The following is a 288,358-nucleotide window of genomic DNA, read 5'->3' on the forward strand; positions in this document are numbered from 1 at the left end:
CTGAAGCGTCCCATCAACAGCCACGCAAATGAACCACCTGGGAACCTGATGCTTTCATCCCAGTTGAGCCTTCAGATCACAACAGCCCTCACCGACATCTATACTATAATCTCATGAGAGTTCCTGAGTCAGAATTATTGACTTAAGCCACTCCCAAATTCCTCAGAAACTGTAAAATATGTCCTAAGTCACTACTGTTTGGGGATATTGTTAGGTCATGGTAGATAACTAATATGCTGCATTATGAATGCCTGTTGATGTCAGCTTAAACTGCTAATCACCAGAGCTGAGACACAGATAAAGCAAGTAAGTCCACAAATAGAAGAAACCAGCTGTCAAGCTTACACAAGTTTTGTGCCATAAGATCTCCACTCACCTCACCCTCATCCTTGTTCTGATAGTCATCATTTCATAGAAAGAGAAACAAAAAACAAGAAACTCCCATTACGTTCAGAGCTCATAATTATAAGGAAGCATACTGTGACCAGACCATTTGAAGGGGGAGTGATTAATTCTTTTTTTTTTTTTTTGAAGATTTTATTTATTTATTTGACAGACAGAGATCACAAGCAGGCAGAGAGGCAGGCAGAGAGAGAAGAGGAAGCAAGCTCCCTGCCGAGCAGAGAGCCTGATTCGGGTCTCGATCCCAGACCGTGGGATCATGACCTGAGCTGAAGGCAAAGGCTTTAATCCACTGAGCCATCCAGGTGCCATAGGAGTGATTGATTCTGATATTGGCATGGAGGGATCACAGAGAAATTGGTTTTGAGTTGAGCTTCCTGGGTTATGGAATGTTTCCACAGTTAGGAAGAAGGGAGCAGAAGCAAAGAGCATGTAGTCCAGGCTGAAGAAGACTGGAGACCCAAGGAACAGAGGAGCAAAGTAAGTCTCAGGTTCGGGGACCCTCATTTTGCCAATGAGGGCTAAGGAGTGGATGTGCTCAGAATGTCAGAGGATTACTACTATCATACCAAGGAGTTTAGACTTTATTCTTCAGATCATTAATAGTTCTTTTTTTTTTTTTAAAGATTTTATTTATTTATTTGACAGACAGAGATCACAAGTAGGCAGAGAGGCAGGCAGAGAGAGAGAGGGGGAAACAGGCTCCTTGCTGAGCAGAGAGCCTGATGTGGGGCTTGATCCCAGGACCCCTAGATCATGACCTCAGCTGAAGGCAGAGGCTTAACCCACTGAGCCATGAAGGCGCCCCCATTAATATTTCTGAACAAGAAAATGATAAGACCAGATTTATTTAAAATTTTTTTGTTTGATTATGATTAAAATATGCATAATGTAAAGCTATTTTAATAATTTTTTTAAAAAAATTTTATTTTTTATAAACATACATTTTTACCCCCAGGGGTACAGGTCTGTGAATCTCCAGGTTCACACACTTCACAGCACTCACCATAGCACATACCCTCCCCAATGTCCATAACCCCACCCCCCTCTCCTAAATTTTAACCATTTTTAATTGTACAAATCAGTGGCATCAACTACATTCACAGTGTTGTACAATCATCACCACCATCTCAAGAATTTTTTCATCCTCCCAAACAGAAACTCAGTACTGCCTAACAATTTCCATTACTCTGGCCTCCAGCCCTTGGTCACCACCATTAGCTTTCTGTCTCTCTGCATTTGCTTATTGTAGGTACCTCATCTAAGAGGAGTCATGCAGTATTTGTCCCTTTGTGCCTGATTTATTTCACTTAGTATCTTTTAAGGTTTACATGTTGAAGCATATATCAACATTGCGTTCTTTTTTAAGACCAAATAATATTTTGTACATATATGCCAACATTTTATTTACCCATTCACAGATACTTTTGGAAACTCCTTTTCAGTGGTGTTGGAAGGCAGAGGGTAAAAAGGAGAGAGACTGAGAGAGAGAGGTTGGAGCCTCTTCTAGTAGTCCAGAGGACAGACAACTAGGGCCTGAATCAGGTGAGTGACACCAGGTGTGGGAAAACAGGACTGACTGGAACAGAACGGGGAACTCATTAGTTTGGGCTCACTGGTGTGGACTGACCAAGCACTGAAGTTCTGGTTTTAACTGAGATATGTTCATAGGTGACTTCTCAGATTTCTCTTCATTCTCTTTGAAGAAAAGGTGTCACAGTGTTAACACTTTTAAACGCCTTTCTGTTTAAAAATAAAAGGAGGAGTGAGAGGTTTTCAAAGCAAAGAGATTATTTAGGCAAAGGAGATCCAGCATCAATATCTAATCAGTGTTTCTCTCTCTCTTTTTTTTAAAGGTTTATTTATTTGAGAGAGAGAGCAAGAGAATCTGAGCAGGCGGAGGTACAGAGGGAGAGGGAGAGAGGAGCCCAAGCAGACTCCCCACTTAGCGCAGAGCCTGACACAGAAGTTTAGTCCCATGACCTGAGATCACTACCTAAGCTGAAATCAGCTGAGTTGGTCGCTTAACCTACCGGCCACCCAGGCACCCCTTTAATAAATGTTTCTACATAAATTATGCTTAAGATATAATTTACAAGTACACATTAACCACTTAAGATAGTGTTACTTGAAATCTTCCAAAAGTAAAACCAATATTCTGCACCATGATTGTCCTGGTGCCTTGTCTAATCACTGAGGGGAAAAAAAAATGCTATTACATAAATCTTGGCAGAGAAGCTTTAAAATATAAACCATAGCTATTTTAAGCTCTAATAATTCTATCTTTTGTAAATCTTCTCTCTTTTTGCTCATGGAAGATGTTTCAGTGATACAATGTCCCCCACGCCCCCACCCTTGCCCCTGAACAAAGCACCTACCTCAGCTTTATGCACCCAACAGACATCCAATAAATATTAATTGATAGTGATAATAGCATCACCCACAAGAGAGACAGAAAGTAGTATTTATTATCCTACTTTACAAATGAGAAAATTGACACACAGAGATGAAATGACTCACTCAAGGTCATGCCGTAAGTCATTGGCAGAGCCGGAAATAAAATGCAAGTAATACAGAAGGGCATGCTATTATCCTCTCTGCTTGAGAAATTTCTCCTCCCTTTTTCATTCTGCCTGATCAACCTTGAAAGTTGATGAGAGCAAGATCACAGTTTGTGTTTGTAAGCCTCTATAATACTGCTGGGGCTTGAAAACTGAACCCTGAGTTTTATTACATTGTTGGTTTTTAATTTTTTTTAATGTAAGCAGTATCAGCCAGGTTAATGCCTTTTTTAAACTTTCAAATCATAAGCTATAAAAATATCTTCTTTTTCTTTCCAATTCCCTACACACCCTCCTTCCTTTCATCCCATATCATAGCAGTTTTAATAGGATCTGTCAAGCTTAGTTCTGCTATCTAAACATGTCTCAAATATCCTCTGCAGAAAATTCTGTACCGTTGAAATAAGGCAGACACTTCAGAGTATGGAGATATTGGAGAGCACAGCTCTTGCCACACAAGCCAAGAAGGATAGAGATGGGGAGTCTTATCCTAGCCCTGGCAGTGATTAGTTGTATCATTTGTTGGTTGCCTCTGTCCCTCCATTTCCTGTTCTGTAAAATGGGGCCTGATTGTATGAAGCCAACTAAGATCTCTTTCAGCTCTAACATTTTTAACTGGAATGTATTCATAACCAGTAGGTCATTAATTGAAACTTACTTTCTCTGCATGCTATTAGGGCATCAGAAGCATATAGAATATGCTAAGTGGGTACAGCTCCTAGTGCTGCTTAGGGAGCTTACATGCTAAGAAATTCAGCACTGAGATAGACAGAAATAAGTGAAAGAGAAGTCAAGGTAGACCTAGTCAATAATTAAAGCAGTACAAATAAAAATGTATTCATTTATGCACAGAGATGGGTGGCCATCCCAGGCTGAGGAGCTGTATGCTGGTGACATTAGCTGTACAGTTAGAAATGGAAGGATTCCCTATTTTGCCATCACCCAGGGAAGGCTGAAAAAGAGTCTTTAAATGTGATAGTGGACAAATAACTGAATAGTCTTCATACTGTGCATATGACCATGAAGATGATCTTTGGGGTAGGAACCTACATGCTAAAAAGATCAGAAAGCCTGATGTAAAATGCACGATATAGAACTGAAGGATGGAGCCTGATGGCAGAGTCCTGTTTTCTTCCCTGCAGAGGGAGCTCATTTGAAGTCACCTCAGGCCACCCTTCTCCCCTTTGTAGCCTCTGCCTCTCAGAAGGGACAATGCTGCCATGCAACTGGTAAGTCCAAGAGGCATCACTTGGCATGTCCAGCTAGCTCTTCCTTCTTCCCCCTGAGAGTTAGCTGCCTTCTGAGATCACGTTTTCTCTTCTGGTTCTGCAGCCTGCAAGTTGATATGAAATTTGCCAAATCCTGGGGTCTAATCATGAGGCCCTTTCTTTTTTTTTTTTTTTTTTTTTTTAATTTTTTCAATTTATTTATTTTCAGAAAAACAGTATTCATTATTTTTTCACCACACCCAGTGCTCCATACAATCTGTGCCCTCTATAATACCCACCACCTGGTACCCCAACCTCCCACACCCCCGCCACTTCAAACCCCTCAGATTGTTTTTCAGAGTCCATAGTCTCTTATGATTCACCTCCCCTTCCAATTTACCCCAACTCCTTTCTCCTCTCTAACACCCAGGCCCTTTATTTCTTATCTATGTTCTATCTTCCAAATTCGTCTTTCTCAGTAATAAAGGGAATTGATTGTCTTCCATGCTCATCTTTGGTTTATTTTTCAACTTTATTGAAAGCAGGCCTGAAGTGGTTGCAGGCAGGGGCAGGGGATAGAGTTCTATGTATCCAAAGGTGGCACAGACAATCCAACAGGTCTGTTGTCTCAAAGCATCCATAAGAAACAGGGAAACAAAAAAATACAGCACAGACAGGGTGCTCCAACCAGCAGGAGCTTGTCGTCCCTGGACAACAAGCTGTGACTTCTCAGAAATACCCAACAAATCCGTAGATTGGACCACAGCTAGCTATTCCCTTAGAGGCTGGGTGATACTGCTTTCTGCAGTGGTACCTGAAGCCTGATGCCAAGTTGGAGAATATGCATGACAATCCTGCCACAAGTTCCAAAATACTCAGAAATAGGATGCTGAAAGCAAAGCACTTAGCACTCAGCATAAGCAATGAAAGAATAACATTTATTATTTACTATTTTTATTGGCCCGAGTCTTAGTCCCTTCCCTTAAAATGTTTATGTCTTTAGAAAAATGATGAAGTAACTGCCCAGACACATAGATTAAGTATTAAACCAAAGACTAAATGTTCACTAGGAATTAAGAACAAAAGAGGATCAGGAGAACAGTCTATACAGCCATCTTGACAATATGGTAAAAATTTCAAAGATATAAGTGTAGGAGAAATGTAAAGATCTAAGTGAAGGAGAAATGTTATAACTTTGTGAGTAATTAAAATACTCATGGTTAGGTTTGTATGTTTAAAGTTGAATATTTTAGGGGGTCTGGGTGGCTCAGTTAGTTAAAGCCTCTGCCTTCGGCTCAGGTCATGATCTCAGGGTCCTGGAATCAAGCCCCACTTTGGGCTTTCTGCTCAGTGGAGAGCCTGCTTCTCCCGCTGCCCCTCACCCAGCTGGTGCTCTCTCTTTCTCTCTCTCTGAAATAAATAAAATCTTTAAAGTTGAGTATTTTATTCTCTGCATTAAGTAAGTAATTTTTGTTATAAAATATGAAATAGTTATTTTTTTCTTCCTACTCTAAATTTTGGTCACTGATTCAAAAATTTATGATGGAAGACAGAAGAGTTTTATTTAGTATCATAGATTCTCTCACTTTGCTGCAATTCAGATAAATGTTAATGAGAGACAGAATGAGAAGAAATTGGGTTTGAAGAAAAAGAGAAGGGAGAAATCAGGAAAATTAGTCAAAGGAAGTAGAGACAAAATAAGGGAAGTTACAAAAACAAAAGTTAAAAAGGTGAAAAGCTGTGGAAAAAGGGAACAGGGAAGTAAAAAGAGGGCAGGAAGTCAATGGAAGTCAGCTGGAAAAAAGAAAGAGACCCTGAACTTCAGGACAAACTCCCAAGCCCCATCATCTTATAAACTGTTAATGAAATGCTTTCGTAAATGAACTTTCAACTCAGGGAACTTTGGCTTCATTGACGTTATAGTTGCTGGCGTGTTGAGTACTTCACAAAGTAAACAGGAACTAGTATTACTCGAATTTAAGTTCAATCTGCTTTAACCCGCTCTCAGCATGCTAACATACACCCACATACATGCTCACATGCACTACCATGTAATTCCCTGGGGCACACTTTGGAGCTGGCAGATCTTTTATTAGCTTCTGATTTTGTAGAGAGAGAAATTTGTAACTCATGAGAGGCAATGTTTTATATGATTCAATAGTAACCCCTTCTGGGTCATTACCTGTGTGTGTTGACAGGTCTTCCAACTTTAGTGCCATGACAAATGACACCATGTGGACAGGAAAATAGATGGTTCTCCTGCAACACTCAGAGTGCCCAACGAATCTAGTTATAGGCCATGATATTTTTCTCTAACCTAGATATTTCCCAGTTTATTCTTACTACTTATTTTTTTGAGAGCATCAATCAATCTTAAGCCAAAGTGAGTAGATAAAATTAAGTAGAAGTTCTTATAAAATAAACTAAAACCATATCCAGAAATAAGGACTCTCCAAAGAACAGGATGGTGGTGGTGGAGAGGGGTGTGGCCGGATGACTGAGAAGAGCCATTCCTTCTATAGATTGTACACAAAGCAAACATGGAGGGATTGGAGGGGCTGACTCAGTCAAGGGGAAGAAAATGTAAGCTTAAGAGCTCTTATCTAAAAAACCCAAACCAAAGCAACCAACCAAAAACCTTCAAGACAAATCGCTTGTGGTTACTAGGCGTGGAGTGAAAAGTAAGAGCTGGAACAATGCTAGAGAAAGGGGTGAAATGCAGTTTGCTTCCCCTGTCTAAAACCAGAAGACATACTTGGACTTCATGTGATCTGATCGCAGGTTAATAATACGGCATGAACCTTCACATTGTCCCACTATGGGTCAACTTTAAGGACCGGTTTATTTACTTTGTGAAATAATTTCCAAATACCTCTATTTTCCATATATTTTCTTTGTGTGAAATGGGGCCGTTTGATTCTGAGGAGTGCCCTCTGGAGGTGAAACATACAAGTTTAGAACTTCTCTCTATCCTCACCCACAACTAGAAACTGTCATAGAAAGCCTCTGCTTATTTCTTAGTTTGGTTCTGTTTACTCACATGGAGTCACCCAGCTCCCTTACTCCTGGCCTGTTCTTGTAAAACCAATGCTGTGATACTGGCCTTGTTCCTTTCTCTGGAGGTGTTCTTGCTGTGTGCTCCTTTGTGTATCCCATTGCTACATGTTCCATATCTAGCACAGCAGTGCCAGTGTGGACAGTTTGCGTAGTAGAAAGAAAGATATTGTTCTCAGAAGAGCTGGAGGTAGAATTTGCACGTGAATCTGGCATCCACCATGAATTAACTGTGTAGCTTAATCATTTAACTTCTCTAAGCCTAAATTCCCTTGTACAATAAAAATCATGATACTTGCACAGTGATTATGAGAGTTGACCTATGGTAACATATGGAAAGCCCCTCCCCCCATAACGAAGACTTAAAAGAGTAGTATTCATATTTGCTGGGTTTATTATAGGAGAAGGCAGTTCTTGACCTAAATGCTGAAAACAGGGTTTTTTGTTTTGTTTTTTAATCAAATCATGACACTTGCACTTCTAATACTCTGACCAGGAAATGAGTTCCAATGTGTATAAATTACTATTTTAAGAAAATCAATAAATGATTTGAGGACTGTGCTCATAAATGTAATTACTTGGGGGAAGGTTCTTCATCATTTTTGGCTTAGGCATTCCCATTAGGAAAATGGATAATGAGATCTTTTCCCTATTTACTTCAAATTAAGTTCTAGACAAAAAAGTAAAACTTCTGTTCTGTAACAGAGAGAACTTTTTTTTTTTTTAAGATTTTTTTTTTTTTTTAAGATTTTTATTTATTTGTCAGAGAGAGCGAGCACAGGCAGACAGAATGGCAGGCAGAGGCAGAGGGAGAAGCAGGCTCCCTGCCGAGCAAGGAGCCCTGATGGGGGACTCGATCCCAGGACGCTGGGATCATGACCTGAGCTGAAGGCAGCCGCTTAACCTACTGAACCACCCAGGCGTCCCGAGAGAACTTTTTTTTAAATATAAAGACAAACTTTAAAGATGGCTGTTTTCTTATGCTACATAGAGGGCTCCAGGGAAGGGCAGATGAATAAGCTACATTCTTAAATGAAAAATGGGAGGAGGGAAAGAAGAAGGGAAGAGGATTGGTTCAAGCTACAATTTCCTACTTGAGAGCTGTGTGATTTGGAAAATGTCAGTGAAACGAATTATCCGTGTAACACATGAATCTGATTCTAAAGACTTCAGTGTACTCAGCCTACACTCTGTAGTCTTCTTTCCTGAGATCTGAAGGGCTAACCCCACCGTGTCAATGTTCCTATGTCCTTAGTTTCTTTCTTTTTTTTTTTTTTTAAAGATTTATTCATTTATTTGACAGGCAGAGATCACAAGTAGGCAGAGAGGCAGGCAGAGAGAGAGGAGGAAGCAGGCTCCCTGGTGAGCAGAGAGCCCGATGCGGGGCTCGATTCCAGGACCCTGGGATCATGACCCGAGCCGAAGGCAGAGGCTTTAACCCACTGAGCCACCCAGGTGCCCGTGTCCTTAGTTTCTAATTCTCAACTTATTTCATGAAACTTTAACCACATAATCTTATTTCTTTATATTTTAAGCGAAATCAGTCAAACCAGTTGTCTTTCTAGGCAGACATATTTGTGCCTCAGCTGGAGCTCAAGTTAATTCCAACTTGTTTCCTAAGAAAGTCCCTAAAAGGCATTTTGCAGGACCATTTTCTTTTTATGTGATTTTTTCTTTTTGCCCAATATTTTTGACCCTGCATGTTCACAGGTAGTGCTTTTCACCTTGTGCTAATTCACCATCACCCACTCTGAAGCCAAGTGCATGGCTCAGCAGGAAAAGCAAAGCAGTAACTGGTGGATTATAACTAGCCCACGACTTCAACTTACAGTGTGCTCCTGAGACACTCACTTAAACTGAGCCAGCCTCCCTTTCTTCACCTGGAGATGTGGGCTGCAACTGGGTGTGATTACACACACCTTGATGATAATTGCCTAATAATAACTTGGCTAAAAATCTCAAACTCATTTATTTAAAACATGTCCTAAATGCAAAGTATAACATCGGTGATTAAAATTTATTAGAATTATCTATATGCTTAAGAATAAAAGGCTAATTATACACACATACATGTATGTACACACATATCTAGATTAATATCTTAGGTATATACCTATATCCTTTTATTGATCTGTGTGTATGTGTGTGTGCACGCACATGTGCACCTCAAGAAAAATATGTAATCTTCTTTGCATGGGTTTCAAGTTGATCATACAAGTAGAATTTATTCTTATTTAAGCATTTTATCAGAAGAATTTATAAATTGTAGAGATTTAACTGTGAAAATAATTCACACCTTTGTGTTTAGAGTTTTGGTTACAAGAAAAACAAACGACCTCTCAATTCCATTCAGATAGAAGTCACTGAATTATTGGGTCAGTTTGGCAGCAAATCATCTGACCTTCAGTACCTTCCTTGATCTGTCTTTAAAACACCACTTCTCTGAGCTATAACTTGCTCTAAAGGTTAATGAATTCACACTCTCAAAGTACCTTGAGGTCTCCACATAATGGTACTATGTAAGTATTACAGTTTTCAAAAGGCATTTGAAATCTTTCTTTGTTCAAGGACATAAGAGCTCTTCTTTGGAGGCAGTCCTTAAATAGATTTCCTAGCAATAGTGACATGTTAATATGTTAATACCTAATCAGGAATAAAATGATCACACGCAATTAACACTAACATGCTCAAAACCACCTCATGCCATGATAGTTGGGTTTTCCCAATGTTCTAGAATGGATCTGTGGATAAAACATATTTGTTCATCTTTGAAAAAGTCAAAAGGGGTTATCTTGCCACCTAATCATTGTAAACGACACGATAAATAAAAAAGAAATGGATTCTTACCTAAAAGCAATGTCGAACACAGGGCTACTTGAAGCATTTTATAGGCCATAATCCTGTTTTGGAAAGAAAAGGTTTATTTATTTTAATTTACACCAAGCAAAGCTTTAGGCACCGCGACTGCTTTCCAGGAGCGTGAAGCATTTGCTGTGTTACCTGGCTGCCTTGCGAGCTGAGACGAGTCAGAGAGGCCGTTGCTGAAGATGGATTTTTTTTTTTATATGACTCCTGCCTTGTTACCCTTTGGACTTTTTGGGCTGACTCTTTACAAGCTGCTCTTATATGGGCATGTGTTTATTTACTAATTTTATCATCCATACAGGCTAATGTCATATAGTGAAAAAAAAAAAAGGTGGAAAAACTGAATCACTCATACATGGCTGGTGGGAATATAAACTGGTCTAGTCACTTTGGAAAACAGTTTGACAGTTTCTTATAAATCTGAGCGTGCAATTACCATCCAACCCTGCAATTGCACCACTGGGCATTTGTTGCAGAGAAATGAAAACTTACACTCCTACAAGAACTTCTACAAGAATGTTTCACAGCAGCCTTATTAGCCATAGGCAAGAAGTGGAAACAACCCAGCTGTCCTTTAACAGCTGAATGTTTAGCATATTGAAATATTGCAAGACCATGAATTATGATAACAATACGGTAAAAATTGTGGATAGACACAACAATTTAGAGGGATCTCAAGGGAATTAGGATGGGTGACCAGTGCCCAATGGTCAAGTGTGCCACGATTTCACTCATGTAACCTTCTTGAAATGACAAAATTATAGAAATGGGGAAAGATTAGTAGTTGCTAGAGATTAGACATGGAAGGGGGAGAAGGATGTGCTTAATGGGGCCATATGAGGGACACTTATAGTGATAGAACTGTTCGTTATCCTGGCTGCAGTGGTGGTAGATGTGAACATAAGTGTGAAAAATTGCATGGAACCAAATACAGATAATCCCAGACACATACACATGACAGATGAGTACACTTAAAACTGGGGCAATCTGAATAGGATTAGTAGATCGCATCAATGTCAATGTCTTGGTTGTGATATCACATTATAGCTTTGCATGATGATACCATTGAGGTTAACTGAGTAAATGGCACTCAGGCTCTCTCTCTATTATTTCTTACAGGTGTGTGTGGTTCTACATATCTCAAAACAAAATGTTTAAAGACAAAGGAATGTTTGGGGTGCCTGGGTTTCTCACTCAGTGAAGTGTCTGCCTTGGACTCAGGTCATGATCTCATGGTCCTGGGATTGAGCCCTGTGTTGGGCTCCCTACTAAGAAGAGTCTGTTTCTCCCTCTCCCTCTGCCCTTCTCCTCTACCCCTGCTCATGCTCTCTCTCACTCTTGAGTGCTCTTAAGTGCGCTCTCTCTCAAATTAAAAGAAAAGATTTTTTAAAAAAGACAAAAGAATGTTTAACCGCATTACAAAATGTGTTTCCGAACTAAAGTACACAATGAATAAAACCACGATACTTTTTAAATTTTGATTTTTTAAACAATTACCCTTTTCTGTGGCATGATTAACAGTTAACTAAGGGGCACCTGGGTGGCTCAGTGGGTTAAGCCTCTGCCTTCAGCTCAGGTCGTGATCCCAGGGTCCTAGGATCAAGCCCTGCATCGGGCTCTCTGCTCGGCGGGGTACCTGCTTCCCCCTCTCTCTGCCTGCCTCTCTACCTACTTGTGATTTCTGTCAAATGGATAAATAAGATCTTTAAAAAACCAAAAAAACAGTTAACTAAATAAATTCATTGTCTTATAATTTATTCTTAGCAGCAAATCATAAATCTGTTAGTCTCTTCAAAATTAGGCAATCTGAAACAGGCAGATATAGAGGTATAAAAGGGGTAGAAAATAACTTTCTTATCTATCTTTGAATTGTAGAGAGTGTTTAGAAACCTGGATCCACCTAGTTGAGAGTTATGCCTCTAATTACTGATAGAAGGCTTGTGAAGAGAGATATTTGGAAATGGGCATGGTGAAATCTTGGCAGCCTATCCCATGTATCCATCTATATGTCCAGCTGTTGTCACATTTCTGTGATTCTTCCTTGTTTTTTGCTTAGTGGAGAGGTATAAATATGGAATTACATGATAGACTAGACAAATTACAAGGAAATAAAAGAAAATACTTTTTGTTACCTGAAGTACACTCGAACAAAGGAGAAATTCTTCTTCATCTCTTTTCTTCTCTCCATCATTCTTCAACTTTTGGACCTAAAGTGATGCTTGCCTGGAGTGGGGGTGGGGGCAGGGTCACCTTCCATCTCTTTCATGCCACTCTTCTCACAAAATGGGATATTTATCTGTTACAGTGGTTGAAATGTAGAACACAAGTATAAAATAATAATGGTTTTCCTGTGAATTTTATGTACATTATCTCATTTAATCCTTATGACTATTCATTGATGAAGGCATCTTTATTTTTTATCATTTTACAAGTGAGTAAACTGAGGCTCAGAGAGATTTTATAACTTTTCCATGGAGCGCTCAGAAATTACAAGGTGAAACTTCGCAATGGAAATGGAACGACTGCTGAGCTCAGAGGCACAAGGCAGTGAAATGAAACAAATTAGGTGACCGTGACCCCAGTTTGGTCAATAGGTGATGGTGGCTTGGACAACTCAATTTTGCAGGGGTGGTATGTGTATAAGATAAGATCCTATATGGGCCAGAAAATGTCCTTCCAGGTGCACAAATCCTTCTCTGATCCCCCAAATCAAATCTGGCTGCTCTTTCTCACATCTGTATCCCTTTGGTCCTTAGGCCGTGTCTGCCTGTATTTTGCATGGTTTCAAATGTGCATCTCACTTTTCCCAATGGATTCTTTCTGAAGGCTGGTTGGTTCTGTGTCTTACTCCTATTCATATGCCTTCAATGCCTAGCAGAGTGCTTATTGTATAATAGCCCTCAGTAAACGTGATTGAACTTTGAATTGAAGTTGAATTAAGTCAACTGATTCAAATTAAACTCAACTACATTAAATTAAGAATCAGTAATTTCCTGCACTGGTTGATCAGTATTTCAGTCTTATCCTACTAGCTGTAAAATGCAAGTATAATGCAGCAGTTTGCTTTTATGTTGAAGCTTGGGTTTTAAATAGTGTTTCCCCGAGCTTGTCTCTTCTTATGATCTATAAGAGAAAAAAGTTGGGTGCATGAAAATTGATAGTCTTTAGTTATAGAGACATAAGACATTATAATTATAAAGACAAAGAAATGTTCTTTGAAACTAAACTGGAGTATCTATCTTTGAAAAATACAAAGATCAAGTGGCATAAATTAATGAAGGTCATCAATAGAGTCTGTTTACAACGTTGATAATTTATACTTAGAAATTATTCTTTTAATATGATATGATGGACCTTGATGAGCCCCCATGTTCTCTTTCATATCAATGAAAAATAAATGTAAAAAATATGAGATCAGATCCAATATTATAAAAAAAATTTAAAGAAGAAACAATAAAACTTTATTTTACCAAGGAGCAAGCTGAACTTAGTTTCTGCTTTGTCATGCCAGCAATGCAGTCAGACCCAGTAAACTGCAAAGCTCTGGCAAATCCAGTGTTCATTTATAAAATTCTGATAAGAAGTGATGAAGGGCATGCTGGAGGCTGGAGTCATTTAATGACATCATCAGCATCAATAAAAGGTGAAGAGTCAGCCAGCATGTTGGAGGAGAGGATATTAACCCTTAAAAGCATTGTACGAAACTTTCAACTGCATTCAACCTATTGAAAATAAGCTGGTTCGGATGCCTGGAAGGCTCAGTCGGTTAAGCGTCTGTCTTCAGCTCAGGTCATGATCCCAGGGTGCTGGGATCAAGTCCCACATCAGGCTCCTTGCTCAGCAGGAAGTCTGCTTCTCCATCTGCCAACTGCTCCCCCTGCTTGTGTGCTCACTCTCTGTCCCTCTCTCTCTCACAAACAAACAAATAAATAATCTTTAAAAAATAAACCAACAAAATAAGCTGGTGATAGCACTTATCTTTATGAAGTTACTTGAGATTTTTGAAGATTTCTAGGTGGGAACAAAATTAGACCAGAGCACATGGTAAAGGAGTAAGTTTTAAACTGATTTGATAGCAAATGGGTTTGTTGTCATTGATAGTCCAAGAGTAGAACATGCCATCATTATCAGGAGAAACCTCAACTTAGGGGTACACTTTCCCTCCTAGGACTGATGCAATATCTCATCACAGCTAGGGTTAGTGGCTGTTGAGGCAGAGGATAGCATAGCAATTACATTCTAGCAGGGAGTAAGGGTTTCCACGAGGTCTTGTGCTACTTGCAGAAAGTAGCTCTCTAATAGCCTTCTTAATGTGCCAAGATGATACATTATGACTCAGTTGCTGAAATGCAGAAACTACTTTTATGTATGTATGTATATATGTATGTATGTATAAAGATTTTTTATTTTTAAGTGGGGCTTGAACTCACAAGCCTGAGATCAAGAGCTACCTGTTCTGATGGAGACATCCAGGTGCCCTGGAAATTACTTTTATTTTATTTTATTTGTATTATTTTTTAAAGATTTACTTACTTCTTTTGAGAGAGAGAGAGTGCAACAGGGGGAGGGAGGGAGAGAGAGAGACAGAGACAGAGAAGAGCAGACTCCCCGCTGAATGAAGAGCCATGACCTTGAGATCACTGCTTGAGCCCAATTTAAGAGTCAGATGCTCAATGAACCGAGCCACCCAGGCACCCCTAGCCCCAAACTACTTTCCAAGTATTTTGTAGAATATTGTTTTGTCTTGGAAGCTAGAGCTTTTTCTTTGGTTTGTTGTTGTTGTTGTTTTTTCTCAAAATAAAATAAAGCTTGCTGAGAAGAAGCAAGCAGTGTAGTCTCCCTTCAGCCTATCCCCTGCTTAGAAGTACATTGTTCTCCCTCTTGAGCCTTTGGGGCTTCTGGTTCTAAGATGGGGGCATGTGACCATTATAGACTAACAGTAGAAGCTAGCTTAACTTTGTGAAGAAATTAGGTAGAATGTTAGAGAAATGAATTTTGTATTTGTATTCATTTTTAGTGTGACTGTTGCAGATTTAAAAACTAGCTGTAGCTTGAGATGCCTTAGCTTTAATGTGGTTTGGAAATGTAGATTAAGGATTTACCTAATAGGCTTCTCTTTTACTAGATGTAGGTAGTTCAGGGTCTTTTAAGCTGATCCTATTTGGTTTGGAGTAGGCGATGTTCCCCATTACATGGGGAATTCATGTCATCTTGAGATCTAGGCTCATATTGCCTGGGGTTCCCTTCTGCTCCCTCTTTCCCATTTATCTGCTGATTTGTGTCTCCACCATATGGCGGTATCTAAAGACAGACCATGAGAAGTTTATAGACTTCTCCTTCAGGTGTTATTCACTCATTCAACTGGGTAGTTTTTTCCTGGGTAGTTCCTATGTTCTGGGCCCTTTTCAAAAATCCATCTGTTTTATGGCTAAAGATCAAGAGGCTTGAATGGAGGGAATGCATGAGTCAGAAATCATTTGAGGCTATCACAATAACAATTATGAATACCATACTGGCCTTCTCTAAAAGTTCTCCATATTATTGATGTTTAATAATTTCAGTGATTTCTATTGATTATCGGTATAAACAAATCAGAGTAATTCTTTTCAAAAGATTTTATCTGAGAGAGAATCGGTGGGGGGATGGAGCAGAGGGAGAGGGAGTAGCAGACTCCCCACTGAGCAGAGAGCCTGACAGGGAGGCAGGGGCTGGGGGGGGGCGGGGTGCGGGCTTGGTGCTGACTCAATCCCAAGACCTCAGGATCAAGACCTGAGCCAAAGGCAGACACCTTACTGACTGAGCCACCCAGGCACCCCAAATCAAAATAATTTAAAGATATGCCATTGATACAAATGTATACAATCTAGCAGTTTAGGTAAAGGTGTCAGTCTGTTTTATGATATGATGTTGGAATCACAGACTGATTAAGCTTTGAGGTAATATGTGCCAAGGCATTTTCCTCATTACGCACTGAATAATTGATAGTTGACAATACGTGACATTTATTGAGCATCTGCAATTCACTAGCTAGTTTACGAAGTACAGAATCATCAAGGGAATCCTGTCCAATTGGCTCACTATCAAAACTCAGTTTGTCATTTGCTGAGTCTTCCATGCTTCACTCAACTAAAAGCAAAGAAAGCATTTCTAAAGACTCACCACAGGAGTGAATGGGGCCATATTTTCTCTACAGGTAGCTCTGTGGGCATTGGTATTAGTTCCATAGGGAAGCAATCTTTTCCCATGGTTCTGGTAATATCAGAAGATAAACTTGATGATCTAGGTTAGATTTGAAGTAAAGGCCATTCTATCATTTCATGATGGTTTTTCTGCTAAGACCTGTAGGGGAGCCCTTGCCAGTGTGACTTTCTCAGGATCAAAATGTAAGTGCAGGTGTTTCAGTCTGGTACCTATAAAAACAACAGTTGGTTTAGCTTTAAGATTTAAAGTATCACTTGAAATTCCTGATCCCCTGGTAAAAAAAAGAGGGTATTTAAAATAGAGGAGAGGAATATGGAGGAGGACATATACAGATGGATTACTGTGGGAAGGTGGGGGAACTGGGGAGAGTAAACTGAGAATTTTGAGTTCCGGGTTGGAAGTAGCAGAGGCTAGAAAGATGGACGGAAAGCACAGGGGTTGGATCAAAATGGCAGCAATTGCTTCCTGTTGATTGTTTCTGGGCAATGTGTTGGTTAGCTAGGGCTGCCATAACAAATATCACAGACGGGGTGGCTTCAACGGTAGACATTTATTTCTCACTATCTTGGAGACTAGAATCCAAGATCAAGGAGTTGGCAGTTTTGATTTCCTGAGGTCTGTCTTTTTGGCTCTTAGCTGGCTGCCCTCCTGCTGCCTGTTCACAAGAACATCCCCTATGCACGCAGACATCCCTAGTGTCTCGCTGTATTTCCTAATTCCTCTTCTTATAAATATACCAGTAAACTTGGATTGAGCATACCTGAAGGGCCTCATTTGAATGTGATTACTCCTTTAAAGGCCCTGTCTCCAAGTTCAGTCACATTCTGAGGTAGAGGGGTTAAGGACTCAACATATGAATTTTGGAGGGATCCAATTCAACCCACAACAAGTAGCAAAGATTAAAATCCTTCCAGTGTGGATAGTTCTGCTTCTGCCAAGCCTTGTTTCTGCTTAAGGAATAGGAGTGTTTAGAAGGATGATAGAGGATATCTGAGGGAAGAAGGGCCCCCATGAGGATTTGTCAGCTGGTGATGTCTTTCCGGATGAAATTGCCTTTCTTTCTTTCTTTTTTCTTTTTTTAAAAGATTTTATTTATTTGATACACAGAGAGAGAGATCACAAGGAGGCGGAGAGGCAGGCCTAGAGGCAAGCAGAGAGGCAAGCAGAGAGAGAGGAGGAAGCAGGTTCCCTGCTGCTCAGCAGGGAACCTGATGCGGGCCTCGATCCCAGGACTCTGGGATCACGACCCAAGACGAAGGCAGAGGCTTAACCCACTGAGCCACTCAGGCGCCCCAACTTTCTTTCTTAAATGGAGGAAATTTCTACACTCCCCTTCTCCATGTCCATTGATTCTGTTTCCATTCTAGGTCTTCAGGTATTGTTCAGTGATTTGTATCTCTGAATCACATGTTGGGGCTAATATAAAATTTAGTTCTCCTTCCTCCTGAGGCTGACAAACAAGTTGATGGCGTCATTCCTTTTCTCATGGAAGGAAGATGTAACAGGGCAAGTACATGCGGGCGAGAGTGAGTTAGAGAACTTGGCAGAAGGACTTCTGTACCACAGCAGCATTGGTTTCATTTTTAGGAGGCTATTAAGATGGAATTCACAAATTGCTCATGAACCCTAAAACTAGATGATTTGGTTTATTCCTAGTTATATAGTAGACATTAAATGCATTATTATAGCCCTTTTTCTTGTTATCCCTTTTTTTTTTTTCCAAGGAAACCTGAGAATATGATCCTTTGGAACTTAAACATCAAGCCTAGTGCATGTTTCAAGGCTCTTGTAATTGTGATTATCTCCATACAAAGGGGTTCTATGACATTTAACTTTTTTTTTTAAGATTTGTTTATTTAATTGTGTAAGACTGATGATCACAGACCCGTACCCCTGAAACAAATAATACATTATATGTTAATTTAAAAAAAAGAAAAAGAAAAAATTATTTATTTACTTGAGAGAGGGAGAGAGAAAGAGAGACAGAGAGAGAGCACGAGCAGGGGGAGGGGCCGAGGGAGAGGAGAGGCAGACTCCCCACTGAGCAACTAGGGGCTGAGGCTGTGGGGGGAAGAGAGAATCTTCATGTGGTGCTCAGTCCTATGATCTGGAGACCACAACCTGAGCTGAAACCAAAGGTCAGATTCTTTTTTTTTTTTTAAGATTTTATTTATTTATTTACTTGACAGAGAGAGAGAGGGTGAGAAAGAGATCACAAGTAGGCAGAGAGGCAGGCAGACAGAGAGGGAGAAGCAGGCTCCCTGCTGAGCAGAAAGCCTGATGTGGGGCTCGATCCCAGCACCCCGGGATCACAACCCGAGTCAAAGGCAGAGGCTTAACCCACTGAGCCACCCAGGTGCCTCCAAAGGTCAGATTCTTAACTGACTGAGATACCCAGGCACCCCAGGCATTTAACTTTAATAAAGGTATAATGCTTACAGAATCTCAACCTTTTTTGATCCTCTTTATGTTCAAGATATGCTATATTCTCTACAGTCACCATCAAACTTTCTGCTCAGGATTAACACTCTTTGGGTTATTCTAGATGAGAATTTAATGCTATAAAGAAGAGAACTTTAGGTGGAGACAATAATAGAAGGGTAGTTCTAAAAAGAAGGATGAGAAAAAGGAAAAGAGACTACAAACTCAGAAAGAATAAGCAGCATTAGGACTCAGTCCAAGATAATTAAACAAAGATATATATATATATATATATATATATATATATATATATATATTTAAGGTTTTATTTATGTATTTGACAGAGAGAAAAATCACAAGTAGGCAGAGAGGCAGGCAGAGAGAGAGGAAGGGTGACAGGCTCCCCGCTGAGCAGAGAGCCCGATGTGGGGCTTGATCCCAGGACCCTGAGATCATGACCTGAGCTGAAGGCAGAGGCTTAACCCACTGAGGTACCCAGGAGCCCCTAAACAAAGGTATTTCATGTTCTGATTGAGATACATGTACAAAGATGAGACCATGATAGAAATTGGGGGTGCGTCTGTGTACCAAGAGAAGGTGAGAAGCCAACGAAGGGGTAAGTATATGACCAAGTATCTAGTATTCCCTCAGGCACTCAGCAGTCTTGAAAAAAGTTTTGAACTCCTAAGTTGGTAAAATAAGGGAGCAAAATTTAATAAATCGAGTCAAGTCTAATGAATGTGTTCATTTGAACTCTAGCATATGATGGCTGCCTCTTTCTAGGGAAAAGTCCTGTTGGTGGGAAGTTGATAAAATAATCATTCATCCTCTCTGGTATTTATGGGGATTTTTATCTCTAAGAATTAGCTACAAGAGGAAGGGAGATACCACTCTGCAGTGGTGATATCTACTCCAAATATCACTTCATTGGTGAGAGGCAACCTAGTGATAGGTGTTTCTTAAATAAGGAAGTGATTAGTTTTGGCAGGAAATGATGTTCTGTATAAGACAACAACCCGATTTACCAATTCCGTGGTTAGTGATCACAGGGTAGAGAGTGTTTCTTCTAGGACTGGGGAGGGACAAGAGGGAGAATTAAGGGGAAAGAGATAGCCCCCCCCAAAAAAAAGAAAGAAAAAGAGACTGAGAGAGGCATGTTACAGAGATTGATGCAAAGTCAAGAAGCTACTGTGGAAAAGATTCAGAATTTAAATGAACCATTCACTTTACACCTCCAACCTCCCTGTGCTGCACCAAAACTGAATGATTTTGGGTGAAAAGGTATGGAATTTGGAGGCCTGAGAGATGTGGATTCTCAATCCTGATATGCACTCTACACACCAAAGCCTTTTGGAATTTTTGTTGTTGTTTAGATGTCCTCCAATAGCATCATATGCTATCACAGATCAGACCCAGGAAGATGCTCCTTCATTAACCGCACCAGGACGATAAGGTCTGAGAGCAGGGTGCCCACTCTGGACACTAATCCAGTCCTCATCCAAGGCGGGAACATCCAGCAAATGCCTGTGAGCCAGAAGAGCAAGACAACATCAGTGTTTCAACTTGGAACCTTGCAAGTAGCTATTTCTCCCTTCAGCTAACAGTAATTCTCCATCACACCCTATTATTTCTTCCAGTAGGATCTGAAATGAAAGTCTTTATGCCTTGTAGAAGAAATTTCAGGCTAAAAATAAAAAGGAGGCACAGTGTTGGGTTGATGGCAGAAGATCCCTGACATCATATCACAGGTTCATTTCTGTCACATATTGGATTTTTTCATTCCTTTATCATTAAGTTATAGTTTTGGTGCAACACAGATAATTCACATTCAACAATAAAATCGGGGTGACTGGATGGCTCAGTCGGTTAAGTATCTACCTTCTGCTCAGGTCATGATCTCAGGGTCTTGGGATCCAGCTCCATGTTGACTCCCTGCTCATCTGGGAGCCTGCTTCTCCCTCTCCCTGCTGCTCATGGTCTCTCTATTGCTATCTCTCTCTCAAATAAACAGACAACATCTTTATTAAAAGAAAAAAACAATAAAATAATAAAACCAAAAACTATTTTAAAACTGTTGTGTTGTTTGGTTATAGACAAAAGCTGTGCCTGCTCTTTTTCTTTTTTTTTTTAATTACAAAATTCTTTGAGCTTACCTCAAATAAAAGAATTCTGGCAATTTGATATAGGAGGGATATGTTAATATGTTAATAGTAAAATATATATTCATATATGTTAATAGTAAAAAATGTATGTCGGTAGTCATCAAATTTTACATCAGAAACAAAAGTTTGAGTGCCTGAAACATGTCAGGCATCTTCTGGATGTTGTGTTCTAGTATGAGGGAAAGACAGTGCAATTATGGGCAAGAAAGATCCCTAGACTGAAAATTGTCAGAGAACATCTAGGAAATCTGTTTCATTTCAAAGGTCTGCAATTTGAGTTAGCTAAGTAATTTTAAGAGTTTTTTTCCCCCCATAGCAGGAAAAATGTGCTTACCTCTTTCTTTGAATTACCAGTTATTCATTGCACGTCTGTAAGTACTATGAGCAGAGGTCAAGGTACGAGTCTTCCTTACATGTGTGAGGTTTTTTCCACCTTTGAACTTTTAAAAAGACTTTTATTACAGAGTGCCCCAAAGATCAAAGTGTCTTATTTGATTACTTTGCATTCTAATAATGCACTAATTTGACTATTTGCATTTTTTTTGGTTTGTTTGAGATTTTATTCATTTATTTGACACAGAGAGAGAGAAAGCACAACTAGGCAGAGAGGCAGGCAAAGGGAGGAGAAGCAGTCTCCCTGCAGAACAGGGAGCCAGACCTAGGGCTCATGGGATCATGACCTGAGCCAAAGGCAGATGCGTAACCTACTGAGCCACCTGGGCACCCCTATTTGCAATGGTTTTAAGAGGGGTTTTGTTGAAAGAAAGTGGAACCAGCATGAGAGGAATCTAGATGCATTATGCATTATTTTCCTTTTATTTTCTTTTTCGTTCTTTCCTTCTTTCTTTCTTTTCTTTCTCTCTCTTTTTTCTTTCTAGATTTTTAAATTCCTTTTTAAAGATGTTATTTATTCATTTGAGAGAGAGAATGAGAGAGAGTGAGAGCATAAGAAGAGGGAGGGTCAGAGGGAGAAGCAGACTCCCTGCTGAGCAGGGAGCCCAATGCAGGACTCCATCCCGGGACTCCAGGATCATGACTTGAGCTGAACGCAGTCCCTTGACCAACTCAGCCACCCAGGTGCCCTCTAGATTTTATTTTTAAATAATCTTTACACCCTATGTGGGGATTGAACCCACAGCCCCGAGATCAGGAGTCACATGCTCCACTGACTGAGCCAGCCCCCTTTCATTTGGTATGAACAAATCCCAGAAAATAACACATATGGAAAACACTGTCTTGAGGTTTTAAGGTGAGGCTGGGATATGATAATTCTTGGCAGCCTACTGAAAGGATATATAGCCTCAATTCAGAAATTAGACATTAGTATCTAAGTGGAATTTCTGTACAGAAAATTTTCTTTGCAGATTTTTTTGGTCCATCTTAACAAATATTAACTTATATCCACAAAATGTGCATTTCCCCAGACATTTACCTGTGCATGTCTTTCTTTCTTGGTGTCTCTGTCTTCTCCCATTCTCATTAGTTCCTCAGCCTCTGATTTTGGGGGCACACAAAGCTAAATAATTTGAGTAACATTTCCTGTAACACAAAATTATATTTTCTTGAAAAATGACAATCTATTGTTAGCTAACTCTATGGAAGACAGGAAAACCACGTGTGTGTGTGTGTGTGTTTTAATTTAGGGAAACCACATATGTATTTAAAGCACATTGACGGGGTGCATGGATGGCTATGTAGATTAAGCATCTGCCTTCGCTTCAGGTCATGATCCCAGGGTTCTGGGATCTAGCCCAGCATTGAGCTTCCTGTTCAGCAGGGAGCCTGCTTCTCCCTCTCCCTCTGCCCTTCCCCTGCTTGTGCTCTCTCTCAGTCACTCTTTCTTGCTCAAATAAATAAATAAAATCTTTAAAAAAAATAAAGTACATTGACAATTCTCTATTAAGATGTGCTGTTTAGTGCTAAATCTCAATGTGACAATAGTGAACTCACTGTCTTCTATCTTCCAAACTTGTAATTTTTTGTGATTTACCCATTACTATTTCTTAACTTATTTTTTATATTAACATGTAATGTATTACTTGTTTCAGGGGTACAGGTCTGTGAATCATCAGGCTTATGCATTCACAGCACTCACCATAGCACATACCCTCCCCAGTGTCCATCGCCCAGTCACTCTATCCCTCCCACACTCCTCCCCTCCAGCAACCCACAGTTTGTTTCTGAGACTAAGAGTCTCTTATGGTTTGTCTCCCTCTCTTGTTTCATCTCGTTCATTTTTCCCTCACTTCCCCTATGAGCCTCTGTCTTGTTTCAAATTCCTCATATCAGTGAGATATATAATTGTCTTTCTCTGATTGACTTATTTCACTCGGCATAATACCCTTTAGTTCCATCCGTGTCATTGCAAATGGCAAGATTTGGGGGTTTTTTTGATGGCTGCAATATATCTATATATATATAGATAGATATAGATAGATAGATAGATATAGCTAGCTAGCTATGTATCTATATATTACTATCTATCTATCTGTCTATATATCTCATATCTTCTTTATCCATTCATCTGTTGATGGACATCTAAACTCTTTCCATAGTTTGGCTATTGTGGACATTCCTGCTATAAACATTCGGGTGCATGTGGCCCTTCAGATCACTACATTTGTATCTTTAGGGTGAATACCCAGTAGTGCAATTGCTGGGTCATAGGGTAGTTCTATTTTCAACTTTTTGAGGAACCTCCATACTGTTTTCCAGAGTGGCTGCACCAGCTTGCATTCCCACCAACAGTGTAGGAGGGTTCCCCTTTCACCGCAACCTTGCCAACATGCCAACATGTCATGCCAACATGTCATTTTCTGACTCGTTAACTTTAGCCATTCTGACTGGTGGGAGGTGGTATCTCACTATGGTTTTGGTTTGTATTTCCCTGATACCAAGTGATGTGGAGCACTTTTTCCTATGTCTGTTGGCCATTTGGATATCTTATTTGGAGAAATGTCTCTTTTTTTCTTCTGCCCATTTCTTGATTGGATTATTTTTTCTTTGGGTGTTGAGTTTGATAAGTTCCTTATAGATCTTGGATACTAGCCCTTTATCTGATATGTCGTTTGCAAATATCTTCTCCCATTCTGTCAGTTGTCTTTTGGTTTTGTTAACTGTTTCCTTTGCTGTGCAAAAGCTTTTGATCTTGATGAAGTCCCAATAGTTCATTTTTGCTCTTGTTTCCCTTGCCTTTTGCAATGTTCCTAGGAAGAAGTTGCTGTGGCTGAGGTCGAAGAGGTTGCTGCCTGTGTTCTCCTCAAGAATTTTGATGGATTCCTTTCTCACATTGAGGTTTTTCATCTATTTTTGTGTGTAGTGTAAGGCAGTGGTCCAGTTTCATTCTTCTGCATGTGGCTGTCCAATTTTCCCAACATCATTTGTTGAAGAGACTGTCTTTTTTCCACTGGACATTCTTTTCTGCTTTGTTTAAGATTAGTTGACCATAGAGTTGAGGTCCATTTCTGGGCTCTCTATTCTGTTCCATTGGTCTATGTGTCTGTTTTTGTGCCAGTACCATACTATCTTGATGATTATGACACTTGCCTATTGCTGTTAATGACAATACCATCTCCTTAGGATTAAGGCTTAAAAGCATGGAGCAACTTTGGCCCTTTCTTTTCTGCTTCGTTCACACCTTTGAAGAACTAAAGTAAGCCACCCACACTTGTCCGCCCCCCCCCCCGCATTTACTATTACATTCTTCTGTTTGTTTGTTTTAGAGAGAGAGCAGGAGGAGGGGCAGTGACTGGAGAGGGTCAGAAGGAGTGTGAGAGAAAGAATCCTAAACAGGATAAGCAGCTAAATAAGCTAGCAGGGCATCAGTTGATCTCTTTTCCCCTTGATATCAAGACTTGCCCATCTTAAGAGTCTATTCCTCACTTTTTATTACAACAGTGTTCTAACTGGACTTTCTATGTCTGGTTTTGAATTCTCCCTCTCTGGTATTCACATGTTTCCAGAGTGATCCTTAGGAAGCATGAGTTTATTGATTCTACTGCCTCAGACCTGACTCTGGATTCCCACTTCCTATGGGATACATTCCAAATTCTTCAGCACAGCATTGAGGGTGTGCCACAATCTGCCTCCCATTTCCTCCCCAGTCCTCTCTAAACTTGCACCCCCACCCTCTGCCCTACTTTGCTTCCCACACTGCACACGATGAGCTGCCTGCTAATGTCCACTTTGCCTTTTTTTCAACTAAGTGCTCCACCTAGCATGTCAACCCTGATTCTGCCCACCTGGCAAATGTAAGCTCATTTTCAACTATCATCAATTCTTTTTTTTTTTTTTTAAGATTTTATTTATTTGACAGACAGAGATCACAAGTAGGCAGAGAAGCAGGCAGAGAGAGAGACGGGGGAAGCAGGCTCCCCGCTGAGCAGAGAGCCCGATGTGGGGCTCAATCCCAGGACCCTGAGACCATGACCTGAGCCAAAGGCAGAGGCTTAACCCAGGTGCCCCTATCATCACTTCTTTGAGATCTTTCCTAACCCACCTCCCTCCTTGGAGCCTGACTTCTCTCAGAGGACCTGTAACACCTTCATGTACCAGTTAGCGCTTTAAAGTCCATTAATGTGGTAGACACTGTATATTGTCTCTTTCAGTCCCCACATACCTTTTCTCCCAGCTCTCTACTTAGAGAGGTTGGAAAACTGGAGACTGTACTGAGACACCTTAGCATCCCAGGCTCTGGACATGGAAGACATTGCTTTGTTCCATTTTGCTGCTACCATGCAGGACATGGGATGTGAGTGTATTCAGGCAGCAGCCAACCTCAGTGTTTCCATACACGGAAACCACCCTTGTGGGTAATTGGAGGCTGTTGTAGCTGTGCCATCAGTGGACTGCTGTCCTCTGATCTGTACCTGCCTGGTGGGAGCCTGAATTCAATGAGCAGTGGTAGGCCCCTGATTTCAGCCCTTCTGTCCCTTCCAGAGGTTTTACAAAGACTCATTTTCCCATATTATATTCCTTTGTGTCTGATACACCTGGAAGGGTTTCTGTTTCCTACCTTGAAACTTGATACTGTCTACCTCTATTAAACTGTACCCCTAGAAGGCAGCAGCAAGATATTTTTATATTCTTGGAATCTACATTAAAGCTGGCTCTCACCAAACAGATGTCTGACTCACTGGATGAACCCATAATGGCTCCAGATTACATATCACACTAAACATAAACTTCACCCTGACTCTCCCAACTCTCTTTTAGTTCTCTCCTTTCTTATAAGGCCAACCTTGTCCCTTCCAGCACTGGAGTCTGATGATTCTAGTAATTATATTCTGTACACATACATATGTCTTGTCCTTTCCCCAAGAACAAGGGGTTCTGATGACTGTGTTCTGATGGCTGCTTCTGTCTTCCTTCCTATGGACTCACATTTACCATCTCTGGCAAGAAAAGTCTTCTAAATCATAGTCCATAAAAAATATTCTCTACTGATGCCCAGTGATGGGAAGAAAGTATGTTTCAGGACACCTGGGTGGCTCAATTGGTTAAGTGTCTGCTTTTGGCTTAGGTCATGATCTCAGGGTCCTGGAATCGAGTTCCACATTGGCGGTCCCTGCTCAGCTAGAGCCTGCTTCCCCTTCTGTGCATGCATGCTCTCTTTCTCTCTCTGTCAAATAAGTAAATTTTTTTTAAAGTCATTTCTGGGATTTCTGGGATTATTTTTTGTCATTATTGGTTAAGAATAGTTTTGGCATAAGCAAAAAAGAACCACATTTTAAGTACTTAATCTCATAAAGATTAATGTTAAGTTTTATTTCATATGAAAATTCGAGATGGGTGACTGTTGGCTTTGGGAGAGTTTCTTGTGATTCTCTTGACTTTTCCCTCATGGATGCAAATAAGACCCCTAAATTCAGGCATTGTGCCCATATTTAAGACAGAGACAAGAAAGATGGGAGATGGAACCAGCCCTGCCTCTCTCTTTTATAAAGAGAACAAACGCCTTTCTGGAACCACTAAGCAGATTTCTGCTTCAATTTTATTTATAAAGACTTGGTCAAATGGCCACCCCTTGCTACAGGAGTGTCTGGGAAACAAGTTTTCACCTTTGAAAGTGGAAAGAGGAAAGTTGGGGAAATGACTAATGTGTGAGCCAACCCAAGATGACTATTATATTTTCCAACTCATTTAATAACCATCATTATTTTCTGGGCAAACTCTAGGCCTCATATTTTCCATGGTCTCCAGAGATGTTTACCATAGTGCTGCATGGAGTAGAAAGACTGTTACCTATGTGGGTAACTGAGAACCAGGGTAATGAAAACCCTACCATTCTCTAGTGCGAAGGAGACTGGAAATGAGATGAAAACACACCAACCAGGTTCAGAATTGCACAAAAGCAAGAAAATGAGCAAGTGGGTATGACTCCTTTCAGAGATATTTCACTATTGTCCATTGAGGGTCAGTAACATCTTTGAATATTATTACCTCAATAGTGTTTGGTTTCTGTATCTATCATAATATACTAATGTCATTTCTTAATTGTAATTCTTAGAAAATGGCATACCATTGTGCTTAGTTGGTAGGTACACACATCTGTTTTCTTTTTAGTGTTCATAAATTTTGTCTTGAGTTTAAACGTGTTTGTGAAGAGTAATAAAATGTTGGCTCATGCAATTTTATTTTATTTATTTATGAGAGGAAAAAAGAATAAAGCAAGAGGAGGAACAGAGGTAGTCTTAAGCAAACTCCACGCTGAATGCAGAGCCTGATGCAGGGCTTGATCTCATGACCCTGAGATCATGACCTGACCCGAAATCAGTTGAATGCTCAACTGACTGCGCTTACCCAGGGGCCCCACACAAAGTTATTTAAATGAAAAGGGGGAGAGAATAGTTTGAAAGATTTGAGCCATTTTTTGTGACCAGTACATGAGTGTTGGAAAGCTGAAATGTCTAGTTAGGAAGAACTGAAGAGTCTCTTATCCCAAACTGACTCTTTAAAAGCAGGATCGACCAAAAGATGAGCAGATGATGTTCTCATTTTTAAATTTCCCCTTCCTGTTATTTCCCCAATAGTTTGTATCATAAAATGATGTTAAAATGAATCTTGAGGCAGGATTGAGGGAGGTGGCTAAGATAAAGAATTCCAAAAGTATACTGGAAGAGGAGCAAGATTTACCTTTATGATTGGAGGGTGCCTAGGTGGAGTTGAAATGGTGAAGAGGAATGACTTTTGGGGGTTGTGTGCAATAACTCTCAGGTCTCTGTTTTAGCATATCTAACAGATTCCCCATGAATGCCTGCTATCCAGGCCAACCAGAAGCCTCTAGTGCTTTGGGGCTGGCTACTTACTGTAGGAGGGCTTCTCTCATATTATTAGAAGACCTGATTCTATGATAATCACACCCTTCCCTCTGGTAGAAATTAGATATTACAGCCTTTACTAATTACAGACGAGTGGCCCCAGTGCCCTCCCAATAGTAAATTGCTTTGAGATAGCAGCTGGAAATTGGGGTAGTAAAATAAATCCAGAAGAGGCTTGTCAAGCTTTTCTTGTTCATAAAATGAAAATAAATATCATATGTCTGAAGTTCTATGGAAGGAGAAATTGGAAAGATAGCTCAAGTTGCTTAGTAAAGAGAATTTTCCTATCAAAATACCACCATGTCAGCCACTGTTAAAACAAAAATGCAATCAGGGAAATTACTTGAAATGTTTATGTTTACTTCCAGTTTTCAAATTAAAGTAGAGCATCATGTTCCTTTGGGTTGTCATTCAAATTCTCTCTTCCTCTCCTGATTCCTATAAATGTAGTAGCTGATAAACTACTTTCTTTAGAAGTAAAATGATTATCCCAAAACTGACATTTTTTTTTCTTTTCTGAGACCTCATTGCTTATATGATGCCTGGAAATCACAAACACATCTAGTTCAAGTTCTTTATTCAATAGACACTTATTTCTGATTTCAAAACTGTCACAAAATCGCTGCCGAGTGCTATTGAACTAATTTAGTTTGCAAGTCATATAGCCCTAGATTGAATGAATCTGAACACTTTTTAGAGGTTAACTAGGTTAACTCTAATTTCTCATCACTACCAGGACCATCCCAGAAAACATCTTTGACAGGTGCTATTTCATCTGGGGTTTCTGTGACTTGGAACTCAGTGCTTTGTGAGCAACAGCATTTGGACAGCTGTGCTCATAGTTCTTCCTTACATTCACCCCCACCCCCTCATTCCCCTGAACCTTTACCTGCCCAGCTCTATCTTATAGAACAGTACAGAATGTCTGTTCTTTGAGCTGGGCCAGCACATAAAAGAGTTGACTATCAGCTGACAGGTGAGAAAGTTTCTCACAAACACAAGCCTCCACATCACAGCAAAGTCCAAATTTTGTTCTGACCACCTTTAGTCCTTCCTTTTTCTCTCTCACTGATCTTTTCTTCCTTACTTCTTTGATGGGAGAGAACAGTCTCAACCCAAGAAACACAGGAAAGTAAGTTATGGGTTAGAACACAAACACCTCTGGTGCTGTGTAACAAACTAATGCAAGTAAAGGAAAACTACCCATTTTCCTCCACTATACCCCCCAACCTCCAGACCCAGCCTCTTCAAATTCTTTGTGTGTGTGTGTGTGTGTGTGTGTGTGCGCGCGCGCGTGCACAATCATTTCTCATCAAATTCTGATCCTAGCCTTGGGCTCCATTTCCCATCCGGGGAATGACAGAACAACTATGCGGGAAGGTTAAATAAATCTCAATGTGGAAAGAGAAGTCTAGCTCAGACGCCTCATTCTCAAGAATCTATTCAAGACAAGGAATAAATAGACTTAACCTTGCCGGATACCCACGCTGACAGCCCAGGGTGAACTTCACCTTCCAACCGGCAGGGGGAGTGGGTGTCTGCAGAGCTGGTGTTTGTGCACAGCCCTGAGCGTGGGCGGAGGAGGGCGTGGGCAGGGAAGAAGACGTGGGCGGGGACCGGCACGTGGGCAGGGCAAGGGCTGGGTACAGCTGTCCCGCCACCGGTAGATAGGCGGTGGTCCGTGTGTCTTAGGGCTGCGCTGGTCGAGTTCGAGGACATGGGTGACAAGTACGCTACTCTGCGGCGGGCTCAGCTGCATCTGGATTTCATCCACGCCAATTCGTGAGTGTCCGGTGAAGCCTGAATGAGGGAGGGTCCCACTAGTGGAGAAGAGTTTGGTCTGTCTCCTAGTGAAATACCCAATTTGACAAAAAAAAAAAAAAGAATTTGGTATCATCGATTTATGGAAATTTTACTTAAAGATTTTGCATTAAAAATAATGAAAAAGTAGATGGGGCGCCTGGGTGGCTCAGTGGGTTGAGCCACTGCCTTCGGCTCGGGTCATGATCTCAGGGTCCTGGGATCGAGTCCCACATCGGGCTCTCTGCTCAGCAGGGAGCCTGCTTCCTCCTCTCTCTCTGCCTGCCTGCCTCTCTGCCTACTTGTGATCTCTCTCTGTCAAATAAATAAATAAAATCTTAAAAAAAAAAAAAATGAAAAAGTAGAAAAGATACCATTCTGGGCCAGATTATGATTATTTTTAGGGAGAATAACAAGCCAGTATGCTGGAGTTGTGGGCGGAGGTTGGGGGCGGGTGCTCATGGAGAGTTTCAGAGTCCCCATGCTACTGAGCATGACACGGGGCTTAGTCTCAAGACCCTGAGATCGTGACCTGAGCATAATCAAGAGTCCCAACACCTAACCAACTGAGCCACCCAGGTGCCCCTGCTCTGGGCTAGGTTATAAACCTTTTTGTTGTTCTAAAATTAACACCAGGTGGTAAGAAGTCCCCGCATTTAGCGAACTATTTAATTGGGGGCTAGCGGAACCCTAATTCTACCAACCTGGCCTATGGCTTTTGATTTCTCTGCCCAGTGCACTGATACTTTCAAGATTAAGTTTGCCCTCCAGAGAGTAATTTGTATTTATTGATTCCAGCCTTTGTCGTTGTGTCCTTGCAAAAACGTAACCTCTCCCAGGATAGAATCCTCCCATTTTAGTTATTGCTAGAGCACTGGGCTTCTCTGTCAGGCCCAGGTGCCTTTTGCAGCCTCATCCGGTATTAATTTCAGATACTTAGGTTCCCAGAGACAGATGACGGGGGCTTCCTGTTCCATCTGTCATCCCCAACACAGCACAGCCTAGCAGTGAGTGCTTTGGTCTCTGAGTAATCCAGAATTACTAAAAGTACGGATTGATACAAGGGATTCACCAGGTTTGAAACCACAGAAAAGAAAGTGTAAAGAATGCCAGGCAAAGCCAGCCTTGCTGCTTGGGACAAGCATGTAATTTTTCTAGAAGACAAAGTAAAATAGGCAGTATTTGGCAGATGTTTCCTTTTTTTTTTTTTTTTTTTTAATCTTTTTAATCTAGAGAATAATCTCAAACTGGAAAGGAAAGAACAAATATTTAAAGGTTAACTGAGACTGAAGACAAATGACAAAATAGCAGTTTTGAGTCGAGTTTAAGAAAAGTTACTGGTGGAGCAGTGCCTGGGTGGCTCAGTCATTAAGCGTCTGCTTTCAGCTCAGGTCATGATCAAGGTCCTGGGATCAAGCTCTGCATCCAGCTCTGTGCTCCGTGAGAAGCCTGATTTCCTTCCCCCACTCCCCTTGCTAGTGTTCCCTCTCCCCCTGTGGCTCTCTCTGTCAAATAAATAAATAAAATCTTTAAAAAAAAAGGAAAAAAAAGGAAAAATTATGGGTAGGATGCTGGAAGGACTATGCATTTTATCTTAGGAAACCTGCTCAGCCTCAGTGTTGTGTAATTACCACAGCTGTTATTCCCAGGGTGCCTCCCATTCCGGGGTTCCCCCTTGCCTGTATCCCATTATCAGTTGGTGGTGCACTAACTTAGTAACCGAAGTGACAGCAGTCTGAAGGAATAACCACAAAATCAGATACAAATTGGCATCTTCTCAGCTTCACCAGAGAGATTTTTGTTTGTGAGTTCCCTCAGTAAGAGCAGGGGTGATTTTTTTTTTTTTCTCTTCATTTTGCTCCCATATCCAATTCAACAGCAAATCCTCTTCACCGTTTCTGTATGTCTCTGATTCATCCATTCCTCTGCATTGCCGCTGCCCTTGACTTCAGTCCAGACCAGCTGCTGTCTCCTTGGGGAGATAATCCATGTAGCCTCTAAACTGGGTTCTCTGTTTCCCATTCTTACTCCGATGGTCCATTTTTCCTGAGAGCTGCCAGAGTGAGATTTTTTATTTCTTAAAAAAGATTTTACTGGAACGCCTGGATGACTCAATGGGTTAAAGGCTCTGCCTTCGGCTCAGGTCATGATCCCAGAGTCCTGGGATGGAACCATGCATTGGGCTCTCTGCTCAATGGAGAACCTGCTTCCTCCTCTCTCTCACTGCCTGCCTCTCTGCCTACTTGTGATCTCTGTCTGTCAAATAAATAAAATCTTAAAAAAAAAAAAAAGATTTTACTTATTAGAACACTAGTGGAGGAGGGGCTGTGGGAGAAGCAGACTCCCCACTGAACAGGGAGCTTCCCAGGACCCCAAAATCATGACCTGAGCCAAAGGCAGACACTTCACCTACTGAGCCACCCAGGCTCCCCCCGCAGAGTGAGATTTTAAAGAAGTAAATCAGATATGTCACTCTTCTTAAAACATGACTATGGTTTCCAGTCACATGTAGGGGAAGTACAAGCTCCTAAGCATGGAGTAGAAGGCTGGGCTTGACCCGCCACCCTGTATCTCCACATCGTCGCCCTGTTTTGCCATAGCCAGAGCCTCCTGGCCTCCTTGGCTCCTTCCTGCATCCGTGTCCTTGCAGATGCTTCTCTTGCTGCAGAGTTTCCTCTCCGGCTCTGCAAGAGACTGAGTTCTCCTCAGCCTTCAGGGCTCAGCTTAAATGTCTTCTATGAAGAGAGGCTCTCCTTGACCACCGTGTCCTCTGCTTACCATTACTCTTCCCCATCACCCTTTCCTCGTGGTATCTAATCGTGATCTGCTATATCATCTCTATGTCTGTTTACTTGTATGTTTTTCATATCCCCCCACTGGCTTGAGTCCCAAGATGGTGAAGACCTTGTCGGTCCGCATTAGCACATGGCAAGCAGTGTGTTAAAATCTCTTGAGTGAAATAGAACAGAAACTTCTATGGCACTTCTTGGTCAGAATGACCCCGGTTACTTTCCTAAGGTATTGTTTGTATGTTGAGTTTTTATATATTAAATCATGTATTTTGAATTCACTAGTAATTCCTATGGTTTCAAGTGCTCCTTTTGTAAAGCATATAACCTTCACTTTTTCTCTATTTTAGGTTTTTATACTCCAGATTTCTTTTGCGTGAAGGCCATCTTTTCACAGCAGTTGTATTTATTTTTTTTAATTACAAACTTGACTAGAGTTAAGAGATCCCACATCAGCATGTGTTTAAAGTTTAAAATTCCCCCAAAATGGAGGAGTAAATGGTTGGTGCAGTCAGTTAAGCGTCAAACTCTTGATTTTGGCTCAGGTTGTGATCTCGGGGTCCTGGGATCCAGCCCCCACTTGGGCTTCCTGCTCAGTCCGCTTGAGGATTCTTTCTCTCCCTATGCCCTCCCCCGCTCACTAGCGTATGCTCTTTCTCTCTAAAATAAATAAATCAGGGGCGCCTGGGTGGCTCAGTGGGTTAAGCCGCTGCCTTCGGCTCAGGTCATGATCTCAGGGTCCTGGGATCAAGTCCTGCATCGGGCTCTCTGCTCAGCAGGGAGCCTGCTTCCTCCTCTCTCTCTGCCTGCCTCTCTGCCTACTTGTGATGTCTCTCTGTCAAATAAATAAATAAAATCTTTAAATAAATAAATAAATAAATAAATAAATCTTAATGAAATAAACATTCGGCTAATGTGTTGTCTTGTGGCTTAAGGTTTTTGGAATCTCAGAGACATTGCCGATGATCTTTCTTCTGTACAAATGAGCAGATGTTTTTTGATCAGTGGGTCTTTCCTGCTTCTGCTACCCGTTTACTAAATATAAAAAAGAAAATTGCAGACTGAATCTTCCCTTAATGCTGTGATAGAGTTGCTGACTGAAATATCTACATCAGGAAATGAAAAGCAAGTGTGGGCCCCCACAGGCAGCTACTAATGATGGCTGTCTACTGTGCTCTGTTACCCAGGACCTAGCATGAGGGGTACTGGGAAGAATGACCACGGGTAATTGAGAGGAGAAAAGGGCCTTCAGAAAAATATGAAGAGAGGATTAGTGGCACAAACAGGGGACCCCTGCCAGTGACTGTGTCTGCAGATGGAGCCTTAAGGCCTTCTAGTGTGCCAAGATTTTGATCAAGGTCTTTCAGAAATAATTTGACCTTAAATAATATAATTTTAATGACAGGTTCTCCAAAAAAACTTGAATAAATGCTTATGAAGCAATTTGAAAACATCAGAATTTGCTGTAAGTACAGTAAGGTCCTTGAAGTCTCTGTTTTATTAGAAACAAACAAGCTATTTTGGCAATCGTGTTCTTAGCCTTGGCTTTGTAATAGACCGCATCTACTTCAGAATCTTTACTGTGCTGAGAAAGTTGTTTCTAGAATAAGTCCTTAATTGATTACCTGTCCTGAGCCGGAGAAGGTTTGTCTGCACGTATCCTGAAGCTTTTATGCTCATTACAGAGTTGGTTTAACTTTTGGCTTTCCCTCTTTCTTCATCAGCACCACGCACAGTTTCCTTTTTGGAGCGCTGGCCGAATTGCTGGACAATGCAAGGTAAAGCTCATCTGTAAACCACCCCTATGTGGTAGAAGGAGATTGGCAAAGAAAAATGGACTTCAGATCCAGGGGAGTGAGAGAAATGTAGTCAATAAAACAATTCTCAGAGCAGCATCTGTAAACTGTCAGGCCTCTAACCAAGTCTAGCCTGTTTCCTGTTTGACTCAGGGTGAGTTTGTATGGGAGTTATAAAGAAAAAGAAGCAAAGAAGGGATTGCTTTTAAAGTTTAAGAAACAGGAGGTGCCATGAAAGAAATCTGCATCCCCTGCCTTCACCCCTCACCTCCCTCCTGCTTTTTCTTTAAAGATTAGAAGTAGCAGCCCCAAGGTTGGTCACTGGGCTCAGGTGGCATAGCCCATGTGATGCGCTCTTGGGACTAACTAGTCTGTGCCTTCAGTGCTGGTGTTCCCAGTGGTCCCCATAGCCAGCCTGGACAAACCAGTTCCTCTGTCTTCAGCAGACACTGGAGTTTGCCAAGGTTGCTCAGATGCTTATAATTGATATCACATGAAGCTCTTTCATAGACTTACGCAAGATGCTTAGTTGTTCTCATGAAGAAGGTCTTCATGAAGTTCCTGTGTTATTCTAAGAAATTAGTTTATATCATTTTATTTAAGAGTTTTGTGGTTTCCTGTGGTTGTCAAAATTAAAACTGGAGGATATTAAAACAATATTGTAGACATCAGGCAAAAAATGTGCCAGTATAGGAAGAGATGGTTGGTAGCCTCTTCCTGATACAACAGCTGATCAGAGAGAAAGTACTAGGGTTAAACTATAAAGCTTATTATAAAATGTATTTAAAAGATATTTTATTGGGGTGCCTGGGTGGTTCAGTGGTTAAGCCTCTGCCTTCTACTCAGGTCATGATCCCAGGGTCCTGGGATCGAGTCCCGCATCGGACTCCTGCTTGCTTTGCAGGTAGGCCTGCTTCTCCCTCTCCCACTCTCCCTGCTTGTGTTCCCTCTCTTGCTATAATAAATAAATTCTTTTAAAAAAAATACTTATTTGACCAAGAGAGGTAGAGCACAAGCAGAGGGAGTGGCACATAGAGGGAGAGGGAGAGCAGGCTCCCTCTTGAGCAGGGAGCCTGATGCAGGATTCGATCCCAGGACCCTGGGACCATGACTTAAGCCCAAGACAGTTGCTTAACTAACTGAGTCATGCAGGTACCCCTATAAAATGTCTTAATATGCTGTAGAGGTGAATGATTTTTCTGTCTTATTCCATGGAATTTTTCTATGAAGAAACTCTTTCTTTGAAAAACTTCCATTTCAGGGCAGCAGTGGCATTTACTGAGCACCTATCATGTGCATGGTGTTTTATATAAGTATAATTATATAATGGAGATGATGATACTCTTGTGTCATGGGATTGTGGTAAGGATTAGGAGAGGCTTAAAAATACTTGATTCAGTGCTTATTTGAGCTACAGAAAACACTCCAAGAAATGGCAGTAGTGCCTCCCGAATTTCCATAAAGGAAGAGCTTATAAAAGCAATTGGCTAGAGGAAGGAGCTAAGTTGGCTAATGCTAACTTTGAAGGCTTGTAGAACAAGCCGTTGTACCTACTCAGACTTACCTGGTATAGTTTCGGGTTGGAATTGATGGAAGTTTTGGGAGAGCCTCAAATTTCCCGGTTAGAGTCCCAGCGGTTGTTACTACTCTGAGCTTTCCTTACTCAACCCCTCTACTGCTGCATCAGCTAAGGCCGCTGTGCTCATTGTCTTCACCCCTCACACTGAACCCAGGCTCTTTTGGCTTTTGTTCTTTTTCTTCTGAGATTTCTTCTTAAAAAAATAATTTAGAAAATACACAATATCTATGAGCTGTAGAAAACTGAGAACATAATAAGAAAAAGAAAGTCGTCAGTAATCTCATTACATGACAGGGGAGGTGTCATGTTTCAGAAGCATGTTATGTGTCATGCTTCTCTGTAAAAGACCAGAAAGTAAATATTTCTCCCTGTGCAGGCTGTGTGTTCCCTGTTGAAACTACTCAACTTTGCCATTGTGCTGTGAAGGCCACCTAGGCAATATGTAAATGAATGGACATGATTGTGTTCCAATAAAACTTTATTTACAAAAACAATTAGTGGGCCCCATTTGGCTTTTGGACCATAATTTGCCAACCTCCGATCTAGAGAAAACCACTGTTTTGATTTATTTCCTTACATATATGGACATGCATATCATATACATTCTTCAAAAACATATGTGATCACAGGGTACATATTAGTAATTTGCTTTTTCTTATCATTTTTGGGGAACTAAAATATAACATGAAAATCTGTCTGCAATTTATGGATTATTATCCAACTAGTTTTTTTTTTTAATATTCATATCCATTTTTGGTGAGCTTTTGTGTAACTACCATTAAATTCCATCTATTCTTTCAAAGTTCCAAGTTTCAGGTTTTGTAACATTCTCAAATTATGAGTGATCATAGGTCTTAGTACATAAATGTAGAGTGAAACATTTTAGTAATTGTTTTGAAGCAATTTAAGTGGATTTCTCTATTATTTGCTATCCGACAATAGGTTATACATCACGTAAGCAATTCAGATTAATGTAATTTTTTAAAACATAATTTCGTATTGAAGCAGTGATATTTTTATATTGTTTCCAGAGATGCAGGGGCTGCAAGACTTGATGTATTTTCAGGTGAGTGTTTTTGTTTTCTTTTTTTCCCCTTCTAATGGAAAAGCTTGTAGTTATTTTGCTTTTATTTTATTTCATGAAATCAAGCACTTTTTATAGATTTCTAATGTAATTTAAGTGCTTTGTGAGTACAGTGACCCTATGGGGAGCCAGGTTGAGAAAAGTATACTCTGAGAGTGGAATTGTTCACTTGTTAGGGGACCCATTTACAAAATTAGATCTTCTAGGTTTTTGTGAAAGTATCAGAGTGATGTGGAACAGTCAATTTGCCTGCCACAAGAAAACAGTTTTATTTTAAAAAACACATTAACTTAATGGTTATCCATAATTAAATATACATCATTCTCAACTTACCACAGTTTTAAAATGTGTAAGTGAATGTGAAGCATGAATGTTTGAGGGCTCTAAAATTCAAGCAAGGTATGTTTTCTTCCCTGACTTCATTTTTAGTCATCAAATACTTATTGTACTTAATAGTTCATTTCATTAGAATATGATGCAGATGAATTTAGGTTTTGAGATCCAGTCTTGTATTAAGTACTGCCTGGGTAAATGTCTGCAGTGTTAAAACTGATCCCCAACCCTGATTCTGTCAGCTCTCCTGTAAACATTGGCTGTTGGTCACAGGCAAGAATATATGGTCCATGATGTCAATCTGTATTTATAATAAAAAGCAGCACAGTTCAAATCAATTTTTTGTGTTAAGTGTTTAAAATCCTGTGGGGCACCTGGATGGCTTAGTTGGTGCAGCATCCAACTCTTGATCTCAAGTCTTGATTTCAGAGTTGTGAGTTCAAGCCCCACATTCAGCGTGAAGCATACTAAAAAGAAAAAAGAAAAATGAAATCCCGTGTTAAGTGGGTGCTTCTGGTTCATGAGGCAGAGAGACATGGACATCTTGAGACATCTGAGAAAACATAATAAATGAATGCTTTTCTTCCCTTTCTAGTCTTCAGGTTCTGAAAAGTTTGAGAAGGTCAAGAGGGTCAGTCTTTATTATTTATTCAAAAATGCTAGTCAGTCTTTATTGTTCAAAAGTGGAGGTTAGCGTGAGAAATCCAACGGATTTGCTGGTCATACCCCAGAATCAGATACTTGCCCAACCTGTGGAGTCAGGCTTCCCCTCAACACTGGTCCGCTTGGAGTGAGCCGAGCAGAGCTCATGTACTCTGCAGGCAGCTCATTCCCAGGAGGGAACATGAGAGCTAGAAAGATCTGAATTGAGCCTCCCTAGATGATTCTTCCCTAGGTTTCCAGTCAGATGAGTGAGAAGTGAGTCAAGGGACAGAGAAGGGCACCTCTACTAATATTAATGTCACTCCATTTCACATGGAAGGAAATACCAGTAGTGGTGAAAAAGTGGTCTTCCCTTATATATCCCCTTAGGTAGTATAAGATAGAATAAGTGTTTCTTGCCCAGGAGAGGCTCAAAGGAGGAACACAAAGAAAGAATACCTCATATTAAAGAGCAAGGGCCTAACATATAGATGTAGTTTTTGTCAAGTAGTGTTTGGAAAAAGAAAAAAAAAAAGAATATCCCTGTCTGAGAAATTATTGTGAGAAAGAGAATGGAAGTAGATCGTTTTAGAGATTCATTGGTTCAATAACAGTTTATTGAGTGTCTGTCATGAATGAACCAGGTGCTAGGGATAGAGCACAGAGCCACATGTGTGACTAAATACGTGTTGTCAGGAATGTGTGTTCTCATGAGGGGGAGAGAGACAGTAAGGAAGTGAACAAATGATACACCAGGCAATGAAAAGTGCTAAAAGGAAAAAGAAAGTGGGAGAAGAGAACCAAGAGCAATGGGCAGGGTATATGTTTTTCATGATGTGAACAGGGAGAGTTTCTCTAACCAGGTGGTGTCCGGTCAAAGACCTGAATGAGGTGAGGGAGCGAACTGTGTAGGTATTTGGAGAAAAAGCAGTCAGAAAACAATGAGTAGGCCAGGTTGATAAAGCTAATTGTTAGAGCCAAAGAGATGAGCACCTTCAATGCCATGCTAAGGTTTCTTTCTATAGATGGTGACTGCTGAAGAATTTTGAGCAATATCATTTGGCAAATTAGAAATGTGCCCTTTTCAAAGAAAGTTACTCCAGCCATAGCATGCAGGGTGATCCTTAGAAGTGTCAATGATGGGTATGCAGGGGTGTGGGGCTATGGAAATGACCTATGGAAGATTTCGTGAGAATTGGAACTAAGGAAGTGGTCCTAGAAATGGAGAAGGAGAAAAGATTTAAGCTGCATTTCATTCACAGCACACATGCATATATTTTTGAAGATATTGTTTATTTGTGTAAGAGAGAGCACATGAGAGAATGAGCATGAGGTCGGGGGAAGGAAGGGGCAGAGGGAAAGGGGGAAGAAGGCTCCCCACTGAGCAGAGAGCCTGATTTGGGTTTGATCCCAGGACTCCGGGGTCATGACCTGAGGTGAAGGCAGAAGCTTGACTGACTGAGCCACCCTGGTGCCCCCAGAGCTCACATATTATTGATGAGGGGTTGAAGGGTTGAGAAGAATGATCCAGAATCACAAAGCACAACAAATGTCATTGGAATTCACATGTTATGTTCTTTTAGGTTTGTAGCAGAACACCAGCAGGGCATGGCTGTACTCATTTCCCCAATTTTCTCTAGCAATTGGCATGCGCGCGTGGGCACACACACACACACACACACACACACACACAGTCTTTGCCATTTGATTTCAGAATGGCACTTCTTTATTTAGGTTATGTGTTTTGTGAAAAACTGAACTTACGGTTTTTGGTTTTAAATTACCTATTCATAAAAAAGTACCTATTCATGTTATAAAATTTTTTATTGCTGCAAATCATAATATGGCTATCAACTTAGCAAATCGATTTTTTTTTTAAAAAGTAATAAGCCAGGGTCAGGGCTTATACAGCAATAGATAGAATTGATATGGGGATAATTAATTAATCTAAGCATTGAGCCAATCTTCAGATTATTTACTGAAATCCCTGAATTACTTTTCAATCTTTTTTTTAATAGATTTTATTTATTTATTTGACAGATCACAAGTAGGCAGAGAGGCAGGCAGAGAGAGAGAGAGGAGGAAGCAGGCTCCCTGCAGGAAGCCCGATGTGGGGCTTGATCCCAGGACCCTGGGATCATGACCTAAGCCCAAGGCAGAGGCTTAACCCACTGAGCCACAAAGGTGCCCCTACTTTTCAATCTTAAGTCTTCTTCAGGTAACTTGAGGGAGGACCATAAAGTTCAAACTAAACATGTTTGGCCATTGTTGTTTATCTGTTCATATGTATTGGTTCTAGTAAATGTGGATTTGCAGTTAAAATTTTTTTTAAGTGCTTAGCAAGTGGCAGGCACTAGGTTAAGTGTTGAGCATGCAGTGCCTGCTCTTAAGAAAGACCCCATCCTAGCGTGGGGGTCTGTAGAAAATACACTGCATATCTTCACTTTCATGGGTGGAGGGCCCTTAGCTTTCACCGTACCTCTGAGGCTACTGTGTTTTAAAAAGTAAGAGCCAACAGTTTGAAAGATAAAGAGATACATAAGAAAGTGGGGAACACAAAGTACAAAGAAAATGTTCATTGTGGGCTCCTGTGATGTGTGGGAATGAGGAAGTTGTCCTAGAAGGAACCTTACTGGATCTAAAGATCTATAGGGGAAATAGGCTTCCACCTGGTGAATCAGGGGCAGAAAGGGAAAAGGGGGAGCATATGCAGGGGCTTGAATTTGGAGAGAACATAGAACACCGATGGAGTTGCAAAAATGTTTGTGATGCTCAAGGTTAGTTAAGGAGAATATTTGCATGGAAGTGGAAGTTTGCAGTATGGGTGTGGGGAGGGAATGACAAGAGGTGAGCTTGGAGAGTGTAATTGTTAGAGTTCTACAGAGAAATAGAACCTGTACGAGATAGCTACATGGACAGACAGGTAGACAGACAGATAGATGGACAGATCTGATCTGTCTCCCTCCACTGTAGATATGTACGTGTGTTGCTATATTGATATATAACTGTATCTGTCTACATCTATAGCTATTGATAGAGTGTCTGGGGAGGGTGAGAAGGAGAGATTTTAAGGAATTGACTCAGGACTGTGGGATGGAGGCCGACACACTTGAAATCTGTGGGGCAGCTGGCAGGTTGGAAATCCAGCTAAGAGTTTGTGTTGCATTCTCAAGTTCTTCATCTTCAGGGTAGGCCAGCAGCCTAGAAACTCAAGCGCAATTTCTGTGTTGCAGTCTTGATGCAGAAAATTGCTTCTTTGAAGAACTTCAGTCTTTGCCTTTAAGGCCTTCAACTGATTGGATGAGGCTCACCCATATTATGGAAGTTATTTGCTTTATTAAAGTCAACTGATTGTAAATGTTAATTATATCCACAAATGTTTTCAGAGCAATATCTAGACTAAAGTCTGACCAAACAGCGGGGTACCAGAGCTTAACCAAGTTGACACATAAAATTAATTGTGAAATGCATACTGGTCTGCACTCTGCTTTTAGCAGGAACAAGGAGTGAGGCAGCTGTTGCTGTAATTCAGAAGGCAGATGATGGTTTTCTGAGCTAGGACAGTGTCATGGTGATGGAGAATGTGCTCAAACTTGAAAGGCATTAGGGGGGTGAAATTGAGAAGACATGGCAATCCTGAGGTTTAGATTTGGGGAGCTGAAGTCTAATGGCAGAGTGGTGGACATTTATTAAACAGGAAACATCAGAAGGGGAAGTTAAGTCTGATGAGGGAGAAGGTGCTGGGGTGTGTTTTAGACATGCGTATTTGACAGATAATGGAAATTTATTTAGAATGCTTAGCTTTAAGGAATTGAAATAAACATGACCAAGTTTCAGCATGGATAGTAGGGGAATATTACATTCTGAGGCTATGATTGTTTGTAGTTCCTCTCTTGGGTATATAGAAAAAGTAAGCACTGTATATGTCTCTTGGGAATTTTGAGTCTTTCCCACCTTTTTGCCAAAGAAATTCCCTTCTTTCTGCAAGTTCCTTACATGGGGACTTTATCCCAAGAGCTGCAAAATCTGTACAGAGCCACGTAAGGCTTGGATCAGGTGGTTCCTAGTGCTGATACACAGTAGGATAATTGGGGGAGATGTTTATTCCTGAGCCTCACCCAAGACCAGTTAATTTGGAGTATCTCCATGTGATTAAAATGTTCAGCCACAGTTGAGAACCACCTCACTGGCAAAGAACTCCACAAGAGTTCTTTGTTCCCTTTGTTGAATAGTGGGGTTTGCTCAGAGCAAAGTGGGGGAGGAATATTCTGATACATGAGTTGAGGTAAGCACAGAGGACCAGGCAGAGAGAAGAACTGGGAAAATGAATTGGTAGGGAAGATCCAAAGTGCTTATAGACAGGAAGGGAAATAGTGGGGGTGATAGGGAATTAGAAGTGGGCATGTGACGATAAAATTATGAACCTGGAAAGCTTAGGTATATGTTTTATATATTTATTTACAGTTTATCTTGAACACTATTTGACTTTTGAAATGTTGATCAGGGGTGACCATTGACTTAACAAATGTGCTACAACTGAATCATAGGTATAGAGTTAGCAAATCAGTGGCTGCCTGAGGTTGGTGTGGGGGGGATGGGCATGGAAGGAGGCAGAAAGGAGAGACTGTAGAGTGACCTGAGGAAACGTCTGAGGTGATGGGTATGTTCACTACCTTGATTGTGATGATGATTTCATGAGTATGTACATATGCCACAGTTCATTCCACTGTACACTTTACACATAGGCAGTGTTTTGGTGTGTAAGTTAGTTCCCAAGCTATTATCCAAACAAAAAACCAAAAAAACAAAAAAAAAAAAAAAAAAAAAAGAGAGAGAGAGAGAGATTGAGAGAGAGAGAGAGAAAGAGAGATGTGGTAGAAGTCATATATCCAAGTGTTTAAATTACTCTCAGAGCCAGATTGGCCAGATCACAAACTGAGCATTAAAATTAGTCTCATTAGTTTTCGTTACACCTTTCCATTTTTTTTTTTAAACAAGAGATGACTTTCTGTTATCTTGATGATATCTTTTGATCACCACAATTGATTCCAATTCCTGATCATTTAAAAAATTCAAAAGCTGTTTCAAGAGGCAAATGTTTACTGCCACTAAAGGCACACAGAAATGGCTCTTATGGGAATTAACTACTGACAGGAGAGCCTGAGGAATTAAAGAACAGCCTGAATTGGCTTTAGAATGAGTGCTTTGGTAGAAGGGCACAAAGGTGGATCAGTGGGAAGAGGGATCCTGGGGTCACATCACCATCTCCCTTTATTCCCACCCCCAGGGTGGAAAACATTTGAAGTTTAAAGGCTAGGCGGATTCCAGAGCAGGGCAAACCCCACTGTACACATAATTTATTAATGTTTAGATGTTTCATGGTAATTTAAAGCCTTCTTGGTGCAGGACTGTCTTCCCCCTGCAATGTCCTGTGAAACTATAGCCTGGACACCTTTCTGAGCGTCATCTTTGCACCCTCACTCTGTCACTCCGTGGCTGCCTTTGAGGGGGACAGATAATTATGTAAGCAGCATGACTTTCTGATGAACAAATTAAGGCCCATATTTATCAGTGATAACGAAGGAACTGCTTTCTCTTACAGTGGATAATGAAAAACTGCAGGGTGGATTCATGTTGTGCTTCCTGGATGATGGATGTGGTATGAATCCTGGTAAGTTAATTATCTGGATACCTAACTGGCTGTTCGGGGAAACAGTCAGAAAACCCATCAAACAAATAAAAATAAATTGAGCTATCTATGCAAAAACAGGTATGGAGCTATTAAGGGAAAATAAACCCTAGACTTAACATATTGTTGAACTTTCTAGATTTAAATATTCCAGCTGACAGAGTAAATTAATTGTAATCATCTAAACCAAAACAAAAAGGGAGCGTAGATAAATACTGCAAGAAAGATGAAAAGCAGAAGGTGTGATTATGTGTGAGGAAAAACATCTAGGAATCCATGGAAAAGGCGGGGTAACTGGATGGATTTGGAAGTTGTTTGAGCCCATCCTTCAGGTATTGCTTGCAAGAGGCCTGAGGCAGTTTCCAGTACCTTCAGGCTGTTTTTAATTTTCTGCTTAACCTTGAGGAAGAGGTTACCTCTTCTTGTTTTTAGTGGTAGATTTTTTTCTCGTTATGTTCAAAGGTTTAGTAGCTTCAGTCAGCTATTCTCACCATAATGAATACATCTACAATTCTTTGCATGATTTTTCTTTTTCTTTTCTTTCTTTTTTTTGGGGGGAGTACCTTAAAGCTAACCAAAACACAACACACAGTGGGGGCACGATATCAGTTTACTATGAAATTGAAATGTTATTTCTTCTGATAAGAGTTTTGAGTCATTTGGGATAACTTATCCCTGAATTCTTATTTAATACTTGTCTATGTCCCACAAGACAGGGTGGTTGACCGCTAGGTTAAAAAAAAAAAAAATCGTGAGGGGAATTCAAGTAATAGGGAACAGTTCTGGTCTTTTCTACAGCAGTGGAAAGCATTCTTGTCATTTTTGGAAACTCAGAATACAAAGTAAAGCAGTTATCTTCTTGCTAGTCTCTGAAGTACTCTCTTGGTATGAATAGTCAGAGATTATTAGCAAGCTTAGAAAATGGTCAGATATCTTACTCAGGTCTCATTCTGACTTTGTTGGGATAATTTTGATTTCTCCAGGTGATTTTGACTCAAGGTATTGTTGGTTCCTTAGTGTTTAAAAGAAAGAAGAGAGTTTGTGAGAAAATCATGATGAAAAAAAGTTTTTTCACTTCTAGACTGACCGTTAAGTTCATTTTCCTAAATATCTAAATAACACAATGTATGATATATTCTAAGTCACTTCCTTTTAAAAAAAAAAGAAAATAGAAAAAGAAGCAACTCCTTTTATAATATGGCCATGAGCAAAACGATGAAAACACAGAAAAGTGGCAAATGCTCATCTTCAGAAGGAACTCACACTTCATTTGAAATATACAGGACTATTTTTAAAAGCCTGCTAGTGTTGAGAGAGCAATTCCTATTAATATCAATTGGAAATTGGGGCACCTGGGTGGCTCAGTTGGTTAAGCATCTGCCTTCTGCTCAGCTTGTGATCCCAGGGGCCGGGCATCTAGCTCCCCGTTCAGCAGGGAGTCTGCTTCTTCCTCTCCCTCTGTCCTTATGCCCCCTCCCCACTCCTTGACCAGCTTGTGCTCAAGCTCTCTCTCAAATAAGTAAATAAAGTCTTTTAAAGAAAAACATTGATTGGAAATCAAGTAATAAGTTGAAAGGAAGAGTTTATCTGATGACTGAAGATAGAACCTGTCTGTGGCCCAAACTGAGTTAAATCAACCTTAAGCCAGAGGGTAACTGAAGGAATTTTCACTCTTGGCTTCCAGTCTTCCCTATCGTGGTCCCTCACACAGCGATCCCAAGGGTATTTTCTTTTAATAAAAATGACCTCAGGGGGCGGGGGGCGCCTGAGTGGCTCAGTGGTTTAAGCCTCTGCCTTTAGCTCAGGTCATGATCTTGGGATCCTGGGATCAAGCCCCGCATCGGGCTCGCTGCTCAGTGGGGAGCCTGCTCCCCCACCCCACTGCCTGCCTCTCTGCCTACTTGCGATCTCTATCAAATAGATAAATAAAATCTTTAAAAATAAAAAATAAATAAAATAAAAATGACCTCGGGGCACCAGGGTGGCTCAGTTGGTTAAGATTAAGCATCTGCCTTCAGCTCAGGTCATGATCCCCGGTTTCTGGGATTGAGCCCTGCATCAGGCTCCCACTCGCTCACTCTCTCTGTCAAATAAATAAATAAAATCATTTTAAAAAGATATCTATAATACAAATTATCACCTCATATCTTTCCCCTGCTTAAAACCCTTGGTGGTTTTTCATTACTTTGGGATATAATTTATACTCCCCAGTAATGCTTCCAGTTTCTCACATTATTTAGCCTTTGTCCACCTCTTTGACCATTTCTCATGGCACTCACTCCCTTGCTTGTAACACTCCAGCCACAGCTGCTGGCCCGTGATTTGTAGTTCATCTCAGATGTCACCTCATGAAGGAAGCCTTCCTGGATCATTCTCTCTGAGGGCCACACCTCTGTTAATCCTCTATCACATTACCCTGGTTTTATTTTCTTCACTAATGTTCTTAGAAATTATCTTGTTTGTTTGTTTCTAATCTGCTTCTCCTACCATGACATACAGTTGTGGTGGGAAGGGGTCATGTCAGTGTTTCGTATCAGTTCCCAGAACTCCAGCCAACGTACGTGGGAGTCTGGGAGGTGTGCTTTGAAAACCACAGGATATGTTCTCTGACAGCCTTGGAGTGTTATCCTTACAGTCACATTCATCAGCTATTTCACCTTGGACACGTTATGTATACTTTGAACTTGAATTTCCTCATCCATAACATGCAGATCATCATCACAGTATCTATTCTGTATGTTTATTATAAATGTTACATAGGCAATGCATGTAAAATATATGATACAGTCCCTAGCATATACTGAACAGTAAAGGAAGCTAATATTGTTATTATGGATACCCTCACTTAATACCCATCCCTTTATAAGAACACGTGATAAAATGTCCAGTTGGCTGCAGACAAGCAGAGTGTCTGCACATAGACTGACACTGGTCTTTGGGACACTTTCAGAGCACATATTCAGGTATGCCCGTTGGGTGACCCGTTTCTATCCTTCCCTGTTTCTCTAGGAGCATTCTGGTTTCTGGAGGTATGTATATTTTGAAGTTTAGACAGTTCTCTAGAATTCCAGAATGCTCTGGAGAGATCTGGTGAATGACTCTGAGAGTCTGGAACAAGTGGCCTTTCATCCCCAGTAAGTGTCAGACCAGAAGCCATTCTGCCCTGCTCAGTCTTCCATGGAGCTGGCTAAGAGCCAAATTCATGGAAAATGATTAGTGGTATGGATAATTTTAATACTTAAAATTAATTGGCACTTATTAAGTGTATTGTATTCAGAGTTTCACAAACAAATGATCACATTTGATCTATTTGTCTTCATCAACAACTCTATAATATCGGTCTTAGTACTTTTTTAGAGATGAGGAAATCAAGACTCAGAGTTTAAACTCTGTTTACCCAAGGTCATGTGGCTAGGTCTGTTTGACCTCTTTCAATATATTACAGTTAAGATCCTGGTCAGAATGTGAAGCCTGTCTCTGGGCTCCACATGGAGCTGTACCTGGCCTGACCCAAGACATATGGGTTTGTCCTAATGTCCTGAGATACGTGTGACATCCTGACAACTGGACCTATGGCCAGTGTCAGTGACTCTTAATTTCTAACTACCTAAATGTCTGTCAATTATAGAGGAAGCTTCAGAAATCATTTACTTTGGAACATCCAAGAAACGGTCATCAGCCTTGAAGTTTATTGGGCAATATGGTAATGGTCTCAAAAGGTAAGAGATTTTGTTTTTCCTTTAAAGCATGTATTATTGATACTAGGAACAAATTTAATTTAAAGGCAGTCTTACACAGAATGATCTAGGTTTGTAAAAGCTTTAAAGATATATATAAACTGAAAGGTCCCATCTTCTTTTGGGATGTCCATACTGATAACTGACTTGGATCTTTACAACATTTGTAAATTTAATTCTCAAATAGGGGATGGATCATCTCTCAGGTGTGGTAGCAGAAGCCCTGAACTTCAGAGCTTCCTTGAATCTCTGTTCTTTTGTTTCTCAGAACGTATGTTAGTTCAGGTGTAATATGTGTCCACAGCTTATTTTATTAGTCTGCCTCCATGGAAGGCGAGGACAAGAGTAAATTGTCACCCATTTGACTCCTGCTATGGGCAAATGATTGTTCTTTTCTTGAGTCCTGGACAGCACCTTACTTCTAGTAGTCCTGTCTTAAGCAAGAGTGTAGAGCTGGATTGGTTTAAATCCATCTGCTGTACTTGGAGGAAAAAAAATCATTATTTACACCCTTTTGGTGATGGGTCAGCAAAACAGGGACATTACTTCTGTGAAAGAACAATTCATTATAGTGCAGTTTTGTGCCTGCCTCTTTCTTCTTTTCATTGTTCATGATGTAAACCGGTATGTTCTTGATTTTTAATATAGTGGATCCATGAGGATTGGGAAAGACTTTATTCTTTTTACCAAGAAGGAAGAAACAATGACATGCGTGTTTTTTTCTCAGACATTCTGTGAAAGAGAAGGTCTTACTGAGGTAAGAGTTGAGATTTTTCCTTTGGTTTCCATAGTAACAGTGTTTTTTCATTTACTATCTCAGGGTGAAGTTTACAGTGGTTCTTTTCTGATTATGATTTAGAAATTTAGGAATGTATTTGGGAAATGGAGAGAAGGTGGCTGGACGTTCTGGGCACGTCAACAGAACCTGTCCTGTTGAACAATCTTTTTTTTTTTTTTTTTTTTAAGGAATCCATGGGCACCTACTTTTCTTTTCTTGGGTAGTATTTTTTAAAACAGATTTTATTTATTTATTAGAGAGTGTGAGCGTGAGCACAGTGTGGGGCAGAGGAAGAAGAGAAAGCAGGCTTCTTGCTGAGTAGGGAGCCTGATGCATGGCTCCATCCCTGAGATCATGACCTAAGCCAAATCCTATGCTTAACCAACTGAGCCACACAGGTACCCCCCTGTTGACCCTTCTTGAGTGGCTTATTAACTCCTAGGCAGTTTTTAGAATGTTATTTTCATTATCCATATACCCAAATCTCCCAGCAATAAGAGGCTCCCTTTGGCACAGTGAGCTTTTTGGAGGGAGCCTGCAAAACATTTCCCCTATTTATGCCATAAATGGGTTATCATTTTAATAATAACTTTTGGGGGCACCTGGGTGGCTTAGTGGGTAAAAACCTCTGACTTTGGCTCAGGTCATGATCTCAGGGTCCTGGGATCAAGCCCCGCAGTGGTCTCTCTGCTCAACATGGAACCTGCTTCCTCCTCTTTCTCTGCCTGATTCTCTGCCTACTTGTGACCTTTGTCTGTCAAATAAAAAAATTTTTAAAATCTTTAAAAAAATAAATAGAAAATAAAAAATAAAAATAAATTTTGGATTAAAATACTTGGAATACAAAACCTAAAGAAAATGAGTGCAAAATGGACTTAAAACTGAAACCCCGGTGACCATAATTTCAACTCTATCTGATGACCTAGCTATGCTTTATTAATTTGCAGTGTCTGAGATTCGCTATTCAGAATGTCAGTGTAATTCAATACAGCAAATGCGGGTTAAGAAACTACCCAGCACTTCTACCCTGTGGAAGGTAGAAAACCAGCAGGAGATCATCTGACCATCAAAGTGGTCACAAAATATAGGCAAACACATATGCGAATTGGACACATAACAAAATGAGGGTGTTTAAGAAGAATGGCGTTCAGCATACTCATGGATTTCTCCTGTTACAGAATTGTCAAAAGCAGGGGTATGGATGGAGAGATTAGAATGCCTTGATTGGTCCACAAGGGTTTTATGGAGTGAGAACCACTTGCTGCTGGAAAGGCTGGTATACAGAGAGAAGTGTCATGCGCAACTCTCAGACCTGGACAGGAGTATGGGGGTGGAAGGATGGTGGAACTGTGAGGTTGTTCCTAGGGATGCAGCATGCCCACGGGCCGCAGTGGGGTCGGGTCAGAGAGGCAACATTTTGTAGGCAATAGGGAGTAGCTGAGTGGGAAATTGATAGGAGGAAAAGCAGTGACTTAAGAATTGATGTTGCCATTTATGTATGTAAAGGCATGGAAAATTGGGCCAAAGCTGAGGTTATAGCTCTCCTAAAATGGGCCATTTCCCCATTTAAAAAAAAAAAAAGGCAAAAAAATTAAAACCAGCAACCCCTTCCCATTTCTACTTCTACTTCCACCCAGGCAATCTCTTTCAACAATATTAGCTGATTTTTTTCAATATTTTCCTGCATATCACTGTGTAACATACTTATATTGCTACTTCTTGATTTCATGTATTATGTATTAACTGTTCATTATAAAAAGATTTCTATATTATTTCCTCTGTATCACACATACATATCTTTCCAATTCTCCATCCTCAACATAGCTCCATTGTAAGTTTACTTATACTAATGTTCGGTATTTACATTATAAGATTGTATAAACACTATTCACAACTATATCCTGTCATAAGTATTTTTTCCTTTTTCTGCACAATTCTTATTCTTCCTGGAATTAAAAATTGTCTATTTCGTGTTCTGTGTACTTACTGCTGTCACTGAGTACTTGCTTGGTTTTCTGTCTTTATCACTATGTTAGTTCCAGTCTCCAGCTGTACTCTTCTCAGTCCCATCTTCCTGAAGACTGTGCTCTGGAGTCTTCTGTGCTACCCCTCATTCCTGGTGGTGTTCCGCTGTGCTCCTAGGACTTTCCCTTGCCAACACATCCTCCGTTAGCTTTCTTTCTTTCTTTTTTTTTTTTTTTAAGATTTTATTTGTTTATTTGACAGAGAGAGATCAAAAGTACGCAGAGAGACAGCCAGAGAGAGAGAGGGGGGAAGCAGGCTCTCTGCTGAGCAGAGAGCCAGATGTGGGGCTCTATCTCAGGACCCTGAGATCATGACCTGAGCTGAAGGCAGAGGTTTAACCCACTGAGCCACCCAGGTGCCCCTCTCCATTAGCTTCCTTAACAAGGATGCATGAGAGGTCAAGTATTTTGAGGAAAAAACACTTTATGTGAAGACATGCATGAAAATATTTTTATCCTACATGAGCACTCAATGATAGTTTGGCTTGGTGTTATCTGTAGGTTGAAATGAATCTTCCTTCAGGAACTGGCAACCATTGCTCCATTATCATCTTATTTCCAGCATTGTCATTGAGAAGGCTGAAGCCATTTTAATTTCTGAGTCTCTTCTTATCCTCTATCTATTCTTTGAAGTCAGTAGAACTTCTCTTTGTCTACTCAGAACTACTCTTTGTCTCTTTGTGTTCTGATTTAAGTATTTTGCCTTTGGATGGGTGTATTTGCATCCATTGTGCTGGTTGCTTACTGGACATTTTCAATCTGGAAATACATGTCTTTCAGTTTGGGAATATTTTTCTGTAATAGCTAATGATTTTCTTCCATTCATATTCTCTTTCTTTTTACAACTTCTCTTCTTAGCTCTTGGACATCTGGGACTGGTTCTTTGATTTTCTTATCTTTTCTCTCCTATTTTCTGTGTTTTATTTTCTGGGAGGTTTTTTATTTATTTATTTATTTATTTATTTATTTATTTTCAGCTTAACAGTATTCATTGTTTTTGCACCACACCCAGTGCTCCATGCAATACGTGCCCTCTCTTGGAGGTTTTCTAACATTTCTTCTTCTAATCTTATTATAAATATTTTTCTGTAGTCATATTCTTCATTTCTAAGAAGTGTGTTAAAGTCTCTCAGTATTCTTTTTTAAAGACATATAGTTCTGTTTCATAGATACAGTAATTCCTTTTAGCACTCTGGGTTTCTTTCTTTTTAAATTTTTATTTTTTAAAATTTCTTTTCAGTCTTCCAAGATTCATTGTTTATGCACCATAGCCAGTGCTCCATGCAATATGTGCCCTCCATAATACCCACCACCAGGCTCACCCAGCCTCCCACCCCATCCCCTCCAAAACCCTGTTTGTTTTTCAGCATCCACAGTCTCTCATGGATCATCTCCCCCTCCAATTTCCCTCAACTCCCTTCTCCTCTTCATCTTCCCATGTCCTCCGTGTTATTTCTTATGCTCCACAAATAAGCAAAGCCATATGATACTTGACTCTCTCTGCTTGACTTATTTCACTTAGCATAATCTCTTCCAGTCCTGTCCTTCTGAAGGTATTCATCCTTCTGATGGAGGCATAATACTCCGTAGTATATATGAACTGTATCTTCTTTATCCATTCTTCTGTTGAAGGGCATCTTGGTTCTTTCCACAGTTTGGGACTGTGGCCATTGCTGCTATGAGCATTGGGGTACAGTTGACCCTTCTTTTCACTACATCTGTATTTTGGGGGTAAATACCCAATGGTGCAATTGCAGGGTCATAGGGAAGCTCTATTTTTAATTTCTTAAGGAATCTCCACACTGTTTTCCAAAGTGGTTGCCCCAACTTGCATTCCCAGCAACAGTGTAAGAGGGTTCCCTTTTGTCCACATCCTCTCCAACACATGTTGTTTACTGTCTTGTTAATTTTAACCATTCTAACTGGTATAAGGTAGTATCTCAATGTGGTTTTGATCTGAATCTCTCTGATGGCTAGTGATGATGAACGTTTTTTCATGTGTCTGTTAGCCATTTGTATGTCTCCTTTGGAGAGGTGTCTGTTCATTACCTCTGCCCAGTTTTGGATGTGATTATCTGTTTTGTGTGTGTTGTTTCAGGGGTTCTTTATAGATCTTGGATATCAGCCCTTTGTCTGTAGTGTCATTTGCGAATATCTTCTCCTATTCCATGGGTTGCCTCTTTGTTTTGTTGACTGTTTCCTTTGCTGTGCAGAAGCTTTTGATCTTGATGAAGTCCCAAAAGTTCATTTTCACTTTTGTTTCCTTTGCCTTTGGAGAAATCTCTTGAAAGAAGTTGCCATAGCAGATGTTGAAGAGGTTACTGCCTGTGTTCTCCTCTAGGATTCTGATGGATTCCTGCCTCATGTTGAGGTCTTTTATCCATTTCGATTTTATCTTTGTGTATGGTGTAAGAGAATGGTCGAGTTTCATTCTACACGTAGCTGTCCAATTTTCCCAGCACCATTTATTGAAGAGCCTGTCTTTTTTCCACTGGATATTTTTTCCTGCTTTGTTGAAGATTATTTGACCATAGAGTTGAGGGTCCATATCTGGGCTCTCTACTCTGTTCCACTGGTCTATGTATCTGTTTTGTGCCAGTACCATGCTGTCTTAGTGATCACAGCTTTGTAGTAAAGCTTGAAATCAGGCAATGTGATGCTCCTAGTTTGGTTTTTCTTTTTCAACATTTCCTTAGCAATTTGGGGTCTCTTCTGGTTCCATACAAATTTTAGGGTTGTTTGCCTCAGCTCTTTGAAAAATGCCAGTAGAATTTTGGTAGGATGGCATTTAAAGTATAGATTTCTCTAGGCAGTATAGACATTTTAACAATGTTTATTCTTCTGATCCCTGAGCATGGGAATAGTCTTCCATCTTTTTGTGTCTTCAGTTTCTTTCATGAGTGTTCTGTAGTTCGTTGAATACAGATCCTTTACCTCTTCGATTAGGTTTATTCCCAGATATCTTATGGTTTTTGGTGCTATAGTAAGTGGAATCATTTCTTTCATTTCCCTTTGTGTATTTCCATTGTTAGTGTATAAGAAAGCAACTGATTTCTGTACATTGATTTTGTATCCTGCCACATTACTGAATTGCTGTATAAGTTCTAGTAGTCTGGGGGTGGAGTCTTTTGAGTTTTCCATCTAAAGTATCATGTCATCTGTGAAGAGGAAGGGTTTGACTTTTTCATTGCCAATTTGAGTACCTTTTATTTCTCTTTGTCGTCTGATTGCTGTTGCTGGGACTTCTAATACTATGTTGAACAAGAGTGGCAAGAGTGGGCATCCTTACTGTATTCTTGATCTCAAAGGGAAAGCTGTCAGCTTTTCTCCATTGAGGATGATCTTTGCTGTGGGTTTTTCATAGATAGATTTTATGAAGTTCAGGAATGTTCCCTCTATCCTTATACTTTGAAGCGTTTTAATCAGGAATGGATGCTATATCTTGTCAAATGCTTTTCTGCATCAATTCAGAGGACCTGTGGTTATTCTCTCTACTCTTACTGATTTGTTCTATCACATTGATTGACTTGTGAATTCTGAACCACCCCTGCATCACATGGATAAACCCCACCTGGTCACGGTGGATAATATTTTTAATATACTGTTGGATCATATTAGCTAGGATCTTGTTGAGAATCTTAGCATGCATATTCAAAAGGGATATTGGTCTGAAATTCTTTTTGGTGGGGTTTTTACCTGGTTTGGGGATCAGGGTAATACTGGCTGCATAGGAAGTTTTCCTTCTGCTTCAATTTTTTGAAACAGCTTCAGGAGAAAAGGTATTATTTCTTCTTTGAAAGTTCTGTAGTATTCCCCAGGGAATCTTTCAGGTGCTGGGCTTTTGTTTTTTGGAGGTTTTGATCACTGCTTCAATCTAGTTACTAGATATTGGTGTACTTAGGTTGTCAGTTTCTTCCTTATTCAGCTTTGGAAGTTTATAGGTTTCCAGGAATGCATCCATATCATCTAGGTTGCTTAATTTATTGGCATATAACTGTTGATAATAATTTCTGATGATTGTTTCTATTTCCTTGCTGTTATTCATGATCTCGCCCTTTTCATTCATAATTTTATTAATTTGCAAGGTCTTCTCTTCTTTTGGATTAGTTTGGCCAATGGTTTATAGATCTTATTGATTCTTTCAAAAACCCAGCTTCTAGTTTGGTTGATGCGTTCTACTGTATCTCTGGTTTCTCTCTCATTGATCTCTGCTCAATCTTATTATTTCCCATCTCTTGCATGGAGTTGGCTTAATTTGTTGTTGATTCTTTAAGGTGTAAAGAGAGCTGGTGTATTCTGGATTTTCAGTTTTTTTGAGGGAGGCTTGGATAGCTATGTATTTCCCCATTAGGACTGCCTTTGCTGTATCCCATAGGTTTTGGACTGAAGTGTCTTCATTCTCATTGGTTTCCATGAATTGTTTAAGTTCTTTGATTTCCTGGTTGATCCAAACATTCTTTTTTTTTAAGATTTTATTTATTTATTTGACAGACAGAAATCACAAGTAGGCAGAGAGGCAGGCAGAGAGAGAGGAGGAGAAGAAGGCTCCCTGTTGAGCAGAGAGCCTGATGTGGGCCCTGATCCCAGGACCCTGGGATCATGACCTGAGCCTAAGGCAGAGGTTTTAACCCACTGAGCCTACCAGGCACTCCAGATCCAAACAGTCTTAAGCAAGGTGGCCTTTTAGCACTCTGAAGGTGTTAACAATGATTTTTCTCAAAATTTTCATCTTCCTTGTACGGTTTTGGTTTCTGATGAGTTGCTTTGTTTGTGCTTATTTATTTAATCTGTTTTTATCATATTAGAGGATTTGCTCAGATGGTTATCAAGCCTGAATACATTAAAGAGTATTCCAGTACAGTTTCAACGGAAAGCTCTGCAAGAGTGGGGTTGGGGGTGGGGGTCTTGGCGGCTATGAGTGTCATAATAGTGAGCCCTAGCTGAGCTGTATTGTTAGGAAACCCTCAGTGTAATTTTCATTATGTCTTTCCTTCTGGGCTAGTCCAGTTTCCAGAGAAGGATCCTACAGTCTTCTGCCTGAAGGACTAGCTGACAGCTTTCTTTCTTTTTTTTTTTTTTTTTTAAAGATTTTTTATTTATTTATTTGACAGAGAGAAATCACAAGTACACTGAGAGGCAGGCAGAGAGAGAGAGAAGGAAGCAGGCTCCCTGCCGAGCAGAGAGCCCGATGCGGAACTCGATCCCAGGACCCTAAGATCATGACCTCAGCCGAAGGCAGCGGCTTAACCCACTGAGCCACCCAGGCGCCCCTAGCTGACAGCTTTCTGGGACCTAAATGAGAGAAGAAATCTGGGCTCTCAGCACCCAGTATGTATTCTTTAACCCCGCCAATCTCAGTAAGGTCCCCCTGACAACTGTACCTGATATATCCTCTAATCTAGAAATGCTTTGTTCTGCTCTTTCCAGAGAATAAGCATCTAGTCTCTGTGGAGGTGGGGAAGCTAGTGCCAGATAGGGATCTGGATGCTACTTCTATTTCTCTTCCCCTTTCTCCCATCCCCGAAGTGAACTCATGCCATCCATCTCTGAGTCTTTTAGGGTATTCCAAATAATAATCAGACTGGTTTTCTCTTCTGGCACGGGCCTCAGATTGGTTTTCCTGGATTTGCTGCCATGTACTCTTCAGCTTCTAACATGCTGACACTGCTGTTCCCTCTGCCATTCTACCCATATTTCGTTAGGGGCTCCATTCTACAATGGAGCCTTTTAGAATAATACTCTTTGAGTATACATAATTAGTTTTTGTCTCTTTCTTATAAAACTAGAATACAGGGGGAAATAAACTTTTAACTGTGTGTTGTACTTTGACTAGATGATGAATGGACTGAATCAGGATCAAATGAAAGGATGATGGTTTTTATTTGTGTACTTCGTAGTAAATTGATGGGTGTATGTGTGTGTGTGTTTTATAGGTTGTAGTTCCAATACCTTCATGGTTAACAAGAACCAGAAAATCTGTCACAGATGATCCTCAAAAACTATCAACGGAATTGTCTATAATTTTTAAGTACTCTCCATTTAGAAATGAAGCTGAACTGATGCAGCAGTTTGATATGATCTATGGGAAATGTGGTAAGATCATCAAAACTCTGCAGTTTTGTTAGAATTATTTCATTTTTAGTATCTTTCAGAAGATACTCTGCATACACTTTTATATTTTTTTCTATTTGTAACACCATGCAGGATCTTACATGGGGGCAGTCATTCATTGTATCCACAGGAATTTTGTCTTAAGTGAATCCAAACATGAATAGCTCCAAGTCCAAAGTTGTACTTGGATGAGCTTGGTGAAGGCTGGATGAGAAGGGGTGGCATAGTCTGTGACCCCAGGGAATCCGTAGTCCCTGCACTACATAGCAGATTTAGGACATGCTTACTGCAGGGTCTACGACTAGATGATCTCACATATATAAGACAGTTAGCAGTTTATAAGCCAGTGAATCCAGGTTTCTGAGGCATAGAGTTTCTGTTTTTTCTGTATTCTTTCAACCTACACCAGCCTTCTACTCAACATGTAGAATGCCCTGTGTCTACTAACATTTTCCAGTGCCAGTCTTTCTCTAGATGTTTGCCTTTCTTATCTGGAAACAAGAAGAATCCTACTCTAGAGAAAACTATGTGCATTTTCCTTTTTGGAACTCCTTGATTTAGATAATGTTTTTAGTGAAAATCTTTTTCTTAAGATTTTATATACATATGTGTATATATATATAATTAATAATAATTATGTAAAAATATATATTATAGATAATAATTATATATAATATATACTATATAATTTAATTATATAATTATAATTATATAATGTATGGTAATTACATATAATATATATTAAATAATATATAATAAATATATATTTATTTGAGCAAGTGCAAGCCAGGGGGAGACATAGAGGGAAAGGGAGAAGCAGGCTCCCTGTTCTACCCCACGACCCTGGGATCATGACCTTGGCCAAAGGCAGGCACTTAACCCACTGAAATTCTGAAAAATTTGTTTCTGACTTGGCTTGTATTACCTTCAAAATTTCTTCTCTAATTTATGGCATTTTGTTTAAAAATTATTTTTTGTCATCCTTTCCCTTTTAGAGGAAAACTATTGGCAATTCAATAAATATTAATTTTCTTAACATATACATGTTATACTTTTTTTTTTTTAATTTTTGGGGAGAGAGTGGATGCAAGCAGTGAGGGAGGGACAGAAGGAGAAAGAGAGAGAGAATCTTAGGCAGGTTGCACGCTTAGCGCAGAACCCAAGTTGGGCCTTGATCTCGCAACCTGGAGATCATGACCTCAGCTGAAATTAAGTCAGACCCTCAACCGACTGAGCCACCCATGCACCCCTATTCATGACATAATTTAAGGACAGTAAATGTTAACTTGTTAGCTGACTTTTAATTGTGAAATACTCCTGTAAGTACTAATGAATGGTGTGCTGTTTCTTGAATACTTTTCTAAATGTTTTTTTAAAAATTAACACATTTAATTCTCAAAATAATTTATGTGTTCTGTTGTGTAGATTAGAAAAAATTAGGTTCAAAGAGGTTAGGAAACTTATCTGAGGTCATTGTGCTGGTAAATAAATGGTTGATTAGGATTTAGACACAGGCATTCTTAGTCACTGTGCTGTTTGTTCTCTCTTGTGTTTTAGTACTACCAAGAGAAGTATAATTGGTTGTTCTTTTGATTTCTCTGACAATCCTGTTTGCCTTTGTATCATAATCAATTTTGTAAAGAATTTGGATTATTTTGTTAACTATGCTCTAGAGCCGGAGTCAGCAAATGTGACCTGCAGTTCAAACCCAGCGATGCTTGTTTTTGTAAATGAAATTTTATTGAAATATAGCCACACTCATTCATTTATGTATTCTCTGTGGCAGCTTTCATGCAACAGTGATGGAGGTGAGTTGTGAGTAGACGTGGCAGAGACCATTTGGCCTGCAAAGCCTGAAATGTTTGTTATCTGGCCATTTATAAAAAAAGTTTGCCAGCACCTGTTATGGGGTCTAAAAGCAATTCTTTGTATCTGTACAAATTTTAAAAACTCATCTTTGTTCTTATGTGCATTGATTATAGTTCCACCAGTGAGACCTTTACCTACAATACAAATTTTAGCTCAGACTCCTAACGGTTTTCATAATGCAAATTATGAAAAGAGTGCCAAAGTGTAGAATCTACATTGAGAAACTTAGAATGAATTGAATAGGAATAATAAGCACTGTAACGCAGAAACTCAACACTCTTTGGCAGAGAGTGGAATTTGCCATGAGACTTATATCTTAGAACTTATCCAGGCATATTACTTACTGAAGTACAGAAGGAAATTTGGTCTAGAGTTGGCTTAATTCCATAGATGAGATAATAACACTATAACTAATATTTAGTGTAATTAAAGTATTGACAAGTCTAATGTCCTTTTCTTCCTACTAGGTACTTTGCTGGTTATTTATAACTTGAAGCTTTTGCTTAGCGGAGAACCAGAGTTGGATATTAAGACCGACAAGGAAGATATACTAATGGCTGGAGCTCTTGAGGAGTGAGTAGTGTTTGTGTTTGACAGAATGTCTCTCAGGGATGGCAGCGAGCTGGCTTTGGAGCTCTTTGTCCTGGTTCTAGGTCTGAGGCCCTGTCCTTAGGTTCTAGGAACCTCCCCACTAGGTTCTAGGACAGTACATTTTTTCCCAATTACTGATGAAGTAAGTTAGGCTAGACCACTGATTCCCAAACCTGGCTCACTCTCTGAATGACCTGGATAGATTCTTAAGAAGTATAGGATTTTGTCTTATCTCAGACTGTGTTGAGTCAGAAGTCTCCCAGTATCAGGCCCAGGAATCAATATTTTTCACATGTTCCCCAGGTGACTCAGAGGTGGCTGCGCATTTGGGAACCACTGGAATAGCACCTCTAAGCTTCTCTAATTCCAAAACTCCTATTTGATGAATATCAAAACTGAAAAAAACCCTCAGAGTTCATTATCCATTACATGTCATTAAAATTGGGCATCAGTGGGCGCCTGGGTGGCTTGGTTGTTTGGGCGACTGCCTTTAGCTTGGTTTGTGATCCGGGAGTCCGGGGATGGGGTCCTGCATCAGGCTCCCTGATTGGCCTGGAGTCCTCTTCTCCCTCTGACCCTCTCCCTTCTTGTGCTTTCTCTCTCTCTCTCTCTCAAGTAAATAAATAAAATCTCAAAAAAAGGGGGGGGGCATCAGTATGGTGAGAAGCAAAAAGAAATAGGACCAGCTGACAATTCAGAATGACAATATGAACTTCATAGTTGTAGTTTTTAAGTAAATAAATTGGCACATCATTTTTCCTGGCCACTAGGGATCCGTAGGAAACAGAATAAGGAAGCATTGGTGAGTATGCGTGAAAAGGATGGAGAAATAATGAAACAGTGACTGAACCTAAGTTTCTCCAAAATAACTTTGTATTTGAAACTTAACAGCTTGAGCCCACAGTCTCTTAGTGTCAGAACTCTGGAGCTAGAAGGGATTTTGAAGCATTTAAATTCAGACTGATTCATTTTAATTAAATACTGGTATTGTCCAGTGGAAATGGAAAGGGACACAGATATTAACCCTATATGAAATCTAAATTTTCTAGTATCCTCATTAGGAAAAGTAAAAAGAAATCGGTCAAATTAATTTTAATAATGTTTTGTTTAATCAGTTATATATAAAATATAATTTTAATATGAAAAATATTAATGAGACATTTTGTACCCTTTTTCCTACTAAATCCTTGAAACCTAGTGTGTTTCTTACACAGATAGCATGTGTCAGTTTAGACTAGGGCCCAATGGCCACATATGGCCAGAGGCTACCATATTAGTGCAATTTTAGATTAAGAGCCTGAGACTCAAGTAAATACATAAAATTAACAGAGAATTTCTTCTGTCTTTGAGGTGAAATTTGAAAGTCCCTTCCCCAGTTAGAAAATTTAATGTTTGATAATGCACTTTTAGATTATCTTTTCTTTTTTCTAATTTATATTTTTCCTCATTTCATTCTAATGTATTATTCTTGATTTATACAGAAATGAAGATTTTTGTCTCTTGGAAAAAAAATCCAGCCTCATTACTATTGTACAAATGCTGGAACCCATTGGCAACATTAACACACCAATATCAGAAAGGAGGCACAGACCTGTTCCTGGCACCTCCATTACCACCTCCTCCTTCCCCCGGCTCTGCCCTTCTCACAGCCGCTTCCAAAACCAGTATTTCATGCTCTTTAAAAGCTCTGAACCCAAATTTTCTAACAGTTATCTGTCAGAGTGCCTTGGCATTTCAGCACTAGCATCAGAAAACAAACACATTATTAGAGGAATAATTTGACAGCTAATTTCTTTGGGGAAAAAGTTCTTACTGTTTCCAGATTGTTTAATGAAGTCAGAAGCTTCTTAAGCCATTTAAATCACAAAATGAAGAAAATGGGTCAGACCAGGACATGTACAGTTTAATTTTGGAACATTGACCACGTTGGATTTGTTTGATTTTTTAACATTTTTTGTAGTTTCGTCGTAAGAAAGGCTTTTTAAAGAAAGGGTGGAGGATTTTTATGAGGATGGGTTGTTGTAATGAGGAGACATCATTTCTCTACCAAAGGTGCTATCTCTACTATACATTTCATGGCTTATGATACAAGTCTCACAGTAGTGCGAAAGAGGGACAGCAGTACCACCTCCTGGGGAGGAGTGATGTGTAGTTTTCCCCTCTGAAAAGTCAGTGGGTCTGACATTAACACCCAATCCATCTTCATTAAGGGGCTGGAAAACGGTTAACTCTTACAACTAAAAGAATACTCTAGTCGAAGATGGATCTTTCTCTGACTCTTCTTCCATTTATGACTTCGGATACTTGAACTTCTGATCAAATACAGTTTACCTAATCTTGGTTTCAAGAACAAATGGTTTAGTAATGTAACAACTCCTTTGCCATTTCTTTTTCTTGTGGTTATGGTGTCCCCTTAAAGCCCCTGGGCATGATTCTTCATCTGTTCTAAACAAGTTTCAAACCTTGGAACTATGCAATTTCCACCTTTGGTCTTAGACGGCTTGGTCCTGCTGATTCTGAAAATAATTTTCTACATAGAAATAGGAAAATTAAAGCCTTCAGACTTTTTTTCTGACACATTTTCTTCCAGTTTTGTTTATTATAAAGTCCAAAGTGAGACAGTATTTTTAAAAAATTTTAAAGAAAATAATTTATCATAATTGATCAATTTTTTGTTATTCAATTCTGTTTTTTTAAGTGTGATTTCTTCTTTTGTTGCATTTACGATTTGCTTCTGAACTTTAAGTTATTATGTAGTCTCATTTTATAATGATTTCTTGATAAGTGGTTTTACAATAGTGCATTAAATTGATTCATCATAGATTCTATAGCGATTTCATTTTTGATAGTAGCATGGGTCCAAGTGTTTTACATTATTTTTAGATTTTTTTTTGCTTTTTTAATATTAACTTATAATGTATTATTTTTCATAGGGGAACAGGTCTGTGAATCATCAGGCTTACATATTTCATAGCACTCACCATAGCACATACCCTCCCTACTGTCCATAACCCCAACCACCCTATCCCTGCCCCCCAACCCCCAGCAACCCTCAGTTTGTTTTGTGAGATTAAGAGTCTCTTATGTTTTGTCTCCCTCCCAATCCCATCAGGTTTCATTTTTTCTCTCCCTTCCCAGCCACGACCCCCCACCCTGCCTCTTAAATTCCTCATATCAGAGAGATCATACGATAATTATCTTTCTCTGATTGACTTATTTCACTCAGCATGACACCCTCTAGTTCCATCCACATTATTGCAAATGGCAAGATTTCATTTTTGATGGCTGCATAGTATTCCGTTGTGTGTGTGTGTGTGTGTGTGTGTGTGTGTGTATACCACATTTTTTTAATTTATTCATCTGCTGATCGGCATCTAGGCTCTTTCCATATTTTGGTTATTGTGGACATTGCTGCTATAAACATTCAGGTGCACGTGCCCCTTTGGATCACTACATTTGTATCTTTAGGGTAAATACCCAGTAGTGCAATTGCTGGGTCATAGGGTAGCTCTAGTTTCAACTTTTTGAGGAACCTCCATACTGTTTTCCAGAGTGGCTGTACCAGCTTACATTCCCACAACAGTGCAGGAGGGTACCCCTTTCTCTGCATCCTTGCCAGCATCTGTCATTTCCTGACTGGTTAATTTTAGCCATTCTGACTGGTGGTATCTCATTGTGGTTTTGATTCGTATTTCCCTGATGCTGAGTGATACTGAGCACTTTTTCATGTGTCTGTTGGCCATTTGAATGTCTTCTTTGCAGAAATGTCTGTTCATGTCCTCTGCCCATTTTTTTTATTTTTTAAATTTTTTTCTTTATTTTTTTAAATTTATTTTTTATTTATTTTCAGCATAACAGTATTCATTATTTTTGTACCACACCCAGTGCTCCATGCAATCCATGCCCTCTAGAATACCCACCACCTGGTACCCCAACAGCCACCCCCCACCCCTTCAAAACCCTCAGATTGTTTTTCAGAGTCCATAGTCTCTCATGGTTCACCTGCCCTTCCAATTTCCCCCAACTCCCATCTCCTCTCTATCTCCCCATGTCCTCCATGCCATTTGTTATGCTCCACAAATAAGTGAAACCATATGATAATTGACTCTCTCTGCTTACTTATTTCACTCAGCATAATCTCTTCCAGTCCCGTCCATGTTGCTACAAAAGTTAGGTATTCATCCTTTTTGATGGAGGCATAATACTCTATAGTGTATATGGACCACATCTTCCTTATCCATTCATCCGTCGAAGGGCATCTTGGTTCTTTCTCTGCCCATTTCTTGATTGGATTATTTGTTCTTTGGGTGTTGAGTTTGGTAAGTTCTTTATAGATCTTGGATACTAGCCCTTCATCTGATATGTCGTTTGCAAATATCTTCTCCCATTGTGTTGGTTGTCTTTTGGTTTTGTTAACTGTTTCCTTGCTGTGCAAAAGCTTTTGATCTTGATGAAGCCCCAATAGTTCATTTGCCCTTGCTTCTCTTGCTTTTGGTGATATTTCTAGGAAGAAGTTGATGTGGCTGAGGTTCAAGAGGTTACTGCTTGTGTTTTCCTTAAGGATTTTGATGGATTCCTGTCTCACATTGAGGTCTTTCATCCACTTTCATTTATTTTGTGTGTGGTGTAAAGAAATGGTCCAGTTTCATTCTTCTGCATGTGGCTATCCAATTTTACCAACACCATTTGTTGAAGAGACTTTTTTCTGTTAGACATTATTTCCTGCTTTGTCAAAGATTAGTTGACCGTAGAGTTGAGAGTCCATTTCTGGACTCTATTCTGTTCCACTGATCTATGTGTCTGTTTTTGTGCCAGTACCATGCTGTCTTGATGATGACAGCTTTGTAATAAGCTTGAAGTCTGGAATTATGCCACCAACTTTGGCTTTCTTTTTCAACATTCCTCTGGCTATTCAGGGTCTTTTCTGGTTCCATGTAAATTTTAGGATTATTTATTCCATTTCTTTGAAAAAAATTGATGGTATATTGATAGGGTTGCAATAAATGTGTAGATTGCTCTAGGTAGCATAGACATTTTCACAATATTTGTTCTTCAAATCTGTGAGCATAGAATAGTTTTCCATTTCTTTGTGTCCTCCTCAGTTTTTTTCATGAGTACTTTCTAGTTTTCTGAGTACAGATTCTTTGCCACTTTGGTTAGGTTTATTCCTAGGTATTTTATGGTTTTGGGTACAATTGTAAATGGGATTGACTCCTTAATTTCTCTTTCTTCTATTTTGCTGTTGGTGTATAGAAATGCAACTGATTGCTGTGGATTGATTTTATATCCTGATACTTCATGAATTACTGTATGAGTTCTAGAAGATTTGGCATGGATTCTTTTGGGTTTTCCACATAAAGTATCATATCATCTGCAAAGAGTGAGAGTTTGACTTCTTCTTGGCTGATTCGGATGTCTTTTATTTCTTTTTGTTGTCTGATTGCTGAGGCTAGGACTTCTAGTACTATGTTGAATAGCAGTGGTAATAGTAGACATCCTTATTTCCTGACCTTAGGGGAAAAGTTCTCAGTTTTTCTCCATTGAGAATGGTATTCACTGTGGGTTTTCCATAGGTGGCTTTTATGATATTGAGGTATGTACCCCTGCCCCTACACTGTGAAGAGTTTTGATCAAGAAAGGATGCTATACTTTATCAAATGCTTTTTCAGCATCTATTGAGAGAATCATATCTATTTTATTGAACAGTTTTAGGAGAACAGGTATTAATTCTTTAAATGTTTGGTAGAAGTCCCCTGGGAAGCTGTCGGTCCTGGGCTCTTGTTTTTTGGGAGATGTTTAGTGACTGCTTCAATCTCCTTACTGGTTATAAGTCTGTTCAGGTTTTCTATTTCTTCCTGGTTCAGTTTTGGTAGTTTCTGTTTCTCTAAGACTGCATTCATTTCTTCTACGTTGTCAAATTTGCTGGCGTATAGTTGCTCATAATATGTTCTTGTTATTGTTTGTATTTCATTGGTGTTAGTTGTGATCTCTCCTCATTCATTTATGATTTTATTTATTTGGGTCCTTTCTCTTTTCTTTTTGAAAAGTCTGGCCAGGGGTTTATCAATCTTATTAATTCTTTCCCAAAACCATCCTCTAGTATCATTAATTTGTTGTACTGTTTTGTTTTGGTTTTTGTTTTTTTGGTTTCTATTTCATTGACTTCTGCGCTGCTCTTTATTATTTCTCTTCTCTTGCTGGGTTTAGGCTTTCTTTGCTGTTCTTTTTTCAGCTCCTTTAGGTGTAGGGTTAGATTGTATACTTGAGACCTTTCTTGTTTCTTGAGAAAGGCTTGTGTTGCTATGTACTTTCCTCTTAGGACAGCCTTTGCTGTGTCCCAAAGAATTTGAACAGTTGTGTTTTCATTTTCATTTGTTTCCATGAATTTTTTAAATTCTTCTTTAATTTCCTGGTTAACCCATTCATTCTTTAGTAGGATGCTCTTTAGCCTTCATGTATTTGAGTTCTTCCAACTTTCCTCTGGTGATAGAGTTCTAGTTTCAAAGCATTGTGGTCTAAAAATATGTAAGAGATGATGCCAGTCTTTTGTACTGGTTGAGACCTGATTTATGCCCCAGGATGTGATCTGTTCTGGACAATGTTCCATGTGCCCTAGAGGATGTGTATTCTGTTGTTTTGGGATGGAATGTTCTAAATATATCTGTGATGTCCATCTGGTCCAATGTGTCATTTAAAGCCTTTATTTCCTTGTTGATCTTTTGCTTACATGATCTGTCCATTTCAGTGAGGGAGGTATTAAAGTCCCCTACTATTATTGTATTATTATTGATGTATTTCTTGATTTTGTTATTAATTGGTTTATATAATTGGCTGCTCTCAGGGGCATAGATATTTAAAATTGTTAGATCTTCTTCTTGGACAGACCCTTTAAGTATGATATAGTGTCCTTCCTCACATCTTATTATGGTCTTTGGCTTAAAATCTAATTTATCTGATAGAAGGATTGGCATCCCAGCTTTATTTTGATGTCCATTAGTATGGTAAATTGTTTTCCACCCCCTTACTTTAAATTTGGATGTGTCTTTGGGTCTAAAATGAGTTTCATGTAGATATCATATTGATGGGTCTTGTTTTTTTTTTTTTAATCCATTCTGATACCCTGTGTCTTTTGATTGGGGACATTTAGCCCATTTACATTCAGGGTAACTATTGAAAGATATGAATTTAGTTCCATTGTATTACCTATAAGGTAACTATTACCATATACCATCTCTGTTCCTTTCTGGTCTGTTACTTTTAGGCTCTCTCTCTGTTTATTGGACTCCTTTCAATATTTTCTATAAGGCTGGTTTCATGTTTGCAAATTCTTTTAGTTTTTGTTTGTCCTGGAAGATTTTTAATCTCTCTTCTATTTTCAATGACAGCCTAGCTGGTTATAGTATTCTTTCTTTCTTTCTTTCTTTTTAAAAGATTTTATTTATTTGACAGACAGAGACACAGTGAGAGAGGGAACACAAGCAGGGGGAGTGGGAGAGGGAGAAGCAGGCTTCCCGCCGAGTGGAGAGCCCAACGCGGGGCTTGATCTCAGGATCCTGGGATCATGACCTGAGCCAAAGGCAGATGCTTAATGACTGAGCCACTCAGGCACCCCTGGATATAGTATTCTAAGCTGCATATTTTTCTCATTTGGTGCTCGGAATATATCATGCTAGTCCTTTCTGGCCTGCCAGGTCTCTGTGGATAGGTCTGCTGCCATTCTAATATTTCTGCTGTTGTGTGTTACAGACTTCTTGTCCTGAGCTGCTTTCAGGATTTTCTCTTTGTCACTGAGACTTGTAAGTTTTACTTGTAGATGCCTGGGTGTGGATCTATTTTTATTGATTTTGACAGGAGTTCTCTGTGCCTCCTGGATTTTAATGCTTGTTCCCATCACCATATTAGGGAGATTCTCTACTATCATTTGCTCCAATATATCTTCTGCCCCCATGTCTCTCTCTCCTTCTTCTGGGATCCCAATTATTCTAATATTGTTTCATCTCATGGTATCACTTATCTCTCAAATTCTCCCCTCATGGTCCAGTAGTTGTCTTTTGCTCGGCTTCTTTATTCTCCATCATTTGGTCTTCTTTATCACTAATTCTCTCTCCTGCATCATTTATCCAGTAAGAGCCTCCATTTTTGACTGCCCTCATTAATAGCTTTTTTTATTTCAACTTGTTCAGATTTTAGTTTTTTTTATTTTTCCAGAAAGGGATTTGATTTCTCTGCTTTTTTCGAGCCCAGTTAGCACCTTGATAACCGTCATTCTGAATCGTCTAGTTCTGACATAGTACTAATGTCTGTATTGATTAGATCCCTAGCCAGTGGTACTGCCTCTTGTTCTTTTTTTTTTTTTTTGGTGAGTTTTTCCACCTTATCATTTTATGCAGATATGAATAGATGAATGAGAGAACAAAATACCTAAAGGGTAGCAACAACCCCAGAAAAATATACATTAACCATATCAGAAGAGACCTGAAACTGGGGCGGAAAGAAAGGGGCAAAAAAGAAAAAAATATATATGTTTATGTATATATAATTAGAGTAGTGAATAGAACAGAGACAGACACTTTATTTTGAGTATATTTTGGTCTGTTAGAAGAAAATACCTCCCAAAATTTTAAAGACCATATATATATATATATATATATATATATATATATATATACACACACACACACACACAAAATAAGGGTAAACAGGATGAAGAGATGGAATATGACTATGAATATGAAAATTAAAGATTCTGAAAAAGGAATTGATAAGTTGGTTGAATAAAGAAAAAAAAAAGAAAGAATGTAATCAGGCTGGAGATGAGAACAAAGCTGTCTGCTAGGTTTAGGGTATATTTTGATCTATCAGAAGAAATTGTTTTCCAAAATTCTAATGAAGAAAAACCTATATGTATACAAAAAATAGGGTTAAATATAATAAAGGGATAATATAAGACTATAATGATGAAAATTAAAGATTTTTAAAAAGATATTGATAATGTAAATCATTAAAAAACATTAAAATAGGAAGAAGATAAATTACAAAAAGAATAAGAATAAAAATTTTAAAAATTTAACTTTGAAAGACTACAGGATCATGGAAAAAAAACCATGAATTCTGTGTTTCTTTCCCCTACCTCTGGAGTTCCACAGTTCTCATTGATTAGTTTACTTGGTCTTGGCTGGATTTGAATTTGGATTTTCTTGCTGATTTTCTAGGGGAGGGATCTGTTGCAGTAATTCTCAAATGTCTTTGCCTGAGACGGAATTGCACCACCCTTGCCAGGGGCCAAGCTAAGTAATCTGCTCGGGTTTGCTCTTGGTAGCTTTTGTACCCTGAACACTTTCTGTACAGCTTTGGAGAACAGGAATGAAAATGGCAACCTTCCAGTCTCCTACCTCATAGGAGCTGAGAGTTCTGAGCCCCACTCCTCAGTGTGCCCTCAGAGAAAAGCAGTCAATCCCTCCCACCTCCCTGGTTTCCAGTTATGCTCCAAACTTACCAGCCTGTGACCAAGCGTTTCTATCTCTGGGGCACAGCCTCCTTTGGAGTCTCTAAACCCAGCAGATTCCTGCCAAACGCTCCTGTGTTGCTCCTCCCAGGGGAGGAAGGAGGGGGTCTCCCCAGATCTGCCACTCATGGGGGTCCCTGCTCAAAATGCAATGGTCCGACTGTGCCTTGGATCATGGTTTAAGGTAATCCCGAGCTGAGAGCCCACACCTTAGCTCCATCCCTGCAGCTGGTCTCCCCACTCCAGTACCTGAGAGCTCTGCTGCACACAGACACCCCCAGTTTTTCTGTGATCTCATGGGTCCCGAGACCACACTGTCCCTGCGAGGGGTCCTCCCCTCCGATGTTTAGCCTCTGGAGTGACATCCCTCAGTGGAAAATACTTCTCAAAGTTCTGATTTTGTGCTGTGCTGCTCTACCGCTTGCCAGGAGCCAGCCCCTACCCCTGCGGTCTATCTTCCCACATGTTGCATCAGATTGATTTCTCCACACATCCTGCCTTCTGGAAAGTGGTTGATTATCTATTCCTGGGGTTGCTGCTGTTCTCTTCTCTCTCCTCTTGAGTTTGTAGCTGTTCAGAATGGTTTGATATCTAGCTGAACTCCTGGGACCTCTGCCATCTTGCTCCTCTCTTATTTATAGATAATATGGAAAAAAAAGCATTTTCATACAGATGGATTTTTTTTTAGAAAAATTTTTTAATGATTTTATTAGAGAGAGTGTGTGTGTGCATGAGCAGGGGGGAGGGGCAGAGGAGAGGGAGAAGCAGACTCCCCACTGGGCAAGGAGCCCGATGCAGGGCTCAGTCTCATAAAACTTGGATCATGACTGGAGCAGATGTGTAACCCACTGAGCCACTCAGGCACACTTGAATTGTTTTATATATTTATTTATTTTAAACAAATTCCCAAGAAGGGAACTACTGAGTCACAGTATCTGGACTTTCATATAGTTCTTGTGAATATTTCATATCAGTTGTAAATTTTGCAATCAAAACCCTTTATCTGCTTTGGGCTGAGGCTCTACAATCATAATCCGACCATCAGCAAGGCCTTGTTGCAAAATGACAATAACGTCATGAAAATTTCATTAGGAGTGATGTTCAAGTACACAGGCATGTGCTTTGGCAGTAGCGGTCTAAAAGCCTGTTTTCTCTTTAAAAAATGTAGATAGATAAGTCATCTCAGAATTTCAGAATCAGATGAGGCAGAAGTTTGCATTTAACGTATGATATATTAAATCAGAATTCGAATCTCTGAATGTGGCATGTGGAGAGTGCCAGGGAATCATACATAGTTGCAGGGTGATTTGCGGAAAGTGGGTTATATCTGGAGGGAAAGAATCTGCCATTTTAAATTTAGGCAAAGTGCCCTAAAAGGGAAGATGATGATATGAAAAATAATTTTGTAAGAAATCAAAATAAAGTTAAGACTTTGGAACAAAGAAGCAGGGGAAGGACTCAGAATATGGAATATTAATGAAAATAGTAGTGAACTAATGACAGAAAATAAGAGGTTTCTTCAGAGCCGGCTTAGACAATGTTTCTTTGTTAATTTATGTTGCAGTAATTTTTGGAACTCTGGACCAAGTCCTACATCTCAAACTTTGGCAAATTTTACCCCCACCAAGTTTTTTTTTTTTTCCTTTGAGGTAGTCAAAACAAAGTCAGATAACTTATTCTCTCCTTCTCATTGGTGGCTGTTAGTAAACTTTAGTTACAATTAGATGATTAAAATCAGAGTGATTTGCAGAGGTCCTCTGTTGGTTGAATGCATAAGGACTGAGCAAATGGTTGTGATAGGTGGTAGAGGGGAGGCTCTGAAGAGGCCAGTGCCTGGCCTTGCCTCACATGTGGCTAGTATCAACTGGCTTCTGCAGAATTCACAGGATTGTAATTCTACTTCTGTATTCTGTACCCAGAGACTCTATATAGATAGCAGATATCGAATTACTCTATCATTCAGATGTTTTAAATTTCCTTCATAGGACATAGAATCCTTTATGTGGATATGAGTATGGAATTATAATTTCAAAATTGGGATCTTGAAATTTTATATAAGGTATGTCACCAAATCCTGGGTCCGAGTGTTAGTTTTTTTCACGCTCTCCTGTCTCTCACTCTTTGTTGTGGTCTTCCTGGTGGTCCAGCACCTGCTCTAGGGACAGTAATCTTTGGGGCAGAGGTAAAGTGGGTCTCAAGGCAGAGGTAGAGTGGGCCTCAAGTAGTACACAAGTATGAGTTGATTGAAAACTACTTAAACATACATAAATATAATAGTGCTCTCTCATTCTCTACCCCAACCCCCTTCCCACCATCTTGCTTCTACTATAGAAACCATTCTGCAACTTGGGTTTTTAAATATGTCATCTAGATTTTCCAGTAGTTGTCAGTTTAAATTAAAGTCATCCTTTTTGTCTTCATGGCTTTTTCTTTTGCTGTAATTTAATCTTTTCAATAAGGTTGCAAAGATAATACAGAGGATTCCAACATACCTTTCCCTCAGATTCCCCAGATGCTATTCTCACACTTGCTCTATCGGTCTTCCTCTCCCTCTTCTTCTCTGTAAGTATGGTAGAGACCCATGCATTCCTTCTAATTTTAAGGGTAATAATCTGTCACTGCCAGTATTTTGTGGCCAAAGTTGTCCTAGCTTTGGCTAGGGGAAGCCTGTTCAAGTGGGCTTTATTTTTATTTTTTAATTAAAATTCAGTTAATTAACATACAGTGTATTACTGGTTTCAGAGGTAGAAGTTAGTGATTCATCAGCCTTCTAGAGTACCCAGTGCTCATTACATCACATGTTTTTCTTAATGTCCATCACTCAGTTACCCCAAACCTCTACCCACCTCCCCTCCAGCAGCCCTCAGTTTGTTTCCTATGATTAAGAGTCTCTTATGGTTTGTCTCCCTCTCTGCTTTCATCTTGTTTAATTTTTTCCTCTATCTCCCTGTGATCCTCTGTCTTGTTTCTTAAATTCCACATATGAGTGAGATCATAGGATAATTGTCTTTCTCTGATTTATTTCAATTAGCATAACACCCTCTAGTTCCATTCATGTTGATACAAATGACAAGATTTCATTTTTTGATGGCTGAGTAGTATTCCATTGTGTATATATACTACATCTTCTTTATCCTTTCATCTGTTGGTGGACATCTGGGTTCTTTCCATAGTTTGGATTTTATGCACATTGCTGCTATAAACATTCGGGTGCACCTGCCCCTTCAGATCACTACATTTGTATCTTTAGGGTAAATACCCAGTAGTGCAATTGCTGGGTCATAGGGTAGCTCTATTTTCAACTTTTTGAGGTAACTCCATCCTGTTTTCCAGAGTGGCTGCACCAGCTTGCATTCTCACCAACAGTGTAAGAGGGTTCCCCTTTCTCTGAATCCTTGCCAACATCTGTCATTTCCTAACTTACTGATTTTAGCCATTCTATCAGGTATGGGGTGGTATCTCATGGTGGTTTTGATTTGTATTTCCCTGATGCTGAGTGATACTGAGCACTTTTTCATGTGTTTGTTGGCCATTTGAATGTCTTCTTTGCAGAAATGTCTGTTTATGTCCTCTGTCCATTTCTTGATTGGATTATTTGTTCTTTGGGTGTTGAGTTTGATAAGTTCTTTGTAGATCTTGGATACTAGCCCTTTATCTGATATGTCATTTGCAAATATCTTCTCCCATTGTGTTGGTTGTCTTTTGGTTTTTGTCAACTTTTTCCTTTGCTGTGCAAAAGCTTTTGATCTTGATGAAGTCCCAATAGTTCATTTTTGCCTTTGTTTCCCTTACCTTTGGAGATGTGTGAGGAAAGAAGTTGCTGCAACTGAGGTCACAGAGGTTGCTACCTAGGTTTTCCTGTAGGATTTTGATGGATTCCTGTCTTATATATAGGTCTTTCACCCATTTTGAGTCTATTTTTGTGTGTGGTGTAAGGAAATGATCCAGTTTCATTCTTTTGCATGCAGTTCAAGCTAGCTTTTGTGTTCTTTTGACATATAACCATCATTTTAAAACATTTTTTGGCATCATAAGATATTCCAGGCTCATATTATACTACTTCTGTTGCTGTAATGTAATCAGCCATTTCTCCAAGGAATCCTGGTTTCTTTTATTGGATAATTATAATCCTCATTTTTTATTTTTATTTTTTTAAAATACATTATTTATTTATTTGACAGAGAGAAACAGAGATGGGGCTTTATCCCAGGACCCTGAGATCATGACCTGAGCTGAAGGCAGAGGCTTAACCCCTGAGCCACCCAGGTGCCCCTAGTCCACATTTTTTAAAATGATTTTTTTAAAAGTCTACAAACTAATAAATTACTATACATTAGTGTATAACAGTTTTTGCATAATATTAAGTTACTTTGCGTTGATATATGGTATGTCAATCCTCGCTAACTAATGATGGGAGCTTAAGTTGACTTTACTTTTTCACTATTTTAACAATGCTGATCTATATTTTAAAAAAAAATATTTTATTTATTTGAGAGAAAGAAAGCAAGCAAGCAGTAGGGAGGTTCAGAGGGAGAGGAAGAGAGAGAATCTAAAACATACTCCCCATTGAGTGAGGAACCTGATGTGGATTTTGATCCTAGGACTCCAAAATCATGACCTGAGCTGAAACCAAGAGTTGGCCACTTGACTGACAGCCACCCCCAGCTGCCCTGACACTTGGTCTTTTTAAAATTAAAATTTGTATTTGGGTAACTGTAGACTTATAAGCAGTTTCAAGAAATAATATAGAGTAAGTTTATGTACCCTTTGCCCTGGTGCCCCGTTGCTGTTACTTTGCTAAACTTGTAGTACAACATCACAACTAGGACATTGACATTGATGCAGTCTACCTAGCCTGGGTCAAATCCACCGATACATCAGACAAGGATCTGTCCTATTGCCTCTTTTTTTTTTCTTTTAAGATTTTATCCATTTTTTTGAGAGAGAGAGAGAGATGTGTGAGAACAAAAGAGCACAGGCAGGAGGAGCAGTAGAGGAAGAAGGAGAAGCAGACTTCCCCACAGAGCAAGAAGCCTGATATGGGGCTCGATCTCAGGACCCTGAGATTATGGCTTGAGCCAAAGGCAGACACACAACTGACTAAGCCACCCAGGTGTCCCCTTCCTGTTGCCTTTTTTTTTTTTTTTTAAGATTTTATTTATTTATTTGACAGAGAGTGAGATCACAAGTAGGCAGAGAGGCAGGCAGAGAGAGAGAGGAGGAAGCAGGCTCCCCACTGAGCAAAGAGCCCGATGCGGCGTTCGATCCCAGGACCCTGAGACTATGACCCAAGCTGAAGGCATAAGCCCACTTAACCCAGGTGCCCCTCCTGTTGCCTTTTATAGCCACATACATTCTCCCTCCTCTTTCCCAACTTGATCTTTAACATTGTTAATATTGTCCTTTGTCTAATAGAAATTTTTGATATTTTGAGATCAAATCTGAAATACTTTTCTTTATGAGTCTCTTTTGCATTTCTAAACCTTAGATAGGTTCCTTAACCAAATATATTTTCTTAACCAAATATATATTTCATTAATATTCTTAACCAAATATATATTTCTTTTAATATTTGTAGTTTATTTCTATAGCTTTTTAATCTATCTGGAGTTTGTTTTTTGAACATGGTGTGGACAGGGGAGGACAGATTAATATTTTCTAATGGATAAATCATTTTAAAAATAGTTCAGGCTTTCCTACTGATTTGAAATGCATACTAATATAAGCTAAATTATCATCATATATGGATCTGTTTCTAGATGGCCTATTTCTTTTCATATGTTTTTTCTGTTTTTGCTTAATTAGAACTTTTTAATTGCTATAGCTTATATAATGTATCTTGGGATTTAGACTGAGAGCCCATTGAATTTATGGATTAATTGGAGAAAAACTAACATATTTATGTTTTGGTTCTTATTTCAGTCTTACATATAGTTGAGTGGAGTTTTACATCATCGTATATATCATAGTAGTTAAGAACAAGACTTTGGTAGTTAGACTGTATGAGTTCAATTTGTATTTCTATAAGTTGTGTTGATACGGGGAAGGTAGTTAACCTTACAGAGCTTCTAATTAGTTATCCAAAAATGGCAATAATAATAGCAGTTGTATTAATAGTGGTATATCACAGCATTGTTGTGAGGCTTACATGATGTATGAGCTGAAAAGTGCTTAGACCACTACCTGGCACAGAGTTCATATTCAGTAGTTGTTGGATATTATTATTTCTTCATATAGGTCTTGTACATTTCTTTCTCTTTTTTGTACATTTCTTGTTAAGTATGTAGGTATTGTGACTCTTCTTGGCATTCAAATAGGATCTTTTCTCTATTGCTTTTTCTAATTACATAATTGTTAATTTGCATACAGGAAAACTGCGGACTTTAAAAAGAAAATTTTATTTATTTATTTTGACAGAGGAGGGACAGAGGAAGAGGGAGAGTCTCTAAAGCAGACTCCACTCGATTCCATGACCCTGAGGTCATGACCTGAGCTGAAATCAAGAGTCAGAGGCATAACCAACTGAGCCACCCAGGCATTTCAAAACCATTGACTAGTCAAAAACCTCTGATTTTTTTTTGAAGATTTTGTTTATTTATTTGACAGAGAGAGAGAGCACATGTAGGCAGAGAGAGAGAGGAGGAAGCAGGCTCCCCTCTGAGCAGAGAGCCCAATGCGGGACTCGATCCCAGGAACCTGACCTGAGATCATGACCCGAGCCGAAGGCAGAGGCCCAACCCACTGAGCCACCCAGGCGCCCAAAAACTTTTAATTTTATATCTCGCCATTTACTGAATTCTTTTATTCTAAGTTTTCAGTTGAATTTTCTATTTAGTCTTTATTTGCAAATAGTCGTGGTTTTGTGTCTCCATTTCTGTTACTCTGTTTTAACTAACTAGTTAACTAAGAGTGATAATAACAGACATGATTTTTGGTTTGGTTCTGTCTTAATGGGATTCTTTTATCTTTGACTATTAGGTGTGATATTTGCTCTAGTTATTATTCCTTCTAATCAATGCCTTTTGTCAAATTGAGGAAGTCATTTTATTTCTAGTTTATTGAGTGACTTTTATTTTTCACATCAGGAAATTGATGTTAAGTTTTTGTCAAAGCTTTTTGACATCTATTGAGGTAATTTAATTTTGTTTTTCTCTTTTAATCTGTTAAAGAAGTATATTTATTTGAGTAAAGCTTGTGATACTGAACTATCATTCTTCTGTTCCTCAAACCCAACTAGTTCACTGTGCTAATTCCACTGGTATTTTATTTAATATTTTTTGCCCTTATGCTTATACATGAGTCTGGGCTATAAATATGCTTTTATTTTCCTTACCTTATTTAGTATTAGTGTATAGATTATGGAAGAATGAGTAAGAATGAGTTGAGAAGTTTTTTACCTCTTTGGTTGATTTGGAAGAGTTTGTAAAATGAGTCTTTAATTTGCCTATAGGTTTGGTAGAAATTCTCTGAAAAAACTGTGATCTTTTTTTTTAAATTTCTTTTCATTGTTCCAGAATTCATTGTTTATGCACCACACCCAGTGCTCCATGCAATACATGCCCCCATCATACCCACCACCAGACTCCCCCAACCTCCCACCACCCCCCAAAATCCTCAGGTTTTTCAGAGTCCACAGTCTCTCATGGTTCATCTCCCCCTCCAATTTCCCCCAACTCCCTTCTCCTCTCCATCTCCCCATGTCCTCCATGTTATTTCTTATGCTCCACAAATAAGTGAAACCATATGATAATCGACTCTCTCTGCTTGACTGACTTCACTCAGCATAATCTCTTCCAGTCCTGTCCATGTTGATACAAAAGTTGGGTATTCATCCTTTCTGATGGAAGCATAATACTCCATAATATATATGGACCACATCTTCCTTATCCATTTGTCCGTTGAAGGTCATCTTGGTTCTTTCCACAGTTTGGTAACTGCTGCTATGAACATTGCTGCTATGAACATTGGGGTACAGATGGCTCTTCTTTTCACTACATATGTATCTTTGGGGTAATTACCCAAGGTCATAGGGAAGCTCTTTTTTAAATTTCTTAAGGAATCTCCATAATGTTTTCCAAAGTGGCTGTACCAACTTGCATTTCCTCCAACAGTGTAAGGGTTCCCCTTTCTCCACATCCTCTCCAACATGTGTAGTTTACTGTCTTGTTAATTTTGACCATTCTAACTGGTGTAAAGTGGTATCTCAGTGTGGTTTTGATTTGAATCTCCCTGATGGCTAGTGATGATGAACATTTTTTCATGTGTCTGATAGCCATTTGTATGTCTTCATTGGAGAAGTGTCTGTTCATGTCTTCTGCCCATTTTTTGACATGATTATCTGTTTTGTATGTGTTGAGTTTGAGGGATTCTTTATAGATCCTGGATATAAGCCCTTCGTCTGTATTGTCATTTGTGAATATCTTCTCCTATTCCATGGATTGCCTCTTTGTTTTGTTGACTGTTTCCTTTGCTGTGCAGAGGCTTTTGATCTTGATGAAGTCCCCAAAATACATTTTCGCTTTTGTTTCCTTTCACTTTGGAGACATATCTTCAAAGAAGTTGCTGTGGCCTATGTTGAATAAATTATCGCCTGTGTTCTCCTCTAGAATTCTGATGGATTCCTGCTTCACGTTGAGGTTTTTTATCCATTTCAAATTTATCTTTGTGTATGGTATAAGAGAATGGTCGAGTTTCATTCTTCAACACATAGGTGTCCAATTTTCCCAGCACCATTTATTGAAGAGACTGTCTTTTTTCCACTGGATATTTTTTCCTGCTTTGTCGAAGATTATTTGACCATAATGTCGAGGGTCCACATCTGGGCTCTCTTATCACTGTTTCTTGTTTTTGTTTTTACTTTCATTATTTTTGAATTGTGCTATAACTTAATCTACTCAGATTTTTTAAATTCTTGGGTCAGATATGTCATTTGTAATTTCTTTTTATTTATTTATTTATTTATCAGAGAGAGAGAGGGGGAGAGAGCGAGCACAGGCAGACAGAATGGCAGGCAGAGTCAGAGGGAGAAGCAGGCTCCCTGCCGAGCAAGGAGCCCGATGTGGGACTCCATCCCAGGACGCTGGCATCATGACCTGAGCCAAAGGCAGCTGCTTAACCAATTGAGCCACCCAGGCGTCCCTCATTTGTAACTTCTTATAAAAGCATTCGCTTTATTTAGATTTGCAAATTTGTTGATAAGGGGTTTTACATAAAATATTCTTTTTAAAAAATTATTTATTTATTTGAGTGAGAGAATGAGACAGCACAAACAAGGAGAGGGAGAAGCGGGGTTCCAGCTGAGTCGGGAACTTGATGTGTGGATTGACCCTGGGATCGTGACCCAAGCCAAAGGCAGATTTTTAACTGAATGAGCCACCCAGACACCCTACATAAAATATTCTTATAGGGACGCCTGGGTGACTTAGTTGGTTGGACGACTGCCTTCTGCTCAGGTCATGATCCCGGAGTTCTGGGATCGAGTCCCGCATTGGGCTCCCAGCTCCATGGGGAGTCTGCTTCTCCTTGCTCATGCTCTCTCTCACTACCTCTCTCTAAAATAAATAAATCAAATCTTTAAAAAAAAAATAAAATATTCTTATAAAATTTGTTTTCCCCAGGCTTATAGTTGTGTCTGCTTTTACCACTTTTATTGCATGTTATGCTGTCTCTTTTTCTTGGACAGAAATGTTTAGTTGTTTCAACTGTCTTCTTCTTTTTTTTTTTTTTAAAGATTTATTATTTACTTATTTGACACAGAGAGATCACAAGTAGGCAGAGAGGCAGGCAGAGAGAGAGGGGGAAGCAAGCCCCCTGCTGAGCAGAGAGCCCAATGTGGGGCTCAATCCCAGGACCCTGGGATCATGACCCAAGCTGAAAGCAGAGGCTTAACCCACTGAGCCACCCAGGCACCCCTCAACTGTCTTTAAAAACAAAATAATTTCCAATTCTTTTTAAGTCTACTAGGTTTATGTTATATATTTCTTTATTTTCTCCTACATTCTTTGGATTTGTTTTATTTTACTTTTTCTCCTTCCTTGAGGTGTATCTTTTATTTGTTTACTTTCAATTCATTTTCTACGCTAAATAACTGAGGCTTTTATGTATCCTCCTATCCCAACATTCTGTATCATGGCTCTATTCTACAGGTTTCAGAAGTAGACCTATCATTATTGCCTCTTTCCTTCTTTCTTTCTTTTTTTTTTTTAAGATTCATTTATTTGAGGGGGGATATGAGGGGCAGAAGGAGAGAAACAGATGCCCTACTGAGTGTGGAGACCAATGAGGGGCTCTATTCCATGTCCCTGAGACTACAACCTGAGCAGAAACCACAAGGGTAGGATGCCCAACTGACTGCACCATCTTTTTAAAGATTTATTCATTATTGCTTATTTCTAAATAGTTTATAAATTCCATTTTGATTTTCTCTTTAGCTCAAGAATTACTTTAAAAAAGTATTCTAAAAATCAACAAGTACATAGGTTTTTGGGGATGGTGTCAAATATCCTTTTATGGTTCTGATTTTATTATATGGTAATCAGAGAATGTAGTTTGCATTAAATCTGCTTTTTGAAATTTGTTGAGATTTCTTGTGGCCTAATATTATAAACATTGGAAAAAATTGTGAATCTCTGAAAAGGGTAGATTCTGTAACATCATGTGTTTAATTAAGTTATTCAGATCTTCCATTTCTTTTTTCCCCTCAATCCCTTAATTTCTGAGAGTAGTATGAATCTTACAGTGCCTGTGGTTTTGTCCATGTTTCTTTATTTCTTCTAATTTTTGCTGTGTGTGTTTCTGAATCATTAGATTTATGGCAGATACACATTTTAAGTGAAACTTTATTAATATAAAAATCCCTGGATATTAATTAATGCTTTCTAATAAATTTGTTTCAGTTTTTGTCTAATATTTACCTGTTTGCTTTATTTTTGTTAAATTTTCTTACCATTTTTTTTCCACTGCTTTATACTCAACAGTGTTGTTTAATTTTCAGTTTATCTCTTATAATGGCATATAAGTAGATTTGTGACTCAGTCTAAGTGCTTCTATCTTTTAATAAGAAATTTATCTAGTTTACACTTTGTGACATGTGCTACGGCTGGACCTACCCTGCCTTATCAATTTATGTTTTATATTTAATTAGCTTCTTTTGTTGTCATTGGTTTGCACTTGGGTTTTTTTTTTAATTTTGTTCGGCTTTATTCTTTTTCCCCCTTAGTGAGATTGGTTGACTTGTGATTTTTTTGGCCAAGAAGGAAGGTTCATTTTTTTTTTTCTATTCCAGTAGTTTGAAAATTATTTCTTCCATTCTATTTATCATAGTGAATCACCTTTACATTTTAAATAAACATATCTAAACCTAGTTTTCTTATCAAACTGTAGAGTTAGTATAAATTGCATCTCACAAGTAAGTCAAGACCTTAATATGCTTTGTTTCTCTTCCATACTAGTTCCACGTTTTCTGAATATTCTTTTTGGATTTATTTATAACATTTTATAGTATTATACCACACCCTGCATAAAAATTTATTTAGACTAAATTATAAGATTTAATTTTTCCTTTGCTTACCACACTGTCTTCATCCTATATCTTTTTCATTAACTCATTAGTTCATTTGCTGGGTTATATCCTCAAATAATTATCTCAAAGTCCATTTGAGATAAATTTTTGAAAGCTTTGTATCCTTAAAGGTGTCTTTATCTTTCCTTTCGTCCTAAATGAATGAAGAAACTTTGATTCAAAAATAGTTTCCCAGGGGTGCCTGAGTGGCTCAGTAGGTTAAGTGTATGACTCTTGATCTTGGCTCAGGTCAATCTCAGAGTTATGAGTTCAAGCCCTGCATTGGGATCCACACTGGGTGTGGAGCCTATTTAAAAAGAAGTTTCCCTCAGGATTTTTTTGCCCATATGACTTCTTGAATCCATGTTGTTAATGAGAAATCTGATCCAGATGTGATTACTAAGTTTTTGTAAATTACTAATTTTCCCCCCTTGGATATCTTTGAAGAGTTCTCTTAATTTTATTTATTTATTTATTAACATATAGTGTATTATTTGTTTCAGGGATACAACTCTGTGATTTATCAGTCTTACCACAATTCACAGCACTCACCATAGCACATACCCTCCCCAATGTCCATCACCTAGCCACCCCATCCCTCTCACCCTCTCCACTCCAGCAACCCTCAGTTTGTTTCCTGAAATTAAGAGTTTGTTATGGTTTTTCTCCATCTCTGGTTTCATCTTGTTTCATTTTTTGGAGGACACTTCTAACTTACTTATTTCACATTGGCTCTGCCTTCAACTAGAAAGAGACCCAGCCATTTATCACCTCCTCTACTCCTGTGATCCTTGTGCAGGCCACCATCATGTCTCCCTGGGGTTATAGAGAGCCTTCCACCAAGTCACAGTTCTCTCTGCTTCCACCCTTCACCCTGTGAGAACTTTGTCACCCTTGCCTCTCTTTAGCAGCCAGAGCAGTCTTTTAAAAACTCTCTGTACAAGATTCCTCAGTGACTTCCCATTACACTCAGAGGAAGAGTGAAGGTCTTCATAATGCTCTGAGCATCCTGTGTGATATCATCCTCTGTTATCTCTCTGGCTTACTTCCTCCTTCCATTCCTCTCTAGGCTCATGGGCCTCCTAACTATTATTCCTTGGGTTTTAGCAGAAGGCAAATATGTGTTCATAGTTACCAACATGCCTTTGATTTTTTTAAAAAAATGAAGTTTACATAATAGCATGGTCTGTCAGCAAAGACATGAAGGTTAATTGAAGATGGTGGGGGGGCATATTTGCAGTCTGTTGCCATATTAACATTTTCTGTGTGTAGTAAGGTACGTACAGAATTAGATAACGTGGTCACCATACCTTTGAGTCCAGTTTTGTGGATTAAGCTGAAGGAACCAGAAACTCAGGCTCATAGGCAGGCAGGGTCCATGGGGGGCGGGGCTGCCCAGCCAACTTCTGATTCCCACTCTAAGTCACATTGCTTCAGACCAGTCATCCCAGGAGGCAGGTAGTACATTAGAGAAAGAATGTACTTTGTAGTTGCTTGGAACAGGTCTCAAACCCTGGTTCCTTCCCCTGAGTAGCTGTCTGAATGTAGATGGATTCATTTTACATCCACTCCCTCAGTGAATACCTACTGAGTATCAGGCCCTGTTTTAGGAGCCGGGGATATATAAGGAACAAAACACAAATATCTCTGCCCCCACATGGCTTGAATTCTGTTGGGAGAGCTTTCATTCTATTGATAAGTTATCTGTGCTCTCAGAACCTCAGTGTTTTCATCTACAAAAAGAGGCTCTGTATAACATCATCTACTTAGTATGAATGCTGTTGAACTAGAATAGTCACAGACCCAGCATGTGGGGATTCTGAGTGCATCTTAGTTCCTCCACTCTGGTTTTCTCTACAACACTTTTTTCTAGCACTTACTATCACAGTGCTCTGGAAACTGTGTCTGATACATAACAAGCAACAAACTGAATTGAATGCCAATGTCTAGGTAATTTTCTAAGAATATGTAGATACTTTATTTGGAAGATACTGGCACTCTTAGTCGTGGCTTCTGTCCTCCATCCTTGAAGATTATTGGGGATCCTTATTGGGAGCGGGGGAGAGGGAGTTTTAGGAAATTTTGTAAATTGCCTCTGTTACCTTTGAAATCTCTTTTCGACTCCATATTGTGAAGACTTGATCACTCCTTTAACATTTTTCCTGATTCCCTTTTTGGGGGTTGAGACCATGTGAGCATTTTACCTGTTCTTTTGCATGTGTGAGATTTCCCTGTGCCATGTTGCTTTTGTGACTTGCCTTTATAACATTATAAATATTTTATTATTCAACTTTATGAGAAAATGCAAGAAAGCACAGACTCTTGTAAAAAAGTCATGTTGTGGAATTGGCGGTCATCTAAGAGGCCTGTCATACACCTGGAATCCATCATGGCTAGGGTCTCAGGCAGCTAGGGGAACTCATCTTAAAAAACAGCTCTGAGAATGGTGATATAATATGGAATAATGGAGTTGAAATTTTGTACTAAATAATGTTTTGAAATTCGATGCCACGTTGCCAGTGTGTTCCTAAATTGACAGTCATTGGGCAGCATTCCATATTGTCTCTAGTTTATGTCTTAACTGAGCTGGCTGGGAACACATCAAAAGTTACAGCTTCAAATTGTAATGTGCTGCTTGCCATACCATGGGTATGACAGAAGCACTTATATTACTTTGCATAGCTTATAACTCTTCTTTTAAATTACCTCTCTGAATTGACATTTCTCTTAGGTATAATCCACCCTAAGATTAAATTTGGTTAGCCCCTTCATAGTTCAGAATTTAAACTAGTTAAAAACCTTTATGCACTTCTTTATACTCAAGATAATGTAGACCTTGTTAATTTCAACTTTAAGAACTCCTCAGAGATTTTGTAGGGACTTTAGCAATAAATTTAGAAAACAATTTTGGTTATAATATGCAGTATTTTCATGAATAAAAATATGGCACTTCTAAGATATTCCAAAAGGAACCTAATTTAGTGTCTGGAGTTTAAAGTCATTTTCTCAACTGTGGACCTTACAAGGGCAGTTCATTGGGAGTCTGTGTACCCATTGTGGATCAATGTAGAGGGGGTCCTGCGTCCATACACCTACTTCTGTCTTCCAGGTAGTCTTTCTTGCCTACTATCCTGTCCACTAGGTCAACCAAACCAGTGGTTCTCAAAACTTGGAAGAGTTAAAGGAATCACCTGGTAGTTCTAAAAAATTTACATTCTCAGACTCCAGCCACAGAAATTCTGAATTGGTAAATGAAGGAGATGTGACACTTGTCATGGGACCTCTCTTTCTGGTCCCTGTCCTGTCCTTAACAGTTTGGTGACCATACCGATGTACCCATGATATACCCCATATAAAACAATACTTAAAACAGTAGCAGAGCAGTGTGCCTAGACTGGGAGAAGAAAGAGGCCACACCGAGGCCACAGACACAGCTGCAGGCTGAAGTAGAGACTTTATAAGAATACCCAAATGCTGGACTGGAGACAGATGCATAGGCTACTCCATCTGCTGTTATTCCACAAACTTTTAAGCCAGTTTCCAACTCAGAACACTCTTTTTTCCTAATGTCTGTTATGTGGCTGTGTGTGTGTGTGTGTGTGTGTGTGTGTGTGTGTGTGTGTTGGGTGGCGCACTCTCTTCCTTTCTTTAGTTTATTATAGCCAGTTAAATAGAAAACGAGAGAGAGAGAGATACAAATATAGAGATATGGGTACTTTTGGCAAAGTTCAAGACAGAAAAGAAAGACATTTAGCAGTAAACAAGAGAATACTTGTTGAAAAAAATATGTGAAGTAGTTCCGGGTGGGTGGGGAATAGCAGTATTTTTTTCTTAGATCTTTTGAAGATAACTTAGTACTCTCGTATTTCAGTTTCCCAAGTAAATGGCTTTATTTATAAAGACTGATAGCATCATCATTGAAGATGATCAGTCATTAAAAAGTCAGTCTTGTAATGGGAATCCCCTGTTGTTCATTCTAAATTAAGCCAAGGAAGTCCTGAATAATTATCATTGATTCAACAAATATTTATTGATGCAGATGCTAGCCTCATGGGGCTTACAACATGAAGGGGGTACAGATAAATAAAGACAGTGACATTGCTAAGTAGCAAGTGCTGTGATGGGGAGCACCAAAGCCACTCGATTCACCCAATCTTGGGGAATGCAGGAAGGCTTCAGGAGGACAGGAGATCTCTCAAGTTGCATTGTGAAGGGGAAAAAGGTGCTAACCAAAAATCCAAGGAATCAAATGTGCTAAGACCTGGATATAAGAAAGCATGACCACTATCTGGAGACCTGAGAATGGTCCTCAATGCCTACACTATCTACAGCTGGCAAGTGATGGGGCTGGGGAGTTAATTGGATGCCAGATCATGAAGAACCTTGTACATCATATGGAGAAGTTCCAAAGTTATATTTGGGTTGCCTGTTTCATATGTAGCTTTTATATTTAGCTACCTTTGCCTTCTTTCTATCACAGACTTCACAATAGCATAAGAAGTATTGCCGTTCTGTTTGTTACAAATAACGAGGAACTTTGAAAGTGGCACGTGTATAGAAAAGGGTTAACATGGAAGGCTTTTGTCCATAGAAAGTCTTGCTTTCAAGGTTGACCCTTGGCTGGTCCCACCTTGATAGAAACGTTCCCTAACAAATAAGGTTGGCTCACTGTCTCTAAACTATGCAAACGATATGGTTTATCCTGGAATTTTGATACAGGCTACAAGACCAACTCCCAATGAAACCCTTCAGTACTGTCTCTAAAGGCCTTCCATAGGCAGAAACATCACACACGTTACTGTATTTTCTTAAGTGGGGGAAGAATGAGCTCTGACCCATCATGAGAAGGAAAAAACACAAAAAAGCTGCAGTCATATTCCTTCATACCCCACCTATTTTTCCCCATTATGATCCACTGTATATCCTTACCGCATCACTATGATAATACTTAGCCATAAGTACAACTCTATGTGAAGTCCCATGAGCCCTTCCTCTGAATTTCCTAACACAGGGGAAGTCTTGAGGCTCACCAATACACCTGCTAGGACTGTTTATACCTAGAATTATTTATTAGATGAAGACAAAATGTGAGCTATCAAATGTAGAAGTAACAGTTTCCTTATTTTGTTTTTGTAGTATTTTTTTAAAATCCATACTCTTCTAACCCAGTTTGATCTGTCATCATTATTTCTCAAATGGGGCTCTGAGTTACTTTTGACTTTTACTTTCAAATGACAGAAACACGTTAGCTTTTAGAAGAGTGAAAGAAAGCTACTGGGTCTAAGGGTAATTTTTAATCAAGAGATCCAGATAGGATTTGAAGTCCTTGGAATAGTTGAAGTGTCCCAAGGTGACTTTTTTTTTCCTTTCTATCTCTCTTTTTAAGATTTTTTTTTTAATTTGCAAGAGAGTGAGAGTGTGCAGGAGAGGGGAGAGGGTCAAGGGAGAAGATACTACCCGCTGAGCTGGGAGCCCGACACAGGACTCTACCCAGGGACTCTGGGATCATGACCTGAGCCAAAGGCAGTCGCTTAACCAAGCCACCCAGACCCCCTTTCCTTTCTCTTCTAACAGGTGAGGATGTATCTGATTGGGCAGCTTATGATGTACTTGCACAGTACTGTGGTGTAGCACCATAGTACGGACAGCCTCTCTGGCCATGTTAAAGATGCATTAGTATTTGTAGAATACCTGCCATGAACCAGATACTTTTATATATTTTTTATTGGGAAATTCCACTCAAGTCTTACTTGAAAAGAGCATGAGAGACTATGGACTCTGAAAAACAATCTGAGGGGTTTAAAGTGGCAGGGGGGTGGGAGGTCAGGGTACCAGGTGGTGGGTATTATAGAGGGCACAGATTGTATGGAGCCCTGGTGTGGTGAAAAAATAATGATACTGTTATGCTGAAAATAAATAAATGAAAAAAAAAGTTCAAAAATAAATGATTCAAAAAAAAAAAAAGAGCTTCTTTTTAAACCATTAAAAGAAATGGATGAAGGACCTCAATGTGCGAAAGGAATCCATTAAAATCCTTGAGGAGAACACAGGCAGCAACCTCTTCGACCTCAGCCGCAGCAACATCTTCCTAGGAACAACACCAAAGGCAAGGGAAGCAAGGGCAAAAATGAACTATTGGGATTTCATCAAGATCAAAAGCTTTTGCACAGCAAAGGAAACAGTTAACAAAATCAAAAGACAACTGACAGAATGGGAGAAGATATTTGCAAACGACATATCAGACAAAGGACTAGTGTCCAGAATCTATAAAGAACTTAGCAAACTCAACACCCAAAGAACAAATAATCCCATCAAGAAATGGGCAGAGGACATGAACAGACATTTCTGCAAAGAAAACATCCAGATGGCCAACAGACACATGAAAAAGTGCTCCATATCACTCGACATCAGGGAAATACATTTCAAAACCACAATGAGATATCACCTCACACCAGTCAGAATGGCTAAAATCAACAAGTCAGGAAATGACAGATGCTGGCGAGGATGGGGAGAAAGGGGAACCCTCCTACACTGTTGGTGGGAATGTAAGCTGGTGCAGCCACTCTGGAAAACAGCATGGAGGTTCCTCAAAATGTTGAAAATAGAACTGCCCTATGACCCAGCAATTGCACTATTGGGTATTTACCCTAAAGATACAAACGTAGTGATCCAAAGGGGCACGTGCACCCGAATGTTTATAGCAGCAATGTCCACAATAGCCAAACTATGGAAAGAACCTAGATGTCCATCAACAGATGAATGGATCAAGAAGATGTATATATACACAATGGAATACTATGCAGCCATCAAAAGAAATGAAATCTTGCCATTTGCAACAACATGGATGGAACTAGAGCATATCATGCTTAGCGAAATAAGTCAAGCAGAGAAAGACAACTATCATATGATCTCCCTGATATGAGGAAGTGGTGATGCAACATGGGGGCTTAAGTGGGTAGGAGAAGAATAAATGAAACAAGATGGGATTGGGAGGGAGACAAACTATAAGTGACTCTTAATCTCACCAAACAAACTGAGGGTTGCTGGGGGGAGGGGGTTTGGGAGAAGGGGGGGGGATTGTGGACATTGGGGAGGGTATGTGCTTTGGTGAGTGCTGTGAAGTGTGTAAACCTGGTGATTCACAGACCTGTACCCCTGGGGATAAAAATATATGTTTATAAAAAATAAAAAATTAAAAAAAAAAAAAGAAGTCCTGAAACAACTTATGACCATCCAGGAAATCCTGGGATTTCTTATAGGCTTATCTTCAATTAGGTAAATTCCTTGGAGCTCTGCCCTCTCTTATGGAGTAACTGGTAGTGGTCTGCCACTCAGTTGAGCCACCCCCCCTACCCCCCACCCCCACCCTTAGGCAGGCTTTCTGTTTCCATCATCTTTGTCTCCCTTTAGACTGTGGTAGGACTGTCAACATGGTGGGCGTAGGGCTCCCTGCTTTCTATTTGACCTTGTAGCCCTTCATAGAAGACTCTTCTGGGGTCTAGTAGGTAAAGAGTGCTACTTTCACAGCACAGCTGAGCTTGTTTTTGATCTTTATTTCTCATCTAATTGGAGAGGATTTACAGTTCATAAATGGACTCTGATATAGGAGGTCCCTGGAGTTAGTATATGGCAACACAGTGATTTCCCAGCAACGTGCAGTTTTACAAGGGTAGCTTTCTTCATAAGGCTATTTACGTTGTGTCTGCTCCCACTTTATTGCCTTTCCGTCCTTTATTTTTTCTCCTTTATCCTCTCACTTACCATGCTGTCAGACTTCTCCCTGCAGCTGGCCATAAACACTTAATACTTAACTGCACTTACAGAACGAAGTTTTGTATTTATTGTTCATAACTTCCAATGCAAATGAAACATTTTTATTGTATTTCTCTGTTTACAGTAACTCCATGGAAATGTTTCTTATTCATGGGAGCCTAGATTTTTTTGTCGTTGTTGTGTTGTTTTGTTATGTTTGAGCAGGGGGATAATTTTGTTTGACTTGGTTTTGCCCTTCTGATCCAATAGCTGTAATGGGAAGTGGGTTTTCTATTGCTGGTATAAGTTTGCTTAGTATTAGTTGCCAACAAAAATTCAGTTATAATCAAATTGGAGGTGATTTATGCTGCCCTTTGTATTTAGAGTCCTTCTTAATGAGGTATGTGAGTGTTGCAAGATTTGCTGATGCAGCCTCTACACTGTGCCCTTTGATATATATATATTTTAATTTAATTTAATTTTTTTCAGTGTTCCAAAATTCATTGTTTATGTACCACACCCAGTGCTCCATGCAATACGTGCCCTCCTTAATACCCACCACCAGGCTCACCCAACCTCCCATCCTCCTCCCCTCCAAAACCCTCAGTTTGTTTCTCAGAGTCCACAGTCTCTCATGGTTCATCTCCCCCTCTGATTTTCCCCAATTCCCTTCTCTCCATCTCCCAATATCCTCTGTGTTATTTTTTATGCTCCACAAGTAAGTGAAACCATATGATAATCGACTCTCTCTGCTTGACTTATTTCACTCAGCATAATCTTTTCTAGTCCCATCCATGTGGTTATAAAAGTTGAGTATTCATCCTTTCTGATGGAGGCATAATATTCCATTGTATATATGGACCGTATTTTCTTTATCCATTTGTCCGTTGGAGGGCATCTTGGTTCTTTCCACAGTTTGGCGACCGTGGACATTGCTGCTATGAACATCGGGGTACAGATGGCCCTTTTTTTCACTACATCTGTATCTTTGGGGTAAATACCCAGTAGTGAAATTGTAGGGGCATAGGATAACTCTATTTTTAATTTCTTAAGGAATCTCCACAGTGTTTTCCAAAGTGGCTGCCCCAACTTGCATTCCCAGCAACAGTGTAAGGTGGTTCCCCTTTCTCCACATCTTCTCCAACACATGTTGTTTACTGTCTTGTTAATTTTGGCCGTTCTAACTGGTTTGAGGTGGAATCTCAATGTGGTTTTGATTTGAATCTCCCTGATGGTTTCTATTCTAGTTTTCCAGAGAGATGGTCATTCAGAGCCTACACGTCTATTCTGTATTTTGAACCTTGGATGAGAATATTCATTCAGGCCAAAAGAGTTAAAACAAAACATCTATGTTACTGCCTCTACAGACCCAGGTAACTCACCTTCTTTCAATTAACTTCATAGAGTTTTTATTTATAAAATCAATATGCCCCTCTCCCTCAACGTGTCAAAGTGATTTGATAGTAAGAATCTTAAAATTTGATAGTAAGGTTTATAAATGAGACTGCTTCTGAAGGGTTTGCTGAAGGGTAATCATGTGTAACAAATATTTTGCCATAATATTTGCCATAATAACAACACACTGCCATGAACACTCTGAAGTTAGAGAATCATTCCAAGGATGATTTTATTTCTTACTCCGTTGCATCTTAGGTGCTTTAATTTTGATGTTCATTAAACAAATCACAGTTCACTTACGTGTTCTGTTTACACAGATATTTGAACTATTAAATCATATATATGTGTATGTATATTTTATATGTATAATGAACATACTTACAAATTTGGTTCACTTGTATTTTAGTGTAAACTTTTTTATACCATATAACTTATTATACCACAATAACTTATTATAATCATAATAACTTATTATATCCATATAACCCAAATAACTTATTATAACCATAATAACTTATTGTACCATAAACTTATTATACCATAATAAGTCTAGTTAACATACATAACCACACATAGATTAAATTTTTCTTGTGATGAGAACTTTTAAGATCTCTCTTAGATACTTTCAAATATGCAATACAGTATTGTTAACTGTGCTATACATTACATCCCCAAGACTTATTTTGTAACTGGAAGTTTGTACCAGCATAAATTTTTTTAAGATGACATTTCCATATTACAAAATTCATCTTGCCCAATTACACATGCAGTCAGAACAGTCTTTGTGTGTGTTGTTTCTGGATGTTCATTCATTTACTCACCAAAACATTTATCAGAGTCTCCTATGAGTCCTAAGATTGTGCTAGGTTCAAAGCATAAAAATGATAAGTTCTAGTTTTGAGGAGCTTAATATCTTTTGGGAGAAGCATTTAATGCTTGTATGCTGTTGATATATATATGTCTTCTTACATACATTGTTGTGTTTGGTTTTTGCAGTAACTCTATGGGTCACATTTGATTATCACCATTTCAGAGATAGGGAACTGTCACAACTGGACAAGAGCTCAAATATTCTGGCTTCAGATTCTTTACCAATTCACATTCACTGCTTCTTCCCCTATATTACATTAACTTTTTATAATAGACCTACATTTGTTATGTTGTCTTTTTTTCATGAAAAATTAGTGGCTTTCCTGGGCCTTTGCAATCACTCATGTTACTATCAGTATTAAAGTTATAGATCTCTTAATCGTATGTCGTGAATAAGTCTAGTTATCATCTGTCACCATACAAAGTTATTACAATATTTTGACTGTATTCCCTATGGTATACATTACATTCTTATTACTAATTTATTTTATAACTGGAAGCTTGTCCTTCTTAATCCCTGTCACCTGTTTTGCCTGCCTTCACCTCTCCCCTCTCTGGTAATCAATCAACATTCTGTTTCTTATATCAGTGAGTCTGTTTCTGTTTTCTCTTGTTTATTCATTTATTTTTTATATTTCACATATAAATGGAATTATATGGTATTTGTCTTTCTTTGTCTGACTTATTTCACTTAGCCTAGTACCCTGTAGATCCATTCATCAGGTTTTTTTTTTATACTAAGTTGTATAAGTTCTTTTATATATTTTAGATATTAACTAGTTATTAATTGTTTGATGTGAAAATATCTTTTCCCATTCAGTAGGTTGCCTTTTCATTTTCTCATGATTTCCTTAGCTGTGCAAAAACTTTTTAGTTTGATGTAAATCCATTTATTGATTTTTTAATAATAATACTTATTAATATTAATAATTATTATAATAATATAACTATTAAAACTTTTGCCCTTGCTTGCTGAGACTATTCTAAAATAATATTGCCAATACCAGTGCCAAAGAGCTTACCATCAATGTTTTCTTCTAGGAGTTTCATGGTTTCAGGTCTTAGGGTCAAGTCTAATCTATTTTGAATTTATGTCTGTATATGGTATAAGATGGTGATCAAGTTTATTCTTCCACATGTATTTGTCCAGTTTCCCCAGCACCATTTATTGAAGAGATTGTACTTTCCCCATTGTATGTTCTTTCCTCCTTTATCATAGATTAATTGACTATATATGTGTGAGTTTATTTCTGGGCTCTCTATTCCTCTTCATTGATCTTGTGTGTCTGTTTTCATGCCAGGACCAAACTTTTATGATTATTATAGCTTTGAAGTATATCTGAAATCTGGAGGAATGACCTCCAGCTTGTTATTTTTTTTCCCCCCAAAATTGCTTTGGCTACTTGGGGTCCTTTGTGGTTCCATTCAAATTTTAGGATTCTTTGTTCTAGCTTTGTGGAAAATGTCATTGGTATTTTGATGAGGATTGCATTGAATGTGTAGATTGCTTTCTGTAGTATGAACATTTTAATGATATTAATTCTCCCAGTCTATGGCATTGAGCTATCTTTCCATTTATTTTTTTTCCCAGTTTCTTTCATCAGTGCCTTACAGTCTTTGGAGTACAGGTCTTTCACCTCCTTCGTTAAATTTATTCCTGGGTGTTTATTCTTTTTGGTGTAATTGTAAATGGGATTGTTTGCTTAATTTCTCTTTCTGATAGCTTATTATTAGCATATAGGACTGCAGCCAATTTCTTTTATTAAAATCAATTTATTTATTCATCCATTTAAGACTGTTATATTAGTTTCAGGTGTACAATTTGGCAATTCACCACTTCCATACATCGCCCAGTGCTCATCACAACAAGTGCACTCCTTAATCCCATCACATATTTAATCCAACCCCCCACCCCTCTCCCCACTGGTAACCATCAGTTTGTTCTCTATGGTTAAGAGTCTATTTCTTTTTTTTTTTTTTTTTGGATATCTGTTTTTTTTTTTTTTAATTTTTTCAATCGATTTATTTTCAGAAAAACAGTATTCATTATTTTTTAACCACACCCAGGGCTCCATGCAATCCGTGCCCTCTATAATACCCACCACCTGGTACCCCAACCTCCCACCCCCCCCCCGTCACTTCAAACCCCTCAGATTGTTTTTCAGAGTCCAGAGTCTCTCATGATTCACCTCCCCTTCCAATTTACCCCAACTCCCTTCTTCTCTTTAACACCCCTTGTCCTCCATGATATTTGTTATGCTCCACAAAAAAGTGAAACCATATGATAATTGACTCTCTCTGCTTGACTTCTTTCACTCAGCATAATCTCTTCCAGTCCCATCCATGTTGCTGCAAAAGTTGGGTATTCATCCTTTCTGATGGAGGCATAATACTCCATAGTGTATATGGACCACATCTTCCTTATCCATTCGTCCGTTGAAGGGCATGTTGGTTCTTTCCATAGTTTGGCGACTGTGGCCATTGCTGCTATAAACATTGGGGTACAGATGGCCCTTCTTTTCACGATGTCTGTATCTTTGGGGTAAATACCCAGGAGTGCAATGGCAGGGTCATAGGGCAGTTCTATTTTTAATTTCTTGAGGAATTTCCACACTGTCCTCCAAAGAGGCTGCACCAACTTGCATTCCCACCAACAGTGGACGAGGGTTCCCCTTTCTCCACATCCTCTCCAACACATGTTTCCTGTTTTGTTAATTTTGGCCATTCTAACTGGTGTAAGGTGATATCTCAATGTGGTTTTAATTTGAATCTCCCTGAGGGCTAATGATGATGAACATTTTTTCATGTGTCTGATAGCCATTTGTATGTCTTGATGGGAGAAGTATCTGTTCATATCTTCTTCCCATCTGGCATAAAAACAGACACATAGACCAGTGGAACAGAGTAGAGAGCCCAGATATGGACCCTCAAATCTATGGTCAATTAATCTTTGACAAAACAGGAAAAAATATACAGTGGAAAAAAGACAGTCTCTTCAATAAATGGTGCTGGGAAAACTGGACAGCTATATGTAGAAGAATGAAACTCGACCATTCTCTTACACCGTACACAAAGATCAACTCAAAATGGATAAAAGACCTCAAAGTGAGACAGGAATCCATCAGAATCCTAGAGGAGAACATAGACAGTAATCTCTTCGATATCAGCCACAGCAACTTCTTTCAAGATATGTCTCCAAAGGCAAAGGGAAAAAAAAGCGGAAATAAACTTTTGGGACTTCATCAGAATCAAAAGCTTCTGCACAGCAAAGGAAACAGTCAAAAAAAAAAAAAAACAAAAAACAAAAAAACAAAACAAAGAGGCAACCCACAAAATGGGAGAAGTATTTGCAAATGACAATGACAGTACAGACAAAAGGTTGATATCCAGAATCTATAATGAACTCCTCAAACTCAACACACACGAAACAGGCAAACATATCAAGAGTCTATTTCTTGATTTCTCTCTCTCTCTGTTTTTCTCTTTCCCTCTTTTTCCCTTTGAAACACAGCCAATTTCTGTTATGTATGTTAATTTTGTATCTTGAGGCTTTATGGAATTGTATATTAGTTGTAATAGTTTTTTGATGATCTCTTTGGTTTTTTTTTTATGTGTAGTACTGTGTAACTAGTGATAGACTTACTTCTTTCTTCCTAATTATGGAATTATTCTTCCTAATTAATTCCTTTTCTTACCTAATTGCTGTAGCTAGGACTTCCAGTACTATGTTGAATAAAAGTGGTGGTGAGAGTGGGTACCTTTGTCTTGTTCCTAATCTTACATGGAAAGCTGTCACCTTTTCACCTCTGTTGTTTGTTGTATAGAAGTTCTTTCAGTCAGCTGTTGTTCTTCAGGAGGAATTGCTTTATGTGTAGGTATAGTTTTCGTGTATCCATGGGTAGAGGTGATCAGGATCTTCCTGTGCTACCATCTTGGACTGTCTCCCTGCTTTACTTTTCATTTCTGATTATACTACAGATTATAGTTGAAAAGTGAAATGTATCATGCCCAATATTTTCTTTATAAGTCTCCTACTTGTTTCCCAGTTCATATCAAAGTAATGCTTCCTTTCCATCAGTCTTATTCTTCTGGGAAGTACCAAGGGTCTCTTGGATCAATCAATATAGCTGATCTTTTCAAATTAGATTACTTCTCTCTTAGTGAGTTTGGGTAAAAAATGGTTTAAGCCAAAGGAAAATGTGGAATTGTCTCATTTTCTCAGGGAATTATAGTAAATTGAATGTCAGGTACCTAAATTACTGGTATTGAGTGATAACTGTTTCCCATTCTAGTATATTTTTTATTCACCTTTCAAAGTTATATTCTCAGGTATGTGTTACTAGGAAATAGAAATAGTATAAGTGCTTCGTTTGTTTCATAAAAGTTATTTAAGGAGGTCTGCACCTGTGCGAAGTTTCCCTTAGGGTTCTGATAAACTGTCAAAGCTGATATTTGGTATTAATGGTATGGAAAGATTTAATCCTTTATGGCTTTGTCCTTTTTAGACTTACCTCTCTCTCTGCTATATTTACTTGCATATAACTTCCCTCACTGGTTCTCTGGAGGGAGAATTTTTGTGTAAGAAATTGTACAGCTCCTCCATGTTATCTCATCTCTAGTGGGTTAACCCTTCCTTTCCTTTCCTTTTCCCTTTCTTTCCTTTTTTCCTTTTTCCTTTCCTTTCCTTTCTTTCTTGAAGGGCATTATAGCTCTCTCATGGCTGCATCAGAACAAATTAAGAGCTGGAAATGACCCTATTTGATCAAAGTGGGGGCATGTAAAAGGTATTAAAAAGTGATTAAATACTTTGTCCACCCAGGCTCTAATAAACTTCTAGAAATGAACTCTGAAGTATTATTTATAAGAATACATTACTGTACTTTGTGGTTAGTCATTTTCTGTATTTTTGTAGCAAACAAGAAAAAGAATACTACATTTTATTCTTGGTAAAATTACAGTTGCTTTAGCTACTTTTTCCCCAAGATCTCTAACAAGTTCAGAAGAGGACTAGGATAGGAATTTTTGCTGTCATATCATTGATTTCCTTCCTTGATCATATTATGTTCAATATTTTTTTATCAGTAACTTAGATAAAAAACAAACATGTTTGAATTCATATTAGACCCTGAATTGGGAGGAATATCTTCTATTAGGCATAACTGAAACAAGGTATGAAAAAGCTGAAGTCCAAAAGATAAATGTGGTATCACTAATTTACAGTCCTGAGTTTAGATTTAAAAGATCTATTATATAAGCATAGACTTAAGAGGGTTTTACAGGAAAAAAGAAATAAAAAGCATAAATGTCTTAGTTGACCACAAGCCTAGGATAAGCTGATAGTGTGACAGAGTTGTTAAAAATGTTTGTAGAACTTAGCAGAACAAGATCGTGATAGTACTGATAAACTATATCCTCCTGCCTATACCATGCCTGGAGGGCCATGTTCAGATGGGGATGCTTTGGGATGGACATTGATTTACTAGCTCACAGGAAATTAACTATTTGACAGGGGGTCATTGATGGAACTGACCATCATTTTGAAGAGAGAGAGGGGCCTGAATGAAAATGTGTTAGCCTTATCATGTGATACCTGGAACTCCAGAGAGCAGAACTTGGATAGCTGGATGGAAGTTGAAGACAGAGTTAGTCAAGCTAAGTATGATGGCAGTGTTAGGTATTTTTGCAAGGAAGAGACACAGACTACCTTTTTCCATTGATGTTTAGTAGAAGGATATTCAGAGAAGACGAGTTAACAGAGAGCCGTCACACCTGCCTCACTGCCTCCTTTGACTCAGTGTTTTCAGGAGGAATGTTTTGGAGAAATGAAACAACATCACAGTGTTGCTTTGGTTACAGCTGTGTCTGCTTTATGTGCCTAGCACTTGCCCCTCTGAGAGTAGGTTATCTGCCCTCAGATTTGAAACTTCCCTATTGGACAGAATTTAGGAACAAGACACCAGAGGGGTTTAGGTCCTCATGTAACTTTCTCTGGTTTAGCACCAACCAATGTCTGGTCCAGCTGGGAAATTTATTAGCCAGAATACTAATCTAGTGGGTCCAGGACAGCAAGTTTAGTTTCTCCAGACACACATGGCATGAGGTATAGCAACTCAGAGAGGGCCATGAGTGTGGCATGAGATTAAAGAAGTTTATACTCTTTTACAATAGAAGGCAGTCCCACCCAAGATGAGGACAGATTTCCCTGGACAAGTCTAGATTATAGTAGATGTTACTAGTTTGGGAAGAATTTTAGCTAGGTGATTTCTAAGATCTATTTCAACTTAAAGGTTTTATAAGTCTGTATTTCTTGAAGCATTAAATATTGTTTATTTGTATTGTACAGACAAGTTAATATATGGCCATGTTACTTGATTGTAGACAGCAGACAGTACTGATTTTCTTTGGCTTTGAATTCTTCAGCTTTAGTAGAAAGATTAATAGCTCTCAGATTTATGCAGGCATTGTATCTCTGCACATTACGTCTAAAGACAGATGTAAAGTGGTCACTTCTGAAAGCTCTTTTAGGGAAACAGGGCTAAAGTATCTGAAAGTGTTCATTCTTCATTGAAACTGTTTTGCCAAAGACCCATAGCATGGAAAGGAGCCCAAATGACATGGAATTGGAGTCATTCTGCTTTCATAGGAGCGGCATGGTTCTTTATAAGTTATTCAGGGACTCTAAATTTATAGTTTGCTGTTAACCACTCTGCAATACTATGCTTGTTGGATGGTCTTTCAATTTTGGGGCATGCTTCCTACCCTCTCACATCCCACCCACCTAAACAAACTAATAATACTTAAAAAGTATCTCTTTTGCAAACTATGCATTTTATGTGTCCCTTCATGAATTTGTATAATTTTAATTATTTAATCTTTTGGTATATGGTAGTAGTTGCAAACAAAATCTGGATGAGCGAAACCTGGATCTGAGTTCTGATTTTGTCATTTACTAGTTGTGAACCTTTGGCAATGCCTTGAGCCTGGCTCTTACCCTCTGTGCATTGGAAACTCCTCTGCCACTTAGGGTTGTTGTGAGGATTGAAATAAAAATGCGTTTTGTTTTAAACATGAAACTGCTCAGTGCAGTTCTCAACATATTCACAAATAAACATTAATTGTTACTATACAAATGAATAGTGACAAGTGGATGGAATGACCACCCTATGCGAGGTAATGTCAAACAACATCAGAAAATTTCTGTCCTCATAAACCTTACATTCTAGTGGAGAAAAAAATAATAGGCAAACAATAAATAAAATATAAGTGAAATAATGGGTAATTCTAAGGGCTATGAAAAGAAACAAAGTAAGGCAGGGAATAAAGACCTAGGAGGAGGAGGAGAACTGTTCTAGATAGGAAATCAAGGAAAGGGGCTAGTTCTAAGTAAGTAACCTTTGAGCAGAGAGCTGAATAAACTGAGAAAGTGAACATGTTATCTACTCTTGCATAATAAATCACCCCCAAATTTAGTGGCTTATTAATAAAAGTAATTCCTCATTAGTTATTCCTCAGTTTCTATATAGGTCAGTAATTGGAGAGTGGTTCTGTTGGGTGCTTTAATCTTCAACTTCCTCATGAAGTTGCTGAGACATCTTGGCTGGGCTTGCTGAAGGCTTGATTGGAGCTAGAGGATACACTTCCCAGCCGGCTGACTCACATGGCTGGCGGGAGGGGGTTCCTGTTTACAAGGACCACTGCACTGGTTTTCCTGAGTGTTCTCATGGAAAGGGACAGGCTTCTACCAGAGTGAGCAGTTTAAGAGAACAAAGTAGAAACTGCCATCTTTTAGAACCTAGCTTCAAAAGCCACATACCATCACTTCTGCCATGTTCTTTTGGTCACATGGACCAGCCTGGTGCCAGTGTAGGAGGGCACCACACAAAGCATGAATACCAGGGGTAATTACTGTCAGAGGATGTCTTGCAAGGTGAATACCGCAGTGAGTCATGCAGAACTTTACAGGAAGATGCCTCCAGGAAGAGAGGAGAGTATCTGTAAAGGTAAGTATAAGGGGTTAGAAGGCAAGTGTAGCTAGAGCCCTGTGATGGGGAAGAGATGAGGTAAATAGGAGCAGATTCTATAGGACCTTGAACAGCATGGCAAGAAGAGGTTGTATTGAGAAAGTAAAGAGTTTTGAGGAAAAGCAGCATTACTTAATTTATGTTTTAAAAAGATTATTCTGGCTGCTGAGTGGAGAATTGATTTTATGGGACAAGAAAGGAGGAAGGAAGATGACCTAGGTTACCATTACTGTATTGCAGGTACAGGTGGCCTGAGTTGGAGTGGTAGTAGTGCAGTCACAAATAGTGTTCAGATTAGAGATACGCTGTAAAGACAGAGCCAGCAAGGCTTGATGATGGGTTGGGTGTGGAGTGGGGAGGAAATGGGGAGTCATGGATGCCTTCTCAGTTTTTTTGCCTGAGCACAATCTTAGGAATGATAGGGAAGATGCTGGGTAGGGGTGAAGAGTGATGGTGAATGGAGATCTCTCTACCCACTGTGAACGAGCTGGTCCATTCGACATTCAGGTGTAGCTATCAACATTCTACTGGCCAGAAAATTTTTGATCATGCTTCATTACATGTTTTGATGAATAACTAAGGACTATAGCTATTTCATAGTATGACTAAACTAGATAAACTCACATAATTTTAAAAAAGGAAATAGTTATGATTGTGAATTCAATAACATAATTAACCATGGGCTAATTTTTTCTGCATCAATAAAAGTTAGGAACTGTAGTTTTCTTTACTTGTAGTCGTTTGACCAACTCAAAAACTTAAAATACTATAGTTTGTGTTAGCCAAAATGTCTTTCACAAATTTTGTATATGTGACTAGTAAGGGCCAATAAAAGTTTTAATTTCTGAAGGTGGTTATGATTGAAATACTCACTCAAGATGCTTTATTATGCTCTACTCTATACATCTGTAACATAAAACCTTAAAAATCACTTTGTTTTCATATTTTTATTTCTCTTGGGGGGAAGAGTTCTATTTTGCTCTTAAAAGTATAAAATTAATAAAAATACAAATAATACAGTTAGGTTATTGGGGAAAAATCAAATAACTAAAATCCCCCTTTGCCATTTGGCATTCACTCTGTGCTCTACCAATCCATAGTCTCCCCAGATGGGAACCTCTGCTAGAAGTTTAATACTCTTCCAGATTGTCTTACACACATTTACATACATACATGTGTGTGTGCAAAAACACATTTGTATATAGAATTCTTTTTTAAAACATAAAATTCATATGCAGCTTGTTCTTTTCACTTACAAATTATCTCTTGGAGACCTTTCTCTGTCATTTAAAAAATATATTATGTAGTACTCTATGGCTTATTTAACTTTGTTGCATATAGTTAGGACTTTTAGAGTTTTTATTGTTACAGTGCTAAACTGGACATGCTTGGGCATCTATTGGACAGATGTGTATTTATGCTAATATGTCATTATTTCTGTGGAACGGACTTCTGAAGTAAATTTCTGAGTAAGAAGAGAGATAACACCATTAATTTTAATGGGTGCGCCATTGATTTTCCCTCCAAGAAGACCCAGTTTATTCTTACACCAAGTGCCCTTTTGTCTGGTTCCAAATTTGCACTTGCTATTAACAATATTTTCTTTTTTTATTTTTACCATTCTGAGGAGCAAAACATTTATATTGTTTTAGTTTTCATTTCCCTCAATATTCTCATTGACCTTGAGTTTTTTCAACTCCTTCAGAAGAAAATCTTCAATAAATTGTTTTATGTATTAAGTGAACATCAAATATGTGAATGCAGTTTTATTGATGGAAAGATTCAGGGAGGTAAAAGCTGAAATGGAGGAGGGAGAGTGAAGGCCTACAATGTGGCAGAATGCGGTGGTTTAGAGAGAAAGCAGAAACAGTAGGAGGGCAAAGGCTGAAGCCTAGCATTGTGGACAGAAGTGTCAAGTAAAAGTGAAGTTTGGGAGATGGGTTTGGAAAGAGTTCTAACCCCTGAAGAACTGGAGGCCTAGTCATAGAGGGAATCCTATTCCCCTGTCCTCAGATGCAAGGAAGGAGAAATAGACAGTTGGATAGATTCCCTTCCTTGTCCTCCAGGGTGTGCATTGTTCTGGCTTTTAAAGGCGTTTTTATCTGCAAGAGTCCACCATTAGGAAGATTAGAAGTGTCCGGCTGAAGTAGACTCGCGGTTATGGATGGGGATTGACCGAAAATTCTTTCCTTATGACAATGGTCAGATTCATTACACTGAATTCCCACAAGTACATATCTTTCTTTGTTAGCTTTCTAAAATTGGTATGGACACTTGTAAAATTTAAATTGTGAAAGCATGTGGATCATCTGAGATGTCCCAGATCATCTGGGACCAGGTTGTCTCTGATATAGACTACAAAGAGAGCACATGCTCTGTTGGTCTTCATTGTTTAAAATCAAGCACTAATGTGTGGTTGGCACCTTCTGTGCCACTTTTACTTTCTAGGACTGTAAACACAGCGTCTGTAAAATGTTTGAATAGTTTAATTCATAGCAGTTTTAAAGGATCACTTCTGTTCAAAGTCTTTCCTTAATTTTGCTTTTTTTTTTTAAAAAGAAAGATTTAAAATGAGCAATTCATACCAGATTAGTTATGTGATTAATGTGTGATTTTTCAAAAAACAAATGGTAATTCCAGTATGTCGAGACTAGTTATTTTTTTTACTTTAAAACTTAGGTTTTGCTGTTTTCTAAATGTAATAGTGGTTGATTTGGAATACACCTTGGGTGTGACTTAAAATAATAATGTTCATTGTAGAAGAAAAGGGAAAAAACTGAGAATTACTTTACCTTAGATTTTATGGGTATTCCTTTCTTTTTTGTTTTTCTTTTTAAGATTTTTTTATTTATTCATTTGACAGACAGAGATCACCAAGTAGGCAGAGAGGCAGGCAGAGAGAGAGGAAGAGAAGCAGGCTCCCTGCTGAGCAGAAAGCCTGATTTGGGGCTCGATCCCAGGACCCAGAAATATAACCTGAGCTGAACGCAGAGGCTTTAACCCACTGAACCACCCAGGCATCCTCTGGGTATTCCTTTCTTATGGTTAACTGTAATTCCATTGGAAAATGAACCTTAAAGTTAGCCATAAAGAGACTAGTTCCTTAAACCATAGAAGTAGATGAATATAAGGTGACATTTAGTTATTTTTTTTTAACATTTAAATCTTTTCATCTAGGTAACCAGACAAACTTCTACAAATCCTTCAGAGTCTTAAGAGAAAAGGAATTTATCTTGATTCTTTTTTCTTTTTTTTTAAGATTTTATTTATTTGAGAGAGAGATTGTGCCTGTGAACAGAGGGAGGGGCAGAAGGAGAGGGAGAAGCAGGCTCCCCACTGAGGAGGAGACCTGATTGGGGCTTGATCCCAAGACCCTGGAATCATGGCCTGAGCCCATATCAAGAGTCAGATGCTTAACTGACTGAGCCACCCAGGCACCCCAGGGGCATATAGATTCAGACTCTGTCTCTGCCTGAGCAAATGCCTTTTTTTAGATATCTGTAGACATTTTGGCTTCCAGGGATGATTTGCAGGTCTCTCCTCATCTCTGGCTGAATCTTGGATGCCTTTCTAAACATGGAAGGTTTCAGAGAATAATGAGCTCCTGGGTTTATAAGGATAAGAGGCAAAAATTACAGAATGAGGTATATCGTTAAGGTATACATATAATTGTTTTTAATGTATTTATTTGTTTATTTCTTTACTTGGTGGTTCTTTGTGTTTCTGATCATTTTAGTTAAAGAAAGATAGTTGTTTGGGACTGGGAGAACGGGTTTATCCAGTGTCTATGGCCTCAGTAAGAGGGTTATGTATATTAACTAGAAACGTTGATAATGGGCCAGTTACATAGAAATTTTTCTTTTTAAGAAAATTATCCTATTTTATATGTATCAATGAACATTTGTATAGGCAGAAATTTTATCTCTCTCCTGAAGTTCCCTTTCAAAAGTAAAATGGCCAAGTACTAAAAGGCAAGGAATTTCTTCCTAAGTATAAAATTTGTTGGTTTATCAGTTGGATGCAACTTATTCTATGACTTTCTTAACAATTATGTATATCCGGATTATATATTCTTCCTAAGGAATATTCTCTAAGTATTATGGACTTCAAAATGATCATCTGCTTATGTTCTTTCTTATTTCTCTTCAGAAAGTATCTGTATGTCACATCTTCTTTTAAAGGAGCATTTAAAAATGAAGTTAAGAAGGCAGAAGAAGCTGTCAAAATTGGTATGTAATTACCTGTGACCTAATCATTACTCAGTCAGCCATTAATTGTGCATTTATTCTGAGACATGTACTGTTCTAGCATGGTAGGAATGACCACAATTAATCAAATCCCTGCTTCTCAAGAACTTCATAACACATTTTTCTGTCTCCGCCTTTGTTTAATTATGGTGTTATTTATTATTATAACATACATTGTTGTATCTCATTATTTACTATTATTCCAAGTACACACTTGGAACTAGATTGGTATATATTGATATAGGAAATTCTGGTTGGCATGATGCTGAGTTAGATCATTTTACAGACTAGCATGACATGCACTTTAAGAAGGAATGTTCTACACATTCACTCCCCCCCCCCCCCACCACAAGAGGACAAAGCCATCCTTTCCTGGTGGTCCAGGAGCAAGGAGTAATTTTAATCTATACTTCATGGATTTTAGAGAGTTTTTAGTGAGCCACACATTCAGTCCTAACTCTTTAATTGGTATGTATAAAGTTATGCCCTGTCAACTGTACTAAGAGGAAGCCCATGTGGCTGCCTCCATCTGGCTCATGTGGGACCTATGTAAGGAATGTAGGATTTTCCGAGATTATTTTCTATAAGCCATTCCCACTGGTCACAGCCATAGAGCGTGTACACGCGCGCACGCGTGTGTGTGTGTGTTTGTATCTACCTCTCACTTAAAATTGCCTGAAAGGATTTTCCTGGTGTTGTAATGATCTTGCTTCTGCTTCCAGCCGAAGTCATATTGAAGGAGGCACAAATCACAGTAAAGCAGCCTGACAGGACTTCTTTGTCTTCTGCCGAGGTATGACACCTAGCCTTCTTAAATGGCAAAGTGTCATTTGCTTTTCCAGCACACAGTTGTCTCTTATCATTTACTTCTCAAACTTATAAACACAGACAAGCTCAGAAGCTTAAGTTGATTTTCACCCAAGTAAACAGAACAGAGGCGTGCAGGAAAAGGAGAGGCGCCTCAGCGGTGAGAGAAGGCTGAGTCTGAGAGCAAAGATAAGCAACGTGGGGTGAATTCAGAAGAGTGGGGAGGAGTACTGCAGCTCGTTTCTTTAAAATGAAAAGCAATAAGAGAAAAGGAGAAAATAATGAAAAACTAGCAGAAAAAAACTAGCCTATCAAGTTTCCTTGAAAATATCTTTTCAAATTATTGCTCCCTACAGACCTGAATAAATGGGGAAAGCAAGGAGAAGACTAATAAGCCATTCTTTCTTCTGGTGTTAGGAATTATGTGCTATAATTATGAATATTAATAACAGTACTTTCAGCTTACAAAGCTCTTTTCTTAGGAGTTGCTCCATACAGTTCATAAACATTTTCTATAATCCTTGCACTATGCCCATGAGTAAGATAGGTTATAAAGAACTTTTATTATTAATTATAATGCATGGCAACTAAGGAAAAGAATATTGCGCAGAACATGTGTTCTAAGTTTGCCAGCTTTTACCAAAAATGTGGTACAAAGCTTTCTACCATGGTGAATTATGAAGCAACGTTTTATTCGCTTGCATATAATGGAATACAAAGGTGTAAGGAGAAAAAAATGCTTCATTTCACCTTTCCTTCATCCTTTTCTGCAGACTCAGTAGGTGAATCCTTTCTGTGATTTGCCCTTAAACTTTCAAGGACAAGGGCTGATACAGAGCTCTCTCATCTCTAAAGATCATGAATTGGGAGTAAAATCAAAGAGTAGCACCTGGTAATACCCCAAAGTTATCTATGGCTTTCCTGAAATTATCTAACTTTTTTTTTCCTTTTCAATTATTATTTTAAGGTAAACATGGGCCTATCTTACTGTTACTGATTTTTAAAGAAAGGTTTAAGCTTTTTAAGTTCTGTCTTAAAGAAATCAATTTTCTTGGCTTTGTGTATTTGAGAGACAAGGGAAACAGACTCTTTCTAATGTGTCAGGACCTTGCTTTCTTCTTGCCTTATCCTTACCTCTCACTGCCTCTTTGCTCTGTGTTCTGAATGCATTGACAGGTAGGGTGGGGAAGTCTTTGACCACCTTGCTTTGTTGTTCAGCAAAGAGAGCAAAGCAGAATGACCTTGGCTTCCAACCTCTTAAATTCCTCTAGGCAAAAAAAAAAAAAAAAAAAAAATTCCTCTAGGCAGTTGAGTGGTTGCATTTGATGCTAAATACTTAACTATTTTACCATTTGCTTTTACTTTAAAGTCAGGGAAAATAGTATTCAGTGAGTGGTTTACTCACTGAATGAGATGGCCATCTTTCACATCAGGTGGATAGAGCACATTAAAAACCTGTTGTTATTTGTGAAATAGTAACAGTGCATTATTTCTTTTCTGCCTGGCTACAGGGAGCGTACTATAGAGATAGGGCAGTGAATGAGTGAGTACATCAAGATAAAAAAGAAGATAAAGACAGGTGGGCATTGGTATTGAGGTACTCTGAAAGGCAGAAAGCCTAAGGATGGACTAACCTATTAAGGGACAACTTAGGGAGTAGTATTCGGGGTATCTGGAACTTGATATAAAGGAGACATTTTCTTATGACAAAATTTTTAATAACAAAATTCTTTAATAGCAACTTTGTTTTTCCTGAAGAAGCTTTAGTGATTGCTCATGCAATTTAGCAATTTTTGTTGTTGTTGTTCTCACAGATAAAAGTCAAAGTTATTCAGTGTATTAGTACATCAAATGACTTTGTTAAGCTTTTGTGTAATTTGTGTGAAAGCCAGTGTGGCCTTGCAGGGAGCAATGGCTCTTTTCTAAAAGGCAGAGAGAGAACATTGGAATAAGTACAAAAAGAGAACTGTGGGTTAGGATTTGGTGTGTCCTCTTAGCTACTGGAACCGAATCATTTATCAAGTATTTATTGAGTCTCTATCATGGTACAATTGCATTAGGCAATGTGACCTATCACTATTACCCTTGTGAAACATTTGGATAATAGGATAATAAATATCAGCTCAGCTTTCATTAATTTAATAGAATTATGTTCTCTCCTAACCAAATGTACTTCTCCAGGACATATTACAGAAAGCTTTGGATGATGTAGAAGTGAAGCGTAAGATTCTTAAAGAGAAACAGAGGTAAGATGTAAGATTTTCTGTTCCACCAGAATCCTCTGCACTTTGGTAAAACAAATTCTGATTTCTGAGGAGACAGATTTGCTGGTTAATTTGATAACTTCTCTTTCTCGGCCTATGACATCTTATTATATTAAGATGTTATATTAAGCATAATATGGTCAAAATTCCCCAACCACATAATCAATGAGAGTATTTATAAAATATATATTTGCATGCATACATGTATTTACACAATGTTAAAACTTCTGCATAGAGAGTGAAAAGTCAGCACAGTGTCCAGTTGAGGAAGTGAAATCTGCCCAGAGGATCAGCTGACTACTTTCTCTGTGTCCTTTGCCAGGCATAAGCCTCTAGAGGGTTGGTTTCTTTTCTCTTCTAGTACTGCTTAAAATTTAAAATTGAAAATGTTTCAAATAAATGTATCACATATATAGTTAAAATAAAAATAGCAAGCCTAACTTACAAAACCATTATTTACATTTGTAAAGTTGACTTGGTTTCCAGCTCAGGTGTTAAACCAGTTAAACTCAGAATATACAGTGCTGTCTACGTAAGGTCAGACTTTGAAAACTGGGACCATGTTGAGAAACAGATTTTTAAAGAAGCATTACCAGTTTCCAGAATTACTGTTTGTGAACTATAAAGTGCTCTATAACCATAACTTTCCTCAGAACTGAAATTTGAAATGTTAACTCTATGCATTTATCAAAATAAATATTAAATAAATCTCATAGAAATCTTCATTAAAAAACAAAGTCCTCTTTACTTTTTAAAAGTTTTTATTTAAATTCCAGTTAGTTAACATACAGTATTATATCCATTTCAGGTGTATAATATAGTGATTCAGCACTTCGATACAACACCCAGGTTCTCATCAGAACAAGCACCCTCATTGTTTTTGTGGCTGAGTAGTATTCCATTGTATGTGTATAAACACACACACACACACACACACACACACACACACCATCTTCTTTGTCCATTCATCAGTTGATGGATGCTTGGGCTGTTTCCATAGCAAAGGCCTCTTTAAAGTTTCCAGAAAGAAAAATCTGGTTGATGAATTGTTTGTAGTTAGTTACATTGATATGCATGAAAGGTGACTGATCTACATTTTATTTATAATAATGCCAGTTAGTTGGTATGAACTTATTTTTAGAACAAAATGCTTTTTAACTTATTGATTGATTTCTTAAATTACTTACTGATTTTGAGAGAGAAACACACACACATAAACACGCAGAGCAAGTGTGAGGGGGAGAGAGAGAGAATCTCAAGCAGACTCCCCACTGACCCACAGAGCCCAGTGCAGGGCTTGCTCTCACGACCCTGAGATTCTGGCCTGAGCTGAAACCAAGAGTTGGATGCTTATCCCAACTGTTCTACCCAGGCAACCCCAAAAATGCGTTTTTAAAAGAAAATTCAAGGCAATCAGTATTATTTACTTTTGTAGAGTGATTACATAATATCCTATAACACCCTGTTTTGGGATCCTTTACATAGTCAGTATTCTTTTTTATTGAAGAGTAAGGATTTAATATGGAGCATACATTTTTGGGAAAAAGTGTGATTTGTATACATTTGACCCAACATGTATGTGCTTAAAAAATAGATACTATATTAATCCAAGTCAGTAATTTCCTTACAAAGTCTAATGTATTCTGTATATCCTATCTACATAGAACTACTAGGACTTTTTCTTAGCCCATTAATGATAGATGTATTTAACCAATCCAGTAAGTATATTACGTCAGTCATAATGGCATGTTATCATAAATTTGAAAAGAAAAGGCTGTTTTTGTGGAATGAGGAGAGCTACAAGATGAGTGGAGGGGAAGGATTATACTGGGTACCATTCTTGATAGGAAAAGGAAAATAGCATTGGTGAGGCACCTACTCTGTTCCAGGTTTATACTTAACATTCTCTTTTCCAGTCCTCATGACATCCCAAATGGCAGGGTGTGCATTTTTCCAATTTTTCAGATCAGACAGAGAGTTAAAGTGACTCATTCTTAGTCACATGGTTATTACAGAGATGAGCCTGTGTTTGAACCCAGCTCCGTCTTTCTGATTCTTATATCCAGGCGCTTTTCATGGCTCCAAGCAGACTCCTATTACTACGGTTGTTTCTAGCATATTCTGCTGTGTCTTGATTTCTGTTTTTACACTTTTATAGAAAAGTCATATACAACACAAGATAGCAGGACAGAGTCAGAAAAACAAGAGCTCATGTCTGTTGCCCTTGTAAACTTGCCTTATTAACTTTGATTTACCTTTGATTTTGGAGAAAGAGAGAAAGCCACAGAATATCTTTTGCACATTCCAATCCATATAGGATATTGAGAGGCCTGAGGACATGCTGAAAGTTAGAAATAACATCCAGTGTTAAAAATACCTAAATTTAAAAGAGTCAAATCAACATTTTTCAAAAATTCAGCAGCATATATACATATAAGACCATGTAACATTTCAAGAATCTTTTGGAATTTTCTAGTTCTTATAATTTGAGGTTGGCAAACCTGTTTCTTAATCAAGGACTGCTGGTGTTTGACGGGTATGACCATCATTTTTATACAAAGTACTAGGCTCTACAGAGATGCTGAGGGTACCAAATAGGTTTTACAAAACTCCTGGGTATTTTATATATAGTTCTATTGATTTTCACTGTCACAGTTTAATTATGGGCAGCCTGTAAATTGTATATTTTTATTTACTAAAACCTTTTTTTTTTACTTTTCTAAATATAATGCCAGAGAATTAAAAAAAGCAAGGACACTCTGCTTGTTCTTTGGAGTGAACATAGAAAATCGAAGCCAAGCTGGGATGTTCATTTACAGTAATAGCCGCCTGATCAAAATGCATGAGAAAGTGGGTCCACAGTTGAAACTGAAGTCCTTGTAAGTATGTTTTTGTTCTCAGAGGCATAGACAGGATGAGGGAGGCTGCAGTAAGATTCTGTCTGTGGAGTTAGATAAGTGATTAATCATAATAGGAGCAGGTGTCATGTCCTCTGTTCACCCTTCCCATCAATATGCAGGCATTAATCTGCCTAATTTATAATATCAGCAGAGCTTCATGCCTGTCCTAGGGCAAAATCATACTTCGGGACATTTTTTCAATACATTTCCTGAGCAACCTGATGTTTTACCATTCCTTGCACCATCTACTCAGGTTAGGTTCTTAATATTTCACCAATTTAAAAATGATACAAGCATAATAAAGAAATTTTAGGAAAGAAAAATCCGTAGTCTTGTAAAGCAACCCTGTTAACATTTTGTGCAACCCTTACATGTGTGAGTTCTTGCCAGTTACCTTTCTGAGCGTGTATTATTAACACTCTCCAGCCTACTTGGCTTCCGGAGTAACACGTTCTGGTGCTTTCCTGATGGGCTGAAACTCCAGGAGCTGTTTTCATGAATTATGTAGAGAGTGAAACAGGAAAATTGTGACCTGTAAAATGGTGCAGGGCTCAAACACAATAATTGTGACTAGTAGAATGGCTCAGGGGAACATTTTTCATCTTCTGTCTCACTCTCGAGGAATTCATTTGCTCATTCAACAAGCTCTCATCTTGCGGGGTCATGCACCAGGCACGGCACTAAGTTCTGCAGACAAGACGGTGAATGCCTGCTGCCCTTTGCTAAGAAACTTACAGTCCAGGGAAAGGGACAAGTATATGAATACGTATATTTTTATATTCTATGGCATCAGCAAGAATGATCTTTTAAAAAAAATTACTCTCTTGCTTAAAACCCCACTGCATGTCAGATAGAATTGGTTACCACGGTTTTCCTGTGATCTGGCCTCTGCCTGGCTCAGGGACAGCCCCTGCCCTGCCCACACTTTCAAGCCTTCTCCTAACACCATAGCTTCCTATCTCTCATATATCCTAAGCTTGCTCCTGCCTTACTGCATGGTGCCTGCCCTCCCCCTGCCTTGAACCTTCTGTCCTCAGGTCTCCCTACTTCTCATCCTGGCATGTTAGTTAAGCACCAACTCTAAAATCCCCTCTGTAGGAAAGTCTTCCCAGACTGTCTAATTAACATTAGCCCCTCTCACCAGCCCCTCTACCTTACCACCTTCACATGTTACAGGACCTGCTTGGTTTATCACCATCTGAAATGATCTGGTCACCCATACTGCCAATTATTCTTCAATAGAAGAGAAACTTTATAAGGAGGGACCTTGTTTTTCTTGCTTAATATTACATTCCTGGTTCCTGGAATAGGGCCAGGTGCTATGGATGGATGGATGGATGGATTCTAGAGGATGAATATGTGCTAGAGGCTTACTTAATATATGCAGAAAGAGCATTGGGAGGGGTAATCAGCTGAACTGCAGGAAGTTGAGTCAGGCTTCCTGGAAGAAATGATGCCCAGACATAGACTTAGAGAATGAATAGTGAAGGGAGGGCAGGGTGGAAGAGGAAAGTATTGGAAAACATCATAGGCGGCTCCACATCGGGAAGACTTGGTCTGTGTGTTTTGCCAAGGGGAGTTGGGAGAGCTAGACAACTGGATGTTCTTTCCTAAAACATGGAAAATAACCAGAATATTCTGTCACTAAGTGGAAATATCCCAGTTACATACTTCATAAGCTGCTGAAAATCTGAAAAAAAGATTGAATTTATCCATCAGACTCAGGCATATACCTGTTGCTTTCTGGAATAATCTAGCCCTTACGTTCCTTTAGCAGAATTCACTAAGCACCCCACAGACCTCTGAAATGATGAAGAAAAATCCAATCTGACAGATGAAATGAGGATGGAGAAAGTGACTCTCTGGCCAGATCACTAAGAGGGTCATGTCAGTTTATTTCAGCAAAGCCTTGTTAGTGGTATCTAATGCTAAAAGGCTTCCTTTTCCCACTGATTCCCATGGAAGGTTTCAGTTTGGGAAAGGAGTCATATTAATTAAGTAACAGTGTTCATTAAAAGATTTTTTTATTATGAGACCACACATACTGAGGATTACCATAGATTTATATAACAAAAGACAGTTTTAACTTGTTAAACTTTGCCGTGGTCCAGACCAAGTGAATCAAGTTATTTGTTAAAAAAAAAAAATAATAACAAAACAAAACAAAAAAAACTGATTTCAAAAGACCGTGGTATATTTGCTTTTCCTTTTTCCTTAGCTAAATTTCATAGAATTTACTTCTGTATTTATTTATTCTTCCAGACTTGGTGCAGGTGTGGTTGGAATTGTTAATATACCCTTGGAGATCATGGAGCCATCCCATAATAAGCAGGAATTTCTCAATGTCCGAGAGTATAATCATCTTCTAAGAGTCATGGGACAGTACTTAGTCCAGTACTGTAAGGACACTGGGATCAGTGAGTATTCAGTAGTAAATAGTAAGAGATACTTAATTGGGAGTCATCTTGTGTGATTTTTTTAAGCTGGAATGATTGCACTGATTTAGGCAACTGGTAGCCCAAAGCCCTGAAAGAGAGTTCCTTTTATTTATAAAAATAATAATATTGGGGTGCCTGGGTGGCTCAGTTGGTTGAGGTCTGCTGTTGGCTCAGGTCATGATTCTAGGGTCCTGGGGTTGAGTCCCACATTGGTCTCCCTTCTCAGTGGGGAGTCTGTTTGTCCCTCTCCCTCTGCCCCTCTTGTGCTCTCTCAAATAAATAAATAAAATCTTTAAAAGATAATAATAAGTAAGAGAGATGAGAGGGGAGTCAGTCTCAGAATCTTTCCCAGAATATTATGTGAAAAATATAGCAGCAGATTAAAAACTATAAGAGGAGGGCAGTCAGCAGAAAGCTGATCATAGAGGAAGGAAGCAGAAGTCTACTTGAAGAAGGCCTAGGGGGCCACTCTAAGACTCTGCTGTGTGGGAAGGAGCACTTATGTCCACACAGACTGAGAAGCTCCCGTAGCATTGTTGTGTCATGCCATAGCAGAATCATTGTTGACCTTGGATAATTGTGGATATGTGATAAACCTTGTTTTATAAGACTAACAAGTCTAGGATATGTTAATGAAAATTTTGATTAAAAATCACAGAAACAAATATATTTGGAAACTTAAAAAAAATCTGATTTATTTATTTCTGAGAGAGTGTGTAAGCCTGTGAGCAGGGGGGAGTTGCAGAGGGAGAGGGAGAAGCAGGCTTCCAGCTGACAGGGAGCCTGATGCGGGATTCGATCCTAGGACTCTGGGGTCATGATCTGAGATGAAAGTAGATACTCAACTGACTGCGCCACTCAGGCACACCCCCCTTTCTAAATTTTTATTTATTTACTTATGAGAGAGAGTGTGAATGCGTGAGCAGTGGGGTGGAGCAGAGGGAGAGGGAGAAGCAGACTCCCAGCTGAGCAGGGTGCCCATATATTCAGAAACTTAAGATAAACTTTAGTTATCTGGAAAATTTGGCTTATTCAGACCACTTCACTCTCCAGAGATACCTGAACAATGAGATGGTGTGCTGTGCATTAATGAAATAAACTTCCTTTAAGTTATGCAGACATAGGGCTTCATTTATGGAAAGAAATAGGCTACTGTGTTCAATGATTTGCATGAAGTATGTATAATTCATGCATATCAAAAATTATGTCTCTACCCTTGAGACAACTTAAAAATCTTACTGCTCTACTTGAAGTCGTGATTTTAGAATATTTTCTTTTCTTTTGTACTCACTTAGCTCAGTGCTGAAATTTTCTTACAGTAGCGAAACAGGAAAGTGTACAGGAACTCAGGGGAGAAGAAGGGGAGTGGGAATGAAGGTGCGGGCACAGATTTCCTGCCAAAGCTGGGTTTTCTTTTCCTGGTCTAAAACGTACTTAGAGTGAGCAACAACAGCATCACCTGAGAGCTTGTTAGAAATGCAGCATATCAGACCTGCTGGCCTACACTCAGCATGTCAGCAACATCTCTAGTAATCTGTAGGCACAACTGAGTTTGAGAAGCACTGCTCTGAAGAGTATATCCATGTAATATTTGCTTAGCGTAGACATACTTTTTCCACATGTATTTTTTTCTCATAGACATGTCTGAAGTTATACTAAATGTAGGAGTGAGTACCTTATTTGGCAGGTCATGCTTAAAGCTGTAGAAAGCAGAGGATTATCAGAAGAAGATCTAAATCAAGGATTTACTTTCTGGTCTTGAAATGCTAGCATGACATAGTACAAAAAGAAAAAACATTAAGCCTTTCAAAGTTGCGTGCCTTCTCCATTCTCATGTTTTCTCTGTAATCTCTTCCTTGTTTTGCTCATCCTTGCAATAAGGAATAACCTCAGAAAGAGGCATGAAACTTAAAGGTGATAGGATCCATCTCCATCTGGCCCAACTTCCCCAGAACAGTGTTAGTGAGTTCTGTTCTGGGGAGAGCTCTCTTGAAGCCCCTGTTCCTGGTGGGTTTGCTTCTCCTAACAACTGAACTTTCCACCCTTGTCTGCTTCCTCCCCTCTGTGTAACTCCCCAGCCCTATCTCAACCTAATTTTTTTCAGAAACTTCTCAGTGGATGTTCTGGGATTCAAAAGTAAGTTAGGTTTGGCCTTTTGTCCAGAACTGTCATTTTCTAGTAAATCGCCAAAATGACCAACACAAAGAGAAAGAGGAGAAGTACCCACTGTGTTCTCTAGGCCTTGTAGAAATCATGGTGGTGTTCCTTTGGCCACATACATTCAAATCTATAAGAAATATGATATTGGGGACCTCAGGGGAATGGGCACTGTTCAAAGAAGAATGCCCCACAAATGTTACCATGGCAACACTGAAAGAGTCTATAAGGTTACTCAGCATGCTGTTGGCATGGTTGTAAACAAGTTAAAGGCAAGATTCTTGCCAAGAGAATTAATGTGTGCATTGAGCATATTGAACACTCAAGGAGCCAAAATAGCTTCCTGAAGCCTGTAAAGGAAAATGATCAGTAAAAGAAGGAAGCCAAAGAAAAAGGTACTTGGGGTCAATGGAAACACCAGTATGCTCCAGCCAGAGAAGCACACTTTGTGAGAACTGATGGAAAGGAGCCTGAACTGCTAGAACCCATTCCCTATGAATTGTGGCTTGATAAATGTAAAGAAAATTTTAAAAACCTCAAGATTATAAAAATGTTTCTTTTTTTTTTTAAAGATTTTATTTATTTATTTGATGAAAGCACAGTGAGAGAAGGAACACAAGCAGGGGGAGAGTGAGAGGGAGAAGCAGGCTTCTGCTGAGCAGGGAGCCCAAGGCTGAACTCGATCCCAGGACCCTAGATTGTGCCGTGAGCTGAAGCAGATACTTAACGACTGAGCCACTGAGGTGCCCCAAAAATGTTTCTCTTAATTGAGTAGAAATATGGTGTCCTTTCCCCCAAAAAAATATTTAAAGCAAAAAAAAAAAAACCTGTTAGGTTTGTATTTTAATTATTAATGCCATATTGTTTTCCTAATTTCATAATTGCCTAGGAATTGATTCCTGGCTGGGGGTACTTTTACAAAAGGTATTCCTCAAGAAGGACGTCAGTGAGTGGAGAAATGAGAGCGAGCATGTGTGTGTGTTTACATGACAGCCTCATCTCAAAACTTCTTATTGAACTGAATCAAGTAATCAAGGTCAGAATTGGTAGTCTCAGGAACTGTGCTGAGGAGATGGGCTTTCAAGTTCTTTGTGTATTAATTCCCAGAGGAATAACCAAAGTTATCTAATGTTTCCTAATACTCTAAAAGCCAGTATTATAGGGCACATAGTTTTAATGAAAAGTATTTGGGTAGATTTTTACTTTATAAATAAAAGATGTAGTCTCTGTATTTGCTATAAATTTGGTCTGTTTTTATGGAAAATTGAGGCCTTGTAAAAATCAAATCCACAGAAAGGGAAATGGAGAGGTAATGACTTTGTGTCATTTATCAAATCTGCATTTATGTTTGGCACAGTTGATGCTAGGATCCTCAAAAATATTTCTCTTTAGTCTGACCTCACCTCACTGTCTGCTACATATTTCCTGAAGCTTTATGCATCCTTACAGTGAAATAGAAGTATTGATCATCAGCTTTTTGGAGTAGGGAGAGAAGGAGAAGGAAAAGATAGAAAACCATCAAATGAAATTTGGATTTGAAAGGAAGCAATTACACAGAAATTTATCACTAAAACTTTTCTAAAATGGATCAGAATATAGCTGATGTGCTAAAGGAAACCTGGGACATAATAAACAATACCTCTCCTAACAGAACTCAAACAAGAGGGCTTCAGAGGGGCAAGGAAGCTAAAAATCATATAAGCCGGTCACCCCCCCTGATGCTTTAATCTCCTCCTCCTCACCCACTCCTGCCCCAGGCAAGTGGACCACCATTTTAAGCCTGGGTGAGGGTTTCTTGTGAGAGAAAAATTGCTACTTCCTGAGGCAGCCCATGAATCTCTACACAATTGTATTAAAAAATTACATTTTCATAGCAGAGTCACATCTGTTCCTCAGATGTTGTTACATTCATTTACCTGTGATAGGCACAGAGTGTTAGAGGACTAACAGATCAGACCAGTCCAACCTCTCTGGGAGTCTGCAGTCTAGCAAGGCTAACACGATTTGACAATTAGAAGTAGGATTTGTGCCCAACAGAGAAGAAGCCAGTGCTCTGGAGCCAGAGAGGCCTCCATGAGGAAGTGATGTTTCCTGAAGGATGAGGGGGCCTTAGCCAGATCAACAAAATTTTTCCCTCTTGGGGCCATGAAGGATAGGCCTAAATAAAGCCTTTCCAAATGACAGGTATTTGAGGACAACCTTTCTCATTTCAGTTTTATTTTATTCTAACATTTCCAAGTTCTGTTGCTATTTTTCATTTGATGAGGGTTAAATATATTCACCATTTTAATGTTATATTTTATGAAGTGTGCTGGTCATGTAAAAACAAAAATTTCAGAGGAAACCCAGCCTCAAATAAAATGGGATCATCTCTTTCTTCTTAAGTTGTTGTATTCTACTATTGAAGCCTGATGTATTAACTCTCAGCAAGCACATTATTGGCTTTCAGTGTCTTTATTGCCAATTAAAATTCTTAATAAAATTCTTAGTATGTATTCTTGTTAAGCCATACATCTCATGTTTTTTTTTCTTTTCCAGTATTTTTGGACCCTAGATTAGAATCCTACATTTAGTCCTATTAAATGCTATCACCTTATTAGGCCCATACTTTCAGGAATCTCTTGTTGACTTCTAACTGATATGCCATTTTTCCAGATAAATTTGGCCAGTATTTTCTCTATTATTTCTTATAAATCCTGCTGCAAAGGATAGAAAAATCAAGCACATGGCCCTCTACTGTTGACATCCACTGAGATAGAATATACTGGATATTTATTAGACTGGATAAATATATTAATCAATTATAAATGTTCCTAGTTAGGCTGTCATTTCGCTTACATCAGTGTCTCAGTTTGTGTATAATTTTGAGAGTGAGAGATAGTATTTGTTAGATGGAATAGTTTAAAAAAAATAGATAATGCTTTACATCTTAGGTTGGGCTGCTATAACAAAATACTATAATCTGGTGGCTAACAAACAGCATGAATATATTTCTCACAGTTCTGGAGGCTGGAAGTCCAAGATCAGGGTCCCAGTATGGTTGGATTCTGGTGAGAGCTGTCTTCTCATTTGCAGACAGCTGCCTTCTTATATTCTCACCTGGTAAAAAGAGAGCTTGTTCATTCTCTGGGCTCTTGTAAGGGCACTAATCCCATCATGAGGGTTCCACTCACATGACCTAATTACCTCCCAACGACCCCACAGCCAAATACCATCACCCTGGGGATTAAATTTCAACATATGAATTTAGTAGGGTTGCAAACACTCAATCCATAACACTAATAGCTATAATTAGCTACTCAACGACAAATATTGTTTCTCTTATGATATGTTTCCATCTATAAGATCTCAGAAAGGCACTACAAGAAGAATGAAATGGGACATCTCTGCTAGGGATACATGTTGAGTGAGGAGATCTATATAAATATTAAAAGGGACTACGAGTCAAGTTTATTTGGAGATGTAAGTCAAAGAGTTAGAGAGAAGAAGGGAGTTGAGGGAACTTGGAAGGAGAGATGAACCATGAGAGACTATGGACTCTGAAAAACAGTCTGAGGGGTTTGAAGGGGCGGAGGGGTGGGAAGTTGGGGGAACCAGGTGGTGGGTATTGGAGAGGGCACGGATTGCATGGAGCACTGAGTGCGGTGCAAAAACAATGAATACTGTTACACTGAAAATAAAAGAAAGAAAGAATTTGTATCTCTTTTTAAATTCAGTTTTTCAAGGTACAGATTTTATGTATTCTATTTCATTTTATATATATATATATATATATCAATTATATATATATATATATATAGTTTTAGATTTTATTTATTTATTTGACAGAGATATCACAAGTAGGCAGAGAGGCAGGCAGAGAGAGGGGGCGGGGGGGAAGCAGGCTCCCCGTTGAGCAGAGAGCCTGATGCGGGGCTTGATTTCAGGACCCTGAGATCATGACCTGAGCTGAAGGCAGAGGCTTAACCCACTGAGCCACCCAGGTGTCCCTAAAAAATATATTTTCAATATTATATGTTATTTTAAAAGAGTTTATTTATTTATATAAGGGGGAGGGAAAGAGAGCATTAGCTGGGGGTGGGGGTGAGGACAGAGACAGACAGAGAAGCAGACTCTCCACTGAGCATGGAGCCCTGACCCAAGGCTCCATCCCAGGAACCTGAGATAATGACCTGAGCAGAAGTCAGACACTTAATGAGCCATCCAGGTGCTGCTTATATGTTATGTTTCATTTTGAAATTTTTCATTTTGGTATTAATGGACTGTATTGTTTCCCCAGAATTCTTATGTTTTAGTCCAAACCCCTAATACTTCAGGATCTGACTGTATTTGGGGCCTTTGAAAAGGTGATTAAGTTAAAATGAGGCCATTAGAGGGGTGCCTGGATGGATCCCCTCTGCCTTAAGGCCTCTGCCTTTAGCTCAGGTCATGATCCTGGGGTCCTGGGATTGAGCCCTGCATCAGGCTCCCTGCTCAGTGGGGAGCCTGCCCCCCTTTCTCTCTCTGCCTGCCTCTCTGCCTACTTGTGATCCCTGTCAAATAAATAAAAATCTTGAAAAAAAAAAAAAAAAAAAAAAGAGGCCATAGAGTGAGCCCTAATCTAGTCTGACTAGTGTCCTTATAAGGAGAGGAAATTTGGACAGAGAGAGTCTATGGATGGGTGTCTGCAGAGAAAAGATGATGTGAGGAAATAAATTTCCATCATTTACACCACCCAGTCTGGATTTTGTTGTTGTTATTGGCAGCCCTAGCAAACTAATATATATGGGAATTTGTGAAATTAGAATTAAAGAGAATATTATAATGAAACCCATAAATCTATCATCCAATCTCAACAGTTATCAACTCCTGGTCAAACTGGTATCATCTATATTCCTCCTACTCCTCAACAACTAGATTATGAAGAAAATTCCAGACATTGTATGTCAAATATATTTATCATGTCTTTTTTAGTTTTTAATTTTTTTAATTTAATTTTTTCAGCGATCCGAGACTCATTGTTTATGCACCACACCCAGTGCTCCATGCAATACGTGCCCTCCTTAATACTCACCACCAGGCTCACCCATCCCTCCACCACCTTTCCCTCCAAAACTCTCAGTTAGTTTCTCAGACTCCACAGTCTCTCCTGCTCTATCTCCCCCTCTGATTTCCCTCAATTCACTTTTCCTTTCCTTCTCCTAATGTCCTCCATGTTATTGCTTATGCTCTACAAGTAAAAACCACAATAATTGGCTCTCTCTGCTTGACTTACTTCACTCAGCATTATCTCCAGTCCTGCCCATTTTGATATAGTGGGTTTTCATCCTTTCTGATGGAGGCGTAATATTCCATTGTATATATGGACCATATCTTCTTTATCTTTTTGTCTGTTGAAGGGCATCTTGGCTCTTTCCACAGTTTGGCGATTGTGGCCATTGCTGCTATGAATATTGGGGTATGGATGACCTTTCTTTTCGCTACATCTGTATCTTTGGGGTAAATACCCAGTAGCGCAATTACAGGTCATAGGGAAGCTCTATTTTTAATTTCTTAAGGAGTTTCCACACTGATTTCCAAAGTGGCTGCCCCAACTTGCATCCCACTGACAGTGTAAGAGGGTTCCCTTTCTCCACATCCTCTCCATCACTTGTTTACTGTCTTACTAATTTTGGCCATTCTAACTGTTATCTCAGTGTGGTCTTGATTTGAATCTCCCTGATGGCTAATGATGAACATTTTTTCATGTGTCTCTGAGCCATTTGTCTTCTTTGGAGAAGTGTCTGTTCATGTCTTCTGCCTATTTTCTGACTTTATAAAAGAAAGAACTCTGTTTAAAAACATAATCACAATACAGATATAACACCTAAACAACTATCAATACTTCCTTAATACAATTTCTAATTATTTACCATCACAATATAATTCATGGTCCTTTTTACCCATCCCCACTTTTCTTTTTCTCCCTTGTTTTCCCCTGAAATTTAATTGTAGGAAAACTGGACTGGTTGTTTCAGTTTCTACATGCTCTAAATTTTGCTAACTGCCTTCCTGGGTGGGGTTTAACAGCTTTCTTCATTCTGTTGATTTTTCTTTTTCTTTTTTTTAAGATTTTATTTACTTGTCAGAGAGAGAGAGACCGCACGAGCGAGCACAGGCAGAGCGGCAGGCAGAGGCAGAGGGAGAAGCAGGCTTCCTGCCAAGCTAGGAACCTGATGTGGGACTTGATCCCAGAACATTGGGATCATGACCTGAGCCAAAGGAAGCTGCTTAACCAACTGAGCCACCCAGGCATCCCTCTGTTGATTTTTCTGCAAATGAGTAGAATCTAGCAGCTTGACCAAATTCAGACTTGGAGTTTTTTCATTTGTTTTTTGTCAAGATGCTTCATAGGTAGTATTGTGTTCTACCATCAGATTATCTGATTCTCTCTCTTTTAATATGAGCAGTTAATGGTCAGTGCTCAGATCCCTTAGGAGTTCCAAATCTTGTATTTCTATCATATTTTTATCATTTATTAGCTCTAAGACTTCTGTACAGAAAAACTTTTTTCATCTTCCATTTGGTCACCTATGCTAGTTTGTATTTAACCATTTGACAGAAACAACATAGAGCTCTATACTGATTAAAAAAATAATAAACTTGTATTTTTTTAAAAGGTTTTATTTATTCATGAGAGACAAAGACAGAGAGAGAGAGAGAGAGGCAGAGGGAGAAACAGACTCCCCACTGAGCAGGGAGCCCGATGCAGGACTTGACCCCAGGACCCTAGAATCATGACCTGAGCCAGAGGCAGAGGCTTTAATCCATTGAGCCACCCAGATGCCCAGAAAACTTGTATTGAGTAAAAGCTTGATTAGAGATCAAATTAAAACAACAAAAATGATAAAGACATTTACCTGACTTATAGGACATAAATATGTTTTAAATAAATATGTATAAATAAATATGTTTAAAATCATTACTTCATGTCAGTTTTCAGCAAATAGCAGGATGGTTCAGGAGTTCACTGAATTGGTTTCTGTTCTAAAAAAATCACATTCTTAGATTTTATCCATTTATACTGCTTTCACCTGGTAATTGAAATTATCACCATCGACAGTGGTTATGCTTCCTTTTCTTTCTGACTGCACTTGTATTATTATCATGATAATGACATTTTTTACATCTACAATGAATTTTCATGCTAAAATATCTCAGAGGATCTTACTTATATTGCAAATAAAGTATTAAAAAGCCTGGTGGCCGTCTTTTGTCTGGAATTAAATACACTCTTATTCTTCCAGTCTGATTTCCCTTGCCATACCAGGAGCAAGACCTCAAAACTCTGTTAGTCTGCTTATGTGCACCTTTATTTAGTAAAGAAGAGTAGGTTTCATCTTCATGAATTTAAAACAGTGCAGCCAGCATTAAATATATGTTGTATTAACAAAAAAAGTAGGTTGCATTGGCCAGGGTCAGAGTGCATGGAGGAAATCATCGTGTTCCCCATCCTGAAGTTAAATGGTCAAACCATAAAGATTGATCACATCCAGCCCAGAATACATACACAGCACGTGAATCATGTCCAGCACAGAATACATCTGTTCTGTCAAGAGCTCATTGGGATTATTCAAGCCATGGTGGATGGTTGGCAAGTGTTGGAGAGGGTCATCTAAACATCAGGTCAATTTTTGTCTCCTCTGGAGACTGGGGCCTGAAAGTCTTGCTCTTGGGCCAGTGCTAGTACTTGGGCTTGCCAGTGGCAGATTACTTCAAGCAGCGGGTTGATCTGAAAAAGGCTTACAGCTTCACCATGGGCTGCCGGCCCAGTAATGGACTTCTAGATATGAACAAGGGCATCAGCCTGAAACACACAGGCACTGATGACTGTAAGAATATTGCCACCATCATGAAGATACTTGCAAAGCAAGGCTTCATTGTCAAGCAGACCTCACCATTCTGATTAGTGGAGGACAAGAAGGGGCAGGACAGGAAGCTTCTTGGCCTAGCCCAGAACCTTCCTTTCCTTCACCAGAAAGGAAAAGGGAGAGTAGCACAGCTCTACATCCAGGGTGTCCCACAGCCTTCCCTGTGGGCTTATGCCCTGGGTAAGGACTTGGCCACTTGGCCCTCTGGAGAAGACACTTTGTGCCCCCCACCCCACCCCTCAACCTCAGCCCAGTATTAGGGGGCTGGGGGACCTAGGTACTCACTGCATCCTCCCTGGTACACAGGTTTCTGCTGGAGCCACTAAGCTCCCCCTGAGCCCCCTCCTGTCTGTATTGCATGGTGTTTGCTGCCCGCAGCACTCCAGGACAGATCAGGCCCAATCTTGGTGTCTCTACCCCTATCCCCACTGTGAACGTGCCACTGAGTAAAGTCAGGGAAATGAGAAAAGAAAAAAAAAGTAACTTTGAATCTTTAGATCTCTGAGGACCTTAGGTCGGTGGGCTTTGTGTATGTCTGAGCAAAGGAAATCCTGGTAGAAAGATAAACTTTGCTAACCCAGGTATTTGAGAGAGTGAGCTGGTTGGCTAGGCAATTGCCCATAACAACACAGGACTCTAGCACTATGCTTTAGATTAGATTATTATGTCCAATTTTAATTTCCCCACTATAGAGGGAATTAGAAAAGTTGAGTGTATGAAAAGAAAAGCAGTGAAAATGATTAAATAAGAATGGCTCAGTGGTTTGGGCCGCTGCCTTCGGCTCGGGTCATGATCTCAGGGTCCTGGGATCGAGTCCCGCATCGGGCTCTCTGCTCAGCAGGGAGCCTGCTTCCCTATCTCTCTCTCTCTCTCTGGCTGCCTCTCCGACTACTTGTGATTTCTCTCTGTCAAATTAATAAATAAAAAAGCTTTAAAAAAAAAAAAAAAAAGAATATAATCTAAAAAGAGAAAGTGAAAGTTCTTTCTTCCTGAGGGAAGACACAAAAGAAACCTAACATTTGTCAGTTTTGTTTCTGAAGGCTTGTTGTCAATGAGGCCCCTAACCCTCTTCCTTCTAGGGTCCAGCACACACAATGTCATGTTTCTGAGCTGGGAGGATTCTAGAGTATGGTTTGGAATCTTCAAACTCGTGTCTACCAATAATTGTCTAAAATGGCATTATACCTTACATATGCATATGCTACAGTTTTTCCAGTACATATAGATGTAGTTTGGATAGTAAAATCTAGAATCACATAGGAGTGCTATTGAATTCAATTAATTTTTTTGTCATGTTATTTTCTCAGGTAGGGGGGTGGTTAGTGGTTCTGAACTTTGTGTATGTGTGTGTGTGTGTAGCTTATGAAGCTTCACATGGGAAGCCACTGATACAGAACAAGAGAAAATGATGCTATGTTGCCAGGTGAGGTAATGAAGTTGACACTTCCAGGGACTTGGACCAATTCCTCAGATTCCTGGAGCTCTGTCCTGGAGCCTTCTGTGCTCACAGCAGAGTGAAGTGAAAACATTCTGGCCATGGCTGCCACCTACTTCTGCCACTGACCATCCTGGTGGAGTGAGACTTGCACAACCCACTCTGCCCCACCCGGGAGCCAAGGGAAACTATGGAGGTCTGTTCCCTGGGAACTATGTTGAATCAATCATGCACTATACTGATTAAATTTTTTGCTTTTAAAGTAGGTGGTTCTTATTACTCAGTCATACTGTGGGACTATTATGGTTAACAGAATTGTCTTAAAATGTTTTAAAATGTGCCCATACTTTCAGGACATGCTGTTTTATTGATATAACTGAATGTCTACCTGTAAGCATACATCTTTGAGGCAGTTTGTGTATTGCTAAACAGCAATTTATACAAGAGGCTGTCTGTAACTGATTATGCTTATGTACTTACTTACACAGTTAACTTTATGATCAGCTTAAGTATTCTGGGGGTGTGGGGTATAATATTTAACAAATCATGATTCAGATTGTACCATTACATGTTCAGTGCAGCATGGTTACTAACGCTATGTCAGACTAATATTAAAATCAGAAAATTTAAAAAAAGGGGGGGGGGCAGCTTCACCAGCACTGAAGACCTCTTGCTTTGCTGTCTTTGGGCAAGTGGTTATGTAGCAGCTGTCATCAGGTGCCCTGCTGACACTCTAAAGCCGCCATGGCAGCTCTCTCTCATTAGTGGCCTTTGGCTTCACAGTCCTCCGCAAGAGTATACAGGTCTCACTATGAACTGATTGGGGTTGGCATGTTGGTTGAAACCAGTTTGCCACCCCTATCTCAGCGACTCCAGCATGAATATAAATGATCAGTGATCCCACATGGATCAGCTTAGGAAGGGTCTGATGTCTGGCTTGGCTAAGAATGAGGGGTAATGATAAACAGAACAATTTCAACACAGCAGGAGGCATGACTTAAAAACCGCTGAGAAGGGACATGTAATTTCTATCTCAGGAGATCTTTAAAAATAGAATATAGTCATCTATTTAGTTGCAGAACTACCTAAAGTTGGGGACCTGATTTAAGTACCTTCATCTTACAGTTTTCCTGGTGCTTTGATTTTGTAACTGTTGTAACCTTCCTTATTTTGATTGAAACCATCAAAGCTTTGCTTTGGTAGTTTATTACTGAGTTTTATTACTTCTTCTCTTGGCTAATTGATTCCCTGGATGTCTCTGTACATTCTATGAATAGATGTGAAACTGACATCTAGGAAGGTGTTGCATTTCTCTTCCTTTTAAGAGGCAGAGTCTTTGTGAACTGCTCTTTTAGTTACTGGTGTTTGGCAAATATTTAGTAAGTTACTGCACCAATTCCCATTATTTTTTCTGAGTTTTAAAAGTCTCCTGAAAAATTAATCAGATTAATTTAAACATTTGGAATCTCCTGAATAAAGTACTCTGAACATAGCTAGCAGTAAATTAAATTTTCAGTTCTCAGATACTCGTCTAGAAATTAGGACTTTAATTCTGTGTTCACTAATCCCTGATTATTCTAATTTAACAAGCTTGTTGATTATTCACGCACAAATCTCAAGATAGGTATTCTTTTATAATTTTGAATATTGTCTGTGTGCTTGCAGTCATTTCTTGCTTACAAAATAAATTGAATTTTTAGATAAGAATACCTTTATGATATTAATATAATTTTGAAATTAATAAAGTTTGGGTTATCTACATAGTAGCCTTTATAAGTATGTGTATTAAGATGTATTTTAAAATACAAGTATTAAGATGTATCTTTAAAAATCAAGTACTTTTCAAATTTTGGAAATTTCACCTCTCTTAATGCCTAGATAAAAGGACAATTTAAAAATCTTCATCAAGACATTAGCAAAACATTAACAAAAACATCAGTTATTAAGGACACATAGATAACCAAATGTCCATAATTATATACCACACCATTAGCCAGAGCCAACTTAATATCAGGAATGATTATTAATTTTACTGTTCCTTTCCAGACTAGAGCAAGAATTTTTTTCCAGCTTTATTAGGATATAATTGACAAAAATAATTGTATAAACTTAAAATATACAACATGATGATTTGATATGTATATACATATACATCTACCTATACATTGTGAAATATTTACCACAATCAAATTAATCAACAATCCTTCCCCTCACACAGGTATCCTTTTGCATGTGTTTGAAGGTAGAATGCTTAAGATCTGTTCTCTTAGCAAATTACAAGTATACAATACTAATCATAGTTGTCATGGCATACATTAGGCCCTCAGAACTTACTCACCTTATTACTGAAAGCTTGTACCCTTTGACTAACATTACCCCATTTTCCCTACCCCACAGCTACTGGCAACCACCATTCTACTTTCTATGAGCTCAACTTTAATTTTTTTTAGATATCTACATATGAATGATACCATACAGTGTTTGTTTTTCTCTGGCTTTTCACTTAGGATAATGGTTTTTAAGTTCAATCATGTTGCAGATGGCAGGATGCCCAACTTTTTATGTCTAGATAATATTCCATTATCTAACCATATTTTCTTTAACCATTCATCCATCAATGGACATGTTTCTGTATGTTGGCTATTCTCAGTAGTGCTGTAGTGAACATGAAAGTGCAGATACCTCTATGAGATACTGATTTCATTTCCTTCAGATGTATATCCAGAGGTGGGATTTCTGGGTCATATAGTAGTTCTATTTTTAATATTTTGAGAAACCTCCATACTGTTTTCCATAATGGTTGTATCAATTTACATTCCCACCAACAGTGTGTGAGGGTTTCCTTTTCTCCATATCCTTATCTGCACTTGTTATCTCTTCTCTTTTTGATAATACCCATTCTGACAGGTGTGGGGCGATATTGTGCTTTTGATTGCCGTTTGCCTGCCGATTAGCACATTTCCATATACCTTTAGCCAACCGTCTATTCAGGTCCTTTGCCCATTTTATTATCAGTGTGTAAGTGTTATGTTTTTTGTTTTTGCTATTGACTTGTGTGAGTTCTGTGCATATTTTAGATATTAAGCCTTTATCAATAGATGGTTTGCAAATATTTTCCTCCTCCTGTATGTTGCCTTTTCATTCTGTTGATTGGTTTTTTTTGCTGTGAAGAAGCTTTTCGGTTTGATGTGGTCCCACTTGTTTTTTGTTTGATTTTTGTTTGTTGTTATTGTTTGTTTACTTTCCTTACCTGTGCTTTTGGTGTTGTATACAAAATAGACCTGTGTCAAGAAGCTTTTCCCCTATGTTTTATTCTACGAGTTTTACAGTTTCAGGACTTATTTTTAAGACTTTAATCCATTTTGAGTTAATTTTTATATGTGATATAAGATAGAGCCCAGTTTCATATTTTTGCATGTGGATATCCAATTTTTCCAGCACCATATATTGAAGAGATTGTCCTTTCCTCAATTGTGTGTTCTTGGTGCCCTTGCCAAAGATTAGTTGACCATATATGAGTGGGTTTATTTCTGGACTTTCTATTCTATCCTGTTGGTCTCTGTTGTGATACAACAGTATCCTGTCTGTTTTTATGCCATCATCATACTGTTTTAATTGCTATAGCTTTGTAATATGTTTTGAAATCAGGAAGTGTGATGCCTCCAGCTTTTTTCTTCTTTTTCAAGATAGTTTTGGCTTTTCAGAGTATTCTCTGGTTCCATACAAATTTGGAGATTGTTTTTTATACTACTTCTGTGTTGACTCTATAGATTGCTTGAGTAGTATGGACACTTAAAAAATATTAGTTCATCCAACCCAAGAATGTGGGATATCCTTCCATTTATTTGGTATCTTTGCAATTTCTTTTATAAGTGTCTTATTGTTTTCAGTATATAGGAATTTTACTTCCATGGTTAAATTTAATCCTAAGTATTTTACTGTTTTTTTTATATTATTGTAAATGAGCTTGCTTTCTTAATTTCTCTTTCGGACAGTTCATTGTTAGTGGCAGAAATGTGACTGATTTTAGTATGTTGCTTTTATATCCTTTGTCTTTACTGAATTTGTTGATTAGTTCTAGTAGTTTTCTTGGTTGTAGTCTTTAGGTTTTCCATACATACTGTAATGTATCTGCAAACCAGAATTTTTTTTTTTTTTTTACTTCTTCCTTTCTGATTTGGATGCTATTTATTTTTCTTTTTATCTAATTGCTCTAACTAGGACTTCCAGTATAATGTTGAATAGAAGTGATGGAGATAGGCATCCTTGTCTTTTTCCTTATCTTGAAGAAAAGCATTTAACTTTTCACTGCTGAATATGATATTAGCTGTGGGCTTGACATAATGGCCTTCATTGTGTTGAAGTACATTCCTTCTATACCTAGTTTTTTGAGATTTTATCTTAAAAAGGTAATGAATTTTGTTGTTGTTTTTTAATTGAAATGTAGTGGACATATACTATTATATTAGTTCAAGTGTACAGCATAGTGATTCAACATTTATGTATATTACGAAGTGCTCACCATGATAAATCTAGCTATCAATTGTCATCATACAAAGTTGTTACAGATCATTAACTATATTCCCTATATTGCAAATTGTATCCCCATGTATTATTATTTTAGAACTGGAAGTTTACACCATTTATTTATTTATTTATAAAGATTCATTTATGTATTTTAGAGAGAGAGGGCATGGTGGGAATGGAAAGTGGGAGATGGAGAGAGAGAACCTTAAACTGCCTCCCTGCTTAGTGCAGAGCCCAACAACCCTGAGATCATGATCTGAGTCAGAATCGAGAGTCAGACATTCAATTGACTGAGCCACACAGGCACTCCTAGAAGATTATACTTTTTAATTCTCTTCCCCTATTTTATTCATTCCTCCTGGCAACTACCGGATTGTTCTCTATTTATAAGTTTGTTTCTTCTTTGTTTTGCTTTTTAGATTCCACATATAAGTGAAATCATCTGGTATTTTTCTTTCTCTGATATTTTTCACTTAGCTTACTATCATCTAGGTCCATCTAGGCTGTCACAAATGACAATTTTATACTTTTTTATGGTTTAGTAGTTCATTGTATATGTATATTATATCTTTATCCATTTGTCCGCTGATGGACCCTTAGGGCATTTCCAAATCCTGCTACAGTAAATAATGCTGTAATGAACATAGGGATGCATGTATCTTTTCGAATTAGTGTAAATACCCAGAAGTCTTATTGCTAGATCATATGGTAGTTCTATTATTAGTTTTTTGATAAAACTTCATACTTTTCCCATAGTGTATGCATCATTTTGCATTCCCAGTCACTGCACAAGGGCTCCCTTTTCTCCATATCCTCACCAACACTTGTCATTTCTTGTCTTTTTATTACTGGTCTTTCTGACAGTTATGAGATGGTATCTTATTGTGACTTTGATTTATATTTCCTTAATTGTTAGCGATGTTGAGCATCTTTTCATTTGTCTGTTGGCTGTATCTGTTTTTTTGGAGAAATGTGTATTTAAGTCATCTACCCATTTTTTAATTGGATTGGTTTTTTCTTTTGATATTGAACTGAGTGAGTTCTTTATAGATTTTTGTTTTGTTTAATTTAAATTCTAGTTAGTTAATGTATAGTGTAATATTGACTTCAAAAGTAAAATTTAGTTATTCATCACTTATATATAACACCTGGTGCTCATCACAAGTGACCTCCTTAGTCCCCGTCATCCATTTAGCCCATCTGCCGCCCACTTCCTCTAGAGCAACCCTGTTTGTTCTCTATAGTTAAGTCTCCTGTGGTTTGCTTCCCTCTCTTTTTTTTTTTTCCTCTTCCCTTGTGTTCATCTGTTTTATTTCTTAAATTCCATGTATGAGTGAAGTCATATGGTATTTGTCTTTTTCTGACTGACTTAGTTCACTTAGCTTAATACACTTTAGCTCCATGCATGTTGTTGCAAATGACAAGATTTCATTCTAATTTATGGCTGAGTAATATTCTATTGTATATAAATATCACATCTTCTTTATCCATCAGTCAGTGGACATCTGGGCTCTTTCCATAGTTTGGCTATGGTTGATAATGATGCTTTAAACATCAGGATGCAGGTGCCCCTTTGAATCAGTATTTTTATATCCTTTGGGGAAATACCTAGTAGTATAATTGCTAGGTTGTAGGGTAGCTCTATTTTTAACTTTTTGAGAAACTTCCATACTGTTTTCCAGAGTGGCTGTACAAGTTTGCATTCCCACCAACTGTGTAAGAGAGTTCCCCTTTCTTTGCATCTTCACCAACATCTCTTGTTTCCTGTGTTGTTAATTTTAGCCATTCTGACAGGTATGAGATGATCTCTCATTGTGGTTGTGATTTGTATTTCCCTAATCATGAGTGATGTTGAACATCTTTTCATGTGTCTGTTGGCCATCTGGATGTCTTCTTTAGAAAAATGTCTGTTCATGTCTTCTGCCCATTTCTTGATTAGATTATTTGTTTTTTGGGTATTGAGTCTTATAAGTTCTTTATAGATTCTGGATGTTAACTCATTATCTGAGAAGTCATTTGCAAATATCTTCTCCCATTCTGTAAGCTTTCTTATAGTTTTACTGATTGTTTCCTTCACTATGCATAAGTTTTTATCTTCAAGTCCCAGTAAGTTCACATTTGTTTTTGTTTTTCTTGCCTCTGGTAATATAGCTAGTAAGAAGTTGCTATGGACAATGTCAAAGAACTTGCTGCCTGTGTCTCCTCTAAGATTTTGATGGTTTCCCGTCTCATATTTAGGCCTTTCAACCATTTTGAATTTGTTTTTGTGTATGGTGTAAGAAAGTGGTCCAGTTTCATTCTTTTGCATGTTGCTGTCCAGTTTTCCCAACACTCATTTGTTGAAGACACTGTCTCTTTTCCATTGGATATTCTTTCCTGCTTTGTTGAAGATTAGTTGCTCATATAGTATGCATCCATTTCTGGGTTTTCTGCTTTGTTCCATTGATCTGTGTGTCTTTTTTTGTGTCAGTACTACACTGTCTTATGACTACAGCTTTGTAATGTAGCTTGAAGTCTGGAATTGTGATGCCTCCAGCTTTGTTTTATTTCAAGATTACTTTGGCTTTTTGAGGTCTTTTGTGGAATATTTTTTTATATTAACCCCTTATTAACTATTTGTCATTTGCGGATATTTTCTACCATTCAGTATGTTGCCTTTTCATTTTGTTAATGGTTTTCTTTGCTGTGCGAAGTTGTTTAGTTAGATGTAGTCTCTTTTGTTAAGTTTTTGCTTTTGTTGCCCTTTGCCGGAGGAGACCCCCTCCCCCCCAAAAAAAATACTGCTCAGACTGATGTCCAAGAGCTACCTCTAATGTTTTCTTCCAGGAGTTTTATTTGTTTTGGTTTTACATTTAAGTCTATAATTCATTTTGAGTTATTTTTTGTATATGGTGTAAATTTCATTGTTTTGAATATAGTTGTCCTCATATGTCCTTTCTATATCTGTTGGGATGATCATGTGTTTTTAATCTTTCCTTCCATTAATGTGGTACATTGCATTTATTGATTTGTATATTGATTGAACCATCCTTTCATCTGGGGATAAATCCAACTTTATCATGGCATATGATCCTTTTTTTGTACTGTTGAATATCATTTGTGTGTATTATTTTGAGGAGTTTTCCATCTGTATGCATTGGTGATAGTAGCCTGTGCTTTTCTTTTTTTGTAGTGTCTTCATCTGGTTTTGGAATTAGAATAATGCTGGCTTCCTAAAATGAGTTTGGAAATGTGCCCTCCTCTTCCATTTTTTGGAAGAGTTTGAGAAAGATAGGCATTAATTGTTATTTAAATTTTTGATAGAATTCACTAGTGAAGCCATCTGGTCCTGAGCTTTTCTTTGTTGGGAAACTTCTTTTTTTTTTTTTTTTTAAAGATTTTATTTATTTATTTGACAGAGAGAAATCACAAGTAGATGGAGAGGCAGGCAGAGAGAGAGAGGGGGAAGCAGGCTCTCTGCTGAGCAGAGAGCCCGATGCGGGACTCGATCCCAGGACTCTGAGATCATGACCTGAGCTGAAGGCAGCGGCTTAACCCACTGAGCCACCCAGGCGCCCTTTTTTTTTTTTTTTAAAGATTTTATTTATTTATTTGACAGAGAAATCACAAGTAGATGGAGAGGCAGGCAGAGAGAGAGAGGGAAGCAGGCTCTCTGCTGAGCAGAGAGCCCGATTGTTGGGAAACTTCTGATGATTGATTATATCCTCTTACGAGTTACAGGTTTTTCAGATTTTCTATTTCTTCATAATTCAGTGTTAGACATCTGTATGTTTCTAGGAAATTACCCATTTCTTCTAGATTATGCAATTTGTTGGGATATCATTGTTCACAGTAGTCTCTTATCTCTCCTATTTCTGGGGTGTCAATTGTAATGTATCCTCTTTGGTTTCTGATTTTGAGTCTTCACTCTCTAGTTTAATTAAGGGTTTGTCAATTCTGTTTATGTTTTCAAAAAGCAGTTTTTAGTATCATTGATCTTTTCTATTTTTCTATTCTTTCATTTATTTCTGATGATATTTGCTATTTCCTTCCTTCTAACTTTGGGCTTCATTTGTTCTTTTTCTAGCTCTTTGAGGTAGAAAGTTAGATTGTTTATTTGAGATCTGTCTTGTTTCTTAATGTCAGTATTAATCACTATGAACTTTCCTCCTAGAACTGCTTTTATTGCATCTGTTAAGTTTTGATATGCGGTTTCTATTTTCATTTATCTCAACATATTTTTAAATTTATCTTTTGAGTTCCTCTTTGACTGATTAGTTATTTAAGAGTATATTGTTTAATTTTTGCCTGTTTTGAATTTTTCATCTTTTCTCCTATTATTAATTTCTAGTTTATACTATTATAGCCTGAAAAGATATTTGATAATGATTTTAGTATTTGGAAATTTGTCAAGACTTGTTTGTGGTATAACATGATCTGTCCTGAAGAAAGTATGGACTCTGAAAAACAATCTGAGGGGTTTGAAGTGGTGGTGGTTGGGGGGAGGTTGGGGTACAAGGTGGTGGGTATTATAGAGGGCATGGATTGCATGGAGCACTGGGTGTGGTGAAAAAAATAATACTGTTATGCTGAAAATAAATAAAAAATAAATTAAAAAAAAAAGAATGTTATATGAGAAGAATCTTCCATGTTTTGAGAAGAATGTGTATGCTGCTGCTTTGGAGTGAAATTTTGTGTGTCTCTTAGGTCCATTTGCTCTAAAGTATGATTCATGAATAGTAATTCCTCACAATTTTCTCTGTGATTAATCTATCCATTGTTGAAAGTGGGTTAATGAAGTGTCCTACTATTATTGTACTCATTTATTCTGCCCTCAGGTTTGTTAATATTTGTTTAATATATTTAGGTACTCTGGTTTTGGGTATATATACATATCTATAATTATTATTTCCTGTTGATGAATTGATTCCTTTACCATTATAAAATGACTTCCTTTATCTCTTGTTGTGCTTTTTGGGTTAGAGTGCTTTTTGACTGATATCAGTATAGCTATTTTTACTCTCTTTCAGTTTCTATTTACATAGGATATCTTTTTCATTCCTTCAGTTTGAGCTTATGTATAGCCTTAAAGCTGAAATAAGTTTCTTATAATCAGCATATAGTTAGGTCTTTTTTTTTAATCCACTCAGCCACTTTATGTTTTTGATTAGAGAATTTAATCCATTTACATTTAACATAATTATTGATAGATAAGGACTTATTATTGCTATCTTAATGTCTTAATTGCTGTTTTTTTAGGTCCTTTGTTACTTCCTATCTTGCTGTCCTCTTTGCTGTATAATTTTCTATAGTGTAATGCTGTGAATCCTGTCTCTTTATATTTTGTTTTGCTTTATCATTTGTTTTGTTTTACTTTGTTTATCCTAGGTTTTGCTTTGTGGTTACTATGAAGCTTGCATAAAGCATGCTTTAGTTATAATAGTCTATTTTAAGTTTATGATAGGTTAACTTTAATCTCATACAAAATTGAGATTTTGTTGTTACATTGTTACTCTTTCCCCACAAACATTCTTTGTTTTTTATTTCACAGTTCACATGTTTTAATATTATATATCCACTAAGAAATTATTATAGCTATACTTATTTTTAATATTTTTGTCTTAACCTTTGTACTACAGGTAAATGAGTTATACAACACTGTTTTAGTATTACACCATTCTGAATCTGATGATATACTTACTTTTACCAGTGAATCTTACACTTTTATGTTTTCAAGTTACTAATTAGTATCCTTTCATTTCAGTTTAAAGAATTCCCTGTAGCTTTTCTTGAAAGATAGTGGTAATGAAAAACCTTGGTTTTTGCTTGGGGAATTCTCTGTGTCTTCTTAACTTCTGAAGGACATATTTGCAGGCTAAATTATTCTGGGTTGGCAGGTAGTGGTGCTCTCAGGTTTTTTTTTTTTTTTTTTAAGCACTTTGATTATATCATTCCATACTCTTTTGATTTGCAAGGTTTCTGCTGAAAAACCACTGATAACCTGATGGAGTTTCCCTTGTATGGAAGGACTTTTTTCAGTTTATCTGTATATGTGTCTGCAGACTGAGTAACACATAATAAAAATAGAAATGGCATGATATGTTTGCTCCCGCTGCTATCCCTCTGACTTACTTATCCACTTACTGAAGCATCTGCCTGGTCTTCAGGGTCCAGTTCTTGGAAATTTGTTTTAATAACATGTTGTAAGTTGTGGATGTTGGAGTTGTTTCTATCTGGAGAAACAAAGTTGAATTTCTCTTGACAGTTAGAAAAAGCTGTTTCTGATCCCCACAGTGAACAACTCTGGTTGTTTTCTTTGTCCTGATATTTGCTTTTAATAGTATAATATCTTCTACCAGGCCTGCTCTTGATATTTTGAGCTACGGAATATCCTCTCTTCTGCTCTTCTGCTTTGATAGTCAGTTATTCTTTAGTATTGTTTAGTCTTACAAGTAAACATTAAACTCTGTGTGTCAGATTCTAACATAGCCACTCTCTTCAAGGCTTTCGCTATCTAGAGGGAAAAGGAGGCATATAGTAAGCTAAAATGTAATGTGTGAGAGTTAAAGTGTGGTTTGATCACAGAGCAGGGATCATCCCACCCGTGAGAGTTATGTATCTGTGTTTCTAACATCCTAGTAATTTAATCACCCTTAAGGTATTATGTTGGGGTTCACAGTTGATACTTGTGTTAGAAGTTAGGTGGGTTGTGTTAACTGTGTTTAGTTAATGTTTCATGGAGAGACATGATTTCACCTTCATTTTAACCCACACAGCACATTAATAAGGTAGTTTGTCAAGATTAACAGCAACATTTTTTGAGGGCTTGTTAGGTGCAGGATGCTGAGCTCTGTATTGAGGGCATGCAAAGTTATAAAGCATAGTTCCTCCTTTGAAAAGGTACAGTATCCTTGGGGAAGCAATATTTAAAGAAAGGATAAATATAATACAGCAGCAACTTAAATTTCTACAGAGTGCTATAGTTTTTAATATACCTTCATATTTATTCTTTATGATAACCCTATAAGGCAAGTTACTGTAAAAACTTTATAAGAAAATTCAGTAGCTTCCCATTGTTATACAACTAACATGTGGCAGAGACAACAGTCCAAGCCACCTGACTCTAATCTGTAGCACCTTTTACTTTGATGTAGTAAGAATGGAATAGTTCATGTGGAAATCAGAGGATGAGGTTTCACAAGCCCTGTCCAGAAACCAAAGAATATTTCAGGCTCTGGTGTGCAATGAAGAAGTAAGAGTCTGGGCTGGGCCAAGACTAATGGCTGAGCAAGTAGCTGAAATCCAGGAGTTTAAGTTGAGAGAATCCTAAGAAGCAGAGTCCAAAGGGAAATTTGTTGGGAGAGCTGCTAGGGGTTTTGTGAAGAGACAGGGTAGGAGAGCTGGAAATTTGTGGGGGCAGCTTTCAACCTGGACTGATTTCATACTTCCTTTTGAAGACAGAGTTCCTTCCTTCCTGGGCTTAATGTCACAAAGCATTCTGAACCTAAATTTTAACAGGAGTAGTAAGGTATGAGGATGCTTATTTGTAGTTTGCATGGATTATACAGTCATATGTTAAGGTTGATGTAAGGCTGGTCCTACTGCATATACTTCATTTCCAAGGTATATGTGTTAGATTCTCACTGTTTGACTGCACATAGGTGAAATGTTTTATATCTGCCACTTTTCAAGTACTCAGCAGCCACATGTGGTGGTTACCATATTGGACAGAATGGTAAACTTGGATTCTTTTTTTTTTTAAATGTTTTTAAAGTAATGTAAATTACTTTACATTACGTGCTTTACTTTACGTGCACATGTAAAAATATTCTAAGTGTTCAAAAGGTAAAAAAATGAAAAGTGAAAATGTCTTACCCCCCACCTTCTTCTCGGTTTCTTTCTCTTTCTCCAGTGACATCCACTATTAAAACTTTCTGCTATTTCCTTTTAGGAATAGGAAGGCATATCCATCAAAATTGTATATGTATAAGCTTTTTATAAATTAAAAATTGACTATACTAGGTTTTCTGTTTCATATCTTTAAAAAAAAGTTATTAACACTCTATCCAAGAGGTCTTGACACAACTATGTATTTAGCTCTAAATACCTATTTTAAAGGTTGCCTAGTATCCCTTGTTCAGAAATAAAATGATCAGTTTCCTATTTTAGATTTTTTTTAAAGATTTTATTTATTTATTTGACAGAGAGAGATTACAAGTAGGCAGAGAGGCAAGCAGAGAGAGAGAGAGGAGGAGGAAGCAGGCTCCCTGCTGAGCAGAGAGCCCAATGCGGGACTTGATCCCAGGACCCTGAGATCATGACCCTAGCCAAAGGCAGAGGCTTAACCAGTGAGCCACCCAGGCGCCCCCTATTTTAGGTTTTTATGTTGTTTCCTTTTTCTTTCTTTTGTTATTCGAACAGTATTGTGATATATATAGTCTTTGTTTAGTATGTTTGTAGGGAAGAGTCTTAGCAGCACTATTGCTGGATCAAAGGATAAGATCACAACCTCTTAAGAAGGGCTCCTAGTGGTCCTCCATGACAAGTGCTATTTCTAAGCAAGGAGGCAGTATAGAATCTGGGGCAAGGGTTGGGTATAAAACACTAGATGGAAGGGGACCAGAGATAAAATAATGGTGAAGAAACTGGCTGTAAGACAAGATGATAAATATATGTATCAATAGTCTGAAGGATGGCCTTTAAGTTTAATCAGTACAATCGCTTCTTGGGAATATTTAAGAAAAAGTTTCACCTGTATATATAGTTTATTGCAATATGTATATATTTTTATAACTGCTATTGTGTTTAATTTTGTTATACAAATATTACAATCATAATATATTTATTATATATAGTTTGGAAAATGCAAATATAAAGCAGAAGACAAATTTCACCTATATTCAGAGAAAACTAATATTATTTTTATTTCTTATTTTTGAATATGTAGTAGTTTTTACATAGTTGAGATCATATTGTATGTACATGTGCTTATATTAAAATTTTGCTTATATTCTAATCTTGTTGATTTAATTTTCTTTCATCATTTTTTGCCTGCTTTTTTTTTTTTTTTTTTTTTTTAGGTAATAGAAATCTGACATTGTTTTGGAATGAATTTGGATACCAGAATGACAAGGACAAGGAGAAATCGTTAGATTCTGTTCAGTATCAAAGACGACAAGCCATGGCCATCCCATTCATCATTCAGTGTGGTGAGTCTGGAATTCCATTCCAATCAGCAAACATTTAGTGTGGTCCCAATAGCAAGTCATTGTGCTAAAAAATGGGTTGTGAGAGGGACGTGGATGGGACAGAGTCTCGCTTTCAAGAAGATTAAGGTCCTAGGAAAGGTTCAGAAACACGTGAAACTAATTGTAATCGAGATGAAAATAAGGTAAATGAGGTCAAAGAAGTGTAAAGTTACTTGCGGTTTCAAAAAAAGGGAGGTGGTGGAAGTTGAGGTCAAGCCTCATGACAGAGGTATCTTCTTCGATGTGGCTGCTTCTCTCCCTTTAGTTGTGGAGTTTGTCCCAGTCTTCAGGTCTATGTCTGGGATATTTAGGGTGATGTGACAGTTATCTAGCAGTCTTTGTGGGAGAAGGGGAGCCTGTGCTCCTTCGCCTATGCTGTCATCTTCCTCTGTGTCTCTCAAAGATAGAATTTTGAGAGGTGGAATAGTGGGGAGTATGTGCTAATATCAGGCATACACTTCAACTAAAATTTTTGTGATAGAATAATAGAAACAGTTATTTTTTAATTTTTAATACCTAGCACTGTGTTAAATATATAGTGCTTAGTAATTGACTCCTGAATGAATGATGAATGAGTAATAAAAGATAAGAGTGTTCAGGTTGAGTAAACCTATTAGAGGTCCTCGAATGCCAGAGTAAGGACTTTTTTACTTTGATAAGTAATGATGAGGCTTTGGGGGTTTTTCGATAGGAGAACAACATTACTGAAGCATTCAGTACTTAGGTTCATGTGCCTCTCATCCATCTTCTAGCCAATATATAAAGGGTTAGAGAATTAAAGGCGCTCTTTACTACCTGCAAGGAATCTGCCATCCAGTGGGGAAGGCAGCCAGGCAAACAAAAAAGTACACAATAGTGTGCAAAATTCTGTAGTTACTTACACTGTGCCCAGGGAACACTTGTCCCATCTTGTCCCTGCAGTGGTCCAAAGAGGACCTGAGTGTCATATGTAACTTGTGGTAAGGTAGCTCTGGCAGCTCAGTCTAGGATGATTTGGAGTAGGCCTAAAGCCAAGATTGAGGTCAGACCTGTGAGGAGACCACTGGCATCATCCAGGATCCAGGAGAGAAATTATAAATCTCCAAAGAAAGGCATGGCTGTGCAATTTCAGAGGAACATACATGCCACACACTTAGAAGGAATAATTAAGGAAACTGATGATACAACAATATGCAACAACCTCTTGGTTGATAACAATAATGGCTAAAAGTTACTGTGTGTTTTTTATGAGTGCAGGGTACTGCCAGAATCCAACTTCCAGTATCCTTGAGCTGTATTAAATTGTGCAAATTCCTTGAATTCCGTAAGCCTCAATTTTCAGATTTACAAAACGGGGTTAGTATTTGTAGGCACATCATACAGCTTTGTGAAAAAATGAATGAACACATACGAAGTTTACTAAGTGCTTAGGATGGTGTATTAGGGTTCTCCAGAGAAACAGAAGAAAAAGGACAGATGGATGAATGGTCAGACAGATAGATATTAATTCTGGTGAACTGGGTCACATGATTAAGGAGGCTGAAGAATCTTGAGACCTGCAGTCAGCAAGCTGGAGACCCAGGAGAGCCACTGGCTTAATTCCAGTTTGAGTCTAAAGGCCTGAGAATCTGGAGACCTGGTGATACAGTTCCAGTCTGAATGTTGACAGGCTTGATACTCAAGAATTGCTGACCTTGTAGTTTGAGTCTAAAGGCAGGAAAAAAACTGATGTCTCAGCTTAAGACAGGGCGAAAACCTTACTTATAGGACAGTAAGCCTTTTTTTGTGTGTCTATTCAGGCCTTCAGCTGACTAGATGAGGCCCATCCATGTTAGGGAAGATAATCTTTATTCAGTTTATCAGTGCAAATGTTCTCATCCAAAACACTCTCACAGACACACTCAGAATAATGTTTGACAAGATATCTGGGTATCCTATGGACCAGTCGAACTGACGCATGAAATTTACTGTCATGAATAATCCCTAGCAATGTTGTCTTTTATCATTATTATGTCATTTAATCCTCAATGATCCTTTTGGGTAAGTGCTAATATTAATCGCTTTTTACAGATGATGATACTGAAGCATAGACAAGTACTTTGTCCAAGATCATAGAGGTGGTAACCGGTAGAGCTATTCTAGTTCTTAGCCACTGTGACTTGAACACTGTGTTCTTAACCAATGTGGATACTGCCTCGACCTTAGATGAACAGAGAATATTTACCCAAGATCCATTACCTGTGGATCTTAGCACAGGATAATGTGGATAGAATTCAGGATTAGAGTTGAGAATAACCTGGAGAGACTGGAGTGCCTTGGTTCTACAGGCAGAGAAGGAGTGACAGGAAGAAACAGACAAAAGTCAGAAACTGTGGGCTGGAGGGTGGGGTAAGAGCAGGAGACAGGTGCAGAGTGAGCACCTGTGTAAATGGTTCAGAGAGCTTGATTTTCCTTGTTATGTTAGTCATGTGGTTGAAGATGGAAAGTGGTGGTGGCAGCAGAGGGATTGTAGGTCAGAGAAAATTGAAGAGTCAAGTCCCTATAAGTCTTTCTGTGGTTCAAGAAGAGGTGGGGTCCTATTAGCAACATTCTTCTGGCTGAAAGGAGCAGGAACCAATTGGAAAGAGCTTAAGCAATAACAACGACAACGATAATTGACAACAGTTTATTGGTGGTGTCTTGAGGTAGCTTATAGAATCCCAGGCTATTTGTGCCATCAGATATAAAGGTATGTGATCATGGATTCACTTGTCTCTGGATTGAAAGATAACATCATACTTTTAGTATGTGCGATCTAGTATGTTACTTGCTATGTTCCTTATGACTGCTCTTTCTTGTCTGTGATTTTGTTTCCATTATCAGATCTTTGCCTTAAATGGAGAGTCTTGCCTTCTTCTGTTACTTATCAGGAAAAAGAATTTTTTGACCTCTGGATTTGTGCTAATAATCCTAACCTCTTGGAAAACAGGTAGTTTTTGATAGTTTTCTTAAATTCACTATCCATTTAATTCCCAAAATGCATATGTGTGAAACTGGAAAATGTCAGCGATAGATACATTTTAGCTTAATAGCAGTCATCCCTGTGAACTCTTTCTAGCTCCTTGCCACCTGTGGAAAGGTACTTCGTTAGTGTGCTTTTCTATCAAGATAAAGGAGACCTGCATATAACTATTTGCAAACTTTGGGATGTGCAGCTCTGTGCTTCCACCGGCAGGAGACAATGACCCACTGTTGGAGTTCTGCCTTCCACGGCCTTACTGTAAAGGAGCCTTATCCAGAGGGTGTCTCCAGGGGCACTAACCTGTTAGACCATGTGCTTTTTCTATTTAAGTCACATATTGATTTCATTGTTTTGTGCTCTTGGAGGAAGAACTTCAGGCTAAAACAGGAAAAAGACCAATTAAGTATTGATGAATGTCACTGTTATTATAGGCCCTTTAGACTTACGTTATTTTCCTTGGGGAGGGAATGAATGAGTATCCCCCTTTAATGAAGGCACCCCTAAATCAAATGTTGCTTCTCCATGGAGTTTTTTCTAAGTTCTTTGGCCTGGATAAGTGGATCACTATTGCTAATATAGACATTATAGTAATAACTCCTGTTTTATTATTTTTATCTAGCCCTAAAAAAAAGGGGGAGGGAAATTAAAACACACACACACACACACACACCAACATTTAGAAACTGCTGCTACTACCCTTGCTACCTGGAGTCCCCAAGTTATTGTATTTAGTGACTAAGGAAAATAGCAGAGGTGGTAAGGGCTCTGAGATTCCTTATGGCCGAGGGCTTTCTAGTCTCATTTTTTTGGTTTGCAGTAGAATCTGTTTTCCCCAAATAAAATTTGTTCAAACCCCAAATACATAAGATAAATGCAGAACTTTCCTGATTAAATTGGAAGCTGGGAATCTGAGGGCCTGAGACTCCACTTATCCTTTTTGTTTTGTACTATCTGCAAAAAGCTTAGAGCTCCAGGGAGCCATGATTATAAATTACTGATCTAGCCTCACTCCTTCATTTTAGAGTGAAAATTGAAGCCTGATGGAGGCTAAGAAACCTGTTCATGAGGCTACTGGCCAAGGTCTCTGACTCCTAACTGGGTTCCAGCCCTGGCTTGAAACTTAAGTATCTCCCACATAAGATCCAAGAGTTGGCTCGGTTTCAATATGAAGAAGAGTTACTCATATTGATCTCTTCCTATGAGCTAAGAACTTTTCCTATAGCATTAGGATAGTGTTTAAAGTTCTGACTCTGGTAGAGCCAGACTGCCTGTGTTTGAGTCCTTGGCCTCTATTAGCTGTGAGATTTTGGATAGGTGACATAACCTTTCTTTAGCTTGGCTTTCTGTCACTTAGAATGGGGTGTAATCATAGTACCTTTTGCGTTCTCTCTGGGTCCGGCTGAGCCCCTTAAAATTTACCAAATTTACCCCTAAATTTACCAAGCTCCTGGTTACTGGGAATTTCTAGGTCCCTCTCTACAGATCTAACCTATATCTGTGACTTCTTAGCCCAGTCTTGGGCGTTCCTGGACCCACAGAACTGGTATCTATCCTCTACGGTTTTCCCTACCTCCAGCATACCATTGTCTGTGAATCGGCACATTCTCAACCTTTCCTCTCTGAAAAGTGATGATGTCATCACAAAGCATTGCAAAATTAGTTTCAAAGCATCAGTTCTGGCTCTTTTATACATCCAAATGGTGCCCCTGGTGACAACAGGCAAGAGAAATTTAGCCACATCAATAGAAAACTGATGGTCCTTCAAAGCTTAAAATGCAGAGTTGTCCTATAATTTAAGTCCCTGATTCTTGAAATATAATGACATGATTTTGACCATGTATATTTTATTTCCGCTTAAAAGATTAGGACCCAAAAATATGCTTAATGTGACAGCAAGCAATTTGGGGCCGTGTAAAGAAAAGCTCCTGATTATGAGGGCAATTACTTGAGAGTTGACACTTCCTTTACTGGAGGACATTAACGGCTCTGGTTCAGTACGGTAGGATGGACCCTGTGTACTTTGAGAACATGCCCTGAAATAGCAAAACCTTATGCCATTTGATTTGGGTAGAATCCCATAAAATCGGTGTATGTAAGTGATGAGAAGTACAGTATAGTTATTAGGTAACATTCGGTGAATGGAAGGCCTGAGTAATGGGGTAAAAACATGGCACTGTCTGTATTTACAGAAAGTAGAGTGTTATTGTCAGCAGTTAATTGCCAATGTCAGCAGCGTTAATGCCAATGAAGAGCATTTCAATCAACATGTCTGCATAACCAGAACTTAGCAGGAAATGTAATAACAGCTTTCTCTTACATAGCAATTACATATGTCATCTCATTTCCTCTTTACCATAACCATATGAACTTGCATCATTTTTCAGAGGAGGAAACAGTGAGGGCAGTAGAGGCCCAGTGACTTGTCCAGGATGCCTCCCTAGAGCTGAGGCTTGAAGCCAAGCCTTTGGATGCAAACCTGTACTCTTGGTGCTTTATCACACCCACTCCCTGAAGGCTTGCTCTCGACGATTTTTTTTTTTTTTTAATTATTGGACTATAGTTGACACACAATGTTACATTATTCTCAGGTGTACAACACAGTGATTCAACATCTGTATATGTCGGGCTGTGCTCACTGCCAGGGAAGCTCCACCTGTCACCATGCAAATGCTATTACCCTATCACCCACTGTATTCCTAGTGGTGCCTTTTTTTTTTTTTTTTTTTTTTTAGAAATAGAATTTTATTTTATTTTATTTTATTTTATTTTATTATTTTTTTTAATTTTTTTTTTAATTTTTTATTTTTTATAAACATATATTTTTTATATACCTAGTGGTGCCTTTTATCCCGTGACCTGCTCACTCCATAGCTGGAAGCCTGTGTCACCGGTCCCCCTTCCCTCCTTTGGCCCACCCTCCAACCTCTTTCCCTCTGGCAACCTCTGTATTTAGAAGGCTGATTCTGCTTTTTATTTGTTTATTCATTTGTTTTGTGTTTTAGATTCCAAAGGCCTCCTTTTACATTTCGGGAAGCCTCATGCCAGTCATATGCTCTGTGGTGACAAAATGCACCATTTTACAAATGGTAGTGTTCCGAGCTGGTCACCCAGGCAGGGTAAAATGAAGCCATTCTTCTTTGGACCACCAGAGCATCTTTTTCTTTTCCACTTTAAACATAGAGGGAGGCTAGACATTTTTTATCACAGTACCTGAGAAATAGGTACCCATAGACTTCCATTACATTCGTGTTATGCGTTTATATCTGCATTTGGAAATAGGGATCACCAGCAGGGGAAAAGTGATGGTTATCGTTCGCTCGAACCAAAAAAGCCTGAAAATGATGTTTAAAATATCCATGGGTCATACTGCAAGTTAAATCTTTAAAGATCATTGAATGGATTGTGTTTGATTAAAATCCTTGAGGTTTCTCTCTTCTGAATTAAAACTTAATGTTTTTAAGTTAATGTTCATTTTCTCAAATGAAATAGAAACCCATATAGGTACCACCCCAGGGTCTTCGAATCAATACTGCAGGTGGCTGTATTTATAGTTGATGTACCCTGATTGGTTTCTCTACCCCCTTTTTTGGGAAAATAACAATAACAGCCAATACCATATGTGGGTGGAATTAAGTGTTTTTTTCAGTCATACTTGAATATGATTGTAGCTCCTCACTCTCCTCTCTTGCTAGGGGGAAGGGAAAAACACCCTGTAGCCTTTAAGAATGGAAATCATGGGTTTGATCTGCTTGCTTTCCTGCTCTGGTTCAGAAGGGAGAAGACCCTCTTTCTAGTCTCAACCTCCTCCTCTCCGTCCTAGCTTAACAACACATTTATTTTATATAAACTTTGCCCCTTTCTTTGGGTTCCAGTCAATAATAGAAAAACTCTTGTGTAAAGCAGGCTCTTAGAATCGACCCTGACATTTTGCTCCACTCTAGAACATTCCCAGCCTTACCCTGAATCGAGCCACACCCAAGAGGAGCTGAACTTCTTATCCTTAACAGATAATATAATAGCTCAACTTTTTGTTTGTTTGGCTAACTCAGCTCCCCAGAACATAGCCATGGAACCAAAAGTAGGGGGAAAACAGGACCGCAACCTCTTGAGCCATATGTTTCAAAACTCATTAGTATTTTTGTGACTATAAGGAGAGAGGCTCTCATTCACAGTCTGCTTACTGTCCATCTACATACAGTTCAGCTTGATTCTATAGTACATGTGTTGAAACAGCACAGCAGTAAGACTGGGAAGCGCAGTGGCTGCTGCAGCCGGGGAGAGAAGGACGTGTGATTGCTGCAGCCCGATCCTGGGGCTACTCCATGATGAAGGACGGCCGGGGGCACAGTGACCCGCAGGTCTGTCACTGAGCACGACACCCCATCCCAAGGGTCCCTGCTCTTCACAGTCAGCCTTCACGGTGGATCCGGAAGCAGAATTATTTGGTGTTTTTTAGGAGACATATAGATCCCTACCTGACATTTTTGGGGAACAAAAAAATGGCAATAATGAAATAAGCCTCAGTATCTAAAAGCATTTTTGCAAAAGGCCTCATTTCATGATCTTTCAGGGTAAATGAAGCAGTTGTAAAAGAATGAATATATTCTCCCATTCTTGGAAGTAGACCACACTGCACGTTTTCCCTTAAGGTCTTTTCCATGTGAACTGGCGATTTAATGTCTCGTGTTACCTCAAGTCACCGATACACACTGCTCTTCCTTTGTCTTCAAATTTTGGATATAAGGCATAAAGAGAATCTGTTTATAGAAGTAAAACATCTTGTATAGACAGTAGTTTTATATCTCCTCCTGACGCTGTCTCCTGTTGATTCTGAAGTTGTCATCAGGCTGAACGCCTTCCTTCCATCCCTCTGGGCACCACGAGCTCCATGTCACCATCGAAAACCGAGAAAGAGAAACACCTTCAAGAGGTGGTCCAAAGGTATCAAAATCGACTGGCAGATGCACAGCTACAGGTGAGCCGTTATTCTTTCCAGAATCCACTAGAAGTCTAGAGCTCTTGGTTTTATGTGTGTGAAGGAACTAATGTGCTTTACCCCTGTAAATTGTGTAGCTTCTTTTTTCCATCCTTTTTTGTCACATTCTTCTAATTTTGACTCTAAGGACTACTCTAGAGACAGGCACAAGTGCCCCAGGGGCTCAGGAAGGAAGGAGAGTTTAAAAAAAAAAAAAAAGAAAGAAAGAAAGAAAGAAAAACTACCTGTCATATTCAAGCCCATCTACACAACAGCACGTGAGAGGAACAGGGGGATTTATTTCCAGCCTGCAGAGGCACAGAGAGCTTTGTATAGATGACACGGTCAAGACTGGGACTTAAGTCTGTATGCTTCCAAAGGCTAGGCTCTTTTTGTTTCATTGGGCTTCTTCCATGAGGGTGGATTTTTGAAGTGAAGAGCTGTTCTTTTAAAAAATATTAGCCTATGGGCGCCTGAGTGGCTCAGTAGGTTAATCCTCTGCCTTCAGCTCAGGTCATGATCTCGGGGTCCTGGGATCAAGCCCCGCATTAGGCTCTGCTCAGCAGGGAACCTGCTTCCCCCCACCTCCGCCTGCCTCTCTGCCTACTTGTGATCTCCCTCTCTCTATCAAATAAATAAAAAAATAAAATTATTAAAGAAATATTAATCTATTTATATATAAATCCAGTGTCACTTAGTTAAGAAAATTTAATAAATAAAACGTAGCTATCCCATAAATATAAGTAACCATGATTTCAAGGGAAAGAAAAAGTGGTATGGAGAAATATTATTTTAATCTCTTAACTAATGAAGTAATTAGATCTCTGTTTACTTTATAGATTTAATACCCAAATTCAGCATTTTTAAATTGGATAGCCTGTCAGCTTCCTCAAATAGAACTTGAGGAGGTCAGCAGCGTATGTCCAAATGTGTTGACTCCTCTGTAAATGTCAGGAAATAAAATACTTGAATAGCAAATTCTCTTATGGAGCAAGAATAGATTCTCTGTCTTACTATCTTATTATTATTAGTTGTATTCCCGTGCTTTTAGAAGATCAACTTTCTTCTCTACCTCATTTCATCTTCTTGCCCCTCCCACTTTGCTAGGGATCTGCCATGCAAGTCAGCCACCACTTGGGGTCACAACCAAGGAAATATGACCCTCCTTTTTAGTCTGGAGTCTCTGGGTCTCTGGGGAAGACACTGAGAGTCACTTTGCAAACACATTCTCAGAAGCATTCCCCGTCCCCCCAAATTGGTTAAACTGTCTATAGTTCTTAGAGCTTCTAGTTGTGGGTTTGATAACAGAGGTCAGAAGTAAGGGTATCTCAACCTGCAGCTTCTTTAATTGACAAGCAGGTAAAGTCCCATCTTTCCAACGGGGAATGTCTTCATTCTTGTTAGCCACTCCCTGTAGATTTGCGAAGGCACACTGCGTCTCCTGAAGTGCCGCTGCCTTTATTGCAGTCTCTGAATGCTTTTTTCTTTCCTGTGGAGGTCAGAGCTGACCCTTGGATGTGCCAATCACAAAGTCTTGAATAGTGCCAATCACAAAGTCTTGATTATCTTTTTGTTTGTTTAGTATTGGATGTTTTATTCCTTACTAAGGTAGAGATTTTGAGGGTAGCTCTTGGGGTAACCTATTTGGGCCATTCATTCTGCTTATTCTTTCTTGGTAGTTGAGTTTTTCATAAGAATTTCATAAGGCAGGTTTATAGATTCAGTCTGTTTGATGTGTAAACAAAGAAGGTTAGCAGTCCCTGCCTAGAGACTTGCTCCCATCAGTTCAAAGAACCAAGGAATCCTCCCCCTCCTCCCTTGCTCCTTTCGTGAAGGTAGGTAATCCCAACATCTTTAACTCCCTTTCAGTAGTGCCCTTAACTGATCCTAATTCTGTGGTCCTCAAGGAAAGCTTTGTTTAGAGTTCACCAGCCATGGCCAGCCAGTTAACTTTTTTTTAAATTTATTTTTATTTATTTTCAGTGTAACAGTATTCATTGTTTTTACACCACACCCAGTGCTCCATGCAATCCGTGCCCTCTCTAATACCCACCACCTGGTTCCCCCAACCTCCTACCCCCTGCCCCTTCAAACCCCTCAGATTGTTTTTCACAGTCCATAGTCTCTCATGGTTCACCTCCCCTGCCAATTTCCCTCAAACTCCCTTCTCCTCTCTATCTCCCCTTGTCCTCCATGCTACTTGTTATGCTCCACAAATAAGTGAAACCATATGATAATTGACTCTCTCTGCTTGACTTATTTCACTCAGCATAATCTCTTCCAGTCCCATCCATGTTGCTACAAAAGTTGGGTATTCATCCTTTCTGATGGAGGCATAATACTCCATAGTCCAACCAGTTAACTTTAAGGAGGTCATTGATTACTTGCTTTTGGCTCTCTCCCCTGCCAGGCATTGTGGGGAAGATGGAGTAACCTTTATACCACGGTGTGAGCTCTTTGAAAGCAGAGATAGTCTTGGTCTTGTTCAGTGTAAATCTCTTACCTAACACAGGCCTGGCAAGCAGTAGGTATTCTGTAGTTGTTGGGCCAATATACAGAACACGCACTCAGATAATAAGCAGTCCTTTCCTGGACCAAGCCTAATAGCTATTTGAAAATTAGCGACCACCACCACATGATACTAGTTCAGTATCTGTCTGATCTCAACTGAAACCACTAGAGAAGTTTATGACATGAAGTGAGTGAGGGCAGCTTTATTCCAAAAAGGGTTCACAGAATAAGTGGCACTTAGCTTGTGTCTTGAAGTCTATTTCAGAGAATTAGGGGAAATGACAGAGCAGGCATTCTAGGTGAGAAAATCATTATAAAAGAAGACTTGGAGATCAGCACTGACTTGTTCCTTCAGGATGCCAATCCTTTAAATTATATGCTAAACTTATATATTTTAAAAAATAGACTTAGCATCTGTGTGACATGTCTCTCTTTTAAAGACTGTGTGACTCGTTATAAAATATGGTAATTGTTGAATAGATGACCTCTGGAAGGTGACCTCAATTCCCCTTTCACAAAAATAACCCATGAAAATATTCAAAAACTGTATTTTGGTGATAGCTGCCTGATGCCAGAAACAAGACTCAAAACCATCCAATATTCATTGTGAATTTGCTTTTTTTCCTGACTGCATTTTAAAAGAAGTTCTGTCAGAATACGACACAGGCAGGGCTGGGAAAGGCAGGAAAATAGGGCATTAGTGCCCTTCAGGTACAATGCAGACATGATTCAAGTGTAGAGTAGATACCACTGGAAAATCAGGAGCTTGCTAGCATGTGACTATGATTCACTATGTCTGTGGTGGTGCCCATTCTCCCATATCCGGAAATAATAAGGTGCTTGCCGTGGAATTATAGTCTGCCCCCTCTTGTTCTCTCTCCCTGCCTCCCTCTACCAGTGCCTGCTTACTTACCCATTGACTAGACTGGGAAACAGATATAAAAATGACCAAAGTCTGCAAATCCCATTTCTTACTTTCTCGTATTTCATCTTTCATGGCTGAAAGCATCCTGATCTGGAAAAATGAAAAGTTGACTAGGTTCATTAAAGACCTTTCTGGATCTTAGATTCTGTGGCTCTGGGCTTTGTGTTACGGACAAGCAGGAGTGATCGAATAATGGTAGCAGAGATAGTATTATGGTGGTAATATGTGAAGTTGGCAGCTATAGCCTCTTTTCCACTCCTCACACGCCCACCTGCTGTGTCAAGTGACTAACTCTTAGAAGCAGCGCCCACCTGATTCCCTGGTTAGACAATGCTTGCAGTGAGTCAGGAAGCTGTTCTGGTAAGAGATGTAACCACTGAGATCGGTGGTTAGATCGGGTCCTCTCCTTCCCAGGAGTAAATGAGGTAGCGAGGTCCAAAGCTGTCATTTCCACAGATGGGATTTTATGAAATCGCTGCAACAGAACAGTTACATTAATTATAGCAAAAGAGGAAAGTAAAGTTCAAAGACATTAAATAACTTGAATCGATCACATATTTTTAAATGGCGAAGTTAGAATTTGTTTCCTTTTTGTCTAATTTCAGCAAAGATCTGCTCAGTCTCATAAGGATAAACACACACAGAAAGGACCTAAGAACATTTGCAAAGGTGACAAACCAATACATTGCAAAACCTATTTGCTAAGGAAAATACTGAAGTTCAGTAATCTAACAGGAGAGCTCAAATTCAAGATGTAATTGATAAACTGTGTCGGCAGCCCAACACCCTCTCTATAAATTGTACTTCCAAAACAGCCCATTCCACTCGTTCTCCTTTCCAAAGGGATGAATGAATAACCTGTTCCTCGCTCCACTTTCAAGTTCATGCCTCTGTACCTGCTGTTTTCTATACCGAGTGACAAGTGCCATCTGCTGGCCACACGATGAACATTTTCATTTTCATTGTGTCACTCTCGACTGCTCAGCTACTAAGTGGCATGTTACTTGAATAATTGTTACTCTGTTTTTTTCAGTAAACCTAACAATAATTTTAAAACCATAGAGTCGAGTCACATAATCAGTTTCTCTGCATTCCAGTCCTCAAATTTGCTCTTTTCTCAGTTTGAACTTACCAATTAGATTCTCATCACCTTCTATGGTGTGACGAGGAAGGCAGCATCATAATCGTACACATGGTGTTTGGTTTTAGGTGCACTCATTCAGGGTGTTGTGGTCGCACTTTTTAAATCCACTTAATACCTTCAGTCGTTACAAAACAGATCATAACCCGATTCCCTGAATAAAGCCTACTCTATTACCCATTTGTCCAGAAGTACTGTTTAAATCCACTTAATGCCTTCAGTCGTTACAAAACAGATCATAACCCAATTCCCTGAATAAAGCCTACTCTATTACCCATTTGTCCAGAAGTACTGTTTATGGGTATTCGTTTATATAATTCCTGCTCGGACAGCGTGTCCAATATCACTTATGTATCCTGTAGGGATTTCTGGGTTCATCTTTTCTGATTAATATTAATTTTTTAAAAGATTTTATTTATTTATTTGATAGAGAGGGACATAGTAAGAGAGAGCGCATAAGCAGGGGGAGTGAGAAAGGGAGAAGCAGGCTCATGCTGAGCAGGGAGCCCGATGCAGGGATCCTGGGATCATAACCTGAGCTGAAGGCAGATGATTAACGAATGAGCCACCCAGGTGCCCCTAATATTAATTTCTTATCCTACAGTCTAGGCTCTCCCTAATCTGCCACTACTTCCTTTCCAACATTAACGGTGGACCCTTGAACAACACAGGTCTGAATGGCGCCGGTCGACCTCTGTGGATTTTTTCCCCCGATAAATACAGTACAGTATTATAAATGTATCCTCTCTTCCTTGTGATGTTTTAATAACATTTTCTTTTCTCCAGTTTGCTTTACTGTAAGAATGCAGTATGTAATCAATCCAACATACAAAGTAAGTGTTCATTTGACTGTTATGAGTAAGTCTTCTGGCCGATAATAGGCTATTAATGGTCAGGCTTTGGGAGAGTCAAAAGTGTACGCAGATTTTCAGTTCTGCAGGTGTTGAAGCCCCAACCCATATGTTGTTCAAAGGTCATCTGTAGTGTCTTCCTCTCTGCGGGAATCCCCCTGAGCCTCGTTTCCTTAGCCGTTTTCTCCCTCTCCCTGCTGCTCTGAGTGCCTTTGTTCCTTCCGTTGTGTCTTGAGTGCCCTCTGTCTCTTCCACTATTCTTCAAGATCCAAAAATAACGTCATTCCTGTATGAATTGCTTTTCTCCTTCCCTACCTGTAAAAATGTCTTCTTTCCAGTTCTCTTTGTTCTGAATGGGTCTTTCTTAAAACGGGTTTTACTCTCTACATAGTATGATAGTTACCTGTGTATCTGTTCTGTCTCCTACTTTAGGCTGTAAACTTTTCGAAAGAAGGGGCCATTTCATTCACCTTTCAGTTCCCCCAGACACTTAGGCTGAACCTTTCACGTAATAAGCATTTATCAAACTGTGAATGCTGGATTGAAGGCATAATTTGATTTATGCAGAACTCCTCATGAAACAGGTCCCCAAACAAATATTTTTCATTTGACTGAATAGGTCGACTCTATAAAGGTTAGACTTACCACTTTCTGCATATATTATTGGAGACCAAGGGGTTCTGACACTGGGTCAGAATAAGGTGTGGCACTGGGATGTGATTATAGAGGCCGTATTTGGATTTCATTGGCTACGTTCATGGTCTTTGCATCAAGTGCAGAGCTGGTGTAAAATGTCGTGCCTCGTGAAAGGGATTCCAGCAATAGCATTCTGTTCTTTTGCAGTGCTCACATGGACACAAAAAAATGAGATCGTGTCATCTGACAATTCCCACATTGGTTGTTTTAGCAGTAAATGCAGAGCAGAGGAGGCTTCCTGAACTTTTCGCTGTGTTTTTCAGATTGAAATGGCATCTCTGAATACAACTGTGTAATGAAGACTATGAATGCATTTTTCCATTTAGAATTTAATCTTTTAAATGTGTCATTATTGTGTAGGATGCTGAGACTTCAAATCTGTATAACTGCAGAGACAGATGCCTTAGAAAATATATTTATTCATCAAGAGTACTTTTCAGCCTTCTTACATAAACCTCCGTGATTGAAAATTTATGATACCTAAAGACCCTTGTCTAACAAGAAACTATTATCTTCACTGTAGTTGAAATATTTTACCTTATTACTCTTGCTACAAAGATCCCATTTCTCTGTGATGATGTGTTGTTTTTCCAAAAGGGCTAACGCATAATGTACTCGCAGTCACGGGCCCTGCATTCACAGCACAGCAAATGAGACGTGAAGCGAATGGCTCGTGTGGCACAAGTTTATAAGTTCCTTGAGGCTGGATACTGGGTGTTCTTTTTCTCTGGTCTCTCCCATCTTCACACCTGGCTCGGTGTCCGGCACAGTAGAGGTGTCCCAGAACAAGCTCACTTTCCTGACTGAATTGCTTGTCTGAATTATTTTCTGACTCAGCCTCTTCTGAGGAGCTGGTGTCCCTCTCCCTGATGGAACTGCACTGTCGGGGCTCCCTGCACAAACCACCGGCCCAGTGCGAGCAGTTAGAGACTCATCAGAACAGCCCAGAACAGAAGCCTGCAGGGAGCAGTGTGGTGTGAGGGGCCCAGGACAGTCCCTGCTCCTGGCTTCATAAGTCACCCTCTTCTGCCCTAGAGCTTGGGACCGAGAAATTCCATCCACTTCTGTCTGTTGCTAGGTTTCCCAAGCAGGTTTCAGGGCAGCTGCTGGGGGCCACTAGGAATGGGGGTCCAGAAGGAACTCGTCTTTCCTCCAGGAAGGACGGAAGCAGCTTTGACAGGGGCAGGTAGCCTTGCCATATTACACCCCTCCCTCTGTGTGGCAGTCGGTCACTCCTCTTCACATCCACAGAGATGAAGAGAGAAGTTCAGGTGTGTGGTCGGAAACGACTTTCACCGGAGGGGTACTATTTTGGGTCTCAATGCAAGTACACCCAGTCCATCTCTGCCATGTAAAAATTCCTTGGGTGCCTGAACTGCATGTACAACCAGTTCTCAATTAGTGTGCATGCTCTTTAGGGATGAACAGAGGCTGCCTGATACCCTGGAAGACTGCAGGCCTGTTTCCTGACCTCCCAGAGTAAGGTACAGACATTTGGCTTCCTTCCAAAGTGGGCTGCTCTCTGGTCCCTTCTGAAGGAACGCTGTGTCTCTGAGCCTGTGTCCCTGAGCACCGGCACTCCTGAGTCTGCCCCTTGAAGCTTGCATTTCCATTTCGTGTTAGACCGCATCTCCTCTCTTCCTCAGGACCCAGTTTCACATTTTCAGTTCTGTCTAAGGAACTGTACTTCCTGATTGTTCTGATTTTGAAGTCAAACCCACTATCTTGTTCCTCTTGATTTAAGATCATTAAGCCTTTGCCCTCTGATTGTCTTCTTGCTTTGAGTCTGGTTCCTTCCTCTGCCCTTAATCCTATAGGCTTGAGTGACCTTCAAACATAATCTCTGTTTTCTACCTTGTCCTTGACCAGCTAGTGCTTTAACCCTGCTCCTTCAGTCACTCTTGCTCGCCCAGACCCCGCCTAACACAGGCCAGTCTCTTGGCACACCTGGGGGCTCTCATCCAGACACAGAGAATTAACTGTTATTTGCCCATGACCTTTCTTTCTAATGGTCTAGAGTCAGCCTTCCTCTATTCAGAGAATTCTAAAAGGAGGTCTTCTTGCCAAGACCATTAGTAATAATTCCTGGTATTTGAAAATAAGCCTTACTTAAAATGTTTCTTAACAAGGGCAGATCTGGTTGTTTTGGACCTTGAAGTTTGTACAGTTTTGCCCTCCTCCACCAAGAAAAAAAAGAAACTGCAAAATTTATAAGTATGAAGTTAGGGTCAGAGCCTTGGAGGGGGCCTGTGTTGGGGAGGGGTCTTGAAGCCAAGGCTTCATTTGCTCCATGGTTTATCTGCCACTTGTTTCTGCATATACAGGGCCATTTGTTCTCCACAGGATTTTTTGTATTAAGATAATTGCTTTTATATATATATATATATATATATATATATTTCCAATTCCCTTCTCCTCTCCAGTTTCTTCCCAGAAATTTCCATAACTATGTATGTTTTGGTGAATTCAAAAACTACCCTGAGTGATTAACTGTATGTAGTCTGTAGATGAGGATGTTATTAATTTTGAGCCGAAGGCAGATGCTTAATGACTGAGCCACCCAGGCACCCCTCAAATTTTAAAAATTAATTAATTTTTTTAAAAAATTTATTCATAAGAGAGAGAGAGGGAGAGGGAGAAGCAGATTCCCTGAGGAGCAGGGAGCGTGACACAGGGCTCGATTCCAGGACCCTGGAATCACGACCTGAGCCAAAGGCAGACACTTAACCAACTGAGCCATCTAGGTGCCCCTCACATCTTTATTTAAATTCTAGTTGGTTGACGTACAGTGCAAGATTGGTTTCAGGAGTAGATTTCAGTGGTTCACATCACTTACACACAACACCGAGTGCTCATCATCACAAGTGCCCTCCTTGATCCCTGTCATCCATCCGGCCCATCCCCCACCCACCTCCCTCCACCAACCCTCAGTTTGTTCTTTATAGTTAAGACTCTCTTATGGTGTGTTTCCCTCTCACAGGTGAGGAGTTAAAGGAGAAGGATGAAGGGAAGGACTAAATGACAATAGTGCATAGAACATACCACTGTTAGAGCTGCCTTAAGTGTACTGACTCACTTAAACTCTATGACAGTCCTGTGATGTTTATAATTCCTCGTTCATAGAAGAGGAAACTGAGGCACAGAGAAGTAACTTGCCAAGAGTGGAGTTAAGAAACTGGAGAACACAGTCCTCTGACACAGTCAGGATCCAGACCCCTCACTCTGATATTAAGCCATGTCTCTCTCTTGGCTTAAGATACCTAAGCAGGAGAGGACTATAGATAGACCTAAAGTAGGAGACTGATTTCTTATTTCAAAGCTGTTTGAAGTACTCTGATATCTTACTTTCAGTTTAGATTGATAGCTCTTCGGTATGGCAGAAATTGAGAAATTAATAGCTAGCAGCAATCATCATTTTTATTTTTGAGGTGCCCCTTCTCTATTTAGGCAGATATGGAGGGCAGCGAGCTCATTGGAAGGCGGTATGGAGGGAATATGCTTTGGGGCTCCTAGAGATGCTGGAGGCAGCTGAATGTGGTAGGCAGCACTGGCTGGTGTCAGGATCCTAGGCTACAGGTCCCAGCTCTTGTTTCTGGGCAGCAGACCTCAGGCCTGTTCGATCCTAGCATCCTCTAGCCTAAGAAAAAGAAGGGGATTAGAGATGTGTGGGTGGCTCAGTCAGCTGAGTATACAACTCTCCATTTTTTTTTTAAAGATTTTATTTATTTATTTATTTGACAGGCAGAGATCACAAGTAGGCAGAGAGGCAGGCAGAGAGAGGGGAGAAAGCAGGCTCCCTGCTGAGCAGGAAGCCAGACCTGGGGCTCAATCCCAGGATGCTGGGATCATGACCTGAGCTGAAAGCAGCGGCCTTAACCCACTGAGCCACCCAGGTGCCCTTACAACTCTCCATTTCAGCTCAGATTATGATCTCAGGCTTGAGATGGAACCCCCCAGGCTGAGCGTGAAGCCTGCTTGGGATTCTCTCTCTCCCTCTGCCCCCCGACCCCACACTCGCTCTCTCACTCTCCGACTCTCTCTCAAGTAAATAAATAATAAAAAGAAGGGGATTAAACTAGTTGTTTATGAAGATCCATTGAAATTTTAGAGCCTGTGAATATTGCCCATGTTTGTTACAAGCTGTTAAGTTTTGAATATCTATATTTGTTCATTTTATTCTGAATATAAACACGAGGTTTCTGGAGCAAAGGAAATTATTATTTAATAATAGCAAATAATTGTGCTGATTCACATTTGTCCTAATTTGTATCCCTGAAGCAATGGATGAGATGAGCCAGATCAGATGTTGTCCTATATATACCAAACTTTGTACTACTGGTAAAGAACTCTGAGAAAAGGAAAAGAAAAGAATCTGGATGTTTATATGGGAGAAGGACAACCACGCTGCTATTTCCCTCCATACACACATCCCTTTACTCTTTGGGGAGGTATCCGGGATTCTTATTCTTATCCTTTGGAGTATAAATAAATCTTTCTTGGGGAAGATAAGACTCGCTTCTCCAGCTTTATAACTGGCAGTGTCTGCGTGGTCGCAAATTCTATTCTCCCCTTAAAATGTAAACACATACCTCCAAGGAGGTAAGTCTCTCTGGAGGTAATGGCTTCAAGTGCTCTCTCACTAATAATTAAGTCATAGATTAATTTCCAAGGTTGGTTCTCCTATTCCAGGTCTCAAGATGTACTAAAATTTGCTCCACTGTGAAGTATGTAAACCTTGTGATTCACAGACCTGTACCCTTGGGGCTAACAATACATTATATGTTAATAAAAATTTTTAAAAAATGCTCTGAAAGCCCTAATGCTGTAGAAACATAGAAGTATTTTATCTCTAGTATCACAAAGCAGAGATACATTTAGAGGGCAGAACCCCCTGCCTCCCAGGGCTAGGATGCTATGATGACTGGGTCACCTAAATGGGAATGCCACAGGTTTGTAAAAATGTGGATTCCCTGGGATCTACAGGACTGAACAAGGGTCTTGGGGACTGAAGCCTGGGCATCTTGGCATTTTTACTACGGTCCCCAGATGAGTCTTAGGTACCACCGATCCTCCCGGCTTGGGGATCCCTCAGCTTCTGTGCCGCTGGCGACCCTTCATCTCGAGCAGCTTTTGCTGATTCAGTCTGTGGTTTTCAGGGCTTCCAAAATATGTAAAGGCACTTAAGAGTCTTTCTGGGAGAGTTTATAAGTGTCCTAGAAAAATGAATGCTGCTATTAGCAAGCTTTCTAGGTTGGTGATGGTTCTTTGAAGCCTGAAGATGATGGTGATGGTGATGATGGTGATGATGGTGATGATTAAAAAAAAAAAAAATGCTGTTGTTAGTAAACTACTCCTTAAAAAAAGGAGACTGAATCCAAAGCAGATGAACAGTTATGTAGATTTCTGTGTTACAAAATATACAATTAAAAAATATATTGGTTGAAATATCTATCTCTAATTAAGAAGAGAAAAGTTTTGCAGGAACTGGTAACATTTTTCATTAAGGTCAACTTCAACTTAGTACACTTAACATGGGCCAATTTATTTTAGTTCACTAATTATATGTCATCTCTGTTTCCACAGAAGGTATTTCAATAGATAAAACTGAAATGCCCTACTTTTTGTCTTAATGCTTTAGAAAACTTTCTTTCTGATCTTACTTTATAGTGTTTTGTTTTGGTCTTTTCTCATTAATTCTGCTGAATTGTTAAGTGTGCAAGTATTACCTTTGTATCTATGATGTATCTATTTGTATCTGTTGTGATCTGGGCATTGCACTAAGTACACTTAAAAAAAAAAACTTTATTATTTCTTTTAGAGCAGTTTTAGGTTCATAACAAAATTGAGAGGAGGATACAGAGATATATCCTATACTCCCTGCCCCACACATACATAGCCTCCTCTGTTATTTGTATCCCTCACCAGCATGGTACCCTTGTTATAATTGATGAACCTATTTTGATACATTGTAACTACCCAAAGTCTGTAGACCCTTAGGGTTCACTGTTGGTATGCAATCTATGGCTATGAACAAATGTACTATAACATCTATCTACCATTATAGTATCATGCAGAGTATATTTATTGCCATAAAAATACTTCTCCTGTGTTCCATTCATCTTTTTCCACTCAACCTCTGACAACCTGTGATCTTTTTACTGTCTCCATAGTTTTGCCTCTTTCAGTATATATATAGTTGGAGTCACACAGTATGTAGAAAATTCAGATTGGCTTCTTTCACTTAGTAATATGCATTCAGTTTCCTCATATCTTTTCATGGCTTTAGAGCTCATTTCTTATTATCACTGAATAATATTTCATTGTCTGGATATACAGTTTATCCATTCACCTACCAAAGTTGATCCTGGTTACATTCAAGGTTGGACAATTATAGATTAAGCTGCTATAAACATCCATGTGCAGAATTTTGTATGGGCCTTTATTTTCAACTCTTTTGTGTAAATACTAAAAGTGCTGTTGCTGGTTCAAGTGGTAAGAGGGTGTTTAGCTTTCTAAGAAACTGCCAGCCTGTCTTCTAGAGTGGCTGTACCATTTGCTTTCCTGCCAGCAGCAAATGATAGTTTCTGTTACTCCAAATTTTTACCAGCATTTGTTGTTGTCAGTATTTTGGATTTTGGCCATTCCAACAGATATGTAGTGGTATCTTATTATTGCTATTTATTATGTCTTATTATTGTTTTAACTTATATTTCCCTGATGACCTATGATGTGGAGCATATTTTAATATGCTATTTTCCATCTGTGTATCTTCTCTGGTGATGTGTCTATTAAGATGTTTGGCTTGTTTTTAAGTCAGATTGATTTTTTTAATTGTTTGAATTTTAAGGTGTGTGTGTGTGTTGGATAAACATCCTTTATCAATTTTTTTTCTTTTTACAAATATTTTCTCCAAGTCTGTGGCTTACCTTCTCACTGCCTTGATCCCGTTGGTTTTTACAACTGAGCTGATTGCTCAGATCAGCAAGATAAGTTTCTGAAAGAAAGCTAGGTGGGTGGAGAGATCAATGAAAAGTAAAGAAGTGGGAGCCATGAGCAATCAGCTCATTTTTAAAGAAAATTTCAAAGAAATTTTGTACTGAAGGAGCAGAGAAAGTAAGTTAGTTTGTAACTAGAGAGTTAGGTGGTAGGGTTGAGGTAAATTTGTGATTGGGAGAGGTTTGACAGTGTTTCTGGACTCGCGAGATAGGAGCCAGTGAAACGGGGGAGACTTTGCAGCAGAGATGAGACATGACTTACACAGAAAGATTCCAGCAAAGACAGGAAGGAAAGGTTATTAGGACTCCATTGGAGAGTTTAATTCAGGGTAAGAGGAGGGACATTTTTTCCCTCTGAGATTATGGGAGAGAAGGTAGGGGGGGAGGGTCATACAAACCTACTAGTCTAGTTTTGTTTCTTCTTTTTCTTTCTTTTTTTCTTTCTTTCTTTTTTTTTAATAGTTTTGTTTTTTCCTAAAGAAGAATCAGGGCCATCTGCTGATGGTGAAAGAGGCAAACTTTGTGTGGGTTCAACAATTACACAAATTTTACCAGCCTGAAATTTCTGAGAAGACTTGGAAAATGATCAATGATCTGATTGATTAAGGGTGGGATTTATTGTGATGGGTGTGGTAGAGCAGAGCTGAGGCGATGAATTGTTTTTCTCAGGCAGAATGGGGAGCGGGGAAGGGAGGCCAAGAGGAATGTGATAAATTGAAAGAAAAGAGAAGAACTGAAAGAGAATAAAAGTTTCAGGAGCTGTGAAGAGCATTGATAATCCTGAGAGAATTAGAAGAACTGTAAGTTTAAAGAAGTAAAAGGATTCCTTAAGAGCTGGGTAGGGTTTAAGAGATGGAAAGACTGGTGTAAGTTCACTTAACTTGAGCAATCCCTGGAGTTACAAGGTGAAGGAAATCATGTGATGAAATTAAGGAGCAAGATGAACAGGACTCAAGTAAAAGAATTGGACCCAATATTATTTCTTAAAAGATTTTATTTATCTATTATTTGAGAGAGAGAATGAGAGAGAGCATGAGAGGAGAGAGGTCAGCGGGAGAAGCAGACTCCCTGTCAAGCAGGGAGCCCGATGTGGGATTTGATCCCAGGACTCCAGGATCACAAACTGAGCCAAAGGCAGTCATTTAACCCACTGAGCCACCCAGGCACCCTGGACCCAATATTATTAAGGATATGGTGTGTCTTTAGTGTAGATTTTGTGAAATTACTCACTGAATGCAGTGAAACGTTCTGGGTATAGAACCGTGCAGGGAAATGTAGTTATTCAGTATGGCTGTCACTGAATGCCTCTTCCGCCAACTACTGGCATGTTCTTCTAATTATGAGTGAATTTTGCCTTCATCTCGAGGCTTTATTACTGGCATCTGGAGGTTATCTCAGTGTCTGGTATTGGCTTCTGTATTGCCTTAGAATGTTTTATTTGACCATGATTAATGTTGTCCTTCTGTTCAAAATGTAACTGAGACATTTTTAAAAAAAGATTTTGAAAAACAATCTGAGGGGCTTGAAGTGGTGGGGGGGGGGGTGGGAGGTTGGAGTACCAGGTAGTGGGTATTATAGAGGGCACGAATTGCATGGAGCACTGGGTGTGGTGCAAAAATAATGAATACTGTTTTTCTGAAAATAAATAAATCAATTTAATAAAATAAATATTTTATTTTTTTAAATTTATTTGACAGAGAGAGAACGAGATCACAAGTAGGCAGAGAGGCAGGCAGAGAAAGCAGGGGAAGCAGGCTCCCCACTGAGCAGAGAGCCTGATGTGGGGCTCAATCCCAGGACCCCGGGATCATGACCCGAGCTGAAGGCTGAGGCTTAACCCACTGAGCCACCCAGCTGCCCCTAGTTGAGGCATTTTAATTTTTGCTGTGTTCTCTAATATCTGAAGTTCGGTAGAAACACAACCCTGAAATTAATACAGAGAGGAAAGTTTATGGAGTTTATAAAAGTTTTTATTTACTCATAATTCTATTTTAGTGATGTGATTAGTACAGGTCCAAAGTCATGACAATAAAACTGTATAGAAAAAGTCTTTATCTTGGAGCCAGTACCCAAAATGATGCAAACCCACATAATTGAACTGTGTCATACATTGTTACTAGGCTAGGCTCAACCCATTTTGCTGTATCAGGAACAAATATCATCCTAGGGTGATGCAAGTATTAGAAGAGAAGATATGCAGGCATTTAATATAAGGCATCTCAAAAATGTGATAATATCCAATAGGAGTGGGGAAGTAGTCACATTAAGCATGCAGAATAGACTTGTGACAGTGTCTCAGCTATGGGGAATAGATGAGCCATAGGCTCTGGGGGCATCTAGTTATCCCTTGAATCATTAATATCTTATTGAATATCTATAAAGTGCTAAACATGTGTTAGGTACTGCAGATAAACAGTGAGTTCGGAAGTTTACAGTCTTTTGAGAGAGACACACATGTTAACATATAATTCTAAGTGTGATCCGTACAATGATAAAGAGAGGTAAAGTGTTATAATAGGATCCTTCTGGTTATAAATGTGGCTATGCAGACTTGGCGTTTTCCCATTCTTTTTTCTGGAGGTCTTCTAAGGGCAACAAGGAAAACAGACAACAAAAACGTAAACTCAAATTTCAGTCATACTAGAAGACATACTAAACTATTGCTCAAGGCTGCTCAAAGCTGTCAAGATAATGCAGAAACTGCACACGAGGCAGGGGAGAGAAATGGAAGAAATAAATAGCCCAGCAGTAGCACATCTAAAGGATTCATATAAATAAACTTAGTGAACAAGTGTATCTGGAGAGGAAAAGTGATAGCCACTGTCTGCTCTAGCCAGGAGGGAACAGAAGCCCTACTAGACCTACTTTGGTTCACAGAACTGGTTGGGGAATGCACATGAAAGTACTCAAAAAGTCATAGTTGCAGGGCTGTGTGTGTGTGTGTGTGTGCGTTTAAAGAGAGATGAGAATAAAAGTTTGGCTTGTGGAGTGAACAAAAGAAAACTTGCCCAGAATCTTATCCTCCCTTCTGATAGAAAACTCTGACAAAGAGCTAGTCCTGGAAAACCTGACTGTTATATGTTTAAGAAATGAACTAGCGTAACAGCTGGAAAAGATACCCTACAAAAAGAAAAAAAATTCCAGTAAAATATGAACAAGGCATCACATAAATGCATAACATAAAAATAAGATTCCATAATAAAAATTTTTTTTAAGATTTTATTTATTTATTTGACGGAAAGAGAGGTCACAAGAAGGCAGAGAGACAGGCAGAGAGGGGGAAGCAGGCTCCCAACTGAGCAGAGAGCCTGATGTGGGCCTCGACCCCAGGACCCTGAGATCATGACCTGAGCCAAGGGCAGAGGCTTATTAACTCACTGAGCTACCCAGGAACCCCAGAGTCCATAATAAAAGAGAGAAAAAACCCAGTAAAATGTAAATGACATGACAAGAAGCAACCAAATCCATACCTGATGAAAAGTCACATCAAATCAGGAGCAGAAGAGCACTGTCTCAATGTGATAAAGGGCGATGTGCAAAAAAAACAAACAAACAAAAAAAAACTTACAGCTTGGATTGTACTTCTAGTGAGAGAATAAATTCTCTTCTCTAAAGATCAGGAATTAAGCAAGGAGGTTTGCTCTCACCACTCCAATTCACATTGTACAGGAAGTTCTAGGCAGTGCCTGAATACAAAGGCAATACTGTTTCTACATATTTACAGCAAACAATTAAAAACTAAAGTTTAAAAAAAAATGCTATATACAATGGCATTAGAATTTGTGAACTACCATAGGAAATATAGTAAAAAAATAAACATGTAAAATACTTAGGGACAAATTTAACAAAAATATGCAGGATCTGTAAATTGGAAATTATAAAACATTGCTGAAAAATTATATGAAACAAATAAATAGAGAGATAACCTATGTTCATGAGCTTGAAGATTCAATATTATTAAAGTGTCTTCTCCCCAACTGGTCTATATACTTCAAGCAACCTCAATCAAAATTCAAGAAAGACTTTTTTGGTAGAAATTGCCAACATTTCTAAAATTCATGTAGAGTGCCAACAGTAGTCAAAATAACATTGAAATAGAACAGTTGGTGGACTGACACTACCTAATGTCAAGACTTATTATAAACCTACAGTAATCAAGATAGTGTGATATTGGTATAAAAAGAGACATAGAGAGCAGTGGAATAGAGAGTCCAGAAATAGACTCACACATGTATATTCTGTTGTTTTTCAGTAAAGGGACCAATACATTTCAATGGGAGGAAGAATAACCTTTCAACAAATGTTACCAAAACACTTGGATAGCCATATGTCCCCCAAAATAATGAACCTTGACTCTTACTTCAGTACCAAAATTATCTTGAAGTGGACCATAAGCTTAAATATAAAAGTCAAAACCAAAAACCTTCTGGAATAAAATATAGGAAGACATTTTAGTGACCTAGGGTTTAGCAAAGATTTCTTAAGTATGATCAAAAAGCACCAACTCTAAAAGAAGTTTTGACAAATTAGATTCCTTTAAAATAAAAAAAAAAAACTTTTGCTTTTCAATGTACACAGTTAAGAAATTGAGAAGACAAGCCACTGACTGAGAGAAAATATTTATGAAACAATATCTGACACTAGACTTGTATCTAGAATATGTAAAGAACTTTTAAAACTCAGTAAGAAGACAACATAATTACAATGGACAATTATCTGAACAGACACTTCACCAAGCAAATATACATATGAACATAAGTGTATGTCTACACAAAAACTTGTATGCTCATGTTAGTTTTGCTTGTAATAGTCAAAAACTGAAAACCACCTAAATGATGATTAATAAGTGAAAGGACAAATTATGGTCTGTCCAATCAGTGGAGTAGTACTTATCAAGAGAAAGGAATGAACTGTTGATTGACGTAGCAACATGGTTTAATTTCAGAATAATTCTTCTAGTGAAAGAAACCAGAAAAAACTTTCATACTATATGATTCCACTTAATAAAAATTCTAGAAAATGAAGACAAACTATATTGAGAGAAAGATCAGAGAAGGTAGGAAGGGGTGTAGAGAGGGATTGCAAAGAAGCACAAGGAAACTTTTTGGCATGATCAATATATTCATTATCTTGATTTTTATGATGACTTTATACATATGTCAAATCTTATCAAAATATACACTTGAGTTATATGCAATGAACTGTATGTCAATTATTTCTCAGTACAGCTGGAAATGTAAAAATAGAAAGTGTTGACACAGATCAGAAGGAAATTTTACATACATATAGAAACAAGTTTTTACTTAGTAAAAAAAAGTTTTGTTTTTTTGTTTGTTTGTTTGTTTGTTTGTTTTTATGAAGGAAGATCTCAAAGAAATATAAGAACTTGGGAAGAGATGTTGAAACAGCAAGAGACAATGAAAATAAAGCATGATTTGGTTGAACTCAAGGGAGAAATAGAAAAAATAAATCATACAACTGGAAAGAATTCAAAGGTAGATTATCACTCTGATAAACACAATGGGGATGTAGAGCAGGGGTCAGTGAACTAATACCCATTGACCAAATCTAGCCCACTACCTATTCATGTGTGGCCCTTAAGCTAAAAATGATTTTTACTTATTGGATGATTGAAAAAAGAAGAGTATGCAACAGAGACTATATGTGGTTTACAAAGTCTAAAATATTTGCTGTCTAGCCCTTCACAGAAGAAGTTTGCTATCTCTCCCCTGCTATAGAAGATAAATGTGAAAAAGCAAATAAAATGAATAGAAATTGGGAAGGACCTCTTATAATTACAAAGAAAATGATAATGGAAGTAGGAAAAGGAGATTCAGTACTTGTATAGCTGGAGTACTGAAAGAAAAAGTAAGGTAAGAACACATTTTTAAAGATATAAACCAGGAAAACTTTTAATTAAACACAAAAAATCTTGAAGCAGCATATTTGAAATAGAACACTGCATGGTTAGGGTAAACTGTCCCAAGAATAGACGACTATAAGACATATACTAGAAAAGTTACTCAACTGTGCAGAAAAAGTTAAAATGTTTTGATAAGTAGGCATAAAGATCAAATCACAGAGATAAAAAAAAAATCAGGTTGGCTTCAAATTTTCTACAGAAAACTTCACTCAGGTGATAGTAGAGTAAATTTAAATTTGTAAAGGAATTTACAATTCCTTCCAAAATTACAAATGCATATACCTTTTGATCCAGAAATTACACTTTTAGAAATTGATTATAAGGAAAGGAAATTGGTTATAAGGAAAGGAGGTATAAACCAAGAATTTTATATTCATCATACCATCCTTCAGATAAAAAGCCTACAAACAAATAGTTTTGAAAGCAGGAAAACAAACAAACTCAGGAATCCCTTTTAGAGGAAAACAAGATCAAACTTCAGCCAGCCAAGATATACCTGAAAATTCTACAGCAAGAAAACTGGGATTAGCCATTGACTATATTTAACTATAGGCTATATATAGACCATCACTATAGTTAAACTATAGGCTAAGCTATATGGAACATTAGGTAGCAAACTGAATGTAAATTCCCTGGCAACGTAGAAATAATTCAACCAACAAAAAAAGTCAAGGATGGAAAAAGGTAAAAGGTAATTTGTTTGCTTCATCTATAAAAAGATGGAGAGAGACTGAAGCAATTTAAGCATACTTTTTGTACTGATGTAAATATGAAGAAAGAGAATACCAGTAAACAGTGGAAAAAAAGAAGGTAGAGAAAATAAATTTCATCATCATCCAGGGTAGGAAACTTATAGATAATATGTAAAGATGGAAAGAACTAAGAATAAGAGTTTTATAAAATCATCATTGTAATGGTATCTCCTTGGGGGGAAAGAAAAATCCTCCATAGTATCAGAAGAAGTATCCAAACAAAACAAAAGAAAATGGAATGTATCATTAAAAACTTAAGATAAATTTTTAATAAAAACAAAATAATATGACAGCTAATACCAACCACATACATGGTATTAATAAATGCAAATGGCTTAAACTTTACCTTAATAAAGAACAAGGAACTTGAGGTTGCATCACAAGGCAAAGCTTGATCCTGTGCTGTATAGAAGATGCCCATCTGGAAGAGATTATGCTGAGTGAAATAAGTCAAGCAGAGACAGTCAAGTATCGTATGGTTTCACTTATTTGTGGAGCATAACAAATAGCATGGAGAACAAGGGGAGATGGAGAAGGGAAGGGAATTGAGGGAAATTGGAAGGGGAGGTGAACCATGAGAGACTATGGACTCTGAAAAACAACCTGAGGGTTTTGAAGGGGCAGGGGGTGGGAGGTTGGGGGAGCCAGGTGGTGGGTATTAGGGAGGGCACGTATTGCATGGAGCACTGGGTGTAGTCCAAAAACAATGAATTCTGTTACGCTGAAAAGAAATAAAAAAAAAAAAAAAAGAAACATATTGGTTTTTAGGAAGATCAGTGATATTTAACATTGGAGAGTTGACAGACCTAGGTCTCTTAGGAAACAGAAAAAAAAAAAAAGTAAGGTTAAGTGATATTTAAATAATTTCAAAGAAATTTGAAAATAATCTTGTAAGATTACCCCCAAAGACATTTTCCAAGAGAATAGAGAAATTCACTGCCTTGAAATGGTTCAAAGATGAAAAAATGTAATACTCAGAAACCACTTAATATTCTAATTATACATTAAACTTGTATTATATATTATATTTCTGTAACATCCACTGCTTATTGTCTAGCTTCTCCTTGCAACATTTGTACTTAATTTTTTTTGTTTTGTTTTGTTTTTTGTACTTTAGATAGCTTAAAAACTGCATTGTTCATGATAAAAGCAAAATGTTTACAAATTATATTTTAATATATTTAAAAAAGGCAATTCAGAAGGATTGAACGTGTGATCTCAAACAGATGTACAAAAATCAAATAGGGGTCCAGCCTAATATTAATTTGGAATTCAAGAGAAAAAAACATTAAATAACCAAGGAAGGGCATTAAATTAGACTAAAGTCTTCAGTTTATAATAAAGATGTATCCATTATGAATCTCTCATATCAGCTAACATCGTGTTGAGTTCCATAAAGCAAAAAGCTACAAATGATACATGGAAAAAGAGTCAATCATGCTGATAATAGGAAATTTTAATTAACCCTCAACCTAAGAATGTCTAAACAATCAATAATATATAATAGTCATGTATACATAATTGATATATACTCTCTACTCTCAAAATAAAGAATGTACTTTTTAATCACTGCTCTTGAAATAGTCACAAGGATGACTATGCTGAGCCACCAAAAAGCCTGGTGGAGATAGTAGACAGTGTCTATCAAAATTACATATGCATATACCGTTTGATCCAGAAATTACACTTTTAGAAATTGATTATATATACATAAATATAAAATTATCTATTTACAAAATTACCTATTTTATGTGTCATTATAAAATACTGTGTAGAATGAAATGCTGAGAAGACCTAAATGTTTATCAGCAGGTCTGGTTAAATAAATTTTTATATAACAGTACATTATTAGAATATGACACATCTATAAAAGGAAATGAAGTTTTTTAAGTATTAATAAAGATCTCTAGGATGTATCCTTTGTGCAAAAACAAGATAAAGACTGTGTGCATAGTATACTCATAGTATACTCAAAAAGGTAGAGAAAGTTTATTTATATATGCTTCTGTATGAGGTATAAACAGAACTCTGGAAAGATAAACAGAAAAACAACAGCAGTGGAATGTGAACTGGACAAATGAAGAATAGAGTAGTATGGAGAGTTTTCCAAATATACTTTAAAAATTGTGTGTTGTTCCATGTGAATATATTATCTGCATAAACATCTCAAAAGAAGCAATGTTATGGGGTTATAGAAGATAAAGCATTAATTCTTCTCTGGGGGACCAGGGGGAAGGGAGCAGAAGCAAGTAATACAAGATTATAGAAAATAGTTCAATCAAAAGATGGTAAAAACCTTAAAACAATATGTTGACTTGAGGCTAGAGAAAATTCCAAATTTAAAAGACATTTAATTGAAGAAATCTATAAGACTTCGCCACTGATAAGGTAGAGGGTCGAGGGTGATGATGGAACAAAGATAACCTAGCTTTGGTGTCTGGATGTTTGGTGATGTCACTAGTCAGGAGGGGGAGTGCGTTTGACGTACTGGTTGAGGGGCACCTGGATGGCTCAGTGGGTTAAAGCTTCTGCCAGCCATCAGTTCAGGTCATGATCCCAGGGTCTGGGATCAAGACCTGCATTGGGCTCTCTGCTCAGCAGGGAGCCTGCTTCCTCCTCTCTCTGCCTGCCTCTCTGCCTACTTGTGATCTCTCTCTGTGTCAAATAAATAAATTTAAAAAAAAAAAAGTAGTACTGGTTGAAGGCAGGTGCAGGTATAGAAGAAAAATAATTCTGTTCTGGAAGGGTTGAAGGGTTGTCTTGAAAGGTATGTGAAGTTTATAGGATGTTCCAAGAGGCTTTTGTGTCTCAGAAGAAAAGGTGCTATTTCAAAATCTGTGCAGGCCATCCATCTCAGAAAAATTTTTATCAGAGCAAAACCAACTCTTCATCAGTCAGGACTCCCAATTTTGAGTCAGGTATTTACAAGAGGAAAGGAAATGTTGTGTCCCAGAGAATCTGGCCACTGAGCTGTTTCCCACACAGGTGTTTGTGGTCCAGTAAACATGAATGGTTGTTCTACCAGAAAGGAGGTCCAAGCAGACCCCGAACCAGGCTCACATCCCAGGCGGAATGAACCTGAGCCTGGGGGTAGGGCCTGTATTATTCTTTATCTTCTCTCGGTGTATTTCATGAATGTCTCATCATTTTAACATGGCCATCGTCACATCAAAATATTAACTTAAAAGGCACTTCTTTTACAGGCAGAACAATTGCTTCCTCTCTCTGTTCAGCTGTGCCTGTAAGCACAAGCAGCATCCCGGTATCAGGGACACCGTTGAGGCCAGTCTGCCCTCAAAAGTGCCTTGACATTCCAGCCCCGAGCTCTGAACCAGAGCTATTGCTGAAGGTCAGGATTCATTCCAGATGCTGGGACCTGCACGTGCAGGACAGAGGGCCTCCAGATAAAGCAGACAGGGGCTGTGGGGGCCTGTTGGATATAGTGGCTCCTGAAATTGCTCAGGAGACATCTGATCTGTGATGTTTGACAGACCATTGCATTCTCATCTTACCTGGTCACCAGTCATTACAACAGAGTTGCAATAGATCTAAACTACAACGGACCCCTTAAACAGTTATTAGTGAAGGTGTGCAATCTTGAAACTCCATTAAGAAATGAAGACTGTTGGATTATTGTAATATTTCAATTGAAAGGTTTTTTTACTTACATTCATCTAACCATTTTTCCCCCATAAAAGCCTCAGTTTATACCAAATAGGATCACCGAGTCTACTACTACCTGCGGATCTTCAACATGTAAGGTGAGTAATTAAAGTAGGATTTAGCCATTTGTGTCATGTTTCCCATATGAAGGGTAAGACTTTCTCAAGGGCCAAATGTCACCATGGGTAATGAGGCTCAGAGAGTGAAACCCTAACACATATTTTTAACTACCATTATTTGTTTGTCTTATTAGAGTGATACATGTTTCCTAGGAAAAACTTTGAAAATAAAGTAAATAAGAGATAGATAAAATTTAAGTCACCCATAATCTTACTATCTGGGGGTGATGACTGTTTTAAATATTATAATGTATTTTCCATATTTTCTATGGCTATGTATGCATATATGTATATATGTAATCATATATATAGAAAGATACATTGATTCAGTCTGTGGATATATATTTGCCTAGAAATATGTTGTATCTGCAATTCCTACATTGTTTCTTGTGGTTCCTTTGTGTTCTATTATATTCCTCAAATGTCTGTTGAAATCTAAAATGGAAGTTTTAGAATATTTTTTTTAACCTTTGGCGTTTTCAGTTATACCAATCACACACGAACATGTACATACGGAAAACTACAATTTTAGTTATTTCTTAACATGCAGATGATGGGTTTGATAGCTAGATTACTGACTTTTTGCTCCAGAGAACCAAAGGCAAGTAAACCTCTGTTGGGAGAAAGTCAGGAAACATACTATATTCTCAGTCTGTAGTCTTCTGCATCCTCAGAATCAGAAGGATTTTTTTGTTTTTTGTTTTGTTTAAGATTTATTTATGTGGCAGAGAGAGAGACAGCGAGAAAGGGAACATATGCAGGGAGAGTGGGACAGTGAGAACGGGCTTCCTACGGAGCAAGGAGCCTGATGCAGGGCTCAATCCCAGGACCATGGGATCATGACCTGAGCCGAAGGCAGATGATTGATGACTGAGCCACCCAGGCATCCCAGAATTAGAAAATTTCTTGGCTCAGGCCTCCTCTGCTGAATCAAATTCTGAGTGAGACCTTACGATGGTATATATTTGCTAAAGCCTATTTTCTACACTTCTGCTTTTTAAAATTTTTACAGTGTTTATTAGTAATAAGTATCACCTAATGTCATATGGTTTTGAGGGAAATGATAATTAATTATAAATAAACTGGCTCCCCCAAAATGAAAACATGTTTTTTGTTACTTCAGGAAAACACAATAACTCAGAAAGTCAGGCCCAGGGGCGATGACTTGAAGCAGGGGTCCCTTGCCTCCTTTGAGCTTCGTGTCAGCCACAGAGGCTGGAAGAGAAACACAGAAGGGACAGACTCTGATGTGGAATGTATTACAGACACTAAAATTATGAAGAAGTCTCCACAGAAGAAAGCAAAGCCTCAGCAGCCCAGACGTCCAGCCACCCTGCCAGAAAACGTCAGCCCAGTCCAGAGGTCCCAGGTGTTTTTCTTTTCTTATCCGCAAAATGTATGGTCATTCACTTATTCCGGAAATAGTACTGGGCAAAGGTTCTGCTTCATTTTCACGTTTTTAAAGCACTCTAATTATAGCATGCGTATTGTCAGTGTAGTTTCCAGTCCCAATTTCTATTTTTTTCCTCCCTATTCTCTTTTGGAAGAAACGTCAGAAGGCTAATACCAGCACATCAGTGCACTGTGTGATGCTCAACCAACTAACAGGGCCCTAAGAATGCCTGCATGGGAAAAGGATTTAAGATTTGTATTTGAGAGAAACATATTCATATAGGATGAACCTATAATCTGGAGGATCCTGCATTTGATGCTTTATAGCAAAAATTCTTAGCCAGATTTTATAATAGGTACTTACCCCAGTAGTTGAGGTTCTGGAAAAATGGGATATAATCTTGATAATACGCTTAAGTGTTGGGACTGATTTTAAGAAATGCACCACCCCACAATTTCCAAATGAGTTTTTTTTTTTTTTTTTCAAAAGAATCACTGCACTTTCATTCTTACAGTATTATTCTTATTTAATCCCCTTTTGAGAACTTGCTCTTAGATTTAGCGTATATTAATAAGAATACCTACAATTAAGTGGTCATTTAACCTATGCCAGATTCAGTGGTGGATGGTAGCAGATAATATCTCACCACCATTTAAAATCTTTTGTAACCCAAAGTTCATTGCCTACCTTATCTGCCTTGTTCATCAGGTTTGATTTCTAATGACTTTTTACTCTTTCCCCAAATTAAATTTACCCTTAAATGGTAGAGATGGGCCACCAGAGAAAATATTCAAATAAATTGCCCTAGGCTCTGAAAGCCGTAAACTAATTTGATCAGCAAATATCTACTGAACTTTGCTCTGTGTAAAGATACTGTGTTAAGCATTGTGGGAGACAAGATATTTTAGGCATGGTTCTTTCTAAAGGAATTATTCTGTACAATTGTTACACTGCAGAAATATCTCACACATTCTTTTGTAAAGTCTTTGGCAAACGGTGTATAGGTTCTTCTAGAAAATCTTTAGTGACAGAAACGTATTACCTCTGGAGGTAGTATTTCTTATTCCATTTTTGGGTAGCTCATTCTCTTAAAATATCTGAGGACCAGTTCCCTCTAATTTTGAAGTTTGGGCCCTAAATCTTTCTTCAAGACTGTAGGGGAAAAAAACTGTCTACAATCGACAGAATTATTGGTCATAATTACTTTGAATTATATACATACAAGCTCAAATATTCAGAAGATATTTATTTAACATTTTCTATGTCAAAAATAGTGCATGTATGTAATATAAAAAGTAGTTATATCATTTTATAGCCCTATCTCCTTTAAGCCTGATTTCCACTCATTAACTGGGCAATTTCAAGATTCGGGATTTGTTGACCCATTTTATGAGTAGGTTTTATGCTGTAAAAACATAAGTGATTGAGAAGTTGAAGAGTACCTTGGTGTTAACATAACACATTTTAGACTATAGAGATTCACTTAGTGTGGTATGTGTGTATAAAATCATCTATTAAGTGCCACTCAGTATGCTAGCCAACTACAGGGGATTTAACTGTGAGCAAACCCACATACATTCCCTGGTTGCATTAAACTTACACGGAGACAGATAATCCAATAATTAAACAAATGTAAACTGCTACTTTGGCAGTTTTTAATGACTTAGTAGCATGAGTACTTATAATAAAGGATTTGACCCTGCCTGGAGGGACTGAATGGGACAAAGTGATGAAAAAATCCTGTGAAAACAATGGCTGAATTTTTAGGATTGAATCCCAATTAAATTGGTAAAAAGAGAGGAAGAGCATTTCCAAAGGATGCACACATACGCTAAAGAAGGATGCTGGTGAATACAGAGTACCTTGCGAAGACAAGGAAGCTCTGGCAGGGCGGAGAGATGGAAAGGGACTGTGGGGTGAGAAGCTTAGAGAGTGACCAGAACCATGCAGGGCCTACAGACTTTGACAAGGGGTTTTGCATTTATCCTAAAAGCAGTGGGACACCACTGAAAGGAGGTGGTATGATCAGATCTTCCTTTAGAGAAAATTGTTAGCTGAGTATGAAAGCCTCTGGTGAATATGGGCAGAGCAGTCAGGGGCGTATTAACAGTGGTCTCCTAGGGGAAAACACTGGCAGCTTGGGCTGAGGTGATGGCGGCCAATCAGAGGAGGGGGTGCATTTGTTCCTTGTGTGTTTGTCTTGAGGAGGAGACACTGACCCGTGCTGGCAATGTATTAGGTACAGAAGTTGAAACAGAGGGGAATGTCAAGTACTACAGTATTTTTGGGCCCTGCACCTGGTTCGATGGTGGTTCCGTTCTTTGAAATAGAAAATTCTAGAAGGTGGCTGGGTCTGTTGGTGGTAAATCAGTTTGAGACCTCAAAGAGGACATTCTGAGTGAGGAGTAAGGGTAAGAAGAAAAGAAAGACTGGACAGAAGCCTGAGGGATTTTACCATCTCATGGCTAGCTATAAGGAGTAAGTGTGTCCAGGTGATGGTGAAGGAATGATTGGGCAGGAAGAGGACAAGCCAGGTACTTATTTCCTCATTAAAACCAAGAGGTAGAAAATGTCAATTCAAGGAGAGTTAGTCAGAGAGGCTAGCTTCTGTTGAAAGGCCTAAAAAAAGTCCATTTATTTAATGACTTAGAGCTAATAGGGGCGATCTCCGAAGAATTTTATTGTTTTTGTTGGAGTGAAGGGGGTAGAAATCAGATTGGAATGGACTGATTAGCAAGTGGAATGTGAAGACGTGGAGGTAGGTGGATGTCAACTCTTGGAAATGCAAGAAAATTTCACTTCAGAAGATAGTCTATACAAAAATCTAGAATTGGGGCAGATCAGGAGACTGGAATTCTGTAACATTCGAAAAATGAATTTAACCAAAATTTAAACCTCAACTGAAACAACTTTCAATTACTTGAGGAGTATTTGCCGTAAATTTCTAATATTCTGTCCAGTAAGCACTCTGGGCATTACCACTACCAGAAGAGGCACGAGAAGTATCATTAATTTTATCATTAGCCTAAGTAGATGGAATTAGGAAGACAGATATGCCCGAGTCAATCTTATAATGTGCTCTAAAACCTTGATAAGAGTAGCTCTGGAATTAGTTAATGTTTTAACTTAAATGTACCACAATTCAATTTTATTAACACAGGTGATTAATTAATTGTTAATTGTTAGTTAATTGCTCTTCCTAGAGAATTATTTTTATCACCTCCTTGTGTTTCTCAGAAGGTTCTACTTTCCTTACCCTCAACAGCTTTTCCTGAAAGCGGGGCTCCCAGTAAAAATAATATTCTTATTGTTTCCTACATCTGCAGCTTTTAATTCCCTTTTATGTTCTCTCAGTGTCCTTCGTTAATTCATTCCAGCAAACAAACATATGCTAAGCATTTCTGTGGGGCCAGGTGCTGAGGCTGCAGAGGTTGACACAATTCTTGCTCTCGAGAAGCCGAGCACCTACTAGTAGCCATTCTAGTCAAAAGAGACCTTTCCCGGCATCATACATTTTTCATACCAGCTGTTTCCCATCTTTTCAAGTGTGAAGACATCTTTTTTAAAAAAATGACACAGAGATCTCACATAATAATAGGCATTGTCCATCTACCGATTAAAAACTACATAACAGAAAGCCATTATAGATATTTTGAAATGAAGGTATATCTTATGTCCCCACAGCAACATCTACCTAAATTTTAAGAACAACGTGTATATCCACATGAGACGTATTTATTCAGTGTATGGGCAGTAATTCATGAAGATTGTTTGATTCACTATTGAGGCTTGTAGTCTGCAGCACTCATTTCACACTTAATTTGCCTTATGTTGTGTACTGTTTTTTTATTTTATTGTTGTGTATTGTTTTATTGTTGTGTATTGTTTTTTAACTTTTACAAATGCTTACCTAAATCATATATTTCTTGAGGGCAAAGATCAGAAATTGAATTTTCCATATTTCCCACAAATTTATTTTTTTTAAGACTTTATTTTTTAAAAAATTTTATTTATTTATTTGACAGAGAGAGAGATCACAAGTAGGCAGAGAGTTAGGCAGAGAGAGAGGGGGAAGCAGGCTCTCTACTCAAGAGAGCCCGATGTGGGTCTCGATCCCAGGACCCTGAGATCATGACCTGAGCCAAAGGCAGAGGCTTAACCGACTGAGCCACCCAGGCACCCCCAGAAGTTTGCTTCTCTACAGAAGTGAATAGAGACTGAATGAATGTGGTTTAGTATGTACCAGTGATTGCTGCTAACTCTCATATAGTTCCTGTTAATATCTTGCCACAGGCCTCTTCCTGGGAAATTAATAGGAAGGAGAGTCAAAACCTTGTGCAGGAATCTAAGGCTTTGATTGAAGTTGAAACCAGCAATGGCGATTATCCAGATATAATCCTGGTGAGATAAAGTTCATAGGCTAAATGACACCTTGAGATTGATTTGCGTTCATGAAAATTAGAGGAATTCAAGAAGCATGTCATATTAGTACCTCAAAGTAATGAAACATTTAATTGAATAACTTAGTTTTTAGGTGAAGAAACAAGACTCAGAAAAGTTAGTTACATATCTAAGGCTATAGAAACTAGTGAAAATGGCACTGAGACATATACATTCTGACAGCTAATCATGATGCTTTTTATTTGAGTTGTTAGGGTGAAAAAACTTTAATAGTATGCAAATCCATACAATTTATGTATATATAATATATATACAGGTATATATACCTGTATATAAAATATATTTGTAAAAATTGAAGATCATCCTGAAATCTACATTCCCAAACCTAAAGCATATGACACTTTCTGTAATTTATAGCAGGGAGCCCCATCAGAAAGTGTCTGTAACTGACTTATATTAGGCCACTGCCAGAAACCCTAGAGAAATCTATTCAAGAAATATAGATGTATTTCTGTTTATTCCTCCTAGATTATGTATCCCTGATTCTAACTTTGGTAGTCACTATCAAAGGCCTTTGTATCTGACTATCCTATGTATCTCAGCAGACTTGCTTTGCCTTATTGATACAGGTGTGGAAGAAAGCCTTTGATATATAGGAAGAACTGACTCCAGGTCTGGCCATGTGAGGAACACTGCATCTTACTATTTAACACTGCCGTGTTAAAGACATTATCCATTATGCTGTTTAGTGTTCTTTGCACTGTAGTTTAAAAGTTCATTTAGATATTAGAATTTAATGTCAGGGAAAAATCTATTTGGTGCTTCCTTTTGTTAGAATATGAATTACTATATGAGTTCTCTTTTTACTTTGATCACCAAGGAGCTTATAGCTACCCTTTAAATAAGAATAACTATAGTCACCTACATGGTTGCTGTTTGTTGACATGATAAGGGAGTGTATTTAGAAAGGGACCTGGCCTTGCCTGAGTAGCTCAGTTGGTTAACTGTCAAGACTCTTGATTTTGGCTCAGTCTTAATCTTGAGGTCATGAGATCAAACCCCGCATAGTGTTCCATGCTGGGCATGCACCCTGCTTATGATCCTTTCTCTCTGCCCCTGCCCAGTGCATGTGCACATTCTCTTTCTCCTCACCCCTCAAAAAAAGAAAGGGGCCTGATCTCATTATACCTGTCTTTAGCTGAGGTGTCTTCTGACTTCAGCCTAATTTTTGTGCCCATCAGCAGAAAACAATTGTCAGAAAGTACATGGCGTAACAATTTGTTTCTCAGAGTCCACAGTCTCTCATGGTTTATCTCCCCCTCCAGTTTCCCCCAACTCACTTCTCATCTCCATCTCCCAGTGTCCTCTGTGTTGTTCCTTATGCTCCACAAGTAAGTGAAACCATATGATAATTGACTCTCTCTGCTTGACCTATTTCACTCAGCATAATCTCCTCCAGTTCCATCCATGTTGATATGTTGATACAAAAGTTGGGTATTCATCCTTTGAGTTGGAGGCATAATACTCCAACAATGGAATTTTTATGAAAAAAAATGTTTTTGGGGCACCTGAGTGGCTCAGTGGGTTAAAGTCTCTGCCTTCGGCTCAGGTCATGATCCCAGGGTCCTGGGATCAAGGCCCATATCAGGCTCTCTGCTCAACAGTAATTCTCTGCCCCTGCTTCCCCCTCTCTCTCTGCCTGCTTCTCTGCCTACTTGTGATCTCTGTCTGTCAAATAAATAAATAAATAAAATCTTAAAAAAAATGTTTTCATGATGGAATATTTCAAACATAGTACCATCAACTCCCGAGTGCCCATTTCCCAGCTCCACAGGGACCCACTCCGGCCAGACTTGTCTCATCCACATTCCCTCCCTGCCCCCTTCATCCCAGGCATCACATGACTTCTTGAGTTAAGAGGCCATCTGAAGGGATATTGAGAAGGTCTAGGACTCATTTGTGAAAGGGAGCAGGAAAAACCTTCATTTTAACAAAAAGGAACAACTAAACCCAGGAAGAAAGGAAACACCACAGTGTTTTCCAAAAGGAAAAGAATCAAAATGTAATTGGCAACAGAAGGGAGTAGGAAGTACAACTGGTATTGGAAAGAACATGATTTCCCTGTCCCTGTGAGCCGTACTAGTCGCTGCGTGTTTTCCATAGTCCTGTTGGCACGTTTTTCAGGTAGCCATCCCTCTGTCATCTTCTTAAGCTCTGCATACAGCTTTTAGTGAGTACTTTTTCACAAGCTAGGTATGACATTTATATTATAATTGTTTTCTTTTTATGTAATATTTCTCAAGTTTTATGTGATTCGTGTGTGTGGTGGGGGTAGGATTTATTTGTGCCCCGTTGATCCTCGTGGGACATCTGTTCTCATACTCAGAGTGCCTGATTTATTTAGATAAATATGAATTATCCACAGGTGCACATCAATTTCTGAGTTAGGCTGTCATTACAGTAATTCCAGTAGGAAATAATTGCTTCTGAATGTTTGTCTATACTTTCTAAAACTCACAAATTAGAAAAATGATTCTTCTTAACCCCTGGCTTTCTACCCAGTTCTCTTTACCCTGTAGTGCTTCCGTGTGTGTGTGTGTCTATGCACATGCCTTAATTCTGACCCCGCGTGTAGAAGGGAGGCACTCAGCCAACAGCGCTGCAAGAGATTATCACTTAGAGAAGAAGAATCAGCTACTACACAGGACTCTTCTCATCCCCTTACAACCAAGTGGTTTTATTATTTTGGTGAATTTACTGGGGCCCAGGTCCTTATTTTCAAGTGTAATAGGCTTAGAAATATATGTTCAGGGCACCTGGGTGGCTCAGTGGGTTAAGGCCTCTGCCTTTGGCTCAGGTCATGGTCCCAGTGTCCTGGGATCAAGCCCCGCATCGGGCTCTCTGCTCAGCAGGGAGCCTGCTTCTCCCCCCACCCCGCCTGCCTCTCTGTACTTGGGACCTCTGTCTGTCATATAAATAAATAAAATATTTTTTTAAAAAAAGAAAGAAATATATGGTCAGCACATCAGAGAAAGCCCATCATCGCACAGGGATGATTTTACATTATCCAAACTGATGAGACCATTGTACAGTATCATAATAGTGGTTGGGTCATTTGAAAGATAAATACAGTGTCTATCCGACTGGAAGGCACACACAGACTGACACCATGCACGCTCTCCCTTTGTGCCAATCTGCATGGGTTGGTCAATTACAGTCTGACACTTGCTGGTGAGTTACTTGACTGAATATTTAAAAGGCTTCCCGCAAAGACAGGCTGCCCTGTTGACCTCCCCTAAAAGCGTGACAGTGACGATATTACCCACATGACTGTACCGCGAAAGCCACAGGCCCTGTTCCACCTGTGCTCCGAGGAGTATATCTTTCTCATATTGTATGGATAAGGAGTCCATCTGTTAAGCATCCTCTTCTCTTTGCTGTGTCTGTCCGTCTGCCCTTTTTTTTTTTTTAAAGATTTTTATTTATTTATTTGACAGATCACAAGTAGGCAGAGAGGCAGGCAGAGAGAGAGGAGGAAGCAGGCTCCCCACTGAGCAGAAAGCCCAATGTGGGGCTCGATCTCAGGACCCTGGGATCATGACCTGAGCCCAAGGCAGAGGCTTTAACCCACTGAGCCACCCAGGCGCCCCTGTCCGTCTGCCTTTTGAATGGATTTTTTTTCATAGTCGTGTACTTCATTTTTCTCTCTTTCAAGTTCCAGGCACACCTCACTCGGGCTGTCCTACTGATGGCTGTGCACCTTTGCCTGAAATGATGAGAGTGTTGATGGCTTTTCAGATCTTTCCCGAGTCTGACCACCACTGATGACAGCTGCAGTGTTCGCGTTAATTCTCCCGGATGTCTCCTCTGCTGTGGCTTAGGGTTACAGCAGTTTGACCTGTTTTCCTAAGTTCTTCCTCTTCTCACTCCACCTTGTTCTTGACTGAATTTTCTTCATATTCTTTTCTCTCCAAGGCCTATGGTCTATGGAAGCTATTTTTTAAGAAAAACTATTCTTTTGTTTTCTTTCTTTTCTCATTGAGATATAATGCTCATTGTGCAGTCATTTTTAAGGTTTGTCTTTTTGTTCTACACCGTGCCTCACACTTAGCATGCTCCCAGACTATCCATGTGGCCCTGAGCTTCGTTTCCCTTTTCTCCAGTTGCTTCTGATCCCGTAGTTTGCTGGTGTCACCTCTGTGGCCTTGTTTTGCCCTTCCTGATACTAATTTATTCTTGCCCTTCTCGCCAGCGTGGTTCATTCATTTTCAAAGTCTATTCAAGGAGAGAGTTCTTGGTAAGACCTTGCATGTCATTTGGCACTGTGGAAGTCTCCAACTGGGACTCAGTTAAAACTCTAGGTGTTTTCTAGAGATTAAAAAATTGTCATGGAAATAATGAGGTTTTTTAAGAACATCTTAAACCTCTTCAGGATGCCCTAGGTAGCCTCTCCGTTGGACCCTTAGAGACATTACATGTGGGGTTACCCGTCTGCACTGTACCAAAATTCTTTCATTATTTTTCATAATCTCGTTAGCACAGATACAGTTCCCTCCACCCCTTCAGGGTAATTGAGATGATCCGGATTTATTATCTCTCTGACCCTGTAAAACTGTATTCTGAAATTCTTTTGTGTGCCTGCCTGTGTATGTGTGTGTGTGTGTGTGTGAGTGGGGCGTGCCTTTCCCCTTTCTTTATGGCCATGATGAAATTCAGGTATGGCTCTTCACATAGATCCTCTCATCTAATTCTTCTTGCAACCTGAGGGGTAAATTCTTTTTTCATCCCCAACTTACAGGTGAGGAAAATGAGCTTGCTCAGGGTCACACTGCCAGGAAGTGGTCACCTTGAACCCTAGCTGTTCAGCTTGAGCTCCCACGTTTTTAACCACATCTCCTTGTGACTTCTTACTTTCTCTTCCATCTCCCCGCACTGTTCCCCCCATCTGTTCACCAGCCCCTTCCGCACAGGTTGGTTGGAGTACACAGATACACTTTATGCAGGGGCAAGGATTTCAAGGGACAGACAACACATCGATTAACATTCAGCATTTTGGGTTGGACAGATTTCCTGAATTCCACAGATGGGCCTTCTCTAGGCAAGGGTCTTGAATTCATTTTAAAAAACCAATCCATCATCCTTGCCCACGTTAAGCTAACTTCCCTTTATCTCATTTCTTCCCTATCCACCCTAAATCTGACCTATCCAATAAAGTTCTTTTCTGCTTAAGACCTAGCCCTTCTTTTTCCAGTCCACCCAGAGTCCCATAGACATCATCAGGACCATCATCACAGGGATGGTTCCTGGAGAGGAGAATCTTCTTCTTGTCTAGGATTACCACTTGTAGGAACATGGTTGTGGTCATAACTTGATCACCATCCCCTTCCATGAGCTGGTGTTGCTTGACCTTTGACCTATTGTTTTTCATCTTCCATGCTCAAAACACATACACTACCCACTCTGATTCTGAACTCTTTCTGTCGTAGTCATTTCCAAACTCATGTGTAAGTTCAAATTTGTCCCAGTTAACCCCAGATGGGAAGGAAGTAGAAATTCTTTCAGATCACCTCTTGTAGAGGCACCAGCCTCTGTTACGGGGATCAGTGTCTGAGTGAAGGTTGCCACGGTTCTGCTTTACTAGAGCATTGCCCTGTGGCATTGTTGTAATTAAGAGTTTGTCTTAGTTCAATTAAAAACTCGAGCTCACTGCTATGTGATTTACTCCAGGCAAAATTTTGGCATATGAGCCCCATACCACATTGGTGCCCCACAAAATCAAGCCATCTGATCAATGGGCACTGCACCGTGCTTAATAGGAACAAGAGAAATAAAAGCAAAACAAGATTGCCGAACATCCTAGCAAAGAGGAAAGAGTCTCACGTTATGTCACCATGTGGGAAGAGACTGAATAGACTAGATGTCCTAGGGGGTCTGTTCTGAAAGGTGACTGGGAAAATTAGGTTTCCAGGCTATAGCAGATGGTCAGGAAAGCAAATGATCAATTGGAAGAAAGCTTCAAAATTCAGGAACACCAGGGGGAGTAACATTGCCAATGCTGACAGTAAGTCAGAGAAGTTGAGTGGGACTAATTTCCTGAGACTTGAGTCAGGGTATAAAAGTATTGACTTTTTGTTGCACTGTGCATGCTTTTATTCATCTTGGGGGAGCACATGTTCCCAACTGACACTATGAATATTTTCTGACTGATATGAAGCCATACTGGTATTTGTCATTTTTCTAAATTATGTAATAATCTTTTTTTTCTTTTTCTACTCTGAATATCAGTGGCAAGCCCATATTGCTAAGACTTTGGGAAGAACACCTGTTGTGGCTCCTTCAAGTTGGGGTAGACCTGCTTAGTTAATAACCAGAAACCCTACTTCCTTTTTGGTTGGCCCGCCTTGAGCCTTTTTGTCCTCTGTGGTCATTTCAGCCTCTTTGGCTTGCACCTGGTCTCAAGAACAGATTGGCAAATGGATTCATTTAATTTTTCTTGATCTGCATATATTTTTTATTTTTATTTTTTTAATAAACATATATTTTTATCCCCAAGGGTACAGTTCTGTGAATCGCCAGGTTTACACACTTCACAGCATTCACCTTAGCACATACCCTCCCCAATGTCCATAACCCCACTCCATCTCTGAATCCCCCTCCCCCCAGCAACCCTCAGTTTGTTGTGTGAGATTACGAGTCACTTATGGTTTGTCTCCCTCCCAATCCCATCTTGTTTCATTTATTCTTCTCCCACCGCCTTAAGCCCCCATGTTGCATCACCACTTCCTCATATCAGGGAGATCATATGATAGTTGTCTTTCTCCACTTGACTTATTTCGCTAAGCATGATACGCTCTAGTTCCATCCACATCATCGCAAATGGCAAGATTTCATTTCTTTTGATGGCTACATAGTATTCCATTGTGTATATATACCACCTCTTCTTTATCCATTCATCTGTTGATGGACATCTAGGTTCTTTCCATAGTTTGGCTATTGTGGACATTGCTGCTATAAACATTCAGGTGCACGTGTCCCTTTGGATCACTACATTTGTATCTTTAGGGTAAATACCCAGTAGTGCAATTGCTGCGTGATAGGGTAGCTCTATTTTCAAGATTTTGAGGAACCTCCAAGCTATTTTCCAGAGTGGTTGCACCAGCTTGCATTCCCACCAACAGTGTAGGAGGGTTCCCCTTTCTCTACATCCTCACCAGCATCTGTCATTTCCTGACTTGTTAATTTTAACCATTCTGACTGGTGTGAGGTGATATCTCATTGTGGTTTTGATTTGTATTTCCCTGATGCTGAGTGATGTGGAGTACTTTTTCATGTGTCTGTTGGCCATCTGAATGTCTTCCTTGCAGAAATGTCTGTTCATGTCTTCTGCCCATTTCTTGACTGGATTATTTGTTCTTTGGGTGTTGAGTTTGCTAAGTTCTTTATAGATTTTGGACACTGTGCAGATATTAAAAAAAAAAATCCGATGGCCAGATCATTGTTGACAGATGTATTTTAAGAGTTTGGCAGCAGAGTCTCTGTATTTGCTACAAAAGATTTGCCCTCCAGTGTCTAGCTCAGAATGTGGCAGTTTCTGGGGCTAAGGAAAGACATATGAATTAACGAAGGTGTAGATGGAACCATCTTCCTGTCTCAGAATGAAGTCCTTTGCCAGTTATACCTTCTTTACTCTGTAGGGACATCTTTCACAAGAGGCTGATTCCAGCTCAGGAAATTCATCAAACAGTTCTGAATCTCTAGGGCCACTCACAGGGTGTTCGTGGTACGTCACAAAAGCTGGGAGCCATCTGGCACAGCTGATGAGTCTCCAGTGTCTGTGTCTGTGCTTTGTGGTAGCCAGAAACGAAACCCCACCACACAGAAACAACAGCTATAAGCGCTCTGTTTCAGCATCAGTCCTACATGACAATGAAGTGAAAAGATGACTCTGTAGCCTCAAGAGCAGGTGAAAAAAAAAAAAAAAAAAAAAGGAAGGAAAATAAGTAACCTGCATAGCCAGTCAGTCCCTAAATGCTGCATTTGCCCTAAATACACATCAGTTTTCCAGCTCCTAACAGAAATTGTTTTTTAAGAGTAAACTGCAGTGGTATTGTAAGAATGTGATTTCAGATGATCAAAGTTGCCTTAATTTCAAAAGTAGGCCATTTCTTAGTTTTCCTGGTTGATGGTGTTATTTATGAACTCTGTATGAACTTGTATAATGCTCTGATTGTTGCTAACACTATCAGAAATTTCACAGGCAGAGACAGCTCCTTTACAAGAGGCAAACCAGAGCTTCCCTAAAGGTTATGGAGGAAAAAATGTCTATACTCACTCTCCACAGCATAATTCATCAGGTCACCAGCAGACTTACAATAGACACAGAGATAGCATGTGATACAGCCCCTGACCCTAAGGACGATCTTATGAACTTAAGGAACTTATGAACCTGAATATTCAAGTGCCAGTATGTGGACTACCAACAACCATGCACCAATTAAGACAAAGGTATAAACAATACATATCAGAGATCCTGAGATCCAGAGATCCAGAGAGATGTCATATGTATATATATATTATGTATATATATATATACACACACACACACACACACACACACACACACACATATATATATATATACACATATTTAATTCATATATATGATCCTTGCTCTAAAGGAGCAGGAAAATTGGAAGAGAATTTTATAAAACCACGTGTTAACATTACTTTACAGAAAGTTGACAGACTCTGTGCTCTGACAGACCAACCCAGGTTCAAAGTTAGACCTACAGCCCCCTCGTCAGTTGTATCAACTTGTGGTCTTCTGGTTTTTTAATATATAAAATAGAAATAATCTTACTCTCAAGGTTTTTATGAGAACAAATGTGATGATTTGTGACAGAATGAAATAATGAAAATAATTATTTGTGTTATGAAAAACATTTTAAAAAAACATTTTCTGTGATTCTGAAGAGGGAAAATTCAGCCTTTATTGGTTGGTCCAGGACATGGGAATAAAGAATGAAAATTGAGAGACTGAAATTGCAGCAAAGGGAGAGCTAGAGGGGTGTGTGTAAGGATTTGGGGAAAGGAGGAAGGTCATCCCAGAAGCCAAAAAACATGGTGCTGCAGAATTGGAGAGGCTGGAGGGGGTGGTGTGGGGAGAGAGCTCAGCAGGCAGCCAGAATCAAAGATGTAGAAATAGAGGTGGTTCATGGTGACCTGAAATAGATTTTTGCTGGATGTAACCTTGCATTTGTCAATGCAGTCTTCAGTACGTTATGCATATTTATTAATGCTTTGTAGAATTGGATTTGTTTGGGGGAGATGGACCCAAGTTTTGAATTCTGCTCTGAAGTATCCTGCAAGAATTGAAGCTGCTGTAAGATTTCAGGCTTATCTGGGTTGCAGAGATAAGATGATTGGCCATTACTAATAACAAAGAACTGTAATTTACTATTAGTTTTTCAGAGAAGGGAAGAAATCAATATGGGCTGGAGTAACTAAAAAGGACATTTTGGAAAGAGTAGGACTTACACTTGTCTTAAAAGAGGGAAGGACAGAGAGGCATACCACCTAGAGAGTGAAGGCAAAAGTATATACGGTGCTTGTAGGGGATTTTTGAGGATAGCCTTCTGTTATAGCAGAGGGGCTTTGTTAAGAAGTACTGAAAACATGTTCATGTAACTTAGAAGGGCTTTGAAAACCAGATTCAGAGTTTGTACTTGAGGTAGGAAGCAGTCAGGACCTGTGGGAAGGTTTTGAGAAGAAATCTTTGATCATGGAGATTTTGTTTAGGAAGATGAACCAGGTTGTGGTAATGCTGTTGTCCTGGGCAGAGGAGAAGCTGAAGACCCAAAAATCAAGTAGGATCTGCTGCCTAAAGACTGGAGTGTAAGGATGACAAGGAACATGGAACCATTTGGAGGGAAGCAGAGCAGACGCTAGAGAGGAGCACGTTAGATGAGGCAGGGAGAGCAGTTTGGAGATGGCAGCTGGGAATGACAGGCTGTTTCAGACAGGAAGAGAAGAGCTGACAGGGGATCCGAGTTGGCACATGTGGGACTGAAGATCTGAAGTTCCAGCAGAACTTCAGCTGGAAGTAAACTGGAGCACAGGTGGAAAGTTAGGGTTGGTGATGCTCATCAGGCCATTGTTTGGATAAAGTTGATGGTTGGACCCCTGAGATTTTAATAGGTTCATTGAGGAATTAAGTGTGGACAGAAAAATAAAGATCCTGGGAGATTTGGGACACAGAAAGTTCTAGAAATCAAGGGAAGAAGAAACAGTGGGAGACTTCTTCCTGCTTCCTGGTAAATGGCACCACCGTTCACAGCCACTCAGGCCCCAGCCCAGGAGGCATCCTGAATTCCTCTCCTCCTTCCACACCTGGCACTCAACCTGGCAGCCAGTCCTGCCCACTCACTCTTTGAACCTATACCCCGTATTTCCTTTTCCACAGCTTCCACCCTAGTGAATTCACCAACATCCCTTGTCAGGGCTGTAGCAATAGCTCTATAAATGATCTCATTGCTTCTCTTGGCATCCACCGTCTAAAAATCTGATGACTGCATCCAAAAGATAGGTCATGCCATTCTCCTACTCAGGACCCGCCAGTGGCTTCTGCTCACATTTGGAGCAGAATCCAACATTCTTGCTGTGCCCTTCAAGGCCCTAGGTGACCTGGCCTGACCTCTTTTTAGTTCTCATCCCCTACCACTCATCCCTTCATTCACTTCTCTGTAGCCACCCTGATCTTCTTTGGCCTCCAACACCCCAAGCTTATTTTGCTTCCCTGACTTTTCCTTTGCTGTTTGTAATGCCTAGATTCCACTCCCCCTATCCCCCAGCAACGTGTACATCTGGCCAGGACTTTCTGTGATTCTGTACGTATACTGAGTGAGTGTCGGGTTCTGTCGTAGATCCTGGAGATATAGCAGGAAGATAATAGATGATACTCCCTGTCTTCGTGGTCCTTCCATTCCAGTGGGGGTACCAGACCCCAAATAAGACAAATAAGTAAACTGTGTTGTAGGGTAGGTGGTGGCAAGTGGTCATGAGGAAAGGAAAGCAGAGGAAAGGGGTAGAAAGTGTTAGTGTTGGGTATGGTGAGGGTGAATGAGTACAATTCTGTAGCAAGACTTGGTATTCTTCATCAGAACAATGCCTGACCCATACTGGAACTCAGTTTTAGGGAATAAATTTATGAAAGAGAGAGAGGAGCCCAGAACATAACATTCACTGTGGAAGAGTGAAAACAGAAAGGACCTTTGAATTTGGCAGGAAGTTGTTACTGGTCTGGTAGCCTTTCGGGGTCCTTGGTAATAATAGAGGCTTACGGTGGAGATAGTGGGGCAAAGAAATAGCAAGAAAGAAAGCAGATACAGTGATAGAAACCAGTTCTTAAGCATTCCTAACAACAGCTGAATTAGAGAAGAGTTACGCAGCTGACTGTGGTATGTTCTTTCCCTTCTCTCTAACTTATTTATGATTTATTTAGCCTCTTAAATAGATATTTCACAAAATTGAGCATGTGGTATTATGTTCATCTGTTGAATCCCTTGGAGAACTGACAAATCCCGCTCTGCTCATTGTTAACATAATTTTAATTAAGGTGTCTAAAACCCCAAGTGAAGAGTTGACTATAATCTCCTTTACTGAGTGGGAGGTGTTATCTGTTTCATGACTGAGGTAAAATCTTAGGAAAGAGATATCCCTCAACTGCAGAGTATGAAACACAGTTAAGCCTAAGAGACTGAAGAACACTTCTCTAATGAAACGAAGTAATGTATATGAAAGAGCTTTGTAAGCAGTATCAAAATATACAAGTAGTGTCGTCGAAAAGACAGCCGTATGTCTTGTTTCAGCTTGAAAGTATTCAGACCTTCAAAGCCACAAATGTATTGTGATGGAGGAGAGCATCCAATGAACTCAGTAATTCAGTGTTATTTAAAAGGGAACACTGTAGCGGTGAGTTGTTTATCCAGAATCTTTTAAACATCTCTATGCCAAAGAATAAAGAAAATACGGGAAAGGAAAAGAAGGTAATCTCTCCTGCAATATAGATGGGAAAGCTTTGCGTGAGTACCATTTTTGGAGTGAGAGGACACACCTGACCTTCATGGAAACAGCCTCTATAAGGCACGGCTCCAAGCAGACAACTAAACGATAAAATGCAAAAACAATTTCTTGAGGCTGTGCTAATAACGCCACCAACAAAAGTTCCCCATGGGGAGTGCTGTCATTTTGGTTAATCTTGGATGCTACCCTCTTGTCTGATTTTTATCACAAGGATGAGTTACCAAAGAAAGAAACACATTCTGAGCTGGATCATCATGGATTACAACAAAGCGGTTGTAACTAAAGGATTAAATAGCTCCTGTCGTCAGTTTATCTTGTGGTTGCTGTTAACTGCTGTGGGAAATAGTCTATGCTGCTTATAAACTGTTCAAAATATATGAAATTAGAGGCATTCAAAAAGGCACACACGTTTCCTGTATGTATGAGCATAGTAGGAAAAAAATGTAAGTTTGATGATACATCAGAGAGAAATAAGATGTACATCGGAAGGTCATTTTGCAAAATGAACTTTAAAAAATATATGTGTTTTATTTACTCCTGGGGCAGGACTTTATTTATAGTACAAGTAAAAAACTAATCTGAAATGGACAAAACAGCTTAGTATCAGTTTTTTTCCCTAAGATTTTATTCATTTGAGAGAGATGTTTGTGTGTATGTGTGCGCAGAAGAGCAAGGTGAGGGGCAGATGAAGAAGCAGACTCCTCACTGAACAGGGAGCCCAAAGTGGGGCTTGATCCCAGGATCCTGAGATCGGGACCTGAACCAAAGGCAGAACACTTAACCGACCAAGCTACCCAGCATTAGTTTTATTTATTTCCCTTTCCCTAACAAGACTTTTCTTGTTACGGCTTTGAGTGAAACAGAAGCAGCAATGATGGAGAGCCTTACAGGTCTTTTGTTGCTAGGCTACATGTGTGCCCATTTAACCTGCTTCCTGAGGAGTGGTTTCTAGAATGCCATGTAAAATATATGCTTGTGTTTCCTGGGAGGGGAGAAATATATGCTTCTCCCTCTCACATTTGTTTAGCAGGGCACAGCGGGCTTGATAGGTTATGGGTGGGGCGCCTGGGTGGCTCAGTGGGTTAAAGCCTTTGCCTTCAGCTCAGGTCATGATCTCAGGGTCCTGGGATTGAGCCCCACATCGGACTCTCTGCTCAACAGGGAGCCTGCTTCCTCCTCTCCCTCTCTCTGCCTGCCTCTCTGCCTACTTGTGCTCTCTGTCTGTCAAATAAATAAATAAAATCTTAAAAAAAAAAAAAAAAAAAAAAAGAGGTGATGGGTACAGACACAGTGGGCAAGCCCCAGAGAACCTACAACACCTTCCACCAGGTCATAGAAGTGGGGAACGCAGTTGTATCTCAACACATGTTGAAGGGTCTTCAGATCAAGGAGCTCTTGCCTTACCCCTGCCTTCTCCATTGCTGGTTTTCACTTCCTGTTCCCTCACCTTCTCACAGATTTGCAGAATACATGAAGGGAACATTCTAGGTCTGTTTTCCTGAAGGGCATGAACTAATTCTCTCTCTGATCTAAAGAAGTATGTTTCCAAAATGTAAGTTTATTTTGTGTGAGCCTTGCAAAATGGGTCTTCAGGCTTCCCAAAGCAATGGTAGACATGGTTTCTGGATGGCACACTCCTCCTCCTCCCCCAACCCCCACTTCTGCCCACCTGTCCCAGACATCATACACACACACATACACCCTCTCACTCTCAGGTGCCAACAACTCTCCTGGCTCCTGTGTTCAGCACATTAAGGCTCTGTGACCCCTTTTAGCCAGATTTCCTTGGATTTTATCAAAAGTCAAGATGTCCCCATCTTGTCCCCTGGTTGGCCTGGTGCATTCTCCATCCCTGTCTTCTCCCCGATCATGCTGTGGGCCTCAGGCCCCAGACCCCAACCTCCCCAAGGATTTCATTGCACTGATGTTGAGCTCATGCTCTGTGTCTGCTGTATCGACCACAGATGTGATAAGCTTCCTTAGAACAGCAGAGGCTTCATGGTTGCTCCTGGTGAATCAAATACTTGTCTCATTTGTTAGAGTCATTGTTACATCCACACATGATATGGATTTTTAAAAATACCTGTACAAATATTGATAGAAGTGTTCAGGTCCTGATAAAGAAATGGTAAAAGTAAGTACGACAACTATGATGTAACCATCATGTTCTACAATGTGCATGATTGTCTCCCATCATAACATGTGCATAACTGTGCCTCTGGCCTCTCTCTCTGATATGGACACTGATACTCAGGTCATCTCTCACACTATAATGTATCCTATATTTTTGTGCAGCTTTAAGTAAACAGCTTATTTTTCAGGTTTTAGATAAAAGTGACACTGAGGTCTCATTGAAACAAGAAAAAAAGGAAGTTTCTCTTATGAAAAAAGGTAAAAGAATAATTCAGTTTACCTCTATTAGCTGTGATGTTTGAGTTGTTTTCAGTGTGACTTATGAGGCACATGTGATGTGGGATGTAGATCAGAAGTTTGATAGCAGTTTGGACTTTTAAAAGTTAAAATGTGTTGTTCCAGAAGTGGGAAGATGGGTGGCTGGAGAGTGAGCCTCCAATCTCCTGTGTTTCAGAGGAGCCAAGAAACCCTTCCTTCCCAAGGAGAGTCCCCCCAGCACTGCCACACACGGCCTGACATCTCCAGCAGCAGACTTGGGCCACACTCTCCATTGAATTCTGTTTAGAAGTTTGCAGTAGATTGATAAGAGCTCTTTAATTCAGACTGTGTTTTGAAAATTATAATAGTTCTCTGTCTTCAATTTTGTAGTCCTTTTCCTGCTTTTCCTGATTCCCCTTAGACTAGTTCACCAAACACATCCATTAGTTCCTTTATCCTCATGGGACGTCCTTTGTCTCAAGTGAGAGACTTGAACTTTAAAAAAAAAAAAATTACAGTTGCCATCTTTTAATATTCCATCCAAAAACTGTTACGCTGGATAGAGAAGCTGGAAGCAAACCAGACTCAGAAGATTATGTTTTCTTAGCATCCATTCATTAACCCCTTTATTATGTGTTAAATTATTATTATATCATTCTCTCTCTTGTTTTAATATTCTACCATTGGACCTGAGAACCAAGCCCATTATCTTCATGGTTCTGCTCTTATTCTGATATAAGTTCTAAAGCTTTTCTTAGCTTCTTTCACAAGCCTCAGATCCTTTTGGCTTCACCCTTCCTAGTCCTTGAATCAGTTCATGGCTTCACTCTGTGGTCACTAGCAATCCCTGCATACTTTGTTGCTCAGGTAACCTAATCAGCTGTCCATGCACATCTTGATATTTGAACCCATTAGTGAGGTCCCTAAGAAATCACAGTTTTTAAAATCTCTCTTCTTAATTAGGGTAATTTGCAATTCCACAATCAAGATTTCTTTTGTAAGGCTCTTTTAATCTTAAAGCCTGTCTTTCCTAGAAGTTTCAAAGTATTAAAATGATTTCAAGTATGTGCCTGTTGGATTTCCAAATCATAATGGAAAAGTTGTTAATACAATTTGGGTCCTAAAATTAATATTTAATTTCAAATATTCATCCTGGGTTTGAAAAGAACAAATTGTGAAATAATTTCAAATGACTGTACTTATAGATTAGTTGGCCATTGGGCTAAAAAAAACTTCATTTTGTCTGCAAGCCGGTGAGTAAAACCAGTGGCACCTGCAGTATGCTTAGAAAACCTCTTTTTGTGTTTTCTCTTTCCTATTTACTTAAAGGAGGCAGATCCTCAGCCGTTCACTCACCATCTAAAACTTCCTTTGTTGCTATGTTGTTCGACTTGGCCTTTGATGGCCCTTATCTCGTTGGCAAGGGTTTACTTGGTGGAATAAGATATTTGGACAGTTACCACAATGAATTCTGGAGACAGGTGGAAGAAAGACACATTGGCTTATTGCATATACTGCCTCCAAGTCACTCTTAAAACCAATCCAAGTAGTCAGAGCATTCTGTGAACTATAAATGAATCACTCACCTCTCTGAACATAAAATAATGAAGTTCCTTCAGTAAGTAGGTCAACTAGATGACTGTAGGTCTCTTTCTGCTTTAAATTTCAACTCTCTACTAGAGAAATGTTTGGGGTCAGGGTGTGTTAGGATGTTTTTGAACCGGAACCTAAAATGGAATAGAGTGGGATTCTAAGGGGGAGACAGGAGGTTGTCTGGGCAGAGGCCTATAAGAGAAGGGAACCCCAAGCAGTCACCCCATGCACACCAGTTGCAGGTAATAAACATCATGAAAAAGAACTTAACAAAAACACAAGTTACAAAGGCTCTTGGATTACTATATATACCACCTATACTTTATTAAAAGGCTATTGTAAGTTGTATTAAGAATATATTGGTCCATTTTTACAAGAGGATGTCTGGAACACAAAGCCAAATTATAATAATTTTATATTTATAATATTTATAAATATATTAATAATATATAATAATGAATAAACTGCTGACACTTCTTTCATTTCACATTATCGTGTGATCATCAAAATGTGATTGTCTTCATTTTGTCTGTTTTTTGAAGAAAAACAAGAGCCGAGCAGTGACACTCTGGAAATAAAGAGAAACTCTTCATTGCCTAACCGGGAAAGGTGAGTGTACTGCAATTACACACATTCCAAGTGAGTGCAATTATACTGTTGCAAAGTAATTATCAATGTTTAAATACAAGAAGAAAGAAAATAATAGCAACAAGCAAAGGCAATTAAGAATGGAACCAAATTTACAAAGGAGACAAGAAAGAATAGAATACGGCTAGGTTTCTTACCTTTTTCCTGAACCTTTTTATTTTCTTTTGTGAAGATTTGAGGATAATGAAGTGGAACAGGCTTAACTTCCTACTCACAGCGAGCACCTAATTCAAATTACTCTAATGTAGTGAAAGAACTGAAAATGTCACATGTGTATAAGGTGTGAATATGCAATCAGAAACCTGTTTTTGTGTGTGGCTCATTATCTTATTGTTACACGTGTATGTAATTATGATAATCATTGCATGCTAGAATTTTCTTGACATGAAACTTTTGTCACTTTTAACATAAAATCAGCTGAATAATTTGGATGCCCAATAAAACAGAAAGGACATTTCCAAGGAAGTGAGCTCTTACCCTCACTTAGACTTGTCAAAGGTGCTTCCCAGGCATTTAGACCCTGTGACTGTGAATCCAAATCGTGGGCCCTTTTTGCATAGGAGCACATTGAATTGAGTGTCGGAGAAAAACAGAGAGTTGTTTTATTTTCTGCATTTGCTGACAGAGGATTCCCTCTGAGACTCAGACCCTCTCACTTCACTGTTCTACTCAGAAGCCTTTCATGGCCCCATCACTTGTGAGATAAGTTACAAACTCCTCAGCACGGTGGAAGTCCCTTTCACTCCTGGTCCTTCCTGGAGCCCCCACTTTGCTTCCCAGAGTTTCTGAGATGCTTTGAGTTCTGTTTTATCACATTTCCATCTCTGTCCATGCTGCTTCCTTTGCCCTCTGCAAGCTGTACACCAGTCTATAACTCTTTCCTTCAAGTTCGGGTTCAAGTGTTCTCTTCTCTGTGACCCCCAACTCTCACAGGCAGACTCAGAGTTTCAGAGAGCCACTAATGCAGTGATCAGAGCAGTCATAACTCCTTCAACTTCAATAATTATCTGTTAGGGGCGCCTGGGTGACTCAGTCGGTTAAGCGACTGCCTTTGGCTGAGGATCCCAGGGCCCTGGGATTGAGCCCCGCATCGGACTCCTTATTTAGCGGGGAGTCTGCTTTTCTCTGGAGTTCTGTGATCTCTCTTGCTTTCACTGTCTCTCAATAAAATATTTAAAAAAAATAATTACCTGTCAAATATCAGCTGTATTCTGACACGATGGGTGAGCAACACCATTGTCAAGTGGAATTGGTCCTCTGAACATCTGTCTTCCCATAAGGATGGGGACCAGATACTTTCTTCTTCATAATTCCAGGTGTCTGAGCAGTCTTCCCATAGCCATAGCACCTTTATCCACAATAGCCTGTCCCACTCTTGACACAGTATCAGATCTTAGCATCCTGCTTGTTTTTTTTTCAGAGCACTTACTACTATTTTAAAGTATCTTATTGAGTAGTCTCTCTCTCTCTATCTCTCTCTCTCTCTCTCTCTCTTTTTTTTTTAGTGTGTTACATTCTAGCTTGCTTACTTTCTGTCTTTTCACTAGGAGCTAATTCACTCCATAAGAGCAGGGCTGTCTTGACCACTTCTGTGTCATTAGCATCCAGAATAGCAGCTGACTCAGAGCTGGTATATTTGTTAATTGACTAAATGATGCAGTTTTCCCCCTATACTGACACTAGACCACTTTATGGATAATGGTTTAGCCTAGAGTTCTTTATTAGAACTTGACTCATAGAAGAATCTTATCAAATTCATTAATAGTAGTAGTGATGATAAAGATCATAATAACAGTAATAATTCGGCACTATTTACTGAACACTTATTAAGTGTAAGAGTTGGGCTGAATTCTTCGTGTGTCTTGTTTAATCCTCAGCACAGCTCTGTGAGGTTGGCGTTATTACTATCTGGCAGGAAGAGAAATGGGTTCGGAGAGGACTCTCTGTGCTCAGGTGTAGTGTACTTTACCTTTTACCTCCAGTGCATGACTTTTCAGCATCCCAAAAAAAAAAAATTTTAGAGGACTACCATAATAAAATTTCAGCATAAAGGAAGTTATACTTAATAAGCTTCAGATAGTCTGTAAGTATTCTTTAAGAGACAAGCATTTTGTTATAATCCTCTTATCCTTAAATAAAATATCAGTCGAAGTTAGAATTAATGCCAAAAAGCTGCTGACAGTAGAAACACATTCTATTTGATATAAACTCTTGTCCAATTTTTAAATAACCCATACAATATAAACATAAAACTCTCCAGAGCTATGGTCTTAATATTAGCATGAAAGGATTACAAAAACCCCCTCCTTATATGACAAGCAAATTCCTATGTGATCTGACCCCTACCTGCCCACACAGCTTTGTCTCCCAAATTACAAGTCCCCCAGCCCTCTTGAATGTGTTTTGTTCTCACAGTACTGAAAACCTTGGGTCTCATTGACACAGTGCACTATTCTGAGTGTCCTCATTGTGAGTTATTCTCCGCACTACAGCTAGTTACCCTTTTAAAACACACAGCAGATCACCTTGCTTCCATGAGAGAAACCGGTCAGTGGTAGTGCCTGCTCTACTTAGAGTAAACGCCAGTTCCTGCCCCTGGCCACAGGCCCCAGCCCTCCCCTCCCCGGTGCCTCACTTTCCCACACACTCCGCCCCAGTGGTCCTGCTTCATCTCTACCCAGGATCATTACATGTCCCCTGGAACACTCTTTTTCCTACAGATTTTGACTAAATAGTTCTTTCAACTGATGTTACCCTTTTTTGTTTTATTTCTGTATGTACCTTCCCTCAGGCTAACATAGAACTTTGGTTTAAAAGACTCTTTCAGCAAAGGAAGCAAATGTTATGGGATTACTCTAGTTAAGGATGCATTACTGCCAATTCTGTTTAATTGTAGCTCCCCCAAAAATCTTGAAACAAGATTTGTCGGGAGTAAATAGTCATTTTTCTAGTTGAGAATTGATTTTCTTTAACTCCCTAAATGACAGTTTTTAGCATGACATTTATGGCCTTGCTCTCATCTATTGTATATTAACATTTTATTTGTCATCTATTAATGTTTCTGAATTTGTTGGTACCTAATAAATTATAAGTCTGAAATTATAAGTCTCGGCTTGTTTTTGCACAGTGCCCAGGTGGAAGGTTTAAGTCCACGTTCGGGACACGGCACCAGCTTCTCTATGAGGGGTAGTTGTCACGTTGTGGATTTACCAACAAAATCTTCTCCAAGCACATCTGTTAAGGAAACTGTAAGAAAACTGGTGTCGAATTTAAGGTAAAGATATTTGCTAGCCTATTTCCATTTGCTTTGTGGCACTTTCTAAGCCATGACAACACCTCATCTTTTTTTTTTTCCTCCTCCAGTGGAGTGGTAAAGTTATCAAGAAGATTCCGTAGAATGACTGTATGATTTATCTCCTAACTATGCCGCTACAGACACACCATGGGATTAAATGTCTCTTGAAATAGAACTACAGTTGCTAACTGCCCGTGTCACGTGGTCTGTCACGTGGTCTGGCAGTATGGGAAATGTTAGTTCTCTCCTGGATGTTATGAAAAATTCTTACTGAACTTCTTCCTCCCTTTCTCCGTTCCTTCATCTTTCATTTTTTATTTATTTTGTTATTGCCTGATGAAGACCTTCATGATATTTGTAATAGCCTTCTGGGAAGTCTCCTTTTGTAGCTTTAGATAAGAAACTTATCAAGGGAAAGTGAGTTTTACTTTCTGGTTCAGTGTAGAAGGTGAACATTTGTGGGCAGGGTCAATGAGGGACTTAGACATCTGAATCTCATTTCTCAAAGTATATAGAGAGAGATGGGATAAAGTCCAGGACTCAGAATTTTTCCAACTAGGGACCTATGATAGGAGGCTTTACAATCAAGCCAAAGAAGTTAGTATACGGAAGAGTGCTCTAAAATATGTAACATAGGGAGGGAAGGGGGCGGGAGCAGGAACACCACAGAATTAGTGGAGCCAGTGGTTTGGTTAAGGTTCATAGCCTAGAGTGGCCTGCCTTGTAAAGTAAGAGGCTTTCGGGTAAGGCAAACCCACCACATGTCCTGGCTAGAATAGTATTTTTCATGAGGACAGTGACTTTGACTTTCTGATTGATGAATGACTGCAAAAACTTCCTGAAGAAGAGAGTTGGCAAAGAATGGAATTAGAAAGTTGGCAAAGAGAAAGGTAGTGGTGGGGCATCCGTATAGGGAGCTACAACTTCGACTCAAGCCCAGGCTTTGGTCTTGTGTGGAAGGAGACTGCAAATTCAACTAAGACTTGAACTAAGACTTGAACTCACTTCTACAATAGTCATAGGCCTTATGGAAATTTCTGCAGCAACATCCAGGGTTGCGAGCCTCTGCACACATGGGCATGAAGGTCACCCCTATCCCTTAGAAACACACTCCTAGCATCTGTCCTGCCCTAGGAGAAAAGAGGAGGAACTCTTGGTTATGGAGTAGGCAGATCTGCTTGGACTTTGCATTGGGGCACATCTTCACTAATGATACCAGGGATCCAGAGATAAGTTGTTGGCCAAGAAATGAAGCCAGAGTACTACGTTTCTGAACACTTAAGTTGTTTTTGCTTGTTTGTGTGTGTGTGTGTATGTGTTACTGATAGTATATATTTAGTGTGAGATACATATCTTTTTTATTAACATATAATGCATTATTTGCCCTAGAGGTATAGGTCTGTGAATCATCAGACTTACACATTTCACAGCACCCACCATAGCACATACCCTCCCCAGTGTCCATCACCCAGCTACCCTATCCCTACCCCCAATTCCCCAGGAACCCGCAGTTTGTTTCCTGAGATTAAGAGTCTCTCATGGTTTGTCTCTCTCCTGATCCCATTTTGTTTCTTTTTTCCTTTCCTACCCCCCCACAACTTCCTTCCTACCCCCCCCACAACCTCCCTCCCTCCCGCCCTGCCCTCAAATTCCTCATATCAGAGAGATTATATGACAATTGTCTTTCTCTGATTGACTTATTTCGCTCATCATAATACCGTCTAGTTCCATCCATGTCGTTGCAAATGGCAAGATTTCATTTGATAGCTGTATAGTATTCCATTGTATATATATATACCACATCTTCTTTATCCATTCATCTGTTGATGGACATCTAGGCTCTTTCCATAATTTGGGTTTGGGGACATTGCTGCTATAAACATTTGGGTGCATGTGCCCCTTTGGATCACTACGTTTGTATCTTTAGGGTAAATACCAGTTGAACACTTGAGTTTTGATCACTTAATCTGCTTGGCACCTGAGCTGGAAGGCCGCCATTAGCCTGGTAATGGGATGGAAGCAGTCCAGGCCTCAGGGTGTTGTACAGATATTACAAGGTTGAAAAAGGCCACTTGTCCAGTGACCTGGATGGTCAGTCAGTCTTACACTGTCGTGATTCATGGTACAGTCCCTCAAGAATGAGATTCTCCAACCAGTTCTGTCAGTATTTGTCCAGAAGTAATATGTAAGCAATTTTGAAGTTGGTTAGCCTGAATCCTGGTTTGTTCCTTCCTGGTTCCAACATTCAGGCATGTCAACTGAGCACTAAGATTGGGTGGTATGTAATAAATTATATATAGGAACGTGTCTGTATATATCAGTAAATGTGTGCATGTGACTAAAAATGTATGAAGATGACCACATGTCCAATGATTGGCTTATTGTTTCTTGATAATAATAGCTATCATTTTTGAGCTGTTACTATATTTTAGGCTTACCCAAGTATCTTGTATATATTAGCTCCTTATTCCCACAAGTTTTTGAAATTTGGAAGCTTAGAGAAACAAACACACTCAAAGTCACAATTACACAACAACTAGGACAGGGCTGGGTTTAAGCTATGGCTTCCTGATTTGTCATCTTGTGCTCTTCACCGTCATATACACACAGACACAGGTGCATATACATATACATATACATAGGATGCCTTGTTTCAGAAATATGTATGTGTATGTATATACATGTAAGTGTGTATGTGTATACATGTACACATTTTATCACACACACACACACACACACACACACACACACACACACACACACCCTTCACAGCTCTCCACACAGGGATCTGGTTGCATTGGAACAGAGTTTGGGTGTGCCGCTGTGTTTCATCTTTCTCCTTATTTTTTCCTTGGTTCATCTTTGTTCTGCATTTAAGTATATCATTACTATTAATTTTAATGTTACATGTGATCAAAAAGGGGATAATGTGATTTAGTGTACTAAGACTTTAAAGTACATTCGCTTCTATAATTAGGCATCCCTAGAAAATTAAAATTTCCCGGAAACCATCTCCCTAATGAACATGTAGAATCTTTGGTACTTGAAATCATCATGCTATTATCAGCTGAACACTCTGAAAGCCAAATGTATTAATAAATCAGCTCTCAGTACAGGCTTGAATTTTTTTGTGGTGATTGTTTTACAAAAATATTAAGTGGGAAAAAGAATTGTGCGGAACACAAAGCTTAACTGGAACAAAATGAGTTCTTCATTTATCAATCTTCTCTTTTGCCTTCAGCAGCATGTAGTATGTTTTCTCACATTTCACTAGTTCTTGTCCTCTTTGTTTTTCTTACCCCCTGTACTGTGCTTTTCTGTATCTGGTCCACGTGTTATTCCTTGTGTTAACTAGACTTCACATGTCTCGGGGCATGAGGATTGTGGTGGATTGTGTAGAATGTGGAGGGTTCCATGTGCTTTGCAGTGACCATTGCTCACCAGATTTGCCTTCCTTGTCACCCGCCAAAGAGTCGTTGGAGCCCTTTCCCTCCACATGGTTCAGTCTGGACCTGACCTCATCCTTATCCCTTTCCACAATGCCACGGAGTCTGGACACTTCTTTTTATTACATATTAATGGAATAAATTAATAAAAATACTAGTTTTTGTTGTTCCTTTCCATTACCTGATTATGCTCAGTTTAGTGTTTTTGGACTTATATTGCTTTTTGTTTTATGTGTATTAGTTTATTTAATCCCCAAATATAGTAGCATCTTTGAAAACAGGATTTTCCACACTGTGTCTAGCATGTATTAGTAGGTATTCAAAGAATACTTTTTTTCTTAGTCTCCATGCCTCTATAGACCCCACTGCAAGGCTTGAACTCATGATCTTGAGACCAAGACCTGAGCTGAAATCAGGAGTCTGACGCTTAACCGATTAAGCCACCCAAGGGCTCCTCAAATGATACTTTTAATAAAGTTGAGAGGGATTAATGAAAAAGGCAGTGAATATTATTGCTGATGTTAAAATATTTTCAGATTATGGGGATCACTGACTTGTGTTAAGTCAGAGGTAGATGAGCTAAACTGAGATCTAGACTGTTAAATTGTATCATATGGTCCTAAAATTGGATTATTAAATCTCAAGTCACGCTCAATAGTAATAAGAATAATACATATTTATTGTGTACTTCTTGTGTGCCAGGCATTGCCCTAAGGACTTTGCAAATGATAACTCACTTAAAACTTTCAACAGCCCTGTAAATAGACTTTTATTATTTCCATCTTACAGAAGAGAAAATTGAGGTCTGTAGAAGTTGAGTAATTTGCCCACCATTACACAACTCTTAGGTGGTAAAGCTAGAATTTCAATCCTGGCAGTCTCATAGGCCTTGCTTTGAATTGCTAACCCTAGTATGCCTTGTTTCAGTTCATTGCTTGATAATAAGGCAGACTTTATTTATATCAACTCTGTGAAAACATGCTTTGTGTTAGCTTAAATTTTAAAAGTATCAAAAATAAGTTTATAAAAGAAAGTCCCTCATTACAGGTGGCTGCCAGTTACCAAAACAAGAGAAAAGCCCACAAAAGTAAATATACTAGCAATTGAGGTCTGTCAAAAGACGTGATCTGATTCCTGGTTTTAGGAAATGAAGCTATGCCATTTCTGTTCATCTTCATCCTTCTCTTTCACTGGGTTGGAGAAGAGAGTTTTAATCTACCTCAAGTAAGAGGCTCTTTTTCTTAGCCAAGACCAAGTTTATTAACTAGGTTAATTTATATATTTATTTATATTAATTTTTATATATAAATATAAATAAAATACTTATTTTAATTTTAATAAATAAAATATTTATATATAAATATATAAATAAATATATATTTATATATGATATATTTTATATAAATAAATATATATTTGTTTATATATTTATTTATATTTATATGCTGTTTTTAAAAACAGTGGCTGGATGACCAGGTACTTCTGTGTTTCCTTTCTCATGTCTAGAGAGAATGGGGCTGTATTAACCCAAGTAAAAGATTTTTCTTAAGAAAAATCAACTCTGTTGAGGAGGGAATAGGACTGGGGAGTAAAAGGGTACATGGGTGGCTCAGTCGGTTAAGCATCTGTCTTTGGCTCAGGTCATGATCCTGGAGTCCCGGGATCGAGTCCCTCATCAGCCTCCCCACTCAGTGGAGAGTCTGCTTCTCTCTCTGACCCTCCCCCTTCTGGTGCTCTCTCTCTCTCATATAAATAAATAAAATCCTAAAAGAAATTTGCTTTTCTGGAAGCCCCTCCTCGGAGGATTGCTGATTTGCTCTCAGTCTAAACCCAGAAGCGTTTATACCCACCATGACAAGGACTGGTGCTCAGGAGAGGCTCAAATCCTGTGTTGGGAGAAGGGAGACTGGATTTGGAGGGTGCTGGTTTGTGTAAAAGATCACCTTCAGGGCACCTGGGTGGCTCAGTTGTTTAAAGCCTTTCCCTTCAGCTCAGGCCATGACCCCAGGGTCCTGGGATCGAGCCCCGCATTGGGCTCTTTGCTTAGCAGGGAGCCTGCTTCCTCCTCTCTCTCTCTGCCTGCCTGTCTGCCTGCTTGTGATCTCTGTCTGTCAAATAAATAAAAATCTTTAAAAAAAAAAAAAAAAGATCACCAACCTTCTGCCCTACCAAACCAGCCCAAGCGGTGACCTCAGGTCCCTTCCTCAGGGCACCACTTGTAGCTTTGTTCTCCATCCCTTCTGATTTCTGCTCATCTCAAATACCCAGAACCCACTCCCCTTCTTACTAACTGGGTGAATAATTCTGGGTAGCGTGCGCGTGTGCATGTGTATGTGTGTTTCTCGTTTTGCAGTGCTGAGTATTTTAACATTTGGATTGAATTTTGAAACTATAAATGAATATTAAAACATCATATTCTTAAAAAACTAGAATGTAAATTATGTAAGGAACAGCTACTTTATCTTTTGTGTGCCATACCATTTTACAACTGAAAAGTTTTATAAATCTCTTGGATAATATACATGAGGTCCTTAGACCCCTTCAACACAAAAACACTCTATGTACTTTTAAGATAGAGTAGCTATAAATTTCTAGACTTCATGTTCTCCCAGGGATGAAATATGCATCATCTGGGTGACTAATCCTAGAAAAGCTGTCACCCTACAAAGGTGGGGCCGCTACTGCCTCTTGGCAAAATGAAGCCCCTGTCAGAACAATGGCCAGTTACTGTTTGGAAAGAACAGGGTCCGCACGTGATTCCTAAGAGTAGTTGCAGAGCCCCGGATGAAAGGAATTACCCTGGAGAATTGAGTTCTTCGGTTTTCGTAGGGGAACAGAAAAGTCAGGAGACAGTGTCTTTCCTCCAGGATCTTTGCAATGCTAAGTTTTCTTCAAGGAGGACACTCAAGTAGGTACGGTGCTTTCCTGGACTGATTGATTATGGGTGGGCATTGTGAGCCCTGCCTGCCTGCCTCTCTCTTACTCTCTTACTCTCCCTCTCATCCTTTTTTCTTGCTTCCTTTCTCCCTCCCTGTCCTTTCCTCTTCCTTCCCTTCTCTTCCCCTCCCCCTTTCCCCTCCCCTTTCCCCTCCCACTTCCCCTCCCCCTTTCCCCTCCCTCCTTCTCCCCTCCCTTCCCTTCCCTTTCCTTCCTTTTCTTTCTTCCTACTTTCTTTCTTCCTTTCTTTTTAAAATTTTTAATTTTAAGGTAAGTGTAAGTTCACAGGCAGTTAGAAGAAGTAACAGAGATGTCCTGTATCCTTTACCTACTCTCCCCCAGAGGTAACGCTATCACAAGATGTCGGCATTGATACAGTCAAGATACAGAACAGTGTTATCACCGTGAGGATTCCTCCTGGTGCCTTTTTTTTTTTTAATTAATTTTTTATTTTTTATAAACATATATTTTTATCCCCAGGGGTACAGGTGTGTGAATCACCAGGTTTACACACTTCACAGCACTCACCAAAGCACATACCCTCCCCAATGTCCATAACCCCACCCCCCTTCTCCCAAACCCCCTCCCCCCAGCAACCCTCAGTTTGTTTTGTGAGATTAAGAGTCACTTATGGTTTGTCTCCCTCCCAATCCCATCTTGTTTCATTTATTCTTCTCCTACCCACCTGGTGCCTTTTTATAGCCACACCCAGTCCTTTGCCCCCCAGTCTATGCTTTTTGAGGAGGACTCTGATGGCAGTGCTAAAAGCAATTTGGTGGGCTTGAATGTTCATCTCTGGCAAGTGTTTAACCCCCAGCAGTTCTGACAGGTGAGCGCTGCATCCCTGTTCCCAGTATATCACCATCTCCACTCTGCTCACATTCCTAGGGAGATTCTTCTGTACTTTTTCCCTGAGTATCAGCTACCATCAGAATTTGGCTACACATCTGTCAAGGAACTTGCGGCAAGTTTTGAGGTAAGCTGGCTTTACTGGATCTTGGAGGGCATGACAGAATAGCCCAAACTTAATCTTCATTGCAGACACATGGTAAAGTGTTACTGAGAAGAGGACCTAGAATGGTGTAAGGGAATGAAGATGGGGGTCTTTGTACCAAATGGATGACTCAGAATGAAAACTGCATTTAAAACCAGTGTGGCCAAGGTTCTGTTGAACTTGGAGAAGATCTTAAAGACCGAGAACAGAGAGTTGCAGAGATGAAAAGAAAGAGGACATGGTCCCTGACTTCCCTCCATGACACCAAAAAGAGAGTTTCTGTTGCTTGGATACATTTCCTCAGCCACCCTTTATGAGGGCCTGAGGTGAGGTTTGGGTGCATCAACCACGTCAGGTGTGAAGAGCTCTAGTCTGACTAAAATCACTAACATCATAGGGAAAGATGAGGAAAACTCTATTTACCAAATCTCCTTTCAGAGATAGTGCCATATATGATTAGAAGGAAGACCTGATCCAGCTGTCTGGCCTCATTTGGGTAGTCCCCAGGCCGCTAAGTCACTGCAAGGTATGGTGAGGCTGAGTGAGCTATGCCGGCCTGAGGCTTCCAGAAGCTGCTCCCTGAAGCTCAGAAGAACCTTGGGGTATGGGAGGGTAGGAGAATGCTTTCTCTGCCTTCATGCACAGCATTGCTTATGGAAAGGATGGATATACATGGAAAGGCTACTAGTGAAAAGAGCACCAAGTGATTTGACAGAGGTGCCGTATGCCTTAGTAAGATCCTGGGGAGAAACCCTTAATTCTCTAATTTTCTAATGTATCACTATTGTTTCTGCTCCCTCACCTTCCTGCCCTCACCTCATCCTCCTCCCCAGCGCACCCCCAGCCCCCACCAGGTTTCTGACTCTGGTGCTTCCCTGGGACTGTCTCATGAGGCGCCCAGTGACCACTGAGCTGACAGATGCAGCGGTCACTCTTCTCTGACCTCTGAGAGACCAACCCAGCTGGCCACTTTTTTCCTTCTTAAACGACTTTCTTTGTGTCGTTTCCACGAAAACACACTTAGCATATTTTGTTGCTTTTCTTCCTCCCATCTTTTCTGCTGGCAACTCAGTTCCTTCTCTGTTTGGTTTCTAAATGTTGGCGCATCTGAGGGCCCATTCCTGGGCCCTTTTCTTCTTTCCATTAAGTGCTGTTTCTGGGAGACCTCGACGAGTCTATGACTTGAAATACTATCCCATATGCCAGTGACTACCCAGTCTCTTTCTGTGATGTTCCCACCTAGAAGATCCCGACTCCAACCACCTCCTTGACTTCCTCTTGAATAATCTTTGCCATTTACTCCGCCTTCTCGTTTTTTTCTTCTGTAATTGCTTAACCATGTTTATTAATTATGTAGACTGCCTTACTCTCTTTAATATTCTTTAGTTGATTAATTTAATTAGAACCAAGCTTAAAGACCCACAATACCAGTGTTGGCCAGTTCTAGGCTTTGATGATTTTTTATATTAGATACTTCTCATGTTAGCACTCTGTTGTAAACAGCTCATTCTCCAAAAGTTAATATCCTGTTCCATTATCATTTACAAAACAGCTGGAGCAATGCCCAGAGCAGACAAACAAAAAGCTGAGAATGTGCTTCAACCAGGTAAGTCATTTATATTCTAAATGATCCCATATTCCAAAGAAATAATATACTTTTCCAAATGTTAGGTTTGGAAGGAAATCAAATTTGCATTCTCTTATCAAGACTAAGATTAATGTGTAGCATATCAGATGTCACAAGCCAACATCTTTGTGAATTTGAAAATGCAAATGTTTCCACAGCAGAAAGCTCATGAAACACTGGGAGTAGGACTATATTTTGAACAGAATACATGAAGTTCGCGGTCTTTAAGAAATAGATTAAGTCCTTGAGACACTGGACTAAACCAGAAATCATTTGCGGATTAGAGTTTTTAATTATTTTGGACAATTTGATATCTCTAGGGTTTGCTTGTTTGTTTTTTTGTTTGTTTGTTTTTTTGTTTTTTAGGATCCTGTCAACAGTTTTTAAGTTTATGATTTTTCCATTACAAAAATACTTATAAAAACAATACTACTAAAAGTACTTATGCTTCTAGCCATCTCCTGGAAAACTGTCATAATGACACGCAAACCTTAAAGACTACAAGGGGCGTGTTGACCCCTGGAATCATGGGAAGCAGAAACCGAAGGAAAGGCACTGCCTCATCTCTTTTGTAGGGAATGGAATAGATTTGGATATTCTTGTTTCATAAGTGAAATAGAATTACGAAGTCAGTTCCTGAAGACATATGACCAGACAAACTTGAGATGGAGATCAGAACCTAAACCAGACTCCTCCTTAGAAAGGCTGCCTCACAAAGTATTTGGAGTGTAGGATGTGCCTAAATTTCACACCCTTGTCGATATATTTGCCTCTGAGGTTTCTGAGTGAATGCCTACTGGACTGTGATAAACAGCTAGAAATGAAGGTTTCCCATCATTGTTCAACTGAAGAGCGAGTTTATTTTCTGAATCATGTCTGTTGAAAAGGAGTCTCCGAACATTTTCAGGCTGAAGATGTGCTTGGCCACATTTCCTAACTAGATTGCAGGACAAAGTTTTCATTCAATATATTTTTGATCCTATTTCTAGCTCTGTATTATTTTAATCTATGAATGTAAAGCAGGATTGGTCAAGAGCCAGTAGAGGTAGGCACTAGCCTAGGCCTTTTATATAAGCCAGTACCTCATTAACCCTCACAACCTCGGGAGGTCAATGCCACTATCTTTATGATAGCCGTGAGGAATGAGAGAGTCAGCAAGGTAATAGTCCAGTGCTGTGATGCAAGTGAGTAACAGGTTCAGGATTGGAACCCAGATTTGTGCCACTCCAAGCTTGTTCTCTGCATCACTGTCTTCCATCTCACCCTTGTCCAGGCTGTCCTTCTTCAGTCTGTGACAGGATCTGCATGTGTTAATTGCCGTATGTATACCACAGCTTCTCAGCCTTTTGGTGTGAAAGATTTATTGTTTACTTACTTAGAGACCTTGATGTTGCACGATGAGATACATATGGGGGGGGGGGTGCTCACAGTGGAATGGGGGAGTGGTACATGGTGGGCAGGTTGTTTAGTGTCCTACTAAGAATTGTCCCAACTGGAGGTCTATGGCAGCCAGCTCCAAGAGTTACCAGGAAGGCTCCTGGATCTTCCCAGGGATCTTCATTTAGTGCTTAGGGATCTCTGATTTAAATATTTAACATCATGAAACTTAGAGGTTTGCAAAGAATTAGTTTGTCACACACCTTAGTTCATCCAGGCTTATGTATGTCTTTCACGTCTGTTTCTAAATGGTATTTTTCTGCTATCTATATGATCAGTAATGGAGCCACATTGTTGTTAGGTTTTAGAGACCAGACTGAATAAGGTAGGTATTTATGCAAGTGAACAATGTTAGCAGAAATGATGAGTAGAATCCTCTTAATGTTTAGGGCAAGTGGGATTCAAAGAATCAAAGCAAGATAAACAGTCAGGAGACCAGGACCTCTTGTTGAAACAGAGATGTTGCAAGCAAAATACAGAACAATTGTGATCATGACTTCCCCGTTATGAAACTGCTTGGTCATGAGGCCTTTATTATCAATTGGTAGTTTTAAGTGGTGGTTATAAAAACACTTATAATCATCTTTTTTGAAATCCAAGGACAGATCTATGCAACTTGATTTAAGCTGTGTACTTTTAATAAAGACAGCTACATCAAAGCACAGGAGGACCCTTGATAAGTCACAGATGTCTTTGGTCACCTTGCCCTGGGTAGTTGTTAGTAGTAGTTAGTAGTAGATAGGTTATGAGCACACAGGTAATTGTACACAGCTTGGCTGGAACCACCATCTTTTTTCTTTCCTCTCATAAAACATTTGCCCCATTCGAAATGGAATTGCTGCAATCTACCCAACGAGCCTGCCTCTGAGCCTTTCCCCATGCTGCCCCCAGGACACTCTTGTCTACTCTCCCAGTCTGCAGTTGTCCTATTGAAATCCTGCCCACCCAGTGTTGGGTCTGGTCCATGCCACCTTCCACTCCAGGTCTTCCTCAGTCTGTCCCTGTGAACTTAATCTTGACTTTCTGTGTTCTGAGAGAAACTTAAAAAAACTTGTTTTGTTTTTTTTTTTTTGGCATTAATTAAATTTTCTGCCTTGTATTGTAGTTGTTTCTTGTATTTTATTTTCCCCTTAACTAGATTATAAAATCCTCAAAGTTAACAATTCTCTCTTCTTAAACTCTGTATCCTACCAGCATCCAATCAGTACTTTTAAATGCATCTAGACCCTACCATCTGTACACTAAATCAAGTTTGATTGTTTCTGCTGGCCCACATAAACACTCACATGTCATGTACCTAAAAGGAGAGTACTAAATCTACAGATCTTGTAAGCCTGCCTTCCTTTGTGCTAACTTGTTAGGATTCTGGAGCTCCAGAGCTGCTAGAACTCTGAATTTTTAAATTCAAGGCAGAAAATTAAAATCTCAGTTGAATATCCTTTCTTTCAAATCCTAATTCTGTTCTGAATAATGGAGTTTGGAAAGGTTCCATTTTTGATCTGCCTCAAATACCTCTACAAAAGTAGGCTTAACCAGCAGAACTAAGCCTCTCATCTTGTTGCAATTCTCTACTCCTCCTAATTAAAACATTAATACAACCGGAAGTTCTTTTACATTGGGCCTTGAATGCTCTCAGAATTGCTACCTTTTATAGAAACCTCCTGAAAATGTTAGTTTAGAAAGGGAAAAGAATAAATCAGGAAACTGGATGGCTGGTGGTATTTAAAGGAAATATAGTTTGCTTGGTTACAAAACTGAACTTTGAGAGACTAAGTATGACCTTGAATGCAGTGTACTATATAAACATTCCTAATGTTGTACTGTACAAACAGTGTTATCTTCTGAACTTTTTACTGTGAAATAATTTTAGGTACATGGGAAATTATAGAATAGTAGAGAGGTCTCAGGTACCTTTCCATTTTTCCCAATGCTTATGTCTTACATAATGGTATAATTATAGTAGAATATCGAAACCACAAAATTGAAGTTGGTTAAATATGTGTCTCATTTTATCTGTGTACGTGGATTTGTGTAACCACCATCAAAACCAGGATCCAGACTCCCACCACCACAGAGATCTCCCTGTTCTCTCCTTTAAAGTCACACTACACGCACACACAAGCACCCTAACCCCAGAGAGATGCTCATCTATTCTCCATCTCTATCATTTTGTCCATTCAGTCATGCTATAGAAATGGATTCATATAGTATGTGTCACCTTCTGATCAGCTGTATTCACGTAGCATACCACCCTTCACATCCATTCAAGTGTTATCAATAGTACGTTCCTTTTATAGCTGATAAGCATTTCAGATTTCTTTTTAATTTTACTTGGTTTGTTTTCTTACTACTACTGCTTTTATCAAAAAGTTGGGGGTGCCTGGGTGGCTCAGTGGGTTGGGGCCACTGCCTTCAGCTCAGGTCATGATCTCAGGGTCCTGGGATCAAGCCCCACATCGGGCTCTCTGCTTATCGGGGAGCCTGCTTCTTCCTCTCTCTCTCTCTCTGCCTGCCTCTCTGCCTACTTGTGATCTCTGTCTGACAAATAAATAAATAAAATCTTTAAAAAAAAAAAAAAGTGTTCCCTAGGCTATTATTCAGGTGGCAAAAGCCATGAAGTTCTAGAGCTCTGAACACCCAAGAACTCTGCGTGACTGGTAACATCTGCGCCACCTGGGACCCTGTCATCCTTTTTCTGGCTGAATTGAATTATTGACCCAACTCCACCCAACTCCACAGCACTCCCTGAAGTTGACTAAAGCCCCCACAGTTGATGTTACGTTCTAGAGAAAAGACAGATAACAGAGTATAATGTAAATGACCTAATTGTAGATACTAAATATGTAAATAAACATAAAATAATTGCGTGGGGCCTGGGGATGGACCATGAGGTGTGTATTGGGGAAGAGACAACCTATTTCAGATGCAGTGAGCAAGGGGTACCTGAGCCGTGTTTCAGCACAGACGTGAGGCAAACAGGGAGTCTTAGGGAGGCTGGGCTTGAATTCACTGAACAGAGAGAGCAGCAAGGGTGAGGGGCCTGGGGCAGAATAAGCTCCGTGTTTTCCTGGAAGGGTGAGGCCCGCAACTCAGGAAATAAGCACAGGCAGAGGCAGGCCACGGATTTCAGCATTGTGTTAATTGTCCCCGCACAAGTGTCCAGGCAGTTTGAGACTCTCAAAATCTAAGATTTCTTTACAGGGCAATCCACAAATCTCACAATTAAGTCTCACCATTAATGGAATACATTGTGTGTGTGTGTGTGTGTGTGTGGTGTGTGTGTGTGTGTGTGTGTGTGTGTGAATACACACATATAAGCGAGTGTTTGCCACTGTGGAGTGGTATTTGGGTCCTTGCTCCTAAATACTCCTCTTAATTAATAGCACACAAAAAGCATAAATAGGGACACCTGGGTGACTCAGTAGGTTAAGCAGCTGTCCTCAGCTCAGGTCATGACCTCAGGGTCCTGGGACGGAGTCCCACGGGGGCCGGGCTCAGAGGGGAGTTTGCTTCTCCCTCTGCCGCTGCTCCTCCCCCTCTCAAACACATAAATAAATAAATATCTTGTTTTTTTAAAAAGAAAAGCATAAGTAATTGGAAGGTAAGTTACTGATATTAATCCATGTCAATTACTTTAAGTATCTTAATGATCTTTAACGAGGAATCCATACTCTAATGATAATCTGTGCCTCACTTGGGGCACCATGAACCTTCTCCCATAAGATGTGATATGTGCATGCTTGTTTTATCTCATTCTATAGTTGATCTGAATCTTATATATCTTCATATCACCTACTACAAAATTCAGTGCCTTGGTTTTAGGAGGAGGTTAGTTAATGTTAAGGAGAATTCAGTATATTTAAGGAGTTTTGTTTGTTTAAAGGATTTTATAAAAAGGAGAAATACACAAGGGCAATGAATACTTAAAGGGGCTAATGTGGACAGTATCTGGGATGGGTCTGCAGTGAGTGTGGTGGAGGGGCTGGTGGGGAGGAGAAGGGTAAACCCAGAAGACAAATGAGACCACCTTACAGTTTTCCTGGGAACCTCGTCATATCAGAACACAGAAATCTCCTCCTTACAGAAACCTTCAAATCTGGATCAAAACAGGATTTGCTCTGTATCTCTGAATATCCCCTGCCCTCTCCAAATGTTGACCCCAGCAATTCACGTCACTTTGAAATTGGAGCATTTGGCCTCTCCATTCCCTTTTCTACTTTGTGAGTGCCTCGTTCACAATATGAACTCTTAGGAAACAATCAAGACTCTTGAATTAGTAAGGGTCACGTGTGTACATCAGTGACCATTCTCTGCATCAGGACAAGGAATTCAAAGAGAGTAACAGAACAGGAATTCCTCTGATTGTAGCTTCTCTGCTTTTCAACTGCTACAGACATGAGTTCTGCCATCATCTGCCAGCAAAGCCCTGCATGGCCAGCCATTCTGTCATTGCCTGTGAGTTCCGGTGCTGTGGAGGGGATAACAGGCACCACCAGCTGCCCCCTTGGTGCTTTCAATACTCTGGTATCACTGGGTGCTCGCTTCGGCAGCACATATACTAAAATACTCTGGTATCACTGGTAGGCAGACAGATTCAACCATGACTGGATTCTTTTTCCCTTTCAAAGCAAGGGTGTCCAAGCTCTCTTTAATGTGCCTCTCCCATCCTCATAGTTAATAGAATATTGGACGTTTTTCCTTCTCTCTCTCTGTCTTCCATCACATGGAAAGTTCCTTCAGGGTGTCACTGTGTCTTAAATTTCGACCACCTGTAGTACACAGGTATAGAGTTGATGCTTTGTACTTATGTGCAGACCTGGAATATGAAATCATTTTCTGATATTAGGGGGAATAGTAATACTTGAAAAAGATACTAAAAGTGTTTTTTAAAACATTCCCAGATCAAGAATGTTTACATGGTCCAATACGAAAGAGAACTAAAGAGAAAAATGCAGTCCATTATTTATGATGCAAATCGAAGAGGAGTGGCTAATGAAATATCTCTGGGACAGTGTGAAGAAAAAAGAAAAATTACTGAAGATAAACTGAATAATCTTCGGGTAAAACTGACAGTACTATTGCAGAAACTCCACCTGGTAAGTAACAAAATTTGGAGTAGTGGCCATATACGTTTTGGAGAGAGCACTGAGCTACTTCCTCTCCTGCCCTCGTCATCCACTTACGGGCTTTGGACAGGTCACTTTATGAAGCCCTTATTCTCCCTACAGGAATATTGAAATCGTAAATAAATAAATTTCGAAAGTATATATGAGAACATTTTTTAAAGGTCTGTTATTTTTTTCTCTTACAAAAATCAGAACCTTTGCTTGTGCTTTTGGTAGAGTTTAATGAACCCTGTCCCTCAATAGTGTATTTTCAGTAGGATTTTTTTTCTAACTTTATCAGACAGCAAAATATTTTAAATTTTATCTCAACACATAATTAAGAATGGACTATTCTCATCTCTGAGGAGAGGTTAGAGAGGTCAGGAAACATTGTGTGAGTATGCTGTTCATCTTGTTTGGATAGACGAACACATACAGAACAGGGCTCCTCTGATGGTTTGGGCTAATGAGGGAAGGTCCATCTTCTCTCTACAGCATATAGAAATTCAGGATGGAATACATAAAAAATTAAAATATGTATGGCCATGGTTGAAGAGTCTTTCCATAGATGGCAGAAATAAATTGAGAAATCAACAGTGAGCCTCGGAAGTACATGGTGTTTTGTACTCAGACATAGGCCCTGAGCCCAGGACATGAGATAGGGCCTTCTTAGGCCTTGCAAGGTGAGAGGGTAGGAGCTGAGTGCCCCACAGAGAGCCCTGACTGAATGGAGGGTTACCTTGCCCAGGAAGAGGGGTCGGGGAGAGACCAGGAAATGCACATACATCAGGATAGGATGTGATAAGCATGGGCTTTGAAGCCAGACCACCTGGGTTCCAGTCAGCTGTGAACATTTCAAGGTGGATCCATTCCTCCTTCACAAAATATACATCTTTTGGGTTCTTTGGGATTTCCTTTATATTATTAAATACAAAATGAAGCTCAGAAAATATTTTTTGCTTAATTTAAGTATACAGTCAAAAAATATACTACCCCACCCCCCCCACCCCCCCCACTGTGGGTGGCCTAGGCAACAGTTCTTGTGGTTCTTGTGGCTGTAAAGGGTGGCAAATGTTTTTACGTGTGAAAGATCTGGTAGGGAGCCTGGCACTGTGGTACAGTTTCAGCAACGATGGTTATTTTACAAACAAAAACTCGAGAGACCAAAGACATTCTATGTCATAAAAATCAAATACTACGCTCTATCAGAAAAGTTCATAAGGGGCATCTGGGTGGCTCAGTCAGTTAAGAATCTGCCTTTGGCCCAGGTCATGATCCCAGGGTCCTGGGATCGAGCCTTCCTCTAGGCTCCCTGCTCGGCAGAGAGCCTGCTTCTCCCTCTCTCTCTCTCTGCCCATCTCCCCTCCTGCTTATGCCATCTCTCCCTCTCCCTCTCTCTCTCTCTTAAATGATTACATTTTTTAAAAAGTTATAAAAATTATTGGTTTTCAAAATAATAAATCTATGTGTGGCGAGGAGAAAAACATGAAAGAATAATGATTTACTCTTCTTTCTTTGCCAAACCCCTGGGTTTCCCACACAGTAGCCAGAGTAATTCTTCTTCTTCTTCTTCTTCTTTTTAAAGAGCACTTTATTTTTTTTAAAGATTTTATTTATTTATTTGACAGACAGAGATCACAAGTAGGCACACAAGCAGGCAGAGAGAGAGGAGGAAGCAGGCTCCCTGCTGAGCAGAGAGCCCGATGTAGGGCTCCATCCCATAACCCTGGGATCATGACCTGAGCCGAAGGCAGAGGCTTTAACCCACTGAGCCAGCCAGGCGCCCCAGCCAGAGTAATTCTACTAATTTGTTTTATTCACAAAGTTTGAAGGAGGCAAAGGGGCTTGAGCCCGCAGAATATATGAAATGCTTCGTCTGGTATCATTGGAGAGGTACTCAAAAGATTCCTTGCCCAAATAGATTTACTTTCCTCCTTGACTTGAAATTTCGATTTCCACTGCCTCTGATCACCAGAACAACTGCACTGGCGTAGAGTAGACACAAGAGACGAGGTGGCCCCAAAGCTGAGGGACAGAGCAGGCCCATGAAGAGGCTGAGGGACCCAGCAGGCCAGCCTGAAGTCCTGGAAGTAAGCCTGGTTTGCCAGGCATAGAGCAGAGCCAAAGGATTAGACTCGGCCTAACAGACAGAGAGCTGTCAGGGTCAGAAGGGGTCACGTAGGGCATTCCTCAGGGCCAGGGACTATTTGAAAATCTAGGTGAACATGACTATCAGGTGAGTTTATCTCTAGGGACAGGGCCCCAGTCCAAAGCTGGGACTCAGTATAGTCCAGCCTTGTCCGAAGCCTAGGGCAGAGGGGCTGAGCACAGTTAATGGGACCAGGGGAGCCATGGAGAAGCTAGGAGGGTGGTGTCAGACACGGACTGGGAACAATCGTAAAACTGGAATTGTTTCTGAAAGGTCCTTTCTAAAAAATTCTTTTATCTATCAGCCCAAGTTGGAGAGCAGGTTGAGCCCATGGCTCAGCTTGAGGGAGTGAGATTTAAGTCTGTGAAGAGGGAGCATTTGTCCCGCTGTTCATGGATTAAGCAGCTCAGGGAAGGACAGTATGAAATTGCCCAAACAGAGAACTGGGGAAAAGGAGAGAAAAAGAGACAGATGAGGGCAGCAAGCCCAGGGCTAGGGGGAAAGATGCTGCAGAGGGAAGAGGAGTGACAGAGAAGTCAGAATCTTCTTACTCATCTGTTTTTCATATAAGGCTAAAGATCATGAACTTTCGAGCCCCGCATCAGGCTCCTTGCTGAGTGGGGAGTCTGTTTCTCCCTCTGCCTGCCACTCCTCCTGTTTGTGCGTGCTTTCTTTTTCTCTCTCTGTCTCTCTGACAAATAAATAAAATCTTTAAAAGAAAAAAAAATCTTTAAAAGAATAAAAAAAAATTTAAAAATGGGGAGACAAGAGCCTATAAAAGAGAAGGACGAGATGGAGGCTGGTGGCTTTAGGAATATGACAAGTAATTAAATAGAAGGAAAAGTAGGGGTGCCTGGGTGGCTCAGCCATTAAGTGTCTGCCTTTGGCTCAGGTCATGATCCCAGGGTGCTGGGATCAAGCCCCACACTGGGCTCCCTGCTCAGCAGGAGTTCTGCTTCTCCCTCTTCCACTCCCTCTGCTTGTGTTGCCTCTCTAGCTCTCTCTTTCAATCTGTCAAATAAATAAAATGTTTTTAAAAATAAATAAAAATAAATAAATAGAAGGAAAGCCGGTTGAACTAACCTCCACTAAGGAAGGAAAAAAAAAATGATCCAAGTTCCTTGTGAACATAAAATGAGGGTTAAAGGTGAAAACATATTAAAAGAAAAAAGGCATTATTCCAGGGTGGGTTTTGGTGCTACAGGAACCCTAGGGAAGACTGTTCCAAGGCCGCCCAGATTACAGGGGTGCAGCCTGCAGCTTCCCGGCCTGCTCTGATCGTTGATTCTCTTTTCCAGGGCAGTCCAGCAGGAGACCGGGAGCAGATTGACAGGTACTTAGAAGCTTTGCTTCAAGAAGATAATCCCCTTTTCCAGAATGCTTTAAATAAAATGACTGCAGATGCAGGACATGGTCTCCCTTTTGAAAGGAACAGGGAGTCAAAATCAGAAGTCAGAAAAGATAATCCCTTTTAAAAATGCTAATAAGACGAAGATTCTTTTCAAAACGTGTTTCCCCTTGTACTCGTTAGTGTACTGTTTGTCCTGTTTAATCCTGAGGGGATTGTGAACTTTAGAAATAGAGACTGATTTACAATTGACACATTCACCATCCAGTTCCCTAACTCTACTGTTGCGGCAGGAACTGTTCCCGGAGTTCTCTAGTTCCTACGTAAGCTACCGAGAAAGGTGGAGATGTCCGTTAGGCTTAAATTCTGTTTTCACTAGAAGACTATAATAACTAGGAAATCATGGCTTTCAAAATCAGTGTACAAAGGACTACAGAATCACCTCCTCTTAAAACTTATTTTGAAACGGAAAGGCCATGTGCCCTTTCTCCGTGACAGCCAATACTCAGTAAAGCAGAAAATAGAAATCCTCAAAAACCGTAAGATATAATTTATATGATAATTCTGTCGTTGAGTTGTAGTACAAGTACACGTCTTCTACCTACCATGTGAATGCGTATTACACATATGTAAGAATTGTTTTTGTATTTTCCTGGGTAACTGATTATTTTTATTTGTTTAGAAGGTGTCTGCCATTTTGGACAAAAGCAATAAAGCATTTAGTATTTGTGGAATTGTATAATTTTAATTTTACATACATACACACAGTACAAAAATCCAGAACGTGTGAGATGGGATATGGTGGGGAGTCTTCACCCCATCTGTCTGTAGACAGTTACTCCTCTCCAGAGGTGTGCTTTTACCCGCTACTCATGCATCCATCCTAAAACAGTGTACATAAAACCGTATAAGTCATTATACAGGTATAAATATAAACGTAATGTCATCCAAAGGATTCTGTTGATTTTTGCAGTTAATATACCTTCACAATCATTCCATATCAATCAGTACAGGGAAAGCCTCTTCATCTTTCCCTGCTCCATATTGTTCTGTTCTGTGGACACACTAGAATTTCTTTCATTATTCTCTTATCGATGGTCCCTTAGATTTTTTTCCCATTCTTTTGGGTTTATATATGCAGATCTCTGTAACTATGTTTATTTCACACACGTGCAGGTATATGTTAAATAAATCCCAGAAGATGAATTGCTGCGTCAGAGGACATATACATTTTATTATTAATAGATAGTTCCCAGTAGTACTGCATAAAAATTTTGTTAGTATACATTCCCACAGCAACATATGAATGCCTGTTTCCTCACACCTTCAGCTACCCGGTGAATTATCAAACTATTTTTTATCTTGCTGACCCAAGTGGGTGAAAAGTGGTATATCCTTGTAGTTTTAATGTGTATTTCTTATGCTGTATGTAAGATTGAGCATCTTTTCATGTTTAAAATGTATTTGAATTTTTAAATTTGGCTTTTCCACCCATTTTTCTATTTCTATTTTTTTTTAAGATTTTATGTATTTATTTGAGATAGCTGGGGTGGGGGGGTGTGTAAAGGAAGAGGGAGGAACAGACTTGAAGTTGGGCAGAGAGCTCAACACAGGGATCAATCCCAGGCCCCTGGGATCATGACCTGAGCCAAAGGTAGATGCTTAACTGACTGAGCCACCATGGTGACCTGGTGGTAAGTATTTTCTTACCAATTTATAGGAACTATTTTTATATTAGGGAAATTATGTTTTTTATATTATATGTGTTACAGCTATTTTCTTCTAATTTTTTATTGAAAAAAAAGTTATGGTATTTTGAGCCATATGGGATTAAAAAATTGTGGGAGGGTTAATTTACTTTTCTTTATACCTTCTGATTTTGAGTCATATTTAGAGAGGACATTCTAATGCTAAAACCATAAAGAAATTTTACTTTGTTATAATGACTTTAAACATTATATTGTTAAATCTTTGATTCACCTAGAATTTATCTGGGTGAACGGAGTAAGCTAAAAATCTAACTGTTTGTGTTTCCAGATAGATACAGTATTGTCCCCAAGCTATTCATCAAATAACCAATCTCTTCCCCACTGATCTGCAGTGGCACAGTTATAGCATGTTAAATTCCTATTTACATTTGGGCCAAGTTCTTAAAAAAAAATTAGTTTTCATTGATTGTTTCAACTTTTCTCATGTTGGACCCATATTGTCTTTGTAGGTATATTCAATAATTTTATATTTTGGAATTTTCTTTTGTATGTTTGCATATTTAATTCTTATCCAGACTTAGAATTATCTGTTTCAGTCAATACTTACCCCTCAAACTTTATTTGCATTTTGTTTGGTGTGTGGTGGTATAATAGATTAAGGTAGAATTGCCTTTTTTTAATTACCAAGTCTTTCTACCCAAGACCAAAATATGGTTTTCTGTAGTCTTTATAGGTGCCCTGTATTCGCATTTAAAATATTTCTTCAGATCCATCCAGCACATTCTAGTTAAATTTATTGTCATTTAGATTTATCCTTTGACCTTTTAGAAATGAAGTCTTTTCCCCATTATCTTATAGCAGGTTACTGTTTTATATAGCAGGATTCCTGAGTTGGGGATATCAATACTGTATCCAATATAAGAATCCTTTCACTATTTGTAATAGTTTTAAATATTTTTCTGTATCAGCAAGTAATCATTTTGCAGATTTTTTTTTTTTAAAGGATCGTTTACATGAAGAAACAGTTTCTCGATCTCAGGTCCTTGTATTCTTGATTTATCCAAAAATCTTCCTTCCATAAGGGATCTCCTTGGCCCTTTGAAAACTTCCATTACTTTTCTCTTCCATCATCACCAGCCATTCTTTTCTTAATTTAAAAATTGGTGATTAATAAATGTTAATGGTGAAAAGAAGTCAGTGCCTCTGAGCATCCTTCTGGCAGACATTTCAAAGGAGTCTGCAGAGGGACTTCCCCAGAGAATGGTCTTTGAAGATCCTAACAGGGTAGTTCTCATATTCCTACCAGGACTGATTCCCCATTAGCTCATCATCTTTCTTTCTTTTTTTTTTTCTTAAAGATTTTATTTATTTGAGTGAGAGAGAGTGAGCATGAAAGGGGCGAGGGGCAGAGGGAGAAGCCGGCTCCCTGATGAGCGGAGGGCCTGATGTGGGACTTGATCCTGGGACGCCAGGATCATGACCCAAGCCGAAGGCAGTTGCTTAACCAGCTGAGCCACCCAGGTGCCCCAGCTCATCATCTTTCTTCATCCTCCACATAAGGAATCTCATCTACTCTAATGGTTTCAAGTGATACTTCCAAATGAATGAGTTCCACATTTCTATAATCTTATTGAACACCGTTATTTAACTGTAATTATGGATTCAAAATTCTTCTATTTGAAGTCTACATTGGTATGTTTGAAACATAATTAATCCTGTATCCCCTAACCACCCCCACCTCCTGTCAAGGTGCTTCATTTAGGCTCCAAGGGCTCCTGTTCTTAGGGAACCTGGGGTTTTAAATAGGTAATCAGGTAGGACTAAGGAATAGGGACTAAGACAGAAACCAGACTTAGGAACTGAGTCAATACGAGAATTGGAGAAAAAATGGAGTAAGGTTAGGAGAGGAGAACCATGCTTGGGACCAGATGACCCCAGATCAAAAATAAGGGAATTCTGTTAACTCCTACATACGGTTGGCAGAAAGATGGCTTGAGGACCACACAGGGCAATTCATTTCCACTTCTGGACCATGGATATAGTTTCCAGGTTCATTCACTCCATTTTCAAGTCCTTTGTGATTGGGGCTTGACTCTCAGACAAGATTAGCTTGGGAACTGGAGTGGGACAAAACTGGCAGGCAGAAGATATGGGTAGAAGTGTACTTAAGAGACAGAAAAGACAAGGAACAGAAAAAAAAAAAAAAAAAAAAAAAGGAAAAAAAGGTAAGAACAATGAAGAAGACACAACTTGATATGTCCCTTTATCTATAGACCGCACTTTTCTGCTTACTACTTCAACTCTTTTACTACTACTAATATGGTTATCTTTTCCCATTTCCCTCTTCTGTATATAGACCTCCTTTACATTTTAACAGTACTCAGAATGTGTAAATTTTCTGTGGTTTAAAATTTTTTTCGCCTAAATTTATCTTCACAATATTTAGGTATGAAAAGACAAGTATTCTTGTTACTGTTTTACAGATAGGAACTCTGAGCCTCTAATATTTCAGGGCAGTAAGTGCAAACAAAGCCTCGAGCCCGGGCTTCCTCATCGCAACTCAGAGTTCCTTCCATGAGACCCCACTCCGCGTTGTAGGCATAATTTATGGCTGACAATATGGCAAAGATTACTCTTTCTAAAATATTGCCTCTGCCCTTCACAGAAAACTGTATCTCTGAGTGGCAGTAAATGCAATCCCATCAGTCACAATAAATGACCTAGTCTTAAAACTGTACAGATGAGTTAATCTCACTGGCTTTCTATTCTTATTTAGCCTATAGCTATAAGAGGTTTAGAGTCGCTCTCTAAAGGCATATGTTAGCCTCCAGTTTTAGTGAAGAGTGAGGAACCAAATTGGTAGGGACCTTACATGAAAACAACCTGAGAAGAACCTGCAGACTGTGAATCACGATGGGAAATAGCGAATCCGAAGCTCGTGGTCAGACAGCAGTTTCTGCTAAAGAGACCTATGTGTGGTACAGAAAATTTATGAGGGAATATCCATCCGGCCTGCAAACACTGCATGAATTTAAAACACTCTTGGGTCTGCAGGGTCTGAATCCAAAGGCCAATCAACATGTTGATCAAGTCTATAATACCTTTGACATGAACAAGGTAAGACCTTTACTTTTTATTTGGCTGTGGTTCTGTATTCTCCCCTTTTTGAAAATTTGAAATAGCCTGAGGTAAAACATGTGCATCTCACTGAATTAGGAACTCTTCAGAGATCCCACAGCTTGTAGGTAAGTGAGTCATTAAACACATTTAGCTACTGACGGCATGAAAGTAATTGGGAACTAGCCTCTCCGCCCTTGGAAATGTTCTGCATGTAGGGAGTTATTTTAAAACCAAATTAAATCTCGGCTTGGAATTCTAATGCTATCGTTTAAACAAATCTAATAAGTGCAGATTGATTTACAAAGACTGTTTTCAAAGTATTTAATGCGTTGGTGACATTTTATAGAAAAGCAAATTACAGGAATCTGCTTTAAAAAGTGTGATTGCATCTAGATTGGCAGGTAAAATCAATACAAATTCGCCAACATGTTGTTTGTACTCAGAAGCTGGAATGCTGGAATACTTTTTCATATATAACCATTTTAGTTGGGGGAAAAAAAACAATTTAGTTTTAAATTCAGATAAATTTTAGTTTCTAAAGATTGTGACTCAACTATTGTCTTGAATTTACTCATTCCTGAGGAATTGCAGCACGTTGAATTTTCAAGACTTCTAAAGATACAAAGATGAGGGGGGGAAAAATAGGGAATAGAAAAAAAATAAGCCAAAAAAGTAACAATCTCACCTAGCAGGGTGAAATTCTTCTTGCCTAATTTTCCTTGTGCATTTCAGTTATTTTTCACCGGTACATTTCAAAATGGGCTGATGCCATCTAGAATGAAAGGGAAAGGGGAAATATTACTCATTGAATGATAGATGACTTTAGAAGGCTATGTGTGAGAATAGATGAGAAAGAAGTCATAAATCAACACAATTAAAACGATTGGCTGTCCATTGAGATGTGTGGAGTCTAGCACAGCCCTTTGAGACCTTTTTCAAATCAAAACAAAAAACAAAATAACAAACCAAAACAAAAAACAAAATAACAAACCAAACAGCAGATGACTTAAAAAGAGGTACCAGCGAGAAACTAGGGAAAATTAAACCTGTGTAATATTAACAACTATTTTAATTCTGGTAATAATGTAGGGAACACACTTCTTTTAGGACATGTTCTTTGTTATCAAGCATGAATGAGGCACTGCCTGCTTAGCGTGGCAGGGTCTCCCGCCTCGTAAATTTTTCTTAGTGTAGATGCAAACAAACAACAATTCTGCCCTCAAGGAGCTTACAAATCAGTGGGAAAATGAGGCAGATTCTGCTTTTGTTCTTAATGCTGGAATATATTCTAGATAGGCTAGAAGCTGAATGTTTGTGTCCCCCTGTTAACCTTAAAAATAAAACTATCAGTTTTACCAGCAGAAATGGGATTATTTGGAAATAGGAGAGAATTGCAATCTTGGACAAGCAAGCTATGGCCGAACCATAGGCCTGTCTGCCAAACAGATGAGAGGATCTCTTGTGTGGAGGAAAGGGCGAGATTGGGAAGGCTTTTATAAACAAAAAGTCGATTGGAGTAAACTGGGAGTTTGAAGTATAGTGGCTTTTCACTATCTGAATTGTGGTGGTATCTCCTGGCTGACCTGTTGTGGGGTGAGGGTGGGGCACTTGCAAAAAAAAAGAAAAAAAAAAGCAGTAGCCACAGACAAGAAACAGTTTCTTCTGGTTGGGTGTGCAGTGGACGAGGAGTGGTGGGGCATGAGAGCTCCCCCTGCTGGCCTCCTGACTCCATTCTAAACGAGCTTTCTTTTTTTTGTCACTTGCTCAAATTCATATGCTGAAATCTAACTCTGGCAGCGCCGTTATGATAGTATTTGGAGGTGGGGTCCTTGGGAGATATTAGATCAGGAGGGCAGAACCTTCATGAATGGGGTTAGAGCCCTCATAAAGAGACCCCAGAGAGTGTGTTCCTGCATGTGAGGACAGTGAGAAGACTGGCTGTCTGTGAACCAGTAAGTGGGCTCTGACCAAGACAGTGAATCGGCCTGAGCCTTGATCTTGGATTTCCTCCCTCAAAGAACTATGAGAAATAAATTTCCGAGTGTTTTCAACCACCCAGTCCATGGTTTTTCTGTTACAACAGCCTGAAGTGACTGAGACAGGGACCTGTGTGCATGTTGGCATGTGGTCTGTGTGTCCCTGCCTATGTGTGTTTCCCTCAGCTCCTTCTCTCCACCATTCTAGATGTTTTGGTTTTTGTATGGCAGCGGCTGTCCCACTGCGCCTACCGGAAGCTGCCTCCCATGGCTCTAGATTGCAGCTTCTCAGACTCTGACAGTCCTCCTGGGAGGTTAGAAGATGAACTATTGTCAGGTTTTTCAGTTCATCTTCCAAGTAGCTGGTGACCTATCCCATGCCAGAGATTTTGCTGTCCACCCAGTGTTTGTGGAAGCTATGTGTGTCTGGTTCCTGGGTAAGAAGAGGAACACGGGAACTGAAGTGCTGGGTGGAAACAATGACGCCCGCTGTCGAGGGCCAGATGGCGTTCAGCCAGGCAGTCTGTGCGATTGGAGTGTCTTCTCCGTGACAGCCATAGGATGGCCAAGCCCACCTCAGAAGCTTAATTAAATGACTCACGAGTTCTGCTGGTATTTGTGCTTTATCGTCAAAATTTTACGTTTGCTTAGCAAGCAAGAGAACCTAGGCAGGGATGACAGATGCCACACAAGGTGTGGGGATCTTGATATAAAATCAGGTTGTAAAATGAGAAGAGTAAGGATTGCTCGTTATCAAGTGATAGTGAGAAATGATATGCAATTATGCACAGGAAAACAGAAAAAGCCATATATTTAATTAGATCAATAAAACTCTCAGCTGTCCAGACTCCTGGAGGATTTACTATTTCTGTGGAGCAGCTCCTCTGTGGTTTTAACTCTTCTGGATGGAAATCATTCTAAAATGCATGTCTTACTTTTCCTCCTCCTCAGAGTCCCAGTAAAAAGCTTTTTGATATCAGTCATTATTATGAACATGGGTTGTTACATATTTGAAATACCAAGAAGCACCCATACCTGCTGAAGTTGCTGGGTTTAAGTTTCCTAATGTTGAAAATCATGAAAATATATGCTTTTGTTTGTTTGCTTTTTGTTGTTTTTCTCTTTCCCTGCTGCCAGATACACCTTTCCCGGCTTTTATTTATTTATTTATTTATTTGACAGAAAGAGAAATCACAAGTAGGCAGAGAAGCAGGGGGTGGGGGAAGCAGACCCCCTGCTGAGTAGAGAGCCAATGTGGGGCTTGATCCCAGGACCCTGGGATCATGATCTGAGCCAAAGGCAGAGGCTTAACCCACTGAGCAACCCAGGCACCCCTTTTCCAGCTTTCTGATTGTTCTGATAATAACAAGCTTCCAATCTCTTCTTACACTGTCATTTCCAACCTGGCTTTGGCATGTACTCTAGTTAACTAAACTTGTTGGAATTGTGCTTAAAGTAGAAATAAATAGATCCTAAAGTTTAGAGCGTTGAGTTTAGAACAATTCCTTGGGCTTATCACACACCCTTGCAGGCAGGCATCTCCTTGTCACTCCTTAATAGTAGTTAATTAACCATAGTTAAATGTGTTAGACACACTGTTTTAGGGACAGTACATAGACTAACGCATTCAACATCACAGTGATAATAGAACCCACTTTACAGTAATGGCCATGACATTGGCACCTCAGACCTAACTGGAAGGTAATTGACCAGAACCCCAGGTGCATTGCTTTGAAATGTTTCACCACACGCACCGAGTCCATGCTTGGTTTTAGATGACCAACAATGATAAAGCGCAGCAGAAATAATAAGGCCAACCCATTCCTAAGACACAGGATTCCTTTGTCATCAGGCTTTGACTCATGGATTTCCTGGTGGCTTTGTCAAACCATTGGTTTCAGGAATGTCTAGGACACTTCCATCCAAACTTCTTTTACACCCTTCTTTAGGTGGGTCAGATTAGCCCATTTAGCGTTTCCCAACTTCCTTCCTGTTTTATTCCAAATAACATTTCTCCAAATATGTTCCTTAAATTAGGATTAATATGTCTAATATCCAATGAATACAACCACAGGAACAGAGCCCAGAGAAAATGTAAAATTATAATAAAACCAAAAAAATTTCCCAGACCTGTTAGACACATGTTTCACAAGGGCCCAACACAATAAATAGAAGGAGAAATTTTTTAAACAGGGATTAAAAATAAGATCCTAAAAACCTAAGAATGAATATATATATATATATATATATATCACATCTTCTTTATCCGTTCATCAATGGACACTGTTGTTTCCATATCTTGGCTGTTGTAAATAATGCTGTTATAAACATAGAGATGCATTTTTCCCTTAAGCATACTTTTTTATTGTTCTTGATTTGAGTTTGCATCCAAACAAGGTCCATAGGTGGAAATTGGTGGCTATGACTCTTAAGTTTGTATTTTTCTGTAATAGTCCCCTAATCACCTCCGTTCCCTCATCCACCACCCCCCCACATATGCCATTGATTTGCTGAGGAAAGAGAGTCACTGGTTCTATAGAATGCTCTGCATTCTGGATTTAGTTGATTGCATATCTAACTTTCTAGTGCTATCGAGCTGTCTATTCTTCAAATTATGCATAAACTGGTATTTAGCTGTAGAAATTTAAATAGATTCAGATTCATTTGCTCGGCAAAAATACTTTGTAAGCACATAATTCTTGGTTGTCACACTTTTCTCGGATTGTCTGATAGGTTCAGAGATGTCAGCCTGATAATGATGAGGCAATTATTAACTCCATGTAAAATAAGGAAGTCCATAATTTTGGTATACCAATAGGCTATATACAGAGAACAAAATTTACTAGTTATTAAAATTAAACTCTTGACTTTTAAATTAACCTACAATTGTGTGAGTAGGGAGGAAGAACTGTGGTGTGCCGGGAAATGTTTAATAACTGATTCTCTAGGGTTGGTGGGGGAAGCCCTGGTAACCTATGCTGATCTCCATGGTGTAAATACTCCCACCATGGCCAATTTCAGGATACCAACCATTTAATAGTTGGTCTGCAAAATTCCTGAAAATTTAACAATCAGCTCGCCCCAGCAGATAGAATAGGCTCCAGGACATTGCTTGGATATATGTGAGGGTCATAGAACTAAATACCCATCATTTGCTATAATAAGATACAAACAGATAATGTCTAGAATTGATCTATCTAAACATCGTAGAATAACCGTCATTGCAAACATGTAAATAAAGGCTAGGGAAAATAACCTGTAAGTTCAAAGTTTTAAATGATAAGCCTTTTCATTTAATTTCAACCATGCAATAATAAAAACTGATTGAAAAATGTCTGATGATAACAAAAAGTAAATTTTAAAAGACAGCACAAAACATATTAGCCCGTCTTTGTAGGTGAGGTGAGCGATAGAAACCGTACTCCTCAAAATTAAGGTCTGTCTCTGTGCAAGGGACAGCCTGGATTCCTTACTTTCTGCAACTCTGAATTATCCATTGCATGATAGAAATCCTATGGATTCCAAAGCAGAGAATCAAATCAAACTTACCATTTGCTGAGATCCAGCAACGAGAGAAGTGCCCAGGGCCACTAGGCGTCCTGGACCTTTGTGCTCCAGCCATCCTGCTTTCTTAACACGTGATCTGCAATTTGCTCTTCACTTCTCCTCTCTCTCTCTCTCTCTCTCTCTTTTTTTTTTTTTTTTAAGATTTTATTTATTTATTTGACAGACAGAGATCACAAGTAGGCAGAGAGGCAGGCAGAGGGAGAGAGAAGAAGGGAAACAGGCTCCCTGCTGAGCAGAGAGCCCAATGCGGGGCTTGATCCCAGGACCCTGAGACTATGACCTGAGCCGAAGGCAGAGGCTTAACCCACTGAGCCACCCAGGCGCCCCTCCTCTCTCTTTTTAAGTACAAGTGGTACGTGAATTCATCCTTGTGAAAAAAACAGTGCAGAAACACGAACGTGAAAACACATTAATCATCCCTTTCAGATCCCGAATGCTTTCCCAAACCAGGAACATACCATAGCGGCATAGAGTAGATGTTGAACAAATATTTACCGAGTGAGTAAACAAAATAGTGACAAACGGAGTGTCCTCCCTTTTCTATTTGCACTTATTTCCCCTTTCCATTTCTCTCTCTCCTTCCCCCCCCCTATTTTCCCCCATATTTATACCAAGGAAGGCCACTGTGTCTTCCAAAATCTAACCTCACTCCCGATTAGAGTGATTATCTCAAGGGAAATTTTAAAGTTTATTTTTTACCCTTTTCTAGCTTGGAAGCATTTCAGCTCACACACTCAAGCATTCAGGAAATGTGACTTTACTTTTCCATGATGGAGTTAGTTTATATTTTGAGTCCCCATTTTACCAAGGAGTGTTCCCCCTCCGCTTCCCATTGTTGCACATAAAGCCCATGGCTGCGCTAATATCTGCACGAACACGGGGCAGAGGGGCAGCTGTCCACACTGGTATTCGCTGAGACCACATCTCTCCTCACCTCCTGCCCCAAGCTCAAGGCCGCTGTCTGCACGGTGGGCCTCCCCCTGGCTCAGGGTCCCTCTGAGCTTCCTCATACTCCTAGTCACAGAAGCCTCTTAGGCTGGCTCAGGACTGTGTGACCAGCCCTTCCTCCAGCCCTTCCTCCCAAGCCCAGTGAGAGAACCACAAGTGCTTGTGTTCTTCTCTCTGCCCAACCTGCCCAGTGTTCCTGTCACCCAGACCTCCAGCCATTCTTGGCCCTCATAGAGCACTGCCCTCTCCCCCGTCCTAGTCCCCAGAGTCCTGCAATCTCTCTTCCTTTCCCAAATCCAGCCTATAGAATCTCGGTCTAGTTTGGAAGGACTAAAGAGAAACTAGAGAAAACCGGCTCTAATCATATATTCTTTCACATCTTTTGTTTATGGCATAAATTTTATGCTCTGAATCCTAAATGGCTTAAACTATTGAAAGTCAAGAGCTAAGCATGAACTTGATTTCTGCTTTTCTGCTACAGTGACTTAGCTCTTAGGCAATGAAAACCTTCACTGACTAGGGAGGGCTGCATGATAGAAGGGATTAGCAGGAGCGGAGTCACATCCTTAACACAGCACTGTTATTATCCCGCTGGATTTGCAAATATTTACTGAGCAGCATGGTGGAAGGAATGTAGGCACAAAGATGCAGAGGAGTCGTTCCCTGTCCTCAAAGGAGTTGAGGATCTCGTGGGATGGCAAATGCATCTTCCAGTAATAGAAGGTAGTAGAGAATCAAAGACTGAGAGAGGGCAAAGCATACTGTTTAGTCGCAAGGTTCTAGATGGTCTCAGGTACTATAGGGCTGGTTTTAAACCCTGCCCAGGGATTTGACTGATGAGCCAGCCTCTCCAGAGACAGGCAGGCTGGATGGAGGGGCCGGGGAACTCTCCAGTGGCATCCCTGAAGGACAGGCAACAGTAGAAAAACCATACTCATATTTTATGGAGTGTGGGGGAATGGGGGTGAGTAGGTAGGCAGGTAGGAGATGTGACTTTTTATACCTGCAGAGAGTTTACGATCTAGTTGAGGATGAAAGTTATGTGGTGACTAAATGCCCAAAGCATAGATAAAATAAAGCAGCATAACAAACAGTAGCAGGACTGCGGTATTGACTGGGATCCGAGGATGGGACAAAAGCTAAAACATAGAGTCAGGCAAGGATTTTTGGAGAAGCTGAGGCACTCTGGGATGTTGGGAGAAAGAAAGAACTTGAATCATTACTAATAAATGGTAACACTTACTGAATGCTTCTGTACAGTCACTGTTTTAAGCTCTTCAGTTAGTAGATTCCTCCCAGCAATAATGTCTACGTAGCTACAGTTTTTCACATTCCCGTTTTCCCAGTGAGGAGACAGGCACAGAGAGGTTTAGTCACTTGCCTGAAATGACACAGCAGAATTGGAATGCTGGCCAGCGGACTCCAAGGGCTGCATCCCAAACTGCTATGGTATTCCTCTTTTAAGTGAGGAGTTGAGAATTTCAACGAAGAGAACAGCTCCACTAAAAATACCAGGTAGGAGAGAGGAGGGTACGCGGGGACCTCACTGCAGCAGGGGGTCCCTGTGAGAGGATCCCTGACGGTCGCACACATTGGGTGCCTCACCTGTGTCTCTGCCACATCCCGACATCGCATTGTTGCCAATGAGTGTGTTCTTACGTCACAGCTGAGCAGTGAGGCCCGCTGAGCCCGGTGATACCGGTAGTGACTTGCCTGGAGACTCTCAGAGCAGAAAGTGAGCCCTCGGCCCCTTGGCTCCTGGTGACATTCTTACTAGGTGATAGGCATCAAGGTGAATGGATAGCACTCTGGGCCAATACGGGCAACTGGGCTTTATCCAAACAGAGTGTCATTGGGAGCTCTGAGATCAAAAGTGCTCTGCCCCTCCTAAGACTCCGAGGTCTACCGGCAAGAGAAAATGGTTTCTCTGAACTTACAGGTTTGGAACTCAAACCATAAATGGAGTGATGGTTCAAGCCAGAAGATCTATTGACAGCACTAGGATACCTTAAAATGCTAGGAGAAAATGAAACAGTGGGGAAGTTTTCAGGGTATCTAAATTCCTCGGAAAACCCTGGGAATCAAAGAGGGAATGTGAATGATTCCTTAGAAACACGGGTGATAACTGTTACAGAAAGAGCAAGCGGGGGATCTAATAGATGATTACTACAGTATCTGCTAGTTTACCTATACATATGTTCAAAGATCAAATCTTGGCTTCAATGTCAGGAGTCCTTGCTCTTTTTAATGAGCCTTTCTGTGACTCTCTGTACTATGAAGCCCAGGCCACCCGGGGAGGAGGGGGAGGCCCTGCAGGAGAGGGAGGCTGCTGGGCTCCTGTCCCTGCTCTGACCCTTATCACCGTGTGTAATCTTGGACAAGGCTCCTAACCTCTCCGTGTCAGTGACATCAGTTCTAAAACTGAGACAAGACTTCTCCTGCCCACACTATCGCTCAGCGCATGTGACATAACATAGGAGAAAACTTTGGGAAAATGTGTCCGAAGACCCACCAAGGGGTGGTGCGTTTATCTGTAAAATGCAGGTAACTCCGACCTCAGCCCTAAGGGTCTGATAACAGGAAGATTAAGTTTATCAAGCTCAGATTCGCTTTCCGAATGAAAGGGTGCACCTCCAGGTGCAGAGGTGGTGTGCCCACCATTTCTCTTCTTTAACCAACCCCAGTGCTGTAGAGAGTCCTTTGTGTGGTTTGGGGACACATTAACCCCTTCAAATGATTCCCAGTCACAGAATGAGATGAATTAAATGGGAATCATCTTAGAGTTTCAAGTCTTTTCAACCCAGAACAGCTACACGGAAGTGCTAGCTCTACTTGAAATGCACAAGTGACCTCTGGTTAGTTGGCTCCTTAGCCTCTCTCTGTGTGAGAACCCTTTAAAATTGGAGCAGGCAACCTGGCTTTTAACTTTTGTTGTAATTGCTGTTGTTCATTAACCCCCAGCTTCTAACACTGTATCAGGTTGTCTTGCCTGCGGGGCGACCGCAATTCCTGCTGCTCCCCAGTAAGACAGGTTTACTGCAAACAAATGACCATCTCCTAGAGACCACAAACAAGGCTGCCATCCATCTCTTAAGGGGAAAGACTGAGCTTAGTGCTTCAGAAGGACTGACTTGGAAGCTCTCAGGAAGCATGTGTTGGTGATAATAAAACACCTCATATTTGGTTAGCACTTTGTAATTTACGAAGCATTTTCGCATGTACATCAATTATCAACATGCTGGTGGAGCTTCTCACAGAATTTCACCTGCTAAAGCCATCCGCTGTACCTGCTGACGTACATTTCAACTTAAGCTGTTGTCACTCACGTATTTGAACAAAACCTGTTGGAATTGTCGTTCTCAAATCTGGCTCCATCTGAGAAGCACCTGGGGTATGATGAAAATGACTACCGGCTAGGTCTCCACCTGAGCCCCCACCGAATCCAAACAATGTTTATTTTGTTGTGAACTTCCAGGTGGTTTGACTGTGCGTCCAGACAGGAGCGCCACAGTTAAGCCAGAAGGACCACCGTGGAAGTGCTAGAAAGCTGGGCCCTATGCCCATTTCTGCTACCGAAAAGCTTTGTAGCATTGGGGTACATTTTAAAAAGGGACTCTGGGTCCAAATCGTAGTGGAGACACACACAGCCTTGAAGCATATAATACAGCTCTATACTTCCCACCGTCTGTTCATCTCTGTTTACCTCTTCCGTTCGGGAAAGACAAGAATCCAGGCTCTTCCATGGGAAATAATACTCTTAGGAGACAGCAAACTGTATGGATTAGGGCAAGCCTGGATTTTATTTTGTCTGTGATATTACGTAGGGAGACACATTGGCTCCCTAAGGATGTTCCTTGCAAAAGGCTGCCATTGCTGTGATCGCTGGTGGGTCTTCCGTAGGTAGCCCATTCAGACAATTGTGTTGCCCTCCCCCAGAGCACCTGAGACTGGCTTCTGATTCACACTGGTCCAGACAATACTGAGCTGGAGACATGCTGGAGGCAGATGCTCAGGGCTTCTTGATTGATATCCAAGAAACCTATTCAGAATTGTGAGCTTATTTGACACATACTGCGAGACACGCGTTGTCCCAGGACTCTTGAATTTTGTATAGTCATGGTCAAGAACAACTGTGTTTGATCTGCATAAAGATCACATTATAGAACCGACCTACCAAGCCAGCAGTATATTTCTCATCTTAAAGAGCCGAGTCTCTTTTCAGGGCATTCCAGCAATTCCATGGCTGATGGAGACTATGTTTGCTATTAATGTTAAGTGTCTATCTATGAAAATGGGGCTAGGTCATAAATGCTGAACATAACTTTTATAGATTTCAAAAATTCACAAAGGTATTTTAAAAAGTACTCGTATGTGTTTGACAAAATTGGGATGTCCTTATATTACCTATTTTTTGGTAGCTCCTAAAAAGCAAATTAAATATCACTGATGATTATTGATCAGTCATATAATATACTTATACTAATTCTCTGAGTTACCATCTGAGCAACCATTTCCAGGCAGACATTTCAATTCCTATGTTGCTGCTGACTTACCACAGCTGGTAAAATGCCATTGGAAAGTGTCACATGTAAAAGAATGAAAATGTCTTCAGGTTAGGGTCTGTGACAATTCATGAATTTTTCACAGAGAGTGATTCTGTGAAAAGTGGCAGAACGTTAGCGCTGTGAGAAGGGAGAGTTTTAATCTGGGGAATAGTTCGGAGGATTTTTGTTGGATTTAGATTATTTGTTTTCCTGAATGAGAGGGTACACTAGAACATACAGGGTCTGATCCCTAGTTGTTGTAATAACAATCCTGTTTCTATGGTCTTGGTGTCACTAGACCCCAGGACACTTATTGGTATATACCACTCAGGGTGCTTGGCTAGGACTCTGTAGTGTCCCTTTGCTGGGCAAGGGGTCCTTGCTTTGGCTCAGCACTTCCCCCTCTTCAGGACCTCTCACCTGCATTGCAGCCTTGACTAACCCCACCATTCTCCCCACTTAGTAAAATGCCAGGTAAGATGTCACTGAAGATAACATCTGATATGCCAATGTGGTCCTGCCATCACTCTCTATATACCTGAGAGACCTGGAGAAACAGATACCGAAATGTCATCTCAATATATTCCAGAGACATCGGCTTTGGAGTTTAGTCCCTGGGATGGAGCCACAAATTTATAATCTGGGTCATGTCCTTAGGGGAACTTGGCTTCATTTCACAGATTCAAATGGTAGAATTTCAGTTTTAGAAAGAGTCCTTCATTTTGCAAATAATAGTAAAAAATAACAATCATAATAATCATAATGGCAAAGACAGCTATTTTTGAAGGAGGTGGAAGTCTATTGAATACACTGCCAAGGAGCAGGGGACAGGACGGCAAGGGAGAGACTGTCTGCCATGTGGCAGTGACAGGGGCTGTAGTTAAAGGGGGAAGGTGAGGAACTATGGGAAGAAATGGAATCTTCCTTTTTTATAGCTGTGTCCTGGTATAAGTAACCCATTGGTCAGCTAGGGCCTATGGTATTTTGAGGCTGGTCATCCAATGGACCTGTTTGTATCCAGCCAAGGGGTTGGGGAACCCTACGCTGGCACAAGGCCATTTGGTATCAGACATCTTCAGGAAGTTCTCTGCGCCACAAGGAGTCTGGGGGCTCAAATACAGAAATATAAACTTAAAAGGATTTTCCTTGGATAGCCTTAAAGAAAAGTCTTTGGACATTCTCTGTTGCATTCTTCCTAGTCACATTTGCCGGAACATCTCACCTTCTCTGTGATTCTTTTTTTTTTTTTTTAAGATTTTATTTATTTATTTGACAGAAATCACAAGTAGGCAGAGAAGCAGGCAGAGAGAGAGGGGGAAGCAGGCTCCCTGCTGAGCAGAGAGCCCGATGTGGGGCTCGATCCCAGGACCCTGAGACCATGACCTGAGCCGAAGGCAGAGGCTTAACCCACCGAGCCACCCAGGCGCCCCTTCTCTGTGATTCTTATCCACCTCCCCACCCTGAGCTTGAAAACTATAGGTTAACTGAAGGCAGCGATTACTTTATCTTCTGATTTACAGAGTAAGCATTACCTAAAACTCTCTCCAACACTAACACAAGCCATTAAATCACATTCACCAGAATTGTCTCACTGATGCAAATTTTCACAAAATCTTACCAGAAAGATAACTGGAAAGAAGAATTGGCTGTGGATTGTTAAGAATTTGTCTAATTACATAATGGAATGCTGAAATGAAAACAGAAAATGTTTTGCTTGCAGGAGATTTTGCCAAAGGCTGCAGTTGTCTAAGGAAAAAAGACTTTCTTTCTTATCCACCATCAACTTTGGTTGTAGATTAACTGGATTGTCCATTTTAAAGCCATACAATGAAAATATTTATGCTCCTCTCTTGATACAGTTTGCTCAGAGCTTCCAGAACCTGGTTTGGAAGGAGTTAGGGCCACCGGCCCACTGTGCCTAATCATAAAATACCAAATGTTCTAACGTCAACAAGGTTCAGTCTAGCCTGTTGCCATTCATTATATAGGTGACACCGAAAACTGTGATCACTGAAGCAGGACTCAAAAAGAGAAACAAACCATCACAAAATAGAAGGTTTTTATGGAAACTTTATAACAAGCCAGCTAAGACTTCTCAGGGAGGATGCTTCTGTAAGCTTTGGGCAAACAGGCATAAAAACTGCCCAGGAAACGATTGTATTGATTGCGTGCCCTAAGACACAAGAGGAAGACCTGAGAGCCAATGTCCCCATTGTCCATTCAACTTCTGTTCTCTGCACCTGCTGGTCTCATCACTGAAAAATAATAGTCATGTCCCACCAAATCAGAAGATATCTTGATGTCACCTTCAATTTCCACTCTGTGATAACTTATCTCCCTTGTCTCAGCCATAGCAAGGCTAGTGATTCACACAGTGAAGTGGTGACGAGCAGTAGGAAAGGCAGATGGAGAAAAGGTAAAACCAGCTATGTTTTGTAGACTTGAGCAAATATCCTTCAGGAGGCCTATTCAACCAGACTCCAAACTGCTAGCAGAAGTCCTATCACTTATAAGAAATATTAAAATTATTGATGGGATAAAGATATCTAAGCTGTAAAATGTAAAAACCTAATACATGTAGTAAAATTTTAAAATACTTTCTTACGGTATTTTTATTATATATTGTAGAAAAATTTTAAAAACAATACATTTTGAAGACCAGGCTATAGTGATTAGCACATTGGCTTTCATTATCCAAGATATTGTAGTAGTCTACAATACAAAACAAGCAAAACAAAACAAACAAACAAAAAACACACACACACACACACAAACAGACACACAAAAAGCTGTTAACCAGCAAACAAGATTTGCTTCACAACCAGAACTACTAGTGATTTTTCATTTGCTTTTCTTATAGACTAGACACAAAACCTTGAGGCTCAAAGCAAAAGCGTGCCATTTTACAGGCCAATACGTTTCAAGCCCTTTACGTCCAAGGGAAAGGGGTACTTTATGTTACCTCCTGTTTTGTAAATAGGACTCTACATTCCAAAGTTCCAAGGGGAATGCAGCTGACAGAGTGCTTTCTTGGGCTGAATATGCTACCATTTGGTATTTGAACTCCTGTGGGAACACAGCAGAGAATAGATCCCATGCTCCCTAGAGCCAGTTACCTTTCTTAAGATAGTTGAGCAAGGTTTGTACGGTGTGAGTCTTAAGAATGATACCTACTATTTCTGTTTCAAATGAAAGTAAAACAAGAGGAGGGGAACTGCCTAAAGCTTGAGAGCTTTAAACAGTCTTTTCTAAGATTGACTAATATGGCAAAATCTTTATAGAAAAGAGGCTCATAAATTTTGATTCATACTGAAAACGACATACTTAAAAGGAATCGTGGAGTTTAGCATTCCAAAAATATCAATGGGGCGCTCTAAAGAGGAGTATAGAATTTAGCTCCTGGTAATTCCTTTCTACTAGAAACTGGTACCTTGTCTTTTCCTGAGTGGAGGACAAAACCTGAAGATATTCAGGAGAAGACGGTCACTGTGGGATGTGTGGTGGTGAGGATACAGCCTTCTCTCCTAGGATTTCAGAACTTTTCCCTTTTTGGGGGGGCATAAGGAGTAGATATTTTCTCTAAAAAAAAAAAGGAACTTACCTATATATTTAAAGTCGCTTGTTTCTATACACTGTACCCATGTTTTTGTTTGTTTGCTTAACAAAATGCTGGGAAGTTTTCTATGCTTTAATCTTGTGAGTTATATTAATTTGTGCTAACCATGACTTCTCAAATAAAAACAATTGTTTTTCTTAGATATTGATTTCCCTTTCCACCTTGCTTTTCATAGGATGGATTTATTGACTTTTTAGAGTTTATTGCTGCTATAAATCTAGTTATACGAGGAAAAATGGAGCAAAAATTAAAATGGTATTTTAAGCTGTATGATGCTGATGGAAATGGTTCTATTGACAAAAAGGAGCTACTGAACATCTTCATGGTAAGTGAAGCAGTGAAGCAACTTTGTAGGACATTGTAGAGTTAATGTCATTTTCCTCCTTGTGGAGCTGGCGAGAGCTATGTGGTTGGTGACTCTTGGGATATACATTTGGAACCGCTGGAACAATGTAAATGTTACTGTGCTATTGGTTACTGAGTGTGCACTTGCAAACCAGCATTTTCTTGTTGATGTTCAAATTCACAGATGTAGCAGAGTACGGAGATGAAAAATGAAATAAACATGTTCTAAAGCAATTTACCTTTTGTCTGCATCCGTGAAGAAAGTTTTGGGAGGAACAGCTAAGATACTAGGTGATTTATATAACAAGAGCCATGAACTAAGAACAAAGGTAGCTGAGGACTAATCTTTCTGGGGGCTGGACTAAAGTATTTTTAATAGGTAGCTCAAGGATCTCAGGTCCTTTCCAGCTCTAAAGATCAATGAGTCCCTTTATGAATCTCGTCCCCCTCCATCATGGAAGTGGGAATAGTTATTATCACGGTATGAGATGAAATGGGTCCTAGAGTAAAAGATGGTTAAATGAGACATTGTACCTAAGTGAGGTTGTGAAGTAAAATAAACAGTAGGAATGTGATATAGTGAATTTGTAACACAGAGTCAGAATTAGAATCAGAAGTCTTAGAAATGATCTGGTCCAAATTCTTCCATTTACAGATGAAGGATCTGAGTTACAAACATAATACATAGTATAATTTTAGCAAAATGCAAAGAAAAGTAAATGGATAGAACTACCATTATCATTAAACACCTCGATAAATGGACAAAGCTGTTAAAATGTAAACTGTTTAACAAATGTAGAGTTCACCAACATATGCAAAGAATTCAAGAGTGTGTTAATACTAATATTGCTTCCACTTTGATCTCACACAGGTAATTCACAAAAAAATACTAAGATGCACTTCATAATTGAATTTTGTAAACATTAAAATTCAGAAATTCTGTATATATATTACATATTGCAACACAAAATTAGGAATCTAAAATATTCTCTAGAGAGTACCCAACCTCATGTAATTTTAGAATGTCCTCTTAAATATTCTTGAATTTATTTTTTAAAAATATAAAATATGTAATAAAGCATACAGATATTGGGGGATGCCTCCAAAGCAGTACAAAAACCAAGCGTTCTTATCTTGGGATCTGTGGATCTGTGGTCTTTGGGAATCCTTGAAGGACATGAAATTGAGGGCATATTTTTTTTTCCTGCATATGTTACCCATTTCTGGGGGGAGGGAGAGGGTCATCAAATTCTTAAAAGAATTAGGAAGAACAAAAGGATAAAAATGATTTTGTCTAAATCTTATGGAAATTTTTGCACAGATTTTCATTAGTTAAAATGTATAACTTATGTTAGTGAGAAAAGAAAAGAGAAATATTAAGTAGCTAATTGAATTTTTCCTTAAAGCGTTTAGAAAGAGAACAAAAAGAAATAAGGAAACAATAAAAACACAGAGCAGAAATTAATAATTGATACTATTTGTCTCCAGTGAAATTAATAAAAATTAACAAGAATAAGATGTAATTCTCGCAAGGGCACTGTAAGAAGTGCACCCTTACACACTGTGGAGGAAGTATAAATGGATGGAATATTCCTGGAAATTTGGTAATCTGCATCAAGAGGTTAAAAGTTTATCTTCATTTTAGAGTCAACATTTTTGGTCAGGAAAAGCAATCATTAACATCAAAGATAAAAGTTCTATGACTTACATCACAGAGTCACTTAAAATACTAAAAAATAAGTGACTTAAGAGAGGAAAAGTTTTAAATAAATTAACATAATGGAATGCGTACTTACCAAAAATGAGTGGTCCACAAACATGTTTTCTCTTTGGTGGCAAGTGAAAAAAAAATAGGGTCAGGGGGGCACCTGGGTGGCTCAGTGGATTAAGCCTCTGCCTTCGGCTCAGGTCATGATCTCAGGGTCCTGGGATCGAGCCCCACATCGGGCTTTCTGCTCGGCAGGGAGCCTGCTTCCCCCCTCTCTCTGCCTGCCTCTCTGCCTACTTGTGATCTCTCTCTGTCAAATAAATAAAATATTTTAAAAAAAATAGGGTCAGGAATAATACATGCTGTTTAATAGAAGTTCTTTCTTTTTTTTTTTTTTAATGGCTCAGTTTTTTTATCTGGGGGAAAAGCACATTGTCAAACAGAGAGCTTTTTTTTTTCCTATTTAACATTTTTTTAAATTTAATTTAATTAATTTATTTAAAAAAATTTTTTATAAATATGCAATACATTTTTATCCCCAGGGGTACAGGTCTGTGAATCACCAGGTTTACACACTTCATAGCACTTACTTTAGCACATACCCTCCCCAATGTCCATAGCCCCACCCCCCTCTCCCAACCCTCCTCCCCCCAGCAACCCTCAGTTTATTTTGTGAGATTACGAGACACTTATGATTTGTCTCCCTCCCAATCCCATCTTGTTTCATTTATTCTTCTCCTACCCCCTTAGCCCTCCATGTTGCATAGAAGTTCTTCCAATACATAATAATAGGATGTTAAAATAAAATACAGCTCAACCACCAAAAGGATCCAAAGGAAGTACTAGATTATAGGCAAAATTTACAAAGGAAGTAGTTTCACTTCAAAGGCATAAAATGGTCAGGAGAATTTTGAGCAGGATTATTAGAGAGGATTTCTTGGGTAAGAGCACTCAAGTCAGTAGCACGCGGATTTAAGGAGACCATGGAGTTTCGGGCGACACTGTGTTCCATTGTTTGAATCTGAGAAATCCATATGACAGAGTCGAGGGATATGGTTTAGGAAGTGTCGCACGCCCAGAATTAGTTGGGACGGAGGCTTTTTCGTGGATCAGATATGGGGGGTGGGGAAGCTGATATAGAATTGTCTTGGATCTTGCCCAGCTGAGCCCCTTAGAGAAATGAAGCCATCTCAGAAGAAGAGGGAGCTAGAGGTAGAACCAGAGAGTGGTTCCCAACCATGAACGAGGTTGCCCCCCTTCTCCCCCAGGGGACACATGGCAATGTTGGGAGACATTCTGGTGGTCAGCAGGGCAGTGAGTGGGGGAGGGCGTGGTGCAGCTGCTCTCTATTGTTTAGAAACCAGGGGTGGATGTTAAACTTTCTCCAATGCATAGGACAATCCTGAACAAGAAAGAATTGTCTAGTCTGAAATATCAATTGTGCAGATACTGAGAAACTCAGACCTAGGACTTGTAGAAAGAGCCTTGAGGGGTCAGCTGGAATCAAAATGCCTGACGCATGTCTAGGGAATTGCAGGAGAGAGTCTCAGTAATGAAGGGGAGGCATGGTCTCAGATAAGGAGGGGATTTCCAACATCTGCCATTCGGACGGAGAGTTCTGACACTCAGTAGCAATGACAGTGCCTGCCAAGTCAGAAGTATCCTGCTCCCCCTTCTCTCTTACCTCCTCCTGCTCCCACTCAGAGTTCTCAGAGAAGGGCTTAGCTTTAAATGCAGGAGAAAGTGAGAGAACCATGAGAGACAATGGACTCTGAAAAACAATCTGAGGGTTTTGAAGGGGCGGGGGGTGGGAAGTTGGGTGAGCCTGGTGGTGGGTATTATGGAGGGCACATGGAGCATTGGGTGTGGTGCATAAACAATGAATTCTGGTGTACTGAAAAGAAATGAAAAAATATATATAATTAAAAAAAGTACAGATATGCTAAATGAGGGAGAAGAGAAGAAAACAAGCCGTGCATCCTTGCCTGTCCCCTAACCATGTTTCTCCTGTAAGAAGAGGGAAAAGACAGGCAACACTGACAGCTCCCTCTGAAAAAATCCCTTCAGGTCTATCAACCTTCCAGTCAATCCTTCAGTCTCACTTATATTGCCCAGAGATGGGTGACAGACAAATCCTAGAAATTGCATAATCTTTTATTATGACGTATACATACGGTCTAGCATCCCTTCCGGCTTAACCTGAAGATGCCTAGCCAAATTTTCTAAGCTTCTGAGACCTCTTTCAAGAGACTGAGAAACACTAAAAATGTCCAATAAGGTACTACATGTATGTAACCATTATTCTTTTTTTTTTTTTAAAGATTTTATTTATTTATTTATTTGACAGAGATCACAAGTAGGCAGAGAGGCAGACAGAAAGAGGGGAAGGGAAGCAAGCTCCCTGCTGAGCAGAGAGCCCGATGTGGGGCTCCATCCCAGGACCCTGGGATCATGACCTGAGCCGTAGGCAGAGGCTTTAACCCACTGAGCCACCCAGGTGCCCCTGTAACCATTATTCTAAGTATCACTGTATATTTGACTGCGAGACCTTGACTTGCTAAGGCCAGGAGTTGTGCATTACCACTGTACGCTCTGGCTAATCCTGGATTCAGCTTCCGTAATGCTTGAGAAGCAGAAGAGATAGTCCTATTGCAGACTGTGCCCTCAATTAAAATATGTTGCCAGCGGTTTTTCTAAAGATCCCTTCATGTTCAATCAAGATAGTTCTGTTCGGATTCCCAGATGACTACTCATTCTCTCTCCATCTCTCTTTCATTTCGTGATGCATTTCTACATCAAATATTGGTCACTTAATTTAATCACCTGGAGATGGAGGAGAAGTCGAGAATGGTTAAATTTTCCCTCCAGGAAAGCTGGAAATGTCATTTTCCCTGGGCCCCCTGACAGCTGTAATGATGAAGGTGCTGGCAGTGAGAGAAATACCGTGTCCTTCCAAGGCGTATATATCTGTCTTCCCAGTCGATCATTCCACAAAAGGGCAAAAAGGACCAGAGGTGCCAGTGTCAGAAGCTAGAGGGGAAGCTTTAGATGCTTACAGAATATCCTTTCGTGTTTCTCCATAAAATCAATGATAATTGGTCTGAAGTTGAGAGCATTGTCTGTTTTCTAGGTCCAGAATTCTTACGACAGTGGCTGCTACAGTTTTTTTCTCCAGTAGACTTTTTGTATCTTTTGTGACCTAATGTGTTGAATGGATCCCTTTTCTGCTCTATAATATCAAATTCAGATTGTATTCAGTTAATTAAATTTCTAAGCCTCATTACCCTGAACTGACATATAATTTTTTTATTTATTTTTAACAACTAGAACAGGTTGGACAGCCAAAATGACATGAACACATCCTCAAATTCTGTCACATTGTGGGTAGAAATGTCACAGAAATGTATTTGCTTCCAGCAAAGTTGAACTTTCTGATTTAATTTCTCTTTGCAGGCTGTTCAGGCCCTCAACGGCCAGCAAACTCTGAGTCCTGAAGAATTTACTGACTTGGTTTTTCATAAGATCGATATAAACAATGATGGTAAGGCAATTACTCTCCTTGGGCTTACTTTTTAAAAAAAATCTACAAAGTAGTAGATGGTGGTGAGGGAATGCCATTAGGCAAAAGCATGAACCTTTTCAAGAAAATCGTAGTTTTGATATCACTTGGGCTTCATAATTTGGCCAATTCAATGTTCTCCAGTCAGTACAATTAAATTGAGTAAATATTTATTGAAAAAATACACACACACACACACACGCACACACACACATACATACACACACATATTTTCAGTTCGTGATGCTTGATACTTTGGGATATATGAACAAAGTAAAGGGAGGTACAAGGAAAGAAAAGTAGGAAAATATGATTTGAAGGACTCTCTTGTTTGCTTTGGGGTATGTTCTAGTAATTATTACTTTCTACTGCAGGTGTCGCATCAACTTGCCAATAAACGCAAGTTTTCCATAGTATAAAAATCATTTCTTCAATTGTGTAATTTACCTCTACTCTCATATTTTCCCCTTCCCTTTGAATACACACTTCTGGGCAGAGTTATTGCATTTGCCTTCATTTCTGTTCTTCGTACCTTTTCTACATTTCTACTCTTTCTGCTCATTTTTCCATCTGCTATTGCTACCCTCAAATCTGGCTTCCTCTTTAGCTCAGAGAAGGTACACTTCTTGTTCAGAAACTGAGTGAAAGGGAAGATGCAGACATTCTGGGAGAAGGGGAAATGCTTACACGGAAAGACTTTGATCTCAGTAAACTGATAGGGGAGCATATTGGTTGGGGATTGAGGAAGCCTATCTAGGAATGTTCCTTGAAAACAGAAAGTTTGACATTGTGAAAAATATGCAGTTAGTAAGTGATTTAAGTGGGGAAAAGGGATGGATATGAAGTATTGGGACTCCAGCCATGGTTGCCATCAATCCAAGGTAATTTTTTCCAAAGAACCAACATGACCGCCATAGGTCACTTCTTTTAATGGGCACTAGAGGGCAGTAGACACCCATGTTGAGTGTGGCAGTTGGCACACGTCTACTGTGGATGGGATGGTGAGGGGGCTGGGAGGGAGTTCATATGAAACCGCCACTATGAATGAGCCAAACAACTGGACAAGAGTATAAATCTCAGAATAACACTTTAGAAATACATCAATAGCATTAATCTCCCTCTTAGGACCTAGTCCTAGTTTGCTTCACTTTAATTTCAAGTTAGCATGCTCATTTTCTAAATGGCCAAGATCAGAGCCATTTGGTTGTAATCACTTATCTTTGGGTCTATCTAGATTGAGGGTAAAATAAGTCAGTTCATGTGAACACTTGCAAAACACAGATTCCGACTACCCAGAATTGACAAGGAAACTAAGTGAGGGTAGACAAGGACCAGAGAAATGGAGAGTGGAAGATCTTAGGAGGTAATGACAATTTCATTTAAAATATGCAACTGAAAATTCTAATCACCAAACAGGACAAATACTGTAGGTTTTCTTCTGTTTTAGTTTTTAATCTTAGAGGTGCTAGAGTATGGCAGGGATTGGAGTAGAAATGATAAAACATTTCAGGCTGGGGCTGAAATCATTGACCAAAGAACAAGTATTGTGGAAATTGATGGGATATTGTGAATGTTTCAGATTTAGTAATACAATAAAGGTCAAAAGGGCAGGTCAAGAATGCTTGAAAATATCTCTGGATCCTGCATCTAGGGATAGAAGTGGGAGGAAAGGAAAAGTGACCTCTCCTGGAGAACTTTGAGGATTGTGTTCTCCCTGAGAAGGGGCTTGATTTCTTTTAGTGTGAAGGAACAGATCATGTGTTCCAGAAAACAAGAAAATGATGCAGGACTCTCTATTTATTATCTAAACAGTTTCCTTACAAACAAAGTGTAAGGAACCAGTAAAATGGGAGAATGTGATTGGAAGGGCCTAGAAAAAGAAAGAGAGTGTTGCAAAAGGATGCAAATCTAGAAGAATGAAGGTGTTTTCTTGGGCAATAACTAAGGATATCTGCAGCCCAGGAAACGGGCTCTTTGGTCTGAAAAGAATATGTCAAAAGAAAGAGAATATATTATGGTTTCTGGAATGGCTTAGAGAACTAATCATGCAAATCATTCCCTCTGATGGAAATGTGTATTTAAGAAAAAAAGATGTGTATCATTGTCTTTATAATGAAGATATCAAATAAACTAGTTGCATTTTGGAACAACAGTGAACCACTGTTTCTTGGCAAATGCATATACACAACTGAAACTGAAAGAATTTGCTTTTATATGCAAATTATTGGAGGTTGTTGTATCATCTCATCAAGAGACAGCTGGATCATTCTCTATATCAAGAAAAGGATGCTGAAATTGTACATTTGGACAAAGACAGACTGGAGCACCAGAAGGCAAGGAAAAGAAAGTAATGAAGACATAGAGGGTTGATATTTGCAGAAGTATAAAAGGATTTTCCCAGTATTTGACATAGGAAAATAAAGTGTTTCACTCCCATATGAGAGTAAGCACCACTGGGGAAAATGTTTATTTATCTTTGAACAGATCTAAGTGTATATACCTTGAATAAGACTTTTTAAATTGTTGATTATTATTGTTATCAAAACATTAGTGTTGGGAGAAATAGAAATATTAGTCAAGTTTACCAGAATAGTGTTGACTGTGTGCCAATGTATTTTTTAATTTTTCAAACTGAAAAGCAAGCATACTATTGGTATCTGATAATCCAGTAAATGTTGAAACCGAAGATAAAGAAGATCACAATACAGCAGGATACAACTTTAGGAACATAGACAAACATCCCAATTTGACTGCAATTGTTTACAACAGAATGACCAACATCAAATTTGTTGAGATAAAAAAATACACAACAGCTGTGAAGTATTCTATACGTGATCATCATAGTAGTTAGCAAATCAAAGTTGGAAGACAAATCAAAAGAGAGGGATAGGATAAATGTTAAGAAAACAAAAAGATGCGATTCTACAAACTCCATGAGGGCAAGAACTATTTCTGTTTTATGTCCTTTGGTATTTCTTACATGCTCACACTTCCTGACATGTACTAGTAGCTTTTTGAATAGTTCTTAGATGAATGAGTGGTAAGAAGATGTCATGAAAAGTGAAGGAAGAAATAAAAAAGAAACAAGCACAATATGCAATTTTTTTAAAAAGATTTATTTCTTTATTGGAGAGAGAGCAAGAGAATGAGAAAGAGAGCACATGCACACACTAGTGGGGGAAGGGGCAGAGGGAGAGAGGGACAAGCAGACTCCTCACTGAGTAGGAAAGCCAAAACAGGGCTCCATTCTAGAACCCTGAGATCAAGACCCAAGCTGAATTCAAGAATCAGAAGCTTAGCTGACTGAACCATATAGGCCCTCCACAACATGCAATGTTATCTGTAGGAAGAAAGATAACATCTGCAATGTTATCTGTCTAGACTACTTTGGAAATTAACATACATGTGTGTATGCTCAATTCACAAAATTTAAGTGCAATTGATTAGCAGGAGTTAATTACTCCTGGAAAGTGAAACTGCAGGGACAGAAAGAGATGATGGGGGGATTCTTTCATTTCATTACACCTTTTTGTAGTGCTTAAGTTTTGTATCATGAGCATGTATTATTGTAATAATTCAACAAGAAATTTTTTTATTCTTATATTATGAACAAAAGCATCAGGAAGGAAAACTTGAAGAGAATGACAAAGACAGAAGATTGAAGTTCAATATTCAATGTTATTGAGGAATGAAAACAGGCAGGACAGCAAGACAAGTCAGGATAAATGATTAAGCATGGAATTCTGCAGCCTTTCCTGCAGGAAGAATAGCAAGCGTGTTCTACCATCCACTGCCTAGGAGTCATTCTTGACATGATTTAGGAAGATTTATGGTTGCTGTTCACAGTGTAAGTGCAGAAAGCGTCCAGAAGTTTAACCTGGCGCCAAACAGGATAGGGGCAGCGGAGACGTCAGTGGCTCATAATACTATACCATGAAAGTGAAAAGAGACAGAACAAGGCCCAAGATGAAATGAAAGAGGTAATTATTGGGTGGATATCTTGGGTAAAAGAAAACAGGGACAGGACATGAAGACATTTTATTGAGCAGTTACCCAGAAGGACCACTGTCGTCAGTCAGAACATTGATTGTAGAAAGCCACAAAAGTCACAGCGACTCAAACTGGGAAGCAGAACTACCAGGGAGAAGAGGGCATCGGGTTTTCTCGTACAAGAGAAGAAACTGCTGCACTTAAAAACTGGGCTGTAGAATGCTGCTAAATGCCGCTAGCGCCACCTTGCTAGTGACTACAAAACTGTGTCCTGTAAAATCTTCACTGGTTCCCTGGCACTTGAAAATCTGGTCGTTCTCATCTCCTGAGACCCTGCCACCAACCTTCCCCCCTGCTCCCCCCCCACCCTGTTCCCATTTCTGCTAATTTCCCAGCCCCACTATACTGTTCACCAACTTCTAATTTAAAAGCATTAGAAAGAATTGATAAAAAGTCCTTTACACAGGCTGGTTTCTTTTAAAACCAGGTTGACTTCTTTAGAGCAAAAATGATAATGTGGGCTTGTATAGGAAATCTTGGCTTTTCTTTTGAGGGGAGCGGGTAGGAGACCTTTTTTTGTTTTGTTATGAAAGATAATATAGGAGGTTAATGGGAAGAAATACAGGACCCAGGAATATCAACAAGATGAACAGATTGCAAAAAGAGGCTAAAGAAAATATTCACATATTTCATCAATTCACATTTTCATCAGTGATATTTCATCAATTCACTATATCATCAATGAAGCTGCTGAAATCGATAGTGGGTGATGGAACAGCATTGACCTTCAGGGTCCCCAGGAGGAGAGAATGTATCCACAAACACAACAAACAACACTAAATCATGTAGCTATAAGTGATGTGTATATGTATATTTCAACATGTAAAAATAAAATTGTGTCCTTTTGAATTATGCCTTACAAATACTGAAATATGTCTTGAAACATACAGCAAAATAATACAAACTCAAACAATTGTTTAAGATCCTTCTGAGCTCTGTGATCTCCAGCTCAGTCACCTCTTAACTGGCTTTGACTCTATGCTGGTAGGTTTTTTTTTTTTTTTGAAGGAAGCTTCTGGACCTGCATAGGCAATACTTTTTAGACAGATTCAGATATCATCCTTTTAATTTGTTTGGGCATAAATCTGCAGGCAAATTTAAAGGGATTAGGAAGCAATGTTTAAGAGCATCAGATAAAAGAAAGCAGTTTGTCAGCATGTTTTCTGAGCACCTGTCACATTCCAGAACGGTAACATCGGAGGAAATGGCACTTGTAGCTGGGACTTACTAAGTGTTTGATGAGTAAGTGAATGAATGCTAAGTGCTAGAGGGAAAAGAGGAAAATTCCAAAGTAAGTACTTTAAACAGAAATAGTAAGCGTTGTCAGTTGGTATAGGTAGAAGTTGGCTTAATTTCAAAAAAAAAATTTTTATGGGAAGTGGTTAGGTAACAGGAAAAAAATAAATATGCAGAGTTCACACATGTTTTGAGAAAAGAGGAAAAACAACAGCAAAGACTTCCATCCTGTAATTTGCTAAGGGAGTAGGACTTAAAAGTTCTCATCACAAGAAAAAAAAAGTGTAAAGTGTAACTTCTGTGCAGTGGTGGATTTTGCAATATGTGCATGTATCAAATCGTTACATTGTATACCTTAAACTGAAACAGTGTTATATCTCGATTTTTTAAAAAAAAATATTTTTAAAAGAAATTCCATCTTTTCTCTCTTTGCCATACCAGTAGCCTATGTTGCTTTTTACTTGACATGGTGACTATACCCTCCACACCCTCAGACACAGCTCTTTCCTCTAGCACTGGTGACAGTGGACAAGTGTATAACTGAGTGATCGAAACCCACTTCAGTTACCCTGTCTCCACTCTCACTTCTCTTTTGGTTATGCGAAGCCCCTAGAAATTTGAAAAGCTTTTGCTTGGGGAATTTAGCAGCTATGATTTCCCTTTGCCAAAATTGATAAGATTGTTTTGTTGCTGTTGTTTATGGTTCCCATGACCCAACATGCCACACCATGGCTGTCCCCAGCCCCACACTTACTACTCCTCATTTTGTTTTTTCTCTTTAACTTTGGTTCATTCCATTCCATGGTTATACATCCCCTGTGAGACATAGATGACTTCATGCTTACCCTGTGCATCTTGCACAAACTTCTTTGGCATAAGGAAAACATAAGGAACAAAAAGATTCAATTTCCATTTAAAAAACATGTTTTAGAATTTTGCTACTGAAACCAAGAGGAAGGTATCTTATGAGAATGTGATGATCCATGCTTATTTATATTTGAATCACTATCGTGGTGTTTTGGATATTTGATTTTATCCACTAAAGAATATCTCAGGTCCTGCTGACTATTTGCCTCAGATGTTCATTCTCTAGTTACTGAATGTTCTTGGTTTGTCTTTGGCTGCCCTTCCACATAGCCACAAAACCTATTTCGTACAATCACGCTGAGATCAGAACTACATCTATACCCCTTGACTTGAAGACATTCATGTGCAACCACATCCCAGCAGACTCTAAGCCCAGGGCAGGTAGTGATCCAGTGAGGCCAAAGAAAAGACCTGGAGACAGCAATCAAGACATAGGGTTATTTGTTTGTTTGCTTGCTTGCTTTTGTTTTTATTTTTAAAGATTTTATTATTTATTTGAGAGAAAGAGAGAAAGTGGGCAGAGGGAGGAGGAGAGAGAGAAGCAGACTACCTGTTGAGCAGGGAGCCTGATGTGGGACAAGACAGAGGTTTATTGGGAGAATTTACATATAGGGAAGCCAGGAGTGGCCTCCTGGCTGGAACAACTGCTGCAGACATCTCTGTGCATCAAGTTTTATATCCTAGTAATTTAACCTAGCAACTATTAGTGGCCCTTCCCTTCGTTGCATGGAGAGAGCTTCCAAGGAAACCAAGGTCTGCCACCTGGACACTTTTTTAAGGGAGATACTCCAGGTTGGCCAACCCCAGGGCTCCTGATCACTTGAACACTAAACAATGCATTCTACAGCACATTCTGCCTGATGGGACTATAGAGAGAGGACAGGATTTCTACATTTTCAAGACAGTGATTAACAAGGGCATTTGGAGGTGCTTACACAAACGAGCTATCCAGCATGTACCATAAAGCTCATAATTACAAACAAATGAGTCAACAGAGAACCCCCATCCTTCCAAAATGTTGAAAAGTTGTCTTGTGGGATGAGGCTTGTGGCAAAACATAGCAACCATGGTACATGGGTATAAGGCAATGGTTTTATAGCCTGGGACTCGCCAGGGTGGGTCCACGGCTTAAATCAAACTGATGAAATTATGAATCAAAAATGAGAGGGGGGCAGGAGTGGCTCAGGTGGTTGAGTGTCCAACTCTTGATCACAGCTCAGGTCTTGATCTCAGGGTTGTAAGTTCAAGCTCCACACTGGGCTCCATGCTGGGCATGAAGCCTACTTTAAAAAAAAAAAAAAAAAAAAAAAAACACAGAAGACGGCCTACCACTAATTATATGTGGAATGAATTAATGTTTAACTTTTTTAGGGGAAGCTGGGGGGCTCAGTTGGTTAAGCATCTGACTCTCGGTTTGGCTCAGGGTCCTGAGCTTGAGCCCCACGTTGAGCTCCACGCTCAGTGTGGAGTCTGCTTGTTCTTCTCCTTCCCCTTGCACATGCTCTCTCTGTGTGTGTCTCTCTCTCTGTCTCAAATAAATAAGATCTTAAAAAAAAAAAAATGTTTAACCTTCCTCACAGCTTTGGATAGTCCCTGGAATTATTTCCTTAGAAAAGAAGGTTGAAAACAACCTTAAACATTGTCATTTCCTCCTGATCTTAGAAATCAGCAATATTCATGTTCCTATCACTTGCTCATGTCTTCAAGATTAAATGTCAAATAATCGATACTGTGTAGAGACATGACTGTGTATGTGAACACAAGTGCATTGTTAATGTTCTCCACTCAAAAACAGATTGTAGTTGGGGCTCCTGGGTTGTTCAGTTGATTAAGCTTTGGACTCTTGATTTTAGCTCAGGTCATGATCTCAGGGTCATGAGCTTGAGCCCTGCATCAGGCTCTGCACTGGCCATGGAGCCTGCTTGATATTCTCTCTCTCTTTCTCCATCTGCCCCTCCCCCGCCCCTTAAAAATTAGATTGTATTTGTCATCGATATTTTCTCTGGCAACCCTACCATTGAATGCCTTTTTGTGTAAGGATTTTTTTATTAATTTTTTAATTTTTTTATAAACATGTATTTTTATCCCCAGGGGTACAGGTCTGTGAATTGCCAGGTTTACACACTTCATAGCACTCACCAAAGCACATACCCTCCCCAATGTCCATAACCCCACCCCCCCTTCTCCCAACCCCCCTCCCCCCAGCAACCCTCAGTTTGTTTTGTGAGATTAAGAGTCACTTATGGTTTGTCTCCCTCCCAATCCCATCTTGTTTCATTGATTCTTCTCCTACCCACTTAAGCACCCATGTTGCATCACCACTTCCTCATATCAGGGAGATCATATGATAGTTGTCTTTCTCTGCTTGACTTATTTCGCTAAGCATGATACGCTCTAGTTCCATCCATGTTGTCGCAAATGGCAAGATTTCATTTCTTTTGATGGCTGCATAGTATTCCATTGTGTATATATTCCATATCTTCTTTATCCATTCATCTGTTGATGGACATCTAGGTTTTGTGTAAGGATTTTGTGAATACCTTTTTGTGTAAGGATATTCAAAGAATTGGGAGTCTGGTTGAGGTGAAAGGATGTCAGAAGAATATCAAGAAAAGTACTAGGGAATATACTGTATACACAAGTGATTGGTATGAACAAGGCTCTTGTTAATTGTTCATTTATTATTTTCTAGGAGAATTGACGTTAGAAGAATTTATCAATGGCACGGAAAAAGATGAAGATCTTCTGGAGATTGTTTCCAAGAGCTTTGACTTTTCTAATGTACTGAAAGTGATCTATAATGAGAAACAGTCAGACACAGATGGGAGGCTTCCTTCAAGCCACGTGAGAAGGCTGATCTAGGGAAGGTGGAAATGAAGCAGCTGTGAGCCATGAGAATGCCTTTTCCAACTTTCAGTGGATGCAAGACTTTCGGTTGAGAAGAGATGAAATTCTCCCATGTACATGCTATTGATTTCAGGTTTTTATTATAATTGGTATCGGCTTATGAATACATCACTTAAGTCCCATGAATACTTCCATAAAGATCTTGGGCAAAATAATTGTTGCTCTTCTATCTATATTAGTGGTTTCTCTACAGATTAGAGCATGATGCTTAAACTGAAGGATTATCTCCATCCTTTAAAATAGTGCTCACATGTTTATTTCCTTGCATGCCTAAATTAATGTGCATCTTGAAATAGACCTGGATAATCTGGGCAGTGTCTCCATACTTTAACATTGTTCTTAAACATGCATTCAGCAAATATGTTTGTTGCCTCGTGGCTTCTGTCGTATCTCTCTACTATCAGTGACCGAGTTCCGGTCTACAGAGAAACTTTTTTCTTCCCTTTTTCTCCTATTCTTACCCTGAATCCTGTCTTGAGTCAGTAATAATGTTCTGCTCCAAAGGAAAGGTCTTAAGCTTTGTAGTAAAAGGAGAAAATTTCAGGCTGGGCAATGAGAATGTTTCTGCTGATTTGTTGTAAATCTGGGTCCAGTTGTGCATGAAAATGGGATGCATCATCTGTAATTATTATGCCAGTTGGGGGTTTGATTAGAACAGCAGACAGCCAGGCTATGCAACAACAAGCACTTGACATTTTAAATGGTCCTGACATTATAGCTCTGACATTTCATTTTTTATATCCTTTCCAAAAAATGAAATGATGAATGAGATTTCTTGATGGGTTAGAACTTTTAAGTTTTGGGTTCTGTATCATGGGCCCATTAATGCATCTGTCAATGCAAGGCTTTCTTGTGGGAACACAGTGGAGGCTGAAGAGCAGATGTGAGCTCTCTTTATATTAAGACATTTGTAATTATGCTTTCATATTCAGATTTGGGCTAAACACACACAACTGAAACTACAAAAACAGACTTGGATGGCCCTGTCTCCCTTGTGGTTACAGATGTGGATAAAAATGTGGATTAGACATACAGATGAGGCATGCATGGTGGTAGAAATGAAGTATAAATGGAGGTAGAGAAGTTATAGATGATGGTACAGATGAAAATGCAGAGGAAGGTAGTCTAGATGGGTGTGGAAATATTCTGTGGTTTTCAAAAAGAATTTGAGGAGATTCGCAAAGAGGTGCACAATGTATGTTGAAGAAAAAGTATTGCTGGTAGAATAAGTAAGAAAAATCATCACAGCCATAATGACACAAAGTTCTACTCATTTGCTGACAGTGGGCTATCCATTGGACTCTGAGCTTTCTAGCAGTAGAAGGGAAAAGGAAAACATCCTGACAGTCTTATCCAAGCAACAGCTTTATCTTGGAAGTGGCATTGGATTTCATCAGCCCATTCCTTTGAGGCACCTAATGTCCTTTCCACAGAAAACTGGGTCCCAGCGTCCCCTTCCAACCTTCTACGTCCTAGTAACCCTGACCTTTCCCCTTTGTTCTTCTAGCCAAGGAGGGTAGCTGCTTCCAGCCTTTTTTGTGTTGCTTCTTCAATGTCCTCCCTTTGCTTTTTCACTCCTCCAATGTCTTTCTCACTAATACTTTATGTTAATGCTGTGAATCAGTGTGATTTCTGTTTCCTTGACTGGATCCTCACTGATTCTGTGCCTCGACAGACTGAAAGGTCAGTCCTCATTCAGGTGTGTAACCCACCCCCTCCTTTCCTTGCATGCCTTGATATTTGCTCTGGAACTGTGCTGAGTGGGCTTGTTTAATCCTAATGGCCCAGTGGTGTGGCTGTTATCCCCACTTTATGTCTGGCACCTGAGACTCAGAGAAGTGATACCACTTTCTTAGAGTCCCTGCCTGGTAGTGTCCCTTTAGCACCACCTATAGACTGAGCTTTATAGGGAAACAGCCAGCAAAGGAGAAAGGTACTGAGAAGGACACCAGTCTAGCATCACAGAGCAAAAAATGGAAGGATAAAGTTGGAGCCAAGTGTATATAGCTTAATCTTCAGCACATTTGGAAGGCAGCTATGCTCACCACTATACCACCAATGCTGCACTATCATCACATTTGGGATAGTTGGTGTGAACCAAGTAGACACCTTAGGAAACACCGTCACCCCCATAGTTTCTACAGTCAGAGCATCCAAGGTCTGCTCTACCACAGGCCTCATCTTGTACTTTATGCTTTCAACCCTGTAGTTCTCCTCTGGCTTCACCCTGTTGCCTCTTACCTGGATCCTCCTCCACCCATCACCCCCTTTGGAATCATGACTGATTTGTCTAGTGCACCCAAGTTAGGTTTTGGTTTTTCCCTGGATCTGCCTCGGAGATTTCTAATCTCTGTTCCATGCCCTTTATGTGGTGCTCATGCCTCCCAAGTTGACCCCAAGGCTTATGGTGAAGAGGCAAGAGTGGTACCCCCTTCCATTTTCAAAGAAGAGTATCATCTGTAAGCAGGGCAGACAGGCCCACATAGTACAACTTTGTTAGCTTCTTAGGGAAAAAGGTTAGTGGGTACAGAGAATGTGAAGATAGTAGCTGCTTGTGATAAGAAAACAGTTCATGAAATAGTTATCTGCCCCATAGTTTTGCTGAGGATAGTCCTAAGAAGGGGAATAGTCTGAAATTCAGGTACAAAAGAATTTAGATTAATTCATGGTAAGGTAAGACAGAAAAAAAAAGAGGTCAGAAAAACAGAACTACATCCTTTCCCTCATCTCCATCTCTCTCTCTCTTTTAAGATTTATTTATTTATATGAGAGGGAGAGAGAGAGTAAGTTGGAGGGGCGGAGGGAGGGGGAGAGAATCTGGAGCAGACTCTGCCTGAGTGTGAAGTTGATCTCATGACTCTGAGATCATGACCCAAGCCCAAATCAAGAGTTGGAGTCTTAACCGACTGAGCCACCCAGGTGACTCCCTCAAGTCTCTTAAGGTCTATCTCTTAAGGTCTATCTCCCCAGGATCATGTTCCTTCCCCAGGCTTTCCTCTGTAGTTTAGTGCCATGAGCCTGGTCCAGGAAATAGTCCTAATCTACATATGAAGGCATGTTACTTGAATGAACTGGGGATTTTAAAATAAATCCCTTCCTCCTTCAGATGACGAGCTTTAAGTAGAACCTACTGCCCAGTGACTTTTTTTTTTGGCAAGGTTTTGTTTTGTTTATTTATTTATTTATTTATTTGACAGAGAGATCACACATAGGCAGAGAGGCAGGCAGAGATTGAGGAGGAAGCAGGCTCCCTCCCAAGCAGAGAGCCTGACGCGGGGCTCGATCCCAGGACTCTGGGATCATGACCTGAGCTGAAGGCAGACTTTAACCCACTGAGCCACCCGGGCACCCCTTAATTTTTTAATTTAAGCAGAATTCCATGTGTTTCCTCCCAGTGATTTTACAGTAAAATTTCAAGTAAGTAATTTTATGACAAGTAGGGCCTAGTGTGTGAAGAACCTCAACAACCTTAGGTTAATGTCTAGACTATCACTTCCGTTTACCAAAAGGAGACTATCACTTCTGTTTACCAAAAGGCAGTGTTCCAACCAGCATTATAACCATCTAATGAGAATCAGCATCCTCCAACACATTCTTCTCTCTGTTCCTACAATGGCTTGATGTTCTGAAGGAAAGACACTATTTTACAAAAAGATAAGGTATTAAAATATTTGATCATCTTAATCTTATAAAAGTGACACCCCCTCCAAGAGATTAAAATCATATCACATCTCTCTATGGATTTGAAGATGCACCGGAAGATGGCCTGCGTCTTTGGTCCCAAGTCTTGAGAAAGGACGGACGAAAAAAGAGGAAAAGAGATGAGTGGCAGCTGGTCCAGGATAAGAACAAGCTCTAATATGATTTCTCTTCTTTCTCCTCATGTCAGTAGCTGATGACCAGCTGCTCCTTCAATTAAGCCTTGGTTCTTTCTGGCAGGGACATGGAACATTTCACCTAGAGAAACACCTGCTGATACAGAACAGGGGTTTAGATCACAAGGATAGGCTGTGGGGGCAGGACAATGGTTTAAGTGGGGCAAATATTTCCTTTTTTTATTTCCAAAAGGTGTTGGCACAAATGTAATGTGGAATTAAATGAGAAAAGTGGTTTGTTTAAAATTAAATATATGACCAAAAGGGGAAGTGAAGGGACCTAAAGGAAGGACTAGCACATTGAAGAAACAATATGACGGCTGGAGACAGCCCGCTGCTCTGCCTACCCTCCACCCCCCACTTATATTAGAATAACCTTTAAACATGAAAATGAAATACAGAAAAGTCCTGACATTTAAAGCCAAGCTAGGGTCTTATGCTTGCTAAAGAAATCTAAATCATTAAAACTGTGTGGACAGGGAATAGCTTTTTTAATACTTGGAGTTTCTTTCTGGGGACAGCTGTAGGTAAGCAAAATTGGACATTCAAATAAAAGCCAGAGAATACCAAGCTTTATCCATGGGATAACTGACAACACTGAGAAAGATACTTAGGGAGGCAGAATTGCTTGATGGAGTCAGCGCAGGACCGAGACCACATGTGGATTCCTGGGACCTCCAGCAGGCCATCTGCCCTTCTGGGTCTCGGATCCTCAGCTTTCCAGAGAGACGACGAATTTCTGAGGTCCCTTCCACCTCCATTTTCTTAAATTGAATCAAACCTTAATAATGTAGGGAATGACATCTCAGTACCTCAAAAAGATTATTAGTTACCTAAAAACAAAATTTATGGAACAAATTGTGTCTGATATAACTTGCATGAAGCCCAGATTTTTTTTTTTTTTTTTTTTTTTTTTTTTTTTTTACTGATGGTCAGTGAGTTTCAGGTTGCCACCTGTAGGCTCTCGGTTGTCTCCAGTTGTTACTTTTTGTCCATACCCCTCATTCTGAGTGGCTCTTCAGCATGTATAGAACAGTGGGTTAGTGATAGACTTCCTACCTACAAGTCACCTGAAAGTCTTTTTCAGAATTAAAAAAAAAGTAATATCCCTGGCAATTCTTTTTTTTTTTTTTTAATTTTTATTTATTTATTTGAGAGAGAGAGAGAGCATAAGCTGGGGGAGAGGGGCAGAAGGAGAAGCAAACACTTCACCAAGCAAGGATCCTGATGCAGGACTCAATCCTAGGACCCCAGAATCATGATCCAAGCCAAAGGCAAATACTCAACTGTCTGAGCCAAGCAGGCGCCCCTTCCCTGGTGATTCTAATGCATGGCCAGGTATGAAAACCACAGTCATTCACATGTCCTCTGTGAGAGACCCTTCTCTATGGTCACCCTGAAAAGGCCAGTGTCCATCTGACACGACATGAGATAACATAGGTAAGCACCTAGCACAGTGTGTATGTAGTAAGTATGTTACTTAAGAAATGTAACATACTTACTACATACTTAGTGCATGTTTGTTCCTCTAGCTTTTTGCACTTTTCAAAGCTTAGATACATGGAGTTAAGGTTATTTCTTAGGGATTAGTTTCCATTCTGACCTAGAGGGAGGCTTCATTCTTGTCCCAGACACTTTAATCTCTCTATTCTCAAGTCACGTTTAATAGGTTCTTCTAATGAGGTCTGAGAAAACAATTATCTATAAACTATTACCTCTGAATGGGAAAAATCTTTAAAGTGCCCACAGGGAATGGCCCCTCAAGCTGTCAGTTATACAGACTTTAAGATTTTCCTCATGCTAACATGACAACATGCCCTCATTCATTTTCAGGCAAAAAAATCGAATGAGACTGCACACTTGGTCTCTCCGCCAGCGCATATGTTCATTTTTTTGCTCAGAAACTTTACATTTCTAGAAAATGTATACGTTAATGAGCATTTTAGGAAATATATAAAAAACTATACTATAGTACAGATAATACAAAAGCTAGTAACTCATTAATATAACGTACATGTTATGATCATTTAATCTGTATTATTTAGAACAACATATATGAGAATATTAAGTAAAAATACATCTAGAACTTAACTTCTTTCTCTACCAAACTGTCATCCCCCACACTAGCCGCCTGCTCTCTGCTGCCATTGTCTCTTACCTGGATTTTTACAGCAACCTCCTAACTAGTCTCCTTGCTTCCATGCTTGTCTCTCCACAATCTTCTGTCAGTAGAGCAGCCAGAGGGATCCAATGAATGCATAAGGGCAGATCCTGTCATTCCAAACCCCCAGTGGGCGTGGCCTTCAGATCGTTACCTCATTGGCTCCCCTCCTCTCCCCTCCCCTCTGGTCCTCTCCCCTCCTCTCCTCCTCTTTTTCACCTCATCTGCTGCTTCTCTTCCCTCATTCACACCATTTCAGCCATAATGTCCCCCTTCCTCTTCCTAAAATACACCAGTCACCAGCCCTCCTGGGGCGGAGGTGGGGGGGAACGGCAGCGACACTTCTTTCTTGCTCTTCCATCTGCCTGGGAGTCTTTGCCCCAGATGTCCACATGGCTATTTCTCTCACCTCCTTTAAGCTATGCTCCATTGTCACCTTCTCAGTGAAGTCTCCCCACCCCCCAACCTTTCTAACATCGCAAATGTACCTCCCCATGCACTCCCACACTCCCAAGGCCCCTTTTCTGCTTAAATTTATCCCAGAGTCCTATCATCTTCCAACCTGTTCTATTGTTGCTTATTTTGTTTATCCTTTGCCTCTCCCCATTAGAACACAAATTCCACACAGCAGAGATTTTTGGCTGCTTGGTTTATTAACATACAACACTGAAGATGGAGCCTGGCACACAGCAAGCACTCAACAACTATTTCTTGAACAAATAGAGGAACTATGACACTTGCCAATGATTGTGCATCTCAGTCATGACGGAGACAACAGAACTCTCTTTCTTCCCTTTGCTGTCTTTCCCAACTCATGTGTCCCTTCATTGTGTCCTAAAGGTCATAACGGAAAAAAAAAAATTTATTATCCTTAAATTCGTTTCCATGGGAACTCATATAATCCAACTGATGCTGCCATTTTAAAAAATGCTTTTGAAATTGGCTTTTAAGCAGTTTCTTGATCACACAAGAAAATCATGTTATCATCATATTATCATCACAGCTGGCTGATGGTTTTGTTTTGTGGCTTGTCCATTTTTGTAACCTAAATAATATTTGTTTATCTACACTCTGGCTACTGGACTTGACTACAAATGATTTCTGGCTCTTCTCAGAATTTAAAATATATTCTCAAAGAGTAGAATGATATGCCATCACTGAGAGCAAAATGCTTCTTAAAATATGAATAGATTCTTAAATGCCTAAAAATCTAAACAAACAAAAAAAAAACAAACCACCTAACCTATTGGATCAAAACTTAAAGGTAAATGATAAGTTGAGTTTATTTGTACAAGTGTGACAAAGATCTAAAATATAAAATTTCAGACGAATTTATAAGAAAAACACCCAGACTCCAAAGATAGGGAAGTTATCGGCATAGAAAATTTGCAAAGACACAAGTACAACAGATTACTACAACAAACACAGAAAAGAGTTTCCAAAGTCACAACTAACTGGGGGGAAAAAGCCCCACCACAAATTAAAACAAAACTTAGAAACAGTTCCACATATTATATCAAATTTAAATTTTCTTTTAAAACTCAATCATAGAGGCGCCTGGGTGACTCAGTGGATTAAAGCCTCTGCCTTCAGCTCAGGTCATGATCTCAGGGTCCTGGGATTGAGCCCCGCATTGGGCTCTCTGCTCAGCAGGGAGCCTGCTTCCCCCTCTGTCGCGGCCAGCATGACAAATCGATCAGAAACGTGAGGGTAAGAGGATGGTGAAAAGAAACTAAGAGACAAAGAGATGGGGGCAGGAGGAGCACTGAGGAGGATGTCCAACAGTGCTAAGTTTATTCAAAGCATTAAGGCCATATATATAGTGATATTACATCTGTGTCTAGTTAAACAACCACGAGTTCCTCGTGACGCCAAATGGCTGATGCCAGTACAAATACAGCAAACCTGAAAGTAGTCTATGGACTGTACTAGGGCAGCAAGGACCAGCCACGAATTTTTGACCCCAACCGAATTGTTCTCATTTGCTTAGCAAACGTGTGGGAAGTCACGTAGGTGAACACACAGTACATAGCACAGACCCTTTCTCAGTGCTACTCAACTTTTCCCGTCCTAAACCTTTTGTTAGGTTATTTGGACTTTAAAGGAGGCACAAGGCAGGGCCTGGTTTGGTCCTCGTCTCAAGCCTTATTGCGGCCTCCCACACCCCTCTCTCTCTCTGCCTGCCTCTCTGCTTACTTGTGACCTCTGTCTGTCAAATAAAGAAATAAAATCTTAAAAAAAAAAAACCTCAATCATAAGATGGTAATAGTAGGAGAAATGGGATAACAGATACAAAAGAATTCTTTTATTTTTGTAAGTTTCCTGTACATTTCAAATTAGTTCAAAAAGAACTACAACAATAAAAATGGATGCTCTGTTGTGTTTCATTGCTCTAGTCCCACATTGATTCCATTTTCCTTAATTACTATAGTATCGAGATAGTCTTGATATCTGGTATCTGCCTTCTTCGTAGTTGTCTCACTATGCTTGACCCTTGTATTCCCATACAAATGTAACAACAGCTTGCAAATTTCTGCAAAAATCACTGTTGGGATCCCGGTAACTTCCCCATCTTTGGAGTCTGGGTGTTTTTCTTATAAATTCGTCTGAACTTTTAGATTTTAGATCTTTGTCACACTTGTACAAATAAACTCAACTTATCATTTGCCTTTAATTTTTGATCCTATATTCCATTATAGGTCAGTATGGGGAGAATTAACCGTACAAGGTCGGGGCTGTACCAACGTATTGTGTGTATATCTGCCTCTGTTTTGGCTCCCTGAGCTCCTTTCTCAGGTCCTGTATATCAGGTAAAGCTGGGCCTGACCAGAGCTTGGATCCCTCCAGATTTACTGTCTTGTCTGATGGGTGTACAACCTATTTTTCCACTTGGAGTATTCTCTTCTGATAAAATTTTAATCCAGTGTGGCAAATAAAGCTTGTCTTTCTGTCTTCTAAACCAAGTTCTATTTTAGCTTGTGTGCGTATCATGGTTTAAATTGATGACTCTGCTTATACCAGTTTAGGAATGGAGGATGAGGATTAATTCCAATGTAGTATCAACAGCAGAAACTTAGCTCAAAATAGCTGAAGTCAAAAAGGGAATTTACTCCTCACAGAAATATGCAGGCGGCTAAATACAAAGGATGTTATCAGCATTCTAGATCTCTTCCCTCTGCACGTCTCTGTACATTCCGTGTATTTCCTAGAGGCTGGTCATGAATGAATCTAACCTAAATTATTCTTGTAATTCTCCATTCCAGAGGAAGAGGGTCTCTCTCTCTCTCTCTCTCTCTCTCTCTCTCCTTTCTTTATCTCCCTCCCTTCTCCCTTAAGCACCCATATATCAAATCTGCGGGAAGACTGACTTTCCTGCTTGGGCCATTTCCTGCCTCAGTCACTGTGGACAGGGAGATGGAGGACTTGACTAACACTTTCTGAATTGGTATGTAGGGCAGGTAGTGTGAGGTTGGGAGAGGGACCATCACCAGCCTCATCTGAATCTTAAGAATGGTTCCCTACAGTGTGGTTGCTGGATTGTAGGATAATTCTATTTTCAATTTTATAAGGAACCTTTATTCCATGTTCCGCAGTGGCTGCACCAGTTTGCATTCCCACCAACACTGCACAAGGGTTCCTTTTCCTCCAGATTCTCACTAACACTTGTTTCTTGAGTTGTCGATTTTAGCCATTTTGACAGGTATAAGGGAATATCTCATTGTAGTTTTGGTTTGCATTTCCCTGATGATGAGTGATGTTGAACATCTTTTCATATGTCTATTGATGGAGTATTTACTCAAAGAATATGAAAACACTAATTTGAAGGGATATATGCACATCTATGTTTATTGCAAGATTATTTACAAAAGACGAATTACGGAAGCACCCCAAGTGTCCATTGATAGATGATAGCTAAAGAAGATATGGTGGATATGTACAATGGGTTATTATTCAGCCATAAAAAAGAATGAAATATTACCATGTGCAGGATAACATGGAAGGATCTAGAGAGTATAATGCTAAGCAAAGTAAGTCAGTGACAGAAAGACAAATACTATGTGATTTCACTCATATGTGGAATTTAAGAAACAAAATAAATGAACAAAGTAAAAAAAGAGAGAGAGAGAGACAAACCAGGAAACAGATTTTAACTATAGAGAACAAGCAGATGGTTCCCAGAGAGGAGGCAAGTGGGGGAGGGGTGCATAGGTGAAAGGGATTAAGAGTGCACTTATCATGATGAGCACTGAGTACTGTATGGAACGGTTAAATCACTATATTGTACACCTGAAACTAATATAACCCTATGTTAATTGTTCTGGAATTAAAGAAAAGAGAGAGAGTGGGTTCTCTTCAGCAGACAATAGTTCTGTTTACAGAAGGGAAGAAAAGCTGGGTAGCTGAGAATAGCATATGTCCCTGAAGTTACAAGAGTACTGGGTCTTACTTCATACACGTGTGGCAGTGTCCAATGGCCTCTCCTTTAGAGAGCTAAGTGTATGACAAGGTAAGGTAAAACACCTTTTATTAAGAATTATAGAAACAAAAGTTTGCAGAATCTGTGCAAATCTCAAGCCCTGTCTGAAAAATAAGACAAGTTTATAGTCTAAAAACACTGTAGAAATCCTTTTCTATTTAGGATTTTAACCTGTGAGTGCTCAGGACTATTTCCATTGCTGATGTGATTCCCATAAGACATCAGCACTTTCCCGCTGCAGACTGAAGAATGTACTCCTAGCAGGTGACAGAAAACCACTGCTCTGGGCATTAGGCAAATCCTCAATTTCCCTTCATCACTTTGGTGACCACAACCAGGCTACATATTAGAATCTCCTGGGAAGCTGTTTAAAATTCCCATGCCCTGAATTGTAACCTGAATTCAAATCTCTGGGATTGGGACTCAGGCTTCAGGTGATTCCAAAAGGTAGATAAGATTGGTACCACTGATTTAGTAGATGGACAGCCCACATGTTGACTCCTTCTAAACAGGACTTTCTTCCCCATGGTGTCTTAAAACACAAAGAACTAAGATCTAATTATGTCTTTACAGAAAATAGATAAGAGAGCTCTGCCTGAGTTGGTAGTAGGCCATGAATCCCAAAGAAGTTCATGGGCTAGACTGAATTACTTACGGTATTCATGGTGTATTTTAAAAATTAAAAAAAAAAAATCCTAAAAACCCAGATTTGTATCTTCTCCTGAAAAGTTGGAAGATTGGGTAAATATTGAGCAGAAATCAATCAGCCACTGTTGAGTAGCAGATGTGCTCTACAAGAATGTGCTTTTTGGTTTTTCCTGGTTTTCACCACTTTCTTAATAAGTGCAGACAGTTTCACTAATCAAAACCATCTGCCTAGCCTTTCTGGGCATTTGAATTTACAACCACTTCTAGGTGCTAAGCCTCCTTATAACATGGGAAAAAATAAGTCTCTATATCAGATAGCTTAATTCATTAAAATTGGGTGCCCCATTGGGATAAAGGCCTTGCAATAAAAAGGCGTTAATAACTTGTTAACAAGTTGACAAGGTATTTATTATCCTGACCTTTTCCCCTGCACGAAAATATTACTTGAGTGACTGTCGGAATAGGTCATAGAGATCCTAGGTTCCATATAGCTATAGAGATATGTTGATGCATATATACTCACAGATAAAGATGTATCTTACACCTTTAACAAGACTTCCCGTGACTGTCAAAGGGCCACAAAAGGGGCACACATTGATCTCAGTGCTTCTCTTCTCCATGAAGGCAAAAATACATTGAAAGGGAATTGATTCAATTTAATTCAGCAACAAGTAACAGCATTTGTATAGGACATTCCAATTAAAAAAAGAACCTTTTCACTTGTCATCTACTTGATCATCATAGAAGCTAAGTGAAAAAGGTTTTATTATGATTTGCAGTAGAATGATTTATAAATATATATTTGACCATGCGGATGACTCAAATATATTTCACAGACATATGTGGTCTTCATTCACAGTTCCTGAAAATGCTTCAGAGCCACAAAGGTGAAACAGATGTCTTGCTATTTATTAACAGAGGCAAGTTTTGGTTCCCACCCAAGGGGGACAGGGTGCTGGTTGCCAGGAGGACTAACTACATGAGGAAACTGTTGGAACTTTCAGTCCTCCCCACCTATGCTCAAATCCGGCAGGGGGGAGTGGGGGCTGGAGATTGAATCAGCCAATGGCCAGTGACTCAATCATGACAATTTTACAGACCCTCCATAAGAACCGAAGAATACAATGTTCCTGGCCTTTTACGGAGAGCCTCATGCTTGAGGAACCAGAACACTCCTGAGCACCACCAAGCCGGGCCCCAAGCTGCATGAGGACAGAACACCTTTGTGGAATACTTGCTCTAGGCCTCTCTTCATCTGGCAGTTGAAACTGATAATTGTAAGCAAATATTTCCTGAGTTCTGGAAGCTGCTCTAGCAAATTAACTGAACCTAAGGAATGGCTGTTGAAATCGCCCATGTGGAGGCAGTCAGGTAACAGCTTGGGGTTTGCAACTGGGATCTGAATGGGGGTGAGGATGGCCTTGTAGGACTGAGCCCTTAACCTGTGGAATCTGATGTTTTCTCCAGCTTGATCAAAAATTCACTGAATTGGGGCACTTGGGTGGCTCAGTGGTTAAGCCTCTGCCTTCGGTCATGATCTCGGGGTCCTGGGATCGAGCCCCGCATCGGGCTCTCTGCTCAGCAGTGAGCCTGCTTCCCCTTCTCTCTGCCTGCCTCTCTGCCTGCTTGTGATCTCTCTCTCTCTCTCTCTCTCTAAAAAGAAAAAAAAAAAATTCACTGAATTTTAAAATGTATCTATATGAAGGAAGGATACTGAGGAAAAGGGAAACGAAGTATAAGAATAAATGATACTTTAGTCCAAACTTGGAATGATACTTCTAACATGATTTTTTTTCAAGTTCCTGCCCCTCTTGGATGCTAATCTCTATAATTAGAATTGCTCTTCTCTGTCCATTTAGTTAATTTGTAATTTTATTGATCTGCCATCCACTGAGTTAATCTTACTGTCCTGTGTTCTCAGTTCATTTGCTGAAAAACGGTGTACCAGAGTGAGGGTTCCATTTTATTTGGCTTCCCAAAATAGCTCCAGCATCCCACATTGCACAATGTGATAAAAGGCATTTTCGTGCGGTTGCAATTACCCTCATTTGAAGTAAAAAGACTTGGGTTTTATTCCTAGTCCTGCCCCCTACAATGTGGCCTCAAGGGGCAAAGTCAATAAGGAATATGAAATTAGCAAGAGTGATGAATGCAACTTTCTGTGGCCCCTTACTACCTACCAGCCCCGTACTCCTGAAATACTAACCTTACCAAATGGCCTCCTGTTTTAATTTTCACAGCTTCTCCCACTTCTTTCCCTAGCACTTAACTGTAAGAGAATAAATATGAAATACAGTAGAAGTATGCATCAGAGGCCAATCAGATGTGGACAAGGGCATGTGGGTACCTGCTTTGGTGATGTGTTTTATTTGAAACAGTTCTGACAGCTAGGCTCTGAGGCAGGACACAATTGCCAACGTTCAGTGACTTGAAGGGACTCCAGTGGATTTTTTTAAAGGATTGCATTTAGGCTGTTCTGCTCTAGTGAGCAGTTCATTAGGCTTGAGATGCCTGTGAGAATTGGGCTGTGACTTGATGGAAACATTGTATAAAACCAACAGCATCCTTGTTGATCCTGACACCTAGAAGATATTTATCAGGAGAATTCTTAAATTGATTGGCCTCATGTTTTTTTGTTGTCACTTCTCTCTATTTTTTGAATTTATTTTGCTTTCAGTTAAGTAATACTTCCTCTCCAAAGGGAAAGAGATTGTTGTTTTAGATGAGAAAGTTCTGATTTAGCACTTCCTGTCCCATATTGACAGGTGTCACGAGAAGTAAATCCACAGGGACGGCCATTACTACATGTTGTACAGACTGCTGGGAGTGTGTGTGTGTGTGTGTGTGTGTGTATACACATGTATATAAGATATTCATGCATATAATGACTCAATCCACACCATGAAGAGTGTAGGGAGTACAACATTATTTTTCTGTAACTGAACTTAAATTCCATTTGGGTTGGCCATTCTTCTGGTAATGGAAATGCAAACTCAATTTATGAGCTCTATTCCATTCTCTCTTTCACGTGTCTAGAAAACTTATTGAGTGCCAAGGTATAGGAGAATGGAATCAGGTGTGTATTGTCACATATCAAGTGGACTTCTGTAGTGATCAGGGATAATCATCAAAATATATTAAAAATATCTAAAAATAAAAATGGTACAGACACAGGATTCAAAATAATACAGTAGTTAATTATTACAAGTGAGCAGCACATACCAATGACCTTGCCCTTCTGGTCTTCAACTGTTGTTTTATCCAAACTACAGCTACGGCCTTTTGTCCCCATAGAAAAGCCTCTTCAAGTTTCTGTGCCACATCCAAGTGCATCCCAGGAGCATTAAATATATTACTTTCATCCCACTTTGGGCTATGGAAACTATGCCTTCTCTATTGCTCCTGAGCACGTGGGGGAAATTATGGGCCTTGCATCATCCTAGGTTCTACTCAAGAACTGGATGAGGGAGGGGAATTGATTTCAGAGGGCTACACAGCTCTTTATTTTCCCTTTTTAATCAAAGTTTAAGTTGGGTTTAGGGCGCCCGAGTGGCTCAGCCCATTGGGCATCTGCCTTCACAAGTCATAATCTCAGGGTCCTGTGATTGATCCCCACAGTGGGAGCCTGCTTCTCTCTCTCCCTCTGCCTGCCACACACACCCCCCAGCCCTGCTTGTGTTCTCTCTATCTCTCTGTCAAATAAATCAATAAAATCTTAAAAAAATGGTTTAAGTTATATTTGGACCAGGCTACAGGTAGGGATCAGGTACCTGAAATGGTCAGAATACAGAAAAATTTTCAGAAATCTTAGCTTCTAGTTTTAGTATTTTATATTAAATTTTCTCCTCCTAAAGAATCTGAAGAATATTTAATAGGGGGACACGATAGCCTGGCTCTTCATACATATTCTCAAATATTCCCCAGATTTTGTTTAGGACAAAAATTTTTTGGTTTGAATCCTTTAAGGATCTTGGTCTCAATTGTTGACAATCAGTGGTCATTTTTCTACGGTTTTGTTGTTTCACACCCACTGAGGAAACAAATGTTGCCTGTTGTACAAGAGAATGTTCACGTCACAATAAAGAATATCAAAAATGGATATTTTTCAGGCCACTTTGGTCTTTTTATGGTCTTATGGTCTTTCCATATGTCTTTTGGCCACAGAAACAAGATGACAGGGGGCAGTCATCATTTGGAAAGTGTCACAATAAGACACACATGTTGTGTTGCTGTGGCTCTAAGGCCCGCCACCTTCAGAAGTGGACCTGCAGCAAATGTGGAAGTGGAAGGAAGCTGTCCCTGGGGGCCAAGGCTAAGAGTGAGATGCCACTGAGACTGGTCTTGTGAGGCACCTAACAATATTATGCCATAGATTCAGGCCCGGATGCCGTTAAGGAACAATACCTCAGCCCAAGAGGGCACCTGTTGTGGTATCCAGTTCACATAAAGGATTTCAACGGTAAGTTGCACAATAAGTGTTCTGGTTTACTAATATATATATATATATATATATACACACTCACATATCTATCTATCTATCTATCTATCTATCTATCTATATCTCAAGAATGGCAAACTTACTGACTACTGCATATTTCAACATCGACCATCTGTGGATGCTTGAGGCTTCTGAGCCATCTGTCAGGTCTATACACGGACATCTCAAGTACAGGACAGTTTTCCTTCTCGAGAGCCCACCAGCTTTGGGCCACACTCTAAGGAAATTCTTTGCTATAATGGTCTGAAATCTGTCTCTGTATAACTTTCCTGAGAATATTAAGATGAAGAGGAAAGAAAACAACCAGTTACTCCTGTGTTAGCACTCCAGATAGTCCGTTTTGTTCACCCCTCAGTCACCTGAAGGTGGGACCGTGTGGTACATAGAAGTTGACTCTTGAGAACCACAGTATTTTCTGTAGCTCTTCTGCCATCCAAATTCCTGCTGAAATTCCTGATTAGCAGTCTGGGCAACCAGCTTTTGATCAGTATGCTTTGTCTGCCCGTAAAAGGATTCCAAGCCCAGTGGCACAGGTTGGCAAGAGGTAATACGTTGGTCATTGGAATTGGAAACTCTCCACAGGTCATTAACATGGGGCTCTGTGAGCCAGACCTGGTCCAGCTTTGTCTGCAGCTCAAGCCTCATTCACGCTGCGTTCTCCCTGTGCTTTCACCATCCTGGACACTTTATATTTTTGATTTCTCTTCACTTACCAGGCTTCCTTGTGACCTAGGCCTTTGCACCGCTGTACCCACTCCAAGAAAAGATTTTTCTTCTCCTCTTTACCCGGTATTACCCTCCTTCAGATTTTAGCTCAGATAATCTATCCTTGGGAAGCTTTCCCAAGTTCCTTAATGAAAACCCTTGTTTTTTGTTTTTAATTTTAAGGTCACTGATTTACACTTCTTTGTATGATTATTAATTTCCCATATTCTTTCCTTATGGTTTGTCATCCAGCTGGCATATGGTAGGCACTGCGCAAATCGTTGTTTACAATTTTTTATTTAAATTCAATTTAGTTAACATTCAGTATATTATGTGTTTCAGGCACACACAGTTTCTGAATGAATGAATGAAAAGTCCATACCTATATGTACGGATCCACTTATTTAGCAGGTCTTTCTCTCCTCTCTTCCGCCTCTTTTTAATCTCCACATGTTTCCTTTTCCTCTTTAATTGCAGTGCCTGCTTCTAGCAAGCAACAGAATCAAATACATGGTTAAATCTGTTAAGCCAATTACAGGCTGTGGTCATGATTATTCCATGGAGTCAGCCAGACCTTGTGTAATAAGCAACGGGAATCTGCAGGGAAATACTATTTCCCAGTGTTCGAGTGAGTGAGTGCCGCAGAGGGGTTGCAGAAAAAAACATGGGTGGGGTGGGAATGAAAGAAATCCAGTGACAATTTTTTCCCAAAATTCATTTATATTGTTTTATAATATTTATAATATATCTTGTCATTCATTCCACCAATTAATGGAGAAAATGTTCTCAAAAAGTTTATAATAACAAGGGTGCCTGTGTGGCTCAGTAGGTTAAACTTCTGTCTTATGCTCAGGTCATGATCCTTGGGTCCTGTGATCGAGCCCCATGTTGGGCTCCTTGCTTAGTGGGGAGCCTGCTTCTTTCTCTCCCTCTGCCCCTCTTTCCACTGCCTCTTTGTGCTCTCACTCTCATGCTCTTTCTCTCAAATAAATAAATTTTTTTTAGAAGTTTATCATAACAAACTCTGTTCTTGTTCATATTCTCTATCTAAAATGTAGCATATTTCATATTAGATGTTACAGATCCCATAATTTACAACTTCCCTTCAGATGTGCCCCACGAAGTTACATAAAACATTGCTGAAATATATCTTTATTTTTCATGGAAATCAGATATGGCAATTTGAACATCGAAGGCAGGCTTAAACCAGTTCTTGATTATATTTTTATAAGTGGTGGTATTTTTCCAGTATAATTTTTTCCCCCAACACATTTAGAAACCTTACCAAGAACTAATATTCAGGAAATATTTATTCTGATCAGTTGCCTCTTTAGGAAGGTATGATTAGACATCCACTTGGCACAATTTTAAATGCTAATCTTGTTATATTGGTCAAAGAAAAGTGAAACAAAAGAAAACAAATTTAAGCTTGAAAAATGATGGCAATTTGGATATGAACAGTTTGCTATAATTAAATATGGTAAAGGTAAGAAGTAAGAAACATTTATAGGAAGATGACTTCAAGTTTTAAAAACAAGTTTATTTGAAACCGAACAAAAGAATAAATGAGGCAGAGATTTACGGTACAAGCATTTTATGATAACACAATTTATGTGAATAAGAATCCACATACAAGTACGGGAATGGAACACTGAAAATAATTCAATTACACAAAACAAATTGAAAAGGCATAAAATCACCATCTGAAGGGTTGGTTAAATACTTTAATCTTTTTCCAATACTGTTTATTCAAAGGAAAGTCCAGTTTGAAGGTTTCTATTTTTGTTAAGCAAAAATAAAGAAAGGAAGGAAGGAAGAAACAGAGAGAAGCAATGGCAATTTGCTCAGTGATTTTGTTAGGTGCTGATCTGAGAAGGATACTGTTGAAAGCAAAACAGTTTGACTTTGAAATATTGTTCCTATTACTTGGGTTTCTCTTGAAGTAATCTGTGAAGGTAGTTTGTGATCTAATCATGAATTCTGAGGGCCAAAATGAACTGCGTCCCTTAAAAAAAAAAAAAAAAAATCTGTCCTCCATTTCATTATGAGGTGAGTTAGAACAGATGATCAAGGTGAAGACCAGAAATAGGAGAGTGGGCTTTTGGAGGTGGGGACAGTGGAAAGATGGGAGAGGACAATGACAATCAAGGTAGTTGAGTAAGAAATGTAATTCCTACATTAAAAATGAAATTGTAGTTTCTCCCTGTTGTTTGCTCCCGCATTCCCTGTTTTGGGAAAAAAAAAAAAAAAAAACAACAGTGTGAGGGGCACCTCAGTGGCTCAATGGGTTAAGTCTCTGCCTTTGGCTCAGTTCATGGTCTCAGGGTCCTGGGATCGAGCCCCAAATCGGGCTCTCTGCTCAGCAGGGAGACTGCTTCCCCCTCTCTCTCTCTGTCTGCCTCTCTGCCTACTTGTGATCTCTCTCTCTGTCAAATAAATAAATTAGATCTTTAAAAAAATGTGAAATTTGTGCCTTAGCAGTGAATGCCCAACATAATTAACATATTTTGGATAGTTCAATGACCTCTTTGTAAAATAATTGGTGTGTATACAAATGACATTAGGTATCTCTGTACATTGCCCCCTGTTCTGAATAAAGTTAGGAAATGTATCATTTTTTCTAAATTATTTAGTATTTCCAGCTACATTTTTTTAAGGCAGAAATACGTTTCAACAAAGCTAAGTGTGGTCATAGCTAGAGTACCTTGTACCCTGACTGAATAGCAATTTAAAATGCTAAGGCCCTATCAAGTGAGAAAAATGGAATGTGTGACTTGTTTGGGATCACGAGTCATTAAGATGCAGGTACTAGAGTAGAAGATCAATTATTTTCTCTGTGATTTGTTAGGCTGACCTTTTGACTAAAGAAGTCCTCAGGAAAACCAGACTAACGGCCTTGCAGCCTCAAAGAAAAGGAAATCTCTGACCAAATTGAAATCACATAAACTGGGGCACGGAGTTATTTTGCACAATTGCAGTATTTCCCACTGAGTAGATGTTAAATTTTTTCCCCTTTGTTTCATTTTTTTAAAAACCACTAATAACTAGAATAGGAGGCAGTGGCAGCATCTGTCACCCCAGGGGTGGCCTGATACCCCTTACATTTAACTGAACTGAAAAGAAGTGAGCTCTCTCTAACCATAGCCTGCATGGAGACTACTGCCCAGGGAATGCTCTAGGAGGACAGGTGAGTCCATGAGGCTCTGCGCTACTAGAAAAATAGAATTGGTGAAGTGGGCAGACGCAGGCTCATTCATTAATTTATTTTTTAATTCATTAAGTATCAGTGGTAGACCTATTATCTGTCAGACTCTGAGATAGACACTAAAGAGGCAAAGTTAGTAAGAGAGAGAGAGAGCATGCCCTCTTGGGCATTACAAGCCTACTGTTGACCAAATAAATTATATTATGAGTATAAAATTGCAACTTCCAACAAAGAAGTGAAAGAGAGGAAGGTCAGCTCAGCTCAGGATTTTATCCAATGGTAATTCCATTACTTGCTTGGTGCCCATGGAGAATATGGGCCACTTTCAGCATATATTTTGAGATCTTGGAAAGGGTATATGTCACTGTCCTTGTTTCTGTGAAGGCTGTGAGATTGAATTGGTACAAAACACAAGGAAGTGGAACTATATAAATTTGCTACTGTCTGGAGTAAAATAAAAATTGGGGGAAAGAAAATATTTGAATTTTAATATTTAATTGATTATATTTACTTATGTCAGGCACAATGTAACTTCTCAAAACTTGGAATCATATTGAGTACCATCCGTCACTTCATTTCTCTTTTCATATTGATATTCACATAGTACTTGTTTTTTATTAAACAGTTTTATTTTGAGATCATGGTAGATTCACATGGAGTTGGAAGAAATTATAAGGAAAATTTAAAGGAAACCCTTTAGTGTTATATATATATAAAGGAAATTATGTTTTCTTTATATATATATATAAAGGAAAGGTGTTATATATATATAAAGGAAACCCTTTAGTGGGTTTCCGCAATGACAACATCTTGCAAAACTGTAATCCAATATCACAGCCAGGACACTAACATTGATACAGTCATGCTACAGAATGCTTACGCTACCATAGGATCTCACATCTTGCCCGATTATAGCTCTGCTCACTTTCCACCTACTGCTACATTTCCTTAACCCTTGACAACCACTAACCTGTTCTCCATTCCCATAATTTTGCTGTTATAAGAATGTTATATAAATTGAATCATACAACATGTAACTCTTTGGACTGGCTTTTTAAACTCAGCAAAATCCTCTAGAGATTCATTGAGCTGTAACCTGGTGTAACTACTTTAGAAAACAGTATTGCAAGTTCTTCAGAAACTGTGATCTCAGCGATGACATCTATTGCTTGTCTTACTTCATTCAATTGAAATTATCCTTGCTCTTGGTATGATGAATTTTTAATGAAACCTGGATATTTTTGTATCATGGTATGAAACTCTGGATCTTATTTCAACCTTCTGTTTAATTGGTTTTCTCTTTCTCTGCTAGGGCAAGTGTTGGGGGAGGGGTGCATTGTCTGGTTACCACTAGGTGGAGGTAGAAGTCTAGGTTCTCTACTTCGCCTCCATTGACACCTTAGGGTGGGTGGAGAGACCTTGTCACTGCTGGGTTAGGTGAGAGTTCTGGCTCCCCTTGGGGTCTCCACTGATACTAGGGTGAGTTTGGTTTCATTACTGCTGGATGATGCTAAATGTCTTGAGTCTCTGTCAGGCCTCCTCAGACACCTACCTTCTCCCAAGTGGTGAGGGGTAGGAATGCCTGATTAGGGCCGGGTAAGAGGTGGAAGTCCAGGTTCCCCATGTGATCTTCACTGACACCATGGCACAGGGATATGGACCACATCACCAGCTGGGGTGGTAGGGAGACAAAATCTTAGCTCTTTACTTGGCTTTTATTGACACTGTTTTGAGTTCTCATGAGTACAGAAATCTAGACTTCTCACTCAGCTTTTGACTGCATGATTGAAGATGGGCCACAGTTTTCTCTATGGAATTAGATTGGACTTGAGCAGTTATTGTCTAAGTTTTCTGTGCCCCAAGGGTGACCCTTCCCTAGTCTTTTGGCTAAAGAAAGTAGACTTTACTTCCTTCCTTCCTCATTCATTCATTCATTCATTCATTCATTCATTTGTGTTTGCTGGCATTTACAGGTTGCCGGCTTCTTCGGTTCCAAGTATGGGATATATGAGGTAAAAAGGAAACCCAGGGAACTTACTACTTGGTTGTTTCTTGGGACCCTCGATCCCTAGCTGGCCTGTTCCTTCTCTCCACCTTTCAGATCTTCTTATGTTTGTCTTATGTATAATGCCTAGAGGTTACCTGTACTTAGTGGAGAAACAGGGAAAAGTATGTCTATTCCATCTTCCTAGAAGCAGAAATCAATAAATTTTTTTGATTAATGTATTTTTATTCAAATTCTCTCTTCTTGATTTCAGTAAATAAGAGTCTAAATAACTCAGAAAGGAACATGGGCATGCTCAAAATATATACCCAGAATCCAAATACTTTTCATCTTCATCACTGCTACCAATGACTCAATGTCTCCCATATGAATTATTGCAGTAATCTTATGATTGTTTCGTCCCTTGGTCCCTATTTTTTATATTCACTAAGTAGCTAGAGAGGCTCTATTAAACTGTAGTTTGATCACTCTGCTTAAAATCTCCCAAAGGCTCTGTATCACTAGAGCCAAAATCCATAGCCTGGCCCTCTCAAGCCCTACACATTCTGCACCTCCTTTACCTCTTTTGACTCATTTCCTCCTATTCTCCCCTCACTCTGATGCAGCCATGGTGGCCTCTGTGCTGTTCTCACATGTTGTTGCTATTTCCTTCATCTGGAACATTCTTGCCCCAGATATCCTCATGGATAGCTTTACACCTTCTGTAAATCTTTTCACAAATGTTACGTCCTCAGGTCTTCCCTGACTACCATGTTTAAAACTGCAACTATGGGGAAAAGACAGTTTCTTTAATAAACGGTGCCAGGAAAACTGTAAAAGAATGAAACTGGACCACTTCCTAACACCATATGCAAAAATAAACTCAAAATGGATTAAAGACCTAAATGTGAGACGTGAAATCATAAAACTCCTGGAAGAAAGCAAAGGCAGTAACTTCTCTGGCATCGACCATAGCAACACTTCTCTAGATATGGCTCCTGAGGCAAAGGGAACAAAAGCAAAAGTAATCTATTGGGGCTACATCAAAATAAAAACCTTTTGTACAGCAGGGGAATCCATCAACAAAACAGAAAGGCAACCTACTGAATGGGGGAAAATATTTGGAAATGACATATCCAATAAAGAGTTAATATCTAAAATATATAAAGAACTTACACAACTCAATACCAAAAAATATCTAATTAAAAAATGGGTCAAGGGCCCAAGTAGCCATTTTTCCAAAGAAGACATCCAGGTGTCCCATAGGCACATGAAAAGATGCTCAACATCACTTATCAACAAGGAAATGGAAATCAAAACTACAACGAAAGATCACCTTACATCAGTTAGAATGGCTAAAATCAAAATGCCAAGAAATAACAAGTGTTGGTGAGGATGCTGAGAAAAAAGAAGCCTTTGTGCACTGCTGGTGGGAATGTAAATTTGTGCAACCATGGTGGAGAACAGATGGAGTTTCCTCAAAAAATTAAAAAATAGAAATGCCATATGATCCAATAATTCCCCTATAGACTGTTTACCCAAAGAAGATGAAAACACTTACTCAAATGGATATATGTACCTCTATGTTTATTGCAGCATTATTTATAATGGTCGAGATAAGGAAGATGTGCTGTGTGTATATCAAATATCGTACAGCCATAAAAAAGATGAGATTGTGCCAGATGAGACAACATGGTTGGAACTAGAGGGTATTATGCTAAGTGAAATAAGTCAGATGGTGAAAGTCAACTATCATATGATCCCATTCATAAATGGAATCTTCAACAACAACACTGAAAAACCAGATGTATTAACAAACAAAAAGCAGAATCAGACCTATAAATACAGAGAGCAAACAGATGGTTGTCAGATGGGAGAGGTTGGGGAGGGGCAAAATGGCTCAAGGTGAATAGAAGGTACAGACTTCTAATTATGCAGTTAATAAGTCATGGGAATAAAAGTCACTACATAAGGAATACAGTGAATGACAGGATAGTAGTGATGTAATGGGATAGATGGCAGCTGCACTTGTGAACATAGCCTATTTTGTAAACTTGTCAAATCACTAAGCTTTACACCTAAAAAATTAACGTAACATTGCATGTCATCTATACTCAAATAAGAAAGAGAATGAAACTGCAGCTGTCCATCACTCCCTCCACCCCGCATGTCCTCCTCCCTTGCTTTATTTTCTCCATAGCAATTTCCCTTCTGTTCTGCCATATAATTTAGTTATTTATTTTGTTTTTATGTTCTGTTTCTCTTTATTGAAATGTAGACCCCACAAGGGACATGGTGTCACGTTTCGTGCTTCCACTGCTGTTTTCTACATCATGAACACTGCCTGGCATGTACTAACCGCTCAATGAATATCTGTTGAATGAAGAAACTACCTGCATATCCAGGCTTTATTGAGGCAGAAACAGCTTCATGACCAGCAATGGCTCTGATGGTCTGACCGACTGTAGCTCTGGTGACACAAGGTAAATTCTAGTAGACGTTCTTTTAGATGCATTTATACACAGATCTCTTTTCTAGTGTTGTGTCACTCTATTTTTTTTAAATTTATTTTTTATTTATTTTCAGCATAACAGTATTCATTATTTTTGCACCACACCCAGTGCTCCATGCAATCCATGCCCTCTATAATACCCACCACCTGGTACCCCAACCTCCCACCCCTCACCCCTTCAAAACCCTCAGATTCTTTTTCAGAGTCCATAGTCTCTCATGGTTCATCTCCCCTTCCAATTTCCCCCAACTCCCTTCTCCTCTCTAACTCCCCTTGTCCTCCATGCTATTTGTTATGCTCCACAAATAAGTGAAACTATATGATAATTGATTCTCTCTCTGCTTGACTTATTTCACTCAGCATAATCTCTTCCAGTCCCGTCCATGTTGCTACAAAAGTTGGGTATTCATCCTTTCTGATGGAGGCATAATACTCCATAGTGTATATGGACCACATTTTCTCTATTCATTCGTCCATTGAAGGGCATCTTGGTTCTTTCCACAGTTTGGCGACCGTGGCCATTGCTGCTATAAACATTGGGGTACAGATGGCCCTTCTTTTCACTACATCTGTATCTTTGGGGTAAATACCCAGTAGTGCAATTGCAGGGTCATAGGGAAGTTCTATTTTTAATTTCTTGAGGAATCTCCACACTGTTCTCCAAAGAGGCTGCACCGACTTGCATTCCCACCAACAGTGTAAGAGGTTTCCCCTTTCTCCACATCCCCTCCAACACATGTTGTTTCCTGTCTTGTTAATTTTGGCCATTCTAACTGGTATAAGGTGATATCTCAATGTGGTTTTATTTATTTGTTTGTTTTTTTAAGATTTTATTTATCTATTTGACAGACAGAGATCACAAGTAGGCAGAGAGGCAGGCAGAGAGAGAGAGAGAGAGAGAGAGAGGGAAGCAGGCTTCCTGCGGAGCAGGGAGCCCGATGCGGGGCTCGATCCCAGGACCCAGAGATCATGACCCGAGCCGAAGGCAGCAGCCCAAACCACTGAGCCACCCAGGCGCCCCTCAATGTGGTTTTAATTTGAATCTCCCTGATGGCTAGTGATGATGAACATTTTTTCATGTGTCTAATAGCCATTTGTATGTCTTCATTGGAGAAGTGTCTGTTCATCTCTTCTGCCCATTTTTTGATATGATTGTCTGTTTTGTGTGTGTTGAGTTTGAGGAGTTCTTTATAGATCCTGGATATCAACCTTTTGTCTGTACTGTCATTTGCAAATATCTTCTCCCATTCCATGGGTTGCCTCTTTGTTTTCTTGACTGTTTCCTTTGCTGTGCAGAAGCTTTTGATTTTGATGAAGTCCCAAAGCTGTGATCACCAAGACAGCATGGTACTGGCATAAAAACAGACACATAGACCAGTGGAACAGAGTAGATAGCCCAGATATGGATCCTCAACTCTATGGTCATATAATCTTCAACAAAACAGGAAAAAATATACAGTGGAAAAAGACAGTCTCTAGGATAACTGGGCAGCTATATGTAGAAGAATGAAACTGGGACCATATTTTTACACCGTACACAAAGATAAACTCAAAATGGATAAAAGACCTCAATGTGAGACAGGAATCCATCAGAATCCTAGAGGAGAACATAGGCAGTAATCTCTTCGATATCAGCCACAGCAACTTCTTTCAAGATATGTCTCCAAAGGCAAAGGAAACAAAAGCAAAAATGAACTCTATTTCTTTGATATTTTTTTCCCTCTTCATCTTTCTGCCTCTCCCATTCTAGACTCACTACCAATTGTATGGTTTTCTCTATTTCTAAAAAAATAACATGACAAGATCAAATCTAACTGGTCTAGTGAGTTGTCCTCATGCCTTGACAAAATCCTCATAACAGAACACATTGTAGATCAGCAGGTATAGAATACCCTTGGGTCAGCCGTGGGTCAAGGCATATAGCACATGGCCCCTCTTCTGGTCAATCACCTCTGGCAGTTTTCCCAAGGGCAGCAAGTAGGTGAGGCAGAGACCCAGACAGGAGTATATTCTTCTCTAATAGGCTAGGCAACTCTGCAGATTTGCAAAAATTTTTTTATAGATTTAAGTATAAAATCCTCTTTTTTTTTTTTTAAACTATTATATCTGTAGATGAGCTACTCAGCCTACAACTTAGAAAAGTGCAACAAAATCATGACCCACCATTTACCAAAGGGATCTCTGACCTTTTTGACTTTCTGTCCAGGAGAGGACTGAGCTCTTTGAAGAACGTAAGAATCTATGCAAGAAATAGCAAATAGCTTCATTGAACTCAACTTTTATTTTTGAAATGAATTTGACTTTCAATCCAGATGAACAGAAAAGCTTTCCTCTTAGGTATATGCAGAGTCAGAAAAGAGAGAAAACCCTTCGCTTTCCTGTGTATCTTGGAGGGGCCCCCCCAAAACCCTTGCAAGTTCTTGGGTGCTACATCTCACTTATTATGGCTTTACTATGGTGCTTTTCTGAGCTCTCTAGAAAAGTACAAAAACAAAGAGAAACATCAGAACCAACTCCTGCCTAGTGTGACCGGTAAGGGACAGCAGTTTGGAATCAGTGTGGATTTTGGATTTTTCGTAGGAACTGTTTTCTGGCCCAACTTAGGGGAAAACTGATTCCAACATACAGGGCATAAATGGACTCATTGTATAATCTTGCGCTTTTCATATCACATGATAAACACATTATAAACAAACTGTTCTGTGACAAACAGCTTTCAAAACATACACAAAAAAAAAGATGAAAAAAATATTAAGCATATTTTCTTCCCTAGAAAATTCCTATCACATCCAACAGCTGCTTGTTATTATGTGGTTTGGGGGGGTTTCCCCCCATATCTAGAGATGAGAGGAAAAAGCTATTATGGATAAACTGTGATAAAATTACTAAAGCCCAGGAAACCAGTGGAATGTTTTAATATGAGTATATTTAATTTTGGAGAAATGGGACTAATTTCAAATTTCAGTAGAAGCTTTTGTTTTCACTTTTCTTTAGAATCTTTCCCTCTTTCTTATTGAGCACAAGGTATTGATTATTAAACATTTATTCGCTTTTCATCGAGCCCCTTTGCCTTTTGCCAAACATAAGCAGGTGCCATTAAGCCAAAAGCACGTACAGATAGCTCAGCTTTTTCTGTTCTACCTTATGGAACATTCTTTTATAATTGAGTGTGTTTTTAATCCCCCTGATTAGAGTGCAACATTACCCAAATTGAAAGGAGAGAGATTAAATAGCAGCATGTCTGAGCTAGATGAATTATCTGCTGATGAGAATAGAATGACAAGCGATTGCCACGCTTTTCTCATCTTTATTTGTCCAATTATCTTTACTTGTTTAATTATCCTTGCTAGAAAATGAGGCCAATAAAATTTTCAAGACAGAAATTTGTATCATTTTAGTACAGCTTATATTGATAAACAGCATCCAAATAAAATAATCAGGACACAACAATGTCAACATTTAGAAAGTTTTATTATGTTGCTTTGTTAATATTTAGCACACGGACTGGCAGAGCCATCTGAGGGATAGTGAATCTGGGGCAATCGTTAAACAAAAGCCTTGAAAGAGGTCATGCTCCATATTTTTGCCTTTTCCTCTTCCCTCTGGCTCTAATAATACCTTGAGGCTATAAAATCCTGAGAAATGAAACACCAAGTCGCCTGGTAGACAAATGAGAAAAGAATGCAACTCTGCCCCCTTCTGCTAACTAAGCATCGAGGCTTCAATGTAATTCTGCAATGCAGAGTGGATAGTACGGTGTTGCACGGAGCTTCTCGAAGGCAGAGAATGCATGATTCATCCCTCTTCATAAACCCAGTGCCTAGGATGGTGCCTGTCACATTGTAGGCAAACAATTCAGTGTTGACGAAAGTGAATACCTGTAGGAATGAATTCTATTTCTTATTCTATATTATAACACTCAGTCTTCTCTTTTGACACCTTTCCTCCATCAAGAAAGGTTTACTTTATGTCAGCTCTCTAGTATAGAACTGGACTGCTGGAAAGTAGGGCAGTTGTAAGTACATGGTGTGATGCACTTCTGTGAGAAACCCTATTCATTAGGGCTGATGTTTCTGAGTAGATCAGATGATCTAACTGGGGGTCTTTGTAGGCGGTGGTAATAACTACATGATCTTGGATGAAATATGAACCTCTTTCACTCACAAGGTTTTCCTTTGTATACTCTAAAGGAGGGCTGGTGTTCAAATAAAATGATGCAAAATCAACCAATTATTGAAAACATTAGAGAAGGTATGAATTTGTTCTACAACACTTTGGGACAAGAAAAGGTAGATTGCTTTATTTGGGTAAAGCAAATTAACTCTGGATTCATGCCTTTGTATGAAATGCAATTCTGAGTATGTTGGGAGGCCCCTCTACCTCCCTAGAGGGAGTCTTTCATTAGTCATCCTCACGCAAATACAAGGAAATGCAAATATATGCGTATTCTTATTTCTTCACCTGGACTTTTCCTACACAGAAGAGAGCATACTTTATGCACTCTTAGACACCATGCTTTTTTAAAAATGTTAACATTTCCACATCAATGTGCAGAGCATGTCCTTAGCCCTCATTACAGCCCTTATGGTGTTCCGTTTGGTGGCGGTCCCAGGGTTCCCTGAACAAGATGCCTATTGTTTCCAAACGTTCACTACTGCACATAATGCCTCAGTGGATGCCAGGTGGAAATATCACCATGTACATACCAACGTAGCCACAGAATCAATTCTTAAAAATTGGGGTCCTGTGTCAAAGAGCAAATGCACTTGTAATTCTTGTGAGTGTGGTCCCCGTGTCCCCCAGCGCGTCCTCCCCCACACTCTTCTGTAACGCTGTAGGAGAGTGCTGGCTGTCTGCTGGGGCATGGAAAACTAGTCAGTCAATTTCTTCCACAGGGATACAAAATCTTTTACTTTTCTGTTTTTTTTTGTTTTTTTTTTTCTTGAGTTACTTCTGATCATTTGTATTTTTCTGTGAATGTCTGCATTTTTGTCTAAATGGCTACCCATGTTTGCATATGTTTGTTCTTATTATCCTATTAAATCTTGTCCTGTATTTGCAGACGTGAGAATGTCCTTTGCGTTCCTGGCATTGTTTACTCATGGCTTCTCTCTATTCTTAATTCACCGGGCTACACGGGCTTCTCAACCTTGGCATGTTGGGTCCAATGACTCTCTGTTTTGGGGTTGTCCTGTGCCCTGTAGGATGGTTGGTGGCATCTCAGTCCATGCCCGTAGGGTCCCTTCACCCCAGGTTGTATTTCCAATTACAGAATGTCTGCACACTTTGCCAAATGATCCCTGAGGAAGAAAGTTTGGGGAGGGGGAGTAAAACTGCTCTTAGTGGATGACCATTGACCTAGAAGATTGGCAGTACTGGCCTTCTTGCAGAATGAACTTCGGTTTTGTTAATTGTTTTTTCCTTTTTGTGGCTCTTCTTACCTTTGTATGTTTTTTTTTTCCGTTTAGACTGATGTTTACTTTCAAAATTTTTATGATTAATATTTTACCCTTCAGTTTTCACCCTACTTTTTTTTCCTAACAGAAGCATTCAAGGCTCTCCATTTACAACAAGAAGTGGAATTATAGTTCAGTTTTAGTTTTCAGTTTTGATTTTAATTATTTCCTCTTTTATCTACAGTTTACTTAAAGATATATTTTTATAATTTCCAAATTTATGGATTTTTAAACGTATTCTTATTTTTAAACTTATTTTAAACTTATTTAAACTTATTCTTACTTTTTAATATTTTTTATTTTTTAAACTTTTAAACTTATTTTTAAACTTATTTTAAACTTATTGAAAATGGATTTCTAACTTAGTTTCATTGTCAAGGAACACGTCTGTGTAATTCTGATGTTTTGGTGCATATTGAGACTTATTTATGGCTTAGGAAGTAGTCAATACTTTTCATAAAGTTTCCAAGTGTTCTTGAAAGTCATGTCCAGTTGCTAAATATAGTCTTCTATACAAGCCCTTTATCCCCGTTCCTCACAAACATTTTCTGATTATTTCTCACTGGGGTAAATGGATGAGGTTGGTTGTGGGGTTGGATGAGACAGATCTGAAAGGATGTAGATGGGCAGCCCACTGTCAGCTCCCCCTAGAACAGAGGCAGTGAAGTCTGGTTTGTCTTGTAGTCCTTTCACAGTATGACAGTTTGCCAGAGCACCACATCTTACCAGTTTTGCATTAGGTCAATATTGACTATGTTTTCCAAATCTTTCAAAGCCTTACTAATTCTTTTGTGTATTAATCTATTAACTACAGACCAAGTTGTGTTGAAGTCTATTAATTTTATACTTTCTCTCTGTAGTTCTATAAATTTTGGCTTTATAGATGGTATTATATACATGCAAATTCAAATTCTTAAATGTTCCTATTTAATGTTAATGTCTTTAATTGCAGCAACCCTTTTATCTCTAGTATTGCTTTCTGTTTTCATGTCCATTTGCCTAACATTAATGTAACTATGTCAACTTTCCTTTATGTTATTTGCTTATTATATTTTTTCATCCTTTTATTTTCAACTTTTGTATCATCATATTTTGTATCATACCTACTACCAGTAGGTAGTGGGTAATTGGACTAATTCCCCCATTTTAACAATATTTGTGAAATATTGTCCTTGATAAGTTGGTAGACGTGTCTCTTATTAAAACAAGAAGGTTGCTGTCATAGGCTTTAACTTTTTCCATCATGCCAGCGATTCTTTTCTGATATGATCTGTGAATCTTCCAAGTATTTATGTTGTTTAAATGCACTGAGACACCAATTATGATAATATTACCAGGTCAAGTAAGATAGCCAGTCAGAATTGTAAGTTTCTTCCGGTATTGTTACAAGGCATGACAACAGTCTCTAAAGTCTTCAAAGTGTTAGAAGAATCTTTTCTGATACTTCCAAGGACAAATTTATATGAAGAGGAAGAACGGTACAAGTCTGTAGCTGTTATGAATATTCACACAAGTCTTCCCCTTGTTATAGAGGAAATAAGATTGATATTCTTGTGAACGTTCTCAATTTAATACCTTATCAGATCAGACTCCTTGAATGTGTTTTATGATGCAGAAAGCTCTCCCTCTCTGTAACTTCAGGAGATTGGGGATATCTCTTCATCTCTTTTAGACTCTTTTTGTTAATTGTGAAGACTAATACTTTTCTTTAGGCAAGGCTCTGCTAACTTCATTACTTAGCCCAGGAAGTCAAAACCAGGTCTAAGATCTCATTTTTATTTGCAGAGGTGGAGTAAAAGATGAACAGGATTTTACTTATTAACAGTGAAAGAAGGTGCTTCTATCAGTAACCTTGCGTGTTCTGATTTTGTAAATGAGGAATGGGTTGTTTCTCATTGATTGCAATGACTACAAGAATGATGAAATTGACAGGCAGAGGTATTTTCCTCTTAAGATAATCCAAGGTTTAAAATTTACAGAGCAGGGGACGCTGCAGCAGTCTTGGTGAGAGGGTCTCATTTCTTTGTTCACCCAAGTGACCTACAGCAAGGAGTTGCAGACCTGCCTCCTGGCTGGGATCTGACTGTCCCACTTCTCCATACCTTTCCTCTCACCTGGATCGGAATTGAACTCTGCAGGCCACTCGATTTATATCTTGGCTGGAAACATGTCTTTCAGGTCCTGCTACGTTGACTGAATTAGGTCGGACTAATATCAGCTGGATAGTTGAAACTACAGCAAGTGATACTGTCCTTAACAATTTGATAGCAAGATTTAGAGAGCGAATGAAGTATAAATAACAAAGGGATTAATTCTTGGTTTCTAAAAGTAGTTTGTTTCATATTTATTAAAAGTACCTGTAAAGGGTACGCGTGAGTAGCTCACTGGGTTAAAGCCTCTGCCTTCAGCTCAGGTCATGATCCCAGGGTTCTGGGATGGAGCCCTGCATTGGGCTCTCTGCTCAGCAGGGAACCTGCTTCCCCCTCTCTGTCTGCCTGCCTCTCTGCCTACTTGTGATCTCTGTCTGTCAAATAAATAAATAAATAAAATCTTTAAAAAATTAAACAAACAAATAAATAAATGAAATGAAATAAATAAAATAAATAAATGTCTTGCCAAGTATTTTCTTTTAAGGGATCTCTTTTAGGCAAAATTTTATTCTTTCGATTATACATCCTCTGAATTAGTGAACATAATAACTACACAAATTTAGTTTCCATTGTCATATATAAAGTATTCTAAATTTTATTCTTTTTTATTTTACTGGAAAGATTTATTTATTTATTTAAGTGACAGAGAAGACACAGTGGGAGAGGGAACACAAGCAGAGAGAGTGGAAGTGGGAGAAGCAGGCTTCCCACCAAGCAGGGAACCTGATGTGGGACTCCATCCCAGGACCCTGGCATCATGACTTCATGATTTGATGCTTAACTCCGATGTTTAACGACTGAGCCACCCAGGGACTCCTAAAGTATTCTAAATTTTAATTGTGAGGAATTTTAATATTCATCTTCCTGAAGATGGGTTTTTAAGCATCTCTGAGAATATTCTGAGTGGTGTGGAGTAGATTCAGTCTTGAAGAAAGCCACTGTAGACCCCATTTTGCCACCCACATCGCAGCCCACATGATGTCATGTTAGCAAGCCTTCTTACCTTTAGGGGAAAAATTAACTAAAAACTGAAACCAAGATATTTGTGGGTATATTAGCTAGATTAGGTCCACCCACAAATAACAGAAAACTCAAATAACAATGGCTTAAATAAAACAGAATCTTCTCTCTCACATTGAAAAGCTAGTGATAGTTTGTCCAAGGCAGGTGTGATGTTCTACATGGGAGGAAGTTGGGCTTTTCTTATCTTGTTTCTCTGCCATCCCCAGCCTATGGCTTCTTTCCTCTGATCTAATATGGTTGCTTAAATTCAGTCGCCATATCTTTCTCCCAGCTAGAGGAGATGAGGGCCAAAGAAGACCGCACCAGCTATAGGGGGAGGGTTTTTCCTGCAGCGATGCATTCAGCATCCATTGCACTGAACAAAGTTAAACAGACAATGAAGACTTTATTCAAGACTATTGCAGTAAACGAGGGAACCTGAACTCCAGTCTGCTGAACCAAAAAACTGGAGAGATTTTAAAAGCTGGGTGGAGGTGACCTTAGGTCACCTGTGTTTACTAATTGGACTTACCCAAAGGAAAACCCAACTTTTTTCTATCTTTGTGGCAGGGGACAGTTTTACAACTTTGAGAATAATGCCCACTGAAGTTAAGCTTCTACCCTCCCATGGACACTGGGAAATAGTGGCACCATCTTCTTTTGATGTTCACATTGCAAAACAGATGGTTGCCAGGTACCAGGGTCATTAAACCGCCAAGAGGCTTTTAAGCAATTTGTATTTCAAAGGAGGCAGAGGAATAATTTGCAACTACATTGTTTTAAAGGAAATACTCTAGGAAAAGTGAGGTCAGGGGCCTATAGTCAGGAAGAAATCTGTCTAAGGTTTGTCAAGCTGAGGAGAATATTATGGCCCCCCAGTTAAAAATCAGGATTCTGTACTAAGAAAGAATGGGAGAATGGAAATTGGAGGACAACTGGCAATTTGCCCCAGTTGCCTTATACTTTTTTCCTCAGTTACTTGAAGAAAAATTACAAAATGCAATAATGTTTAATTCAGTAATTAATTTTATTGGTAGATTTTCAGGTACTCCTATAACTTGTGTGTTAAAGATTTTGTGGATGTGGGGGACCCTACCAGTGTTCTAAAAATTCATTCTGTAAAGCTGACTTGGACTTGAGAAGTAGGACATTTGCTAAGTGATCTCCACGTATGTGAGCTACTCTCTTTTCCTTCTATAAACAGACTGACTTTTGGCCACAGCATGAAAAACACTCAGACCACTAGATATTCTCTTATAACCTGCTGAATTTTCTCCAGACCCAGCATGGTATGCTTTCCATGAGTCAGTGGTGTTCCTTTCTGAAGTTGATTGTCCTAGCTATACTTGTTATTGTAGTTACATAAGATAATTAATTGTTATGTTTCCTAATGAAATATGGGTGAGGATGGAGCATTTTCTTTGATAATTCAGTTTGGTGCTTTGCAAAGAATCAATAAACACAACTTGCTTAAAAATTGCTGCCAATTCAGACGGTAGAAATACTTACAAAATACTTACAAAAGTCTTACCAAAAAAGGCCAAAAGTCTGGAGAGATCCTGCACTTAGATTTCATCACAAATGTTTTAAAGTTTTATTCCACTTTAAAGAAACTAAGACTGGGGCTATCAACAGTATTTTACAGGCAGTGAGATTTATAGAAAAAAATATGACATGGAAATCCCATCATAGATGTTATCAGGAAAATGTCTTGGTCCTATTTCTAAAGGTTAATAAAGATAAACTTATGCATTTGTGGTTAAAATGTTTATGGTACTTTTTATTATTCAGTGCTTAATTTTAATAATCTACCAACTACTCCTTCAATCAACTGGGATGAAAACAGAACAAAATAAAAGTTCTACTAATTGTCCAGTTTTATGACAAAGAGAGTTGTCCATTGCATCAGAGGTGGCCAACAACACTACTGATTGAAATGCTTACTCTTTTTTCATTTTGGTTTAAATAGCAAAGATTTTTCTAATTCTAAGTGAAATAACTTTAACCTGCCCCCAAGATGAAGTTGGACAAAATTGAGCATAAAATAAGGTTTTAGCTTTAGTGTTGAAATGTGTGTGTGTGTGTGTGTGTGTGTGTGTGTGTGTGTGTGTAAGTTAGTTTTAAGTTTTCTCTGTTATGGGACATGAGCATGACTTTTGTATCCAAAATCACCAAAATGATGACTTCTGTCTTTCAAGGTATTTAAAAGTAAGTGGCATTGATAAAATGCTTACCTAAAAAAGCACTTTGATATGAACATTTTATGGTAGATGACTTAGTGTTTATTGAGAGCTATAGACTGTCATGTCAGTGAACTTATATTTGGATCTGACTTAAACTGCAGAGGCTCTTAGTGTGTGAAAACTAACATAAACAGGCATTATTTTTCAACATTTTAAAGAAATATATTTTTAAGTTGATTGTAATATATAAATAAATGTATATTTATATATTTATATATATTTTATATTTATATTATAGTTATATATTTATATATTAAATATAAATGTATATTTAAGTTATTATTAAGTAATAATAACTATTATTTAAATATTAAATAACTATTATTTAAATTTCTATTATTTAAAGTCTTATTTTTATTAAAAATAAATAATATAAATAAATATAAATATTATATTTATATAATATAAATATAAAATATAAAAATAAACAATATAATTAAATATAAAAATATAAATAAAGTTTTATTATTTAAATAACAGAAATCCAATCTATTGGAAGTAGAGATTAACTATGGTCAAATAGGCAGGGCATAGGACAATCCAAAAAATAGGACTCAAAGCGCTTGAAACCAACTAGAGAGATCACTAAAAGATCACTGCTCTACAGAGCCAGCTCTGGACTTAGACTGTGTGCTCAAATATTGAACCTACAATTTATTTGTACAATATTAGGCAAGTTAATCTTCATCACTCTTGTTTTTCTCATCTGTAACATTAAGATTTAGTAGCATCCATCTTTTAGGGTTTTATGTATTTAAATTAAGTATGCAAGTAAGCTCTTAGACTAGTGTCTTACACTTAGCAGGTTTTTAATAATAGTTGTTGTTTTTATGGTGGTTATCTGATTAGTGATTAGTTATGGAATCTTGAACCCCACTCTCTATTATCTTGTGTTTACTCTTAGTTTCTGTCCTTTGTAATCCTGCTTTGCTTCCCAAGGCCCCATTTCTGCCTTCTGGTATCCTTAGGGCTCTGTCTTCAGTAATGACTGTTCAATCTCCTGTGTACAGATTGGTTCAGTAGATGAATTAACAACGGTCATGATTCCAGTGTCCACCTCTGATCCAGGCAGCCATGACTTCTTAGGTAGTAAACTGTGAGTGGGTAGGGTGTTTTCCTACAGAGCAGGTTGGAGGAATGACAAGCTGCATTAAGGGAGCACCTCTACTGCATATGTATTCTTTCTTGTTCCCTTCTCTAAATTTTGACATTTCCTCTTTTTAGCATCTTAATATAAATTGTCTATTCTGTTAATCAAGTGAAGGAAAAACCTCAAAGAGAGATTTAAAGAATATTTTAAAACTAATCACCATACTTCTACTTTGCCAGAAATAAGCCCTTTAATACCAAAGGGAAATGAGTTATTGCTCTTATTCTTCAGATTTGAGTTGAACTTTTTGGAACTTTAACATTCTCAGTGAAAATCTCGGGAGTCTGGAATTCATCTGTTTTCTAGTCACAGATTTTCTCTTTATTCCTGTCTGTACATTTTTTTCTTAGTTGAACTGTGAAAGCTTATAATGAGACTCCTCTGGGACATAAGCCCTGAGAACTGCCACAGGTAAAGTATATATATTCCCTTAATAGTTGCATAATGATCAGTAATTCATAGCTTACTAATTAACATTTAAAGGACTACAGGTTTGGTTACAGAATTACACTAAATTATACTAAAAATATATTGTAGAATTACTCTAAAGGGCTATGAGGTACTTGGAGTTTTGCTTCTGTTCGACGTGAAATTACATGTTGGATTTACCTTCTCACTTGGATACATATACCCTCCCACCTTAAACAGCTACAATCCAGACAAAATATATGAGACAATGGCACTCAAAACATTGAACATCAGGCAAAGAAGGACAATGATCTCTGAAAGATGGGAATGGAAATAAGGTGAACTCGACTGCCATATCTTGTTGTCTAGAGGAAGTTTTCAGACCCTGGAGCAGGTAGAGGGGTTGTAGTATTGTCCACTGATTGCCAGAACCGAGAAGATGAAGCTTCATGTCAAGCCAAGATGGTAGGGTCCTGGAGGGGAGAGAACTATGCCCAGAACTATGCCCAGAACTATGCCCAGAAGATGTGCAAAGAGTCCCCCTCGAGTATTTAGCTGAATACTGATCAGCGCATGCATGTAAGAAAGCTACCAAAAGCTTGGGGGAAAGACCAGCCTTAAAAGAGAAGACAATGTCCATGGCTCACCCAAGACTGGGCAGAGTACCTGTTTTCCACAGCCAGAGTAGAACACCTCATAATTCATGAGGGCCAGAGCTGCTTTCAAACTAAGTTAAATTTAGCCTATTGCTGAGGCAAGTCCTTCCTCTGGATCTGTCTAACAAAGTTTAAAAACAAGATTCTACAGGGGTGGCTCAGTCAGTTAAGCATTCAACTCTTGATTTCAGCTCAAGTTATGATCTCAGGGTCTTGAGATCAAGTCCTGAGTCAGGCTCCACGCTGAGCACAGTCGGCTTGAGATGTTCTCTCCCCATCCCTTTGCCACTCTCTTTGCTCACACGCACTCTCCAGAGTTCGCTCTCTCTCTCTCTCTAATTAATAAATAAGTCCTAAAAAAAAAAGATATAAAAAATAGATATAAAACTGACAAAACACTGAGCTCTACCTCTGAAACTAATAATATACTATATGTTAAGTAATTGAATTTAATAATTAAAAATAATATTTAGGGGCACCAGGGTGGCTCCCATTAAGCTTCTGCCTTCAACTCAGGTCATGATCCCGGGGTTCTGGAATTGACTCCTGTGTAGGGCTCTCTGTTCAGTGGAAAGCCTGCTTCTCCCTCTCCCACCCCCACTACTTGTGTGCCTTCTCTCCTGTCTCTCTGTCAAGTAAATACAATCTTTAAAAAAATAATAATATTTAACAAAAAAGAATTGAGGTCATAATGTTTCCTTTGAGTAAATCTTTACCATACTGCATAGGTTTTTAGATATATTCTTTACTTCATTTTTTTCTAGAAAATCTGTTATTCTAATTACAATTTTCTCATTGATCTAGAAGTTATGTTAGAAAATAATGGGGGAGCCTGAGTAAGTCAGTTGGTTAACTGTCTGTCTTTGGCTCAGATGGTGATCCCAGGGTCCTGGGATCAGGCCCCATATTGGACTCCCTGCTCATTGGGGAGCCTGCTTCTCCCTCTCCCTCTGCCACTCCCCCTATTTGTGCTCATTCTCTCTCTCTCTCTGTGTCACATAAATAACTAAAATCTTTAAATAAAAAAAAGTAAGTGTTCTATAATTTTCAGATAGTTGAGGGAGTTTGGGGATCAATCTTACTGATTTCTAGTTTCAGTGGCCTATAGTGAGCATCTTTTTTGCGAAATCTCTGCTCTTTATAATTTATGACTTTCCACTGTGACTAATTTGGTAAACTTCCCAGAGACATATGAAAAGGTTGTATGTTCTTTGTTTCTGATGTTAAAAATTCTAAAAATACCTATTAAACTGAGCATGCTGATTTTATTACTTAATCCTCTGCATTATAAGATCATTATTTGCTTACTTGACCCAAGAAGTTTTTCAAACAGTACATTAAAATGTCCAACTATAACTCTTTATTAAGTGTTTCTGTAGGCCTAGGAATTTTTTTAAGAATATTTTATTTATTTATTTGAGAGAGAGAATATGAGAAGGGAGAGGGTCAGAGGGAGAAGTAGACTCCCTGCTTAGTGGGGAGCCTGATGTGGGACTTGATCCTGGGACTCTAGGATCATGACCTGAATCTGAAGGCAGTGGCTTAACAAACTGAGCCACACAGGAGGCCCTGTAAGCCTAGGAATTTTTACCTTAATATTGGATATATATTCTGTATTGTACATATATAAATGTATAATATTAATTGATATATTGTTTGTAGCTTTTACACAGACTTTTAAGTTACATAATAAAGTACCCCATTTTAAAAAAAATAGTAGGAATTTTAAAATGTAAGAAAATATAACCCATAATGAGGGAAGTCTTTGGGTTGAAACTCAGAATGACAGAGATGGGGGCATCTGGGTGGCTCAGTGGGTTAAAGCCTCTGCCTTCAGATCAGTTCATGATCTCATGAGGCTCTCTGCTTGGCGGGGAGCCTGCGTCCTCCCTCTCTCTCTGCCTGCCTCTCTGCCTACTTGGGATCTCTGTCTGTCAAATAAATAAATAAAATCTTAAAAAAAAAAAGAATGACAGAGATGATAGAATTAACAAATAAAAACATTATCACAGTTGTTAAAACTACACGCAATATGTTCAAGAAGAAGAAAGGTTAGACATGTATGATAGAGATGTGAAAAATGAAGAAAAAATTACTCGAGCTGAATTTATAGAGGTAAAAACAAATTATCTGAGATTAAAAAGTATCCATCTTGGATTACTGGCAGATAAACATTTTAGAAGTAAACACAAGTGACCTTGAAGACATAGCAAAAGAAACTACCCAATATGGAACACAGAGAAAAGATTGAAATAAACGTATCAGTGGAATGCAGGAGATTTGCAAGTGATTGAAGATCTTGAAAATGAGTTGTGGGCGGGGAACAGGAAAAATATTTAAAGAAATATTGGTTAATTTTCTCCATATTTGATGAAAACTATAAATACACAGATTCAAGATGCTCGACAATCTCCTAACACAAGACATAAAAACAAATGAACAAAAACTACTCCAAGGCATATTGTTTAAAATCAGTGAGGAGGAAAATCTTAAAACAATCAGAAAAAATAAATAACAGAGGGACAAAGACAAATATGACACTAGAGTTTTTCTTCAGAAAAATGTAACTGAGAAAACAGTAAAGCCATATCTTTAAAATACTGAAAGAAATATATAGTCAACTCAATCATAATTTTTTTTACCCAGAGAAAATATCTTTCAAAAATGAAGGAAAGTAGAGGCTTTTTCAGATATGTAAGACCTGGAGGAATTAATCACCAGCAGACTTGTTCTAAAAAAATGTTTAAGAAAGTCCCTTAAGCTGAAGAATAATGATACTAGCTAGATAGGAGCTTGGATCTACACAAAGGATTGAAGAGTTCTGGAAATGTTAAATACAGGGATAAACAGGACAATATTTATTTTTATTTAAATCTTTAAAAAAGAGAATTGGACTTATTAAAGGAAATAACATGGATAATTCCTTATTAAGAGAAAAATAATAACAATGTGTAAAATAAAGAAAACCCAGAGCACAAAAGTCGGAATAGAATTGCACCATTTTAAGGTTCTTTTACTATACCAAAGTAGTAGTACATCACTTGAATATAGACTGTGATAAGTTAAAGGTGTTTTTTTTTTAAATTTTTTATTTTTTATAAACATATATTTTTATCCCCAGGGGCACATGTCTGTGAATCACCAGGTTTACACACTTCACAGCACTCACCAAAGCACATACCCTCCCCAATGTCCATAACCCCACCCCCTTCTCCCAAAACCCCTCCCCCCAGCAACCCTCAGTTTGTTTGGTGAGATTAAGAGTCACTTATGGTTTGTCTCCCTCCCAATCCCATCTTGTTTCATTTATTCTTCTCCTACCCACTTAAGCACCCATGTTGCATCACCACTTCCTCATATCAGGGAGATCATATGATAGTTGTCTTTCTCCGCTTGACTTATTTCACTAAGCATGATACGCTCTAGTTCCATCCATGTTGTCGCAAATGGCAAGATTTCATTTCTTTTGATGGCTGCATAGTATTCCATTGTGTATATATACCACATCTTCTTGATCCATTCATCTGTTGATGGACATCTAGGTTCTTTCCATAGTTTGGCTATTGTGGACATTGCTGCTCTAAACATTCGGGTGCACGTGCCCCTTTGGATCACTACGTTTGTATCTTTAGGGTAAATACCCAATAGTGCAATTGCTGGGTCATAGGGCAGTTCTATTTTCAACATTTTGAGGAACCTCCATGCTGTTTTCCAGAGTGGCTGCACCAGCTTGCATTCCCACCAACAGTGTAGGAGGGTTCCCCTTTCTCCGCATCCTCGCCAGCATCTGTCATTTCCTGACTTGTTGATTTTAGCCATTCTGACTGGTGTGAGGTGATATCTCATTGTGATTTTGATTTGTATTTCCCTGCTGCCGAGTGATATGGAGCACTTTTTCATGTGTCTGTTGGCCATCTAGATGTCTTCTTTGCAGAAATATCTGTTCATGTCCTCTGCCCATTTCTTGATTGGATTATTTGTTCTTTGGGTGTTGAGTTTGCTAAGTTCTTTATAGATTCTGGACACTAGTCCTTTATCTGATATGTCGTTTGCAAATATCTTCTCCCATTCTGTCAGTAGTCTTTTGATTTTGTTAACTGTTTCCTTTGCTGTGCAAAAGCTTTTGATCTTGATGAAATCCCAATAGTTCATTTTTGCCCTTGCTTCCCTTTCCTTTGGCGTTGTTCCTAGGAAGATGTTGCTGCGACTGAGGTCGAAGAGGTTGCTGCCTGTGTTCTCCTCAAGGATTTTGATGGATTCCTTTCACACATTGAGGTCCTTCATCCATTTTGAGTCTATTTTTGTGTGTGGTGTAAGGAAATGGTCCAATTTCATTTTTCTGCATGTGGCTGTCCAATTTTCCCAGCACCATTTATTGAAGAGGCTGCTTTTTTCCATTGGACATTCTTTCCTGCTTTGTCGAAGATTAGTTGACCATAGAGTTGAGGGTCTATTTCTGGGCTCTCTATTCTGTTCCATTGATCTATGTGTCTGTTTTTGTGCCAGTACCATGCTGTCTTGATGATGACAGCTTTGTAATAGAGCTTGAAGTCTGGAATTGTGATGCCACCAACGTTGGCTTTCTTTTTCAATATCCCTTTGGCTATTCGAGGTCTTTTCTGGTTCCATATAAATTTTAGAATTATTTGTTCCATTTCTTTGAAAAAGATGGATGGTACTTTGATAGG

The 288,358-nt window shown here is 39.2% G+C and overlaps 3 protein-coding genes and 1 pseudogene across 3 annotated transcripts in view; 3 read left to right on the plus strand and 1 right to left on the minus strand.

The window, feature by feature from the left end:
• Positions 1-10,298, minus strand: part of C2H3orf85 (chromosome 2 C3orf85 homolog) — a 14,538-nt gene extending 4,240 nt beyond the window's left edge. The window contains exons 1-2 of the mRNA XM_059165247.1: positions 10,226-10,298; positions 10,073-10,125 (exon numbers count right to left, since the gene is read on the minus strand). Coding sequence (XP_059021230.1) covers positions 10,073-10,121 — 49 coding nt within the window. The 5' untranslated portion in view covers positions 10,122-10,125; positions 10,226-10,298. The remainder of the gene's footprint in view (positions 1-10,072; positions 10,126-10,225) is intronic.
• A 22,690-nt stretch (positions 10,299-32,988) lies between these two features.
• MORC1 (MORC family CW-type zinc finger 1) lies at positions 32,989-212,515 on the plus strand. Its single transcript, XM_059165067.1, has 27 exons — positions 32,989-33,011; positions 34,507-34,560; positions 37,189-37,223; positions 43,819-43,887; positions 47,534-47,624; positions 48,291-48,399; positions 56,378-56,537; positions 58,892-58,997; positions 89,080-89,205; positions 102,271-102,350; positions 103,091-103,161; positions 105,357-105,421; positions 108,175-108,318; positions 110,602-110,756; positions 135,845-135,973; positions 138,854-138,959; positions 143,829-143,967; positions 167,460-167,522; positions 168,667-168,912; positions 173,230-173,337; positions 187,740-187,809; positions 189,945-190,011; positions 193,178-193,324; positions 200,617-200,704; positions 202,275-202,328; positions 208,688-208,882; positions 212,339-212,515. Exons 1-27 carry the CDS (start codon positions 32,989-32,991, stop codon positions 212,513-212,515), a joined length of 2,877 nt encoding a protein of 958 aa, XP_059021050.1.
• On the plus strand, positions 112,969-113,469 carry LOC131825918 (large ribosomal subunit protein eL21-like; annotated as a pseudogene).
• A 4,495-nt stretch (positions 212,516-217,010) lies between the features above and the next one.
• Positions 217,011-246,495, plus strand: GUCA1C (guanylate cyclase activator 1C). The gene is made up of 4 exons (XM_059165248.1): positions 217,011-217,214; positions 232,044-232,193; positions 237,375-237,462; positions 246,326-246,495. The coding sequence occupies exons 1-4, from the start codon at positions 217,011-217,013 to the stop codon at positions 246,493-246,495; spliced, it is 612 nt and encodes a 203-aa protein (XP_059021231.1).
• The last annotated feature ends 41,863 nt before the right edge of the window (positions 246,496-288,358 follow it).

The sequence above is a fragment of the Mustela lutreola genome, chromosome 2 (assembly GCF_030435805.1).
Source record: "Mustela lutreola isolate mMusLut2 chromosome 2, mMusLut2.pri, whole genome shotgun sequence".
Classification (NCBI taxonomy): Eukaryota; Metazoa; Chordata; class Mammalia; order Carnivora; family Mustelidae; genus Mustela; species Mustela lutreola.

Bases quoted from the DNA above. Each gene is read 5' to 3' on its own strand.
- GUCA1C (XM_059165248.1), top strand. From the start codon at position 217,011: ATGGGAAATAGCGAATCCGAAGCTCGTGGTCAGACAGCAGTTTCTGCT. The intron at 217,215-232,043 runs GTAAGACCTTTA...TGCTTTTCATAG, and splicing joins ATACCTTTGACATGAACAAG to GATGGATTTATTGACTTTTT. The intron at 237,463-246,325 runs GTAAGGCAATTA...ATTATTTTCTAG, and splicing joins GATCGATATAAACAATGATG to GAGAATTGACGTTAGAAGAA.
- MORC1 (XM_059165067.1), top strand. From the start codon at position 32,989: ATGACCCCGGTTACTTTCCTAAG. The intron at 58,998-89,079 runs GTGAGTAGTGTT...TTTCTATTCTAG, and splicing joins ATGGCTGGAGCTCTTGAGGA to TTTTCCAGAGAGATGGTCAT. The intron at 103,162-105,356 runs GTATGACACCTA...GTACTTCTCCAG, and splicing joins CTTCTTTGTCTTCTGCCGAG to GACATATTACAGAAAGCTTT.